This window comes from Pituophis catenifer, unplaced genomic scaffold, assembly GCF_029215685.1.
Source record: "Pituophis catenifer annectens isolate HBS135680 unplaced genomic scaffold, rPitCat1.0.hap2 SCAF_6, whole genome shotgun sequence".
Taxonomy (NCBI): Eukaryota; Metazoa; Chordata; class Lepidosauria; order Squamata; family Colubridae; genus Pituophis; species Pituophis catenifer.
This window is the reverse complement of record NW_027256886.1, coordinates 73,230,984-73,519,341: the sequence shown is the minus strand read 5'-3', so window position 1 is coordinate 73,519,341 and position 288,358 is coordinate 73,230,984. Positions and strand designations below refer to the sequence as shown.

The window sequence follows — 288,358 nt, the reverse complement described above, 5'->3', positions numbered from 1 at the left end:
TTCAGATTTGGACAGCACTTTGGCAGAACCAGTTAAGAGGGTAAGGTTTTGCATTGTGATTAGGAGATTTGGTGGTGGTTGTTTTTTTGAATGTGTAGGATTCAAAGAAGTGTTTGTAGTTTTGTCTCCTGTGGACTGGATTCATGTCCCTCCTGCTCCTTCAAGTAACTAGGTGGTACGCTCAGCTGGATTCGGGAGGGGGTTAATGCCCCTCTTCTAAGGATGCCATCTCTCAATTCAGCACTAAGGGAGGTTATTGAGATGATGATACAGATTCAGCTACAGAGGATGTTAGAAGAAACAGATTATCTAGTTGGAATTCAGCCATGGCTGTAGGATGGAACTACCATGGATTGCTGTAGTAGATGACCTTCTAATAGATGACTGTCTAATTGATGACCATCAAGTTGATGACCGTCTAGTAGAGGGTGTCAAACTCACATTGTCACGTCATCATCACATGACGTATCACGACTTTCCCCCCCCCCCTTTGCTACACCAGGCATGGGCGTGGCCAGCGTGTGACGCATCCAGCCCATGGGCCCCGGGTTGGACAGCCCTGCTCTAGTAGATGACTCAACTAAAAGGAATGTATCATTCCCAATCTATTGGATCTCTCAGTGCTGCTTAATGCTATTGACTCTGGATCATGTGCATATTTGGAGGTGAAGGGCTTTGTTCTGCTGAGGTCGTGCTCATATCTGAGCAGATCATTCCAACTAGTAGTCATGAGGGAAATAAAAGATGGTCAAATAAGTTTTTGTTATGGTACTTAAAATATTGTGATAAAAGTCATATTCTACTTCTTTTCCAAAGGCTTTTTGCCACAGACTTTTACAAAACATTTATTCCCAACAGCCCGGTGAAGAAGGCAAAACTGAACCAAAATTTAGAGCAGAGGTTTGAATGTTGCCCTCCTCAGTCACAGAGCAAAATTTGGGCCAGTAGTATAATATACTGGTATTCTGTGATTCTGTTGGAAAAGCAATGGTTGGATGTGATAGCACCTGAAAGTGAAAATATCCTCTCACACTTACATCATAGAAGTTGGGGCAAGTCTAATATTAAGCCTGTTGAGATGCAACTTAAGGTTTTCTCCCTCTGGTACCATGTTGGCCTCATGTGGGCGTGTCAGAGGGAAGAACTCTGTGGGCTCCATCTCCAGCTGTAAAATAGTTTTGTTGTTTTGATTTCCCCAATCGACAACCCTCCAAATGGGAAAAGTGATCCAGCTGTTCCATTCTCCAAAGCAGAGGAAGGGGAATTCTTTGACCTTTTCTTACTAAAGGCTGATTGCCATGGATAAAGTATTCTAAATGCCCCCTGCTGCCTCCCCCATTTTATGCCTTTCAGCTTCAACTCCTGAAACAAGCGATGTGCTCGTGAGAGAATTACCCTGCTGCATGTTCCTGACCCACATCGTTGTGCTTGTCATTTTTGCTCTGCAAAGGAACTGCTGTGAAAAGACAATAATTCCATAAGCAGCTGGTTTCCTTCCCTCCTCCCGAAGACTATTTGCATACACTGTATTTAAGACAGCCCTCCCACTTCTTGGCTGAGGTGCTCGTTGCTAGCCAAGCTACTAATACTGTAAATATTTGTCTGTGCGTTCGTCCAAGGCTTGGCAGTTCTCTGCAGAGAGGCAATCTTCTGTCAGTTCAAACAGCAACATCCACATGGCTGCAAACCAAGTGGCGATGAATGCCACACCTGCTCAGGTGAATCAGACAGAATGCCCGACTTCAACGTCAGGGTTTCCATAGCTGCCCACAGAGAGTGTGCAAATAAGAGCTGAGGAAATAATACAAACATACCCAGTCTGCTTTTACCAAGCTACCAGATGGCTCCTACCAGGAAGCTCTTTGATTGTTATTTTAGGACAGGGGTGTCAAACTCAAGGCCTATGGGTCAGATCCGGCCCATGAGGTGCTTAGATCTGGCCTGTGGGGCTGCCCTGGAAACAGTGAAGGACTGGCCTGCAGTGCCTCTGCCAGCAAAAATGGAGCTCGGGAGGGCTGCATGCTCCCAAGCTCCCTTTTCAGCTGCGACAGCCTCCTTCTGCCAGTGAAAACGGAGCTCTGTTTTTGCTGACAGAGGGGCTGCAGGAGGCCATCCCAGCCAAAATGGATGTAATGCTGGCCACGCCCCTGGCCACGCCCCTACAGCCCCCTGAGGTCAAACAAAACCCTGATGCAGACCTCAATGAAATCGAGTTTGACACCCCTGCTCTAAGATGAAGTGGGAGGGATTCTGAGTCAAACCTTAGCCCTTGGGTCAGATCCAGTGGTGGGTTGCTCCCGGTTCTGTCTGGTTCTTGAGAATCGGTAGTTAAAGTGACAGGAGGCTCCGCCCACTCGTCCTGACATCATATTTGGCGATATGCACATGCTCAGAAGCACGCACACTCCCTTTGCGAACTGGTAGTAAAGGTAAGTAGAACCCACCCCTGGTCAGATCAGTGTGTCAGAGGTCAGTCTCTGACCATTTGAAATAATGACAAGATACAAAAACAAGCAGAGATACTTGTTTCTCTGAGAGTAACTCAGCCCATGATGCATCTCTTGATAGCCTCTGAGAGACTTCCAGAGATCTTAGACCAAAGACGCAGCGAAGGTTCAATGAATGTATTTGATCAAAACATGCTTGTATGTTTCCATACAGCATCGCCAGTAACCTTCTGTTCCACAGCAGAAATTACCTATCATATTTCTATTCAATTGTTTTAATTTCCTGGCCTTCTAGCTATTGTTTTCTTCCTTTATATTACGTAAAATATTCTTATATTCACTTTGGTGACATTTTAGACTCAATCATTCCCACCACAACCATGAATTTATTTTTGCCAAGTACACTTTGTTAAGATAAATATATGTCAAGTACACTTTGCTAAGATAAATATATTATTTATCATAAATTATAACCACCCCATAATTGACCCCTTTGTCAAAAAGGATTTGATTGTCATACATAATTTAGGAAAGGCGATTTATTCTTTCAGAGGCATTTTCTTTTTTACTTTCTTTTCTAAAATGGGTGAACTTTCTTTTCTACTCTCCTCACTCTCTGTCTCTTGCTCCCTCTGTTTGTTTTTTTAACTTCTCTTGTTTTGCTCTTGTTTTTTTTCTTTTTCTTTTTCTTTGGAAACCTTTGCAAGGTGCCCCAGAGTTTATATGGCATAAGGACACCACCATCTGCATAAGTTGTTTTGGAAAAAGCTTAAAATAGCCCCTGACCCACCAAAGGACGTTCGTTAATTTCTGAAACATTATCTTGTTAGTAATTAAAGATGTTCCGTTTATGGTATCCAATGTTAATGGATCTAGTTTATAATTAACTGGTAAAGGTCCTACGGATTATGAAAGATGGCACCTATTGTAGATAATGTGTACACTGGCAAGCTTCATTGTTTGACTTTTGCTCATCATGAAGTTATTTTGAGATCAATATTTTTTTAAAAAACGGCATTATAACATTTCTCTAACATCCACAGCCTCGGTAAATGTTCTATACCCACAGCAGGAATACAGATGTCTCAATTCACATATTGTACTGTTGCATCCAATATTTGTGTACAGAATGCTTAATAAAAGCCGTTCAACATTATGGGGTTTTTCGTTTCCATGGATTGTGGTTGTGAAATGTGAGCGATCTGTGAGCGATCGATGCTTTCAGAAATGAATCTGTTACCCAGCCAGATGGCATAGTGATGCTGCAAGGAACTCAGCTACCAAAATAAAATAAAATAAATGAACTGACACAAGGGATACCACCAATGTGCGTATGATAGTGTAGGGAGAAATATCCTTCTGGGTTCAGCTCCACTGGAAACATGGAGACACTGGACCAAAGACACTGGAAACATGGAGACTGCTTGGAAAGATGGTTTAATGGTGGACAGGATCACATGGTTTGAGTTCCTGAACAGAAAAGGGGTGAGACGCAGCGAGTCCCCGGGTTTTATGCCCTCTCTGGCTTTGAACTTCCTGGCACCCAGAAAGAGTATCCTGATTGGTTGTCAGACTCCCAGGGGGTGGGGGTCTTAGCTAGCCTTGCTGGCTGATGTAATCTTCCCAGGTGCCATGTGGTGGGGTTTCTGTTGCTAGATGGGTCCTATTGTGTTGCAGATGATGGTCCATTGACAAAGATGGGAGGGAATTTAGTTTCTGCCTCTGGCCCATTAACAAAGGGTGGGGGACAGGAAGGTGGGAGCTGCTTTGACTTTAAAACATGCTTCTCCATTTCTCATACGGGGAAACATAATATTTTGCCTTTTTAATATTTCCTAAAATATTTCATTCTTCTAGGAAAGGGGTGGGTGCTAACTTCCTACAATAGGAGAGATGTGGATGCTGTCTGTAATGAAACTGTTGACTTTCTTGTTTAGTTCTTGAATCAGCCCTTTGAAGTTGATCCTGCTGCTGATCAGCATGATGCAAAAGCCTTTTGCTATCTTCCACACACTTCGATAAATCTGGAAGGAGTTCTCACTAAGGGGTTTTGGAACAGATATTGATCTTGCAGAAATGTCACTAGAATACAAAGAGGAGCTTCAACTCTTTGATAATATCAATGGAGTTTGCAAGTTCACATGTTCTTATCTAATCTTTTGTTTTCTTCTGTCAAATGAATGTAGGCAGATGACAACGTTCCTGGTGCATCTCTTAGCATCGAAGATTCACAGCACTGAAATTGAATACAGATAGTCCTTGATTTACAACCATTCATTTAGTGACTTGTTCCAAGTTATAAAGGCACTGAAAAAAGGGAGTGATGATCATTTTTCACATTGTTGCAGCATCCCCATGGTCCTGCGATCAAAATTCAAATGCCTGACTCAGTTTAACAATGGTTGCAGTGTCCTGGGGTCATGTGACCTCTTTTTGCGACAAGCAAAGTCAATGAGGAAGCCAGATTCACTTAACAATTGTGTTACTAATTTAACAACTGCAGTGATTCACTTAACCACGAAATTTCATAAAATGGGGAAACACTCACTTTACAATTGTCTTACTTAGCAAAGGAAATTTTTGGCTCAATTGTGATCATGACTTGAGGACTATCTATATTTCATTAGTCATGCACACACACACACACACACACACACACACACACACACACACACCATGTTTCCCCAAATAAGGGCTTGGCCTTTTTATTTGGGGGTCTTATCAGGGGGTGCAAGAGGTGGTGAGCGTGGGACTGGATGTCCTGTTGCTGCCATCGCCTCCCCTCCCTGTTCTTAGCACCGGCCAAGCAGCCCAACACGTCCCACCCCACCTCAATGGCAACACCTGCTTCCCTTCCCTGCCGTCTCTTTATCGAGAGGGGTGGCAGGTGGGGCGGGGGAGAAGCGAGACACATGGAGGACACATTCAATCAAACTTCTTGAACTCTCGAGAAGGCTTTCTTTTACAGCGTATTTCCCTGGACACAACAGCGAGGAAAGCGACAGAGCTTGAAAGGTAAGACGCACGTCCCGCTTCTCGCCAGTCCCACCTGCCACCCCCAAATTGCATCTCTAAAGGGGGTGGGTGGCTAAGCAAGGGGCAGGAGCCCTGTCAGGCCCGGCGAGGGGGCGGGGAAAGACGGTAAGGGGAGCCACGTCTCACTCCACGCGTCTCGCTTCTGCCACAGAATCTGCCACTACTCAATGAATGGGTCTTAAAATATTAGCTCTCTTGTATATGACTAAAGGAGACCACAGACCCAAAGTCACAGCAGAACAAGGGACCAGTTGTGCTTTAAAGAAAATTTCTCTCAGAGAACTGTATGCACCAATGCTTCTCCCGCCTATTTCTAGAAAGTAATGATCCAGCCATCTTCAAAACACAGAAAATTTTGAAGTGCTCAATATGATGTGAGAGAAGGCCTGGCACATGGGAGTATAGTAGAGATTAATTGTCTTTATTATTAATTAATTAATTGTCTTTATTATTATGTAACTGTATATCTACCGCTTTTATACCGTTCAAATAATTAATAAATGATTTTTGGCTAGTCAAGTGACCAGTCCCACAATATACAATTAAGTCATCACAATGAGAAAGAATCAATCTTAATTTTGTTTATTTTACTTTTTTCCCTCAGGAAAAACTTCTACAGCTCTTGCCTGGCTAGCCCCATATTTTCAACTGCAGAAAATTCTAGTTCCTCCTACACAATTTTAGTACAACAAACCTCTTTAATTCAAACAGCTGTGAATAATTGACATTCCCAGTCTGAAAGGCTTCTCAAACAGTCTATCAGGGGAGTGTTTACAAACACTCACCTTATCTCCCTTGAAATGCTGCCAGAGAACTAATTGCCAAACGCAGAGCAAGGCCAAACTTAGCACAGAGTCAAACAGCTTTTCGAGAGCTTTTACCGACCAGATGAACTAATTGCTTCCTGCAAAAGCTCACGTCCCGTTCGCTTCTCTTTTATGTCTTATAGGAGGGGCCAATCATCTCCAAGCCTTACTCCCAAGTCGACCCTGTTTTTTTAATTGTTCCTGTCTTCTGTGTGTATGTGCACACTGGGAACAGGCTCACGCTGTTCTGCCTTGCTGATGTCAGACTCCAGAGACTCCAGAGGCAACAAAGAACTACCAGACAGCCTTGGCCCCCTCTCTGCCTCCGACTCAGAGCCTTCATCCGAGCCTTCCCCAGACTCCAGGACTGGCCCACATTCCTCCCCAATCTCCTCACTGTCCGACTCTGCTGCCAGCTCTGCTGGCCACTGGTGGGCCACAACATCGGTAGTATCATGGCTGAAGCACATGATGCTTTGTTTGTTTATCATTTACTTGTACAAACCCAGCCAATTCTGGATTATTCAATAAATCATTATTTAAATGAATCTTCTTTGTTTTTGCACTATGTATAAATACAGTCTTTTTTCGGAGGAAACTTCTGCTCTGTGGGTTGCATTTTGTAAAGGAATTGTCCTGTTAGGCTTTGATGTTACATATCGGAACCACAAGTGGTTCCTTCTAATCCAGTCTTGGGGTTGGTTTTTTTTCAGGACCCAAAGAAAATTTGAATCCTTTTCTTCTTTACTTGGTTCAACTGAAGTTGCAACTGAAGTTATATGCAACTCTTTTTGACGATATCCTGGGGAGACCTCTGATTTACCCATTTGCTGAAGTAATATAAATCCTGTTGTTGGAAGAACTATTCTTCTGGGTTCAGTTCTAAGTGGGGGAAAAGACACTGGATTCATGGAAGTTGCTTGGAAAGAAGGTTTACTGATGAACAGGATACATGGCTTGAGTTCCTGAGAAAAAAAAATGGGAGAGATGCTGAGAATGCCTTGGTTTTATGCCCTCGTTTGGGTTTTGGATTTGAGTTTGTATTCTGATTGGTTGTCAGACTCCCATGGGGCCATGCAGGGGCAACTCTGTAGATTCTGTTTTGAGTCCAAGTTTGGTTAAGCCTTGCTGGATGATGATGTAATCTTCCCAGATGCCATGTGGTGAGATGGGTAGAGGGCTAATCTTACCTTTGTTGGATCTTGGATGAGGGCATTTGCCTATGAATAGACCTAGCTATCTCTTTATCTCTTAAGTGTGGACATCTGTTGTGGGCTATTGGGGGGGAGGGCTATTAAGAGTGAGTCTGCTTCCTCCCTAAAAAAAACACATTTCTCCATTTCTCATCCAGGGAGGTATAATATTCTGCCTTTTTAATATTTCCTCAAATATTTCATTTTTCTAGGAGTGGGGTGGGTGCTAACCTCCTACACTGTCCATGGTTGAATAAGCCTGGAAAACCCATAACACTAGGCTAGTAGTGAAATTCAATTTTTTCTACTACCGGTTCTGTGGCCGTGGCTTAGTGTGGCTTGGTGGGCGTGGCTTGGTGGGGGTAGCAGGGGAAGGATATTGCAAAATCTCCATTCCCATCGCACTCGGGGGCCAGCCAGAGGTGTTATTTGCCGGTTCTCCGAACTACTCAAATTTTCCTCTACCGGTTCTCCAGAACCTGTTGGATTTCACCCCTGCACTAGGCCCCGTGTGGTTTCTTTATTTGTATTTGTTTTTATGTGAACTGTGAACTGGCCATTATGTTTGAAAGTATCTCCTGAGGTACTGCATTGCTCATTTCAGTGGAAGTTTCCCATCTCATATTCTGCTTACTGGCATGGATGGCTGAGTCATGTTTTGTGCATACTGTAGGTAGGTGAGGCAGATGATTAGATAATGACAGAACAATATGGAATGTGAACAACTGTAAGTGTGAACATTGTTCTTCCGACCCTCTGGGAGTTGTTCTCACATCCACATCCTTTCTTCAACCAACACAGAAATATAAACACTCCATATCAAGTTATCTGTTGCATGCCCATCACAATGATTAACATAAAGCTTTTGCTCTTTGCTCCAATGCCACTAAAATTGCTGCCTGCCCATTTGCCCACCCATACGGTAGCTCAGTGGCTAAGGCGCTGAGCTTGTGGATCAGAAAGGTCGGGAGTTCGGTGGTTCGAATCCCTAGTGCCGCATACCGGGGAGAGCTCCCTTTACTTGCCCCAGCTTCTGCCAACCTAGCAGTTTGAAAGCACGTAAAAATGCAAGTAGAAAAATAGGGACCACCTTTGGTGGGAAGGTAACAGTGTTCCGTGCACCTTCGGTGTTTAGTCATGCCGGCCACATGACCATGGAATTGTCATCAGACAGTGCTGGCTTTTCGTCTTAGAAACAGAGATGAGCACTGCCCCCTAGAGTCGGAAACGACTAGCATGTATGTGTGAGGGGAATTTTTACCTTTAAGGCATCCACAAGTTCTATCCAAAGTTTGGAAATCAAAGGTTGGCAGCCGTATTTATAATATCTTCTTTTGGAAACACTTGCTCTGCCATGTAAACAAACCATTTGCTTTGCCAAGTGCAGGTAGTCCTTGACTTACAACAGTTCATTTAATGACCATTCAAAATTACAACGGCACTAAAAGAAAAGTGATTTATGACCACTTTTCACTCTTATGACCGTTGCAGATCACATGATCAAAATTCAGACACTTGGTAACTGATGCATATTTAGGACGGTTGCAGTGCCCTGGGGTCATGTGATCATCTTTTGCAACCTTCTAACAAAGTCACTGGGGAAGCCAGATTCACCTAACAACTGTGTTACTAATTTAACAATTGCAGTGATTCCCTTAACAAATATAGCAAGAAAAGTCGTAAAACGGGACAAAACTCACTTAATGAATTTCTCACTTAGCAACATAAATTTTGGGCTCCATTGTGGTCCTAAATCAAGGACGACCTGTAATATGTGAGGAAAGGATCAAGCCTGACTTTGAGCAGTAAAGACTCCCTCCTGATCCAAACTCTGGTGTATTGAGATTAGTATTTTACAGAGTGCTCTTCTGACCATAATAAAATTGCACTTTATTTTCTGCTCTATGTGTTTATTTATAACATGGAAGCATGAAGATGGACTAGTTTTCAGGGCAGTGGCTCTTGGCTGCATTCCAGGATATAGGTAAACAAAGAGCTCCTTGATAGATGTTGACAAAGACCTACAGCCATATGATCCTTAGTAACACTATGCAACCGAATAGAAAGGTGTGCTTTTTAGTTTGTGGGAACACATCCATCTTCTTATTCACAGGGCAGCTGAGCAAATGGTTTACAGTGTACCTTAGCTAACAAGAGGTTGCTATTCAGTTCTATTGAGATATATCCAAGAAGAAAAGATGAACATGCTATAACAAGAGAAAAGAGGACTGTTTCCATGATAACGTTAAAGGGTAACTTGAAACCTCTTTATTATAATGGACATGACATCCAGAGTAACTGCCCCCACTCTTACTGTTAGGACTTCCATCCCCAATGTTTGAAAAGTTGCAGTGCCAACATATTTGGAAGGTATAAATTTGAAAATAGAAAAAAGCATGAGAAAACCTTGTCCAGAAAATGAAATAGGGTGACAGCATATATGCTGTTTGTGCTAATCAAATCTGGTCACTTCCTAAAAATCTTTAGGTAGCCCCATTTAACCTTTGAAGAGCTAGCCAACAAGCCAAGGAAATTAGCAAAAAAGGCTGAATCTAATCTCATTTCATTTACATATAATTAAATTGTATTAATTATATGAAATGTGTTTAATACTTTTCCTCTTCTATCCTGTTACATGTTACAATCCAATGACAACTGGAGCTTTTTAAGAAGAGATTGGACGCCCATTTGTCCAGAATGGTATAGGATTTCCTGCTTGAGCACGCGGTTAGACTAGAAGGCCTTCAAGGCAGGGGTGAAATTCAGCAGGTTCTGACAGGTTCTGGAGAACTGGTAGCGGAAATTTTGAGTAGTTGGAGAACCGGCAAATATCACCTCTGGCTGGCCCCAGAGTGGGATGGGAATAGGTATTTTGCAGTATCCTTCCCCTGGAGTGGGGTGGGAATGGGGATTTTGCAGTATCCTTCCCCTGCCACGCCCACCAAGCCACACCCACCAAGCCACACCACACCCCGCCCACCAAGTCACGCCCACAGATCTGGTAGTGAAAAAAATTGAATTTCATCACTGCTTCAAGGTCCCTTCCAACTGTTATTCTGTAATCCTGTAACTCTTGAAGATGTACTGAGGACTGCACTCCAAGATATTCTGGGTCATATATGGTCCTGGGATTTTTAGGCTATTCTGGGTCATATGTTGTCCTGGGGTTTTAAGCTATGGGTTTCACACCATTGGATAGGGGTTCTAGAAGAATCATGAGATCAAATGAAGGCCCAGCAGAGTCTGTACCCCGATACCATTTTTCCAGTTCTTAAAAGAAATGGGTGTGTGTGAATGAAATATCACTGAGTTCTGTGCTATAAATTTAATTGTTTAGCTCGTGATTAGCATACATAATGATGTTATATTTAGAAGAATTCATAATGCTGCAGTTTTAAATGTTATTTTATGTTGGTATTAGGCTGAAATAAAATACATGTAAATTTAATTATTGTTAAAATGAGAGCAGATATATATCTGATGACATAAAAATGAAGTGAAACCCTCCGAAATCATGCAGGATGAGACAGAAAAAGCTTTCCAGTTTGAAGTTGCTGTTTGAAATCCATTTCAAACAAGTTCTTATTGATGTCTGTGCAAACCTCCCATCAAAGTATAGAGTAGATGCAGAAATAGAAGGAAGAGGGGGAAAAATATTTTCCATTTGGTATGATGCCAAGGTTGCACAGATTTTTCCCCGCTCAAATGTTATTAACTTGACTAGAAAAAAAAAATGCATTTGTATCGCTGACTCTGAGAACACATGCTAGGATAGGATAAATCTTATTCTTATACCAAGTTTGCAAAATCTTGAAATCAATTATTTTTGGCCGTAAACAATGTGCTTTAAATCTGGTAAAATATATTTGCTCATTGCCTGGAGCAGATTTCTAGGAGATATGCCTGCAAAGTACAGGGCTGCCATTATTTTGAAGACGCTTCTCACAGAAACCTAGAAGGAAGTAGTTGGTTATTTCAAGAGATATTAGGCTCTTTTTTCTAAAGAAAGGAAAAGAAAGGTCCAGCTGTTCACCATTCCACTCTTGGGCCAGTTAAAAAGAAAAAAAAACAATTAAGTACAGCTGTGCACTGATCTACCTTTCCACCAAAAGGAAGGAAGGTCCTAGCTTTATGTGGAAATATCTTTTTAGAATAGGCCAGGAGCCCAAGATGAAATGACCACGAAGATAGATCATAACCAGTAAATGGAAGGAAAGGTGTTACGTTCTGGGTGAAGAATGGAGGTGAGGCCAGAATGATTTCTAACAGCTCTTTATTCAGTTGTGAGGCAACTGTTGCTACCTGGCTGACACAGCTCCTTTTATAGGGAAGCTGATCAGCCCACAACCAATCAGGAAAGAGTATTTTCCCGCTCCAACAGAGGACCAGACTGAGAACTTCAACTGACAACTATATACAATACATAACAGGTGTCTTCCCACCTGCTGTGCATAAGGCGACTGGAGCCAAGGCCTTGCCGCCAACGAAGTACAGCAGGACTGCACAGCCATACCAGCAGAAGGAAGAAAAACACTTCTGCCATGTAAGATGGATGGAGGTTGCCTTCTTGTTGGGCTGAGAACAAGTCAAGGAGTGTACTATATGCGTTCTTGCTCTCAAGAAGCAGTGGCCACCATCACACACAGGATTAGGAGAATGTGCAGATGGACTCAGAGTGAAGAAAAGAGCCTTGATAGTACAGTGGTCTACGCACCCTGTTATTAACACAGCTGCCTGCAATTTCTGCTGGTTCGAATCTCTCCAAGGCTCAAGGTTGACTCAGCCTTCCATTCTTTCTAAGGTAGGTGAAATGAGGACCCAGTTTGTGGGGGCAATAAGCTGACTTTGTATAAAATATACAAAAGTATGAAGGCTATTGCTTAACACATTGTAAGCCGCCCTGAGTCCCTGGAGAAGGGCAGCATATAAATCAAATAAAAAAAAAAAAAAAGGAGGAACCAAGTAAGGAAGAAAAGGATTAGAATTTTCTTTGGGTCCTGAAAAAAGAAACCCAAGACTGAATTAGAAGGTACCACTTGTGGCTCCAATATGTAACATCAAAGCCTAACAGGACAATTCCCTTAGAAAATGCAACCCACAGAGCAGAGGTTGCCTCAGAAAAAAGGCTGTGCTTATACACACTGCAAAAACAAAGAAGATTCATTTAAATAATGATTTACTGAATAATCCAGAATTGGCTGGGTTTGTACAAGTAAATGATAAACAAAGCATCGTGTGGTTCACCCATGATACTACCAGTAAGGCAAAACCAACTAAACCTTATTATCCTTAGCATGAATAAATGGGAAAGGGGTATCTAGCCCCACTGCCTTCCCTCTTTAATTTTCTTCATTTCAGGGTCCATACCTCTCTTTGCAGCGGAAAAGTGTATCTATAGGGCAGTGGTGAAATGCAATTTTTTTTACTACTGGTTCTGTGGGCGTTGCTTGGTGGATGTGGTGTGGCTTGATGGGCGTGGCTTGGTGGGCGTGGCAGGGGAAGGATACTGCAAAATCCCCATTCCCTCCCCACTCCTGGGGGAAGGATATTGCAAAATCTCCATTCCCACCCCACTCTGGGGCCAGCCAGAGGTGGTATTTGCTAGTTGTCCAAACTACTCAAAATTTCTGCTACCAGTTCTCTGAACTACTCAAAATTTCCTCTACCGGTTCTCCAGAACCTGTCAGAACCTACTGGATTTCACCTCTGCTATAGGGGGAAATGACAATTTCATCAGAAAGATTGTTCCTTGGAGTCAAAAGGAAAAAGCAACCGATGAGAAGAGACTGAAGAGCATTCCTCCCACTAGGCATGACTGTCTTTTATATGCCACACCATGCCCCCCCCAAAAAAGTTTCAGCTGCTTTGAAGAGATATATCACAGTAGACATATAAAGAAATCTACATCTACCATAACTGACAGGCAATTAAATCTAATTTTAGATCTGCTTATCTTAACATGGTTGCTTTGTCCTCTTCTGCACTTGTGCTATAGAATTTCAGTGTACCCTCAGTTTCAAACATGCCTCTTTGCCCTCTAAGCAAATGTTTGCCATAAGTATTTTTTTTATAAGTTGTTGCAAAGGTCTCCAGACAGGTTTTTAAAGATATGGTCTGTTACTGAGAGACCATCCACACATCTCCCTAACTTAACAGCTTGAAAGTGGGTGATAATTGTTTATTAAGAGCACGTATCCCCAGCCTGACACTGCCTAATTTTGTATTTTGCTTTGGAGCCAGTTGGGCAATGCCTGACCTTTAATATGCACAAATGAACCAAATCTTAATGACGATTTTTCGCTTTGGCAGTTTGGGGTGAGAGTTGGGTTGCTTTATTTTCTTCTTCATTATCAGATGTTGCTTTTGGAGAAACTCCAAAGAGAGGGGGAAGCCCTTCATCTGATTCCTTCCTTGCTGTTGCTTAGACAAACAGGCCATCATTTTCCATAGAGTTACTTTATTAGACAAAAATGGTCTATAAAGTAATACTGAGTACTTTCTGAGGTAATGCATATCTCAAAAAGTTTGCCATTCATCGCTTTTAGTCTGTCACGATTTATGGATTCATGTTATGTATGAACTTGGCATTACCACAATGGTTTTCTCCAGTGTGTAAATCAAGCCATTGCAAGCATACAATCTAATTTTAACAGCCAGCAGCTGAACAAACTTATTTTTTTTAATGGATGACTTCCATTTCCTTCAGATAGTTCAAGGTGACATTTTATCGCCACTCTCCTCCTCCATTTTCACAACAGTCTTGAGGGAGATGTGAGGCTGAAAAATAGTGCTTGGGTGATTGAAACTTCAGAAAATAAAAATAAAAAATATAAAAATAAAAATAAATATAAAAATAAATAAAAATAAAAAATAAAGAAAGAAAGAGGCTTAGCGTCAGGAGAGACCTCGGGGGATAGAAACAGCAGTTCTGAAACACAACATTCTTACTGCTGTTGTTACATGACCAAATGTAGGCATATACACATTATATGCCTACATTTTGTCATGTAACAACGGTACAATAGTACTGTATTCAGTACTCAGCTGCCAGATCGTAGATGGTTTACACTCTCAATGTCTCCTGTAGATATTCCAGTAACTTGGCATTTTCTAGGCATTGGTTAAATACTTCTTAGATCTCCTGGATTGTTTATAAGAAGATAAATATAGGTAGTCCTCGATTTACAACAACGGGGTTGTTGGTCTGAGCTCCGAGCTTAGCAATTTGGTTGCAAACGTTTCGTCCCCATTCGAGGAGACATCGTCAGTGTACTTTGAACTGTGCTCGTCTGTCAAGCACAATTCAAAGATGGACAGACAAGCACAATTCCAAGCGCACTGATGATGTCTCCTTGAATGGGGATGAAATGTTTGCAACCAGATTGCCAAGTTCGGAGCTCAGACCAGGGGTGGATTTCTACCGGTTCGCCCCAGTTTGGGAGAATTGATAGCGGCAGTGGTGGGAGGCTCCTCCCACCCACCCAGACATCATCAAAAATGCTCTGTGCATGCGCAGAAGCGCCATGGGCTCGCAAAGCGAGTGCGCACATCTGTGTGCTACCGATAGTGAACAGGTAGCACCAGGATTTGAATCCCATCTCTGGCTCAGACCAACTACCAACCTGAGCTACTTATATTCAAATATATTACAATAGTTCATTTAGTGATTGTCTAAAGTTACAACAGCACTGAAAAATGTGACTTATGATTATTGTTCACACTAACGACTGTTGCGGTATCCCAATGGTCACATGGTCATATTTAAGATGGTTGCAATGCTTGAAGGTCATGTGATCATCTTTTGCAACATTCTGACAAGCAAAGTCAATGGGGAAGCCAGATTCACTTAACAACCGAGTTACTAACTTAACAATTGCAGTGATTCACTTAACAACTGCGGAAAGAAAGGTCGTAACATGGAGCAAAACTCACTTAATACATGTATATCATATATATATATATATATATATATATATATATATATATATATATAATATCATATATATCACTTGAGCCCCAATTTGCGGCGCAATTGTGGTCATAAGTCAAGGACTACCTATCAATAGTAAGGAAGAGCCAACAAGATTGTTTCATCAGCATTTGCACTGTTAATAGACTTACTATCACCTGTGATTTCTCAATTTTTGTTGTTTTCAGTGCCTTCATTTATTTTTTTTCAAACTGAAAACTGATATTTGTTCTTGGCAGGAGAAATGTATGCTGTTTCCCAGGGTTTGATATCCAGTTCAGTGTAATATTTGCATATGCATATACGCAATATGTTTATTTCAACGTTTTTAACGAGCTGTAGCCCTACACCATTCTGCTTATTGAGAATGCCCGGAGCGATTGGAACAAGGATTGGTTTTCAAACTTATAACATGCAGTAATTGCTTGTATTGTTCGGCGACTGTATGAATGAATGGAATTGTTCTTGAAGGATCATTTATCCTCAGCTGCATGGATGCCCTCAATTTTCCAAAGAAGACTTGTTTTTCAGAGTAGCAGTCAGACAATTAATTTTAAAACGATCTGAAGATTACGGTTATTGAAAAAAAGAGCTCCTGATAGGAAGGTCAACTCTCTTCTCTTTGCAAGATAAAATGTTCAGGCACAGCAATCCTATCGCTCGGCTGGAAAGCTCCAAAGTCAGAGCACTCCGCTATGCTACAAGAGCTTGGAGACTGGCATGATGGAAAAAAACAAATCCAAAGCTTTCAGACAAGCAGAGATCAAACTGAATTGTTGCCTTTTTCTTTTCTTTGTTTCATAAACTCTTTGCATCCCGTTGGAGTGAAGGGGAAGGGAATACGTCGAACTCAGCTCTCAAGGAATGAAAGGAAGAAAATGAGAAATGTTGACTCTCTTTTGGTTCTTTCAGAATCTTCAAACTTTATCAAATTCTTTTTCCAGTCCAGCTATGGTGGCTGATCTATCAATTGATTTTCTTCCTCTGAAGATGGAGTTTTACCCCTGGCATATAAAAAACCCTTGGCTTTGGAAACTGTAAGCTTCCCAAAAAAAGATCAAAGTTAATTGAGGATTTTTCAATGGAAAATAAAACTCAAATATATTTTCTCGGTCTCCCCCCCACCCCTTCAGTTCAATTGTGTCAAATTCTTGGTAACTGCTGGGATAAGACCATGCAGTTTTCCTGGAAAGGTTTTTCAGAAATGGTTTGCCATTGCCTCCTTCCTAGGGCTGAAAGAGAGGGACTGGCCTGAGGTCAGCCAGCTAGCTTTGTGCCCAAGGAAGAACCAGAACTCATCATCTCACAGGTTCTAACCTAATGCCTTAATCATTACACCAACTAGTCTTAATTCTCTATCTAATCACAATAAAAAAAACATTATTTGAAATGACGTCTTTTAAAATGGCATCATTTCAGGGGTGGGCTTCAGATCCTTTAGCAATGGGTTCGCTGCCCCGTTCCTGGGTGGGCGTGGCCATGGTGGGTATAGCCTGGTCAGCTGCCTGCACCACAGCGGCGGGGGGGCACTTTTTGCCCTCCCCAGGCTCCGGAGGCTTTTCTCAAGCTTCCAGGAGGGTGAAAATGGCTTCTCCCAGGATCCGGAGGCCTCCGGAGGCCGGAAACAGGCCTGTTTCCAGACTTCCAGACCCTCCAGTAGGCCCATTTTTTACTCTCCCAGACCCTCCACGCAGCCCCTGCACTTACCTGTGTTGTAGAATGAAGAGACCAAACAACATTCCTGGGTCAGCCAGAGACAGTTTTATTGCGCAAGGTTCAGAGCCAGATTTGTACCTGCAGCTTTGAACAAAGGAAAGAGATCTAATACCCCTGTTTTATACTTTTCCAAGACAAAGGATTTTGCTAGCACAGCAGTTTTCCATATATGGTTAACATACATCCGTTACATGATAATTGACATTTCCTAATTACTAAATTCCTGCCCTAATTTATAGTACATGAGATAATTTTAGCTAAACATCCTCCTTAGTTCTGCATGATGCATAGATTTATGGCTTCCTTTGATAATAATTAACTTCTGGTTCCATATGGATGTCCTTACATTCTTGACAGCTAGGTTCTTCAGAAGATATATATATATATATTACCCAGGATGTAATTTAGCTCACTTAGTGTAATCTTCCAAACAAGTATTGTTCTTCCAAACCAGCACATTTCTTTCTTACAATAATGTGAATAAGGAGGGCCCTTCAGTGTTCATATAGCTGATCCTGCATCATTCACATTATTCCCCCCTTTTGAAGTTTTTCCATGCAGAAACTTCAACCATTCCCTACATAGTAGATAACATTCTATACCTGGAATGATGAACGGGCCACATGGAGACACCTGGGAGGGGCATGATGGGCGTGGCTAGCCAGGCTTTGCATTTGGGGGTTCACTGAACTCTGGCAATCCTTGGCTAGAGGATTGCTCAAAGCTGCTGAACCCCCCGGAGCCCACCCCTGCATCTCTTGATATATCCATCCTGTTTCCTGCTAAAGGTTTTGTCAGGGTCCAAATAACCTACTTGCCAAAGGTTGTGAACAGCACTTGGGAAAGGCATAATAGAGTGGAGAGATTGAAAACTGGTGGGAAAGAAAGTATTTGAAGAGAGGGGTTTTCTTAAAAACTAAAGTAGCCAAGATTTGGTTAGTTTTTTTGGGGGAAAACTTTTTAACCTTACATGTAGTCTGACCCTAGTTGGGTTTTCAAAGAGAAAGTAAGAAAAAGTGGGGAAATTATATTTTTATTAGATGATGTGAAAAGAAATGGAGCATTCAAACTGACATGCTGTCCTTAACCTACTCAGAGTACTCCAAGCTATCACAATAACGGGAAAATAATCAGCTAATATTGCCTACAGAAAAGAAAGGCCAATTACAACAGAGAGAAACACCTACGCATCTGTGCTGCTTATATTTGTTGATGCTTTCTTTAAATAGAAGTAATTAAATCTTGGCTTCATCAGGTTCCTTGTTATCTCTTTATTAAAGGTATTTATTTTATTTATTTTATTTTATTTTTCATATTTGTATACCGCCCTACTCCCGAAGGACTCAGGGCGGTGAACAGCCATAATAAATATAAATACATATAGAAGTTAAAAACTATTAAGAAACAGATTAAGTAATTTAGGCTCAAAGATTAAAAAACATCCAAATTTATCTAAAGAGGTTTAAAACCCAATTTAAAAGACAGTTTAAAAGCCAATTAAAAAGGGAGAGTTAGGCCAGACCAGCTTGTTGGAATAGAAATGTTTTCAGGGCTCGGCGGAAAATGCGTAAGTCTTGGATGTTTCGTAACTCCGGGGGAAGCCCGTTCCAGATGGTAGGTGCCCCCACAGAAAAGGCTCTCTCCCTGGGGGCCATCAGTCGACATTGTTTGGCCGACGGCACCCTGAGGAGTCCCTCTCTATGGGAGCGAACTGGTCGGTGAGAGGCTATTGGTGGCAGGAGGCGGTCTCGTAAGTACCCTGGTCCTGAGCCATGGAGCGCTCTAAAGATAGTAACCAAAACCTTGAAGCGCACCCGGAAGACCACTGGGAGCCAGTGCAGCTCGCGCAGGAGGGGGGTTACATGAGAGCGCCACATTGCTCCCATTACCACCCGCGCGGCCACATTCTGGACCAGTTGGAGCCTTCGGGTGCTTCTCAAGGGGAGCCCCATGTAGAGAGCATTACAATAATCCAGGCGTGAGGTGACAAGGGCGTGAGTGACCGTGCGTAACGAGTCCCGATCCAGAAAGGGATGCAACTGGCGAATCAGGCGAACCTGATAAAAAGTCCTCCTGGCTACGGCCGTCATATGCTCTTCAAAAGACAGCCGTGAGTCCAGGAGGATGCCTAAGTTGCAAACCCCATCTGTGGGGGCCAACGACTCGCCCCCAATAGTCAGAGATGGCGCCAACTGACTATATCGGGACGACGGAAACCACAGCCACTCGGTCTTGGATGGGTTGAGTCTGAGTTTGTTCCTCCCCATCCAGATCCGTACGGCCTCCAGGCACCGGGACATCACCTCGAGGGCATCATTGGGGTGGTCTGGGGTGGAGATGTACAGCTGGGTGTCATCAGCGTACTGATGGTACTTCACCCCAAAACCACGGATGATCTCACCCAGCGGCTTCACATAAATGTTGAATAGAAGGGGCGAAAGGACCGATCCTTGTGGCACCCCACATATAAGGGGCCTCGGGGTCGACCTCTGCCCCCCTGTCAACACAGACTGCGACCGGTCAGAGAGAAAGGAGGAGAACCACTGTAGAACAGTGCCCCCCACCCCCAACCCTTCCAACTGGTGCAGCATGATATCATGATCGATGGTATCAAAAGCCGCTGAGAGGTCTAATAGGACAAGGACTGAGGAGCAACCCCTGTCTCGAGCCCTCCAGAGATCATCAACCAATGCGACCAATGCTGTCTCTGTGCTGTACCCGGGCCTGAATCCCGACTGCAACGGATCTAGATAATTCGATTCATCCAGGTACTGAGGCAGTTGTCGTGCAACCACACTCTCAACAACCTTTGCAACAAAGCGAAGGTTGGAGACAGGACGATAATTTGCTAATACAGCTGGATCCAGGGAGGGCTTCTTGAGGAGGGGCCTCACCACCACCTCTTTCAAGACGGTGGGAAAGACACCCTCACTCAAAGAAGCATTTATAATCTCCTGGAGCCAGCCTCGTGTCACCTCCCGGGAGGCCAGTACCAACCAGGATGGACACGGGTCCAATAAACATGTGGTCGCCTTTAGTCTGTTCAGTATCCTGTCCACGCTTTCGGGAGTCACAGGATCAAACTCTTCCCAAATAATATTCTCAGGACCTGCCCCTGTCATCTCCTCTGGATCAATCCAGTCAGAGTCTAGCTGTTCACGAATCTGAGCAATTTTGTCATACAGATATTGTACAAAATCCTCAGCTCTACCCTCCAAGGGGTCTTCCCGCGTCTCTTGATGGAGCAGAGAGCGGGTCACCCCAAACAGGGCGGCTGGGCGATTATCTGATGACGCAATAAGAGTAGAAATTTCTGGAATGTCTTCATTATAACATTGAACATTATCTAGGGCTGCCCTTTTTTAGTGGGAAAAAAACCCCCAAGGAATCAGAAGTGACTACAAGTTGTTTACAACGATTTTAACTAATAGACTGAAAATAATGTTGCAAGAATTTATTCATAAGGATCAATGTTAGAAATGTATTGGATTTTTTGGAATATTTGGAGCAAGTTAACGATTCTATTATTCTATAATGAAAAACAAGCTGCATTGATTTTCTTAGATGAAAAGAAGAGTACTGATAATTTAAACAGGATTTTCTCATTCAAGGTTTGGAAAATATGAATTTTGGAGAGAACATATAAAATGTATAAGATTGATTTACACTTCACAGAAAGAACAAATTTATATTTGTTAATGGAAATCTAACAAAACCTTGTGAAATACAAAAAGGAATAAAACAGCCTTCCCTCTTATTGATTTTAGTTCTTCAAATACTGAATAGAGATATAAAACAAGATTGGAGGATTGTTGGACTATTTTTTTAAAAAAAGTTATAAGTTAAAGGCTTTTGAAAATGACTTGGTATTGGTTTTAGAACAGGGGTGTCATACTCAAGGCCCGGGGCCCGGATCTGGCCTGCGGGGTGCTTAGATCTGGCCCTCAGGGCCATCCTGGAAACAATGAAGGACTGGCCCACAGTGCCTCTGCCAGTGAAAACGGGTTCCCGAGCTCCGTTTTGGCTGCGACGGCCTCCTGCAACCCTCTGCCAGTGAAAACAGACCTTGGGAGGGAGCTCTGTTTTCACTGGCAGAGGATTGCAGGACGTCGTCGCAGCCAAAAACGGAGCTCAGGAGCCCGTTTTCGCTGGCAGACCACCCCAACACAAGTGACGTCAAGCTAGCCACACCTACCCCAGCCACGCCCAGCCTGGCCCCCCCGGAGGTAAAACAACCCTGATGTGGCCCTCAAAGAAATTAGTTTGACACCCCTGTTCTAGAAGATCCTTTAAAAAGAACTGAAATGTTAATGCACAAATTAAAGGAATTTGGTACATTATCAGATTTTAGGTTTCATAAACAGAAGGTGAAGATGTTAAAAATATAAAAATAGGAGATCAGGGGGAAATGATGAATAAAATGTATTTTTTTAAGATTGAGAAGAAGATAAAATATATGAGTGTCACAATATGAATGGTATGGCATTTCAAAATTACTATATTAAGACATGAAATGAAGTTAAACAAGACATGTTAAGACGGGAGAAACTGCAACTGTTATTTCTAGGAAGAATTTCTGTGATAAAAATGTATGTCTTGCTTAGAAGAATGTTTTTGTTTCAGACAATCCCTTTTTTGACAATTGATGTTCAGTGATACAAGGATATATCTAAATTTGTGTGGCAGCAGAAAAAACACCCACAAATTAAATATAAGATGCAAAAGAATCAGGAGGATTGGAGCTACCTGGTTTGAAATTGTATTTTGCAGCTTGCAGTTTGGTTTGGACGGAAGATTGTTGCTAAGAAGGCTCTTAAAGAACACAACTTGAGATTCATGTGACATGGATATTTGTGGTATAACAAAGTCAAGGTGAAGGTGCATTTTAAAAATCATTGTTAGACACATGTCATATTTCATGAATATGAAATAGATTTTTAAAAATTCAGCTTTTGCCTGAAAACATCCTTGTGATTCTCAGCACAAGAAGCATTTTATAGGCAAGAAACAATAGGCAAACACAAATGGTTAACTTATCATGAGATAGCAGATTTTTGTCAAGGGGAATATAAAATAAAAACAAAAGAAGAACTGGTTGCAGAAGGATATGTTGGTTCTTTGGTCAATCGTTCTTTTATTTTCAGTTTTTAGAAAGAGCTTAGGGTTTGGAACAGGGGTGAAATCCAGCAGGTTCTGACAGTTTCTGGAGAACCGGTAGCAAAAATTTTGAGTAGTTCGGAGAATCGGCAAATGCCACCTCTGGCTGGCCCCAGAGTGGGATGGGAATGGAGATTTTGCAGTATCCTTCCCCTGCCACGCCCACCAAGCCATGCCCACCAAGCCACGCCCACAGAACCGGTAGTAAAAAAAATTGAATTTTACCACTGGTTTGGAATATTGTAAGACTGAGTTGGAAATAGAATTGCATACTGATGATGAGCATGTAATTGCTAAAATGTATAAGCTTTTATTAAAAATTCAAAATAGGAGAAAGTTGAATAAGAAGAACAAGTGAAAGAAGGCAAGATAAATTGGATTAAAATTCTGATTATAGAATAAAGATGGAACAATGGGAAAAAGGGCTGAAATTTACACTATGTTATAATCTTAAAGAATTTTTTTTATAACATGACATACTGTTGGTATATGTCATCATAGACATAGTGTCTCTTCTGCCCACTCTGTGGGTCAGAGAAAGATAGGATGAATTCAGTAAATTCTATGGATCCCAAATCCTAAGCAGGCTCACCAGGCTTAGTTATCACTGTGACTATAAACCTAACTCTTGCTTGTCTCACACACACATATTCATGTTTTATAAAGCTCTTTGGATTGCAAGACAGGTGTTGATGGCTTTGTATGGCTGAGTCATTCAAGCCAAAGGGAAAATAAAGGGCTCTCTATAGAGGTTGTCTTATTTTGTAAAATCCACTATTAAATTTATATAGCCACCCATTTCACTGGAAGCAACTCTGGACAGCAAACAACAATCAAATAAAACTATAATCTAAATGGTAAAAAAAATCTAAGTCTGAACCACTGATATATACAATAATATATTGTATATTATTATTGTATATAACTATTGTATATTGTATTACTATTATTATTCTTCTCTTTCTTACTAGTATCTATCTCTTCCCACTTATTACTATAACCATGTGCTTGTATCTTTCAATTGATATTGTTTTTACTTGTTTCCTAGTACGATTTGATAGCTTATTAGTAACCTTGACTATCACTAAGTGTTGCATCTTTTTATTCTTGAAGAATGTATTTTATTCTCCTAATGTACACTGAGACCATATACACCAAAGACAAATTCCTTGTGTGTCCAATCACACTTGGCTAATAAAGAATTCTATTATTCTTATTCTATTACATCTTGCCTACTCTGATTCCATGAGCTTGATTTTTAACTTCATGAATTAAAGCTCATTGGTTACCTACCTGCTACTGTTGCAGAAAATCAAAGGACTCAGACTTCGAGATCAAGAGAAGCTTTATTTTGGCCAAAGGTTCCGACAGGAAAGATAACCATCTAACATCTGAACAACGTTCTGATTAAGACACGCATTCTTATAGTCTTCAAAAGCAGCAAAATACGGAAATATGTTAGATCATTCCTATTAGCTAGGCCCTCTATTGCTGGGCAGAAAAGCTGATTATTTCTTGCGTCTGAGACTCAAACATCATGCAGGAAATACTAGTTTCATATTGACATATGTGGTTTTAGTTCTGCGCTTAGACGCAGAAGTGAGAAAGCTAGCTGTGGTTTGACAGTTTGAACTCAGAAAATGTCTCTTACAATAAAAGGGACCTTTAAAAGTCATCCAATCGAACCCCGTATCATTTCACTCTTATGTCCAAATCTCACTTTAGGTCCTACTCTACTACTTTTATTAGGGGTTTTGAAAATCAGTTTCTATTAGTCCTGGACATGCGTTTCATAAAGATTGGCGTTTGATCCAGCCTTCCTGATACGATTTTAGTAATATGCTATGCTCTATTCTGTCCATCTTTTGCTTCATTATTATTCTTCCAGAACAATCACTGCGGAGACACAAGCAAATAATATTATAAGTTGGCAGAGGGGTGTTTACAGAACAGTAAAAAAGAGAAAGGGGTACTGCCATCTGCTTCTGAAAAGCTGTAGGAATAGCCTCACGTTGAAAGAAACTGATAGCATAAACAAATAGCAGTAGCATTTGATTTATGCTGCATGAGAAATATTAGAATAGGCTAATCTTGGTCTAGGACAACAGCAGAGGGAAGGAGGGAGAATAAGGCAGTTAATATATTATTAAAATGAACTCACAAAAGCACTGGACTAGATTCAAATGAGTTTATTCATACTTTTTGTACAGTTCGGGCTCTTTCTTTTTAAATCTTGCGTGTGTTTTAAAGGAACAGGTGCCTTTTTTCAGAAAGGTTATCAAACGGCACAATATATAGATTTTGCTATCCTGTACCCAAAGTCAAAATGGTTGCAGGAACTGGGTTTTTCTAATCTAGAGAAAAGAAGGACTTGGGGTGACATGACAGCAGTGAGGTGTTGTTGCCACACAAAAAAAATGGGATCAACCTATTTTCCAAAGCACCGGAAGGCAAGACAAGAAACAATGGATGGAAACTAATCAAGGAGAGAAGCAATCTAGAACTAAGGAGAAATTTCCTAACAGTGAGAATAATTAACCAGTGGAACGGCCTGCCTTCAGAAGTTGTGGGTGCTCCATCATTGGAGGCTTTTAAGAAGAGATTGGACAGTCACTTATCTGAAATGGCACAGGGTCTCCCGCTTGAGCAGGGAGTTGGATTAGAAGACCTTCAGGGCTCCTTCCAACTCTATTATTGTGTATTCATTCCAATTCCTTATAGGAATTGTACAGAAACAAAGCAGAACATGATGCTGGCATGTCTACTCCGTAAGATATTCTGAAACAACTCCAGTTCTTTGCAACCCGGAATTTGTTTAATGCTATTTCTTTAGCTAGCCATTTATTTCTCATTAAGGTGATGTATATGAATTCTTTTGCAAAACATTGACCCAAGCGAGACCTATATTGATATCTGTTGCAGCATTATGTGCCTCAGGTTTCAGTCTGAGGACTGACCATAATAGCAAAGATCCACATATAATTACGATTTATAGAGTGCCATTCACTTAGATGTTTGTAGGATGCAGCCTATCAATATTCTCATTGCTGTTTGAGTTGCATTATCTCCAAGTGAGTCTAAAGACAAACACATGTACAGTACAGATCTACCTATACACATACCTGTCTTGTGCATGATATAAAACGTTATAATTACCTGAAATTAGGGAAGAAAGAAAAAAAGGTAGAGCAATCACTTGAGCGGTATATTCAATCAGAGAACCAGTTTGATGTAGTAATTAGAGCATCAAGCTAGAAACAGGGAGACCATGAGTTCTAGTCCTGCCTTAGGCACAAAGCTAGCTGGTAACCTTGAACAGATCCTTTTATCTCAAGCCTGGAAGAAGGCAATGGCAAACCACTTCTGAAAAATGTCTATGGAGATTCTCAGTCATCCAGTCATAGTTGTCCCAAAGGTATTTTTTTCAAGAGGCAACTGAATTTTCTTTGTTTTTCCTTCAAGACGTTTCACTTCTCATCCAAGAGAGTCCACTTCACATCCAGAATTGAAAAAACTTCTTGGGTGAGAAGTGAAATGTCTTGAAGGAAAAACAAAGAAAATTCAGTTGCCTCTTGAAAAAAAACATCTTTGGGATCACTTCTAAAAAAAACTTGTCAAGAAAACTACAGGGATTTGTCCAGGCAATCTAGAAAAATCAGACACGATTGAATGGAAAGAAGAAAAAAACATTCAACCAGCTTTCGCATCTAGGTTAAAAGAATGATTCAAAAATTATATTAAAATCCCAAAGTATTGAATCTCCAAATTTCGCAGCTACATTGTTATGTAAAATTGTATTTAATATGTAAAAGCATTAGTATTCTTAAGTATAATATGTATGTGTTGTGTATACTTTGATATTTTTATAATTAAATAAACTCATACTTTTTATTTAGCAGTTGGAAAGATAATGAAGCACATCATTCATCTGGAAGGGATAGGGGACTGGTATATAGGGGAAAGTACCCTTTCTGCAATGCCTTAATACTGCACTGTATTGTATTTATGTAGCTTCTAGAAATAGAATAGAATGTAATTTGCAACCATTTCGTCTGCCAAAGGGGCTTTAATTAGAATTACAATATATAAACAGCTCCACAAAACGTACAGTAAGATTCTATAAATCCAGGACTTTACAGCTAGAAATAAGACCTCTTTAAGACCTGTGAATCGATAAATTATTGAACTCCATTCCTTAGGGCCTTGTCCTAAATAGTTTAATCTGGATTTTCCTTTTTTCAATTTCCTTTCCCCTCTGTTAAGTAAATTCTGGATTTTATATTTCAATAAGTAAAGTTTACAACACTGTTCTTCCCTCCGTTCTATCTCTACCCCACCTGAGCCCCTCCTTGCCTCAAAGTTGTCTGAGATACTAACATTTTTTTTTACAGAGACATTTCTTTTAAATCATTTTGAAATTATGGTAGAAAATTTAAATGCCTTTATAGTTGAAAGTATTGATATTTGTTGATGATGTTATCCATTCAGTCGTGTACGAATAAAGAGTTGGAATAATGGAACATTAATCAATACAAGACTTTTAAAAAATGTTAAAATTATTTCTTTGAACTTTAGGTTGAAATCAATTCATTAACAGGTTATGTTCTGAGTTTATTGAACCCCCTCAGAGAATGAATTGGAAAAGATGGACTATAAATGCTCTTTTTGTTTTACATATTTATTTACTTATTTATTCAGATTGGAAGTTGTTGCCCAACTCCAAAAGACTGTGGGTACCTCATAATAACAAAAAGAGGCCCTCCTTCCCTTCCTATCTTTTTCTCTTAGTTTTTTCTGTCTTCAACTTACAGCCATTTGCTTAGTGACCATTCAAAGTTACAATAGCACGGAAAAGAATGAGTTATGACCGTCCTCACACTTACAACTATCACAGCATTCCCATGATCATGTGACCAAAATTCAGGTGCTTGGCAACAGGTAGGCATGCCGTGTCCTGAGGTCATTTGACCGCAGTTTGCATCTCCCCGGCCAGATTCCAACAAGCAAAGTCAATAGAGGAAGCTGGATTCCCCTAACATCTGTGTGATTCACTTAACACTTGCGGTGATTCATTTAAAAAACATGACAAAAAGTTGCCCACAACTCACTTAAGAACTTCCTTCCTTAGCAATGGAAATTCCGGTTCCAATTATGGTTGTAAGTTGCAACTACCTGCATTATTTTTTTCCCCCTTTGGAATCACAAAAACGTGCTGGCTGGCTTAGAGTAAGTAGCCTGGTTAGTGCAAGGAGCCTGGATAGCTCTGCAGACTAAGCACTGTAATTTAACACCAGCTGTCTGCAATTAAAGTAAGTTCGAATCTCGCCAGGCTCAAGGTTGACTCAGCCTTCCATCCTTTCTAAGGTAGGTAAATTGAGGACCCAGTTTGTGGGGGCAATAAGCTGACTTTGTATAAAATATACAAAAGTATGAAGACTATTGCTGAATGTACTGTAAGCCGCCCTGAGTCTCCGGAGAAGGGCGGCATATAAATCAAATTAAAAAAAAAAAAGTGCCAAATCCAAACCAAGGGTGGGCTTCAAAAATTTTAGTAAGGGGTTCTCTGCCTTATTGCTGTGGACATGGGCATGGTGGGCATGGCCTAGTCGGCCTCCTGCACCACAGCAGGGGGGTGCTTTTTGCACTCCTCAGACTCCGGAGGCTTTTCTTCAGCCTCTGGGAGGGCAAAAACGGCCTCCCCAGGCTCCCGAGGCCCTCTGGAGGCATTCACAAATTTCCAGTAGGCCTGTTTTTCACCCTCCCCAAGCCCCCGTGTGCGCCCTGCGCTTACCTGCATCCAAAATGGGCCGTGTGGGGATTCCTGGGAGGGGAGGGGCAGGGTGGATGGGGCCAGCCAGGAGTGTGATTTGGGGGTTCTCTGAACTGCACAGAATCTTAGCTAGAGGTTCTCCCGAACCCCTGTGAACCCTCAGCAGCCTACCCCTGAATCCAAACCAACTAGACTTTTGGTCTTCCAAGATAAACTGAAGCTTGAGATGACTTCATTTAAGGCACATAACTTTCTGTCTCACCGCTTTGTGACTGATATATTAATTTTATCTTCTCACCTGTTCAGTTTCTGCCTGTCAAGCTATTTTTAAATTGCTAGGATCCGGGCCAATTGAAGAAAGCTTTGGAGATGGCTTTCCTTCCAGCTATGCTTAGGTTAAAATTAGGGAACGAGGAAGCTTTGAGTATGTGAAGGTAGAACCTATTGTCTTTGCCCATGTCATTGTATGAGCCAGAGGTCATAAATTTCATTTGACTAACATAATTTATCTTACATGGGAAGATTGCGATAACTTTTCCCAATATAGAATTTCCAGCTGTGTGAAAATACTACGGTATTCCCAGAATTCCCAATTATCATGACCACGGGGAGACATATTTTTATACACTCATTGCTCTTACTCTTATGTAGATGGGAAATCCAGAAATGTGGCTTTTTGAGCTAATGGAGGTGTAAAGATTTTTGCAGAAGTGCACAAAACAGTGACTCATCAACTTGGCCTGGTGCTTATCCTGTTTTCCAACAGGGAGTCAAAGAACAGATGGCCAAGTTGAAGGAAGTGAATAAGAAGAGATAGTGATTAGACTGTTTTTAGAAGCAATAAACACTTCTAATACTTAACAGCAACTAAAATATATGTTGGGCACTTCCTATAAATGGTGGCCATCTACAAGTATTTTTAATAATAATTTTATTAAATTTTTAAACCAGAAAAGATAAAAAGTAAATACCAATATTTAAGATACTGTAGGAAGTTAGCACCCACCCCTTTCCTAGAAGAATGAAATATTTTAGGAAATATTAAAAAGGCAGAATATTATGTTTCCCTGGATGAGAAATGGAGAAGCATGTTTTAAAGACGGAGCAGCTCCCACCTTCTTGTCCCCACCCCACCCTTTGTCAATGGGCCAGAGGCAGAAACTCAATTCCCTCCCATCTTTGTCAATGGACCATCATCTGCAACACAATAGGACCCATCTAGCAACAGAAACTAACACAATAGGACCCATCTAGCAACAGAAACTCACCACATGGCACCTGGGAAGATTACATCAGCCAGCAAGGCTAGCTAAGACCCCCACCCCCTGGGAGTCCGACAACCAATCAGGATACTCTTTCTGGGCCCCAGGAAGTTCAAAGCCAGAGAGGGCATAAAACCTGGGGACTCGCAGCATCTCGCCCCTTTTCTGTTCAGGAACTCAAACCATGTGATCCTGTAAACCATCTTTCCAAGCAGTCAAGTTTTTAAAACAGAGATCATCACAATTGAAATTTGGGATGCTAGCTGGACTGAAGAAGTACCTCCAAATAACTATATACAAGATATAAATTTTAAAACCCAAGAAACTGAAGAACAGAATCAATGACTGTACTAAATTGAAATATCATGTGAACGTGCATGTGCAGCTGTCATTCTTGAAGCTATTGTTACACAGTCTGTAAGATGTCATGCTTTGTATTCTGGGAGGCAGCAGGAAAATTATTTTAGACTAACAGTCGAACTCACTTTGAGCAATCAGGGATGGATTGCATGCTGGCTGTCAAGTTCATTGCAAGTTCCTGGAACATCTCAGGAAGAATCCAGGACAGCTGTACACCAACCCAAAAGTGTAACAAGGTATTTTTTTCCCCAGACTATGGGTGAAATGCTCCCGGTTCGGACCGGATCGCCCGATCCGGTAGCGATGGAGGCGGGTGGTTCGGAGAAGCAGTAGCAAAAATCCCTGCCTCCCCCCCATGCCCAGCTGAGCCGCACAATCATCAGAGTCTTTTTTTTTAACTTTTAAAAGAACTTTTTCTACAACCTCTTCAGCCGAAAAAATGCTTTTAAAAGTAAAAAAAAAAAGCCTTTGATGATCGTGAGGCTCAGCTGGGATCGTCAAAGGCTTTTAAAAGAAAAAAAACTTTTTTTCTTTTAAATGCCTCTGACGATCCAAGCTGAGTTGCCTGATCGGCAGAGGCATTTAAAAGAAAAAAAGCCTCTGCCGATCAGGCAACTCAGCTGGGATTGTCAGAGCCTTTTGAAAGCATTTTTTTACAACCTCTTCACCGAAGAAGTTGTAGAAAAAATGGTTTTAAAAGTTAAAAAAAAACTGGCCACGCCCACCCAGTCACATTACCCCCCCACACACACACACACCAAGCCACACCCACAGAACCGGTAGTAACAAATTTTAGATTTCACCACTGCCCCAGACTGATATCTTTCTTGGCTCAGGAAATTTAAATTCAAGATCTAGTGTTTATTGGCAGAATTTACACATGTGTGTAGGAAGTTAGCACCCACCCCTCTCCTAGAAAAATGAGATATTTTAGGAAATATTAAAAGGGCAGAATATTTCCCCAAAAAGGGAGGCCCGAAACTCAGCCCACTTGTTAATGGGCCATTAAGGCCTGAGCCAATCCATTCTACATAACAAAGATAGGATTAGCCCTCTACCCATCTAGCAACAGAACTCACCACATGGCACCTGGGAAGATTGCATCACCCAGCAAGGCTCAACCAAGCTTGGCACTCAAAAGACAACCTACAAAGTTACCCCTGCATAGCCCCATGGGAGTCTGACAACCAATCAGAATACAAGCTCAAATTCAAAGCCCAACAGAGGGCATAAAACCCAGGCACTCTCAGCATCTCTCTGCCCCTTTTCTGCTCAGGAACTCAAGCCATGCGATCCTGTTCATCAATAAACCTTCTTTCCAAGCAACGTCCATGAATCCAGTGTCTTTTTCCTCACTTAGAACTGAACCCCGAAGGATATTTCCTCCAACATGTGTGCAGTGTGTTTTTATGTCTATCTGAAGACTGTATTATTGTAGCAAGAACAGATGTGTTGAAAATGAGTCCTGAAGAATTGTATTTATCTATGCAAGCTAAAGATGACGATAATGTTTTCCTTCCTCTGATGGTGGTTCATAAATCACTGCAGGAGAGGCCCAAACTCAGAGACAACACAGCGAAGTTCAACTGAGTTTTATCACTTTAGTTCGGCAAGATGGTTTCCATCAGGTGTAACTGCTATATTTGCTTACACCTAATGGACAGAATCTTGCCAAACTAAAGCTATAATTTTCTAACCTTCTATGTTTATCCTGAGAGATTGTGCGGTGTGGCTACCCTGGATCTCTTCCGGCTCAGGACTGTACAGTGTCTTAATTTGGGCCTCTCTCTGGGAAAGCTCTGTGTTGCCATAATTCTCTTCATTGTTTCTCCAGGTTCACAATCCAACACGCTGCGGTTGGATGCCATAAACTCTGAAGACAAGGCTGAAATTATTCCTTGAATCTCTTTTCTGAATTTCCCCAAGGAAAGATAAAGATATAAACTTAATTCAATGTCCTCCCTTCTATACTAGGAGTAGTTTGTGGCACCTGAAGACAGTTCCTGGAACCAGAATACAGATTGCAGGATTTGGCCACAAATATATCTTTTTAAGATCTAGTTCTTGTGTGTTGTTATACAGGTTTATATTGCTGATCATAGATCAACCATTCCAATGCCGAAGTGACAAGATATGCAAGCTGTCAGAGATATATTTCATCATTTCCCCCTATGCTCTAGATAGCCATGATTTTGAGCATGCGATCTTGAAACGTATGACATATTAAGTGTTCCTATGACATATTGAGTCTACTGGGACACATAAACTGCCATTTTATCCCTTCCAAATGGCCTTACTTTTTAACTACAGTCTGTGCTTTTTTTTTTAGAACACAATATGCATAGACATCCATAAGGCCCACCATATCTGGTTAGCAAGATGTTATTTTCACGAGTTGCTTCGTGTTTAGCAAAAATGAAGGTTTGGGCAGTACATTTCACCATAGCAAAGACATCTAGGAGCCGAGGTGGTGCAGTGGTTAGAGTGCAGTACTACAGCTACTTAGCTGACTGCTAGTTCAGCAGATCAGCGGATCAAATCTCACCGGCTCAAGGTTGATTCATCCTTCCATCCTTCCGAGATGGGTAAAATGAGGACCCAGATTGTTGGGGGCAATATACTATTTAGTATACTGTCTTTGGTGTAAGCTGCCCAGAGTCCTCGGAGAGTGGGTGGCATAGAAATATGAATAATAAAATAATAATCTGCTATTGTTAAAAAGGCCGTTACAGTGCCCAATTCAATTAACTTGTATCGTCTGATCCCAATCATTTATTTGACAGCTAGCCCTACTACTTTGATAGAAATTTACTTCCATGCAAAAGGAAGATGGTATTGTTGGCTGACACGTGTCATTGAAGCAATACATTCTGCAAGGACCTAGAAAGAGCACAGCTGGATCAGACAAAATATCGTGTCTAGTTTAGCATTCTATTTCTTACAATAATCAGCCAAGTATCTTCTCTCAAAGGGTGGTAGCTAAGATGGCAAGAAGTCTGAAAATAAGTAGGATTTTGCCAGTAGATTTAACTTGGAGGGAATTTATCAGAGGTGGGTTTCAGCAGGTTCTGACCAGTTCTGGAGAACCGGTAGTGGGAATTTTGAATAGTTCAGAGAACCGGTAGTAAAATTTCTGACTAGCCCTGCCCCCATCTATTCTCTCCTCCCAAGTCCCAGCTGATCGAGAGGAAATGGGGATTTTGCAGTAACCTTCCCCTGGAGTGGGGTGGGAATGGAGATTTTACAGTATCCTTCCCCTGCCACGCCCGCCAAGCCATGCTACGCCCACTAAGCCACACCCACAGAACCGGTAGTAAAAAAATTTGAAACCCACCACTGGAATTTATAGCTGATGGCAACACCTATTGTCTTGAGTTGATTCCCCCAGTAATTCAGACTTGCTTTGTACTTGAAGGAGAGATCATCAGAACTGAAGACTGGGATATAGGGAAAAAAAGAAAAAAAAACCTGGAAGAAAACAATGGCAGACAACTTGGAACTGCTACTTAGAAAACTACAACAATGTTTTTAATATGCCTACCAGGAATCATCTCATTATCTTCCACTTAGCCTGGAGGAAAGAATACTAACAGAAGACATACTTGTAATAGCATGTTTCATTTATCTGAAGGGTACTTATTCAGAAAATGGAGCAAACGTATTTCCTATCATGCTAGAAGAGAGATAATAAGTGGGTATTTCAGGTTAGTAAGATTCCAGTGAAGGAAGCCTTTGGCTGTAAAATAAAATCATGTGTCCATCAAATGTCTCTCTAAGTGGTTTTAGCAGAGATTCTGTTGCCATCTGTCAGGGTTTCAAAACCCTTGAATTGCAAGTGTTCCATTGACTAACCTAGACCAGATGCCTGCCTTGACCCTCTCCATTTCTAACCATACGTAATGGATAGCTCTCTTCTGATGCTGTTTCCATTACCGGACACATCCACAAGATGAAAAGCTTTCATCAAAATCAAGAGTACAGCATCACAGTATCGCTACACACAGTTTGACTCTTTTGAACATGCTTGCAAAGTCACAACGGATGTCCAAAAAGAGACAGTGATGTAATGCTGCTTTTGTCATTTGGACTTCCCTTGTTCCTTCCTCTGTCCGTTACATGATATATCTTTGAATGCAAAGAGTCCCCTACTTGCTTAACCTTTTTGGTTTAGCACAAAGCTGAAAACACGAAACAGTGAAATGATAGAACAATGAAATAGCTTAACAGCGTGAAAGTGTATGGCATTGGAATGGTAGGATCTTTACTGCTTCCCAAAGAAAACACCGTGGAATTCGGAAATCAGTATTTGATACTTCTATATAAAGAAATGAGTTATCTAAGGTTATCTAAGGAACCATCTCGTCCCAAATACATTGACTCATTTCATCCACTCAGGCACGGAGAGTATGGTGCAGATCCCATCCAATAAAGAAATTTGGCAGAATCCAGGAAGAGACTCTGTTGCCCTAGATGTTTGGGACATTTAATCCAGGGGTGGGCTGATGGGGGTTCGCAGGGGTTTGGGAGAACCTCTAGCTAAGATTCTGTGCAGTTCGGAGAACCCCCAAATCCCACTCCTGTCTGCCCCCCCCTGCCCAGCTTCTCTCAGGAGTCCCCACACGGCCCATTTTGGATGCAGGTAAGTGCAGGGCATGCGCGGAGGCTCGGGGAGGGCAAAAAATGGGCCTACCAGAAGTTCGGGAAGGCTGGAAATAGGCCCGTTTCCACCTTTCAGAAGGCCTCTGGAGCCTGGGGAGGCTGTTTTCGCTTTCCCGGGGACTCAAGGAAAGCCTCCAGAGCCTGGGGAGAGCAAAAACGCCCCCCCCTGCTGTGGTGCAGGAGGCCGACTAGGCCACACCCACCATGACCATGCCCACCCAGCCAGCGGGTAGAGAACCCCTTGCTAAAATTTTTTGAAGGCCACCCCTGATTTAATCCCATAAAATGAGGTGGCCCTTGACTCTTCTGGCTTTTTAGTTGAGCTTCAAGAGAGGGTACTGCCAATTATCATGGGAGTTTAAGGGTGATATTCAACCCTGGGGTGTGTGCTGACTCCCTGTATAAATGGGGAAAGACACCTTCAGCACAATGTGATTGCGGGGCCCCTCGACAGACTATAAAGCATATAGTGAGGGAATGCCCTAACAGAAGGTATCCAGGAGATTCTAGGGACTTCCTCTGCATAACAACGGCAGTTACTGACTGGATCTCCAAACTCGACATTAAACTTTGAAATGTTATTTCTGTTTTCCTTTTAGGTTTTCTTACTGCTTTTTTATTGTTTTTATTGTTTTTAACCTGTAAAAATGAAGTGTTTTAATACTGTGTGTGACCAGCCATATGCTAAATAAATAAATCAACCCTGGAGATATTTGATGGGTTGAAGGCACTTCTTCTGGCTCTTTCAACCTTGTTCTTAACTCTTTATTTTTAACTTTGCTTTTTTTTTTTTTTTTAAACTACAGGTTGTTTTTCTTGCAAACTGTCCAGAGTCACTTAGGTGAGATGGGTGGTATGGAAATTTGATAGGAAGGAAGGAAGGAAGGAAGGAAGGAAGGAAGGGAGGGAGGGAGGGAGGGAGGGAGGGAGGAATGGGGTTAAGTAAATTATGACTCAGCTCTCTTTGTGAGTCTGCTCTTTCTGATTCTTCTTCTTTTTTCAAGCGGTGGTGAGGTTATAATAAAATAAGATGAGGGCACAGAAAGGAAGCTAGAGATAACAGCCCACCCCCACCCTATCCTTGCTGCAATCCCAAAATGGGCTCATTGTTTCCCACCAGTTGATGTCACAAAGACAGAGAGCAGTCAGACTGAAGGATTCAACACACTGCGTTGCCCTAATACACTGCACGCTCCAAATCAAGGTAAAAATTTTCCGTAGTCACTTGGCACAAACACAAAGGAAACAGTCTTGGTCCTGGCGATGTGGGCAGCACTCTGGGTTTTAGATGAGTCAGAGACGGGTGGATAGCCCATAAACGCAGGGATGGGAAAGGTCCTATGCATGACAGGGCTTGGCTAAACAAAAGAACATTTTCATAGTTGATCATCTCTTGTGCTCAGCCAGGTTGCAGATTACAGTCAGGTTGCAGAAATCAGGGTGTTGCAGTGGATGAAAGCTGAAATGCTGCCAAATGAAACATTTCAGATAAGGCATTTATTATATAAGTACTCTGAAGTCATTCATAGAATGTTACAGAGATCAGAGCTGGATAACTCACCGAAGAGCTATGTTCTATTCACGATAATTGAATAATAGTATGCAATCAAGATGACAATTTATTCTACCTTCTTTTTATTAATGTGGTTTAATTGATCACAGGAAAACTTAAAATGTTATTTGCCAGGTTCGGTGCCCCCCCCCCACTCCGCCTCAATATTTCAACAACTTCTGGTCCTGCTGCAGACCAAACAACCAGCATTTCTAAATGTACTGAATATGGGAATTTATTTTTAACCTGATCTTAGCTAACAAATGGATTTCAAAGCTGCGTTCCTAGCATGATTAAAGACCAGTATTAGTATTAGACATTATTAAGCGGGATATGTGGGTTTGAGCCATGCTGGTTGATTTTCTGTGTGGGTGGGAATTTCCATCAAATAAAGCAGAGGAATAAGAACGACTGCTTGGCATGAGATTTGAATAAAAAAACTGCCACAGGTTTAAGACACACACTTTGCAGTTAAAGTACAAGTCGTCCTTGACTTACAACTACAACTGAGCCCAAAATTTCCATTGCTAAGTGACACATTTATTAAGTGAGTTTTGCCCCATTTTATGATTTTTCTTGCCACCGTTGTTAAGTGAATCCCTGCAGTTCTTAAGTTAGTCACAAAGTTGTTAAGTGAATCTGGCTTCCCCATTGACTTTGCTCGCCAAAAGGTCACAAAAAGGGGATCTCATGACCCTGGGACATTGCAACCGTCATAAATATGAACTAGTTACCAAGCATCTGAATTTGGATCAGCTTGATGGTGGAGATCCTGCCATGATCGTGTGAAAAACGATCATAAGTCACTGTTTCCAGTGCCGTTGTAACTTTGAATGGTCACTAAGTGAACTGTTGTAAATCAAGGACTACCTGTGCACCATTTCAAACTGTTTCTTGGTACTGTAGCATTGATTCTTTCCATGAGGACCTTTGAATTGTGGTTTTAAGCAATGGTGGAATGCTGCCGGTTTTACAACCGGTTCAGTGAGTACACGCTTTGTGCACGCATGCACGCTTGCCTGCAGCGCTGAAAATGGAGCATTTAGAAGTTCAGCTGCTTACCTTCAAAGTCAGCAACAATAAGTAGAACAGTGAGGGGGTGGGAAATCAGCTGTGCCACGCGATTGAGATGAGCTACAAAGCAGGAAATAAAGGACAGCATAGAGCAGGGGCAAGCGGGTGGGGCCAACTGTTCGTCGGAGCTACTGGTTCACCCGAACCGGTCTGAACCGGCTGAATTCCACCTCTGGTTTTAAATCCATGGGGTGCTATATCATAAAAAACATATGTGGGCAGGTTTTATTCATAGAAAATCTAACTTTACACCCTTTTTTTCTAGGTTCATGGTGGGACTGCATGGAAATCTATGTGGCAGTGAAGAATGGATAGTTCAGCTTCATTGAAACAAAGTACCCTATTTCCCCCAAAATAAGACATCCCCTGATAATAAGCCCAATTGGGCTTTTGAGTGCATGGCAATAAGGCCAAGTGCTTATTTCAGGGTTCCAAAAATATATATATAAGATAGGGTCTTGTTTTCAGGGAAACCCGATAGTAACATTCCAAACACTGATGATGTTACCTCGTTTGGTCATGAAACGTCTTCAAGGAAACAGCCAAGCTCCGAGAGCACCAAGGACCTCTCAGAATAACATTTCAACACTGCAATTTAAAGATGTTTTTAAAATTGAAAATGAAAGGAAGCTCTGCAGTACTGAAGGCAGGAGGTGGGAAAGGAAGAATAGCCTACTGCGCCCAGCCTGAGTAGGAACTGAAAAGCCCGCTGGGAGATGTTAATGGTTGAACAGAGCTACTAGCATTGAAGAGGGTTCATTGATTTAATCCCATTAATCTTGGGGTTAATTCATCGTTGCATTAACCCCAAGATTATAAAAATAACAACTGCTGAAAAACAGAGGACAGAGCAGCCCAGCATGAAATGGGAGCCTAGGGCAGCAATCAACCTATGCAGAGAAAGGACACGCCAGCCATGATGTAGCCACGCAGAATGGAATGAAATGTTGGACATTAACTTCTCCAAAGGGCAAGACAGAAAACAGCATTTTTGAACGGAAGCTGGAAAGGTGGATGGGAGGAGGCATCTGCAATGGGCTAGGTGTGGGGAGGTGGATGAGGTCATCTTCGAGACCGCCTGCTGCTACCGACAACCTCCCATCGACCTGTGCGCTCCCACAGAGAGGGCCTCCTCAGGGTGCCATCAGCCAAACAATGTAGGCTGGTGACCCCCATGGGGAGGGCCTTCTCTGTGGGGGCACCTACCCTATGGAACCAGCTGCCCCCAGAGATAAGGAGAATCCAAGACCTCGGTGCCTTCCGCCGTGCCCTTAAAACTTTCTTTTTTCATCAAGCCGGGCTGGCTTAACGTATTTTTTTAATTTTTAATTGGTTTGTCATTTTAAACTGGGGCCAAATTAATATATATATTTTAATTGTTCTTAATGTTTGTATTCTATGTTTTTATCTGGCTGTACACTGCCCTGAGTCCCTTGGGAGAAGGTGCGGTATATAAATTTGAAATAAAATAAATAAATAAATAAATCTGTGCCAGCACTTGGGAAGGAGGGAAATGACCCATACTAATGATGGGCCAAGTAGAATGTGGAGTTCTGATCTGGTAAGAGATAAGAGACCAAACAAGAGAAGGAGAAGCAGTTTTTTTAGGAACTGAAGACTGGTAGAGCTGATGTGATCAATACAGCTCTGAAGCTAGCATCCTAGGTACCAAAGTTGACCCGCTCAAATTAAGTCCTTTGGGGATCTGCCATGCAATAAAAAGGGCATCGTAGCAACTAATGCGGCTTAATTAGCTACAGCAGCAGGAAGGTATGGAAAATTATCCAGTAATGGTGGTGATGGAACTGGCTTGCATAGATGCGCTTGAGAGCCAATTACTGAATTTTTTGGAATTTTGCAAGCCCGTTGAGAGCACAGCTAAGTCACAACTGCTTGCAAGCCAACCATCTGCTTGGCGGTCCAAGGTGCAGCACAGAAGAGGCAATGGAGCTAGCACAGCCAGCTGTTATGCATCAGCACACCACTGTAGGTATCTCAAGATCAAGGGTCGGCATCAAGTCTGTATACTCCCTCCTCGTTCAGAGATAGCCAGCCTTTGAATACCAGTTGCTTTGAAATAACTCCAGCAGGAAATGGCATCCTACTTAATTGGTGTCTCATAAGTCAGAGTTCCCCAACCTTTCTGGCTTTGCAGACTGACGGGGTGGGGGGAGAGAGGATGGTTCCACGAGAGTGGCAGGCACACAAGATCACCATTTGCACACACTTGCCCGCTGCTTGCACAAATGGGGATGTGCGCGCATGCATGCTCGCCAACTAGTTCCATGGCCCAGTTCTGAATGGCTCAAGGCCTGGTAGTGGGCTGTGGCCCGGGGATTGGGAACCCCGATCATAAGTAACTGGTTGGCCAAGAAAGGAACTGAATGATAATGATAGACTGGATGTCCCGAAGGTGCTTTTTCAAGAGGCAGCTGGACTTTCTTGTTTTTCTTGGAAGATGTTTTGCTTCTCACCCAAGAAGCTTCTTCAGCTCTGACTGGATGGTGGGGAATGGAAGGATCTAAGGTATTCATAGAATCATAGGGGTGGAAGGGACCTTGGAGTTCCTCTAGCCCAACCCCCTTACCAAGGCAGGAGTCCTTATACCATCCCAGGCAAATGGCTGCCCATTTTTTTTTGAGAACCTCCACCAATGGAAGATCCAGAACTTTGGGAGGCAGCCTGTTCCATTAGTTTATTGCTCTTGCTGTCAGGAAATTTCTCCTTATTTTCAGGATGGCCTTCCTTTTGATGAACTCTCACTCACTGCTTCTTGGCCTCTGCACTCAGGTGCTGTGGAATGCAAATCAACACCTTCTTCTCTGTGACAGCCCTTCAAGTATTGGAAGACTGCTGCCATGTCTCCCCTAAGCCTTCTCTTTGTTAGGTTAAACTTATCTAGTTCTCTTACCTGTTCATTGTACAATTTAGCCTCTAGACCCTTATCATCTTTGCTGTTTTCTCTACACTCTTTCTAGGGTCTCAACAGGGGTGAAATTCAACTAGTTTGGACTGGCTTGGGAGAACCAGTAGGGATGATTTGAATTGGTTCGCCAAACCGGTAAAAACCACCCCTGGTTGGCCCCGCCCACGCCCACTTGCTCGCCTGCTCGCCGCTCACCCCTTCTGGCCGCTCGCCCCATTCAACATTAAATGCTGCAGCAGAGAGAATCCAAACTTTTCTCCCTTCATTCACAGCAGAGCTGCTGCAGCTTGTCCCTTTAAGGTACTTTGACCCCCAGAAGGGAGGGGGCCAGGGTGGACCATAAAGGGAGCAGCAGCTCTGCTGTGAATGGAGGGAGAAAAGTTCGCCTTCTCTCTGCCACAGCATTCACTATGAGCCCTTCTGGTGCTCATACACATATTTTTTCCTACCGGGTTCTGTGGGCATGGCTTGGTGGAGGGGTCATGTGACTGAGTGGGCGTGGGCATGAGTGACATCGAGTTGGCCATGCCCACTCAGTCACAGGACCCCCTCCCCACCAAGCCATGCCCACAGAACCGGTAGGGGAAAAAAATTGAATGTCACCACTGGGTCTCAGCATCCTTTTTTGTATGGTAGTGAGCAGAACAGGATGCAGTATTCCAAATGTGGCCTCACTAGTGCAGTGTAGAGAGGTACTATCACCATGTGTTCTTGATGTTACCCCTCTATTGATACAAGGACTCTACTCTCAGGATTCTTCTCTATTACAGGTCAAAAGTGTCATCAGGTAAATAGGCAACACTTCTGGTGGATATAACAATTTGGTATACTGTAGAAAGTTAGCACCCACCCCTCCTAGAAGAATGAAATATTTTAGGAAATGTTAAAAAGGCAGAATAAAGTATTTCCCCTAAAAGAGAAATAAAAATCTTAAAGGAAACAGAACCCCAGAATCCCAGCTCCTTTCTCCCAGGAGATATTTTGGTGCACATTAAGAAAGCCTTGATAGTACAGTGGTCTAAGCACCCTGTTATTAACACAGCTGCCTGCAATTTACTGCTGGTTCAAATCTCTCTAAGGCTCAAAGTTGACTCAGCCTTCCATCCTTTCTAAGGTAGGTGAAATGAGGACCCAGTTGTGGGGGCAATAAGCTGACTTTGTATAAATATACAAAAGTATGAAGGCTATTGCTTAACACATTGTAAGCCGCCCTGAGTCTCCGGAGAAGGACGGCATATAAATCAAATTAAAAAAAAAGAAAGAAAGAAAGACCGGGCCAGTCTATCTACAATACAAAAAACCTCTAGCTCCAGGGTGATGGGATTAAGACATGACTCCTCAGGACATAATAGGATTAGCCCTCAACCCATCTAGCAGCAGGGCTCACTGCATTTCAAAATTTCCTAAGGACATTGCATCACCCAGCAAGGTTCAACCAAACTTATCTCAGACAACCTCAGCTATGATCCCTGCATAGCCCCAAGGGAGTCTGACAGCAGCCAATAGAATACATATTCTTGCACAGGAACAGGAAGCTCAAATTCAAAGCCCAAGAAAGGGTATAAATACCTCTCACTCTCCACTCCATGTGGTCAGCTGCCCAGGACCTCAAACCCATGTGGTCCTGTTCATCAATAAACCCTCTTTCCAATCAGCCTCTATGTTTCCAGTGTCTTTCTCTCCACTTGGAATTGAACCATACGGATAGTTCTTCCGACAACACAAAAGTTTCCGCTCCTACATTGGGTTGTTGGTAACCAAATGGAATTGGAATGTTTCAGTCACTGAATTTTGATCTTGCTATTTCCCCCCCTTGCGGGATATAAAAGGCTGTGTTTACAATTTGGCTCATGCCCTAAATATTGCTGTATTGCTGGTCAATGGATTAAAATATTCTTATGATGCCTTGTCCTGATTTTTTCCTCTTGGGTTTTAAAAAAAATGATGCTAGCCTCCCATAGCTTTCAGAAGTTTATATCCTCGGATTGGAAAAGCATGAAATTTAATTTGGGATTATAATCAGTTCAGTCAGTGAGAGTAATATATTGGTTTAAGATGTTTTTATTTTCCCTGTCATCTTCAAGTTATTTACAGTTCTGAAATACATATTATACATAACATGTGATATATATATGTTGTAAAAAAAGGATTGGGGGATTTTGCTGCAATGGGACAAACACATAAAAAATAAAAAATAAAACAACTACTTCATGAGAACCTAAGCAGCTTCTATATCAGAAAGTTCTCCAGTGTATTATGGAGGTTGATAGGTCACAGGATTTGAGATACAGATCTGTGAATTTTCTAGATACGCAGACCAACAAGCAAAAGGTCCAGTTTAGCTAGTTTAGCTCAAAGAAGGAGCCTGCAGGGAAAGCAGCTAAGGAATCATAACCACAGTGGCATGCTTGCTGAGCATTTAGTAATCTGGGTTAATTGTGGAGATACCTTCATCTTAATTCCCCAAGTCCTCATTTCATTCCCAGAACAGAAATGGGGTCTTGATAGCTAACTAAAGCCAAAGAGTTTATAGCATACTATCTTTCTGTTTAGGGACATGGTAGCTCAGTGGCTAAGACGCTGAGCTTGTTGGTCAAAAGGTCAGCAGTTCAACAGTTCGAATCCCTAGTGCCGCGTAACGGGGTGAGCTCCCATTACTTGTCCCAGCTTCTGCCAACCTAGCACTTCGAAAGCATGTAAAAAATGCAAGTAGAAAAGTAGGGACCACCTTTGGTGAGAAGGTAACAGAGTTCCATGCGCCTTTGGCGTTTAGTCATGCTGCCACATGATCACAGAGACATCTTCAGACAGCGCTGGCTCTTCGGCTTTGAAATGGAGATGAGCACCACTCCCTAGAGTTGGGAACGACTAGCACATATGTGCGAGGGGAACCTTTACCTTTACCTCTACCTTTATCTTTCTGTTTACATATGTACTTTTCAAGAGTTCAAGAAGACAGAGTTCAATCCTAGAAGTGGGACTCATAATCATTAATCCACTATGGGTTTCAAAGTTCACAGTCTTGGCAATCACAATCTTAAATAAGAACAAAGAGCCACCATCAAGTCCAGACAAAAATCAAGGGAGACTTCTAGATATACAGATAAATCTGGGAGGCAAAAATACAGCTAGTGAAAGGATTAGCTATTCCAGAAGTTTCAATTTGTTTGGGTTTGTGTGTGTGTGTGTGTGTGTGTGTGTGTGTGCGCGCGCGCGCCTTCAAGTCAACCTTGACACCTGGCAACTGCCTGGAGAGGTCCTTGCAGTTTTTCTTGGCAAGATTTCAAAATGGTTTGTCATTGCTTGTGAGCTAGGGCTGAGAGAGAGAGAGAGAGAGAGAGAGTGAGTGACTGGCCCCAGATCACCCACCTGGCTTCCTGCCCAAGGCAGGGCTAAGAGTTATGTCTTCTGATTTCTAGCCTCATGCCTTAACCCAGGGGTCGGCAACCTTAAACACTTAAAGAGCCACAAAGGTCCTAACCGGAAGCCCCCTGTTCAATTCTGGAACCAATTGGAAGTCTGGTTCCCCCCCCCCCCACCATAGAGTCTCCTCCTAGCATGGCGTCCTTTTTTCTTCTGCCGACCGGAAGTACAGTTTCTCCTCCACCACCACTACCATAGAGTCTCCTCCTTGCACGGCGTCCTTTTTCCTCTACGTGTCCTAACTGAAAGCCCTATCAATTGTGGAGCCGACCAGCAACAGGGAGCCGCAGCAGAGGGATGAAAGAGCCACATATGGCTCCAGAGCCGCAGATTGCTGACCCCTGCCTTAACCAGTACACCAAATTGGCTCCCCATTCCAGAAGTTACATCAGCATTTTTGTGTTATCAGGTAGAGACCTAAATACAGGTAGTCCTCAAGTTACAACAGTTGATGTACCGTGTTTTCCCCAAAATAAGACCGGGTCTTATATTAATTTTTGCTCCAAAAGACGCATTGTGGCTTATTTTCTGGTTAGGTCTTATTTTGGGGGAAATACAGTATTAAACACCTCCGTCTCGTTGACTATCTTAACTGGGGCTTATTTTTGAGGTAGGGCTTATATTACGAGCATCCTGAAAAATCATGCTAGGGCTTATTTTCCGGTTGGGTCTTATTTTCGGGGAAACAGGGTAGTGACCCTTTGAAGTTATGATGGCACTGAAAAAAGTGATTTATGACTGTTTTTCACACTTACAAACATTGCAGCATTCCCATGGTCATGTGATCAAAATTCAGACTCTTGGCAACTGAGTTACGACCATTTTTCACACTTACAATCATTGCAGTATCCCCACAGTCTCTTGATGAAAATTAGGATGCTTGACAACTGACTCATATTTATGACTGTTGCAATGTCTTGGGGTCATGTGATCATCTTTTGCAACCTTCTAGCAAATAAAATCCATGGGGAAGCCACATTCATTAAACAACGATGTCATAAGTGCAGTGATTCACTTAACAACTGTGGGAAGAAAGGTCATAAAATGGAGCAAGATTCATTTAACAATTGTCTTAGCAACTTAACAACAGAAATTTTGGGCTCAATTGTGATTCTAAGCCAAGGACTACTTGTACTGTTACTATCCAACTAGCTCAAACTTAAATAGTTTCAGGAACAGGACTAGTTAGGAGCAATACCCTAAGTAAACTGCTAATTCTAAAAGTCTCTTCTAAACAAACTGATACTTTTTTTGGTGTTATATAGCAGTGAAGATGACCTTACAAGTTTGGTAGCCAGATCATTTGTTGGGAGTGTCATATTTTAGAATCTGAAGTTTTGGTGCTTGATTGTACTCTCTCAGGTGCAAAGGATCGGGACCATACATTTAGTTCAGCGGTGGGTTTCACATTTTGTTACCACTGGTTCACTGCGTGCATGCCTTCTGTGCATACGCCCAGCTTTCCGCGCATGTGCTTTGCTCTTTCGCGTGCCTTCCGCTCATGCGCCCAGCTTCAAGAATGTGTCTAAATAGGAAGGCATAGAGCCAGGGCGGGGTGGCAGGTTGGTGCCACCTGTGATTTCCGCTACCGGTTTGTGTGAACCAGTCTAAACCAGCTGAATACCACCTCTGATTAGGTTGCAGTTCAGAAGATTGATAAACTCTATACATAAGAATCTAGTCAACTAAAATTCAAGCCTCCATCAGTGCTAGATAAGGGTCAATGGAATTCCGTATCTATTAAAGAAAATTGGACCACTTATGGTAACATAACGATTCTAAGCTGATGATTCACTTCAGTCTGCCTCCACTTCTGCCTGCTCTTTTCCTATATGTCTGTGCTCCATCTCCAGAGTCAAGTTTGCTTGATGCCTCCCTCAGAACCTTGTTCTGTTTCAGATAAAAAATCCATCAAAGGTATACAATGCAGACAAATAATTCCACTTAAGTACTCTGTGAGCAGAGCTTTTGAATAAAGAAATATTGACCCAAAATGCAAAGGATCTTATTAAAAGGATATAAAAGCAGATAGAAATCAGAGCAAGAGACACATGATCAAAATAATAATAATTTTAAAAAAGCTCTTTGCAGCAGATCAGGTGAAAATCTGCATAGTGAGAAAGCGGATATGAAAAATCTCCACCATTTTGGCATAAATCTTCCCTGCCAAATGAACACTGTAATCCATTCTCATTAAGAAACCAGTCATTCTAATTTTTCATTTGTAGAGCAGGGGACGGGGAAAGGTGGAAAACCCAGATGCTTGGCACCGAGTGTTTTCTTTCATTCACAAACATCCTGACACATGTGGGAAGAAATAGTATATTTCTGCAAAACAAATTACTTTAATGCACCAGCTCTGGGTACATTCCAAAAATAACATTAATGTTTTTTAGTGCCTTGAAATCAAACCAGCACTATCCAAAGAAAGAAAGAAAAAACCTTCCTAAGGGAGGTCAGCCAACCGAAGAACCCTTCAAAGAATTGTATACTTTACACACCATCTATTTCTCCTATGCACATTATATTCTAGGGAAGGCATCCCAACTATTGTTGAGTCAGATCTATTTCCACTGGTGAGAGAGTGAAAAAACGAGGATCATGATCTATGTACTCACAGGGTGAGCAACAGAGAACAAATCCAAACCAACCTGCTTGTTAACACTTTTAGGTGTGTTCACATTAGAAGGTTTATTATATTCCAGGGGATTTCCCACTTCACGCCCTTAGAGATGGAGGACAGGCTGTCTTCGACTTATGACCACAATTGAGCCCAACATTTCTGTTGCTATGTGAGACTTTTAAGTGAGCTTTATCCCCTTTTACGACTTTTCTTGCCAGTTATTAAGTGAAATCATGGTTGTTAAGTGAATCTGGCTTATCCATTGACTTTGCTGGTCGGGAGGTCGCAAAAGGGGATTACATGACCCCAGGACACTGCAACGGTCATAAATATGAGCCAATTGCCAAGCTCACAAATTTTGATCATGTGACCGTGGGGGTACCGCAATGGTTGTAAGTGTGAAAAATGGTGATAACCTTTTTTTTTCAGTGCTGCTGTAACTTTGAACGGTCACTAAATGGAATGTTGTAAGTCGAGGACTACCTGTATTTCTTAGTGCAAACTAGGTCATCAAGGAGCTCTAGAAGGTGGCAGATCTGAAAATACTAAGCAGGGCCAGATCAATTTAGCGTGGGGTTGGAAAACTCAGCAGAAATCCTTCCATTCCCCACCGCCCAGTCAGAGCTGAAGAAGCTTCTTGGATGAGAAGTGAAACGTCTTCAAAGAAAAACAAAAAAGTCCAGTTGCCTCTTGAAAAAAGCAACTTTTGGGCAACCGTGACCTGAATGACTAAGAATCTATATAGACACCAGAAAATACCACGGTGCTAGACTAGAGAGGCAAATAAATTAACCTGAGACCCTAAGACTGAATGCAACATGTAAAATCCAAAAGTTATTGTATGGTATTTTCTATTATCATTAACTGGACAAATGCATGACTATATTAATTCATATTAATTTTAAATGGGAATGAAATAAAACAAATTATAGCTTTTGTCTTGACCTTATCTACTTAAAAAAAAATATCTCCCAGCATGTTGCTTGAAGGCCAAGTAAAGCCTTAGCACAACCTTATTTATCCCTGTTTTTACATAAAATTGTGCTGTACAGCTTTGCTTGTGGTCCATTGTATTTGTGAGGATTTCTGGTGTAAATATCTGAATAATCTTCATGGAGGAGACTCCTGTAATTTTATCTTATGATTCTGCATGAACTTAAAATAGAAGTGTGAAAAGGAAACACCTTCCCCAAATCCCAGCTAAAGACAGCCACTCCAACTGGGAGTAAAAAGATAGTACTGTAAATGCTACATCAGGGATGTCCAACCTTGGCAACTTTAAGATTTATGGACTTCAACTCCTGAGGGCTGGCTGGGGAATTCTGGGACTTGAAGTCCACAGGTCTTATAAGTTATCAAGATTGGACACCCCTGTGCTGCACCATCCTCTTATGAAGGAAGAACATAGGACAGCAGTTAAGAGATTTGTGGTTATGGGCTCATAACAGGCCTTAGGCAGCAAGAAAGGTACTGAGATTGGATGGATGCCCAATTTCCAAGGTGATGTGGTCACAAACAATGTCACTTGTGGGAAGTTGAGAAACTACTAGGATTAAAGGCAGTTTACAGTGTCTATTTTAGAAAACTAAACAAGTGAAACCTTGAGTACTTGAAATTATGTTGTCGAGTCTTTCCATTATATTGATTAAAGAGCCCATTTCAAGAAATGCACATTTCTTGATGTCAGCCTTTGTTATTTGGTGTACAAGAACACATCACAGTCTTTCACACAACTATTCAAATACTGATCCATATTTCTTCTTGAAAAAATTATAATTTTAGGGATACAACTAACCAAAACATTTGTATCTTCAACTTTTAAGTTTTGGCTTATGAACACATCCACTGCTATTTGTTAAGTATGGATTATGGCTTGTGAACAAATCATGATTAAAGCAAAAATGTGGTTTAGTGCAATGTATGAACTCAGCCTATAACTTGATGCTCTTAACTTCTTCCTAAAGTTAAAGGTTTCCCTTGCACATGTGCTAGTTGTTCCCAACTCTAGGGGGCGGTGCTCATCTCCGTTTCAAAGCCAAAGAGCCAGCACTGTCCAAAGATGTCTTCATGGTCATGTGGCCGGCATGACTAAACGCCAAAGGTACACGGAATGCTGTTACCTTCCCACCAAAGTGTTCCCTATTTTTTCTACTTGCATTTTTTATGTGCTTTCGAAGTGCTAGGTTGGCAGAAGCTGGGACAAGTAAGGGAGCTCACCCTATTACGCGGCACTAGGGATTCGAACCTCTGAACTGCTGACCTTTCGATCAACAAGCTTAGTGTCTTAGCCACTGAGCCACTGTGTCCCCTTCAAGTTGTTCCTAGAGGGCCTTAAAAACGATTAACTCACTTAACTCACTGCCTTATCTTTAACAGAAAGCTAATTTGTGCATCTAATAAGCACATCAGGCTCCACACGCAGCAAAGTGTGCCTTTTTCACATGGACAACACAGCCTCACCCCCTAAACTTGCATAATATGTGAATGACTTTTAATTTCCCTACTGGTGGAATGTAGTCTGGATTCCCAGGAGGCAAGGACTGTTTTCCAAAGGGCAAAGAGGCAGAAGGGCTTGGGAAATTTAGTTAACAGGAAGAGAGTTAAACTGGCTCCTCCCTAGCAATTTCCAGTTTATCTATAGTTATGTACAATATATGGTTGCTTTAATGTGGCAAGATTCTGTCTATAGATAAAAGAGCAATAAAGGAAACTACTCAAAAGGAATTTGTGTTGTTCTTGGTTCTTGGGGGCCTGGCATCCTTCAGCTGCTCTTTCCGCTCAGCGTGATGCCAATTCTAGGCTGCCATTCTTCTTGTACCAATTATGCAAAATTGCTGTATGACGTGGCAATGAGCATATGTTGCTAGAAGACCACAAGGTTATTGTCCAATTTCCAGCCTGCTACCAGAACAATGGGAAATGCTTCTTCGCTTATTCTACCCCACTGCAATAGAGTTGTCAGTCAACTGACCAAGAGTGTGTCAACCTGTTTCCCATGAGACTCACCGAGTACAGGTTCTGTGGGAAAATTTCCCTTAACCATTTGTGGTTTTATTGTACTTCCTCTTTGAGCTTTACCTTCGGCGTGTTCCATCTTTGCAGATCCATGTTTTTCTGAGGGTTAGTGGGTTTTCCTTCCTTGTCACTCGTCCTGCTCCATTTTACACCTCTAACAATTTCAGTTTTGTAACCCTCTAACGAGCTGCGCATTAATCTCTTCTTTCAGAACATTGCAACTGCCAGAATTGTAGATCCCAGCCAGATTTGCTTTATTATACAGAAATGCCCACAAATTCTTCCTGTCACCACATCCTTTGAGCTATTCAACTCGACCAATCAATTCATTCTGGGTTGTTTTTCTCTGATGTACTATTTTAAGTTCTCTAATGCAATCCCCCCCCCCGCCCCCCAAATGATGCAGTAGCCTATTCTGATCTGTGCAAGAGCTAGGGAGGGAAGCCATAAAAGGGACTTTTCTTTCTTCTGTAGCCAAGACGTGTCTAAAGACCTCAATTAATTTATTCTGAATTTGTGATAGTGTTTGCACTTTCGCTATTTGCCCTAGCTGATCTTGCAAGAAGGGAGTTCAGAAACAGCAGTTTCATTTATTCAGTCTTTATGTGGATTTTGTTTATATTCATGTCTGCAAAAGGGTTCGAGTGCCTCTTAGCATAGAGGTAGACTTGCAACCCAAGACTGCAAATATTATTTATTTGTTTATTTATATGCTGTCCATCTTCCCTACAAGGTGACTCTGGGCGGTAGTTCCCAATCTTATGTTTTTGCAGCTCCCAATTAGAACTGCGTAGAAATCCAGTTTAGAACAATAAAATGTGACTTAAGAACAATCCAGGTAGTGCACGACTTATGACCGTAATTGAACCTGGTCATAAGTCATGATAGTTGTAAAATGGGTCGACTGACTAAATTTTACAACCTTTTGTGGGAGGGTTGTTAAGCCAACCAATGTTTCACTATGGGCATGATGGTTTTTTTTTATGAAAACCAAACATAAATGCCAGTTTTCAGCAAAACAGTCATGAAATATTGTCACATGACCACAGAATGCTGCCAACTATCATAAACTTGGCCTGGTTGCCAAATTTTGGTCATGTGGTCAAGTTCATCAGAACTTGGAATCCACCAAGGTAGAGCTGTTGTAACTTCAAACAGTCACTAAACAACCCATCGTAAGTCGAGGACCACCTGAACATATTGTACTATGCACTGCAAGTCCTTCTTCCCCAGTTTTCATGGCTACCTTCCAATCACACACTTGTTCCCCCACTGACTTTGCTCGTCAGAAGTTGGCTGGGAAAATTGCAAATGGTGATCAATTGATCCCGTGACACTGCAACCATTTTGAATACATGGTGGTTGCAAAGTGGCTAAATTTTGATCACGTGACTATAAGGAATGCTCCAATGGCTGGAAGTGTGAGGACTTCTTTCAGTGCTGCTGTATCTTTGGATGTATAGTTGTAAGTCGAGGACTACCTGAACATAAGGAATCATGATGACCAACTGTTTCTTCCTACATCCTATAGGAATCTGACATCATTAGTTCATAAAGTCTTTTCAAGAGACATCTTACTAAGGAAAGGCAACAGAAACTTCTACTTCCCCGGCAAAATATTTTTGGCAACAAACTGATAACTGCCTTCACTTTACATACGTCCTCATTTTATATAGCCTAGTATTGAAATGGTTCTGGGTTTGAAGTGGTTTTACCATAGGAAGTCATCTGACTCTAAAACAGGAATGCAAAACTTGTGGCTTTTTAGTTGTGAACTGAGCTTCAGGGTGTAGCATCCCTTGCTATTGGTCTGGGGCAGGGGTCTGCAACCTTAAACACTCAAAGAGCCATTTGGACCAGTTTCCCACAGAAAAGAAAACACAGGGAGCCACAAAACTCTTCTCGTGCCTGACTATTTCTTGAGCGGCCACAAAACTAGCATATGTAGTTGAAATTAAATGTTCTGTTTTCTTCTGAAACTTTTCTTTTCTTGATCCATGGTTGGCCTACCGGGGGTTGAAAAGCTCAATAAATCTCATGCCGGCAGGTGTCGCACATTGGCGGTTGTGACACATATTTTGAGTGACAGGGAGCTGCAGCAGAGGGGTGAAAGAGCCACATGCGGCTCCAGAGCCGCAGTTTGCTGACTCCTGGTCTGGGGCCACGGTGGATGTAATTTCACCTTAATATGTGGGCAATTAGAAACTCTTTTATCAACTTTTGCAGGAACTGGCCATGGCTAGTTTAGTGAAGAGAAGGACCAGGGGAGACAGGATAGTAGTGTTCCAATATTTTATGGGCTGCCACAGAGGAGGGGGTCAAGCTATCTGCCAAAGCACCTGAAGGCTAGACAAAGAATAATGGATGGAAACTGATCAACTTGAAAATAAGGAGAAATTTTCTGACAGTGAAAACAATCAACCAATGGAACAGCTTGCCTTCAGAAGTTGTGAGAGCTTCATCACTGGAAGCTTTCAAGAAGAGACTGGATAGCCATGGTGTAGGGTCTCCTGCTTGGGCGGGAGGTTAGACTAGATGACCTACAAGGTCTCTTCCAACTCTGTTAATCTGTTATCTTCACTGGGAGGTACTTTTAAAATATAGGGTATCATCGGACGCTCCCTCTGAATACCAGAAGAGATGTGAAACTGAACCCTCCCTTTCAACATTTAGGAAGCTTTTAAAAGAATCTTTTAAGATTGAAGACTAGTGTCAGAATGGGTGGCAGTATCCGAGTTGGGGTTGAACCTGGCTGCTGGATGATATAAGACATCATGGTTTCGTGATTTTAATATTATCACTGCCGATGACATTTCTTCTTTCTGATATATGGATTTCTTCAGTTGATTTGTGAATTACATTGCTGCTTGTACATTGCTTAGTCTCACACTTGCAGCTGCATAAAGCATTAGTAATGAATAAATGAATAAAAAATACAGGCAGCCCTTGACTTGCAACTGTTATTTAGTGAACGTTCGAAGTTACAACAGCCCTGAAAAAAGCGACTTCTGACCATTTTTCACACTTACGACTGTTGTAGCATCCCCACGATCAAAACTAGAGTCCTTGGCAAATGGCATGTATTTATGACAGGGTCATGCAGTTGTCATTTGTAACCTTCCCAGCTGACTTCCAATGGGCCAAATCAATGGGGCACACCAGATTCGTTCAGTTACCAAATGATTCACTGAATACCTGCATTGATTCATTTAACAACAGTGGCCAGAAAGGGGGTAAAATGGGGCATAACTCACTCAACAACTGTCTTACTTAGCAACGGAAATGATGGGCTCAATTGCGGTCGTAAGTCGAAATCTAACTGCACTATGTAACAGGTGCCATCGCCTGTATGTATCCAAGAAAAACTAGGGGTGACGATAGCAGGAATCCAGTGTTTGAGGGGCTGCCACAAAGAGGAGGGGGTCAACTTATTTTCCAAAGTACCAGAAGACACTCCCCCCCCAAAAATGGATGGAAACTAAGCCAGGAGAGAAGCAACCTGGAATTAAGGAGAAACTTCCTAACAGTGAGCACTATTAACCAGTGGAACGGCTTGCCACCAGAAGTTGTAGGTGGCTTCATCACTGGAGGTTTTTAAGAAAATGACCCAGGGAGCCAAAATGACCCCAGGCCTTTGGAGGTTGTGAGTTCATTCCTAGGTAGAGGCAGATGTACGGTCTCCCACTTGGGCAGGGGGTTGGACTAGATGACCTGCAAGGTCCCTTCCAACTCTTGTTAATCTGTTAAAGTCCCATTGGCAAGTCAGACCAAGGCACGGTAAGAACAAAACTACCACATTTATGCACGCAGCCCCGACACATCCTCCCCAGCTCTCAGGTATGAACAATTAATCAGTGGGACAAGTTGTCTCTGGAAGTTGGGGTGGCTTCATCAACAGAGGCTTTAAAGAAGAGATTGGACAATCATTTGTCTGGAATGGTCTAGGCGGGTCTCCTGTTGAGCAGGGGGCTGGACTAGAAGACCTCCAAGTTCCCTTCCACCTCTGTTATTCTGTAAAATACTGGACAGCCACCTATCTGAAACGGTCTAGGTGGGTCTCCTGTTGAGTAGGGGGCTGGACTAGAAGACCTCCAAGGTCCCTTCCACTTGTGTTATTCTGTATTCTGTAAAATACTGGACAGCCACCTATCTGAAACGGTCTAGGTGGGTCTCCTGTTGAGTAGGGGGCTGGACTAGAAGACCTCCAAGGTCCCTTCCACCTGTGTTATTCTGTAAAATACTGGACAGCCACCTATCTGAAACGGTCTAGGTGGGTCTCCTGTTCAGCAGTGGGCTGGACTAGAAGACCTCCAAGGTCCCTTCCAGAGCTCTATTCCGATTGAAGTCAATGGGGGTGGGGTGGGGGGACTGACTGACTGACTGACTTCCAGGTCAACGGGCTTGGAGTAAGTTTAGTCGGGGAAAGTCCGAGGTTCTCATCCTTTCGCACCTCGCGTTTCGCATCCCACCCCCTCCGCTCCCCTAGCCACCCACCCACCCGCGTTTGTGAGTTTTGCGCGTCTCCCACGGCCCCTCCCTCCCTCTCCTCTCTCCCTCCCTGCCTCTTTCCCCACGTAACCCCTTTCTGAGGAAACCTCCTCTCTCTCTCTCTCTCTCTCTCTCTCTCTCTCTCCCTTCCTTCCCACCCGCGGCATTTTCCCGGCTCTCCTGCAACCGCTGCAGCCTGGCGCCCTGGCGAGGGCGGAGGCAAAACTAGGGCGGGCTCGGCCTGAGGATTGACACGCGGGTCGCCCGCGCCCTGAACAGCGGAGGGCCTGCCGATTGGCTGGCTGGCTGGCTGGCGCGCGCGCGAGCGGGGATCCTTTTTTTTTTTTTTTAATTTTTATTTTTTTCCCCCACCCTCCACAACCCCACCCCCCCTTCCTCCTCCTCCTCCTCCTCTTCCAACACCCCCCCCCACCCCTTTCGAGCAATCCCGCAGCGCTGCCTGCCGGAGAGCGGCGACTTCCAGTGGAGAGATGGCGGCCACCGCGGGCAGATCGCTGCTGCTCGTCCTCTCCAGGACTCCCGGCGGCGGAGCTGGCGGCGGCGGAGGCGGTGGAGGACCGGCGTTGACCGCCGCCGGTTGCTTCTTGGGACTGGAGAGGCGCCGGCAGCAGCAGCAGCAGCAACACCAGCAGAGGCACAGGACGGTGAGTGCCCGGGGCGGAGGCCAGAACCCGGGACGGGACAAGCGAGGACGCCCGCCCGCTTGGGGCTTCCCTGTGTGTGTGTGGCGGGGGGGAAAGCAACCGGGGTTGGTTGCCCTTCAGCGAAGGGCTTGGGACGGGCGGTGCGGCGGGGAAGCCCTTGGACGCCGGACTTCCCGGTGCTGCCCGTCGGGTCTTCTCCTTCCCTCCCTCGGGCGGGGAGCCCTGCCCAGTCTTGGCTCAGGGTCCGCCCCGCCAAGCGGAGGGACCGCCCGCCCGGGACAAGGACGACCCTTTTTTTCCCCCCCTTTGGCTGCTCGGTCCCGGCGTGGTGGGGGAAGGAAGGAAGGCAGGCGGCCGGCTGGAAGCCTTGGAGGGGTGTGGGGTGGGAAAGAGGCGACCCGCAGGCTGCGGAATAGGAAGGAAGCGCCGCTGCTGCTGTGGCTGCTTTTTGCTTTGCTGCAGCGCCTTGGATAGCTTTCCCCCCCCCCTTCTCTCTTCTGCTGCTTCTGCTGCTGCATCTTTTGGGTTATAAAATTATTAATAATAATAATCTTAGCCGAGGATCTCTGGGTGGGCGCGGCGGAGGGAAAGCTGCGGCTGGTGCTGCTGCTGCTGAGCCGGTCGTTGGAGGCGAAGCGGTCGTCCCTGCGAGGAGCGCAAGAGGGAAGCGCGAACTACTTCTTCTTCTTCTTCTTCTTCTTCTTCTTCTTCTTCTTCTTCTTCTTCTTCTTCTTCTTCTTCTTCTTCTTCTTCTTCTTCTTCTTCTTCTTCTTCTTCTTCTTCTTCTTCTTCTTCTTCTTCTTCTTCTTCTTCTTCTTCTTCTTCTTCTTCTTCTTCCTTCTTCTTCTTCTTCTTCTTCCTTCTTCCTTCTTCTTCCTTCTTCTTCTTCTTCTTCTTCTTCTTCTTCCTCCTCCTCTTCCTTCCTTCTTCTTCTTTCTCCTCCTCCTCCTCTTCTTCCTTCCTTCTTCCTTCCTTCTTTCTTCTTCTTCTTCTTCCTCCTCCTCCTCCTCTCGCCTTCAACCCTTCAACTTCAGGAAGGAAAAAAAAAAGGGGGGAGAGCGGAGGATCCTTTCCCAAGAAAGAACTCGGATTGGACTCTGGTGGGGTGTTTTTTGTTTTTTTTTAATGGGAAGGGGGGGGCGATAGTGTTCAGACGTGCGCTTTCCTCGTGTCTAAAGCGAAGATGCGGATCGCTTGGCCGGGAGCGATTTTTGCCTCCTCCCCCCCCCCCCCCCACTCGCCAGTCGTTTGGCTTGTAGCGTCTGAAGGCTCAAAAAACCATGACAGCGCGTCGATGTGTCCAGGATGCACAAGCCACAAGCTGGCCTAATCTCTCCAATTGTGTATTTTAATTTGGGTTTTTAATGGGGGATTTTAACTGTCGGGCCAAAATGTTTAATTTAATTTTTAAATTGTTTTTAAATTTTGTATTTGATTTTTTTTTTTTTTTTACTTCTGGCTGTTCACCGCCCTGAGTCCTTCGGGAGAAGGGCGGTATATAAATTTAAATATTAAATTAAAATTAAATTAATATTCCAGCCAATATTTCAGCCCGGCTGCTCTGCAAAACCCACCCTGGGGCCGGCTTATATAGGCTGTTGGATCAGAGTGTTGTGTGAACCCAGCACTCGAGTCAATAGAGAAAACCATAATAAGGCGAGGGTGTCCTTCAGATACGATGAATGGGGGTGGGGGGTTGGAATAAAAGCCCTGATACATTTGCAAGTTGACAGCCATTAGGGATGCGATTCCAGGATCTTGTCACAGGTTGTGTGGTACCTCTTACGGTTTGGCTTGCAATCTAACGGTGTGGTAAAAGATGGGTTTGTATTTAAGTTGGTAAAAATCCACTCATTTAGGTTCTGTGTTTTAAGATGGATGTTAGAGTGCTTATGGCTGCTGCCCTTAATCTTCTTGAGAACATGGTCCACGGGTTCCTGCTATCTCGCCGTGCCTTAAAGTTGTGAAAGTAAAGAGTACATGTTGTACACATAACAGTGGTTTTTTTTTAGAGAAAAGAACCCTTTGCCAACTCAAACTTTTACTATGTTTTAGCTTATTAATTTTTTATTCTTCCCACTTTAAGTTTTTTTTAGTTTCTCTACTCAAAACAAATATAATCACTTTGTGCCAGAGTAACTTCAGCATACTTTGTGGTAGTGACTTCTGCTTTACTTTTTTTGTGATACTCTTCAAATGAAACACTACTACAGGTAGTCCTTGATTTACAACAGTCTGCGCTCCAAACAGAAGCACAGAAATTACAACAGCGCTGAAAAAAGTGATTTATGACCATTTTTCACACTTACAACCATTGCAGCATCTCCATAGCCACGTGATCAAAATTGAGATGTTTGGCAACTGACTCATACTTATGACGGTTGCAGTGTCCCCGGAGTCATGAGATCACCTTTTGCGACCTTCTGATAAGCAAATCAATGGGGAAGGCCGCTTCACTTAACAACTGTGTTACTAACTTAGCAACTGCAGTGATTCACTTAACAGCTGTGGCAAGAAAGGTCATATAATGGGACAAAACTCACTTAACAACTGTCCTGCTTAATAACAGAAATTTTGGGCTCAACTGTGGTTGTTAAATCAAAGCCTACCTGTATGTAGCAGTGAATTTTCAACCAGAGTCATAGTTGTAAATTTGTAACGCTTTGAATGGGCCAGAGAATATACAGGCCAGGGATTTTCAAACTTTTTCAGGAATCTGATACTTTAAAAAACAAACAAGCAGAACCTTTAATGATAAAAAAAAACTGGCAGTAAACTGAAACAGTTATTTAAAGTTATTTCAATTTCACAAAAATCAATGCCCTTATCATTGTTCCAGAAAGCTCTCCACTTATTTCAAATATAAAAAGTAAACTGCAAAATTAATATTTTGGTGTAAAAATTTTAAACCTTGAATTTCAAAGTGACATGGTAATTCAATATTTCAATATTCAGTATTTTAACAAAATTAATGTCCACTGAGTGGGTAGAACTCTATTTCATTAGAAAAATGGCTGTGAACATTCTTGGCTGTGTTCACTTTTTTGCCATTACAGAACTCTATTTTTACTTATCATGGACAATAGTTTTGATATATAGAGGCCAAAGGAAAAAAAAACTTTTGCCAGAGTTTAGGCCAAAAAAAAAAAAAAAAGTGTTTATAATGCTACAGATGAGTGGTATGCTGTTTCCCCTAAAATAAGACATCCCCTGATAATAAGCCCAATTGGGCTTTTGAGCGCATGCGCTAAAATAAGCCCGCCCTGAAAATATTTAAATGCATGCACAGCCGTTCCCCGCCATTTCCTCTGGTTAGGTTTAGGGAGATAGAGCTGGAAATCAGGTAAGATGGCAAGAGGAGCCCCATCTTGCTTCACGCACCCCAAAATAGTAAGACATCCCCAAAAATAAGGTCAAGCACTTATTTTGGGTTAAAAAAAAATATAAGACAGGGTCTTCTTTTTGGGGAAACACGGTAGTTTTGTCTAATATAATTTATTTTAGCCAAATATTGATAGTCTTCTTTATCTTAGCTGAAACGTTTTAGTCTGAAATTAATATTTTTCAGTCTAAAAAAGTAGGAATGATAACTGCTTATTAAAAAAATAAGTTAAATGAAATATTTATTAACATAGATTTATTGATATGGTAGATCTGGTATTGATATAGTCAGTCATAAGGTCAGTTTTGGACTGGTTGGTTTGTTGAGAAACAAAATAATTTCCATGTGCATAATAACCATGTGAAAACATTCCTTGATTCTTACATAGCAGTGCAAATAAGTTATATATGAGAAACCAGGAATTATTAATGCCGTGCTCATGTCCCATGCTGTCATTGTGACAATCAGGCATATTTTTTCATCCTTAAGAATTAAAAACAAAATATGTTCAATGTTGCATTCGTTTTCTTTGGAAAGTTATGGTAGATTTCACTGAACAGTCAACCTGTGCTTGCAGTAGATGGCACTGCACTATTCTGTTGGATTTCATAAGGTCAGAAATCAGATAGTTTTCACTGTTTTCACTCCTCTGCTATTCAATAAAAAGCACTTTGAATTAAGGCAGACAGTTCAAGAATCACAACTGTAATTTATGTGTAGCATGTGGAACAGCTTCCTCCACTAGATTTGAAAGAGTGGCATGCTTTTTATGACAGAAGCACGCCTGTTCTTGTAAGCATGTTTTATTATTTATTATAGATATTTGGCCTTGTGTATATGTAAGCTTTAAAAACCACGCCACTCGGGACATGCCTGCATGTTCATGGCACATTGTGGAAAAAGCAAAGTTCTCCTGCCTCCTTCACAGTGAGTAAATGAACTTAGCAAAGAATTGGGTCTCCCAGGACGGGAAAAATTTTCTGACCTTCCCTGATGTTTACTATGATTGCTGCTATCGTTGTGAGATCTCCCCAGCGTCATTTTATCATCATCTTCTATCTTGTAAAAAGGTCAGGTAGCGGTGAAAGCATCTTACCTTATTACATGGTTATATTACCATCATAATGATATTCAAGGTTGCCATGGTGGTAATTTGATGTTTGTGTCATAATCCTGGCCCCATCACAATGGTTGTGTAGATATTGTTGCTGTTGTTGCCAGCATTTTAAAGGAAGAGCAGGGAAAGAACAGTTGCAGTAGAGAGCTTTGTGCTTGCAGAAAGAACATGCTTTGTTTGTTTAAGAAATCAAATCAAATAAAAAATCTCCCTTGTCCCTGTTGTTTCTGTGTTCAAAACCTCGATACCTGGGGCGGGGGGGGGGGGGGGGGAGGGGGGAGATTCAGTATGATTGCATGGAAAGTGAGGCCAAAATTGGACTTTAAGAATTATTTGGCCAACCATGAGTTAGTTTGTGAATTAAATTTGGAATTCCTTCCACATTACTGACTTATATATATAGAATGCACTGATCCCACTGTAAATACATATTAGTTCCATCATTCAAGAAACAGCAACCAAAATTATGCATGAACATTTCTCTGCTATGACTGTGATTTTGGCATAGACTTCTGTGTGGTATTTTGCCCAATTAAAGACATCACTCAAAATTTGTGCAAAAAGAAAAAAAGGAATAATCAGCGTTCCTTTCTGTAAAGTTCTTGTACTTTTTATTCTCCACATGTTTTACAATATTGGTGTAGCTTGGATCTTTACAACCATAATGTAGACTTGGTAGTTGTGAAGAATTCTTTTTTGCAGGGCTTTTTATGTGTGAGTGAGTGTGCATGAATGTGCATATATGATTGATAGCTTTCCCTTTTTTTTCCTCCTGCCTAGTTACAAAATTGTGCCAATAGTGAAGCTGTCATGCAAACATGTCCTGCATGTTAATATTTTTCTAATTTTGCAGATGATTATCTAAAATTCCACTTTACTAGACTGTGTTGCCTTTTGTTTGTTCGGCCCGTGAGTCAGTCTCCATTGCAGCCTAGTCTCTGCAGTTTCCTTGGCAAGATATTTTTGAAATGCTTTTATTTTTTTGACTCCTTTTTCCTAAGGCTGAGAGAGAGGGACTGGCCTAAAAGGAGTCAACTAGCCAGGTGCTTTAATCATTAAACCAAACTGACTCATATTGCCTCTTACTGTATGAAATGAAGAATTTTGCATGACATTTGTATGGAAGATGTAAGTTGTTGTTGTTTAAGGCTATTAAATACTATTCAAAAGCCACACTATTGCTATGATTTTTTTTTTAAAGTTCAATAAATTGTCACAAAACAAGAAGCACATTTGCTGTTATTTAATGCCTGTGGTAGGTTATCAACCACTTATGGATATTGGTTTTGGTCCCCAATTTCTCTTAAGAATGCACTAAAACAATTAAAACATCAAACTGCTAAAGAACAGAGGCATGATTTCCTATGAAATTTTTTTTTTTGAAGGGTAGAAGGGAATTTGAAGTGATAAACCTTAGATATTTTTAGCAAACCAAGCTCTTCAAATAAAATATTTGTCCTGGGGTGAAAAAAGTGTTGGATCAGCAATCTTGACATTATTAATGGCCCGCAGTCACTAAACAACTGTAATAAAAAGTGCAGCCACTAGCTGCAAAAGAATTGTCCATCTTATTTTAAGATAAGAGCAAATATTATTCTTGGTGTTTTTATTTTTAAATTTGATCACCATATATGGTCCCCCTGAAGATAATTACTTTGTTTTTAAAAGATATTTATTGGAACTTGCTGAACAACCAAAATAATGCATAGTTCAGAGAAAAGGATTTAAAAGTATTTCATATAGAGCTCAGTAAGAAAAGTGGATGGACTCCGTTACAGTGGGGATGATGCATTGTTGGACAACCTGAAAAGCCAACTTATGGGCAGATTGTCATGGAGAAAACCTATGTGGCTTCTAAGAGTCACACTGATGTGATACCACATAATCCACTTAATACAATCTAATACATAAGATTTTTTTCATAGAAGCTTAAAAATAATATCCAATTTCTACAGGGAAAAAAACCAGAGGTGGTATTCAGCCGGTTCGTACCAGTTCAAGTGAACTAGTAGTGGAAATCGCGGGTGGGCCCACTCACTCGCCCACCCCTCCGGCTCTATACTGTACTATTTAGGCACGTTTTTGAGGCCGGGCGCATGTGCGGAAGGCGCATGAGCGAACAAAGTGCATGCACGGAAAGCTGGGCGCATGTGTGGAAGGCGCACGCATGGACAAAGCAAGCATGTGTGCGCGGGGTGAACCAGGGGTAAGAATATTGGAAACCCATCGCTGGAAAAAATACTTGAAGATACAGAAGATTTTAAAAAAAAGGCATGCCCATCCTCTATCTAATGTAAAAACCAGCGAAGTATAGTGATCCAGGTGTTATACTGGCACAGGAACACCGAGGTCCAAATCCACCCCTAATCACCAAAGCTCCCTAGGAGATTTTGGCCTACTTTCTCTTTCAGTTCAGTTTACCTCAGAGGTTTATTGTGGTGGAGATAAATGGGAAGAGGACAGAGAGCTGGGTATCCTACCTTGAGTACCTGAATAATAAAACTAATACAAAATCTAATTCATACATAAAGTCTTCTTTGCTACTAACATTGCTGCTAAGCCGTGAGGGCTGTTTGTTACCTTAGCTACATTTGATTATAAAAGGAACACTAGGAGTGCTCCATTTTAACATTTGAATGAAGTGTTGCTTTGAAGGCTCTCCGATGTGGCAACCTATTTCTAATTATCAGAATTTACTTAGCAACAGCTGTGCTCAACCCCTGGAATCAAGCAGCCTTGCCTTGCCTTCATACATTTACTAAAGTCTATTATCCATTATTCTGAAGACTTCTAAAAGCTGAAACTCCTTTCATGCTATATTAACTTGAAATGATTTGTCTAATAATATATACTCTCCTGGCATGGCTATTTAAAAAACTTGAAGAACTTTATTACACATGGAAACATAAGCATCCCTGCCTGTTCTTAACAGCAGCATCCAACACATAAACAAGTTAAAAGTTAAATTTTCCTTTTGGAAAATCTCTTTCGGTCTTGTAAGCTGTAATTTATAATAATGCCCTATAATATATCAAAGCTAATTGGTTTTAATACTCTGTAGGAACTGTTGAGTAGGTTTTTTTTAAAAAATTGACATTTTAGACCCAAAGAAAGAATAGTGAGATTCTGGTAAGTTCAGTGTTTTCATGAATTTACTTGTCAGTAAATTTGGTTCTTTTAGGATTGCTAGACTTCAGCCTTTGTGAAGGGGAATTTTTATGAATAAAATCAAGTTTTATTGCAATCATTGGCCAGGTTTTTGACTTTTTGGCTAGGATCAAGTGAGTTTGAATAGGTCTGCAAATTGTTCAGCAGCAGGTCATATGAAGGCATGAGAAGCGCTACAAGGGTCCTGAATATGCTGTTTATCAATGCTCTTACAGATGTAGCAACATGCCCTTGTAGTTACAGTTAGACCAGGAATTGGTCTCTCTGAACTGTTGATTATATGACAAATTGGTTTGGAAATAATGCTGTTAGCTTGATGTTGGTTAAAATTATGACAGCCAAGGAGGATGTGTGTGTGTGTCTATACATTCTTTTAAAAAAAGAGGAAGCATGAATGTATTAGAAAACTCACTGATGCTCATGATATAATTGATCTGGCCAATTGAAGGGAATAAATGTTCTTCATGTTTTTAGTCACAGCACTTCAGATAAGAAGCATGGCATTTAAAAAGCTCAGCAGTTTCATTAAAGTACATGGATCTTAATAGAAACCTTTACAGAATTAAACAAGAGGTTTTAGCAAGTCACTGATAGCAATTAAGCCACCACAATATCTTTACTCTATTCTGGAATAAATTATGGATTTGCAAAGCATTGTGTTCTGAGCTTGGAATGGCTACGCTAAATGCTCTTTTTTTAATATATTTTTTTATTTTTTAAAACATAAACATAAAATACATCTTTTCAAAATGAAGCATTGATCCGGTCATAAATTGATACAAATCACTAACAAATCTTAATTTACAATTAACACAACTTAATATTTTACTCAATTATTTTCCTAAATTCTATCTATTTAACAATGCCATTATCCCAAAAACCCGTTACTTAAATCTTTAAATCCTAACCAAATATCATTTCATTCTATGCTAAATACTCTTAACGTTGGACTATGCTAAATACTCTTAACGTTGGACTAAGATACACATTCAGGAGAGATTTGCTGGGATCCTGGCTTAGTGTTGCTGTGACTTCTTCAACAAACCATAGTGTAAACTCTGTCCTTCTGAGACTAGTCTTTACAAAATACATAGAATCAATCTGGGTTTTAACAGTGACTGATAAGGAAGTCAGATGCTTCCTATATAGTTCTTGTTAAGATGGACTGCAGCTTTTCTAAATCTGAAAACTTGTTAAAGGTACTTTTTAGGCAGAACACATTATAATGATCAAACATGATGTCACAAGCATTGTATTACTGAGGCCAGATCTGCATTCTTCAAGAATAAATATTCTGGACTTGATTCATTTTAGGCTTAGCTGAGCAAAGGAATTTCTGGCCTCGCTAATAGGTGGGGCTCAAACTTCATATTAAGTCATCACTTGTTTAACTATGGTTTATTCAATGAAACAAAGAGTATTATGCCAGTGATGACTAAACCAGATGTTTAGTCATGGGGTTTTTCAACTACTGCTACTTGATTAGCCTTTTTTGCATATAGTCTTTAGATGTAATTATTGAATTGTTTCAGCTGTGAATTGTTTCAGTTTATTTGCATTTATGCAAAGCTTTCATATTCCTTTCTTCCCAGGAACCGGGATGCCAAGGGTGTCATTTAAAGTGAGAAACAAGTATTGAATTTATGTTAAAAGAAGTTGGAGGAAGTGAACAAAAATATTCTTGAAATTAATCCTTAGTTTACTTTACTCTACTTTATTTATATGCCCTCCCTATCTCACTCTGCAAAGCGATTCACGGTGGTGTCAGAAATACAAAAATATGCAGTCATAAATACAAAAATATTAAAAAATATTGAAAACATTAGGAGCGGAGGTGAGAAAAGGCAAGATTGGTACAATGGTGGCATCTTCTCTGTTAGTTCACCAGCCACTTCCAACATAGAAATCTCTGTCAGGACCCCAAGCCATTAGCAGAGCCAGGTTTTTATGCTCTTCTGGAATGCCAAAAGTGGGGAAGGGCAGACTTTACACAGGAAGTAAGATAATCCAAAGAGCAAGAGCACAGCAGAAAAGGCTGTCCTTCTAGTTCAGGGGTGTCAAACTTGATTTCATTGAGGGCCACATCAGGGTTGTGTTTGACCTCAGAGGGCCGGGGTGGGTGTGGCCAAGGAGGACGTGGCCAGCTTGACGTCACTCCTGTCGGGGGCACCTGTGGTGGCCCAAGCGCTCTGCCAGCAAAAACAGGCTCCTGAGCTCTGTTTTTGGCTGCCACTGCCTCCTGCAACCCACTGCCAGTGAAAACGGAAACATTTTCATTGGCAGAGGGTTGCAGGAGGCTGTGGCAGCCAAAAACAGAGCTCGGGAGCCTGTTTTTGCTGGCAGAAGTACCACGGGCTGGTCCTTCGCTGTTTCCAGGGCAGTTCTGCAGGCCAGATCTAAGAACCCCATGGGCCAGATCCAGCCCCCAGGCCTTGAGTTTGACACCCCTGTTCTAGACCCTCCAGCCAAAACTCTTTGACCAATGGGGGCTGTAAAATGCCCCTTTTGCCAGATTGAGTGGAGCTGATACCATTGGACCGAGATGCTTCATAACCCTTATAATCATCAGTTACGCAAACCGAGATTCACAATATTTTTACTACCAGCACCTGATGCCTGCCATTGCTGTGACTCCTTGTGGATAGTTTTATGATGATGATCACGTAGATCAGATATGGTACATTTTCTATACTTACTTGGGTATTGAACATTTTTCATGCTATCTGCTGGTCACCTATAGAAACAGAGAAATTTAGATAGAAACCTTCGTTCTTTTACTAGCAAAGCTGCATATCAAACTAGAGAGAATTAGAAGGGGAAAAAAAGCATTAAGTATATTAAGATAAGAGATGAGAATGAAATCCCGGTTGTGCACTACCAGCAACCTCGGATAATATACCTGTTGCTGTATTTTTCACTTAAAAATTGGGAGATTTAAGAAGATCAGTTGAAAATCAGAAAATGAGAGTTGACGAAGATTTGTTGCAATTTTCTCATAATGGTTGTTGTGGAAGAAAATTGGAAGAAGTTACATTATGTTTGTTTGCTGCCTTCTCTATAAAAACAATACAAGCAGGATATAAATAAATAACCATAATTGTAAATGAATCCTGCAACCCTATCCACACATTCTTTTCAAAATGGTATTTTCTGTAAAACCCAACCCCTGATATTAGATAAGGGTTATGGTTATAATAGTTATAATTATAAGGGTTATTTATAATATTATATTTATAAGTCCCAGCTTCTGCCAACCTAGCAGTTCAAAAGCATGTAAAAAATGCAAGTAGAAAAATAGGGACCACTTTGGTGGGAAGGCAACAGCATTCTGTGCGCCTTTGGCGTTTAGTCATGCCGGCCACATGACCACTGAGATGTCTTCAGATAGCGCTGGCTCTTTGGCTTTGAAATGGAGATGAGCACCACCCCATAGAGTCAGGAACGACTAGCACATATGTGTGAGGGGAACCTTTATCTTTATTATAACCATTATATACAAACCAGATAAAAGAAATAGACATTGTACTTCAGAGTAAAAGCATGTAGACAGAGTAGAGAAAATAAATAGATAAGACTTTATTATGATCATAAACCAAGAGAAATAAAAGACCACCATGGTGAAACATTGCATAACCATTAGGAATTACAGCTGCTCGCAGGCCAGTATTTACACACAGGAGAAAAAGAATTGGCAACATTGAGACACAGATTTTACCTTTGTTATCTAACAGGTAATGCGAGTGGAATAAATCAGAATGCCCTGGGAATTTAGAAAGAAGAGGAAAGATCAACTGCAAATGAGTCTCCCTGTAGAACTGGCTACATAACAAAACACGAGCTACAGTTTTTTTATTGTACCTGCCTCACAAAGGCACCATTGTTTAGCAAAGGAGATTTTCTGTGATTCCAGCCTGCTGTAGGTAGGGGGGGAAAGACAAGAGTTTTAAGGACAATGTCTGTTCGTCAACCTGCAACGTAATCTTAGGGATGGATGAATGCCTTGGCACTTCCTGTTTATACTTAGGCATGACTTGCTTAAAGCATAGATTTTGCTGAATAGAACTTAGTTGCTGGGCTCAAACATGGGAAGTAATACAAGCATCGTTTCCAAGATACAATTATTATGGTTATTTATTAAATTGAACATAACCTTTCACTCTGGTGGAGTCTGGGCAAAACACAATGCAGAGGTAGTTCTCAACTTACAACAGTTCATTTAGTGACCATTTGAAGTTACAGCGGCACTGAAAAAAGTGACTTATGACCATTTTTCATACTTATGACCATTGCAGCAGCCCCGTGATCACGTGACCAAATTGAGACAGTTGGCAACTGACTCATATTTATGACGGTTGCAGTCAGGGTGGATAAAAATCAATGATTTTTTTAAAAAAATCAAAAAAATCGGATTTTTTTTATTTAAATCGGATTTTTTGGGTTTTTATTGAATTTATTTTAATAAAAAACTTTTGGGGTAAAAATCTATCGTAAGATAGTTTTCTATTTAAGATACATAAATAATTTAATTTATTCAGCATGAAATGGAGCTTAGTTATGTAGCACGAGGCTGTATATTCTGCAACACTGGGACTATCGGTGAGTCAACAGCGGGTCAAAGGAGTAGCAGAGATGACAGTTGCCCTTTAAAAATTATGATTTAAATCGAGTTGATTTAAATCAAGCCTTTTTACTAGTGATTTAAATCGACTCGATTTAAATCATGATTTAAATCGACTCGATTTAAATCAAATCCACCCTGGTTGTGGTGTCCCACGGTCATATTATCAACTTTTGATACTTTCTTACGAGCAAAATCAATGGGGAAGCCAGATTCACTTAACAACCGCGTTACTAATTTAGCAACTGCAGTGATTCGCTCAACAATTGTGGCAAGAAAGCTCGTAAAATGGGGCAAAGCTCACATAACAACTGGCTCGTTTAGCAACAGAAATTTTGGGCTCGGTTGTGGTCATAAGTTGAGGACTACCTGTACAAGGTGAAAATAATTAAAAAATGTGAACAAGATGAAATAAATAATTATTGGATTCGCGCTGTCCATGAAGTAGGCTGTATAATAGTAATTTGGAATACAGGTAGTAAACAGTTTATTTAGTGACCATTCAAGTTACAACATCTCTAAAAAAAAGTGACTGCTGACAGTTTTTCACACTTATGACCATTGCAGCATCCTCATAGTCAGTGATCAAAATTTTGATGCTGGCAACTGATTCATATTTATGACGGTAGCAGTGTCCCAAGTTCATGTGATCATCCTTTGCGACCTTCTGATAAGCAAAGTCAATGGAGAAGCCAGATTCACTTAACTGTGTAATAATTTAAGAACTGCAGTGATTCACTGAACAACTCTGGCAAGGAAAGATGTAAAATGGGGCAAAATTCACTTAACTGTCATGCTTAACAACAGAAATGTTGGGCTCAATTGTGGTTGTAAGTCGAAGAGTACCTGTAGTTATAAATCTAGCCAGGGTTCTCTTCTTTTGATCTTCTGCTATATGCCGGTTTAAAGTAAAGAGTCTGGGATAACAAGCAGGATCTGCAATGCTGATGTTTGCTAAATTAAGAGTTCTCCAGTTCAGATGTCATGCAAATTAAAACCTTAACCCAAAAAAACCCAACATACGATCAAGAGGGAAGGTAAGATGTCATAAACCATGGGCACGATGCAGAATTAATTGGATTCCAGTCTCTTTTAATCAGTAGAAGTGACATGCATCTTGAACAACTTGATTTGCATCTAGATCCAAATCAACAAATTTTCACTCCTTTTCATTTATGTGTAGACAAAAATATTCCCTTTGAACTAGGAATTAAAATGCACACTGTGTGAACGTAATACACATTTAAACTGCTGGGTACAATTAATTTGGCATTAAAAAAAACCCTTTTGAAATGAGCATTAAGTATGAAATGCTCAATTTTATGATCCTCATAAAAGTTACAGTTGGAGTTTTTTTTATTTACTTCTATATCCCAGTTATAGTATCTCCTGGATGTTTTTATAACTATTCTATTTGGGGGTGTTACAGAACACTGTCAAACCAATTCATTTACACACACACACACACACACACACAAAAGAAAACAACCCCAACTTTTTAAAAAAATTAACACGATTCATACAAATTGGAAAATATAGCAACTGAAAAAAGAACTCCAGAATAAACTTTTTTTTAAAAAACCAGCAAGGGTGTTTTTTTGCTGGAAAATCATCGTTGCACTGAATGATTAACTAGCAGGTAGAAAAACTGCAATGCTGATTGGCAATCTCTCCCAGCTAGCATTATGCATCATTTAAAAATGCTCAAGCTGTAGGAGGAATTATCCCTTCAGGAGCTAGAGCTAAAATGATATTGAAATGAAACGTAAACTGTAGTATATGGTAGCCTCTAATTGTTTTCAAGTCATCCTTATTTTGGAGATGAGTGAATGCTGTTGTCGGACTTGCCACAACTTAAACCTCTAAATAGAAATGAACCTTGGCACCATTTGTTGAAAAATGTATAGTTTATTAGAAGTCAAGTGTATTGCAGTATTGCAAAGCCAGAACTGAGAGTTGCATGCCAAAATCCCTAAGTTAGTTAGTTTGTTTGTTTGTCTTGTCTGTCTGTCTGTCTGTCTGTCATATTTCTATGCCGCCCACTCTCCGAGGACTCTGGGCGGTTTACACCAAAGACAGTATACTAAATAGCGTATTGCCCCCAACAATCTGGGTCCTCATTTTACCCACCTCGGAAGGATGGAAGGCTGAGTCAACCATGAGCCGGTGAGATTTGATCCACTGATCTGCTGAACTAGCAGTCAGCTGAAGTAGCTGCAGGACTGCACTCTAACCACTGCGCCACCTCGGCTCTTTCCCTCTGTTAAGGGAGGGAAAAGTTCTACTTTTCCCTCCCTTAACTATCTCTCACTGCCCACCCCAGTGTAACCAATCAGGTTCAGGCAAGATGTTTTCCTAATGGTCAGTCCAAGCGCATTTTGGTATGCGACTCCCTCCTTTTTCCAGCTTGAGTAACCTTGAGGCAACTTCTTGAGGAGAGAGAGCACTTACTTTCATTTCCCCAAGCCTTCCCTCCTTCATTCCACCTCCCCACGGATCATGGCAGGCTGTCACCCATAGCAGCAAAGCCCAAGACAACATAAGGGGGAAGCTGACAGCTGTTCTACTGATTGAGGATACCAATGCAGTGAACTGGGTGTTGAATTTGATGACTTTATAAGAGAAGGGTTTTACAGTGACTTAATTATTTTGATTTAGGGATGCGGTGGCTAAGACGCTGAGCTTATTGATCGAAAGGTCGGCAGTCCAGCGGTTCAAATCCCTAGTGCTGTGTAACGGGGTGAGCTCCTGTTACTTGTCCCAGCTTCTGCCAACCTAGCAGTTCGAAAGCACATAAAAAATGCAAGTAGAAAAATAGGGACCACCTTTGATGGGAAGGTAACAGCGTTCCGTGCGTCTTTGGCGTTTAGTCATGCCAGCTACATGACCACGGAGACGTCTTCGGACAGCGCTGGCTCTTCAGCTTTGAAACGGAGACCACCCCCTAGAGTCGGGAACGACTAGCACATATGTGTGAGGGGAACCTTTACCTTTACCTTTAATTATTTTGACCAGATATAGTTAAAACACAAGACAACCCCTCCCCCCCAAAACCTTTAAAAAAATACTTCATTGAACAATAACACCTGGGATCCATATTTATAAAGCCACTTTAGAAACGTTTAGAAAGTTTCTGGAAATAAAGGTCAGCATTTAATTTGGCAACTCCTATTTCTTAATTTTATTGGTTAAATTTATATGCCTCATGAGCTCTGTGCTTATTGAAAATAACTGGATATCATTTATCATCAAATAGACAGTTCATCTGTCCAATGAATTCTAGAAACAAAGACATTAACAAGAATTGCAGAAACCAATCTAGATAAGACATGATTAATTGAAGAGTATTACAACCGAAATTCATAAGGGCCCAAACCAATAATTCTCTACAACCTCAAGCACTTGACTAAGGCTTCCTTCATAGGAAGAACTGCACTTCTGTGTGATGCTACATGGCCATGCACGGAACATTTTAGGAAAGTACAAATAGTGATAAAATCTATAAGGAAACAACTTGTATATCCTTTTTGGACTTTTCAGGGTTTTTTTTTTGCCCCTTCTGTTCAGTCATATCTGATTTTCAGAGACTGCCTGGATAAGTCCCGTAGTTTTCCTGGCAAGATTTTGCCAAATGTTTTGCCATTGCCTCCTTCCTAGGGCTAAGAGAAAGTGATTGGTCCAAGGCAGTGGTGGATTCCTCCCAGTTCGGCCTGGTTCTCCTGAGCCAGTAGCGATGACGATATGACATCACCGAACCGGTTCTGCCCCCCCTGCCCCCCCCACCCCCCGCGTTATTCTTACCTTTTATTTGGCCCCACCCCCAATCTATTGCTGCCTCCTGAATCCCAGCTGATGGCTTGAGGGAAAATAACTGTTTAAACTCTTGCCGCGGGGCTTCAAAGGGCCGCCCTATAGCTGATCAGTGTTAAAAGAAAACAAATGAGTAGATCGGTGCCTGCAAAAATACATGAGTAGATCAGTGCCTGCAAAAATAAATGGGTAGACCACTGCCTGCAAAAATACATGAGTAGACCAGTGCCTGCAAAAATACATGAGTAGACCAGTGCCTGCAAAAATACATGAGTAGACCAGTGCCTGCAAAAAATAAATGGGTAGATCGGTACAGCTCTGCAAGCAGTTAAAAGCCTGGTAGACCAGTACCTCTGCTAAATCCTAAATAATTGTCACATGACCATCAAGCCACACCCACAAAATAAGCCATGCCCACAGAACCGGTAGTAAAAAAATTTAGAACCCACCCCTGGTCCAAGGTCACCCAGCTGGTTTTGTGCTGAAGGTGGGAATAGAATTTATAGTCTCCCTGATTCTAGCTGATACTTCAGCCACTACACAAAAATGTCTCTCAATAGCACTTGGTCTAGTGCAGGGGTCGGCAACTTTAAACACTCAAAGAGCCATTTGGACCCATTTCCCACAGAAAACACCGGAAGCCACAAAGGTCCTAATCAGAAGCCCCCCATTCAATTCTGGAGTTGACCGGAAGTCCAGTTCCCCCACCATAGAGTCTCCTCCTAGTGTGGCATCCTTTTTCCTCTATCTGTCCTAACTGAAAGCCCTATCAATAGTGGAGCCGACTGGAAAACCCACCCCTTGCCATAGAGTCTCCTCCTGGCGTGCCGTGCTTCCCACCCCCCAAACCAGAAGGTCCTCTCAAAATTGTGGCGCTGTCCAGCAACAGGGAGCCGCAACAGAGGGATGAAAGAGCCACATGCGGCTCCAGAGCTGCGGGTTGCTGACTCCTGGTCTAATGGTTAAGGCTTCAGGCTAGAAAGCTGGAGACTGTGAGTTCAAGTCCTGCCTTAGACATGAAAGCCAGCTGGGCGACCTTGGGCCAGTTACTTTGTCTCAGCCCAGTCCATCTCATAGGGTTGTTGTTGTAAGGAAAGTAGGAGGAGAAAAGTGTGGTTTACCACCTTGAGTTATTTGTAAAAATAAAAAAAAGATGGGATATAAATAAATGAAATTTAGTAAAATTTCAATAACTTTTCAGTAACATTCATCAAAAGTAACGGTATGAGGTATACATGAATACAACCAACAAGATGGAAATAGAACTTGGCAGTCGATTGATATTTTAGAACTGTAAACTTAAAATACTTCAAAAGTTATTAGAATTGGTACCTAAATCCATATCTTTTCATGTTAGTATTACTACTGATACTATATTACAGTCTCTAAAGCCTCTCATTTCTTTAATATCCTTTCCTTAGGTGAAAAATAAAAAATGAGATTCAGCTATCAGATGATGAGACTAAGAAAGCAGCTATAAACCTCATCCATATTGTTAATGTTGAGCTTGATTTGAAGGAAGCTTTGTTTTGTTTTGAAATAGAAATTGCAAGGTTTTATAGAAGTGGCCGGGTTTAATTTTTCTTGGTAGTACGGTATTTCGGGCAAAACCACTGCAGTTTGCAGACTTTTTCAAAAAAGGGAACTTTGAAATTTGGTCATCTATAATTTGGAATTGAGCCATATGGAGTAACAGCTCTTCTAATGCAAAGTTAGTGTTTTATTACTAAGATAAAACTTAATCTGTTTTTTTAAAAAAATATATTTATACAATTAGGTTCATTTAAATGAATTCACATAAAATGTACACTTTTACCTTTTGACTTCTCCTAAACTTTTAATTTAACCAGAGAATTCATACTTTCAGGATGAATTTTGACATTGCCCATGTGATATGTTATAAGGAATCTCGGATGCATTGTGTGAAAAAATAATCTTTCCAAGAAAATGTCTTATGAGGATATTTAAATAAAACATGTACCTAAAATTCTTTAAGAAAAAAAAAAGTTTTTTTTTTGTTGAGGAATTGAAGAACTAAAGATTTGCTCAGATCTTGAGCAATACGTTTGAATAATTCAAAATGGTATTTTAAAATAGAAATTGGCTTCATAAATCAATTAGTGGCTGCAAGCAGCACTCTGGTTTTCTTTTTCCTAACATCTTCATGAAAAACATTATGGCTGTTGAGTGCTTTCAGTACAACTTACAGTTATAATGCCAGGTTGATTCCCAGTGTCTCAGAATGTGGGAATACAAATAATCAAAACAGAGTTGATTAAAGTGATATTACATTATACCTAACCTGTGCCATCTTTGCTAATTGCCATTTGTTCTGTTTCAGTGAAAGATTGTAGCATTGACCTTCGTAGTCTAAATAATCTTAACAGAGATAATCAGAAATTGAATATTTCTATAACATTTGCAAACAATAATGATATTCTGTGATACTCTGCCGTGATCAAAGGGTAATCGGTCTTACACATAAGAGTAAGGTGTGAGACCTTACTGGTGAAGCTGTGTTCTAGAGACAAGGTGAGAATGCTGCTTTTGTAACTTTTGTCTCTGACCTAGGAAAGTTCCCTGCTTGTGTTTTTGGATTCCATCCCTGGGTTGGCAGTAAAGTTTCCAAAGCTGATTGTTCTTAGAGATATCAGCTTGCCTATTTTGGGAGAAGAGTTAGAAGTGGTTCAGTAATTCATGGCACCCACCCATAATAGTCATGGACCTGTTTCAGGTCACATTGGACCCAAAAAGAATTAGAATTATGATGTGATTGAAGGATTGGGATCCTGTTAATATCTCTCCCTTGACATAATCAATAACCTCTGATTACTGTAGAGTGATGAGGTGCCATTAACCTCCATGGAGAGGATAGACATATTTAATCAGTATCTCCAGGTATCTAATTGAATGGCTTTGTTTTCAGAAGCATGTTGGGAGAGTTACCTGCTGAGCAATTCTATTGAAGCCTTAGCTACTGTTGGAACAGGGAAGTACGGTAGCATCAGATTAAACTCCTCCTGAATGGTCTATCATGGCTTGCTAACCAGAGGAGACTTCTGGGAGTTCTGGGAACTTCAAGGAATGACGTGAATCAAGAGATATCTCGACTGCCACTGACATTAATCAAGGAGTGATTCTGACTGGCCAGAAGTAAGAGCCCATCCTGTTCATAGTAAATATCCCTGCCAGAGGATTTGATTTTATTGTTTTGCACCTCAATTTACAGCCATTCAAAGTTATAACAGCATGAAAAAAGTGACTAGCAGCTGGTCATAAGATTGGGCATGAATTACTTAACCATCACCTTGCTTAACCACAGACATTTTGGTCCCAGTTGTTGTAAGTTTAGGACAACATGTATATCTCCCAAATTCATGTTTTCATTTGTATTACATAGGATTTGATCTGTATTATTTTTTATCTCAATTACTATGTGTCTTGGAAATTGTACACCAGTCAAAGATGCCTGATTGAATTGATTATAAAGCCAATAAATAAATAATCTGTCATAATTAGTAAAATATACTCAGAACGGTATTAAAAACAAATCCTTGTTTTCATGCCTGGTTTATGCAGCATTTAATGCAAACATTGCACACAACTAAATATCTTTTAAGGATGAATTTTTAAATGCTATAGCTTACTGAAACTGATGTTTTGTTCTACAGACAACTACACAAAAATCTCTGGCTTTATATGTACTTTTTATTTTATAATCTGATTTAAGATAAATGACATGCTGTTCATCCAAGCATTTTAGAAATTTTCTCAGGAGAGCAAAGAGTAATTTCTCACTATGGTAAAAGAGTCAATGTGTGTTTGTGTCAGAGGTGGGTTTCAGCAGGTTCTGACCAGTTCTGGAGAACCGGTAGCGGAAATTTTGAGTAGTTCGGAGAACCGGTAGTAAAAATTCTGACTGGCCCCGCCCCATCTATTCTCTGCCTCCCAAGTCCTAGCTGATTGGGAAGAAATGGGGATTTTGCAGTATCCTTCCCCTGGAGTGGGGTGAGAATGGAGATTTTACCGTATCCTTCCCCTGCCATGTCACCAAGCCATGCTACACTCACCAAACCACGCCCACAGAACCAGTAGTAAAAAATTTTGAAACCCACCACTAGTTTGTGTGTGTGCGCACATACACGTGCGTGTGCGTTTTGGAAAGATGTGATATATATTGGAAAGCTTTGACATATCCCATACCACAAGGATGCTTAGTTGCAGGGTAGACAATTTTAGCTTATCTTTTTTTTCAAAGTTGCTCATGAAAGAACATCATGAAAAAGGAACTGAAAAAGTACTCCTTTTGTGTAAGAATCAACGGAGTTGTAAAACAATTTGCTTTTTTAAAACTCTGACTCCGACTTTTTGCTCTATGCTAGATCATGCTGTCTATCAGTATTGATTGGATATTGTCTGATCATGGCCTGTGCTTTTGAGATCAAAGAGAAGCAGAGGCATGTGTTAATGTTCAATGTCCCTTTTAAAGCTTATTGCCATTATGCATTCATCTAATAATATTAAGGCAACCAAGCTGACAGGATGAAGTCTTAGTTCAAGGCAGTAATAGTTGTAGGACATGGATTCTCAAGGCTGTAGGTTGCTCTCAGAACTCTCACCTCACACTCACCTCCTGCCTTTTCTTCCATGCCAATCAGCCATAAACTAGGGGGGGAGGGGGGGAGGGAGATGAGTGAGAGGAGGAAGGAACACTGCCTCCCTCCTCTCACTCGCTGTTCACTTTAGCAGCCGGAGACACGAATTCAACTAATAAAGGAGAATATTTGTAGCTCAGGGTTGACGTCAGGGGCCCTTGATGTTCTCTGAGCTTGCTTGTTTTCTTGCAGACGTTCATTACCCAAACCAGGTAACATCATCAGTGCTAGTGATGATATTACCTAGTTTGGGGTAATGAAATGTCTGCAAAAAAAAAAAAAACAAGCAAGCTCAGGGAGCACCAAGGAACCTCACATAAATTCAAGGCCTGTGAAGAAATATAGCTGCATACCAAGAATGACCGTTCCAACAACATCTGGTTTGAATATTCCCTTGACTTGAAATTATTTTTTATTGAGATGTTGGATGGTACTATTTGAGAATTGATGGTTATAATAATTGTTTCAATACCTATAACAATTGTAGTAATTTGAATATGTTCAATAATACATTCATTTAAGCAAAGGAAAAGAAAATTGAAATGATATAGGATTATGATTTACTAAAAAAGTCATTTAAATTGGTCTTTATATAAATGGTATTGTTAAATAGACAGAATTTAGGGAAATAATTGTGTATTGTATTATGTTGTGTTATTTGAATTAAGAACTTTGTTTAAATGTTAAAATGGTATATTTTCAAGATTAGAGATAAGACTTAAATTTGATGAAGTAATAATTAAATAAAGACTTCATGAATATTATTAGGAAGTAATAAATGTAAGGAAGCTCTAGAAATGGAAATAAGATTTAGAAATATAAATATGTTTGAATTGTATTTTTAATAGTGAGTATTTGGGGTAAGAATTGTGAAATGTATTATGAGGTATTAATTGAATTAAGATTTAAGGTGGATTAATAGAAGGGTAATTGCTTTGATTAAGTTAATATGAGTTAGCTTTCTATAAGATGGTAATAGTTGAGATATGTGATAAGTGTTATGACAAAAATAGAATATATGAAATTTTGTTAAAGATGAACAAATTTATGACCGGAGCAATGCTCTGTTCCGAAAAGATGTATGTTTATTTGTGTGTTTTAAAAAAAATAAAAAAATTTTTTCCAAAAAACAACAACATCTGGTTTGAATATGACTGGACAATCTGGGACTGAGGGGAGGGTAGATCCTAGAAGGGGGGAAATTACACTTGGGAACTAGGCACGCAAAACTCAGATCTGGCTTTGCTTTACTGTACTAGACTTGACCTTTAGTAAAGTATAGGTAAAGATAAAGGTTCCCCTCGCACATATGTGCCAGTCGTTCCCGACTCTAGGGGGTGGTGCTCATCTCTGTTTCAAAGTTGAAGAGCCAGTGCTGTCCGAAGACATCTCCGTGGTCATGTGGCTGGCATGACTGAACACCAAAGACGCATGGAACGTTGTTACCTTCCCACCAAAGGTGGTCCCTATTTTTCTACTTGCATTTTTTACATGCTTTCGAGAAGCTGGGACAAGTAACGGGAGCTCACCCGTTATGCGGCACTAGGGATTCGAACCGCTGAACTGCTGACCTTTTGATCGACAAGCTCAGCGTTTTAGCCACTGAGCCACCGCATCCCACCTAGTAAAGTATATCCTTCTCTGGATTGTTCTTGCTTAAGATTTGAGTCGAGGCAGGTGACAATTGCACGTTAAGAACCAGTTTGGTATAGTGGATAAGGAACAGAGCTAAAAACTGGGAGACTGTGAACTCTAGTCTTTGTCTTAAGCAGAAAACCAATTGGGTGACATTGAGCCAGTAAATTCCAAGTCACCAGAAATCTAGACTAATTCTAAAGGAGGGAGTGAGGGAAAGAGAGAGAAGAAACATTCTCTCTTTAAACTCAAACAGCACTTCTCTGGCCACTTGCGGTGCCTTCCTCAAAAATATCATTTGTACTACTGGTAGTCCTCGACTTAAAACAGTTTTTTGACCGTTCAAAGTTACAGCGGCACTGAAAAAATTGACATGACCATTTTTTACACTTACGACTTTTGTAGCATCTCCACGGTCACGTGATTTACATTTGAATACTTGACAAGTGGTTCATATTTATGACTGTTTGAAGTGTCCCGGGGTCATCTGATCCCCTTTTGTGACCTTCTGATGAGCAATGGGGAAGCCAGATTCACTTAACAACCATGTTACTAATGTAACATCTGCAGTGATTCACTTAACATATGTGGCAAGAAAAGTCGTAAAGTGGGGCAAAACTGAACAAATGTGTCTCTGAACAACAGAAACATTGGGTTCAATTGTGGTTGTAAGTCGAGGAATACCTCTATTGCAGGCGAGAGAGAACTGTTGTATGGTTCATATGGTGCACCATGTATTAGTGGAAGTCTGACCTCAATTTAAGTTTTAGGGGTGCTGGAGAAAAATGGATGCAATTGACCTTTTTCTCTGGTAAAAAGAGCTTGTTCTTTTTGAGCTGGCCTTATACTTAATACAAATGTTAATGTGTCCCTAATACCCCTTGGTAGTTCCTACCTGCTCAGGTAGTTCAAATAGCATGTTTTTAATTAATTGGACCTAGAGAATGGAATTTTCCATTTTGGCTTTTAGACTATAGAATGTTTTCTCTGTGAAGTGTCTTTGTTCTTCATTTTTTGCTTTCTTGCATGCTTTTTAAAGCTGATGTTATGCCCAGCTAGGTAGTAATATAACCAAATTTAGCTGATTCCAAAATCTAATAAGGGTTAGATCCAGTGGTGAAATCCGAACCAGTTTGCTACCAGTTTGCTGGCTGCACAGGCACACTGCGCATGAAAAGGAGGCTTGGGAAGATAAGTAGAAGTGAGGGGTGGGGATCAGCTGTGATGTGCGATTTAGAAAGCAGGATTTCCCAAGACCAACCAAGAACTATGGAGAAATTTCCTGATAGAACGATTAACCACTGGAAAAGCTTGCCTTCAGAAGTTGTGGCTGCTCCATCACTCGAGGTTTTTTAAAAAAAAGATTGGACAACCACTTGTCTGAAATGGTATAGGGCAGTGATGGCTAACCTTTTTGCCATTGCGTGCCAGGAGGGGGGGGCAGGGTGGTTCAGGTGCGCACGTGCCCGCACCCATAATTCCATGCGCCCCGCCCTGCGCATGTGTGCGCAACCCCGCTCCTCGCACGCGATGGCCCGGTAGGCCCGTTTTTCTTTCTCACCTGGCTCCAGATCCTCTTTGTGCATCTGGGGAGGGCAAAAACAGCCTTTTCCATTCCCTCGGAGGCCCTCCGGAGGCCTGAAATGGCGCATTTCCCAAATCCCAGTAGGACAGGAAGTGATGTTTTTTGCCATCCCCAGCCTCCAGAGCTCTCTAGGAGTCTGCACACCAGAGCTGAGCTGGCGTGCCCACTGATATGGCTACGCGTGCCACCTGTGGCACACGTGCCATAGATTCGCCATCACTGGTATAGTGTCTCCTGCTTGAGCAGAGGGGTGGACTAGAGGACCTCCAATGTCACTTCCGACTTTTGTTTTTTCTGTATTCCATTATCCTATCTCTTGACAACACATTTTAAAGTAGAAATCGTAATAGAAAATTTAAATGACTTGTATAGTTGTGTTTCTTCAATTGAGTTTTCTGGTGTATAAGGTATCACAAGATTTTTTTTTTTTTTTTAAGATGAAGAATATTTAACACAGCCATTGTTTTTCAGTTTTAATAATTTCTTACATGTTTTCAGAGTATTCTGCCTCATGTTCCTACATGGATAAACTTTCTGAGGAAAACTAAAATACTTGACACACATCGTTTAATGGAAACTGTAGTTTGTCCAGATGGTTATACTGAAGGAATGCAGTTCTTGAACAGTTTGGGTCTTACTGAGATTACCAAATATATATGTGAAACTTATAAAGAGCATAATATATTGTAATGTCCTTGGGAATGAGATGCTGTTTTGGGAGTGGAAACTTTAATAGCTTTGATTGCTTAGGCCTTGAAGGTTTATATTTACTTTTAGCAGTATAACTGCTTAATTTTATTGCTGTCAAATGATTAGTTCCTGCTCATTTCCTTTTTAAAGTGAATTTTTGGAAATAAATCACCATATTTTTAAATTAAAACTTAACCAGATGATTATAATACCATTGAGTTGTAAAAACAAATCTTTGAACATCAGCATCCAATTTGAATGAACCATAGTTAAGAAATTGCAATTCTGCCACTGTTTTTTTTTTTTTTTTTTTTGCTGGATTTCTTGGCTCACAGGCTATATATACTGGGTTACTTTTAAACGTGATATGGCTGACTCGGGTTCAAATCATACTAGCTGTGCTGTTAGCAAACCCAGATGTTATCAGGATCTCAAAAGCTTTACATAAACAAACAATCTGCTGATATTTTACTTGGTTTATAAGTATTGCTTTATTGAATGATGGAGAAAAAGCAGCATTCTTAGGCAAAGGAAACAAATTTTTAATAATTATGATGTACGGGTGGCTGTTTATTTTAATGAAAGCTTCAAAGTATTCCTATGAAACTCTTTTCATATTCTTTTTTTTCTATGCAAAGAAATGTAAATAGTCTGATCCATTAACTTACAATGCAAATCAGTTAATTTTTTTATGTTTGGAAAATAATCTGACTATAAATAGCAAAGTATTGAAATATTACCAGGCAATATTGACTGAAAATATTTGCCAGGCAATTTTTAATTTGGATGGTTTAAAGCATCATGTGAAATAAATCAAATATGGATGGTGCATTATAAATTCTCTTTGTCCATAGGTTTGGGGGAGGGGCTAATTAACACTTTATACATATTCATTTTTATTAATACCATTTGCCCAATTATTATGTACAAAATCCGTTCATACCCACACCCACACGACAATATCTATGAGAATTCAAAATATCTCAAATAGTGGCCTTCATTAAATATTTTTTTTAACAGAATAACAGAGATGGAAGGGACCTTGGAGGTCTTCTTGTCCTCATCAGCTGACATTTCTTGGCTGATGGGACCCGTAGCATCCCCAATCTAGTACAATGAATTCAAAAGGTAGAAACTAACGGGAGAAAACGATTCCTTAGGTCAGTGTTTCCCAAACTTGGGAACTTTAAGAAGTGTGGACTTCAACTCCCAGAATTCCCCATCCAGCATGGCTGGCTGTGGGATTTTGGGAGTTGAAGTCCATACATCTTGAAGTTCCCAAGTTTGGGAAACACTGCCTTAGGTAATCCGGTTCCAAGCCATGAAGGGCTTTAAAGGTGACAACCAACACCTTGACTTGCATCCCATCTGTGCAACTCCCATAGTAGTGGTGTTATATGTGGTGTATAACCAGCCCCATTAACTACCTGTACAGCTGTATTTTGTACGTCCTTATTTTATATTTGTATTAATATTTCCATGTTTGATCTTGAGTTTTTGTGACATATAAATGAAAAGCTCTCATCATTTTGTCAATTTGACACCTATTGAATCCTGCTTTCACACAGTGATTTACTAAGAATAAATATGAACAACATTCAATGATGTGTTACTAATTCAATGAAATGCTGTTTTGTGATTTGTAGTCAACTTTTGTTTCTTGGGTTTTTTTGGTGGGGAAAAATTTCCAAGTGGAAATTTGGAAATAAACTTTAATTTATTAAAGTTTCCAAATGAGATTTATCAGCATAAATTTCACCACAATCCAATCATAATGGTTAATCTTTTATTTTATTTACAGCCCTGGGCCAATAAATACATAAATATAAAATTAAAAATAGTCTTTGAAAATAAGGTTACTTTTTGATTAGGTAATTATGGTAAAGAAAGTTGAAAGGTGACTCAATCAATGTGGATCTTCTTGAATAAACAAGGGAGTTGGCTTCTTCCAGTGGTTTTTACTAGGTTGCACAAGTTATGAGCCTGCAGCCAAACCATACCTGTAGGATAGCAATAGCACTTAGACTTACATACTGCTTCACAGTGCTTTACAGCCCTCTCTAAGCAGTTTACAGGGTCAGCTTATTGCCCCCAACAATCTGGGTCTTCATTTTACCGACCTCAGAAGGATGGAAGGCTGAGTCAACCTTGAGCTTGGTGAGATTCGAACTGCCAAATTGCAGGCAGCCGGCAGTCATCAGAAATAGCCTGCAGTACTGCATTCTAACCACTGCGCCACCGTGGCTCATAGGATGCTACTACATTGATTTTGCAATACACCACTGTGCAACAAACAGCAGCAAGAAAAAAAACTACAGTAGATACTTTGAACTCTGATGAAATTCCAGTGGACACCATTACAGTGTGCAACCTGGATTTTGATTCTTGTTCATGTTCTTAAACAGATTCCTGGGTGGTTAGCTAAGATATCACAAATCTGACCATAGAAACACTTTATGAACAAAAGATTTTTTTTTTAAGTTTCTAAACAGTTCTCTTCATACATAAAAACACACACACACAAAAATCTCCACTGTGAGTTTGACATTAATTCAATAATTATATTCTATTATTATAGGATTATGAATTGCCCTCACTAGAAATGTGTTTTAGTAGCAGTGAACTCAAGGAATATGTATAATGAAATTGGCATTAGAAAGGAAGTCATTATATTGTGTTTATTAATCAGGACTTTTGTTGCTACCTTAACTTTTCCTCATCCTCTCTTTTTAGTACTTTCCTTGTTGTCTGTAATTCTCCAGCTATTTGGCTGATTTTAACTGAACTGTAAATAGAAGATGGCAATGTCTTGATTATATGAATGCTTGTATCCTATTTTTAGAACTAGGAAGTAGTGAAACCATCACTAGCAATAATGTTCCATCTTGTTCACTTTTCCAGGTTGGCAGCTGTAAGCCAATAATACATAATAATATTCCAGAATAAAATATATAGCAGGTGAAACAGACTATTGCAGAACAGTAAGTCAAATATAAAAATACTTAAAGTGTTGGGTGTGAACTAAGCATTTGTATCAAGATGAAGTGATACTTGGATAGCTTTAAAAAATAGTTATTTAACATTCAAATAGGATACAAGAATAGTTGACAAGAATGTTAATTTGGTAGCTAGTGACACTGTTTTTGAGAAATATATTTGGTTCTTTTAAATTGGAATGTACATTGCCCCAGATAGCTATAAATAATTAATCTTGCATGCAATACATATTTATTTTGCTAAAATATCTTTCCCCATCTGACTTGCTAAAGATTTGTCTTAGTTTGGCAAGAGGAAGAAGTTAGGGTATGCATATACAAAATCAAATTACTATTTTCTTTCCAAAAGCAACTGTATTTCTTCTTCTATCTATAAAACTATTTTCTTAACAGATATTGGAAATAAATTTTAAGGGCATACAGTATATTAATTAATTGTATCTTGGTTGCATTTATAAATGTCTCAAAGAAATATATTGAATGTGATACTCCAGCAGCAAAATATATCATGGCTTCTTTAGAAAATTCCAGAGTTGAAATCCAGACTGTATCCTAAACATTCTTTCAAATTATTTGTTATTGCACTTGAATCCTTTTTTATCATGATTTTTGATCTTGTAATGCAAAGGACTTTATTTATTTATTTATTATAAGTTTTGGTAATTATTGTTTCAATTGCATATATAAATTCATGAAAGAGAACGATGCTGAAGCCAAAGTACTGTAATATAGCATTTTATGTGACTAGTTTTTAAGAATAGTTAATATGGAAAACAGTGGCTTGACATGATGGAAAGTAATTAACAATATATTTGTTTCTCAGTGTTGAAATGTCTTTTAATGTTCTTGGTGTACAGAAAATTATGTTCTGCTTTTGCTGCTTTATGGAAGGCAGCTCTGTTAAGAAAAACTGGTTCAGAAAAGGCCTTAGCTGTAAACATTATGTTCTCAGTCTGTATTCTTCCAGATGTTGCCAATCCTATAAGAACCCTGAATCCCTACACCATAGCCAAGAGTATTGGGTGTTTTAATTTAATCTTGAGGGCAACAGATCTGCTCCCTGCCTTTCTGTAAAAATTTTCTTCTTTAAAATATTTATTTAATAAAATAATAGCCGGTAGCCGTAAGTATTGCTCGTAGCTGCATCTGAGAGGAACTTGTGGCTGAATCAACAATATTTCTTAGTGTGGGAAGTTTTATATTAGACATTAGAAGGAATCAGCAATGTAATATTTTTCAGCCATGCAGTTCTAAATGGGATCATCAGATTACATAGGAATAAATCTAAAAATATGAATTCCAGAAAATCAGTACATAAAGCGGCTATTTTCAGGTAATACCAACACTCTGTTGTAGAAATAGACAGTTAAATGTCTCTGGAAAGTGGTGGCAGCACAGGGAGGGACATTTCTCATTTATTACCAGCTATATTTTTGAGAAAAAAAAATGAAATGCATACTGCTGAAAATTGCCAATTTTCCCGCCAAAGTTTGGCTGTGCCCTCTCAGTGCTGGAAGGCTGCACATAGCGTGTGGGCAGTTCACCCTCTTCAGCTATGATTTGTGATATATATCTTTAAAGACTTCCAGTGCAGCTGCTTTTGATATACGCTGTACTTTCTGTTTTAATTTGGCATTTGGATTAATAGCTGTACTGCAGTGTTATGCAATTGAAAATACTACTTTCAGACCTTTGAGTGAGCTTGTATATGTTGCCCATTTTCAAACAATTGTTGTGCACAAAATGGGCAGCCATATAAATTTGATTAATAAATAAATAAAATAATATGTATCTCATATATATGTGCGTGTGTGTGTGTATGTGTATATCAGTGGTGGGTTCCTCCTGGTTCTGCCGAGCCAGTAGTGGTGACGATATGATGCCACCGAACCGGTTCTGCCCCCCCCACGTTATTCTTACCTTTTATTTGGCCCCACACCCAATCTATTGCTGCCTCCTGAGTCCCAGCTGATGGCTAGAGGGAAAAAAGCTGTTTAAACTCTTGCCACAGGGCTTCAAAGGGCCGCCCTACAGCTGATCAGTGTTAAAAGAAAACAAATGAGTAGACCGGTGCCTGCAAAAATAAATGGGTAGATCAGTGCCTGCAAAAATAAATTAGTAGACTGGTGCCTGCAAAAATATACGAGTAGATCAGTGCCTGCATAAATAAATGGGTAGACCGGTACAGCTCTGCAAGCAGTTAAAAGCCTGGTAGACCAGTACCTCTGCTAAATCCTATAGAATTCTCACATGACCATCAAGCCATGCCCACAAAATAAGCCATGCCCACAGAACCGGTAGTAAAAAAAATTAGAATCCACCCCTGATGTATATGTATATATATATATGTGCACATAAGTATACTGAATGTATATTTGTACACATACAGTAAGTGATATACTGTAATCGGTGGGGCAGTTCTTGTTTTCTTAACGAATGCCAGCAAAGCTACTTAGTAAACTTATTAATTTAACAATTTAAGCTAACTACCTTGTTTTTGAAGCATTCTAGGTAAGAGTTTTCAAATCCATTTAATAATAATAATAATAATAATAATAATAATAATAATAATAATAATAATAATAATAATAATAATAATTTTATTTCTATACTGCCCTTCTCCTGAAGGACTCAGGGCGGTGTACAGCCTATTTAAAAACACAGAGAAACAACAATTTAAAATTTAAAATAATTAAATAAATAAATTGGCTCAGATTTAAACCCCCCCAAAAAATTTAAATACCCCAATTTAAAACTATTTTGTTGATAGTCCGGCCTGGCGGAACAACAGGGTCTTCAGTGCGCAGCGAAACACCCGGAGGGCGGAGATCTTACGTATTTCCGGTGGCAGTTCGTTCCACAGGGCTGGGGCTCCCACAGGGAAGGCCCTCCCCCTGGGTGTCGCCAGCCGACATAACTTGGCCGATGGCACCCTGAGGAGACCCTCTCTGTGGGAGCGAACTGGTCGGTGGGAGGCTCTTGGTGGCAGGAGACGGTCTCGGAGGTACCCGGGTCCTATGCCATGGAGCGCTTTAAAGGCCAACATTTAAATTTGACATTCTTATCGCCGGTGCCAATCTCCTTTTATTTGAGTAAAAAACTTCCAAAGCTTTTCATAGGTGATAGGTTTCCAAATTTATTGGAAAGTACATGCAGTTCCTTGCTCAATATTGACATGCACAGGTTGTCCTCAGTGTATAGCCTTCAATTGAGTCCAACATTTCTATTGCTAAGTAAGACAGTTGTTAAATGACTTTTGCCCCATTTTATGACCTATCTTGACAAAATTCTTAAGAGAACCACTGCTGTTGTTAAGTTAGTAACATGGTTGCTAAGTGAATCTGACTTTGACATTGACTTTGCTTGTCAGATGTTGCAAAAGGGGATCATATGATCCTCCCCAGGACACCACATCCATCATAAATATGAGTCAATTGCCAAGTGTCTGAATTTTTATCCCATTTTTATCACAATCATGCATCATAACTTTTTTCAGTGCTGTTGTAACTTCAAATGATCACTAAATGAATGGTTGTAAATTGAGGATTATCTATACTAATGACATTTTTCTTACAGCAGGGGTCGCCAACAGTGGTGGGTTGCTCCCGGTTCGCACCAGTTCACAAGAACCGGTAGTAAAAATTTGTAGTAGTTCGGAGAACTGGTAATAACATTGGCTGGCCACGCCCCCGGCCCAGTTGCTGCTTGCTTACCCCGCCCACCTCATCAGAGGCTGGTTTTTTTATTTTTAAAAACATTTTTTCTACAACCTCTTCGGCCGAAAAAAATGCTTTTAAAATTAAAAAAAAAAAGCCTCTGATGATTGCGCGGCTCAGCTGGGATCGCCAGAGGCTTTTAAAGGCATTTTTTTTTCCGGCCGAAGAGGTTGTAGAAAAAAAAAATGCCTTTAAAAGCCTCTGGCGGTCCCAGCTGAGTTGCCTGATCGTCAGAGGCTCCTAAAAGCATTTTTTTCTGCATCCTCTTAAGGGTTGGCAGAGTCTGGGATTGTAGATAACTGGGCTGTTACATTGCCTAGATGATAACACAAGTCTTCTGGACTTTGATGCTGCAACATTCACAATTCTCCAGCACGTCTTTGTCATAACTTAGAAGAAAAGGTCACATTTACCTTGATGGAGCGTTGACAATCATTGAATGCAGAACTGCTTTTCCATTTTTTTTCACAATTGCTTTATTTTCTCTCAAAGGCACATTAAAAATCCACACTAACTGCACGGAACCTTATTTTCCCCCAGCTTGAGTGATTTCTGAAAGACAATTGATTAACCACCAATTATTATTTCAGCAATGCAGTTTACATAGCAATTTGGTTTTGTTTTTTTTACATCTACAGTAGATATTTTTCTTCCATTCCCCCCCCCCCATTAATACTTTCTCTCTTTCACATAATTGTGGGAGATTTATGGGGTTTGTAGCAGCGCATAGTTGGAGGAAGACCCTTTGCCTCATCTACCAAGCGATTCCAGACAGTGTATCATGTATTTAACAAACGTTGAATCAAGAGTTTGCAGCAAGAGATTTTCTACAAACAAAACCAAAGACAATATCTTCATCGAGTAGTCCGCATCGTTGACATAAAATAAACCAGGAAAGATGATGCCTTCAAACATGGTCAAATATTGTAGTCACTGTTCACAGACTTCCATTCTATGGGTAAGATAAGATAAAGCCACATAGTTTAGTGTCAGCTAGATCGTAAGCACCTAGAAGACAGAATCTCAATAAAACAAACTTCACAGTTACAAGGCCTGGGAAACTAACCAATTTTTCAGTAACTTTCTAAATGTCATTAGGGTGAGAATTGTATAGATTTTAAAGAGGGGATATATTCAGATGGCTGGTACTGCAACAGAGATGGCATACCTTCTATGCCAGGGGTGTCAAAACTCAATTTCATTGAGGGTTGTGTTTGACCTCGAGGGAGTGGGTGGGGGGCATGGCCAGGATGGGCATGGCCAACATGATGTCACCCTTTCTCCTTTTCTTTTGTTTTTCTAGCTCTCTGCCAGTGAAAACAGAGCCCAGGACTCCTCCCCCCAAACTCTATTTTTGCTGGCAGAGAGCTGGCTAAAAACGAGACCTGGGCCCTCCCGAGCTCTGTTTTCACTGATAGAGGCACCGTAGCCCGGTCCTTTGTTATTTCCAGGGCCACCCCTAGGAAGTGCTAACTTCCTACAGAATAATGCAGTTTTGAGTTTTACTTGAAACAAACTCTGCTTAATCAATTGCCTGTTAATTCTTACATGTACAGTGAGTTCATGAAGCTATCCCTGTAGATTTTTTTGTTCTGTGGCTTTTTTTAAAAAAAGAGGAAGATAGGTCTTTTCGATTTTACAAACTTTCCCTGTTCAAAGTTCATGCTGCAGCTGTCCCAGCAGAAATGACTGAAAGCCTGTTGAAATTATTTTTCTCCTTCTAGACTAGAGAAAGCTGGCTTTGCATAGCTTAAAATCAGTTATCAAAAAGGAAACCTCTTGCAGTTCCCTCTTCGCTTTCGCCTCTTGGATTATTTATGAGTTCTGTGCCGCAAAGAGTTCCAGGGAGGTTCAGTGCAGAATTTTTTTTTCTGAAGATGAATATTGAGGAGAACTTGGAAATGTATAGAATTTCCTCAGGGCTGCACTTTATTTGAGGTGGTCCTATAGTTGACTGGGAGCTCAGCTACTCTTTCACATCAAGAGCCGAGGTAGCGCAGTGTTTAGAGTGCATTACTTCAGACTACTTCAGCTGACCGCTAGCTGCAGTTCGACAGTTCAATTCTCACTGGCTCAAGGTTGACTCAGCCTTCCATCCTTCTGGGGTGGGAAAATGAGGACCCAGATTGTTGGGGGCAATAGGCTGACTCTGTAAACTGCTTAGAGAGGGCTGTAAAGCACTATGAAGCGATACATAAGTCTAAGTGCTATTGCTATTGCTATCATAGTTCCTATTGTTCTGGGCAGGATCTGTCTCAGAAACTTTCCTTTTGACTCTGTGCCAAATGCTCAGGAAAGTCTTCCAAAATTCTCCAGTAACTAACTTCCAAGCAAAATTGAGCTGAACCCATTATTAGGGAAATAAAATTCATTCACACTCTCCTGGCCTCGCAAATTGATTTCTTCTTACGGTCCTTTGATACTTCCAGATGTAGCTGAGGAACACTTGTCACCATCCCAGGTGAAGAAAATTCTCCTCTGTTCAGTTCAGTGAGATTAAATGCCTCAAGTAAAGGATCATTAGGACCTCTGCTAGGTCACAAGACAAGGCATCAATCTGTCTTTTGGCTTATTATTTCTTAGTGGAACAAATGGCTCTTAGAATTAATTCATTTTTTTGTAGCAATAAGGTTAAAAGCAAAATATCTGTTTGCAACAGCATGTATCAATAATATTTAAAAGTTTCATATGAGTAATAGGACCTTAGAGTTCAATTATGACAGCAATTTCAAACATTAATTTTAACCTTATGACTTCACTTGCTTAAGATTTTTTTTTTAAAGAGAATAGACTAAGACGGGTGTCTGCAACCTGTGGCTCTGGAGCCACATGTGGCTCTTCGGGCCCTCTGCTGTGGCTCCCTATTGGCTGGCCCCACCCCTTGCCCACACCTCCCAGTCACCCCTCGCCTGGCCTGAGAAGGTAAGAGTGACAGTGGGGGATGGAGAAGTGGCCGGGTCAGAGATAGAGAGAGGGGGAGGGAGAGAGAGAGAGAGACAGAGAGAGCGGGAGAGAGGGAGGGAGGGTGGAGGGAGGCAGAGAGAGAGATGTCAAAAGGGTTTTGTGGTTCCTGTTGTTTTTTAACAACCGGTTCTCTGTCCTAATGACCGGCTGGGTAGGCATGGCTGGGGGCGGTCATGTGACTAGTAAAAGTGAGTGACGTCGAGTTGGCCACGCCCACCGAGGTTTTGTGACTCCCAGTGTTTTCTTTTCTGTGGGAAACGGGTCCAAATGGCTGAGTGTTTAAGGTTGCAGAGCCTGGACTAAGACTTCAGCAACATGATCTCTTAAGTATTTTTAGCCACTTCAGAATCCAATATCTACAGTATACAACCTGTTGTCCAGTAACCACATTAGATCTCAATAAATTTTCAGATTCTTGCTGCTTACGCAGTAAGCTGCTTTAATCGTTTCATTTTCAATTTACAGTATTTATAACCCACCCTAATTTTTTGGAATTTGGACAAGGCACAACATCAAACAAAAGGAAATCACTAAATACAAATTAACATCAGAAACAAAAAAATCAGCTACCAAAGAAAAACCAAGATAAAACCAAAGATTGGCACCAGTTATTAGTGAGTTGGATCCATCAGTAAGTTGAAATAAAACCACTTGTTTATGAAAATGAAACGGGGCGGGGGGCTGGATGTATTTCTAAGAGTATGGGTACTCTGACTTACAACCATATTTGAGCCCAAACTTTTCGTTGCTAAGCGAGACAGTTGTTAAGTGAGTTTTATCCCATTATATGACCTTCATTGCCGCAATTTAGTGAATCACTGTACTTATTAAGTTAGTAACATGGTTGTTTAGTGAATCTGGCTTCTCCATTTTCTTGTCAGAAGGTCACAAATGATGATCACATAATCCCGGGACACAGCTAGCGTCATAAATATGAGCCATTTGCCAAGCGTCCGAATTTTGATCATGGGGATGCTGCAACGTTTGTATGAAAAACGGTCATAAATCACTTTTTTCAGTGCCGTTGTAAACTTTGGTCACTAAACAAATGGTTGTATCTCGAGGACTACCTGTCTTCCATCAGTGGCTGGTTTGACAGAGAAGACCTGTTACATCAACCATGTTCTCCAAATTTCACAAGTGGAGGAAGTTTTTGTAGGCCCTTTCTCAATGACTAGGTTGAGAAATGGGCAGGTTCATTTGTGGCAGACTTGATACGTAAGTTGACTTAGCTTGAGGCGCTTTATTTGTAAACATGTTTATATATTTCTTCTGGCATGCTTAGCATCAACCCTGAACACAGTACAAATGTACAACAACAAAAAACAAATCCATGTTAGCATATTGGAACTTTGACTTGCATTAAGCCATTCTTGCTGTATTTCCAGCTCAGACTGAAACCTCAGATTGAAAGATTAAATATTCTTTATTCTGTGGCATTGAAGCTTCCTTTTACTCTATGCAGATGTAATTAATTCACTTCTAATCAAAATCTCAGCAGGGAGCAAAGGCTTAAAAGTCTTCTATTCCTTGGATTAAGCTGTAGTCCACCTTGGCTCTCCTCTGTATCTATAATTTATTTACAAAATGCCAAATTCGTAATTGTTAATTATGTGAATGGCTATTTGATCTAGTTTGACTTTGCGGGCCCTTGATTGATATAATCGTCATCTTGTTTCATAATAGATTGGACGATAAAGTGTTCTCAATTCACTCTTGAGTCACAAAATTATAACACCGAAAGGAACCTTGGAAGATTTTTAGTCCAACACACTGGCCAGATCAGGAATTAATAAAGGAAAATATTTGTAGCTCAGGGTTGAAATCAGAGGTCTCTGGGCTTCGTGGTTTTCTTGCAGACGCTTCATTACCCAAACTAGGTAACATCATCAGTGCTAGTAAAGAGTAAGGTTTGTTCTCAGTTTATATTCTAGCGGCTTGCCCTATCAGTGTTAGTGAGGGAGGTCTTCAAGGTTCTTTGGTTAGGCCATTTACTATTGGCTATTTTGGCAGTTTCTTGATCGCGGTGTTGTTTACTTGATTGTTGGTCTGATGTGTTAATGTATTCATGATTGGCAGAGACATGGTAACAAAGTCAGCCAATGACTAGGGCTTAGTAACAAGGTCAGCTAATGGGAGCTGAGACAGTAAGGAGCCTGGGCGTGGCTTAGTTGTGCTTAGCTCTGAGTGCTGTGCTGAGAATTGAAACTGAAACTCTTCTCTCCTCTGCCTGTTTTTTTTTTTGCCTATGACTACTACCACGTTGGAAAATCTGCTTTTGGTATTGTATATTTATTTCATGTGTTGTTATGGATATAAAGAGAAGTTAATGAATCCTGCTGAATCAGTTACCTGTGTGTGCTTTCTGGATTTGATTGCTGTTGCTAACTCTGACATGATGTTAATCTTAGACTTAACATCAGACCAACAATCAAGTAAAACATATGCCACTAGAATATAAACTGAGAGCAGCAAACCCACTCCTTATTAGCACTGATTGTTGTGGCCCACCAGTGGCCTGCGCGGATCGAGGCTGGTGTGTCGCGCCAGCAGCCTACGCAGCTGGCGCTCAGGTCGGACAGCGAGGAAGCTGAAGAGGATGTGATGCCAGAGGCAGAGACTCAGCCAGGGCCTTCAGAACCTCCAGAGGCTCCTTCAAGTGGAGAGAGTGAAGTGGAGGAACCTCTCCTCAATGCTTGAGCACGCAGGGCTGCCAAAAGGCAGGAGTGGCTACCCAGGAGGAGGAAGTCTCCTTGAGAGTAAGGCTTGAGGATAATTGGCCACTCCCTTAGCCTATTTAAGTCACACACTGTTAGTAAGTTTCTTGCTAGCAACAACTTGTAATTATCATCAGAGCATTTTTGGAAAAGTCTTATCGTATTTTGTTTTCTGGCTGGTTGCCAACCTTTGCCGGACTTTGGTTTATTCTTGCTACTTAATAAATTTGATAAGGACCATTGGTGTGTGTCAATATCCTCGGGAATCCGGAGCTGGGGCAGAACACTGATGATGTTGCTTACTTTGGGTAATGAAACGTCTCCAAGAAAACAACCAAGCTCAGAGAGCACCAAAGAACCCTCAGATCAGGAATCGTCTAACCATCTCAAACAAATGGCTGCCCAACCCCTTCTTGAAAAATCTCCAATGATGGAGCATCCCTGACTCCAGAGGGCAGGCTCTTCTATTGCTTAATACCTTTCACAGTCAGGAAATTACTCCTTATTTCAAATTTGGATCTCCTATGTAAAGCTTCTTTTGCATTAGTTCTTGTCCTGCCCCCAAAAGCTGTGGAGAAGAAATCCGTATCTCCTTCCCTGGGACAGCCTTCAAATATTGGAAGGCTGCTATCGTGTCTTCTGATACCCTGTTCTTCTTTTCACTAACGATCCCCAGTAAAAAAAAAATTCATAAGATTTCACCTTCAAGCCCCTTGGAGTTTGCTTGAGTCTTGAGGATTCACCTTTATATTTTGAAAGTCTTGAAGTTGTGGTTGCTTTGATCTGCGGTGTCACAAAAAAACTAGAATGGAAAAAAGTTTAAAAACTTTCCTCTCTCTTTACTTTAGATTAGTCAGATAGGAATACAGGTAGCCCTCAATCAATCAATCAATCAATCAATCAATCAATCCCACCATTGACTTCTGACATTCAATCAGAATAGAGCTGGAAGGGACCTTGGAGGTCTTCTAGTCCAGCCCCCTGCTCAAGCAGGAGATCCTATACTATTTCAGACAAGCGACTGTCCAGTCTCTTTTTAAAAACCTCCAGTGATGAAGCACCTACAACTTCTGAAGGCAAGCTGCTCCACTGGTTAATTGTCCTCACTGTCAGGAAGTTTCTCCTTAATTCCAGGTAGTTTCTCTCCTTGATTTGTTTCCATCCATTGTTTCTTGTCCTGCCCTCTGGTGCTTTGGGAAATAAATTGACCCCTGCTTCTTTGTGGCAGCCCTTCAAATGCTTGATTAAAAACCTGCAAAAGTGATGAAGGGACGTAGTGTAGAACCAATCCATGTTAATTTCTGGCATAGTTAATTTCTTGTTTCTAGAGAACTGCACTGTATTGGATCACATCTGAAGTTGTTCTCTGATTCCCCCACAAGAAACCCCTCTTCACCATAAGTGTCTTTTTATTCTAAATATATTTCTGATATCTGTGACCTATGTAACAACTTATTCCCTATTGATTACAGGAACTGGTAAGCATAATGTATCTAGGAGCAATTTTTCTCTGAGTGGATATGCTGCAAAGCTACTGTAGTTTCAAAAATCCTAGCAATGGGAGATAAGGAGTGTGGAAGCCCTCAAACTTGCAACTAGTTCATTTAGTGACCGTTCAAAGTTATAACAGCATTGAAAAAAGTGACTTACGACTGTTTTTCACACTTACGATTCTTGCAGCATCCCCATGATCACATGACCAAAATTCAGACACTTGGCAATTGGTTCATATTTATGATAGTTGTAGTGTCCTGCAGTCATGTGATCACTTTTTGTGAACTTATGACAGGCAAAATCAATGGGGAAGCCACACTCACTCAACTGCAGTGATTCACTTAACAACTGTGGCAAGAAAGATCCTAAAATGGAGGAAAACTCAACATTTGTCTTATTTAGCAGCCAAACTTTTTGGCTTAATTGTGATTGTAAGTTGAGGACTACCTGTCTATACTTTTTATACGTGTACGTTGGTAAGTTAGACTTAAAAATTGCTAGCACCCAGTTGCTCTTGGTTGATCTTATAGGTTAAGCAGGATCATGCTTGATTTTCATACGGATGGAGCACCATCTGGAAAATTTCAGGGCTGTTAGCTAGACTAGGAAATGGGGGAATATAACAATACAGATTAACTTCAACACAATTATTAGAAGTGCTGTAAGATGATTTGATGGTATCTTTACCTTTTTAAAATTGTTTTTGCTTTTGAGGAGACCATCTGGGAATTTCAGAGTTGTTAGCTAGATTGGGAAACGTAGGGAAAATCCCATAGGACAAAACCATACCAATTGCAATACAATTATTAGGAATAAAATCATCTGATGCTACGGTATCTGTATATTTTTTAAATGGTTTGTTTGTTTGCTTTTGATAAAGTTAGCACTTTCAGTTTAGAATATATCTTCCATTAAATATAAAATCTGCATCTTTATCCAAAGAGGAATTTGGGACATGGGAACTTTCCTTTAATAAAAGATTATAAAAATGCATGCAGTAAAATCAGATACAATGTGAACCACAATATTGTTAAAGCTTTTTATCTTCTTAAGCTGTTCCATTTGTAAAGTGTAGTTCCAGATCCCTGCAGTTCAAAAAAATATGATGTACTTAGATTCTGTTGCACAGTTTGAAGATTCTTCTACTTGCATGATTCCCTCTCCCCCCATGCAGTTATATTTAGAGGCTTTTATTTAACAACATTTAGTGTTTTCTGTCATTTAGGAGAGGAGGCTGTGACTTTTAAACCTGCTGAATCTCCTTAAAAAGTCTGAATAGTTAATTAATTTTTATAGCCTAGATGAGAAGGAAATAGCATCGAAAGGTAAATTATGATTGCCTGAATATCAACGTGAAAGGATATATTTTATGCTTCTGAGGTTGCCTTTATTTTGCTTAGTCATACAATTATTTTTTCAAAGGGGACATAAAATTTAAAGTCGTAGCATAACATTGATCCCCTTATTAGAGAGATTACCAGGGAGGGTAGACAATTTGGTTTTAAATTATTGGGGTTTTAAATATGGTTCAGCCAAATTTATTTAATTTGTTTTATCTCTATTTTAAATTTTGTATTTCCATGTTTTATTTTTATGGCTGTTCACCGCCCTGAGTCCTTCGGGAGTAGGGCGGTATACAAATTCAATTCAATAAATGTAGGCTATCACCTCCGGGACTCAAACCCGGCTACCACAAGGAAAAATTCGGTTACAGAACTGTAAAGTTTTTGTAGCTATCTCTTACAATTTTTAGAGAAATTATATTTACACACATACTTTATCTGCTCTCCAATCATGTAAACAAGGGCATGATCCAAACTGTTTTAGACCATGTATTTTATTACCATGGATTATTCATCCACTATTATTATTAGTACTATCTTTTAACATAATTGTAAACGGTGATTATTCTTGTCTATTGCTGGTCTATGACCGTAATAAAGTTCTATTCTATTTTATTCTTGGTGCAAAAGAATAAACCTAATGTTAGCTTGCAAAGCATTCCTGGCTTGCGCTCGAGTTGCCATAGGCCAGGGGGGATGGGAAACCAGCGAAACGGCACGGCAGCCAAAGACAGATGCACATTCCATGCTTATCTCTCTCAAGGCTGTATACCGGGGTTACCTACAGCAGCTGGAGGGGAGTGACCTCTACAACCGATGAAATTGCTCTGTTGGCGAATGTGATTGATGACACACCCTGGGGGGGAGGGGGCAAACAGGGTCATAATTGGGGCACCAATTACATAGGGTCAGAGCTGGCTTCACTTGGGAATGTGCAAACATGAAACTCCTAATAAATAACTGGATTTCTTTTGAAGCTTGGCTCGAGGCTCATGATTTAATTAGGGCATCCATGGGAACCCTGACACCTAATGGAAGAGTTACAGAATTCAAAAATGGGTTTAGTCTTTTCTCATAGCATATGAAACTTTATGGTCAGGAAGAATGGAAAGGACTACATTTACTTGTCATTCCCCGTTAAGGTGATGATGGCAAATTAGGAACCTGTGGAAGCGACCCCTAAAGGGAGGAGGTCAGAAATCAAATAAATCAAAATTATTTGCCAGTCCTTGTTGAAAAATAACATAGTATTAAAACTCCATTAAGCACTCATGAGATGCAGTAATGGCAGCAAATGCATCAATGTTAATTTTTACTGTGCTAAATATTGATAAATATAACCCATACAAATAAAAACTCCTTGGAAGTTTTCGATAATTTTTAAAAGTGGGAAGAGGTCCTAAAAGAAAGAAAGTTTAAGGAACACTATTGTGGAGAGATAACTATTACAAAGAAATATTGGAATAGAATTCCTATCTTAATACAGAAGATTCTCAAAGTGAATATAAAGATAAAACCAGAAACTTTTCTTCTGGGCTTAATGGAAAAAGACGGGAAAAAATTGGAAGGACACTTTGATTCTTACAATGGATGAATGGTTGCAAAAGTTGGTGGAGTTTAGCAGAGATGGCCAAATTGACTGCTTTGATCAAATTATTATTGTTTTTGTTTCTATTTGGAATCGCTTCTGGACTTCGTGCTTGAGCTGACAAAGATAAAATTTTGATTTTGGGTTTTATCAATTAGATAGATTTGTTGTTATAGAAATGGCTAGTTTATATGCAATTATATAAGCCAATGCAATCCTAAATTGCATTAACAGAGGAATACAATCAAGATCAAGTGAGGTACTAATACCACTCTATAAAACCCCAGTAAGACCACACCTAGAGTATTGCATCCAGTTTTGGTCACCACACTATGAAAAAGTGCAGAGGAGAGCAACCAGGATGATTAGGGGACTGGAGACTAAAACATATGAAGTACGGTTACATGAACTGGGCATGGCTAGTCTAGTGAAGAGAAGGACCAGGGGAGACATGATAGCCGTCTTCCAATACTTGAGGGGCTGCCACAGATAGGAGGGGGTCAAGCTATTTTCCAAAGCATCTGAAGGCCAGACAAGGAATAATGGATGGAAACTGACCAAGGAGAGATTCAACCTAGAAATGAGGAGTAACTTTCTGACAGTGAGAATAATAAACCAATGGAACAGCTTGCCGTCAGAATTGGTGGGAGCTTCATCACTTGAGACTTTCAAAAAAAGATTGGACTGCCATTTGTCAGAAATGGTGTAGGATCTCCTGCTTGGGCAGGGGATTGTACTAGGTGAGCTATAAGGTCCCTTCCAACTCTGTTAATATTATTATGTAAAAGTAAAAAGGTGACATTTGATGTTATTATCTTATTCTGCTGCAGCAAAGGGAGTCAGAAGTCAATGCCTTTTCTTTCTTTCTTCCCTGTATCCCAGACTTTTCCCTTCCCTTTTTCCTCTCCTATTTTCCTACTGTTTTCTTACGTATTTTTGTATTGGATATTATAAATAAATATATGATTATTATTTTTTTAAAAAAGGAGAGACACCATTGCTGATTCTGGACATTTAAGCTTCCCTAAAGACTGAGGTCATCAACTGTTATCCCTCTGTGTTTTCTCTCAACTTAAATAAAAATAAACAAATGGCAGCAAAGGATTAGATTAATATTCTTTGAGTATTAATGCAAAGATTATACTTAAAGCCTTATCTCTTTTCTAACAGGCCGCTGTACTTGGTTTGAGGAAAAAAAAAACCCTTGGTTGTTAGGTTGTGGCATGTAACTTTGTACCTTGAAGCACAATTTTTATAGACCATGTCATTATTGTTGAAATGGGGACAGTGGAATGTGTTAATGGATGTAAAACTACCGAAGCTTTTTAACTGCTACTTTCTCATTCTGAATATTTATTTCCATTGTGGTATTGGGTCAGTATCTTAAGGCAGGCAGTTGCTATCTTATTTATGACACTGCTCAGAAGAACTGTTATATCACAAGGTTCCTGGGGGTGATTATAACAGTTATTTGAAAGCTAAGAGCTCTCATAATCAGGAGGATGCTACCCACAAATTTCATTTTAGGGCCTTAATTAGGCAGCTGGAAAATCCAGTGGTTTCATTACATTTCCCTCTCTAACTCTCTCCCCATGAAAATACATTCATAAACTCCATCCTTTCCTACTTCTGTCAACCTTCCCAGGCTTTTGCGTGTATTGGATGGGATGCTCTCTTGACCCCGTTTTTTCACTCTGACTTCTAAAAATTAATTCAGCAATTCAGATATGCCTTTCTAGTTGCATATTCTGGCCACTTAGCAACGAACTGGAGATGATACCGTCTTGTCCATTTCTATAGCATGGAATAACATTTAGTATTAGGAATATGTTTTCTAAAAATATTCATGGCACGACTCTATATGATGCGTAGCAGCCAGTAAGTCAGAAATTTCTGCCAGCTAGTAACTAATCGTCATCATTTTAGCCATTGTTTATCCAGTGCAGAATGAAGGTTTCTTCCGCATGTTTCCAACCAATATGGTCCTGAGCTTTCTTTTGCTAGTTGGGCCCACAATACTTGCTGATGTCATTGACCCATCTTGTTTTAGGTCTGGAAATGGGCTGGTCACATAGCAAGAAGAACTGATGGCAGGTGGACCAAGGCAGTCATAGAATGGATTCCACTTGATGAAAAGCACCCACGAAAGTAACTTATATACTTGCTATTCTTTGGGAAAGTTTTCTTCTTTTCTTCGGGATATTCCACGTAGTGTCCTGTTAAAGGGAACTCCAACACTGATGGCTGTCTTTACATACTGTATTTACTTTGCTTGGATGTAAAGAGAAGAAACAATAGATGGAAATTGATCAGGGATAGAAGCAACCTGGAATCAAGGAGAGACTTCCTAAAAGTAAGGACAATTAACCAGTGGAACAGCTTGCCCTCAGAAGTTATAGGGCCACAGGTGGCACACGTAGCCATATCAGTGGACACACGAGCTCAGCTCCGGCGTGTTCTGATTTTTGGGGCTTCTGGGCCCACCAGAAGTAGGGAAACAGGCTGTTTCCTGCTTTCGGGGGTGGGGGGGTGGGGAAGGCCCATTTTTTGCTGTCCCCAGTCTCCAGATCTTCTCTAGGAGTCAGGGAAGGGCGAAAACAGCCTTCCCCAACCCTCCCCCCCGGAGGCCCCCAGAGGCCAGAAACAGCCCATTTGCCAACTTCCGGTGGGACCGGAAGGCCCGTTTTTTGCTGTACCCAGCCTCCAGAGCCTCTCTAAGTGTCTGGGGAGGGCGAAAACGGCCTTCCCCATCCCCCAGGAGGCTCTCCGGAGGCCGAAAACAGCCCATTTTTACATAGAATTATGGCTGTTGGCACGCACACGTGTGAACCCCCCCGCCCCCCCTCCTGGCACGCAATGACAAAAAGGTTAGCCATCACTGTTATAGGGGCTTCATCACTGGAGGTTTTTAAGAAAAGACTGGACAGCCAGCCATCTATCTGAAATGGCATAGGGTCTCATGCTTGAACAGGGGTTGGACTAGAAGACCTCCAAAGTCCCTTCCAGCTCTATTCTGATTGATTGATTGATTGATTGATTGCATTATCTTGATATCTTGATGAAATTATTTATTTTATATCTTTGTCCTCATTCAGTACCCGGAAAAGTGTTTCATTTCACAGGTGGATCACTCACATGTACAGATGCATGAATGAAGAGACATGTTTGTTACTCTTTCCTTGCTATTTGAATAAGAAACTACAAATGCAAAGCATAATATTACTCCTATTGTAATACGAGACATCATTCATACCTCTGACTTCTGTAAAATATCTGCTTTGTGATGCATTGCTTGGATATAAATGATTTGGTGTACAATTTTCTAGACAGCCTTTTTTCTTTCTTTATTTAAGACCTTCTTTAAACTATCTCTCACACCTAATAATCAGAGAGAGGTGGTTCTGCAAATATTCTGCCCTTGTGTTTCACAGGTTAAAATCGGCAGCTTCAATTGTATTTGCATGCCTACCGAACTACAGAGCCAGCACAGTTTGCAAAATTGTGGTAATCAGTCAGTCATTTTATTTTGGTCACTGATCAATAAAATATTTGCCGGGGGTTGGGGTGGGGGAGAATCACATTTAACTCACTGAATATCAATGCCACCTTTACAGTGCAACTTTAGAACTTGACTAGAATAAAACAAGCTGTACAATCATCTAACAATATGCAAAGCAATGGTATCATCTAGGCATTCTGTTGCGATCCACTCCATTGCATTCTGGGCCAGTTGCCTATCTTATAGGTAACTTTAAAAAGCAGCTGGCAATTTGAAAGCTTAATTAATTAATTAATTAATTAGGGCATCTTTCGGAAACTTGACAGCAGCGTTGGTGTGCTGCTCGGTCATCAAATAGGGGTTGACCAAGGTATTAGTGATCGTGAACAAAGGCGGTCCTAACCAAACCTGCCACTTAACATTTTGAGCAAGAATTGAGATTTAAAAGTATCCTCACACTACATAAATTTTGTTGGGGGAAATGTTACCCAGCTACAAGTAATTTAGAAACTCCAGATCTGGGGCCCTCACAGATACAGTAATTCATTGGCTAGGATCAGGTTTTTTTAATCTGACTGTTAGTGAATTGTGGTAGCAGATCTTCCTCCTGTCCTTCAAGGTCACTCACTTTATCCACTACAAATATTTTCATAATCACTGTAAACATTGGGTAAAGAATTTGTAATTGATGCTCCATTAAACTTCTAATGTGATGTTGTTAGTTGATCTTGTATTGTGTGATAATTGTACGAGTGAGTTTTCAGAGTAGCATTCTCACTCGAGAATGCTGCTCATAAAAAACGGGATGCTAAATATTTTGGTAATGTTCCTGGTCTGGTATTGTGATCATCAAAAAAAAAAAAACAATTGCTGCAGTACATTCTAGTGTTTTAATAAATATCTTCTCTGGTGGTGAGGCACCAGGATGCAATCAGACTCAAAAGGACATCTGAGTAGTTGCCATAAATAGGGTATCACTTAAACATGACAATATTAAGCACTGCTTTGCCATAACAAATGTTCCTGCTGATAGCAGTCTAGGGTGTCTTTACAATACAAATTAATTTGTCATAGCTGTCATTTACAGCATTTAAAAATATAGTCCTATAGAGGTTTGAATCTTGCAGAGAATTCTATTAAAGACCTCTGATTGGTCCTCCAGGTACATGGTGGGACAAGCTTTGAATTTGTTGCTTCATGCTGTCAGTAGGCCAGCTCAGATATGAATATCTTTATATTAGCCTTGCATACCACTATACATTAAAACCTAAAATCATGGCATCCGGCCCTCTTAATTCCTGGCAAATAGATGGGAAACAAGTGGAGGTAGTGACAGATTTTATTTTCCTGGACTCCAAAATCACTGCAGATGGGGACTGCAGCCAAGAAATTAAAAGACGCTTGCTCCTGGGGAGGAAAGCCATGGCATAGTTAGACAGCATGCTAAAAAGCAGATACATCACCCTGCCAACAAAAGTGCATATAGTCAAGGCTATGGTTTTCCCAGTTGCAATGTATGGCTGTGAAAATTGGACTATAAGGAAGGCTGAGCCTCAAAGAACTGAGGCCTTTGATCTATGGTGCTGGAGAAGACTCCTGCGAGTCCTCTGGACTGCAAGGCGATCAAACCGGTCAGTCCTAGAGGAGATCAACCCTGATTGCTCTTTAGAAGGCCAGATCCTGAAGATGAAACTCAAATACTTTGGCTACCTATTGAGAAGGAAGGACTCACTGGAGAAGAGCCTAATGCTGGGAACGATTAAGGGCAAAAGAAGAAGGGGACGACCGAATGAGATGACTGGATGGAGTTACTGAAGCAGTCGGCGTGAGCTTAAATGATCTCCAGGGGATGGTAGAGGACAGGGTGGCCTGGAGGAAAGTTGCCCATGTGGTCGCGATGGGTCGGACACGACTTCGCAACTAACAACAATATGTTAGGCCTGATATCAACTACATGTAAGACCTGGTCTGTTTACCAGATCTATTGGGTCTTCTTTTAAACTATATTATTTGAAAATTATGTAGAATACATCAACCCCGTATTACTTGTTTGAAGAATTCCAGGCTTAATCCAGAATCAGCTTTAAATGTATTATTTTAAGAGAGTTGGTAGCTGGCACATTGGTAGCTGGCATATTGTCTGTTCTTTCATGACATGTCCATTGTCCAAGCTGTGTGGCTACACAGAATAATACCGTAGTGGATTGGTTTTCCTTTGCTTTAGTAGAGAACCAGGGAATTTACCTCAAGATATCACAGGATAACATAGTTTTATATATTAAGCTAAAACAGGATAGTAATGGAACAGATATTGCATGCATTACTTTATACTTCAGCATAATGAAGTTGACAATCAACTCTTTCTTGCTGTTCTTTTAGTTGTCCAGTTAACCTGAACATTTCTTGTTGAATTATTCTCACCTTAAGATAATTTAAGAAATACTAGTTAATTACTCTATAAATATTTATCTTTTGCTATGTCATAAAATCATTGGAATTTTTAAACATCTATTTATGCCAATATTCATGTGATATAAACCAGTCACCTTCTAATATTTGTGGATTTTCTTCTACACTGATTTTCCACTGATTTTCTGTACTGTTCCCCATCTAGCCAATGCAGTTTTCTTCCTTTTCATTCTAGCTAAGGCTCTATAACATTTAATTTTAAGTATTCTGCTTTTCTTATCATTTCCCCTCCATACACACACACACAGAGAGAGAGAGAGAGAGAGAGAGAGAACTTCAGGTAAGTTCCGATAAAACCGGCATCTTGTGGATAAATGATGCAATGTTGAGTGTGTAACCCACATAACTAATTCCAAGAAACCAGTTATTTCTTTAGGAACGTAAATAAAATAGCTGGGGGAAGAAATTCCTCAATGTCCCTTCTTTTTTTTCATTCTGAACTCTTGTTCTGAATGTAGTGGTGGGTTTGCTGTAGATTTTCACTTCCCCTCTATTGTTTAAGGGTATTGGTATCCCTGTTGATTAACAACAAATTGTTCGGTTGCCCATATATTCGGTATAGTATGAGGAACTTTATACATACACACCAAGAGTTTCCGTTCTCTTCTAAATTACCTGTTTCAACTATCCTGTGTTACTGCAGGATGTTTGTAAAGCTGTTACTATTTGGTGTTGGATGCCAATTATAGGTAGCAAGGATAATTTTATAAGCTTATAAAGAGTATAATTGAGCACAGATGACATTGGATATGTACATTTTAAGGAGGTAAAGAGCTGTGGTGGTGCAGTGGTTAAAATGCAGTATTGCAGGCTAATACTGCCAACTGCCAGCAGTTTGATTCTCACCGGCTCAAAGTTGATTCAGTTTTCCATCCTTACGAGGTCGGTAAAATGAGGACCCAGGTTGTTGAGGGCAATATGTTGACTCTGTAAACCACTTCAAGAATGCTGTAAAGCACTATGAAGCAGTATATAAATCTAAGTGCTATTGCTAAGTGTTATTGCTAAACTATGCTGTGAAAAGATTTATGGAACCCAGGTTAGTACCAATTCTCAACTTTATGTTTAGATCAGGTCTTGGATTAGCAAATCGGCTAATTATCCAAACACAGAGCAAAGGGGCCTTTAATTTTGAGATGTCCTTGTGAATCACGAATTCTCGCTGTTACTCATGGTTATTTGTTGTGAGCATTAATGGAGCTGCCAAGCATAGGGAGAAAAATGGCATTCAAAAACATACTTTTCCTAGTTTGCAAATGTTTCAAGTCTCTAGCCTTGGGAAAAATGTGCAGGGATTGCCTTACCTTGCTAAAACATAGTTGAGCTTTCCCTGCACCAAAATGTAATTACTAAACTTTGAAATAAATTGTCTTTGGTGCCAACAGGGGAGCTGGGCTGGTGTTTTCTGAAGGAATCCTTTTAACAATCAGGCAAACGGAGATACTAGTCGCTCTTTCTCCGCACTACGTATTTAGCATGCAGAGGGAGTTTCCACCGGCCAGCATCTTCCTGTCTCTCTTACATCACATACTCAGTAAAGCAAGCAGCCTGCGGAAAACCCTGACAGTGAAAATGCTACTGTTTGGGGAATAACCTTGATAGTGTTGCAAGGTTACTGACAATATTGACGGAAATGGCCAACTTTTATTTCACCTCTCTTTTAAGTCTTGCCACCCTATGTGTGTGTGTTTTTTTTTTAAAGAAAGCTTAATCTTTAAGTTTGGAGGTAACATCTCAGACTTCATTTAAAAAAAAAAAAAGTTCCTGAATATCAGATATTAAAGTACCAAGATGCATCTGGGACTGCTGAAATCTCTCTCTCTCTCTCCCCCTCCCCTCCCTCCCCCCTCTCTCTCTCCCTCTCTCTCTCTCTCTCTCTCCCCCCCCCTCTCTCTCTGTGTGTTTATATATATATATATATATATATATATATATATATATATATATATATATATATATATGCAAAAAATTAAAATCTCGGGTGTTTTCCCGCGTCATTGTAAATAAGTTGGTTAAAATCCCAGCTAAAATCTTCTAAAAATCTTTACAGAACACTCTGCAAGGTCCTTTAAAACCTCAGCTAAAATCCTACCAGTGACTTTAAAAGTTTTTCTTATAGCAACGTTTCGACAGGCTCACAACCCTGTCATCTTCCGGCTCTTGTTTCGTTTAGAAGCAATGACGTGGGAAAACACCCGAGATTTTATTTTTTTGCATATGCACACCCGCGAAAACTTAAGAAGACAAATGTACACACACACACACACACACACACACATATATTTTAAGGTTGTTGCAAAATGATTTGCTAACACTCTACCGCTTTCTTCTCAGATCTTGCTGTTGCAGTTAACAGATTAACAGAGTTGGAAGGGATCTTGTAGGTCATCTAGTCCAACCCCCTGCCCAAGCAGGAGACCCTACACCATTTCTGACAAATGGCAGTCCTGTTTCTTCTTGAAAGCTTCGAGTGATGAAGCTCCCACAACTTCTGAAGGCAACTTCTGTTCCATTGATTGATTGCTCTCACTGTCAGAAAATTTTGTCTAATTTCCAGATTGAATCTCTCCTTGATCAGTTTCCATCCATTATTCCTTGTTTGGCCTTCAGGTGCTTTGGAAAATAGCTTGACTCCCTCCTCTCTGTGTCAGACCCTCAGATATTGGAACACTGCTATCATGTCTCCCCGGTCCTTCTCTTCATTAGACTAGCCATGCCCAGTTCCTGCAACCATTCATCATATGTTTTATCCTCCAGTCCCCTAATCATCTTGATTGCTCTTCTCTGTACTCTTTCTAGAGTCTCAACATCTCTTTTATAGTCTGGTGACCAAAACTGGATGCAGTACTCTAGGTGTAGTCTTACAAGGCTTTATAGAGTGGTATTAGTTCCTCACTTGATCTTGATTGCATCCCTCTGTTAATGCAATTTAGGATTGCATTGGCTTTTTTGGCTGCTGGCTCATATTTAATTGGTTGTCCACTAAGATTAAGTTGTACAAGAAGTATATGATTTCTGGTTCATTTGATAGTGTGCACCATTTTATAGTACAGTGTTTCACTTCTGAGCTGAATATAATTGTTTACATATTTCAAAAACTGTGACTGTCTGAACTTGACACATGCAAATAGCATTATGTGAAAAGAAAGCAATGTCAGACTTTTTGCCTATTCTTCTTAATAGTGATATTTGCTTTTTACTCGTCCTATTTTGCTTCCAGATGTGCTGTTCCTGAACTAATCTTGTTGAATTGTTCAATTGATTTTAGGGAATTCCATACAAGTAAATTGTTAAATAATAACATCGTAAATATTTCGATACATTCAAGCTTTTTCTGGCCTCTGATCATTTTCAGAGGTTCCTATTCCAACATTGATTGTATAGAAATGGGTGCTCTGGCTGTCTCAAATATGAACTTTTCAAATTTAACGTTTTGCTAAAGAGATGTCGTTTGAAACATGTTGAATGTAAAAACACATTTTACATTTGAAACCATTCTGATTTTTCTAAAAGCATTTTGGGTGCAAGCTGCTATTTCAAGCTTGCAACATTTCCATTAACATCAGAACAGCATTTTGGAGTTTTATAGTGAAGTCGGAATAGCCTTTTAAAGCTACGACAATGTATTTCAAACTCAAAATGTTTCAAATTCAGAACACTTTCATACCTTTAGATTTTTTTTTTTTTAAAGGTAAAGATTGTCTGGAATTAAGGTCAACTCATGTGGCTGCATAGGCGTTTTTCTAAAGCAGCCATCATTGAAATTGTACAACGCTCACGAATGCCAATATTTTAGCTTTCCTTCATGCATATACAAGTCATTTATTTTGAAGAGTTGCGTTATTAATATGGGAATAATCCTCATTAGACTAAAGTTGGCTTTTGACAAGTTTCTAATTCTGATATTAATATCTGGCTTTTCAACTCTCATTCCTGGAGAACCACTTCTGCTCTATCAAATATGAGCCAAACCAGAATTTTCAACTCTGAAGGGTTTTTGTCTCCAGATGTCGTTAAAAGTACAGGTAGACCTCAACTTAAAACAGTTCATTTAGTGACCATTCAAACGGCACTGAAAAATAGAATAGAATAGAATAGAATAGAATAGAATAGAATAGAATAGAATAGAATAGAATAGAATAGAATAGAATAGAATAGAATAGAATTCTTTATTGGCCAAGTGTGATTGGACACACAAGGAATTTGTCTTTGGTGTATATGCTCTCAGTGTACATAAAGAAAATAAAATACATTCATCAAGAATCATAAGATACAACACTTAGTGATAGTCATAGGATACTAATAAGCAATCAAATCATAGTACGAAACAAACAGAACAATATAAATCGTAAAAATACAAGCAACATGGTTATAGTCATAAGTGGGAGGAGATAGATAATAGAAGGATGAGAAGAATAATAGTAGTGCAGACTTAGTAAATAGTTTGACAGTGTTGAGGGAATTATTTGTTTAGCAGAATGAAGGCATTTGGGAAAAAACTGTTCTTGGGTCTAGTTGTTCTGGTGTGCAGTGCTCTACAGCGTTGTTTTGAGGATAGAAGTTGAAACAATTTATGTCCAGGATGTGAGGGGTCTGTAGATATTTTCACAGCCCCCTTTTTGACTCATGCAGTATACAGGTCCTCAAAAATGTCTTATGACTATTTTCCACAGTTATGACCTTTGTAGCGGCCTCATGACCATATGATCACAATTCAGATGCTTGACAATTGGTTCATACTTATGACTGTTGCTGTGTCCCAAGGTCATGTGATCCCCATTTGCAACCTTTTGACAAGCAAAGTCAATGGGGAAGTCAGATTCATTTAACAACCGGTTTATTTAATTATCAACTGTAGTGATTCACTTAACAACCGTGGCAAGAAAGGTCGTAAAATGAGCCAAAACTCAAATGTCTCACTTAACAACAGAAATTTGGGGTTCAGTTGGGATCATAAGTTGAGGACTACCTGTATTCTTTTGGTATACTGCTGAATGTAGTACAGGTAGTCCTCGATTTACAACGGCTCGTTTAGTGACCGTTCAAAGTTACAATGGCACTGAAAAATGTGACTTATGATTATTTTTCAATTACGACCATTGCAGCATCCCCATGGTCATGTGATCAACATTCAGATGCTTGGCAACTGATTCATATTTATGACCATTGCAGTGTCCCGGGGTCACGTGATCCCCTTTTATGACCTTTCGACAAGCAAAGTCAATGGGGAAGCCAGATTCACTTAATTACTGTGTTACTAATTTAACAAGTACAATGATTCACTTAGCAATTGTGGCAAGAAAGATCATAAAATGGGGCAAAACTCACTTAACAAATGCAATAGAAATTTTGGGCTCAATTGTGGTCGTAGATCAAGGACTAGTTTAATTTTTCATACGAGCTTATGGGGTGTAGTATAGACATAGTTCATATCCAAAATATTTCTAAAATACTTTATTATAGTAGAAGGGAAATCCTATGATTTAAGATATCAATATAAATAACTGTTGGTACACTGGGATTAACAGTGGTATAAAGATGATTACACTGAGATTAACAGTGGAATGATAAAAGAAAAGGTTGAATTAGATTATGTAAAAAGAAAATATATCAATGGATATAATGTATCAATTTTTATCAAGATGTTGGAAGGTATCTTTTGAGAAAATTGATAGCTATAATAATTGGGATATTGTTTAAATACATATAACAATTGTAATGATTTGAATGTAATGATTTTTTACTTAAGCAAAAAAGAAAAGAAAATTGAAATAATATATGATTATGATTTACAAACAAAAATTACTTAATTGGTGTTTATATAAATGGTATGGTTAAATAGATAGAATTTATGGAAATAATTGGGAAACTGTATTAAATAGCATTATTTGAATTAAGAACTATGTTTAAATGTTAAATTGCTATATCTTTAAGATTAGTGATAAGATTTAAATTTGATAAAGTAATAATGGAATAAAGATTTAATGAGCATTACGGAAGTTATAATAAATAAATGTAAGGAAGTTTTAGAAATGGAAATAATTTTGGAATATAAACATGTTTGAACTGTATTGTTAATAGTGAGAATTTAGGGTAAGAATTGTGAAATGTATTATGAGGTATTAATTGAATTAAGATTTAAGGTGGGTTAATAGAAGGGTAATTATATAGATTAAGTAAATATGAGTAAACTTTTTCTAAGATGGTATTAGTTGAAATATGTGATTTAAGATTAAGAAATAAGTGTTATGGCAAAATAGAATATATAAAATTTTGTTAAAGATGACAAAAAATTGAACAAATTGATGACCGGATCGAAACTCTGTTCCGAAAAGATGTAATTTGTATGTTTGAAAAAAATAAAAAAATCTTTTTGCAAAATAATAATAATAATAATAATAATAATAATAATAATAATAATAATAATAATAAAAAATTACTGTTGGTAGAATATTAGTTGCAGAACAAAGATAGACAGGTCTTCCAGGATCACCTCTCCCTTTTGACATATTTTTTCTTTTTCTTATTCCCTTTGCAAGATCCATTTTTAGTTCTCTTGTTTGCTCTTTATTCTTTCCTTGTTGTTCTCAACTGAGTTATGACAGTAGGCCAGTTCTTGAAGATTAGAGCTCTATTTGTAATGCCAGTATAGGATTATTTTTTTTTTTTTGAGTTCTCAATTTTTTTAATTTTTTTTTAAATTTGATTTATATGCTGCCCTTCTCTGGAGACTCAGGGCGGCTTACAATGCGTTAAGCAATAGCCTTCATACTTTTGTATATTTATACAAAGTCAGCTTATTGCCACCACAAACTGGGTCCTCATTTTACCTACCTTAGAAAGGATGGAAGGCTGAGTCAACCTTGAGCCTGGTGAGATTCGAACTTACAGTAATTGCAGACAGCTGGTGTTAATCACAATGCTTTTAGTCTGCTGAGCCACCAGGCCCTATTTGTAGAGTTTAATTTGTAGAGTTTAATTTGATTTGTAGAGTTTAATTGATGTGGCCCACTTCATAAAGCATGAATGGAGAGTTTATAAAATCATAGTTTGATTAATAGTCATAGTGTCCTGAGTCATACAGAAAATCACACAGTAATAGAAGGATTCACATTTTACATTAAGCCGAATGCAAACAAAGCAGATGGTCCAATTACAACTTTTTCTTTTGGTTCCCACCAAAAGTATCACATTTCTGCTTACACATACAAGTAACCCTCAACTTAGAAGCACTAGTTTAGCAACCATTGTTTGTATCTAGCCTTAGGGCCATAATAAATTTGATTTTCAAAGTTAACGATGGCACTAAAAAAGCACTTACGATTGTCCCAGCATTCTTGCCGTTACAGGATCATGATTTGGGCAGTTGTCAACTTTTGCACATTTATGACAGTTGCAGTATCCTGTGGTCACTTTTATCATATTATCCCTCTTTCCAACCTTCCCAATTGGCTTCCAGTGAGTAAAGTCAATGGGGAAACTGGTACGGATGGAAAATGTGATGTTTAACTTAACAGCCATGGCGAGTCGCTTAACGACCATGGCAGAAAGCAGAGCTGTGGAGTCGGGAGATAAATGTTCCGACTCCGACTCCGACTCCGACTCCTCAGTTTTTTGTACTTCCGACTCCGACTCCGACTCCCCGACTCCGACTCCTCTGTATTAATATGCGAATGTATTTTATACATTCCTTGAAGGAAAGAAAGGCAACATACATGTCATTACCACAGGACTACTGGCTGGGAAGCCAACAGTCTACTGTATTGAACAGTTTAAGCAAAAGACAAACACAATGAAAACAACAAAGTTTTATTAATTTTTTTTTATTAATTTAATTAATCAAGTTGTTGGATAGTAGCAGCAGGCATAAACATCAGGAACAGGAACTTTACCAGTTCAAAAATACAAACCACATTATTTGGTTGTTTTAGAACAAAAACAAAGCTTATCTATATGAACCAAAAACAAAATCTGTAAAACCTAGAAATGGTTTATATTAATCTTGAAATGTAGTTATAGGCTTAGCAAATGCAAATCAATTCAATGTAGAGTTCTAAGGAAGAGAATTGCCTCTGCCAGATCCTCTTTCATAGAGGCTCTTAAGTCAGACTTTATTATTTTTAGGGCTGAAAATAATCTTTCGACACTGACTTGGGTGGGTGGCATTGCAGTAACTATTCTGGCCACATCACTAACGATCTCTGGATAAACAAGGATGGCTTCTTCAACAGTAAGTTTTGATGAGCGATCATACTTTTCAACTTCTTTTAGTGCTTTATAAAACTCCTGTTGGAATTTTTTTATTTGGACATTTACTGGTTCTGTAACGCTTATGCGACGTCGCTTTCCTTTAGCAACTTCCATTTTGTCTAAGAAGGAATCAAAGTCTAATTCTTCGTTTGAAGAAGATGATTCTGAGTTACCACTATTGCTTAAAAGAACTCCATCCTCCTGTGGAGGTATTTCAGGTCGTAATCCCTTCATGCGAACTGCTACATCATAGAGGGCCTTTTTCCCAGTAGCAATCTGTTTACTGTTCAATAAAAGTCGGCTCATTGGGTCGACATAAATAGCCGCTAACAAGATTTCATTTTCCAGCAAAAGACTCTCTCTTTTCATCATTGAAGATGCAATGCCCTCAGCTATTAACCCTCCATTTTTGTTCAGGCGATATAACAGGCTCTTCCATTCCAAGAGGAATTTACCCGGGGTTAGATCATCACATTGCAACCTCTTGGTGACAGTGAAGGGGTGAGAAAGAAGGTTCTCCAGCTCTTTTGTTTGTGTCCACTGGCTTGCAGTTAATGCAAGATTTTCATTGTCCATTTCTTCTATGAAGTCTTTAAGTTCAAGCAAACGCTTCACCATTAAATAAGTGCTTCCCCAGCGAGTTGTTTGATCCAAAATGGCTCCTTTTCCTGCACGTCTTTTCAAAATTGCATCTGTTTTTGGGGCCCTGGCTGCAACAGTTACTTGCCGTAATTTGCCAATTAATGTAGCTGCATGGCGATCTTTTAATCCATCTCTTATGGCAAGTTGCAGTGTATGAACAGCACATCGCATATGATGAATAGTAGCAAGCTTCAATGCTTCTTCAACAAAGTTGTCTAAAAAAATGTCAGCATTCTCTTCAGTTTCTAAACTTTCTCTAATACTTGCAGAGCTGTCTTCCTCTAAGTCTAATATCTGTTTGATACCTTCTTCATCTGCCTTCATCTTCTCAATTGTGCTCAACATGTTAGAAGCGTTATCTGTCACAACACATAAAATCTGTTCCTTTTTAATTTCAAAATCTTCTAGAACACCCTCCACTAACTTCTGAAGGTAATCACTGGTGTGATGTGCCTGAGTGTCCTTTACTCCGAGGGTCCGTGTTATTGTTTTGTTATTTTCATCCACAAATCTAACATTAATAGCGAAATAATTGACTCTGTGACGTGTGCATGCATCCATTTTAAGGAAGACAAAACGTCCTTTCATAACTTTATGTTAGCAGTCTTTTTGCCATTGTTTAGGATGCCTCCGGAGTCGGAGTCGGAGTCGGTGCATTGTTTGCCGACTCCGACTCCGACTCCAGGTACCCAAAATTTCCTCCGACTCCGACTCCTCGACTCCGACTCCGACTCCGACTCCACAGCACTGGCAGAAAGTCATAAAATAGGGTGCGGTCATGTGACAACCGCACCCCATTTAATGCCAAGTTCAGTTCCTATCGTCGTAAGTCGAGAACTATCTGTATTTATTATTTAAAGTTTTGGCGTACACCAAACTTTGTATTGCTTTTCTTTTTTTGATAAAAAAGAAAGGCAATACAAAATTAAGAGTAAATTGTTAAAGCTTTAAAACAGCAAAGCTTTCCGTTTATTAGAACTTTGGCAGAAAATTAAACAGAGCAGTCATAAAATAGTCCACTAAGAACTGAGTTGAGTCATAAATCCATAAATCAGTCTGTGGTTTTCCATCGATGTAGCAAAGGGTCAGCCAGGCAGCAGCAGGACCCAAGATTTCAGCAAGCAGCAATGGCAGGGTTTAAAGGTGAGATGCAGGCAGTGATTAAGTCTGGTCCAGAGTATAAGGATTTGGATAAGTAACTAAAAAGATAAAAAAGTCTGGTGAGATAAGCCTTCTCACCAGCCTTAAATCCCTCAGTCCTCTATAATCCTTACCAAGAATGAAGCTGGCTGGAACTGAAGCTCCATAATATCCATCTTATTTATTTATTTTATCAAATTTATATAGCCCCCCCATTTCACAAATGTATAATGAAATCTTACCACAATCTACTCCTGAAGTGCTACCAGACTCTGCATGGGTTCACTTATGTTTGAGTGGGTGTGTGTGGGGGGGTGTCTTCATAGGCCTTGAATTTAGTTCCAGATTTCAAGCTTTCAGACTTGGGGTCAGCTATAATTGAACTTGTATCTAGCCTTTCATTGCTACCCTGTTTCCCTGAAAATAAGACCTCCCCGGATAATAAGCCCAATCGGGCTTTTGAGCGCATGCGCTAAAATAAGCCCCCCCTGAAAATAAGTCCTCTCTGAAAATAAGCCCTCCTCAAAAATATTTAAATGCATGTGCAGCCAGTCCCCGCCATTTCCTCTGGTTAGGGCTAGGGAGACAGAGCTGGAAATCAGGTAAGACAGCAAGAGGAGCCCCATCTTGCTCCTCACACCCCAAAATAATAAGACCTCCCCAAAAATAAGGCCAAACGCTTATTTCAGGGTTCAAAAAAATATAAGACAGGGTCTTATTTTCAGGGAAACACAGTAGTATGGGCACTTGGCTCTTTAGTTGTAATGGTATGTAGGAATGATCTTGGAAAACAGGAAGAAGAGCTGCAGACTGGACAGCAGTCGTGTAAAAGGTATCTCACCCCGATGAACATGGATTAACTCCAAAATTAACATCAGACCTACAATCAAGATGTGAACAGTACCCTAATCAAGGAACTACCAAAGAAGCTTAACAGTATACAGGATCCAATCTTGGTCAGTCATGGGACCAGAGGTTTAGCATTCTGCGCTTTCAGACTCACGCTGGAACCCATCCTCAGGGAACTTCTCTCTAGCAGAGTGTGTGCTTCGAGCTATTCCGTGTGTGGTATTTATGTGGTGCCTGTTGTGTTTGGCTTTCTGTTGATGGCTGGCGAATAGAATAGAATAGAATAGAATAGAATAGAATAGAATAGAATAGAATAGAATAGAATAGAATAGAATAGAATAGAATAGAATAGAATAGAATAGAATAGAATAGAATAGAATAGAATAGAATAGAATAGAATAGAATAGAATAATAGAATATTGACCAAGTGTGATTGGACACACAAGGAATTTGTCTTGGTATATATGCTCTCAGTATACATAAAAGAACAGATACATTCATCAAGAATCATAAGGTACAACACTTAATGATAGTCACAGGGTACAAATAAGCACTCAAATCATATTAGGAAAGAGTCAATATCAATCTCTTTGTTGCTGGTAAGGATACCAGCAACAAAGTTACAGTCATAAGTGGAAGGAGATGGGTTATGGGAACGATGAGAAGATTAATAGAAGTGCAGACTTAGTAAATAGTTTGACGGTATTGAGTGAATTATTTGTTTAGCAGAGTGATGGCGTTTGGGAAAAAACTTTTCTTGTGTCTAGTTGTTCTGGTGTGCAGTGCTCTATAGCGTCGTTTTGAGGGTAGGAGTTGAAACAGTTTATGTCCAGGATGCGAGGGGTCTGTAACAGCCCTCTTTTTGATTCCTGCAGTATTCAGGTCCTTAATGGAAGGCAGGTTGGTAGCAATTGTTTTTTCTGCAGTTCCAGTTATCCTCTGAAGTCTGTGTCTGTCTTGTTGGGTTGCAGAATCAAACCAGACAGTTATAGAGATGCAGATGACAGACTCAATAATTCCTCTGCAGAAGTCATTGGCTGTTGTTTCCTTGTGCTGACAAGCCCTCTCCTAAATACTTGGTAAACTGGTGGTAAATCAGCACTCCTGTTGACTGACAAGAGGCCAGTTTCCCAGGCTTCAGTCACTTCCCTGGCTGTTTTTGTGCCTGCTCATCCAACAATCTTAGTAGCTGCAAAATTGAATGTATGTCCTTGTTCATTGCAATATATTTGCTTTCATTCGTAACAGTAAATAGCCCAATAGAAAATCACCAAATACTGACAGGACGAGCCACTAGAATAACCAGAAAGTCCAATTGCCCATTGAAAAAGCATCTTTTACTGAGAATCTCCATAGACACTAGAATATAAATTGAGATACCCTGAAAGGTATCTTAGTCCACAGAAGGAGAGAAGGGACGTGGGAAGTGTTTCAGAAAAGCCCCTCCCTAGTCCTCCCCATGCTGGCTGGGGAATTCTGGGAGTTGAAGTCCACAAGTCTTAAAGTGGCCAAGGTTGGAGACCCCTGCTCTAGAAAGTGAAATGTGGGGGGGGGAGAGAAAATTCTTGCAATAGTCTTGCAAGATTCTGTTCATGTAATCTTAGTATAAAGATAGAGCTGGCACTCATATCTTCTCGTCTAGGCTACCTTGGAGGGCTATGAGCAGTATATGATCTACCAGATTCCTTAGCCTAATTCTTCTTTCAAGAAGATTGCATGACAAAAAATGCTGTGCCCTAACCCCCCAAAAAATGCTCTTTAATGTTTTGAAGATATGAGGACCTGCTGCAATTCCAGTTTGTTAGCAGCACTGGAGGGAAACCTTTTCAAACAGCCAACAAACAGGACTCAGCCTGCAGTATCCTGAGGATAACTAGACACTTTTAAATCCCTTAAGTCTCTAGCTCTATTTTCCATCTTCTACCCACGTCTACTCAAACAACAGAGGAAAAAGCTCCCCAAAACATCCCTTATAATTGTTGAATTGGCAGGTCAATTTGGTAAGAACTATGACTCAGCAGCTATTAAATTATTTGAAGCCAAAGTTTTGGATTTGATGCTATAAGGTAAAGGTAAAGGTTCCCCTCGCACATATGTGCTAGTCGTTCCCGACTCTAGGGGGCGGTGCTCATCTCCTTTTCAAAGCCGAAGAGCCAGCACTGTCCAAAGACATCTCCATGGTCATGTGGCTGGCATGACTAAACGCCAAAGGCGCACGGAATGCTGTTACCTTCCCACCAAAGGTGGTCCCTATTTTTCTACTTGCATTTTTTACATGCTTTCGAACTGCTAGGTTGGCAGAAGCTGGGACAAGTAATGGGAGCTCACCCCGTTACGCGGCACTAGAGATTCGAACCGCTGAACCGCTGACCTTTCAATCAACAAGCTCAGCGCCTTAGCCACTGAGCCACCGCGTTCCTTTTTTTTTTTTTTTAATTTGATTTATATGCCGCCCTTCTCCGAAGACTCAGGGCGGCTTACAATGTGCTCAGCAATAGCCTTCATCCTTTTGTATATTTATACAAAGTCAGCTTATTGCCCCCACAACTGGGTCCTCAATTTACCTACCTTAAAAAGGATGGAAGGCTGAGTCAACCTTGAGCCTTGGCGAGATTCGAACCCTGCAGTAATTGCAGGCAGCTGGTCTTAATAACCAGCTTAATAACAGGGTGCCTTAAACCACTGTACTACCAAGGCTCTTTGATGCTATAGGGTGTTCAATTATATATTTATAAGACGTCTCCCAATTTAGTAGCAAGATTCTTGAAAATTAAGTTCCTTATTCAGCTAGAATTAGGCTCCATTTCTCTTGGGGCCTGATTAAGACTTTGTCATTTTATATTCTGGCAGAATCAAGTCTGTTGGGGAACTCCGTAACTCATCACACGCTGCTGGATAGGTTCTCTTCCAATCTAGAAGGACAAATTATTGTCTGTTTGGCATCTTATGGTCTCATCTGTCACCACTACCTGCTTTGGGAGTTGATAAAACCCTGGCTGAAGTAAACCAGAGGTTTGAATCTAATTATCCAGTATGACAGAGGCAAAGTCCATTCCTTTTATAACACAATTATTCTTCCTCCTTGACTAACTCTTAGATATTTCTTTGATGCAGGAAAGTTTATACTTTGCCCTGAATTGGGGCACTACCTATGAGGACAACAGGTGGTAGATATATAAGTCTGCTGTGTGAAAGGTGAACTTTTAGAATAACAGAGTTGGAAGGGACCTTGGAGGTATTCCAGTCCAACCTCTTGCTTAGGCAGGAAACCCTACACCACTTCAGACAAATGGTTATCCAACATTTTCTTAAAAATTTCCAGTGTTGGAGCATTCACAACTTCTGGAGGCAAGTTGGTCCATTGATTAATTGTTCTAACTGTCAGGAAATTTCTCCTTAGTTCTAAGTTGCTTCTCTCCTTGATTAGTTTCCACTCACTGCTAATTTAATTTAATTTAATTTAATTTAATTTCATTTCATTTCATTTCATTTCATTTCATTTCATTTCATTTCATTTCATTTCATTTCATTTCATTTCATTTCCAATTTATATACCGCCCTTCTCCCTGAGGACTCAGGGCGGTGTACAGCCAAGATAAAAAACATAGAATACAAATATTAAAACATTTAAAATATATATAAATTTTGGCCCAAAGTTAAGAATCACAAACTAATTAAAAGAATTTAAAAATTTGTTCTAAGCCAACCCGGCTTGCTGAAAAAGATAGGTTTTCAGGGAACGACGGAAGGCATTGAGGTCATGGATTCTTCTTATCTCCGGGGGCAACTGATTCCAGAGGGTGGGAGCCCCCACAGAGAAGGCCCTCCCCCTGGGGCCACCAGCCTACATTGTTTGGCTGATGGCACCCTGAGGAGGCCCTCTCTGTGGGAGCGCACGGGTCGATGGGAGGTCATCGGTAGCAGCAGGCGGTCTCGGAGATAGCTACCTTGTCCTACCCTCAAGTGCTTTGGAGAATAGTTTGACTCCCTCTTTGTGGCAGCCCCTGAGATATTGGAACACTGCTATCATGTTTCCCCTAGTCCAGTGATGGCTAACCTTTTTGCCATCGCGTGCCAGGAGAGGGGAGGGTTGGAGGAGGTTCGCGCATGCGCGTGCCCACATCCATAATTCTATGCACCCTGCCCTGTGCATGGGCGCGCAACCCCCCTCCTCCCCCACTTCTGGCATGCGATGGCCCGGTAGGCCTGTTTTTCTTTCTTACCTGGCTCCAGATCCTCTCTATGCATCTGCGGAGGGCGAAAACGGCCTTTCTCACTCTCTCGGAGGCCCTCCGGAGGCCTGAAAGGACCCATTTCCCAACTCCCGGTGGAACAGGAAGTGACGGTTTTTGTTGTCCGCAGCCTCCAGAGCCTCTCTCAATAGTGTTGAGAATAGCCTGAGACAATTGTTATGACACCAAAAGAAAAAAGTATTTTCTATGAAAGGCCCAGCTGGTAAGATTCCACACCAGTGCCAACAAATTGGGATGCCATAGGTAGCAAAAGTAATATTTCTGTGGCTGTCATCGTTACTTGTAAAACGAAGTTGTTCTTTTTTAGCAGGCTTTTAGATCTATTATTTTCCTTGGCAGAGGGGATAATATTAGGCAACTTAAAAGCAACTTTTGTTCCTCCCGAAGTGGGACTGGTAAAGTATATGAACTTTTTGAACTGCTTTTATCTACAATTCTGTCAAGTTATTATTCTCATTTCAGAGAGAAAAAAAAAGGGGGGGGACACCCAAATTTTATGCACTGTTAAAGCTATAGTTAAAGGCTCTAGGTGACAGGTTTTGTGGAATAATCAGTCATGCTGTAATAGCAGAAAACATTGTACTGTTGCAGCTTCCGATTTTAAAGAATGGGATGCAAATGGACTTGCAAGATGAGAAGATGAGGCTTTTGTGAAAAATCTGTACTGCATTCCACTTTGTTCTATGTTCTTTGGGCTGAATACCTGTAAAGAATAATGGAAGGAGGTTTTATTTAAGAAAGTATATCTCTATCTATCTATCTATCTATCTATCTATCTATCTATCTATCTATCTATCTATCTATTTATCTATCTATCTATCTATCTATCTATCTATCTCTTTAAGACCTGTGGACTTCAACTGCCAGAATTCCCCAGCCAGCAAGTCTTGATAGATAGATAGATAGATAGATAGATAGATAGATAGATAGATAGATAGATAGATTGATTTCTGGGAGTTGAAGTCCACAGGTCTTAAAGTTGCCAAAGTTGGACTTAAATCCCTGATTTAAACGCTACATCTCTAAATAGAAGTATTGCATAGTGCCATTACTAACTTCAGTACTATGAATTGGGTTTTTTATGGTATTAAAATTGTTTATTTGCTACTTTTAAGTTCTTTTACAATTTGATAGTGAAATAGCCCTGTTAAAAGATATCTGTATATGAAACTATGAAAATGAAATGTAATAACTAGGAGTAATAAAATTATGTTTATTGTACTGAAATGTATGATACCCAGATATCATACCATTCACGCATTGATATATATATAAACAATATAAAATAAAAAACTTGAAATGAAAAAAAAAACTTTTTTTCATCATTAAATATGAAAACGGTGTAAAGTTTTGCAATTGTTTTTCTGGAATCGGGTATATTAGAAATCTGCAATAAGACCAGCAAGCATGAGTAGTTTGATGAATTATGTACAAATAGCAAGTGAAGTGGCATTTATCAATATTCTTTGCAATCCTTTTCCACAATAACTGATGGTTAGATGAAGCAAGCATGTTTAACAACTTGTCTTGAGCATGGTTTTTACCTTGTATTGGCAGAGCCTGTTGCTGTTCATTTCTTGGTTCTATGAAAACATCCAGTGTTAACATTCAGTACATCTCTAGAGGCTATTAGAGAAACAAAGGTAATTAGGCAACTAGAGGCTAAACCGTACAACAAACGGTTATGGGAAGTGGTTATGTCTACTCTAACGAATAGAGTAGAGTAGAGTAGAGTTAGAATAGAATAGAATAGAATAGAATAGAATAGAATAGAATAGAATAGAATAGAAAATAGAAAATAGAAAATAGAAAATAGAAAATAGAAAATAGAAAATAATAGAATAGAGTAGAATAGAAAATAGAATAGAATAGAATAGAATAGAATAGAATAGAATAGAATAGAATAGAATAGAATAGAATAGAATAGAATTCTTTATTGGCCAAGTGTGATTGGACACACAAAGAATTTGTCTTTGGTGCATATGTTCTCAGTATACATAAAAAGAAAAGATACATTCATCAAGAATCATAAGATACAACACTTAATGATAGTCATTGGGTACAAATAAGCAATCAAATCATACTAGGAAACAATCAATATAAATCGTAAGGATACAAGCAACAAAGTTAAGTGGGAGGAGATGGGTGATATGATTAATAGTAATAGTAATGCAGTCTTAGTGAATAGTTTGACGGTGTTGAAGGAATTATTTGTTTATCAGAGTGATGGCATTCGGGAAAAAACTGTTCTTGTGTCTAGTTGTTCTGGTGTGCAGTGCTCAATGGCGTCATTTTGAAGGTAGGAGTTGAAACAATTTATGTCCAGGATGCGAGGGGTCTGTAAATACTTTCACAGCCCTCTTTTTGACTCGTGCAGTATACAGGTCCTCAATGGAAGGCAGGTCGGCAGCAGTTATTTTTTCTGCAGTTCTAATTATCTTCTGAAGTCTGTGTCTGTCTTGTTGGGTTGTAGAACAAAACCAGACGGTTATAGAGGTGTAGATGACAGATTCAGTAATTCCTCTGCAGAACTGTATCAGCAGTTACTTGGGCAATTTGAGCTTCCTGAGTTGGCACAGAAATAACATTCTTTGTTGTGCTTTTTTGATGACGTTTTTGATGTTAGGTGTCCATTTTAGAAGGACTAGTAGTGACATGATAGTCTTCCCAATATTTGAGCAGCCGTTACAAAGAAGACAGGGGTCAACCTCTTCTCCAAAGTACCTGAGGGCAAGACAAGAAGTAATGGAGGGGAAGCTTAACAAAGAGAGATCCCACCTAGAACTTAGCAGAAATTTCCTGTCCGTGAGAACAATTAATCAGCGTAGTGGCTTGCCTCCAGAGGTTGTGGGTGCTCTTAAGAAGAGAGGCTTTTAAGAAGAGATTGAAAAGCCATTTGTTGAGAATGGTATAGTTTCTTCTGCTTAAGCAGAGGGTTGGACTAGAAGACTGCCAAGGTTCCTTCCAATTCTGTTATTCAGTGTAACACTCTGTGTAACAAATACACTGCCACACGTCTTTTAGAGCTAGCAAAGCAAACAGTCATGGTAAGGATTTTTTTTTTTTTTTTGCCAAAAATTCTTTATTTGATTTTGTGTTGAAGCCTTGGACTTTTTCCAGATGGATGTTTTAATGTGATAGGCTGGATTATATTTTATCCAATTGTGCAAGGGTAATCAAGGTAACGGCAGAAAGATCACTACTTCTCAAAAATAAAAATACAATTCATGTACTTACAACTATATACCGGTAGTCCTTAACTTACAACAGTTTGCTTAGTGACCGGCACTGAAAAAAGTGTGTTATGACCAGTGGGTGGGATTCAAGTAATTTAACAACCGGTTCTCTGCCCTAATGACTTCTTCCAACAACCAGTTTGCCAAACTGCTCAGAAAGTTAACAACCGGTTCTTCCGAAGTGGTGCGAACCGGCTGAATCCCACCACTGGTTATGACCATGTCACACTTATGACTGTTGTGGCATCCCCATGGTTACATAATCAAAATTCAGACACTTGGCAACTGACTCATATTTATGATGGTTGCGGTGTCCTGAGGTCATGTGATCCCCTTTTGCAACCTTCTGACAAGCAAAATCAATGGGGAAGCCAGATTCACTTAACAAGTGTGTTAGTAACTTAACAACTGCAGTGAGTCACTTAACAAATGTGGCAAGAAAGGTCATAAAATGCGGCAAAATTCACTTAATAAATGTCTTACAACTTGTGGTTGTAAGTCAAGGACTACCTGTAATGGAACATTTAATGCTCCATCACTGGTTATTTTTAAGAAGAGGTTGGACAGCCATTTGTATGTCTGGTATGGGGACTAGAAGACCATCAAGGTTATTCTGTATTCTGTAAATTGCCTTCCTACTAGCAATGGTACGAGGAGAGGAAAACATTGTACTTACCTGTGCTGTACAGTAATGAGTCAGCATTATGCAGTTGCATTACTAATCTCAAAGGGCAACATAACAACGCCCAGAGAAACCCATAACACTTAGTCACTCAGAATTGTATAACTTTCTCTCTCTAAGAGATTGAATTAAGAATAGAAACCAGATTATAGGAAGAGAACATGAAATGAAGTGTATACATCATTTGTGTCATGGCATTTGGTTCTATCTCCCCTCTGGTGGACATCTACTGTAAGGCTCTGAAATAAATGCATTTTGTGTGACAGGTTGCACCAGTTTATCCCATTTCCTCCCACATGGTATGTCTGTCTGTGTGCACTCGTTTTTTTCACAGGGGAAAAGATGGTGGGGTTTGACCATATTTTTCTGCTTCTGCAAGTCATTGAGATAGGATTGGAAGTGGGGAAATGAGGAAGTGCTTATTTTTCCTAACAAACTTTGCAGCTAATTCATCATCATACGAAGCAACACAAAATGTGATTTCACATGATGTGCAAAGTTTGCTACTGCATACAGAAGATTAAAGAAAGCGGTCCAACTCTTGTCTCATGTAATATTAAATTATTAGAATAAACTAGATTCGGCTGCTTGTTTTACCTTTATTTTTTGCAAAATCAAGAACATGAAATGCAGGCTGTGCTACGTTTCCAAATTCTCAATAGAAACATAATTTATCCCAGATAGGGCACTTGGTGGGCCAAATGAATCCATTGCCACTAGTGGTCCATGTTTATGTATTTTTATGTGCGCTGAGTTACTAATGTCAACGAGAGTAAGACAGCAGTAGCTAATTAGAGCACTATTCCTTATGAACAGGCTGACGGCTGATATTAAGCACAGAAATGTCTTAAATAAATAATAAATAATCCTTTCCACGCACAAGAAGTGGAAAATATTTGCCATTTTGCTAAACATTGAATTGACAGAGGAAGCACCATATTAAGCTTCACCTGCTATTTCATAGTCTGCTTTTATCTGAAGAGAATTGGTTTTTTTTTTTTCCCCTGAGAAGGTAGCTTCAAGTAACAATTAGCTGAAAATATGTTCAAATGTAACAAAAAGTAGTTACAGGGCATCCCAAAGGTTTGTTTTTTTTTTTCCAAAAGGCAACTGGACTTTCTTTGTTTTTTTTCCTTGAAGACGTTTCGCTTCTCATCCCAGAAGCTTCTTCAGTTCTGACTCAGTCAACAGTTCCGACAGTTCTGACAGTTCAGTCAGAACTGAAGAAGCTTCTGGGATGAGAAGTGAAATGTCTTCAAGAAAAACGTCTTCAAGAAAAAACAAAGAAAGTCCAGTTGCCTTTCGAAAAAAAACAACTTTGGGACAACCATGACCTGGATGACTGAGACATGTAGCTAAGGGCAATAGATATTACATAAAATATTTATAATCAAGTCTTGGGTTTTGTAGGTTCTGTTCTTTGGAGTGAACCCCCCACCCCAATTATTTTTTACAGACTAGAGAAGTAGTGGGGGTCTGGTTTAATTGATCATATCATTGCCAGTTATTTTTCCATCAGTTTTTCCACTTATTATTTAACATAGCCACATCCCCATATTTCAAGGAAACTTATAAAGAACGTTGTGCCCCAAACCAATTGCCAGATCATTTCAGTAGGTTTGGGGTGTTTCTAATGTGAACTAATTTTTGAGGCCTGTGAGTGTTAAATTTTAAACCATAATGTAAAGAGAAACCTAATTAAACCACGAAACAAATTCTATGTTCCCAAGGGAATAATTGAATGACTATTTTTTCCACTTAGAACAATATATATGGAAGAAAGTTTCCATCAAAACATTTAATGTTTTTTAATGTTGCTTTATAGGTAGCCAAGATTTACTAACATAGTTTAGATCAGGGGTGGGTTCTAATTTTTTTTACCGCCGGTTCTGTGGGCGTGGCTTATTTTGTGGGTGTGGCTTGGAGGTCATGTGACTAGGTGGGCGTGGCTAGCTGGTCAGTCATTTCTGGAAGGTCCTCGCACTTACGACCAGTCCTCACACTTACGACCCGACTCATTTGTTTGCTTTTAACACTGATCAGCTGTAGGACGGCCCTTTGAAGCCCCGCGGCAAGAGTTTAAACAGTTTTTTTCCCTCTAGTCATCAGCTGGGACTCAGGAGGCAGCAATAGATTGGGGGTGGGACCAAATAAAAGGTAAGAATAACGTGGGGGGGAGGGCGGGGGGGAGAACCGGTCGGTGACGTCATATCGTCACCGCTACCGGCTCGGCTGAACCGGACCGAACCGGGAGGAACCCACCACTGCTTTAGATGCATTTGGCTTGATAACTTTTGCTTTAACTTAATATAAAATCTTATTATAAATGTTTATTCCTTTTTTGAAGGGAAACATTCCTTACAGCAGACTTGAAATTCAGAATGCCATTGCTATCGTCTTGATGCTTTTATTTGATTTGTATTCTCTGTGAATGGTTGTCAGATTGATATGCTAATGTACTTAACTATATACTACCATAGGGAACTCTTATGTTTTCAGTTTCATATCTTCAGCCTGCATTTATTTTGGGTTAATATTTTACTACTTTAGTAAACAATATTGACAAATACCATAAAAATATTTCAGAACTGAAAAAGAACTATTAATAACCTTCATTTCTACACGCATAATCCTTCCTGAAGGGGTTTATCAAAACATGTTTAAATAAGATGTCTCTATGTGGTTCCCGAATTCCATAGTTGAATATTATTATCCAAAGCTCTTTAAAGAAATCTTGTGCAGCGGAGTTTGTTAAAAAGAAGCTTTGTGAATGAAATGTGAAAAATGAGTCAGGCCGAGCACAAGCCCACTCACCCTCTGTTTACATTGCTTATTTTCCTATTTCTGCAGGAGAAGTGGTATCAGTGTCAGAATCTATAAAATCCTTTACCAAATCAGTTTTTGCAGAATTAAAACTCTGCAACTATTAAGTGTTACTGGGATCCCTTACATTTCATTTTTAAGCCCTATCAATAAGTGCCTCTCGGAATGCATAATTGGCTAATAGAATAGAATGACTATCCTTAAGTATTGTACCTTATGATTCTTCACGAATGTATCTTTTCTTTTATGTACATTGAGAGCATATGCACCGAAGACAAATTCCTTGTGTGTCCAATCACACTTGACCAATAAAAATTCTATTCTATTCTATTCTATTCTATTCTATTCTATTCTATTCTATTCTATTCTAATATTTAAGCTGTTGTATACTGTTCTGTTGTCAGTTGCTTCCAATTTTTTGTGCTCCAATTGATAGCATTTTGTACAGGTTGGTCTAAAGAATATTCTACATGGATCTTGCTTGAAAGAATTACTTTTAATTTGAGGGAGTATCCTAGCTGGTTGGACTCCCTTAAGTTATTCTCTGCTGGGAGTCCAGCTGTGATCTACCACCTGCCCATTGATTCTTAGTTTGAAAGCAGATTTGGCCCATAGGCTGTAACTTGCTGACACCTAGTCTAAAGCAAAACACAATAATAGAGTTGGAAGGGACTTTGGAAGTCTTGTAGTCCAACCCCTTGCTCAAGCAGGAAACCCTATACCAGTGATGGCGAACCTATGGCACACGTGCCACAGGTGGCACACGGAGCCATATCTGTGGGCACGCAAGAGTTGCCCTAGCTCAGCTCCAGCGCACATGCACGCACCGGCCAGCTAATTTTCGGGCCTTCCGGGCCCACTGTAAGTCGAGAAACGGGCTGTTTCCAGCCTCTGAGGGGTCTCCGGGGGGATGGGGCAGGCCGTTTTCGCCCTCCCCAGGCTCCAAGAAAGCCTCTGGAGCCTGGGGAGGGCGAAAAACAGGTCTACCGGGCCCACTGTGCCATCACATGCCAAAAGCGGGGTGACATTGGGGTCACACACACATGCGCGGGGAGCAGGGCGCATTGAATTATGGGTGTGGGCATGTGCGCGCGACACCCTGCGCTCGCCCCACTTTTGGCATGCGACAGCAAAAAGGTTAACCACTGCCCTATATTATTTCAGACAAATGGTTGTCCAATCTTTTTTAAAAACATCCAGTGTTGGAGCACCCACAACTTCTGGAGACAAGTTGTTCCACTGATTAATTGTTCTAACTGTTAAGAAATTTCTCCTTAGTTCTAGCTTGGTTCTCTCCTTCATTAGTTTCCATCCATTGCTTCTTGTCCTGCCTTCAGATGCTTTGGAGAATAGGTTGACTTCTTCTTCTTTGGGGCAACCTCTGAGATATTGGAACACTGCTATCATGTCACCCCTAGTCCTTCTTTTCATTAAATTAGACATACCCAATTCTGCAATCATTCTTATGTTTTAACCTTCAGTCCCCTAATCATCTTTGTTGTTCTTCTCAGCACTCTTTCTAAAGTTGCAACGTCTTTTTTATATCGTGGCGACCAAAGCTAGATGCAATATTCCAAGTGTCCAACAATTCAGCATAGCTGATGTCCTAAAAAATAATATAACTCTTTAATGAGGTTTTGCAAAATGCTTAAGATAGCCCCACTGATGTCAATATAAGTTCAAAGAGTTATCAGTGGTTCTGTTCTGGATCCAATCCATTAATAGTATTTTAGTGATCCAAACAGTGCTCTGTTACATATGAATTTGTTCTGTGTGCAATGGATTTTAAATAATGTTTCTGTAATTTGATGTTCTTCATAAATAAATTTGATGAACTTTCAACAGTAGATATAGACGGAGTACAGAAATAGTAATTTTATGTTTCTTTATGTTGCTTATAAAGTTCAAAGAGGCTGCATTCATGTAAGGAATGCAGTGTTCATATACAGTACCTATAAATGCAGAATTTGATATAGCATTTTTGATGGTTTCTGAAGATAAACACAAGTTTATTTTGTGGGTATTGCTGAAAAGGATCCATTCATGTTCAGGATCAAAAAAACATTTGCAATGGACTATTTATACATATGTTTATGTATTCATCATATACTTGTGTAAATACAGATATTTTTTTTTTAATAATTCATCTACTTTTAATTTTTTTTCTCTTTTTTCCCCCTCTCTGGAACATACTGTTAACAGGACGAAGATATAAAACATGCTTTTATACTTTAATTGTAAAGTATTTATTAAAAAATTACAAACTATTTAATTATTAAATCCTAGTTTGCTGTTTTTGGACTCGCTTCTGACTCAATGTTTATCTTACTGTTCTGCTTCAAGGTAAATGCAGCATCACCTAGAACAGAGGTGTCAAACTCACGTCACGGCGTCGTTGTGTGACGTATCAGGACTTTTTCCCCCTTCGCTAAACTGGGCGTGGGAGTGGCAAGCATGTGACGCATCTGGCCCATGGGCCGGGAGTTTGACAGCCCTGACCTACAACCAATGATGGAATTATCCTAGAATCAGAGAACTTCTAGATCAATAGCAATCCTTTTAACTGGGATTAATCTTTGGCCAATCCAATTCTTCCAATCCAGTCCCTCACCGCCTCCAAACACTTCCACTGCATGTCCTGCTTAGCCAGGGGCGGGTTTCAAAACCCGTTGCTACCGGTTTACTGGTGGGTGCACACGCATGCATGACACTTCTGCATGTGCGCAGAAGCGTCCAGGCGGGTGAGCGGAGCCTCCCGCCGCCCCTACCGGTTCGCCCGAACCAGGGCGAACCGGTAACAACCCACCACTATGCTTAGACCAGGGTGCAGTTATGCAGAAGTTTCCACTTATAGTGATAATTTCTCACCTTGTGCCAAGAGATGTAAAATAAAATGAGGGACTTAGCTGAAACTATGGGCATCCAAGACCTTGATTTTTTTTTACCTGTCCTACCACCATTTTGGAATTTCAACTAGGAAGGAACAAACAAACCAGCATTTCCAACTTCAAGCCCTCCCAGGCAGTTCCTTTATATGTGGTGTCTATTTGTGTGTGTGTGTGTGTGTGTGTGTGTGTGTGTGTGTGTGTGTAAGCATTTATGTGTATGTGTACACACACACACACAAACAAACAAATAAATAATGGGCTGGAGAAAGAATTAAAATTTTGAACCAGAAGGTTGAAGTATGCCCTTTTGAAAGGATATTTTTTTTTTTTGTTTAGAGAAGTTTTTTTTTTAAGGTAGTGAATATGGGGAAGGTGGCGATAGGAAAAAAGAAATTAGAAATTATTTCATTTTGCACCACTGGCATGACTTTGATAATTTAATTATTCATGTTTTCATATAATATAGAATCAAAATTAAAACCTTTGATACCAAAATGCATTTAAAGAAACTGTTACGTTAATTTCATTTAGAGTTACTAATTCTAAATCTTACATGATCACATTTCCAGATCTGTACAGGCTATTTTTGTTAAAATCATTCTGATTTAAACTGTAATGCTTCTTAAAGTATTAGGAAAATACCATTTGTTATTTATGCATGCCTTTAATGATGTATTGAAGCTTAATTTGATGCTCAAGTTTCCAGGGAGTATATTCCCTTGGACTCATGGAGAGCTTCTTTGGCGTTGATATCAAAAAGATCATGCTGTTAGATAAAAGCAACTTCAGAGTTTCAATTTAGTGGTGACTGTAGGGATTATGATTGATTCAGAAAGAACTGAACGTGGGTGTACATAGCCTGATAGCACAACACATTTTTTAAACTAGAAATAGCAGATTCTTTAGTCAAAGGCCTAAAAAACAGTTGCTACCAACCTGCCTTCCATTGAGGACCTGTATACTGCACGAGTCAAAAAGAGGGCTGTAAAAATATTTACAGACCCCTCAACATCCTGTTTCAACTCCTACCCTGAAAACAACGCTATAGAGCACTGCACACCAGAACAACTAGACACAAGAACAGTTTTTCCCCGAACGCCATCACTCTGCTAAACAAATAATTCACTCAACACTGTCAAACTATTTACAAAGTCTGCACTACTATTAATCTTCTCATCATTCCCACCACCCATCTCCTTCCACTTATGACTGTATGACTGTAACTTTGTTGCTTGTATCCTTACGATTTATATTGATATTGTTTCCTGATTGCTTATTTGTACCCTATGACTATCATTAAGTGTTGTATCTTATGATTCTTAATGAACGTATCTTTTCTTTTATGTACATTGAGAGCATATGCACCAAGACAAATTCCTTGTGTGTCCAATCACACTTGGCCAATAAAAAATTCTATTCTTTTCTATTCTATTCTATTCTATTCTATTCTATTCTATTCTATTCTATTCTATTCTATTCTATTCTATTCTATTCTATTCTAATGTTTTGATAAGAGGATACCTACCTATTTCTAATTATTATTAATGTGACTTTCTCTGGCAAATCATAGTGCTGAATATGACATATCTCAGAGGGAGCAAAAGAAGCTTGCTGGGCCAGTGATTAACCCTACAGATTTTTCAAAGAACAAGTTATTAAATATCTTTAATGTGTTTGCGGAAGACAAATCGTATTTTTTTTCCAAGATACCGAAATATAGTATATTGTTCTCTTATTAAACATTTCTCAAGGCCCCTTACCAGGTTCATTACTAGTTTTACTTTTTAATAAGAAGTAAGATGTAGTTTGCGAAATCCTTCTCAACGGTTATCTACACTACTTCCATGTTTGATTGGAGTGCTCCTTGCCAGCTGTACTGTAATATACTTAGGAAAAAGAGAAGTGGATATCCAAATTAATTAGCCAGCTCTGCCTGCAATTAGGGCTCAAAGCATTGAACTAAAGAATGAACATGTACTGATTTTGATATGCTGCTATTATCCAGTTTTAAACAGAAGGGGGAAAGACACTTAGTATTTTCAAGATTACTTTCCTAGAAAGCTAAACAAATACATCCCTAAAATGGCAGAAATAAATGCATACAGGTAGTCTCAACGTACAACCGCAATTGGGACTGTAGTTTCAGGAAAACAATAAAAAAAAATATTGCAAATTGCAATCATGTGATCACAGGATGCTTCAATGATTCATAAATGCCAGCCAATTGCCAAGTGCCTGATCATGTGATGGGGGTGGCCCTTGTAACTTCGAGAATAGGTCAAAAGTCTATCATAATTTAATAGTCGTTAAACAATCGGTCATTAGTTCAGGACTTACAGAATAAAAACTATAGGTTCTTTTACTCTTCAAGCAGGGGTGAAATTCAGCAGATTCTGGAGAACCGGTAGTGGAAATTTTGAGTAGTTTGGAGAACCGGCAAATACCACCTCTGGCTGGCCCCAGAGTGAGGTGAGAATGGAGATTTTGCAATATCCTTCCCCCTCGCGTGGGGAGGGAATGGGGATTTTGCCATATCCTTCCCCTGGAGTGTGGTGGGAATGGAGATTTTGCAGTATCCTTCCCCTGCCACATTCACCAAGTCACACCCACCAAGCCACGCCCACAGAACCGGTAGGAAAAATTTTTGAATTTCACCCACCAAGCCACGCCCACAGAACCGGTAGGAAAAAATTTTGAATTTCACCACTGTCTTCAAGTCAATGTATCGAAAGACGTGTTTTATGTATGACTGACAATCAACAATTTAACTAATTAGTTTAATGAACCATTTAACTAATTAGTTAAACTTACTAGTGGAATTATGATGGTTTTGTCACCTTTCGGTCCTTTATTGCCCTTTGCATACTGAAGTAATGTTGTCTTGGTTTGCGTTAGGTTGTGTGATATGTTCTTCATTTATTCCTGATGTTTTTAATGTTACTTTTACATTTGTGAAGAATTCATCATCAAATCTTTATTTGGTCATAGATCAGCCTGTAGAATACAGAAATCACATTTAGTTAAAATAAAATACAAGAGAAAAGAAATGTGTGCGTGTACTAAAATATCTAAGAGGAGTTTGAATCGCTCCTAGAGTGTAAAATGGAGATTATTGAGCAGTACTTGGCTGTGAAAAGAGAGGTAGAGTCAGATTGATCTGATAAAAAACATTTTAAGATAAAGTAAATCAGAATGACCTGGGTATTTAATAAAAAGTGGACATAATAACTTCTGGCGTGCTTCCTGCGTAGAGGGGACAATAGATCACAACGTGTTCCAACCATTCAGTTCAACAGTTCAACTGGACACAGCCTTTGTTTGAAGGAATTTTCCTTCCTTCAATAGCAATTATTGTGAAGAATTCTAGTTCATTTTCACTTTCTATACTCCCCTTCAGGGATGTCAAACTTGCGGCTCATGGGCCAGATGCGTCACGTGCTGACCATGCCCATCCCCTGTTTGGCGAAGTGGCGGGGGAGTCGCAATACATCACGTGATGACAACGTGACGCCATGAGTTTGACACCTCTGCTCTACTTGAATCTTTTTTCGTGGATATTGCACTCTGCAGCAAATAAGGAGCAGAGTCTTATCCATTCTAGTTTGGTTTAGGTTTGTTCTTAGTAATAGTTTCAATAACAATAACAAATAGGGTTTGTTAAGGCCAGAGAGAGGGGGGAAATTAGGGCATCCTATTGCTAAACTCAACTCCCTTCTGCCCAGCCCTTAGACTTATATACCGCTTCACAGTGCTTTACAGTCTGTTCTGTCCCCGTCCCACATGCACACACACCAACAGACGTTCAAGAGTTAAAGACTAAACCAGCCGACAAAATCCTTTTCCTTATGATAACGGAACTTGGCAACAACTTAGTGGCTGCCTGCCAAGAGTTTATTACTTACGAAGAGGAGAGATAACTTTGCCCCACTTCTGATACATCAAAAGAAACAGCTCAATAATTACAGAGTCAATCAAGTCCAGAGATAATCCAGCAAAGTCTATAGCAAAAGTCCGGCAATGCACAATGGCGTGGAAGCTTTCAGCTTTGTTCGTCACAAGGTTTGACTGGCCACCACGCTCCCTTTTATACCTTGTGGGGTGTGGTCCAGTGACTCAGCCTAATCTCGGGCACGCCTTTTCTTCTGTTGCGCTTGCTTATCTCTGCGACGCTGGCGTGGATCCAGCCAAGACTCATTACCCTCATCACTGTCCATCTGTGGCTGCGTGGACGTGTTTGGCCCCGGCCCTATCTCTTGCCCTTCGGCGGACACCGAAGGCATTGCCAGAGAGGAGGGTCCTGGAGAGGGAGGCCTTGCCAACTCCTCTCCTTCACTCTCGGAGTCCTCTCCTGCCGATGACACAGGCTCAGGTAACGGAGCCACAATACAGTCCTCTCTAAGTGGTTTACAGAGTCAGCATATTGCCCCCAACAATCTGGGTCCTCATTTTACCAGGTTCGGAAGTTTGAGTCAGCCTTGAGCCAGTCAGGACCGAAGGAATTGAACTCCTGGCAGTGAGCAGAGTCAGCCTGCAATACTGCATTCTAACCATTGCACCACCACAGCTCCTCAATATTTTTATGTTTGGTTTTCTCTTTTTTGGGTTTTTTTTTTTTTTTTTGTGTGTGTGCTTTTTAAAAATATCTATAGGATAGTAAGCATTTTATTCTTTGATTTCAAGGTATGTTCTGATTTTAGGTGTGCATTGTTGATTATTTGCATAGTCAGAAGTGCATCTCAGCTCAGTTTTTCAACCATGTTAATTGTGCTACTTTCCATCTATTCGGAAAGTAGCGATTTGATCTTTACCAAATGTAGCAAGGGCATCTTCCATGCATGAAAGACTCATTAATGAAACCTGACTAAAGAGTTGCCATTATGGTCTTAGCGAGCAACAACATACCTCAGCTATTTTAAGGTTGAGTTTATCCTGATGAGCATGTGGGGGAGAGAGAAAGAGTATGTGTAAAATAACCTATTATTTAGAGCCAGGCTATAGATAGAAGATTGTACGAGGTGTTTGAACACTTTCATTTTTCAATAATTACTAACTGAAGCCTCTATTGGAGAAATTTTCCCACTTCTGTGTGCATTTTGTACGCCTATATTGTGGCAATAGTAGTGAAATTATGTAGCTTGGGATTGGCATGTAGTAATGTTAGAGTTTTCTGATTTTCAGTTAAGTTTTATGGTGGTCAACTAAACTTATCTCTCAAGCTTGGTTTTGTTGATGGAGATATTTCATTGCTGTAAGGTAAAGGTTCCCCCGCATATGCATGCTAGTCATTTCCGTCTCTAGGGGCGGTGCTCATCTTCGTTTCTAAACCGAAGAGCCAACACTGTCCAAAGACATCTCCGTGGTCATGTGGCCGGCGTGACTAAATGCCAAAGGCACACAGAACGCTGTTACCTTCCCACCAAAGGTGGTCCCTATTTTTCTACTTGCATTTTTTACGTGCTTCCGAACTGCTAGGTTGGCAGAAGCTTGGACAAGTAATGGGAACTCACCCCGTTACACGGCACTAGGGATTCGAACCGCTGAACTGCCAACCTTCTGATTGACCAGCTCAGTGGCATCTTAGCCACTGAGCCACCGCGTCCCTTTCATTGCTGTACTAAGTAATAATAGCAGCATCTTTCTTGGGGCGGTGTTTTAAAAGGGAAGGCTGTGAGTTAAAGCTGAAGCAGCATTGCAGTCTGGTTTTAAACAAAAATTAAGGACATTTTTCCTACTGCCAGCATGTGTAAAGTGTAAGTTGAAATGAGGTGAGAACTGACTATGTAAATTACATTGTAGGATCTCATTCTTTTACATATAACCCAAAGTATTCTGTTCAGTCTCCTCTGGCAGATTTATTATTGAGCAGGCAGCTTACTGTTCAACTTTTACTTGTTGTAGCTTTCGTTTATTAATCCAATCATTACTTGAAAAACAGATTTTGTGTGAATTTAGAAGTAACACGGGTTTTCTGTTTTAAAATTCATTCACAAAAACATTTCTGAATAAGGAGATTGTTATTGCAACGAGTATGATATTCATTATTTCTTCAGTATCTAACTCTATTAATCCTCTGTGGTGAAGCTTGTGGCTCTTTGTACATTTCCTTTTTTGGGCATAGAAGTCTACTGTGCAGTATTTCTGAATATCTTTGAATAAACTGAGATATTTTTGTGTGTTTCATTTCTAATCTGATTCTGTGTTGATTAAAAAGAATGGAAATCTTAATGGCAACATTACATCTCTTTGAACAAATGAATTAAAAATTGGAGAGTACAGAAGGACAATTATTGTTTGTTTGTTTGTTTGTTTGTTTATTGAATTTATTTGCTGCCCATCCCGTAGTCTCTTGTTTTTTGTTTCTTTGTTTCTTTTAGATACTAGTTTTTCTAATCATGGGAAGTAATTAGAGTCCTTGGCAAAATCTCGTTCATTATTGTCTAACCTAACTTCTTGCCTAAGTTTAATGGTAAACATTTTTTACTTTTATCTGTTGTAGGACAGGCTTGTGGTAGTTTTAGTCAAATTTTACTTATAGTTCCACAGAGGAAAGTTTTCTTAGATTCTTTCTTTGTGTTTATGGAAAAATATGGCCAAAAGCATCCCTATTTATATTTTTATTTTCTAGCCATGATTTTTCAGGATACTCGTAATATAAGCCCTACCCCCCAAATAAGCCCCAGTTAAGATTGTCAGCCAGATGGGTGCATTTAGTACCGTATTTCCCCAAAAATAAGACCTAACCAGAAAATAAGTCCTAATGCGTCTTTTGGAGCAAAAATTAATATAAGACCCAGTCTTATTTTCGGAGAAACACAGTAGAAACTGGGAAACTGAGTTCTAGTCCCCATCTTAGGCACAGAGCCAGCTGAATGACTTTCAGCCAGTCTCTTTCTCTCAGCCCTAGGAAAGAGGTAATGGTGGACCACTTTTGAGAAACCTTGCCAAGAAAACTGCAGGGATTTTGTCCAAGCAGTATCTGAACACCAGGCATGACTGAACAGAAGAAGAAGAAAAAAATACACTTCATTTGACTGTAATCCAAGGGAACCATAACAATAATTTTTGGTTGTTAACGAAGTCGAAGTCTTCTTTAGGGAGAATAGGATATGCAGCAAGGACATCTTCTCTTTCCATGCACAGATGTTAGCAGCTCATTAGTGAAAGTTGACTGACCACTGCAAATGTGATGTAGAGCAGCATAAGCCAGCTATTTCTAGGATTGAGTTTATCCTGGTGAGTATGTGGAAGAGAAAGAATGTATGTAAAAACAGTCTATTATTTAGACACAGGATATAAAGGATGAGTTGCATGTACATTTTTATTTTTAGTGACTTAGAGAAAGAAGCTCACTTGTGCTATAAGCCACAAAATGACATCAGGTGTATCATGACATTGTTGCACAAATCACTTCATTTAGATCAGGATAAACACCTATCACTCCCATTGAGCTCAATCCACCTCAGCAGATGCCTTTTAATGTTGCCTTTTGGGATGCTGGTTTACTAGCACACCAAAAGCTAATACAACCTTCAAGCCATCTGCAATGCTGTTTGAAGAGAAAGGATTGTATTTCTGGAATATCAGAAGTCACATCTTTGAAAAAAAAACTTTCGGGTAAGGGTATCTGACCCCTTGGTAACTTTAACACTTGTGGACTTCAACTCCTATGCTGGCTGGGGAATTTCTTGGAGTTGAAATCCACAAGTCTTAAAGTTGCCAAAGTTGGATATCCTGCTCTAGGGCACAGGTGTCAAACTCAAGGCCCAGGGGCCAGATTCGGCCCAAGGGTTACTTTGATCTGTCCCACGGGGCCACCCTGGAAACAGCGAAAGACCAGCCCACGGTGCTTCTTCCAGTGAAAACTGAGGTCGGGAGGGCCACATGCACCCCGCCCGAGTTCCATTTTCACTTGTAGAGGGCCGTGGCAGCCAAAAATGGAGCTCAAGAGCCCGTTTTTGCTGGCAGAGCGCTTGGGCCACCACAGGTGCACCTGACACGAGTGACATCAAGCTGGCAATGCCTACCCTGGCCACGCCCACCCCAGCCCCCGGAGATCTAACCCTGATGTGGCTCTCAATGAAATCAAGTTTGACACCCCTGCTCGAGGGGTTTTTGCATTTTCCTGGAGAAAAAGTAAAGTTTCATTCCATCAAATCACTCTGAAACTAATGATCAGATTATTTCCATTGATGGAACTTAGCTTTATTATTATTTGGGGAAGACATTCATGAGATTGTTATCTTCCATACCCATTAATGGAATTTTTTTTTCATCATCTGAAGGAATGAGGTTATGCTTGCTCCAATCAAGGATAATTAAAATAGTATCAAATTTAAAATTAAAATGTTTTCCATTGTCCTCTTGAGTCAAATTTAGGTAAAAATATTTGAATTTTCCAATATCTACCTCGGGTGTCAAACTCAAGGCCCAGGGGCCAAAACCTGGCCCGCGGGGTGTTTAGATCTGGCCCATGGAGCCACCCTGGAAACAGTGAAGGACCAGCCTGTGGTGCCTCTGCCAGCAAAAATGGAGCTCAGGAGGGCTGCACGCGGGTTCTCCCGAGCTCCGTTTTCACTGGCAGAGGGTTGCAGGAGGCCGTCACAGCAGAAAATGGAGCTCAGGAGCCCATTTTCTCTGGCAGAGCGCTCGGGCCACCACAGATGCCCCTGACATGAGTGATGTTGAGCTGGCCATGCCCACCCCCACCACGGCCACTCCGGCCCCCCAAGGTCAGACACAACCCTGTGGCGGCCCTCAATGACATCGAGTTTGACACCCCTGATCTATCTAGTGAACTAACTTTCTACCCAGATTAATGTTTTGGGGGCCCAAGTATAACAAATGCATAGATAAATGTATATATTATCAGCGTGGATTTGATTTAAATTGAGTTGATTTAAATCACAATTTAAATCATGATTTAAATCACTAGTAAAAAGGCTTGATTTAAATCAACTCGATTTAAATCATAATTTTTAAAGAGCAACTGTCATCCCTGCTACTCCTTTGACCCACTGTTGACTCACCGATAGTCCCAGTATTGCAGAATATACAGCCTCATGCTACATAACTAAGCTCCATTTCATGCTGAATAAACTAAATTATTTATGCATCTTAAATAGAAAACTATCTTACGATAGATTTTTACCCCAAAAGTTTTTTATTAAAATAAATTCAATAAAAATCAAAAAAATCCTATTTAAATAAAAAAAATCCGATTTAAATAAAAAAAAATCTGATTTTTTTTTATTTTTTTTTAAAAAACCATTGATTTTTATCCACCCTGTATATTATTAGAACTGAAGTGGTTTTTCTGCTGATGAGAAGGGGTTAGAGAAACTAAAAAGAAAAGTAGAGACAATGATTCTGCAAAGCCAAATTTCATTACAGGTGGTTTAATGGTTACAATGTGATGAAATCACTGGCTAAAGGAGAGGGATGAGTTAAGACATCTCAACATGGAGTATCTCCAGAGGATGAAATGTCATAGAACAGGGAAACCTACTATCTACTATTCTATCTACTATCTACTAGTAGGGAAACCTATCTACTATTCCCTTGGGAATCTACTGGTTCCCAAGGGAATGCAGCCAGTTAGGTGAGATTCTTGTAACATAGTTGATCTTTGCTTTTGCCTATTCATGAAGTTGTTCTGGTTCTTAGCTTCTGACACATAGGCATGTTTGTTTGTTTGTTTTAGCAATAATACAGAAGTGATTGCTGCTGCTTTGTTCCAGGATATATTTTAAATTTGCAGTTCTAGCCTACAGCTCTGGAATTTCCTAGTGGCGTCCCACCCAAATATTAGCCAGGTTTTACCATTGATTATTCAAGATTAGCCCAGGTGGTTAGGTGTTACTTCTTGTTGGTATAGCAATGAATTAATGCTTATGTAGGATGGAAACAGTGAACAGTAACTCTGAGTAATAGGTGGAAAGACTTGGACGAGGTACTGAAAATTGATTTTATTTATTTAGGTAGGGGGAAATATAATTCAATGCCACCTTTAAGAGAAATGTTATAAATTATGAAAAAATGATCACAATTCAGTGCAGTTATTCACATAGGGCAATAGGAAAATGTCTGCTTATGTGACCCTTTGAACTGATTCTGAAAGTTGGTAAAGAAAATAAACTCTTTAAAAAAAAGTAATATTTTTTTTAAATCAAATCTTTGTTAAGGCTAAAGGCTAGCATTAATATTTTGTTCATAAGTACTATTCCTAAATAATAAATGGGAAATACATAGTGCTATGAACTTTTGCTGCTGGTTTTACCTTTAGCCCAAAACTAGAAAAGAAAAGGGCAACACCCAAGAAATGAACAGTAAACAAGCAGATTTAGCTATATAAAAGGATATATGACTTATGTGTATATAGATCAGAGACTTAAAAAGAAAAATAAATGCCTGGAAATCCAGTACCTGGTTTAAATGTTGAAAGAATAATAAGAAAAGAGGGTTCAAATAATATGGTTCTGTGCAAGTGTAGATCCTTGAATAAGTCAAAATGTTTAATTTGTGTATTCTTATTATAAGTAAAATACAGAAGTTCAGTTTAGTGCTTATAAACAAAATAAAGCATAAGCTTTGGAGTACTATTATTTAGTCTACATTTCTACATAGTCCATGATGTAACAATTTCCTTGCTACATACTCTTACTTTAGACCAGGGGCCAGATGTGGCCCACAGGGTGCTTAGATCTGGCCCATGGAGCCACCCTGGAAACAACAAAGGACCGGCCCACAGTTCCTCTGCCAGCAAAAATGGAGCTCAGGTGGGCTGCATGCGGCCCTCCCGAGCTCTGTTTTCATTGGCAGAGGGTTGCAAGAAGCCATCACAGCCCAAAACGGAGCTCAGAAGCCCGTTTTTGCTGGCAGAGCGCTCGGGCCGCCACAGGCGCCCCCAACACAAGTGACGTCGAGCTGGCCATGCCCACCCTGGCCACACCCACCCCGAGCCCCCAAACACAACCCTGATGCGGCCCTCAATGAAATCAAGTTTGACACCCCTGTTTTAGACTTAACATTCACTGCTAAAATTTCTCCACTTCCTAAATATGACTATTGTGTCACTTTGTCATTACATGTTACAGTCTTTAAAACACTTCTTTTCATCAATGAAAGACATGCTTTTGATGTATGTATCTTTAGCATTATGGTCAGATTTGCGTGAGTTCATTTATATGGGCCTGGTCCATCTGTTTCCACATCAACCATGTTGTGTATGTTTTTGTGTGTGTGTGTGTATACTGTATATAATTCAAAACATGCATTTATCTACAAAATATAAACTCTTTGCTTTTATATAAGGACTATTTCTTGACTGTTACTGTTGATTAATCTTCTCAGCTACTGTTTATATTTATTTTATTGATGTTCCTACTTTTTAATTGTTTTATAATTTTGGAATTGTAAGCCACCCAGAGTCTGTTGGTTGAATTTGGTGGCTATAGAAATTGAATAAGTAAACAAATAAATAAATAAATAAATATTATTATTTTTACATAATTCTTATTGTAGTTTTTCTTTTCCAAAACTCTAATACATATAATAAATAAATTAATTAATTAATTAATTAAACATTTTGGTATACCTTTTAAGGGAAAATGTTATAAAATTCAGAGTTTAAAATACTAGAACAAGAGTAATTACATTGTCCAGAACAGTCTGTTTAAACTGTGAGGTAATCCAACCTTTACGTGTGCTTGAATTTAGCTAACTAGATATAAAAGTGTTTTTTCCCCCTCATGTCAATCTAACTATTGTGCCTGGTAAGATTTGCCCTGAAAAAAAAACCAAAAACAAAGCATTAGAGAAAATTGCGGATGAGCATTTATAAATGATAAATGGTATCATTTGCTCTTATCATCAGTCATCTGAGTGTACTATTGATTCCATGTTGATGAAACATCCAAATGGTTCACCCAACAGTATTAATTGTCATGAAAAAGCTTTTTAAGGCCAGTCTATTTTAAACGTTTTAAATGTGACTTACAAGCATACATTGACGGCTTATATCTGACAGAATATATTGAGTGTGCCAAATACAAGGTAATTCCTGTTTTTTATTCCGCCATTCCAACAACTAAATGCAATTCATGTTAATATCACCCAAGAGGAACACTCTTTAGACTCACAGACTCTAATGTTACATAAGGATGTTCCTGAAGCAAATTACACTGTGAATAATAATGTAAGGTTGTATATAATACACAAGAGATACATTAAATTATATTATTACATTGTCTCATTCACTACTCACTTAACAGCACCTGCCATATTATAATTATTAATATTTCTAGGCATGCATCTAAGAATGGTTTATAACATCACTTTGTATTTTATTCTTTGTTTTAGTTTGTTTTTAAAATACTTCTTAATGTATTTATTAACTGTTTTAGCTCTGTTGTACGCCACCCAGAGTCCCTTGTTTGTATGTTGCTTACATAAAACTTGTCAGTGTGCCTACTAAAGATTGTATAATGATGACTGAAGTAGCTATTGTCTGAAATCGGAATAAAATAGATGGATTCTGTCATTGGAATGGGATAACTCGGCGCAGGGCAATTCAACAATTCAATTCAATTATTTAAAATAATTTTAAAATAATTTTAATTTTTGTCATTTACACTTCATTCTGTCCCTCCTTTTGCATCCTTTCTTTTAATGATTCTATTGCAACATTTCTTCGATATTAGCGTAACTCTTATCCTGCGGCGAGTTATCCCGCAGCGAGTTGGTCTGGGTGAGTTGGCCATGGCAAGTTGGTGGTGGTGAGTTGTCCTAGATCAGGGGTGTCAAACTTGATTTCATTGAGGGCCGCATCAGGATTGTGTTTGACCTTGGAGGGCTGGGGTGGGCATGGCCAGCTCGACGTCACTCGTGTCAGGGGCGCCTGTGGTAGTCCAAGCACTCTGCCAGCAAAAATGGGCTCCTGAGCTCCGTTTTCAGCTGTGATGGCCTCCTACAACCCTCTGCCAGTGAAAACGGAGCTTGGGAGAGCCATGGACGGCCCTCCCAAGCTCGGTTTTTGCTGGCAGAAGGCAGTCCCGTGGGCCAGATCTAAGCACCCCGTGGGCCAGATTCGGCCCCTGGGCCTTGAGTTTGACACCCTGTCCTAGACCCTCAGTCACATCTGATGGGCGTTGTCTCTTCAGTTCCGTCTGTCACCAGCATATATTAGGTTTAGATCTTATTTAAGGTAACTCTCCAAAGTATCTCTAGGAAACTTACTTGGTTAGAAAGGGATATAAAATGAATGAAGATAAATCAGTCAGGAGAGAATTATTAGAGCTTGCAGTGTTTCATATTCTGAGATTTTTTCAAAAAGGTATTTGGAGGCAGGTAAGGACACACATTTGACCCTTGTCTAACACTTTTTTAAAAATGGAACTTTCTCAGGCTTTGTGCTAAAATTTTGGAAGCCAGTAAAAGATACCGTTGCTTCCAGGGAGTTGCAGATTGATGTTATATCGGTGAACGTCAATATGCTAGCTGGGGAATTCTGTGGGTTGAAGTCCATATATATTAAAGTTGCCAAATTTGGAAAAAAACAGCACTATACAAATGCTTCTCCGTGTGTGTGTGTGTGTGTGTGTGTGTGTGTGTGTGTGTGTGTGTACACACAGACTAAAACACCACTTTGGCTTTGACTATAAAGCACAACTTTAAAAAAAAAATGCTTCATTAATGCTTGAATTTCCTTTCCCAACTTCTTCTATACAGCTAATTACCATTTAATGATAAGTAAATATGTTGCTGCATTTGTTTTTAAGTGCTGATAAAGTTAGGTGCCCATTCTTACATACAAAGTTACATGTTGCCTTAGTTTTGAAAAACTATATAAAATAAACATAGGGAGTGTAGTAGGCATATGCTAGCTTGAATTGGTGTTTGTAAAATCTAAAATACTAGAATTATTTTAGTGGTTAATGTCTATAATTCTGTATGGTTTTCTAAAACAATCGAACGTGGAAAAAGCAGCATTTAGAATGGCTTAATTGGCTTTTGTCAACTGGCTCATGGATATGAAATAATTACTGAGTGAAAATCTTGTTAAAAGGTTGTATGTTAAATCCTTGTTAAAAATCTTTGTTTATATTATTTTGTATAAAAGGTGTCGAACTATTCCGTTGCTCTGGTGATCCAATTCTTATTACAGTCATAGGCCAGCATATGATTTTGCCATGCCTCTGTGGTTACTGAAAGTATTTCCGTGACTCACCAGGTATTCTGGGATATAGTCCAAGAATAATTGAGTGTTGAAAGCCAGTGCCTTCAATCCAAAATGAAAAGCAGTATATTCTCTATTTGCAAAAGAGAGAGACAGTATCCCCTAATGTTTCTTGTATAAAGAGAAGTCCTTACACGAGGCGATATATACTGTATAGTCTTTTTGCAGTTCAATAATAATGTTATTAAAGGTTATTTAGGATATTAAACAGTTCTTTATTAGTTTTTTTTTTTAACAAACCCCAATATTTTGATTCCTTAGATGTTGTCCAGGGGTGGGTTCTAATTTTTTTTTACTACCGGTTCTGTGGGCGTGGCTTATTTTGTGGGTGTGGCTTGGAGGTCATGTGACTAGGTGGGCGTGGCTAGCTGGTCAGAGTCATTTCTGGAAGGTCCTCGCACTTACGAACAGTCCTCACGACCCGACTCATTTGTTTGCTTTTAACACTGATCAGCTGTAGGACGGCCCTTTGAAGCCCCGCGGCAAGAGTTTAAACAGTTTTTTTTCCCTCTAGTCATCAGCTGGGACTCAGGAGGCAGCAATAGATTGGGAGTGGGACCAAATAAAAGGTAAGAATAAAGTGGGGGGTGGGAGGGCGGGGGGGAGAACCGGTTCAGTGACGTCATATCGTCACCGCTACCGGCTCGGCCGAACCGGACCAAACCGAGAGGAACCCACCACTGATGTTGTCCAACCATCTACAACATTAAAAGAAGACATTGTTCACGCAATGTCAGAAGATTTAGGCTATAATACTGTAAATCTTAAAAGTAAATCCTATTGAGCATAATGGGATTCAGTGGTGAATGACCTTATTTGCCTCTTTAACGGCAGCCTGAAGTCGTTGAAAAACTGTATGTTCAAAAAAATATGGAGAAAAGGTTGCAAAAGGGTCATCCGCTTTTTAAAAGCTTTTTTAAAAAATATATAAATGATTATTTTCTAAAATTATTTTTTAACCTGAATAAATCTGAAGTGTGTTTAAAGTGAACTATATATCGCTAAGCAGACTTGAATGTTTCTGTAGGATAAGGATGCAGGGAATAGGACTGCAAATAATTATGATACAGAATATGTTATAGGTCTGAAAAACTGGAATGACATGGACTCATTAGTCTATAATTCCTTTTCGTAAAGATGTCACAAAATAATTCAGTGACTCTGAATTGTAGCATTGATAAGTACAAATTTTGTGTGACTTAATGAATGTAGCTTGCAAGTAGATAATGAGAATGTAGATTTATTTCTGCTTCTGTGGGTCTATCTCCAGGCAACTTAAATTTAATATTACCGAGCAGGAAAGAATAGATTACCAGTATTTTCCTCTTGCATTTGTTGCTATTAACAACAGTGCCTTGGAGATTGATTCAAAATTAAATCATATAGTCAGTGAATTAACCTGGAAGGTGGGCTCCTGAACTTAAATTCTGATAAACCTTCATGAAAAATAAGGAAGGAGTAAAAAGATGGCAGTTCTTGTTGTAAACAAACTTCCTAAAAACATCGTGCTTCCTTGTGTCTTCTAAGTGATGTTTCTTATTTGTTTCTAAGGTGATTCCATGATAGGTTTTGTACTCCATGAGTATAGTCTTTGCCAGAAAAAGAGGCCTCCATTCTAACGAAACATCATCCTTTCCTTCAGCTTGCCCTGTACAATATCAATGAGAGCAAAATTCCAATTCTCTCTGCAAAATACATATGTCGCTGTAGCTTACTGCACAAACCAACTACATCAATTTATTGGAAGATATATGTCTTGGTTTCACTTATTGTGTGGGCATTGTCCTCAGAAGACAGTTATTAATTAAAATAATCCTCTAATATGTGTGTGTGTGTGTGTGTACGCAAAAAAAACCTAACCGGAAAATAAGTCCTAGCATGATTTTTTGGGTTGCTCGTAATATAAGCCCTATCCCCCCACACCCAAAAAAATAAGCTAAGTTAAGACTGTCAGCCAGATGGTTGCATTTAGTACTGTATTTCCCCAAAAATAAGACCTAACCAGAAAACAAGCCTCAATGTGTCTTTTGGAGCAAAAATTAATATTTTAATATTATTTTAATATTAATATTTTAATATTAATATTAAAATATTAATATTTTAATAATATATCCTGGATTCACGGTTGACTCTGGACGACCATGTTACGACCATGACCAGGGGGGCATTTGCTCAGATTTGTCTGGTGCGCCAGTTGCGCCCCTACCTGGACCGTGATGACCTGTGCACAGTCACTCATGCGCTCATCACCTCCCGGATCGACTACTGCAATGCTCTCTACATGGGGCTGCCCTTGAAGACCAGCCGGAGGCTTCAGCTGGTGCAGAATGCGGTCGTGCAGGTAGTGATGGGAGTGTCCCAACAGTCTCATGTTACACCCCTCCTGCGGGACCTGCATTGGCTACCGGTTGCCCTCCGGGTGAGATTCAAGGTGCTGGTAATTACCTATAAAGCCCTACATGGCTTAGGCCCGGGGCACCTGGCGGACCATCTGCGGCCAGCGACAGCTCCCCATCGCCCGGTGCGCTCTCACAGGGAGGGCCTCCTTGGAGTCGTGTTGGCCAGACAGTGTCAGCTGGCGACTCCCAGGGAGTGGGCCTTCTCTGTGGGCATGCCTACTCTGTGGAATCAGCTCCCCCTGGGGCTCCGGATGGCCCCTGACCTTCGCTCTTTCCGCCATGACCTCAAAACATGGTTATTTGGCCTGGCCGGATTGGACTGAAGGGGTTTTTTAAAGGGGATTTTATTGACTTTTATAGTGTATTCGGGTCTTTTCCTATGTAAGATTGAGAGTATCTTGGCGACGTTTTGATGAGGTCCCACTGGTCATCTCCAGCCTGAAGATGACGAGTGGGACCTCGTCGAAACGTCGCCAAGATACTCTCAATCTTACACGGGAAAAGACCCGAATACACCAAAACTTTGGGCACATTATGTAAGTTAGCCCATTTGAGGTAAAAAATGGTTGCCCTAGTTAAAGATCATGAAAATGGGATCTCATTTTCATTATCTTTAACTAGAGCAACCATTTTTGCAATCTTGCAATCCCTCATCCCTTCCCACCCAGCAGCAGTCACTTACTGTGGGAGGGGTGGAGGGTGCTCCCCCAGATTCCCACAAAAAGATTCAGTTAGAAAACTGTCTGGATGTCAAAAGACATACCTGCTCCCACTGCTTCCCCCCCTCCCCCCCTTGGTCATTCTATTTCTCTGTTTAGGTGAGGAAAAGTTTCTGAAACAATGACTCTATGGAACATGGGATGTCTAGTATTATTAACATTTACAGCACATTCAAATTATGCTATATTTTTTAAAAAATGATTCCCCGAGGAGCTGACATTTATTGCTAAGCAATATTGGAGGTTTAGTATCATCATTATTGAACCAAAAATTACTGCAGGGAAGAAGAGTATTAAGGTCTATCATTTTGAATATAATGCCTTTAAAATTGATTTTCAAATATCTGCCCTGCATTTAGAAACCAGATTGGAGACATATAACCACATTCTTCTATTCACACCATTGAAAGGATCATTGTCATGATGGGAATGATAAGAATTCCTTCAATTTTTTTATAGTTCTTGAGAACAATACAGTTGAAAATAATTTACAATAGGTTGTAAAATATATACATTTATGGGTAAGGATAAAATGTACACTAGATCATTTGGAGAATGGATGTTAAGGAACACAGTTTTAAGAGGAAGTGAAATTTATATTATTAGTTTTATATGTCCATAGATTGTTTGGTTTCTTAAAGAAACTTTAATATGAATAGCAAAATTAATGTATAGCTATGTTTCTTAAACATTTTTACTCTACATTATAGTACAATATGGTATTATATGTCTAGGAAACAATACAAGTACATTCTCAATCTGATAATTGTATTCATTCTTTGAGAGTTGATTTAAAATGCTTCATTGCAAACATTTTATTAGCTTCTAATTAAACATGCCTAAAAAATTATTTTTATTTTAATGTTTTAAATTTTCCTAGGATGAATGGGAGAATTTCCTTTTGGCAATAGAGCAGGGGTGTCAAACTTGCAGTGTCACGTTGTTGTCACGTGGCATATCGTGACTTTTTTTCCCTTTTCTAAAACGGGGGTGGGCGTGGTCTTTTATATGGCTTTAAATGAGAGATGAAATACCATACTCAAGGCAAAATTGCTTAGAAGAATATTATCTTTCCTCTTTTGGTAGCTACCATCTGTGAACAATGTGGTGGGGTCAATCTGAACATAGCAATAATTTAAGAACCTTCGTTGGGTTTATTATTTGCTTAATAAATATGTATTTGGAGTAAATACTAGCAGAAAGAAAAGAGGAACTTTGCATATATGATAGAAAAATAGTTCTTTGAAGTTTCATTTCAATTGACAACTTCTCAATTAATTATTCATATACTGTTTACTAAGAAGAAATGTTATACAGATAGTCCTCGGCCTATGACTGCAATGGACTCTATCCATCACAGTTGTACGTCGATGGTTGTAAAATGAGTCACATTTTTTTTTTTAATTTGATTTATATGCCGCCCTTCTCCGGAGACTCAGGGCGGCTTACAATGCGCTATAAGCAATAGCCTTCATCCTTTTGTATATTTATACAAAGTCAGCTTATTGCCCCCACAACTGGGTCCTCAATTTACCTACCTGAGAAAGGATGGAAGGCTGAGTCAACCTTGAGCCTTGGCAAGATTCGAACCTGCAGTAATTGCAGGCAGCTGTTCTTAATAACAGGGTGCTTTAAACCACTGTACTACCAAGGCTGACTGACCCGATTTTACAACCTTTTTGTGTTGGTTGTTACAAGGACGCCACAGTCACTCACTGAATACCGTGGTCATTAATCAAAAGAATGGTTCACTATGGGCCAATTTTGCTGAACTCCAGAAGTAAATGACTACATTCAGCAAAAATGTCATAAAGCACAGTCATGTGGCCATGACACACTACAAAAGGTTGTAAATATAGCCACATGACTGTGAGGGCAACAGTGGGAGCTTCAAATCAGTCATAGAAACCTCCAGGGAGGTCCTTCACAACTTTGAATGGTTGCTAAGCAACCGGTTGTAAGACAAGGACTATCTGTAAGAGTATATTAGAGATTCTTCTGATTTATTTGTCAAAAATGGCTATGCTTCTCTACAGATCTGTGATGGTATTCGGCAGGTTCTGACTAGTTTTGGAGAACCAGTAGCAGAAATTTTGAGTAGTTCACAGAACTGGTAAATACCATCTCTGACTGGCCCCGCCCCCATCTATTCTATGCCTCCCGAGTCCCAGCTGATCTGGAGGAAATGGGGATTTTGCAGTAACCTTCCCCTGGAGTGGGAAGGGAATTGAGATTTTACAGTATCCTTCCCCTGCCATGCCCACCAAGCCATGCCACGCCCACCAAGCCACGCCCACAGAACTGGTAGTAAAAAAATTTGAATCCCACCACTGCTACAGATGTCACCACACAAAACTAAGCACACGTAGGTGCGATCTTCCTCTTGACTCCCCAACCCAATAATTTTTACTAATCCCATTTTTCCTATGTTCTTATCTTCACGATCTGATAAGGTGTTATACATTAGCTCAGATTATGCATTAATTTAACAGGAAAGAAAGCGATTTTCCAGAAAAAAATACCATATTTTGAATCAATATAGTAGTAACAGAAAGATACACTATATTATATTTTGAAGTCTAAGCCATCTAATTATTTAAAAGTGTCCTATATGAATATTCCTAGAAGAGCCCTAGAAAAAGACTTTGCATAAACTGAATTTGGTAGTAATCAAGAGATATGTATAGTGCTATAACTCAAGATTTGCCAAATGATAATTACCTAGTCTGTTAATAGAGTAATCTTTGCCTATTGGCATAAATTCTGGTAGACTGGTTAACAAGTATCACACCTTTTGCCCAAATGTGTCAATCAGGTATACAGAACCTGATGGAAGGAATGAGCTTTAAAAATGACATCCGCATATATTACCAGTATATCATCAGCATAATATACCAATTTATATTCTAATGAATTATGCAACAGACAAGCCCAGGGGTATTGTATTGTTGTCCAATACTACAAACTAAGGAGTCTAAACAAATGTCAAAATAAATATCATATATACTAAATATATAGTATATATGAAATATATATAATTAAATATTCAATATTTCTATCCACAATTACATTTGTATTGACAAACATCCAGATTTCATTATCCTAACCTGGTCTAGCAGCTCACATTATAGCCAAATTCATTAAGGTAAATATTTAATGCTTCTATCAATAAGGGAATGTCTAGCTCACATAGGGGGAAAATAATTGATAAATTCAGTACATATGATAAATTCAATACACGAAGTATTAATTTCAGTGTGGAGCAGTTAACAGAATATCTTTCAATTTGGCCATTATCTTCCATTTTGGCTTGGCAGGAGGGCTTATAGAGATTATGGATAAATTATTTAGGCAATCCAGAGGTGATGCGTATATATTATCTGTAAATTTCCACATTTAGCAATAGAATTGCAGTTTTGCATTTTTTATTTTTATTCAGCTGATTCAAATTACAGTTGAATATAATCTGAGTAGTTTTGATGAAGCTGATTATTCTACTGGTGAAAAGAATTCTTATTAAAACCTGTTAGCAATTAATGTTTCCCTATCAACATTATTCAATAAAACAGGTTGATAATTAGCATATAACGTATAATCTAGTAAATGAATGTTTTCTACTATTCCACAAGGAATGGTGTTCTAATATTATATTCCAAATCACTTTTTTCATCCCATCTGTGCTCAAAAGAATAATAATTGTGAAGAATCCAACTGCAGAATGTCAATTTTACTTAAACCCCTCTTTATCTTCATCAGATAAGTTCTCAAATTAAATATATTTGTCCAAGTGAAATATGTGGTATTTGACAAATACTTGGTATTTTACCATTTTACTTACTACTAATTTAATCTAACATAAACTCAGTTTGATATGATAACATATTCTTCAATTCATATTTAGCTTGCTGTATTCCCATGTAGGTTAATAGTGAGACATCTGTATTCAAACAGTTTTCAAATTGCCTTTCAAACTAGTTCCACATTTTTTAAAAAATTAATTTGACATGGGTGCAATAATGTGACTGCACTTTGTAAGCTTCCTACCCAAAAATTAAGGAAGTGGCTGCACTGTATTAAATTTAAAATATTAAGGGTCTCAGAACCTATACCCTTTTATAAATTCAATAGAAAAACATAGAAACATCAGCTTCCATATGGTTTACTAAATTCATGCAGCTGTTAATTTAAGCTAATTCGATTGTGATGTGTTGTCTAAGCGTTGTTAAACTTGAACTTGTTGAAATAATGTTTTAGAAACCAAAGCATAAGTGTAAAAAATTGTGATGTGGAATAGAACACAACAGAATAACAGAGTTGGAAGGGACCGTGGAGGTTTTCTAGTCCAACCCCCTTCCTAGGCAGGAAACCCTACAGCACTTCAGACAAATGGTTATCCAACTTCTTCTTAAAAACTTCCAGTGTTGGAGCATTCACAACTTCTGGAGGCAAGTTGTTCCACTGATTAATTGTTCTGTCAGGAAATTTCTCCTTAGAGAAATGGCCAACTGGGTGGGCATGGCCAGCTTGACACCATTGAGTGGGCATGGCGGACTGGGTGGGCATGGCCAGCTTGACGCCACTCCGCAAACTGCTGGCATGTTTTCTCTTCGCACTGGGTAGACCTGGCCAAAGCCATGTTGGCCCGATGTTTCGTCTTTGCATTGGGTAGACCAGGCCGAAGTGATGCAGGCCGGCCCCTTACATTTTCCAGGACAGCCCCACGGGCCGGATCCGACTACATCGCAGGCCGGATCCAGCCCACGGGCCTTGTGTTTGACACTCCTGGTGTAGAGCTTTATCACACTCATGCTTTGTACATTCTGTGTTCCCACTCTGATTCCATCTTTGCAGCTTTGGAGTTTGTTTTCCTGAATGTCAGTATCAGCACATGTCAAATGCTTTAATCTAGCTGTGTCATAAACACTATTAATATATAAAACCAGAAGGTCTTCAGTTCTTCCTCAATAGCACACTAAGTGACATCTGATCTGAGAGAAGATGCAAAATATAACATCAAAGAAATTTACTTAAGAGTCAGCATGTATCTTTGTAGGAATGTTATTTTTCAGCATATCTACCATCTTTTGGAAGGTAAAACGTAACACAATTTTGAAGTTATCTGAACAGACTCTGGAGTTGTGTTTTACTTGTAGCACAGATCCCATTTGTTATCCTAACAATATTTGTTTTATTTAATTCTTGAATAAATTTCCTTTCTGTGGCACAACACATAGTTTATATCTTACACAGAAGTGAAGTTATTAAAAATTCAAACTGCACAAAACTTAACTTTATAGACACCATGTGTACATTGTATGTGACTATCTTTAAAACTGAACCCCTTCAAAAATAATATGTAGTTAGATCCTAACTCATCCCAAATAGGTAATATTGGAAATTGGAGTGAAAGAATCAAAATGTCCTTAAATACTTTTTTTTTTTTTTTTTTTTAGTTATCAAGCATCTTCATTACATTATTGCTACAATTGAGTTGTAGCTTATTTGGCAAGGAAACGTGGACAAAAAAATTGTAATTCTAGTTGTGATTCACTGTCCAAATTTTTCACTTGTCCTTAAACTCATTACTTCACCTTAAATGGTAAGTTCTGGGTATTCAGAGGCCTGAGGTAATCAAGCTATTGGAACAGACACTTAGAAGGCAAGACCTGTAAACAAGGACTGTTTGCAGGATTGAAAAGACAGTTACGTGTTGAGAATGTTTTATAATTCCTAGCTGAAGCAGAGAGCTTTATAATGCATAAGTATAGGATACAGGAATTTGAATGAGCTAGAAAGATATTCTGTTGCCTGAATACTTTGGGATTGGATGGAAATATGTACTCAGCTCTGTTCTCATCTTGCTATTTCTCTATTTAAAAAGGAGAATATTATCTACTGATTGTTTTACGAATTTTATATTCATATATACAATACACATGCATATGTAAAATATGTTTATCTGTGTACTCCCTAGCCTTTGAATTAGCAAAATTTGATCTTCTGCTGTCATTGTAACATACAAGGGTTTTTTTTCAGCATTTTCTTTCAGATTCAAGATAAAACCAGTTTCCATATTCCATTGCACTCCAGCTATCAGAACAAACAGGTCGTTTCCTGTAAAAAAAAAATTCAGTGGAAACAGGAACAGTATAATTTTAAAAACTTTCTGATTGCATTATGTTGAATTTTGAGATCTTAAATATTGCCCTGAGCTGATATAATAGAAAGAAAATCACTCCCTATCATCAGAGCTATTTGTTGTCCAACTGAAATTCATTTAGTACTAATTGTTCAGGGGTTGTTTTTTTTTTTAGCCTCTATACATAGTTTGTTAAATTACCCATATTAACCTAATGGCTACTACTCAATAAGACATAAACTCACACACAGATTCGTGCACACATGCACGCACACAACTGAAGCATGGTTTTGCACACCATTTACTTGACAGTCAAAGATTGCTTCAGGAAAGCTGAAAGCAATCTCTAATGTTACTGGGATTATAGCCAATAGATTTTGAGGTACTGCTTGTGTGAGCCAAAAATTGATTTTTATTTCAGAGTGGAGAGCTTGGAAGCAAGTTTTTTTTTTCTTTCTTTCCTGCCATAGGCAGCTAATTGGCTGAACTCTAGATCAGTAGAACTGAATCATTTTTGAGAATCTACATACAATGTTGTGATATAAATATTTTCAACTTTCTTATCAACTAGTCTTTGTCTCTTTGTCTGCAAGTAGAATCTCTTTCAGAGGTTTGGTATTTGACTGACTGAGTGCCAATGCTAGATTTTGGTCCTAAAATAAGAAATTGGAAATGTACAAAATTATCTCCAGGGGTTTTTAGAATATGTTCATCAAGTATGCTAAATATTGGAAGCAACTGCAACCAGCATGTCCTACTCGCAATTACCATATGTAAACATGTAAGTTGGTTTCACTCTATTTAATAAGAGTATGAATATACTGCAAAGAGAAATTTAATTCATTCTCAGCCAGGCCTAACTCACAGGAAATGTTGGAAGGCAAGAATCTGTGGCTGCTTGGATACAAATGCAATGTATGCATTTGTATCCAATGTATGCAATTATGCTATGAGGAATGCAAACATTAGTTTCAGGGTTCTTTGAAAATCAAATTTACATCCTGATTTTCAGTTAAGTTTTAATTGTGCACTAATTATTCAGTGCAGTTGTCAGTGCATAGGCATAGATGAAAATTTAAGGCAACCAGGAACAAGGAAGGTGAAAGTACTTATTAATACTATCAGGAAGTAGCATTGTCGTTAGTTCCTCACACTTTGTTCAGAAAAGAAATTGGAAGTCAGAATGTAGTCCAAAACTCACAATCTAATGGCAACCCCCAACACACACGATGCTCATATGTTCCCAGTTAAATTTTATTGAGCAGTAAGACTTGCTGAACGACTTTGGTAGAAGAGATTTTCTATTAGATATCCGTATTAGTTTGCGTATCTTTAATCTTTTTAATTCAGAATAATATTTCATATGAAAACAGGTATATCAGTATAGTTATCGGTATATTCCGTAATTCAAAAGTGAATTAATTTGCAATCTCTGATCCAAACAGGCCGACATATACAACTTAGAATTTTTGAACTAGGACAGGTAAAAAGAGTTTTACCAGGATAAAAGACTTAACATTAACAATGTTAAGAGCTTTCAACAAGAAAGTGCTCTTCTAAAAATGCAGCAAGAAGCATGATTGGGAAAAGTTAATCAAATTAGGGAGGTTTATAACTCTTGTTAATCCAAAGAATGGAATCTGAAAAGCTTTTAGTAGTACCGTAGCTTTTATTAGTTCAATTTATATGCCACCTTTCTCCGGAGACTCAGGGCGGTTTTATAAAACACACCTTTTTTTTTACAAGTGAGACAGTATACCTAAAAGATCTGTGCTGTTTTAAAATTGAAACACTCATTCAGAATGTTTAAAAGTGTATTGTTCTAGTTCTTGCTGGTAGTACAGGCATTATATTTACTAATAATGTAATTATATATCAGAATAAAAAGGACATGGTGACTCAGTGCCTAATACGCTAAGCATTTCGATCGAAAGGTCGGCAGTTCAGCGGTTCGAATCCCTAGTGCTGCATAACGGAGTGAGCTCCTGTTACCCTAGAATCGGGAACGACTAGCATATATGTGCGAGGGGAACCTTTACCTTTACCTATATCAGAATAATATAATAAGATATCAGAATAAGCATTATTTTCTCCTTCTGGCATAGCAGAGGCTGTGGCAATGAAAATATTACCTAAATGAATATGGACCAATTTATAAGTTAGCCAACAAGACTTTAAGATGATTTGTGAATTTTCCTGCATGACTATATCTTCATGCCCTTCAATATTGAATCCCACACATTTCTACATGCTTTTTATATTACACTTCTTATTCTAAACTTACTCCTCCATGAGTCCCCTGGAAGATGGGATGAACAAAAATGTTGATCAACATGAAAATAATGTAGAGATGCTATATCTAATACATTGAGGAGAGAGACTGATGTTTTCCCTCTTTGATCTTTAGAGTCCTTTAAATGTATGTATTTATTCCTATTTGTTGGTTGCCGAAGTCCAAATAAAACGGGCCATCAAAAAATACAAACAAGCCCAGGTTTGGGAATCAAAGCCAGATTTCCAAGGCTTTCCTAACACCATCTTTATCTCTAGTGGTTTGCTGTTCCAGAGGGTGGTTGATCCTGTATTTATACAAAATACCAAGGTTTCACTTTGACTGTTTTTAATCTTAGAAAGCATAATGCTGGATTTGGACAGCTAGCAAATGTTTACTGTACTGCTGTATTAGTGAGATACTCTAGACAGTAAAATGTCTGATGGCCAGATCCTGTGGAGTGGCTGCTGCCACATTGCAAATTATTTATTATTTATTTATTATTTATTTTATTTATTTAATTTGTATACCGCCCTACTCCCGAAGGACTCAGGGCGGTGAACAGCCAAGCAATAAGATACATAAATACAAAAATTTAAAAACCAGTTAAAATCGAATTAAATCATTTTTTGGCCCAGACAAATTAAAACACCCCAATAATTTAAGAACAGATTTAAAATTTATGTATTAAAAGAGGGAGGAGATTAGGCCAAGCCTGCTTGATGGAATAAAAGAGTCTTCACAGCGCGGCGGAAGGCGCGCAGATCCGGGATCCTCCGTATCTCTGGGGGGAGCTCATTCCAGACGGTAGGTGCCCCCACAGAGAAGGCTCTCCCCCTAGGGGTCGCCAGCCGACATTGTTTGGCTGACGGCACCCGGAGGAGTCCCTCTCTATGAGAGCGTACTGGCCGGTGGGAGGCTATTGGTGGTAGTAGGCGGTCCCGTAAATAACCAGGTCCTAAGCCATGGAGCGCTTTAAAGGTGGTAACCAAAACCTTGAAGCGCACCCGGAAGACCACCGGGAGCCAGTGCAGCTCGCGCAGGAGAGGTGTCACATGGGAGCGCCATGACGCTCCCATTACCACCCGCGCGGCCGCACTCTGCGCCAGTTGGAGCCTCCGGGTGCTCCTCAAGGGGAGCCCCATGTAGAGAGCATTACAATAGTCCAGGCGGGAGGTGACGAGGGCATGAGTGACTGTGCGTAACGAGTCCCGATCCAGAAAGGGACGCAACTGACGAATCAGGCGAACCTGATAAAAAATCCTCCCGGTCACGGCCGTCAAGTGCTCTTCTAAAGACAGCCGTGAATCCAGGAGGACGCCCAAGTTGCGAGCCCTCTCCGTGGGGGCCAGTGACTCGCCCCCAATAGTCAGAGATGGTGTCAACTGACTATACCGGGACGTCGGAAACCACAGCCACTCGGTCTTGGATGGGTTGAGCCTGAGCCTGTTCCTCCCCATCCAGATCCGTACGGCCTCCAGGCACCGGGACATCACTTCAAGGGCATCGTTGGGGTGATCCGGGGTGGAGATGTACAGCTGGGTGTCGTCAGCGTACTGATGGTACTCCACCCCGAAACCATGGATGATCTCGCCCAGTGGCTTCACATAAATGTTGAACAGGAGAGGTGAGAGGACCGACCCTTGCGGCACCCCACATATGAGGGGCCTCGGGGTCGACCTCTGTCCCCCTGTCAACACAGACTGCGACCGGTCAGAGAGAAAGGAGGAGAACCACCGTAACACAGTGCCTCCCACTCCTAACTCTTCCAACCGGTGCAGCATGATACCATGGTCGATGGTATCAAAAGCCGCTGAGAGATCTAACAGGACCAGGACAGAGGAGCACCCCCTGTCCCGAGCCCTCCAGAGATCATCAACCAACGCGACCAATGCCGTTTCCGTGCTGTACCCGGGCCTGAAACCCGACTGGAACGGATCCAGATACGTTGTTTCATCCAGGTGCTGGGGGAACTGTTTCGCGACCACACTCTCAACAACCTTCGCCACAAAACGAAGGTTGGAGACCGGACGATAATTTACCAACATTGCCGGGTCCAGGGATGGCTTCTTGAGGAGAGGCCTCACCACCGCCTCTTTCAAGGCGGCAGGAAAGACACCCTCACCCAACGAAGCATTTATAATCCCCTGGAACCAGCCTCGTGTCACCTCCCGAGAAGCCAGCACTAACCAGGAGGGACACGGGTCCAATAAACAAGTGGTCGCGTTCAGTCTACCCAGAATCCTGTCCACATCCTCAGGGGTCACAGGATCAAACTCATCCCAGATAACATTCTCAAGACCTGCCCCTGTCCCTCCTCCTGAGACTACCCAGTCGGAGTCCAGATCTTCCCGAATCTGAGTGATTTTGTCATACAGATATTGAACAAAATCCTCGGCTCTACCCTCCAAGGGGTCCTCCCGCGCTTCCTGGTGGAGCAGGGAGCGGGTCACCCTGAACAGGGCGGCCAGGCGATTATCTGATGACGCAATAAGAGCAGCAAAATAGCTACATTTCGCTGCTTTTATCGCCACTAGGTAAGTCCTAATATGAGATCTTACCAGTGTCCGGTCCGATTCAGAACGGCTGGCCCTCCAACTGCTCTCTAGGCGTCTTTTCCGGCGCTTCAACTCCCTCAGCTCCTCGGTAAACCAAGGAGCTAAATGAGATCGGCGCCGGGAACTTAGAGGAACTTGCTATTTTTTCAGTGCTAAAATAGTTTCTTCAATCCACAGAATGATGGATGGTGCTCCACATTAAAGTACTTTTTCATAACGTTTGTGTTTGTTCTGAGTAAATATCAACGGCTTTTGACCAAGACAGTTTTCCTTGTTTCAGCTATATTGATATAGATGATCTTAACAAAATATAAACACTGTAGATTTCAGCACAGTCTTTTTGGACGATGTCTTGAAAAGCAAGGATTTCATTAAGAAGTAAACCGTAGAATTTATCAAAACTGTATTAATTGTTTTATTTGTAAGTAAGCAGTTTCAAAATAGGTCTCATATCTGCCAAAGAATGTTTAAGTGTGCAAGTTAGACTTAATAGAATGGGTTAGAGTGCAGGTTTTAATATTTAAGAACTTGTGTGAAAGAAAAAAAAAGTGACTTGCAACAAGTCCTCTAGTTGTTTGTTTGTTTTTGCAAAACACACATTTATTAACAAGTCCTTGGGAAAAGGATTATTTGATCACTATTCCCAATGTATGAAAATCATGCTATATGTAACAGATGCATATGACTTTAAAAAGCAGCAAGCTTTAATCTCAATTATTTGCCAGCCCCATATCTTTGTGATGTGGTTTAATTCAATAAACAAGGCAAATGTGTGCAGTTAATACAGATTTATCGGTACTTCCTAGTGTTCTTATTCTTTCCCCATTGTAATTCTATTTTAATGTGTGTATATATATTCACATTTCTCCTGTAAATTTGCTTGCATAAAATGCACCACACTGATCAATCTGATGTTAGATATACTGGCTGAGACTGCTAAATATACCCCCTCCTCCTCTTTTAATGACCACCTTGGTTAAAAACCATTTGCAAATACAATGGTAATGAATGGTAATAAGAAATCATTTTCTGGCCAATGTGCTCATTTACAAACAGCTTTCATGGGCATGTGCTGGAATGGCTGCTTGGTATGAGTTCAACTGAATTGTGGTTGATCTATCACTGCAGGTTTTCAAAAATAAACTGAACAACCATTTAACTGGGATGGTATAAGGCAGTGATGACTAACCTTTTTGCCATCACGTGCCAGGAAAGGGGGGGGCAGGGGAGGTTCACGTGCATGCATGCCCACACCCATAATTCTATGTGCCCTGCCCCGCGCATGCAAGTGCTCCCCCTCACCCGCTCTTGGCACGTGATGGCCCGTTTTTCTTTCTCACCTGGCTCCAGATCCTCTCTATGCATCTGGGAGGGCGAAAATAGCCTTCCCCACCCCCTCGGAGGCCCTCCGGAGGCCCGAAATGGCCCATTTCCCAACTTGCAGTTGGACAGGAAGTGATGTTTTTTGCTGTCCCCAGCCTCCAGAGACTCCCAGAGCTAAGCTGGCGTGCCAGGCGACATGGCTCCATGTGCCACCTGTGGCACGCGTGCCATAGGTTCGCCATCATGGGTATAAGGTCTCCTGCCTTGAGCAGGTGATTAGACTAATAGGCCTCTAGGGTCCCTTCCAGCCCTATGACTCTATGGCAGGGGTGTCAAACTGAAGGCCCGTGGGGTGCTTAGATCTGACCCATGGGGCCGCCCTGGAAACAGCAAAGGACCAGCTCACAGTGCCTCTGCCAGTGAAAACTGAACTCAGGAGGGCTGCACACTGCCCTCCCGAGATCCATTTTCACTGGCAAGAGGGTTGCAGGAGGCCGTCGCAGCCATAAATGGAGCTCGGGAGCCCGTTTTAGCTGGCAGAGCGCTCGGGCCACCACAGGTGCCCCTGACATGAGTGACGTTGAGCTGGCCATGCTCACCCCACCCCACCCCCTGAGGTCAAACATAACCCTGATGTGGCCCTCAATGAAATTGAGTTTGATACCCCTGCTCTATGGTCTAATGAGATCAACACCAGTATAGCTGTCTGAGAGAATTTTATTCGAATGAAACATCAGTAAACAATGGTCTTCACATCATCTCTTTGTCTCTCAGTCATGTGTTCACTTAGTGACCATTTCATTTAATAGCCTGGTCACTTGGAACAGAATGTGGTCACTAAACAAGGAGTGGCGATATATGACTCCATTTCTAGCCCATCCTGTTAATGCAGCATTCCATTCTTGGTTTTGTCCAATATTATAAAAAGTTCCCGCCTATGAATGTCTTTTCTCCATTTGTTAACCCCAAATAGAAATTCATCCCCAAAGTACACTGAAAGATTTAAGGTCCGCCTAATTTGCCTTTTTAACCATCCGACGATCAAAAATGAAAGGTATGAGAACTGGTTTAGGAGAATATCTACATCAAATGATGAGTTTTTCTTCCATTGTTAAACCTGGTTTACTATCTTCCATGCTGTAGTTGTTAGGAGATAGCAAGATGAAGTATCATGGCATAGGTCATCTGAAGCAACCAAGCATTTACTGTTTTAACAAAAAAAAAATGTTCATTTTTTTTTTCTAGGCGCACCAAAGATTTCCTCCTTTGCAGGCGATGGGAGCTGTCTATTGCAGTACTGTAGTGCCCTCTAATGGTGAGTACCATATCTATAAACCTTTCTTTAAAGGATTTTTTTTCGGATGCTCAAGGAATTTGTTTTTTAGCTTAATTAATTGTACTTTTTAAAATGAAAAAAAAATTGAAAGAGGAGATTAACTTAGATCTGGTATAGTTCTAGGTGTGTGTATGTGTGTGTTTTTAACCCTTTTTCTGTTCAAAGAAATAAATGAGGCATCTTGCTTTCTTTGGTCTTTCCACAATACCGAAGTGCAAAATGCGGTGCACCGTTATTGGGGGAAGGGTCATTTGTTTTTCCTTTCCATATTCTGCTTTGTTAAGGATCTTTCTCCACGGCTATTTGTTCACGACAAAAACCAAATAATTCCTTTTCCAAGACTGCATCTTTGTAAGCTGTGGGAAGGCTGTTTGGAGCTTCTGCCTTTGTTCTGAAGGTCAGGTTTCTTTTGCAGACAGTCTCGCGCACACCTGGGCTGCTGCTTCTCCTTCAAAAGCCAGCTTGTATGTATGTATGTATGTATGTGTATGTATGCATGTGTATGTATGTATGTGTGTGTGTGTATATATATATATATATGTATGTATGTATGTATGTATGTATGTATGTGTGTGTATATATATATATATATATATATATATATATATATATATATATATATATATATATATATATATATATATATATATATATACGGTGCAGTTATTACTGTTCTTCATTCTTTCTGTTTTGCAAATATATCCATTGATGAAATTTTCACAACCGGTGCTTTTTAAGACCTTTGCTTTATTTTCGGTATCCCGGGTTGAATTTGAAATGCAGATGTGATCTTAAGCTGACAGATTTCAGCTTTCTCTGCTGTGCATTCATGAGTTCACCTCACCTACCATGTGTGACTAACAAATATTGGTTGAGTTTCTTAACCAAATTCCTTTAGTGGTATTTGCTTCTTAATACACCTTAATCTGTATTTAAGAACGGTTGTGGTCACGCCCTGTGAACCTTTATCCTGCTGTCTGTCTGTGACTCACCTGGTTGTGGAAAATGCTGCAAAACAACCAGGTGAAATGTGAAATAATGGTAAGACATGGAATCAGTGGTGGGTTGCTCCCGGTTCGGCCCGATTCGGGTGAGCCGGTAGCGGCAATGGTGACGCGAGAACAAACCAGTTCGCTCCGACTGTGAGCTGGGCCCTCCCGCCAGCCCCTGCGCTATACCTACCTATATTCGTTCGTTTTTATCCCAGCTGATAGGCGCGGCAGAGCGGATTGCCGTGCCTCAGCTGTTGTGAAATATGATGCACTTGCGCGGAGCGAACCAACACTGGTTGAAACCCACCATTGCATGGAATCTATACCGCCATGTTGGAATGTTATAGCAGATAACTTATTTTCCAAAGCATCTGAAGGTAGGACAAGAAACTAAACAAGGAGAGCAAGTGAGGAATTAACCAGTGAAACAGCTTGCCTTCAGAAGTTGTGGGTACTTCATCACTGGAGGTTTTTAAGAAAAGACTGATATGGTATAGGGTCTCCTGCATGATCACATGACCATGGTGGTGGCAATGCAACACTTTGCGACAACCATTTATCTGGAATGATACAAGGTCTCCTGCTCGAGCAGGGGGTTGGACTATGAGACCTCCAAGGTCCCTTCCAGCCCTATTATTTTATGTTATTCTAACTGGAAATGCTTCACAGGTTGTATAGCACCCTTTCCGATGCCTTTGTAGTTCTTGACCATTGTTAAACGAACAGTCACAAATTGAGGTCTACCTTTAGAAAAAATCTTACCTTTTTAAGAAAAGAAAGATAGCATATTTTTTGGACTATACACTCCAGACTATAAGACCCACAGCTTTTTGCGAGGAAAACAAGAAAAAAAAATCTGTCTCTGCCTCCCAGTAATTTGCCTCCTTACAGCAAACAGCCTGGTCAGTTTCAGCACAGCCTGATTTAGCACAAGCAGCTGATTGGCAGTTGGATCTGCCTTCCGGAATACCGCCTATCAGCTGTTCCAGGCTGCGGGGATCGTCACCGTCCATTGCCACTGCCACCTATTGCCGCAGTTTTCAGAACGGGCTGAAAATGGGGTGCACGGATGCCGAAAATGGGACATGCAGAGGCGGCGATAGGCAGCAGCAGCAATGGATGGCGGCGATGGGTGGTGCTGATCCCCGCAGCCTGGAACAGCTGAAAGGCGGTATTCCGGGAGGCAGATCCAACCGCCAAACAGCTGCTCGTGCTAAATCAGGCTGTGCTGAAACTGACCAGGCTGTTTGCTGTTTGTTGCAAGGAGGCAAATCGCTGGGAGGTAGAGGCCGAAGGGTGGGGGCCAGATGGTAGGCGTGGCTTCGACAACATTCGCTCCATAAGACACACAGACATTTCCACCCACTTTGGGTGGAATACCTGAAATACCTGAAAAAATACAGTAATTAGCAGGAATAGATCTTTCAGTTTATCAAGGGAAGTCATTGGTCACCAATTTTATGTAGCTATATCTTCTTATGTAACCAAATTGTTCCACTTGTTTCAGATTATGATTGATGGATGGATGCTACTGCTGATGCTGCAAAAATGGCATTGCCTAAGTTCAAGAGAGAAAATACTGCAGAATTAGAATGCAGTATATTTAAAATGTTTGAATGCAGCACCAAAGTGTAAAATTGCATATGGGTCTTTACATGGGGAACGGGAGAGGAAAAAGAACGGTAGCACGAAAATTTTAAAAAAGGTCATTTGTTGCTGAAGACTCAGCCCGTGTTTCCCCCAAGTATTTGGAGCTATTGATCAAATCTGATCCACCACCTTCTCCTTTTTGATGGCACTGCTTGTGCTCTGTTTATCTCAGCTAAACCTAATTGGTTCACAGATGCCAAGGGCTAACTTTCCATAGGGAATATCTTTTTGAAATCCGACAAGTTGCATCATCTTGTCAACATGCAAAACATTGTTTCAATAATCAATAGTTTTACTGATTCGGGAGTGGATAGATTCCAGGATAGAAAAACAGGATGTCTGAGGAAATAAGCAAGTTTATGACTTAGGTTTTTTAATATAAAACAGTGGTGGATTGTTATGTCATAACCGGCATATCTAAAACGGATGGTGGGAAAGTGTCTTTAACTGCATCTGAAGCAGGGGTGAAATGCTCCCGGTTCGGACCGGATCACCCGATCCGGTAGCGATGGAGGCGGGTGGTTCGGAGAACCGGTAGCAAAAATCCCTGCCCCCCCCATGCCCAGCTGAGCCGCACGATCATCAGAGACTTTTTTTAAAAAAAAATTAAAAGCATTTTTTTACAACCTCTTTTTTTCTTTTAAATGCCTCTGACGATCAGGCAACTTTTTTTTTTTTTTTTTTTTTTAATTTGATTTATATGCCGCCCTTCTCCGGAGACTCAGGGCGGCTTACAATGTGCTCAGCAATAGCCTTCATACTTTTGTATATTTTATACAAAGTCAGCTTATTGCCCCCACAAACTGGGTCCTCATTTAACCTACCTTAGAAAGGATGGAAGGCTGAGTCAACCTTGAGCCTTGGAGAGATTCGAACCAGCAGTAAATTGCAGGCAGCTGTGTTAATAACAGGGTGCTTTAAACCACTGTAGTACCAAGGCTTGCTGTACCAACTCAGCTTGGATCGTCAGAGGCATTTAAAAGAAAAAAAGGGGTTTTTTCTTTTAAAAGCCTTCGATGATCCCAGCTGAGCCGCGCGATCATCAGAGGCTTTTTTTTACTTTTAAAAGCATTTTTTCGGCTGAAGAAGTTGTAGAAAAAATGCTTTTAAAAGGAAAAAAAAAAGCCTCTGATGATTGTGCGGCTCAGCTGGGATCGTCAAAGGCTTTTAAAAGCATTTTTTCTACAACCTCTTCAGAGGTTGTAGAAAAAATGGTTTTAAAAGCCTCTGACGATCCCAGCTGAGTTGCCTGATCGGCAGAAGCTTTTAAAAGAAAAAAAGCCTCTGCCGATCAAGCAACTCAGCTGGGATCATCAGAGCCTTTTGAAAGCATTTTTTACAACCTCTTCGCTGAAGAGGTTGTAGAAAAAATGGTTTTAAAAGTTAAAAAAAAAAATTGGCCATGCCCACCCAGTCACATTACCCCCCACCAAGCCACGCCCACAGAACTGGTAGTAACAAATTTTAGATTTCACCCCTGATCTGAAGGAATTATTTAAATATGGCGGTGTTCTAGAGCTTGATTCTCCCAATACCTTGATGCTATTCATCCCCATTTCATGAAACCACATCTGCTACCTAAAAGCCATCATCTCATTTTGACCTGCATATAAAACTCTGTCAATACTTAAACCATATTACAAAGTGTGGACAACAGACAACGACTTGCAGATTATGGGGTAACTAGCCTTACTTTTACAACAGTTAAAATGTGCTGATGAAATTGGCAATAAAACTGTGCTTTTTTTTTTCCATTGGGGAGTCAACTCATGCATTAAACTTCCATGAAATATTTAGATCTCCCTTAAAAGCTATCCAGATCCCAAATGGCTGAAATTCCATCCCTATCTCTCTATGTGTGTCAGTCCTGCTAGATAGAACAGATCAAGAAATCAACTTCACATGAAGGCTAAAAACTACTCTTGCTGATATTGGCTATAATAACAGAATCTTCCAAATTGGAATAGGTTGCACTTTCTCTTTCTTCCTATAATTCAGTGAATTAGGGAGCTATCTATCTAAACTATTTCCCAATATTATCTGGATGTTCTGGACTTTTTAAAAAAAGTTTAACCCCTTCTTGATGTGGTGATGGAACTTGCATATCTCCCTCAAGGTTATCTTCTTTAGTGTCTATAACAGTGGCTCCAAACATTTTGGAAACAAATCCATTTCCCCTTATACCGAAGAAGAAATTCCGCTTTCTATATTCAACGGGATATCGCATTGATCTCTGCGAGTGGTGCAGTGGCCTAGAGGTAGAGCTCTCGCCTCACAATCAGGAGGCTGTGAGTTCGATCCTAGGTAACGGCAGATATTTCTCTCTCTCTGGGCACAATGAGTAAATATCAGCTGTGAACTCTGCATTGGCGACAGGAAAGACATCTGGCCAGTAAACACTCAATTCCATTCAGTTGCCCGGACTCCACCCCAATGCAAGGGATTACGGGGTCATTAAAAGATAAAAAAAAATAGTATTGATCTCTGCAATTATCTCCTCCCTTCTGGGACTTGGATAACATTTACTTTGAATAAAGTAGCTACTGCTTCACGACCCTTGTTCAGAAATGATTGTTACATGAAAAACCTTTTTTCCTAGGGAACACTTCTCAAGGAGGAATGTAACATTGATTTATTGAAGCTTCATATAGAAAAAAAGTTGAAGTCAATACTTAGCAATCTTCTAGGAATCTTAGAAGTATAGAATTGGAAAGGCCCTGAAGAAACTCTAGCCTAGTCCTCTGCAATATTCAGAAAAACCAATGAAACTCTCTATGATAGGACACCTACCATATTTTTCGGAGTATAAGGCACACTTTTTTCTCCCCTAAAAGAGGATGAAAATTTGGGTGTGTCTTATACACCCAATGCCAAAAACGTGAGGCACGGAGGCGGCAATGGTCTCTGGCAATCCTTGAAGCCTGGAACAGCTAATTGGGGGTATTCCAGGAGGCCGATCCACCCGCCAATCAGCTGCTTGTGCTGAATCAGGCTGCAATAATGTGCTGAAGCTGATCTGGCTGTTTGCTATTTGCTGCAAGGAGTGTCAGAGTTTGCACCAGCAATCACATCCAGAAAGCACACAGAAGTACCTGATTCAGTAGGATTCAATAACTTCTCTTTATATATAATATAACACAGGAAGTAAATTTACAATAACAAAAGCAGGTTTTCCAACTTGGTAGTAAATACAAGCAAAACACAGGCAGGAGAGAGAAGTTTCAGTTTCAGTTTCAGAGATCAGCACACCACGCAGCTTTAGAACAGTTGAGCTAAGCCACGCCCAGGCTCCTTGCTGTCTCCTTCCTTGTTGCTCACACAGCAAATACTGTTTCAGTTTCGAAACAGCTCTCAACTCTCTCACACACTGATAGGATGCTAGCCAGATGAATACTGATGGATGCTGGTAGGCAGAGGCAGAATTTTTTTTTTCTTATTTTCCTCCCCCAAAACTAAGGTGCGTCTTATATCTGGAGCATCTTATGCTCCGAAAAATACAGTAATTATGTGATATGTGCCTTTTGTCTATAGGCTTCAACTTAATACCAGTGTATATCTTAACATGCCTTTCTGAATCTGTTTCAATTGTCCCTCTTTATCCTTCTCAGACGTTACAGTGATTTACCAAAATGGGCTACCAGTGATATCCTTGAGTCTTCCTTCTCGGCGTGAACGCTGCCAGTTTACACTTAAACCTCTCTCAGACTCCGTCGGAGTATTCTTACAACAACTCCAGGCAGAAGACCGGGGAATCGACCGAGTTGCAATTTATTCACCAGGTACTACTGAGCATTACTGAAGGAACCCAATGACCTCCTTCGGCTTTAGATTAGATCACTATTTCTCAGTTTAAAAGATTTGTGGACTTCAGAATTCCCCAGCCAGCATGCTCTTGATGGATTATTTATACTCCTGGCTATTGATGTGGCTATATTTCATTCTTTTGTTGACTTTTTTTTTTTGTTGTTGTTACATCGTGCTAATCCTATAGGGATTGATAGGGATTGGTGTTGTGTAAGATTAGCCGCTTCGTTTTTTGGAGAAAGAAAAATAGTATGTAACTTTTGACCTATGGTTTGCTACAAACAAACCGGAGTTCCAAAGAAGAGAACATTAGTCACCAGGTGGAAGTTAAATATGTAATAGAAAAAGTTTAAAGTAAAGTTTAAAATAGTAGGTCTTAATTATATTGAACACATGCTGTCTGTATTGACCAAAGATTTGTCAGTCGATCAGGGTAAAAGCGGAAGAAAAGTGGACAAAAGATGTTAAAACGATCTCCCCATTTGCCATTTCTTGCTTGTAATAGTATCTGTCAGTAAAAAAAAAAACCTCTTCCCCTCAAGTCTGTTTCTGGTCTTAGGGCTCCACGGGGAGAAAAAGCATTTGAAATTGGAAAGTTGTTTGCAACTAAAAAAGGTAGGAAATAGGCGTCCTACCACTTTGGTGCCCCTTTAAAATCTCTACCCACTTATTTTGGTTGATGTTTTTGCTCATGATCCATTTTGCCCATACACAGCTCTGCTTCCATCAGGCGGAATTATACAAGGAATAGTTTAGTTTCTGAGATACAGGTAGTCCTCGTCTTACGGGACCAGGATTTCCCATTGTTAAACAAGGTGGTGGTTAATGTGAATTGTGCTCAGATTTTACGACCTTTGTTGACACAGTTGTTCAGCTAATTACTGCAGCTGTTAAGTGAATCACGTGGTCGCTAAGCGAGTCCGGCTTCCCCCATTGATTTTGCTTGTTGGAAGTCAGCTGAGAAGGTTGCAGATGGCAGCTGTATTGCCCTGGGATGCTGCAACCATCATAAATAAATACATGCCAGTTTCCAAGCACCCAAATTTTGATCATGTGACCATAGGGATGCTGCAGCAGTCGTGTAGTGAAAGGACTGGCCATTTTTTTTCCAGCGCTGTTGTAACTTTGAATGGTCTCCAAGTCAAGGTCTACCTGTATTTTTGAGATTATAAATTGGAACCCTTGAACTATAGTTTCAGTTCATTTCTCTAAGGTAGAATATACTAATTTGCAATGGAACACTGCTGGAATATTAATAAATCATATCTAGCTCTTAATACATCTATTCCTGTTTTGCTTTCAGATGGGACACGAGTAGCAGCTTCCACAAGCATAGATCTCCTACTTCTTGACGAGTTCAAACTAGTAATTAATGACTTGAGTTACCACGTCCGTCCACCAAAGAGAGGTAAACAGCTTCATACAATCAGGATAGATTTCCAGAAGTCATTTGCGTGAAACTCCTCCATCCAATAATTAAAAAGATAATTTCATGTCTGTTTGGAAAGTTGCATCTTTTCCAAACATACTACCACCCGGCCATCATGATATCCTTGCTGTTTCTCCACACTTTGAAAATAATGGTCCTATATCTGGTTTAGTTGTGTGTTCTCCTGAGTCTTGACCGGGGTTGGGCTGCTACGGGTTCGCTCGGGTTCGGGAGAACCTGTAAGTAACGTTATGGACAGTTTGGAGAATCTCCAAATCCCACCCCTGGTTGGCCCTGCCCACCCCGCCCATCCCAGGAGTCTCTACATGGCCCGTTTTTGATGCGAGGTAAGTGCAGGGCCCACACATAGGCTTGGGGAGGGGGAAAAAACAGGACCGTTTCCGGTCTCTGGAGGGCCTTCAGAGCCTGGGGGAGGCAGTTTTCGCCCTCCCAGAAGCTCGAGGAAAGCCTCTGGAGCCTGGGGAAGGCGAAAACAGGGGGCCCACTATGGTGCAGGAGGCCGACTAGGCCACACCCACCCAACAACCGGGCAAAGAACCCGTTGTTGAAATTTTTGAAGCCCGCGTCTGGTCTTGACTGACACTTTTTCCTATATACCCATGCATTCTTCTTCTTTTTTTGTGCTGTAAAATGAGTTTTAGTTTTGAGAAGAGCAGCTGTTAAAAAATATCTTCAATCTGCTCGGGTAGAAGAGGAAAGATGGTTTCGTAAAAGTTGTTTTAAATATGGCTTTAGTGCATGATTTTCTGGGACTTGACTAGTTTGGCTTTATGCCTTTAATTGCTTTCCATGCCAAGTTGTTTCAAAGCATTAAGCTTCTACATTTTTTGTATATCCCTGTTGTATGTTCTTAGTATTTTTTGTCATAACAAAAGGGCTTGCTCTTTCAAATTGGCACGCGTGCTTGTTTAATTGATTTTATTTATTTATAAAGGGGATTTCTATGGCCGTCCATCATAAATGCATAAATCCAGGCAACTGACAACAGTCCATTAAAAAAATGAAAAATAAAGCCTCAAAGCACAATCTGAATTAAATAAAAATAATCATAATACAGGTAGTCCTCAAGTTACGACCACAATTGCAGCCAACATTTTAATTAATAAGTGAGATAGTTGGTAAGGGAGTTTCGCCCCATTTTATAACCTTTCTTGCCACATTTGTTAAGTGACTCCCTGCATAGTAACATGATTGTAAAGTGAATCTGACTTCCCCCATTAACTTTGCTTGCCGGAAGGTCGCTAAAGGTGATCACATGATCCCAGGATATGGCAACCATCATAAATATCCAGTTGCCAAGCGCCCGAATTTATTTATTTATTTATTTATTGGTTCAATTTATATGACGCCCTTCTCCGGAGACTCAGGGCGGCTTACAATGCGTTAAGCAATAGCCTTCATACTTTTGTATATACCTGCTTAGTAGGGCTTTTGGCCCCCCCAAGCGGTGTTCTTTTTTATACAAAGTCAGCTTATTGCCCCCACAATCCGGGTCCTCATTTTACCTACCTCGAAAGGATGGAAGGCTGAGTCAACCTTGAGCCTGGTGAGATTTGAACTTGCAGTAATTGCAGGCAGCTGCTGCTACTTAACAGCACTTTAGTCTGCTGCGCCACCAAGGCTCTTTTTCTTGATCACGTGACCATGGGGATGCTGCAATGATAAATAAGTGTGAAAAAAAGTCACTTTTTTCAGTGCCATTGTAAACAAAACCTTTTATCACTAAACAAAAGACTATTAAGTCGAGGACAGTGATACAACAGTTAGTGCTTTATAGAAAACCTAAAATAGGACCCCTCCTATAACTAATATCTTGGCCAGTGACTGGGGCAAGAGTTGAATCTTCACAGCCTTTTGGAAGACCAAAATGTTCGGGACCCACTGCATTTTAGGGGAGACTGTTCCATGTTATTTTTCTCTTCAAAATGAACAGTCAGGGTCCACATTTTCAGTAAAGGCAAAAGATAAAAACAGGCTTGAATTTGATTGTCATTCGTTATTTACCCAAAGATTCATCTTTTAACCAAAGATAGATTTCATTATCCATTTTTTTCTCTCCAATTATGTCTGATTTTTGAAGACCTCCTTACCCATTATCTATGGAGATTCTTAGTCATCCAGGTCATGGTTGTCCCAAAGGTGCTTTTTCAAGAGGCAACTGGACTTTCTTGTTTTTCTTTGAAGACGTTTCGCTTCTCATCCAAGAAGCTTCTTCATCTTGAAGCTCTATCTTCAGAGCTGAAGAAGCTTCTTGGATGAGAAGCGAAACGTCTTCAGAGAAAACCAAAAAAGTTCAGTTGCCTCTTGAAAAAGCATCTTTGGGATTCCTTACCATTGGAGGGGCTTAAACAGATGTTTAGGGCTTCATAAATGAAGATATAATATATTTTCGGTAAAATGTATGTAAAGCATGAAAGCTCAAATAAATTGTCTTGCACCCCTGGGATATAAAATGTAAATTAAGCTATATTAGCCTGGATCAAAGTCCTATCACGTTAGCTTTCTTGGGACTCTTCAGATCAAATACATAACTGGGCGAAAAATCTACTTGTAATGGCTTGAATATGTGCCCATTCAAACATTTCTTATGCTGGATGGTGTGTCCTGTCCATTGTGTCTTTAAGCTCATCTTCATATATGGTTGTTTTTCTTTCTGATATCAGAAGTTCTTGTTTGATTCAGATGGTGCAGAAGCTCTATATTCATAGTTCAGTAGAATGCTGCTTCTAGTAGAAGTCCTTCATTTCTTTTACTAGACTTAAACTTCTCCCAATATGAACCAAGAATGAGGTCACCTGATGATCTTCAGACATGGCCGTTCTCTGCATTATAATTTTGGTTTAAGTTCTACTTTTATTATTACATGAAACAAGACATTAATGTTTTCATGCATTATCTGTTTTATGTTGCTATTGTTTTGTAAATGGATGAAACTCAACTTCCTTTATATACCCTTATAAACCTTAAAGTATTAAGAGGGAAATGGAATGTGAAGAATCTGAAGTACTTTTTTGATTTGCCAACCCATTTGAGTACAATTTTCACATAGTCATGCATTTCGTATTTGTAATGCTATTCCATATTACACAAACACACACACACATGTCTAATAGTTAAGGCACCAGGGTGGAAAGCAGGAGACCGTGAGTTTAGGAAAAAGAAGGTGCTTTTGGATATGTTCACTGTTGTGTCGGCGTGTTACCATAGCGATGGAAATGCCTGCACCTGATTGGTTGGGACAGGGTTATGCTAAGTGCGGGAGTTACTCGTTTCCTGATTGGTTAATGCTGTTCTGTTTGCCAAGTTTAAAAAGGCGAACTGTCAGATAGACTGACAGTTCAGTGTTCTAATGTTTTGCTGTTGCCTGAAATAAACCGATGTTACGTTGACATCCTCGCCTCAGTTAATGACTATAATCCAAACACAACATTCACTGCCTTGAGTTATTTGTAAAAATAATAAAAACGGGATACAAATAAAATGAACTAAAATAGAATATCTACCCGTTGTTTACTGATTGAGTCCAAAAGCCACTTAATGTTAAATACCAAACATGAACATTTTCAAGTGACTTATTTGCTGTAGAATGGACTTTTAGCTTAACAAATAAAAAATAAAGGCAACATTAAAAGTATGGCCCCAATTGTCACCTTTTAGATACTGAATTTTAAATGGAATTTTAGGCTTTCCTTTTTCTGTAATTTGCCAATCCAGTCTAGAAGTGTTTTATCAGTTTTTATTTATTTATTTATTTGTTTGTTTCCATTTCTATACCGCCCTTCTCCAAATAGGACTCAGGGCGGTGAACATTATCTTGGGAGAAGTGAATATAAGCCAACCTTAAACTGGAACAGAGTTTGATTGTTTAAAAACTTCTCAGAACATGAGTTGCCATGCAACGCATTGAGTAATCCAGTTAATTCCATCCTCTTATTTTATTTAATTTTGTAAATTTCAGTCCTTCAGTAGGACATTATACACAGTACCATCACACTGTGAAAAATAAGGATATTAAAAGATCTGTGTTCTTCTTTAGATCTCTTAAGCCACGAAGATGCCACCACGTTGAATGATGTGAAGACTTTAGTTCAGCAGCTCTATACCACACTGTGTATTGAAGAACACCAGCTGAAAAAGGAGAAGGAATTGATTGGGAGGTTAGAAGACCTCAAGCAGCAATTGGCACCCATGGAAAAAGTGAGGGCACTGAGATTTGTTTCAGGAAGCTTGACAGCTGAACAAAGAACCTGTATTGTACATTAATGGCTTCAGACAACTCTCTTTGTAAAGGGTTTTTCCATATGTAAAAAGAAATTCATATGTAAATTTATTTCTTGGACTAATTTTTAAGTGGCCAAGGAATATCTGTTACTGTATGTATTGTAAGAATTGATTTAAAAATCATATAAAGGAAAAATAGACAACCACAAAGGTCTTCTGATCCTTACCCAGCCAATGTTCGTTTACAAGTGATTTCCTTGTCAGTGTTCTGACCGAGCTTTAGCAGAAACAAGAAACAGACTCCTTGTCACGAAAAACCCCGCTTTATTTTCCTCTTGTGAATTAATTGCATTCACCTACCGAAAAGTCCAGGCATTAGTCCTTCAAGGAGTTCACTGCAGTACAGACCTTATCAGTTCCTTGCGATAATTTCAAGGCCGAGCTCCCAGATGAAAGGCTGCAAAGTAAGTTCTGGCAAGCAGTCTTTGTGGCACGAAACACGATGAGCCAAAATCTTCAGAACTATGAACTGTTGTCTCCTACGGCCACCATTCCCCTTTCCTTCTATTTATTCCCCAGCCAGGGAAGGGCCATTCAGCATCCACATGTGCCTTGCTTCCCGAGTCGACTCCTTGTCCTCAGTTGTTCTCCTCTCCTAACAGCTCTGCGCATATGCGCATTTGGAACAGTCCCCAGCTGTTCTTCCTCCCTACTTATCTCGGCCTCCAAAGGTAGCTGTCTTTCCGGTGGCTGGGAAATGTTGGACGGCCCTAGCTCTATGTCTGCGTCCGATGCAGAGCATCCATCAGAGCCTTCCCCAGACTCCAGAGCTGGTCCAACTTCCTCCCCAGCCTCCTCATTGTCCGAGTCTGTTGTGACGGGCCACAACAGTCAGATATTCTTGAGCTAACTCTTCAGACTGCAACACGTTGAGGCTTATCTATTAATAAATGGGTCTAGATCTGAGCATTTCTGTTTAAAAAACTAGTAAAGGGGGGAAGGAGGAACATGATTTGTTATAAAGCACTGTTTCCTAGTTAATTGAATCATGGTTTATTTGTCCACAACTTAGTATAAAATTCTCAAAACACTCTGCAAAGACACATGAGCTCCTCTTGTGTATTGGCTTTGTTCATCAGTCTTTAATGTTTTTCAACCTCGGCAATTTTTAAGATGGTGGACTTCAACTCCCAGAATTGGCTGGGAAGTTCTGGAAGTTGAAATCCACCTATCTTACAGTTGCCAATGTTGAAGAACACTACAAGGTGCTGTTTAGTCATCAGGATCTGAAATCCCTGTTTTGAAAATTGTGTTAAATCACAGTTCCTGCTGTTGGACAAAGTTTGGTGCACCAGAGTGTTATAAATGCACCATGGAAAGGGAATAAGAAATTGGGATTGGCTGTTCTTTCAAATAAATGAAAAAGCTTATGACATGTAGAATTGCGAAATCCAAACCAAGAACAAGTAGTGGGTTAGCTTTCTGTTTGTAACTAGTAGCCAGAATCTTTTGGCTGATACCTTTTACTACAATTAAGAGAAGAATTCTAATTCCTACCAGGAGACTGATCCAAGAGGGATTATAATGAGGGATAAATTCTGTTCCACTATTGGAGAAGAGACTTCTGTTCTGGAATTCTAGGAGTTGAAGCCCACTCATCTTAATTGTCACTAAGACTGAGAAACATTGGTCTAGTCAGACATCCATATTTTCAACAGGAGACAAAATGAAGGATTTAGTGATGTTTTTGCCATAATAAAGTCCGAAAGTAAACATTCTGTGGACATGATGAGGTACTCTCTCCTTGAGTTTATCTGTAAGCCTTCCCTTCTTTCTGTAAAATTTGCAAGAGAGGCCATCTTACTTCAAACTATTTTCTTTAAAATGAGAAGGTGGGACCTGGGATATTAGAGCAAGGACTTCATTAGAGCATTGGAAGCACATGGTAACTACTCAGAAAGAATGGGAAATGGGTTATTCTGCATTTGAACCAGTGGTGAAATGTAAAATTTGTTACTACCGGTTCTGTGGGCGTGGCTTGGTGGAGGAGTAATGTCACTGGTTGGGTTTTTTTTTTAACTTTTAAAACCATTTTTTCTACAACTCTTTGGCTGAAGAGGTTGTTTAAAAAATGCTTTTAAAAACCTCTGACGATCAGGCAACTCAGCTGCGATCGTCAGAGGCTTTTAAAAGCATTTTTTCTACAACCTCTTTGGCCGAAGAGGTTGTAAAAAAAACGCTTTTAAAAGCCTCTGACGATCCCGACTGAGCTGTGCGATTGTCAGAGGCTTTTTTTTTTATTTTTAAAAGCATTTTTTCAGCCAAAGAGGTTGTAGAAAAAATGCTTTTAATTTTTTTTTAAAAAAGCCTCTGATGATTGCTCAGCTGGGCATGGGGGAGGGGGAGGACCAGGGATTTTTGCTACTGGTTCTCCGAACCACCCACCGCCATCGCTACCGGATCGGGCGATCCGGTCCGAACCGGGAGCATTTCACCCCTGATTTGAACAATCTGTCATTTAGTCTCCCATCAAAAATATTGACATTAAAAACACTTCTAGTATTCCCTCAATCTTAGCAACTTTAAGATGGTGGGCCTCAACTCCCAGAATCCCCCAGCTAGCATGTTGAGGGAACACTGGGTTAGACAACGTGCTTGGGTTATGTTTCAACTTGTATTAAAGGCCACTGCTCAATACTGTACTAGCCCTGGACAATTTTCTTTTGCAGGTCAGGATGGAACTTTGCAGAAAAGCAGAGAGGAGGACAACCTGGCTACTGTGGGGTGGGCTGGCTTACATGGCAACCCAGTTTGGAATCTTGGCTCGGCTCACCTGGTGGGAATATTCTTGGGACATTATGGAGCCAGTCACCTACTTCATCACATATGGCAGTGCCATGGCAATGTATGCATACTTCGTAGTAACGCGTCAGGTAAGATGGGCTTTGCATTAAAACGGTGTTTATTTTGGAAAAAGGAGGTTGCATAATTCAGTCCAAGATCACATGACGTGTAAATACCACTTTATAATGCCTTGGTAAGACCACACTTGGAATATTGCATCCAGTTTTGGTTGCCATGATGTAAAAAAGATGTGGAGACTCTAGACAGAGTGCAGAGAGGAGCAACAAAGATAATTAGGGGGCTGGAGGCTAAAGCATATAAAGAACAGTTGCTGGAATTGGGTATGTCTAGTTTAATGAAAAGACGGACTAGGATTGACATGATAGCAGTGTTCCGATATCTCCGGGGCTGCCGCAAAGAAGAGGGAGTCAAGCTATTATCCAAAGCACCTGAGGGCAGGACAAGAAGCAACGGATGGAAACTAATCGAGAGAAGAAACCTAGAACCAACAAGATATTTCCTGAGAGTTAGAGCAATTAATCAATGGAGCAACTTGCCTCCAGAAGTTGTGAATTCTCCAACTCTGGAATTTTTTAAGAAGAAATTGGACAACCATTTGTCTGAAGCGGTATAAGGTTTCCTGCCTAAGCAGGGGGTTGGACTAGAAGACCTTCAAGGTCCCTTCCAACTCTGTTATTCTGTTCTAATTTATGGGCAACATGACATAGATGTGCACTGTGGAACTGATGTGATTCACTTTGCCAAGAAAAGCCTGAAGGACAATGACAGTTGACTTCCAAAAGTCAATTAACACAGCTTCAGAGACCTGCCTTCCAGTTTTAGATCACGAAAGCTGCCTGCTCAGAAAATATTGGGGCAAAAGGATAAGGAGGAGCTGTTTTTCATCCTGCTGACTTGAAGAGGTTTGAAGTGATGCTTCAAGTTGAACTGCATCTCCTCCTCAAAATCTTCTCCTTCAAAATTCTGCTGAAAATGTCTCCTCTTCCACTTAAGGGTGCACCCTCTCAGAAAGTTAGTCCTGCAGAACAAAACCCAGAGAGGCTGCAAAGCAGAAAAAAAATGCAAATAATGTAGTTGTTTCACCCTTTGAAGTGGGCAGATGGGGTGGGGGGAACATTTGTTTCATAAATCAGTTATGAAATTACTTGAACCTTTAGGAGAGAAAAGAATCACTCAAAGCATTGAATAGTTCTAATACATATACAGGGATGTGGTGGCTCAATGGCTAAAACGCTGAGCTTGTCGATTGAAAGGTCGGCTGTTCAGCGGTTCGAATCCCTAGTGCGGCGTAATGGGGTGAGCTCCCATTACTTGTCCCGGCTTCTGCCAACTTAGCAGTTCGAAAGCACATTAAAAATACAAATAGAAGAATAGGGACCACTTTTGGTGGGAAGGTAACCGTGTTCTGTGCACCTTTGGCATTTAGTCATGCCGGCCACATGACCACGGAGACGTCTTCGGACAGTGCTGGCTCTTCGGCTTTGAAACGGAGATGAGCACCGCCCCCTAGAGTCGGGAACGACTAGCACATATGTGCGAGGGGAACCTTTACCTTTAATACATATACATGTGTGAATTGGTTTTTAAGGTACTGATTTTGTATTTCAGCTAATTTTCTCTGGCAGTCAGACTCCTGTATTCCCTTTGAGAGTTCTGTATGGTTTTCATATTGTTGCACACAAGTTCAAAAACTCCTTTCATAGGTAAAGAATGCACTGAAGCTAAAGGGTGAATGCATGAGGATCCTTCTCAGCTTATTAAGTGCCATTTTCAGACTTTTGTCTAAATTTGTAGGCTTGCTTATGTTATCTTTTAAAAACGCAGGGGAGGAACCATGTTTTCCAAGACATTACAGGGATATATTTAGATTTGCATTTGGTATCTTAACCACAGTAGAATGCACGTTAATGAGCCTTGGTGGTGGTTAGAGTGCTGTACTGCAAGCCACTTCTGCTGACTATCGGCTGCCTACAATTTGGCAGTTCAAATCTCGCCAGACTCAAGGTTGACTCAGCCTCCATCTTCCGAGGTGGGTAAAATGAGGACCCAGATTGTTGGGGGCAATATGCTGACTCTGTAAAACTGCTTAGAGGGGGCTGTAAAGCATTACAAAGCGGTATATAAGTCTAAATGCTATTGCTCTTAATGGTAGGGGTGCCTGCCTTCTGGTTCCCATCATACATTTCCCTCTTACTCTGCTACTACTAGGAGCGTCCCACTGATCATTGGTTTCCTGCTGCTAAGAGAATCAGAAAGTCAGAGTCCTATACTGATTTCATGGCACATAGCAATAGCGCTTACTTATATACTGCTTCACAGTACTTTACAACCCTCTTTAAGCGGTTTACGGAGTCAGCATATTGCCCCCCACAATCTGGGTCCTCATTTCACTGACCTTGGAAGGATGAAAGGCTGAGTAAACCTTGAGCTGATCAGGATCGAACTCCTGGCTGTGGGTAGAATTAGCCTGCAACCCTGCATTCTAACCATTGTGCCACCACTATCAGAATGATATACAGGTAGTCCTCAACTTACGACCACAGTTGAATCCAAAATTTCCATTGCTCAACAAGACAGTTGTTAAATGAGTTTTGCTCCCATTTCATGACCTTTCCTGCCACAATTATTACTGAATCAGTGCAGTTGTTAAATTGGTTTTAAAGTGAATCTGGCTTCCCCCATTGACTCACCTTGTCAGAAGGTCACAAAATGACATCACATGACCCTATAACTGTCATCATTCAAGAGCCTTGGTAGTACAGTGGTCTAAAGCACCCTGTTACTAAGACCAGCTGCCTGCAATTACTGCAGGTTCGAATCTCGCCAGGCTCAAGGTTGACTCAGCCTTCCATCCTTTCTAAGGTAGGTAAATTGAGGACCCAGTTGTGGGGGCAATAAGCTGACTTTGTATAAATATACAAAAGGATGAAGGCTATTGCTTAGCGCATTGTAAGCCGCCCTGAGTCTCCGGAGAAGGGCGGCATATAAATCAAATTAAAATAAAATAAATAAAATAAAATAAATCAGTATGAACCAGTTGTCAAGTGTCTGTTGTGACCTAGGCTTCTTGAGTCATTAAAACATACCAGTAGTCCCAAAAACCTCTTTTATTGCAACAGCTGTGAATTACGTTCATTCACAGCTGAGTCCCAATTAGTTGCAAAAAGTCCTTCGGGAGAAGTCCTTCGGGATAATCACCAACCTTTATCTCCCTTTACATGCTGCCAAAGACCTACTTGGCAAAGCCACACGGAGTCCAGAATCAAACAGAGATGCCGACTGGGAACAGAATTAACAATGTTGTTTTCCTGCAAAGGGCCCACGTGCCTTTACTCCTCTTTTAAGCCTTATGGGAGGGGCCAATCATCTCCAGGCCTTACTCCCGAGTTGTCCCTTTTGTTTTAACCGTTCTTGCCTTCTGGCAGCTCTGCACATGTGCGCACTAGGAACAGGCTCCTTCTGTTCCTCTACCTCTCTGATGTCTGACTCTGGAGGCTCCGGAGTCTGCGCATAACTCCCAGATGACCCTGGCCCATCTCTGCCTCTAACACAGAGCCCTCATCCGAGCCTTCCCCAGACTCCAGGACTGGCCCATGTTCCTCCCCAGCCTCCTCACTCTCCGACTCCACTGCCAGCTCCGCAGGCTGCTGGCGGACCACAACAGTGTCTGAATTTTGATCACATGACAACCGGGATGCCACAACAGTTCTATGTGTCAAAAATGGTCATAAATCAATTGTTTAGTGCCGTTTTAACTTCGATCACTAAATAAATGGTTGTAAGTCAAGGAGTATCTGTATACAGTCCACCTTTCCTTAAGAATTCAGAGAAGGATACAGGCATATGTTATTTCATGTCACCATGTACTAGATTACATATTATTTACACCTTTTCTGGGGGTGGGGGTGTGGAAGGAGGCTCTATTATTACGCAGTTTGCATCTTGTGTATTGTTTTCAGTTTTCATAGACCATCAGGATGCAATATGTGATCAATTTGATCCTTACTGGGGTTTTTCAGATGTGGGTAGCCAGGTATTATTCTTAAGGCAGGGGTATCAAACTCAAGGCTCGGGGGCTGGATCCGGCCCATGGGGTGGTTAGATCTGGCCCCTTGGGACCGCCCTACAAACAGCAAAGGATCAGCCTGCGGTGCCTCTGCCAGAGAAAACAGAGCATGCGGCCTTCCCAGACTTCCATTTTTGGCTGCGACGGCCTCCTGCCACCCTCTGCCAGTGAAACTGGAGCTCCCCCCCAGCTCTGTTTTCACCAGCAGAGGGTGGCAGGAGGCCGTTGCGGCTGAAAACAGAACTCGGGAGCCAGTTTTCCCTGGCAGAGCGCTTGGGCCAACCCAGACGCCCCCAACACGAGTGACATCAAGCTGACTATGCCTCCCTGGCTACACCCACCCCATCCCTCAAGTCAAACACAACCCTAATGCAGCCTTTGATGAAATCGAGTTTGACACCCCTGTTCTAAGGGGTTCAAACCCTCTACTGAGAATTGAATTTACAGATGTTCACACTTTAGATAGCCACTTGCAGTGTAATAACTTCATAGTGCGTAAACACTCTTCTCTTAGAGCTAATGGGGAGGTGGGCTCATATATGCCATTCTGATAGCACCTCTAGATACCCCTTCCATCAAGATCTGAGTGCCAGAGAAAGGATGGCTTTGAAAGCTAATGGAAAGCTTGCTTTTGTCTTCCCCATTTTGGCACAATTCAGGATCGCTGAATATGAAGATGTGCAAAATGGCATGTATAGGTATGAATTAGCCTATGTGCATCTACAAGTCCCGTAACCTGTTTGGCTTTTAAGACCAAAATCATTGGCCATCTATGGAGTAGCTAGTGGCGGCAATAATAAAGATCAAATAACCATATAGTTCTCCTTCCTGTCCCTTGTCCACAATAACTTACTCTGCATTATTGTACCCAGGCAGAGTTTCATATCCCTCCTGCTGTTCTCCAACTACTTAATCATTTGTTTATTTATTATAGTAATTTGTAATATATTACTCAAACTCTAGGTGGCTTAAATTACTCAACCACTGTGGAGCAAAATTAATATTAAATTGACTAAGCTGTCAATTGCTTTCGGTTGCATATTTGAAATGACACAGTGTCTGTTACATTGCTCAATTCCTGCAAATAATCATAAGTAAGATGATATATCAAAAAGACTTAATATATTATCACCATTCAGTTGATAATCAGATCTGCCGAGCATCATGTGGCATATAATTTGTCGGTATTCCATGTTAAATTAATGCAGATACAAATTAGCCCAGAGTTGAGTTTCTTGTTCTTTCAAATTGGTTATTGATAAATAAGTGTTCGTGTCTAAGGTTTCAATTAATTTATTCTTTTACTCAATAGGAATATGTATATCCAGATGCTAGAGACAGGCAGTACTTACTATTTTTCCATAAAGGAGCCAAAAAGACACGTTTTGATCTAGAAAAATACAATCAACTCAAGGATGCTATTGCTCAGGTAATAAAAATTAATCCTTGGAAGAAATTGGGGGGAAGTAGGAAATTGTCCCATGTTAGTTCTTGAAAATTCAGTAATTCTTTGAACTGCTTTCCTCATGTTTTTCCCATTTGTATTCCAAAAGACATTGTTATTTACAGCTGATTTTATAATGTTAATATAGTTTTCAGCCCAGAAGAAAGTTGATTAAACCTGCAGCACATTGGAAAGATAAAGCACTACAGGTAGTTTTTGACTAATGACCACAATTGGGACTGGAACTTCCATCATTAAATGATGTGATTATTAAGTAAGTTACGTCCAATTTGACAACTTTTACTGTGGCCATTAAGCAAATCATATGAGTGTTACGCGAATCTGGTTTCCCCACTGATTTTCCTTGTTGGATATCCCCCTGAAAGGGTCGTAAATGGAGATCATGTGACATAATAATTGTCATGTGATCTCCCAGGATGCTGCATTGGTTGTAAGTCATCTTTTCAGCATTGTCAGACAGAGCAGTTGCCACACGTCCAAATTTTGATCACATGACCATGTTGCAATGGTTGTAAGTGTGGAAAACAGTCATAAATCACTTTTTTTCAGTTAACTTCAAATGTTTACTAAACTAATGGTTGTAAGTCAAAGACTATCTGTACATATAATCTAAGATGGATTCAACACTTAATGTTTACCTCATGGGAAAGTCCTGGATTTTTTTTTATGGTGACCTTTTGTGAATGTGGATACTGTATGTCGACTTGGAATGAGATTACCTGTAATGCCGCTAACCCCAAGCTTTTCGGCTTCAGGAACCGGTTTTGTGGAGAGCAGTTTTTCCTTGGATAAGGAGAACGTAGTTTCATGTGCTTCCTGCATCCCGCACATGTGCGAATGAGGCTTCTCTCACATGTGTGGCCTGATTCCTGGCGGGCCGTGGACCGGTGCTGGTCCGCTGCCTAGGAGTTGGGGACCTCTACTGTAATGCATTACACTAGAGCAGTGGTGTCAAACTCAAGGGCCACGGGCCAGATCAGGCCTGCAGGGTGCTTAGATCTGGCCCGTGGGGCCGCCCAAGAAACAGCAAAAGGACCGGCCATAGTGCCTCTGCCAGTGAAAATGGAGTTCGGGAGGGCCACACCATTTTCGCTGGCAGAGGGTTGCAGGATGCCATCGCAGCCGAAAACGGAGTTTGGGAGCCCATTTTTTCTGGCAGAGCGCTCGGGCCCGCACAGGCGCCCTCAACACGAGTGATGTCAAGATGGCCATGCCCACCCTGGCTACGCCCACCCCGGCCCCCTTAGGTCAAACACAACCCTGATGCATCCCTCAATGATATTGAGTTTGACGTACTAGAGTATTATGGAGAGAAATATGGTACTTATGTCTACATTTTATTGATTTTTAGGCAGAATTGGACCTTAAGAGACTTCGGGATCCCTTACAGGTACATCTACCTGTCCAACAAATCGGTGATAAAGACTGATCGTCAGAGGAACCTCCGTATTTTGACAGAAGTGGCAGATCTTTTCAAGCTCTTGCCTCTTTCATTAGAAAGCATTTCAAGTGGAAGCTGGAAGGTCTTCTGGGGGTGGAGGGTTTTTAAATCATTAAAACAGAGACCTTGACTGGGGAAGGGGTAATGTGTTCAGTCAAAAAATAATAATAATAATAATCAGGCACTGTGGAATGCTAAGTCTTTTCAAAGGGCTTAAAGATTGTCTCATTCAAACGTTTTTTCTTTTGGATGAAAATATATAGATTATAAATGGTGGGCATTTCATGAAGAAATTGTATCGGGGACATATTTTTCCAGCTTTTGCAGTGTCTGCCTCTTGAAGAAGCACTAGCAGCCTGCTCAGCATTTTTTTTTAAATCTCTTTCAAACTATTGCACAATAATAGTGTGCTAAACAAAAGAAGGAAACAATCAAGCCATTTTAAGACACCATGATTGGTGATCCAGATTGAAGTAAACGTCTCCATTAATGTGCAACCCAAGATTGGACCCTACTGTGTCTTTTTTTTTTTTTTTGTTCTCTTTTGTTTTGTAAGAGAAATGCAAAATTTCTTTTTACTCCACCAAAAAAAAAAACAAAAAAAAAACACCTAAAACATTTTCCTCCCTGTCTGTTTACTGTCAAACAAACTTTCTCCTTATACTGAAAGATTATCAATGTTATCAGTTTTATCCGGATGACAATCTGAATAATTCTCGTTGTGAACATTTGAACATGGAAATATTCCCGCATATCTTCTTCAGCTTCACTGCCCTGATCAACTTTTACACATAAATGGTGATGTTGCATGAGAAAAAAACTGTTCCTATACAGTCTTAAGGGAGGAATGTTTCGTCCCCCCTACTCTTTCTTCTTCCAAATAGACTAGTCCTCCGAATTAAAGCAAATCAAAGAGTTTGGGCCTACGGTAATGCATATATGTATGCGGTATTTGGCTTGAGATCATGACGCTTTTATGTTTGCCTAGCAGAATAACTATGTCTTGATAAGCAAAAGACTACAGTTGCACTTTGATCCACAATCCCCCCCTCTTCTTTAAGTAGCTTTAAAAGTACGGGCTGGTGCTGAAGGGTCAGGGTTTCTGCACGGTAGCAGATGTAGTCCCTCCATCCCTAAAGGGCGTGGGAGAAAGGCAGCGGTCTCCACCACCTGCTAGAAGCCCGATGATCTTGTCTAAGGAGAACTTACAATTTGTGCTAAACAGAATCCATGTCCGCCTTCGTTGTCTTTGTTTGATAGATCCTGGGAAGACAGGATAAGAGATGGAAGAAGGCCTCTGAGCTCCTTCTCACAAAGCTTGGAATTTCCCTTCAGCTCACTCCTTTTCACTGTGTCAAGGCAAGAGGCTCCCACTTTCGGAGGAACTGTGTTTTAAAGTGTAAAATAAATATAAACCAGACGCCAGGTGCCTTGCAAGACGGGATGGTCGCTCCTCCCTCGCCCTCAATGGCATGTTGAGCTGAATGGATGCATGTTCCAAGATGTTTTCCTCTTCCCACTTCCTTCCCGCCTTTCTCCTTTTAATTATGTGGCGATTTTTTTTTTTTATTTAAGAGGGGGAAAAAAACCAATAAAAATTGTTAAATTATCTGTTCATCCTCTTTGTATGCAGCATTTTAAAAAGGAAGAACGCAAACAGTCCTGTAGCAGAATTCTCTTGAGTGTGTGTTTGGGGTGAGGGAGGGGGCATGGAGAAAAGACCTTAAAAGAAAAACAATAAAATAAAATAATGAACATGTGTACAATCCTGTATCATTTATTAAATATGTATAAAAGAGAAATGTACTTCTGGAACAATAAATAATTATTCTGTTTTTGAACGGTTGTCTTGAAATTGTGTTACACCCAATTCAAGGGAGGATCAAGGAACGTGTGAACTTGGGTGTAGCAAACGTCCATTAATTCTGTCTATAAACAAAATTCCTTGGGCTCTTGATGTGTCTCCGTGCCTCTTCATGTATTACAAAAAATGCAGCACAGAAATATTTCAACATAAGAAATTAATCCCATAAATCATGGCATGTCATTTTATTTACAGACTTTTAAAATTTGTTTTACTTACGTTATAGGTAGTTTATTTATTTTATTTTTATTTATTTTATTTCGAATTTATATACCGCACCTTCTCCCGAGGGATTCAGGGCAGTGTACAGCCAGATAAAAACATATAATACAAACATTAAAAACAATTAAAAGGAAATATATTAATTTGGCCCCAATTTAAGATAACAAACCAATTAAAAATTTTAAAATTATATTAAAAAATACGTTAAGCCAGCCCGGCTTGCTGAAAAAAGAAAGTTTTAAGGGCACGGCGGAAGGCACCGAGGTCTTGGATTCTCCTTATCTCTGGGGGCAGCTGATTCCAGAGGGCAGGTGCCCCCACAGAGAAGGCCCTCCTCCTGGGGGTCACCAGCCTACATTGTTTGGCTGATGGCACCCTGAGGAGGCCCTCTCAGTGGGAGCACACAGGTCGGTGGGAGGTCATTGGTAGCAGCAGGCGGTCTCGAAGATAACTAGGTCCTATGCCATGGAGCACTTTAAAGGTGGTAACCAACACCTTGAAGCGCACCCAGAAGACCACTGGGAGCCAGTGCAGCTCACGCAGGAGCGGTGTTATGTGGGAGCGCCAGGCGGCTCCCGTGATTACCCGCGCAGCCACATTCTGGACCAGTTGGAGCCTCCGGGTGCTCCTCAAGGGGAGTCCCATGTAGGTAGTTCCATAATGGATTTGTTTCATCTTTCTCTTTCTCCCTCTTTCTCTCCCCCTCCCCCTGCCTCCCAGTTATTTAAGTATCAATTATTGATAAGCCATTCATATATACATGCAATGGTGGGTTCCTACCAGTTCACCCCTGTTCGGGCGAACTGATAGTGGCAGTGGTGGGAAGCTCCGCTCACCCGCCTGGATGACATCACGGACGCTCTGCGCTTGTGCAGAAGGTTCTGCGCAGAAGCGCAGCGCACGAGCACTCCCAATTCCAAACCAGTAGCAAAGGTAAATGGAACCCACTACTGTATAGATGATATCTCTTTTAAGTTTTCTAAATTAAGCACATGCCATTAGGGATACCACGCCCTTGGCACACAGTTTATTATTTAGCTATTCCATTGGCAATCAAGGGAAAATCAAAGTCTTGGACACAGTGCCATTGATGTGGCGAAGCAGGCTGGCAAATTTATGGGATGGAGACATCAACAAATTATATTCCAATACTGTCTCAGTAACACACGGGCAAACAATCGATACAAACTCAAGGTAAGTCACTTCAAACTCTATTGCAGGAAATATGATTTCAGCAACAGAGTGGTCAACGCCTAGAATGTTCTATCCGATTCCATTGAAACAGCCTCAAACCTTCACAGTTTCAACCTCAAACTGTTTACCGTGGACCTCACTTCCTTCTTAAGAGGCCCCTAAAGGGAGTGTGCATAAGTACACCAGCGTGCCTATCCTCCCTGTCTTCTTCTTTTTGTGCCATGTCCGTCATCGGACGTTGGCGATCATGTTGGCAATCCTATTTTTGTCAACAGCCGTATGAAAAAGTGCTGCTGAGTTTTGTCCAAACCAGTCCCTTAGGTTTTGAAGCCATGATGTTCTTCTTCTGTCTGGGCCTCGTTTGCCTTCAATCTTTCCCTGGAGGATTAAGTGAAGTATGCCGTATTTTTGTCTGTGTCGCATCACATGTCCAAAATAATCTAACTTTCGCTTTTTAATGGCTTTGATTATTTCCCTTTGCTTTCCTGGGTGGCTTATCACCACCTCATTTGTGATTTTGTTAACCCATTTTATACGTAACAGCCGTCTGTAAATCCACATTTCAAATGATTCTCGTTTCTTCAAGTGGTTTTCTGTCAGAGACCAACTCTACTCCACAGAGCAGGATAGAAAAGATGTAACATCTGACAAGCCTGATTTTCAATCTTAGGCTTATGTCGTGACTGCAGAATACTTTTTTCATTTTGAAGAATGCTGTTCGAGCTTTCTCTATCCTTGTCTTTACTTCGCTGATCATGTCCCAGCTTTCATGTAAATTAAAACGTGATCCTTTCAACTTTTTCTAATGGTATTCCTTCCAAATATATCAGTGGTAAATTAATGGGTTGTTTGCTGACAACCATGATCTTGGTTTTTGAGGTGTTAAGTTTCAAGCCATATTTTTCAGATATTTCTGAGACTCTGTTGATGAGGAGTTGAAGGTCTTCATGCTTACTGGCAAGCAGAACTGTATCATCAGCATATCGTCCCTGTCTTACCGTCCCCATTTATTTATATTTACTTCCTATGTTTATGTTTATGTTCATACTTATGCTTGTTATTTATTTATTTATTATTTAAATTTCTATACCGCCCTTCTCCTTGATCTTGTATATGTTTGACAAATAAAATAAATACTATTGCAAATTGAATTGCTAGTCAAGGGGCTGAGTAGCAAAAGCATAGGATTTGGGAAAAGCAAAACAAACTTGTATCTTCTTTCTATGTAAAGAATGATACACAAAACAAGAAGAAGAATGTTAACCTAGCATTATCCCTAATACCACACTTTCTGTATGGGCAATTTTTAAATACCTCTTTTTATTTGATAACCACTTTCATGTACAGCAATGTGTCATCATATAGCACCTGAAGGCACTGGGGCAAATATGAGAGCACGAGATGATGCTCGCTGCCTTTTTTTTTTAATGGTGTGTGCAGGTGCTGCTTATGTTGATTCCATTATTTTGAGGCATGTACCGGTAAATAGTGGATTCATACAATATACAAACAAAAAATCAAGATCACGTGAAGTTTTGATACCGCTTTGTAATACCTTGGTAAGACCACACTTGGAAATATTGCATCCAGTTTTGGTCGCCATGATATAAAACAGATGTTGAGACTCTAGAAAGGGTGCAGAGAAGAGCAACCAGGAAGATTAGGGGACTAAGGGCTGAAACGTATGAAGAACAATTGCAGGAATTGGGTATGTCTTATCGAATGAAAAGAAGGACTAGGGGCAACATAATAGCAGTGTTCCAATATCTAAGGGACTGCCACAAAGAAGAAACGGTCAACCTATTCTCCAAAGCACCTGAAGGCATAACAAGAAGCAAAGGATGAAAACTTATCAAAGAGAGAAGCAATTTAAAACTAAGGAGAAATTTCCTGACAGAACAATTAATCAGTGGAACAAGTTGCTTCCAGAAATTGTGGCTGCTCCAACACTGGAGGTTTTTAAAAACAGATTGGGAAACCATTTGTCTAAAATGGTGCAGGGTTGGACTAGAAGACCTCCCATGTTCCTTTCCAATTCTGTTATTCTGTTAAATCAATTCAGTAAGATCAAAGGCTTTCCTAGTCTAATATTGAATATCTATTATCCAGATGCATATGGGAAGCCCACAATCAGATAAAGATCTGTTTCAGAGTTATACATAGCTTTCAAATTATCTTGGCAGGAATTCTATTAATTTATCAAATTGGTACCAATGGGCTCCGAACATGGACAGCTTCCATATCCCTGTCTTCTTCCAGTATATTTTCCAGCTTCTCAGTCTAACCAGCAATTCTTCCTAGCTTTTTGGGATCAAGGAAACTTGCCTCGATGCTGCTATTTAATTGAGCCCACTGTAATAACCCTTTTCAAAGCATGGGCACAGCAACTAATCATGAGAAGTAAATTAAATCGGATACTGAAAGTGACATTTGGGTTTTTTAAAAGTTGCCATGGGTGCAGTTACAACTAATTATGCAGCCGTAACAATCTTGCGGTTGTAAGTTCAATGAATGCTATGCAAAAAAGGACTCGCTTTTATATAGAATAGAATTCTTTATTGGCCAAGTGTGATTGGACACACGAGGAATTTGTCTTAGATGTATGTGCTCTCAGTGTACATAAGGAGGATAAAATACATTCATCAAGAATAAAAAGATACAACACTTAGTGATAGTCAAGGTTACTAATAAGCTATCAAATTGTACTAGGAAACAAAAACAATATAATTGAAAGATACAAGCAACATGGTTATAGTAATAAGTGGGAAGAGATAGATACTAGTAAAGAAGAGATGAATAATAGTAATACAGTCTTACTAATTTATTTGACAGTGTTGTGGGAATTAGTTGTTAAGCAGAGTGATGGCATTCGGGAAAAAATTGTCCTTGTGTCTAGTTGTTTTATATGCCCAAATTAGTATATTCCTCATTGTTGTTTTCACAACAACAGCAAAAATCCTCACACAAAGAAAGCATATCTATGGAGATTCTCAGTCATCCAGATCATGGTTGTCCCAAAGGTGGTTTGTCAGGAGGCAACTGGACTTTCTTTGTTTTTCTTTGAAGATGTTTTGCTTTTCATCCAAGAAGCTTCTTCAGTTCTGACTGAGTCAGAACTGAAGAGGCTTCTTGGATGAGAAGCGAAACATCTTCAAGGAAAAACAAAGAAAGTCCAGTTGCCTCTTGAAAAAGCACCTTTGGGACAAGGAGAGCATATGAGTTTGTTTTTCCCAGCTGTTAATCTTTCCGCTTTTTTTTTCCAGCTCTCTGTAAACAATCTGAGGCCTACAAACCAGGGGTGACTGGTTCTGACAGGTTCTGGAGAACCGGTAGCGGAAATTTTGAGTAGTTCGGAGAACCGGCAAATGCCACCTCTGGCTGGCCCCTGAGTGGGGTGGGGATGGAGATTTTGCAATCTCCTTCCCCCAGGAGTGGGGAGGGAATGGGGATTTTGCAGTATCCTTCCCCTGGAGTGGGGTGGGAATGGCGATTTTGCAGTATCCTTTCCCTGCCACGCCCACCAAGCCACACCCACAGAACCGGTAATAAAAGAATTTGGATTTTGCCACTGCTACAAACATTTTGAGGCCTATAAGGAGATCCACACTAAAGATATGGATGCACTATAGAATTAGATAAATACATTGTGAATTGACAGACTTGTTTTAGATTCCTTACCTAATTATCCCCTATGTAGTATAGCATCTTTTATAGAAGGCACAATATTTTCTGGAACTCTTTTGACTTCTCACTACCATTTGAGACTCAGCACAGAACCTGGAGGTTGCTTTTTAATAATTTACAAATTCGCAAGACAACCTCTCTTCTTAGCACATGATTTCTAAGCTTGCTAATGGACCGTGAAAAGTTTTTTGAAAGTCTGAGGAAGAAGAAAAATACAGTGCTGAATTTCTATCCGCATGCCTGTCAACCTTCTGAAGAATTCTTAAGATTAGTGAGGTAGGACTTCCAGATGCTGCCTTGTTTTTCTTTATACCCTTCATCATTGTACTTTTAGTAATGACTTAAGCAAGTTGATTCAGAAAAACAACTTGCTTGTAATTTCTTTTATTAGTATGGTGTACTCCTTTACATTCCTCCAGAACAGAGTATGCTATTAGAATACTGAAGTTCTTATGGATATAGCTAGCTCACAATTGAACTGTGGAATAGTGCTCTCTGAGACATTTCCTTGCAGACATTCCATTAGCTGACATCAGTGTTACAAGAGTATGGGGCTTGCTCCTTGTTTACAGTTGCTTGCCCTGCCAATGTTGGTATGTTTTTCTTTGGGGGGGGGAAAGGGGGGAGAAGTTTAGCACAGAAACCAATTAAAATCCTCCAAAACATCTTAAGTAAACTAAAAGACCCAGTAACCCATTAGGTAAAAACAGGAGTCATTTACAACATACAGTACAGTGTAAGGACTGTAACAGATACTACGTAGGACAAACAAGCAGAAAGCTAACAGAGCACATCCATGAAAACCAAGTAGCAGTTAACATACGATGAAACAGGGTGGATTTGATTTAAATTGAGTTGATTTAAATCACAATTTAAATCATGATTTAAATCACTAGTAAAAAGGCTTGATTTAAATCAACTTGATTTAAATCATAATTTTTAAAGAGCAACTGTCATCTCTGCTACTCCTTTGACCCACTGTTGACTCACCGATAGTCCCAGTGTTGCAGAATATACAGCCTCATGCTACATATTCATGCTGAATAAACTAAATTATTTATGTATCTTAAATAGAAAACTATCTTACGATAGATTTTTATCCCAAAAGTTTTTTATTAAAATAAATTCGATAAAAATCAAAAAAATCCGATTTAAATTAAAAAAAAATCGATTTAAATCAAAAAAATCTGATTTTTTTTAATTTTTTTTAAAAAATCATTGATTTTTATCCACCCTGTGATGAAAGCTACTTAACTCCACAACACATGGACAGACTCAATCATTTTAGTTTCAACTGGGAAACAGTCAGCATCCTAGCCCAAACCAAATCCAAAAAACCCAGGGAATTCCTGGAAGCTTGGCATTCAGACAAATGAGCATCAATAGACACATAGAGATTAACCACATTTACAGACCATTCAGAAGAGACAATTAAAAAGCTAATGTAACAAAGAGGCCAGCAGCCAACAGCCAACACCCACATCAGACAAACAAGCAGAACACAATTCTTTAACCAAGGGACCGCAAAGGAGAAAACCATACTCCGAACAATACTTTGCCTGTCGAGCTACTGGATATAAATAGGGAGTAAACCCTACACCCAACTGCACTGATGATGTCACCTAATTAAGTAATGACACATCTGCAGCAAACAATTAACTCAGAGAGCACCAAGAACTCCACAATGCTGCACTGTATTAAAATTCCTTATTGAAATTCATGTGATTGTCTCTTCCTTGATTCTTCATTAATTGATAACTCATGATAATTATATCCAACAGGTTGATATCAACTCATAGAAGAACTTCATCAGGCTGATCTGTCTTCAACTTGATCCTTCAAGTCTTTCAATGGTGCACCCATTGTTGCTATAACTTAAGTCTGTCCACCCTGCTGTGTCATTCTACATTCTATCATTCTACTATTCCCAATATTGTGGACTTCTCAAGGAGCTAGATCTTCACATTTTTTTTTCTTTTAATGACTCTGTAATCCCTTGCATTGCGGTGGAGTTGGGGGTGACTGAATGGAACTGAGCATTTACTAGCCGGATGCCCTTCCTGACATTTATGCAGAGTTCACAGCAGACAATTTACTCATTGCGTCCAGAGAGAGAAATATCTGCTGCTACCTAGAATTGAACTCACAGCCTCCTGATTGTGAAGCGAAAGCTCCACCTCTAGGCCGCCGCATCGCTCTGAGCTAGACCTTCACATAATGTGTCCAAAATAAGATAATTAAATTTTAGATAATTAAAAGCATGCCTATGGAGATTCTCAGTCATCCAGGTCATGATTCTCCCAAAGGTGCTTTTTTAAGAGGCAACTGGACTTTCTGGTTGGTGGGGGTCTTTCTTCAGAGACTCCAGTTGCTTCTTGAAAAAGCACCTTTGGGACAATTAAAAGAGAGATTAAGATGCACTTGAATCCATCCACTGATTACTAAAGAGAGCTAGTTCTTCACAAAATGTTTAGCATTATACTTCCATTTAATTTGATAATATGGTAGTCAGTTCTAAGATACTGAGTTACCCTGTGCATTTGTTCAAGACAAGTAAACCTGAGTGAAGCACCCATTAGAATGCTTCTTCATTTAAATGTTTCTGATTTTACTATCTGATTCAAAGTCCTGATAGTTACTTTTAACTGGCGTTGTCACTTTTAGCATGGAGCGCTGTTACCTTCCCACCAAAGGTGGTCCCTATTTTTCTACTTGCATTTTTTACGTGCTTTCAAACTGCTAGGTGGCAGAAGCTGGAACAAGAAACAGGAGCTCACCCCGTTACCAGCACTAGGGATTCGAACCGTTGAATTGCCAACCTTCTGATTGACAAGCTCAGCGTCATAGCCACTGAGCCACCGTGTCCCTTTTAAGTTAAGGACTACCTGTATATAAATTCTAAATATACAAGAACAGAATTTTAATAACAATATCAAATATTATAAATAACAATATTACCATATATAAATAAGGACAATCACCTGGGCAAAGGGGAAAAAAAATTCAAAGGCTGTTTGGCAAAGAAACTTTCATTAATCTCTAGAAGGCTAATATTAAGGACTACATTGCTAATGTAAGCAATGCAATAAAGAACATTTATTTTTTTTAGTTTCTCTCTTCTCTCTGGTTTCTGTTCTTTTTCAGGAAGCAAAGTCAAATCCTTGAAACTTAAAGGAGAGGAATGAGAATGTAGAATGTATATTCTATTAAAGCAAGAAAGATGTTGACCTTCAGTTGACTTCAATTTGCCTTTAGCAAAACTCTGGAGGTATTCTGTTTTCTTACCAAGACTTAAAAGTGCTTTTTTTGCTACACTCTCCAATCCCAATGGGGTCAAAGTCTTTAAAACTGGTGCCACTTTCCAGTGAAATCCTCACAGGGATGACATGAGTGGAATTCAAAGAGAGCATTAAATGCAAAGGTTCCCATTCAATTCAATGCATAGTGCATTGAAAATAAAAAATAAGTATCAGTGGGTTGAACGCTTGCTTTTTCCTGGAGCTTCACAAACCATTATGTGCAACTTAAACTGATTGTGTTTCCCATTATGTTGATTAAATGGTGATAAAATAATAACAGATTAACAGAGTTGGAAGGGATCTTGTAGGTCATCTAGTCCAACCCACACCCAAACAGGAGACCCTACATCATTTCTGACAAATGGCAGTCCAGTCTCTTCCTGAAAGTTTCCAGTGATGAAGCTCCCACAACTTCCAAAGGCAACTGCTGTTTGATTGGTTGATTGTTCTCACTGTCAGAAAATTTCTCCTTATTTCCAGGTTGAATCTCTCCTTGGTCAGTTTCCATCCATTATTCCTTGTCTGGCCTTCAGGTGCTTTGGAAAATAGGTTGACCCTCCTCCTCTCTGTGGCAGCCCCTCAAATATTGGAACACTGCTATCATGTCTCCCCTGGTCCTTCTCTTCACTAGACTAGCCATGCCCAGTTCCTGTCACCGATCTTCATATATTTTAGTCTCCAGTCCCCCAATCATCCTGGTTGCTCTTCTCTGTACTTTTTCTAGAGTCTCAACATCTTTTTTATAGTGTGGTGACCAAAAGTAGATACAGTATTCTAGTCTTACTAAGAAGACTGATAATAGAATAGAATAGAATAGAATAGAATAGAATAGAATAGAATAATAATAATAATAATAATAATAATAATAATAATAATAATAATAATAATAATAATAATAATAATTTGAAACTGTTTGGTAAAACAAAAGCTGAACTGAATTTATTAATTGAAAACACAAAAGAATTCAGCCAAGACATTGGTATGCAGTTTGGAATTGACAAATGTGCAACAATAGCAACCAAAGCAGGCAAGATCATAGAAGAGGATGGAATAGAACTAGAGAATGAAGAAATGATAAAGGCAGTAAAATCAGAAGAAGGCTACAAGTACTTGGGGATTTTAGAAGCCTCTGACTTAATGCATAATAAAGTCAAGGAATTAACTTCAGCCAAGTACATTCGACGAATTCGTAAGATATTAATGTCCAAATTGAGTGGAGGAAACATCATAAAAGCCATAAATACCTGGGCTATACCTGTGATTAGATACTCTGCAGGAATAATTGACTGGACCCAGATGGAGTTAGACAATTTGGACAGAAAAACAAGGAAGCTTATGACAATGAATCATGCCTTGCACCCTAAAAGTGATGTTGACCGATTATATTTACCAAGAGCAGAGGGTGGTCGAGGACTCCTACAAGTAAAGCAGACTGTGGAAGAAGAAAAATGCAGCTTGAATGGTTACATCCAGAAAAGTGAAGAACCAATGATTAAGGAAGTAAATAAAGGAGGCCTTTTAAAGACAACTAAAACAAAAGCAGAATATAAGAAAGAAGTAATTGAGCAGCGAGCTGAAAATTGGAAACACAAAGCTCTGCACGGCCAATACTTGAAAAGTATTGAAGGCAAAGCTGACCAGAAACTAACTTGGAACTGGTTAAGATCAGGAGTACTGAAAAAAGAAACAGAAAGCTTTATTTTGGCAGCTCAAGAACAAGCCCTAGCCACAAACTGTATGAAGGCAAAAATTCAACATGTTACCACCAACAGCAAATGCCGCCTCTGCAATGAAAAAGAAGAGACAGTTGACCACCTGATCAGTGGGTGCAGCAAAATTTCACAAACTGACTACAACGCCATGACCATGTTGCTAAAATCATTCACTGGAAATTGTGCCAGAAGTTTGGATTTGAGTACAGCAAAAACCACTGGGAACATCAGGTTGAGAAAGTTTTAGAGAATGAGAAACTCAAGATCTTGTGGGACTTTAGGATTCAGACTGACAGGCACTTGGTCCACAACACACCTGACATAACAATAGTTGAAAAGAAAAAAGTATGGTTCATTGACATTGCAATACCTGGTGATGCACGAATTGAAGATAAGCAGCAAGAAAAAATCACAAAGTACCAGGACTTACAAATTGAAGTTGAGCGACTGTGGAAAAAGAAATCGTGTGTTGTCCCGATTGTAATTGGAGCCCTCGGAGCAATACCCAAAGGGCTACCCCGCTATTTAGAAATTCTAAATTTGCCGGACTTGAACATTTTGACTCTACAAAAAACCACCTTACTCGGAAGAGCTTACATCCTCCGACGATACCTTAACAGTTCCTAGGTCCTTGGTTAGGACTCGAGCTGCTGAGCTATTAACCAGCCTCAAAGGCTGTGAATCTCACTAAAGATTAACCAATAAATAATAATAATAATTTTATTTCTATACCGCCCTTCTCCCGAAGGACTCAGGGCGGTATACCGCCTAATTAAAAACAGAATAAACATCAATTTAAAATAATTTAAAAGTATTAAATAAATTTGGCTTAATTTAAAACCCCAAAAATTTAAAACATCCAATTTAAAATTATGTTGCTAATCCAGCCTGGCGGAACAATAGGGTCTTGAGTGCGCAGCAAAATACCCGGAGGTCAGAAATTTTACGAATTTCCGGGGGCAGTTCATTCCACAGGGCTGGGGCTCCCACAGAGAAGGCCCTCCCCCTGGGTGTCACCAGCCAACATGACTTGGCCGATGGCACCCTGAGGAGACCCTCTCTGTGGGAGCAGACTGGCCTGTGGGAGGCTATTGGTGGCAGAAGACGGTCTCAAAGGTACCCGGGTCCTATGCCATGGAGCACTTTAAAGGTGGTGACCAACACCTTGAATCGCACCCGGAAGACCACTGGGAGCCAGTGCAGCTCGCGCAGGAGGGGTGTCACGTGGGCGCAACGGGTTGCACCCATAACCACCCGCGCAGCCGCATTCTGGACCAGTTGGAGCCTCCGAGTGCTCTTCAAGGGGAGCCCCATGTAGAGAGCATTGCAGTAGTCCAACCGGGAGGTAACAAGGGCGTGAGTGACTGTGCGCAGGGCGTCCCGATCCAGAAAGGGAATAGAATAGAATAGAATAGAATAGAATAGAATAGAATAGAATAGAATAGAATAGAATAGAATAGAATAGAATAGAATAGAATAGAATTTTTTATTGGCCAAGTGTGATTGGACACACAAGGAATTTGTCTTGGTGCATATGCTCTCAGTGTACATAAAAGAAAAGATACGTTCATCAAGAATCATAAGGTACAACACTTAATGATAGTCATAGGGTACAAATAAGCAATCAGGAAACAATATCAATATCAATCGTAAGGATACAAGCAACAAAGTTACAGTCATACAGTCATAAGTGGAAGGAGATGGGTGGTGGGAACGATGACAAGATTAATAGAAGTGCAGATTTAGTGAATAGTTTGACAGTGTTAAGGGAATTATTTGTTTAGCAGTGATGGCATTCGGGGAAAAAAACTGTTCTTGTGTCTAGTTGTTCTGGTGTGCAGTGCTCTATAGCATCGTTTTGAGGGTAGGAGTTGAAATAGTTTATGTCCAGGACGCAAGGGGTCTGTAAATATTTTCACAGCCCTCTTTTTGACTCGTGCGGTATATAGGTCCTCATTGGAAGACAGGTTGGTAGTCCTTCGGGAGAGGGGGCGGTATAAAAATTTAATAAATAAATAAATAAATAAATAAATAAATAAATAAATAAATAAATAAATAAATAAATAAATTGTTTTTTCTGCAGTTCTAATTATCCTCTGAAGTCTGTGTCTGTCTTGTTGGGTTGCAGAACCAAACCAGACAGTTATAGAGGTGCAGATGACAGATTCAGTAATTCCTGTGTAGATAGAAATGCATTCAGGTCAAGGGACCCAACTAGCTCAAATATCAACCCCAATTAACATAAAACTGTGAGGAAAGATTTGGATCCTGCCTATATGCATTTAGTTCACATTGAAATAAATAGAATCTAAGTCTTAATTAACTGATCTTGTTGGTATCCATGAGACCCAAATTTATCTTATATAGCTTGGATGAAGTCTTGTAAAAAATAAATAATCCTTACTATGTGCACAGAGATGGAAAGATTCGACATTACCTACTCTGGAGGAATGATTGATGAAGTTGATAGATTCTATTGACATGGATAAATTGACTTCTTTGAATAGAGGAAAGGCACTTTCTATATTTATTGGTGACTGGAAACCTCCTATGGGCTTTTGGGGTAAAAATGAATTTGTAATCTATGGATTGATAAATACATAGAATAGATTATAGAAAGAAAAGTACTGTGATATAATTTTAGAGAGAGAGATAAAATACATTTGTACATAAAACCGTTGTGAAGAATAATGGAAAATACTTCTTTATATTTTGTTTTTCTATTTTTCTTCACCTTTTCTTTTCTTGCACTTTTTGCTTTTTGTTTGATTTCTTCATTTTCATTTTTCTTCTTCTTTATTTTATATTAGTTTGTGCTCATTTTTATCTTCTTGATTAAAAATTGTAATAAAAATTATATAGGAAAAAAGAAAACAATCCAATATGTTATAAAGGAGATATGCATGTATCCAAAGAGTCAGGATGCTTCTATAAGCTTTGGAGACTCCAAAATCCCTTTTTAACGTGACAGAAGGAAAAGCTATTTCTATGCAAAATCAATCAAAATCATTACTTTTTTTCCCTGTTGTGCCCATAATTGGAAGGCAGTTCTGGAATGACACTCACTGACCCTCAGCCAAAGAAACTTTGTGTTCTTTGTGGCAATTTTTTTTGTCCAATACTTTCTGGCTCTTTTCTACATCCTATTCAAGCTCATTGTTGTTAAAAGCAGTGAAGGAAGTTAGCACCCACCCCTCTCCTAGAAGAATGAAACATTTAAGGAAATATTAAAAAGGCAGAATATTATAGTTTCCTGGATGAGAAATGGAGAAACATGTTTTTTTAGGCAGGAAGCAGACCAGTGGTGGATTGCTACCAGCTCACCCCGGATTGGGCGAACCGGTAGTGGTGGCGGGAAGCTCTGCCCACCCACCCAGACATCTCTGTGCAGGCGCAGAAGCGTTGTGTGCGCCCATGAGTGTGCATGCACCCATGAGCGAACCGGTAGTGACGGGATTTGAAACCCACTACTGAAGCAGACTCACTCTTAATAGCCCCCACCCTCCTCAATAGCCCCCAGCAGATATCCGCACTTAAGAGATAAAGAGAGAGCTAGGTCTATTCATAGGCAAATGCCCTCACCCAAGTTCCAACAAAGGTAGGATTAGCCCTCTACCAGTGGTGAAATCCAATTTTTTTTACTACCAGTTCTGTGGGCATGGCTTGGTGGGCATGGTGTGGCTTGGTGGGCGTGGCTTGGTGGAGTGGCAGGGGAAGGATACTGCAAAATCTCCATTCCCACCCCACTCCAGGGGAAGGATATGGCAAAGTCTCCATTCCCACCTCACTCTGAAGCCAGCCAGAGGTGATATTTGCTGGTTCTCTGAACTGCTCAACATTTCCACTACCGGTTCTCCAGAACCTGTCAGAACTTGCTGGAATTCACCCCTGCCCATCTAGCAACAGAACTCACCACATGGCACCTGGGAAGATTACATCTCCCAGCAAGGCTCAACCAAGCTAGGGACTCAAAAACACAGCCTACAGAGTTGCCCCTGCATAGCCCCATGGGAGTCTGATAACCAATCAGAATACAAGCTCAAATTCAAAAGCCCAGAGAGGGCATGAAACCCAGGCACCCTCAGCATTTCTCCCCTTTTTTTGTTCTTCACCCAACATCATCAAGGCATGTGATCTTGTCCACCATTAAAAACATATTTCCAAGCAGCCACCATGTTTCCAGTGTCTTTTTTCCCCACTTGGAACTGAACCCAGAAGGATATTTCTTCCAACAGCAACTTACCTCCCCTTCTATGCAATCATTTTTCTGAAATATTCTCTCCCTTCTTCCCCCGATTATTTCTTATTTGGCTTTAAATACTTTTGATGAAATAAATAATTTAATAGACAAACACCATTACCATTCTAGTTGCCTGTTTTTACAAAATTCTTGTCCATGATGTGTTATATAGTATTTCATCCTGGGTACTCTTCTCTGTTACTATCATTTACCAAAGGGCAGCTGAGGTTCCCTGCACTAATATTAGCAACAAGCAATTAAAAAAATATGATGTGAGTATATAACCCCAATGCAAACTATAATGCTGGAGCGTAAATGTAAAAGTATAAGTGTGGGTTTTAGAGATTTTAGTGTAGAAGAGAGGGATTTAAAGAGAGGGATTTAGAGATATGGATTTCATTTCCTACTTCCACATCTCATTTATTTCTCTATTTTTACAAAATGCTTATTTGTTTCATTTTTTAAAAAATACTGCTGCTTCAGCATTTTGCCTTAGATTATTTTTCCATTGTCTATCTTGGTCTTCAGTTCCAGTAATGCTTCCGTTAAAGCCAGTACATTCTTTTTTCTTGCTGTTTTTAACTTTTGTCATGGTGGAATGTGAGCTCACAGAGTTGTAGTCTCACTTGTTGTTTTTTTTTTCTTCCTTTCTTTAATGTGATTTTCCCCAGCATCCCCCCTAGTTCTTTGACCTTCAGCAATCAATTTTGGAAGTATGTCTTATCTGCAGTGTTCAGCCTTGAAGTAAACAGCACCAGGGCCTTGTCATGGAAAGCTAGCTCTTGATGGCTTCACAACAGCTACAAAACAGCATTGCTTCCATGGAAAATTGGGTTTACCTTAAAAAACAATGGGAACTGAGAAATAGAAACGAATGACTTTAATGTTATATACTTAAGTGAATTGTACTAAGATATCTGATTGTAGTATTTGGTTTATGGTTTATTTGGATTTATATACCACCTTTCTCCCAAAGGACTCAGGGCGGTGAACATAAAAAACACATACAATATAAAATTTAAAAAACAATTTAAAACATATTAAACAAATTTGGCCCATACTAATTAAAACACCCCTTTTTAAAAAGCGAATTAAAATTAAACAATTAAAAAGAGTTAGGCCAGCCCAGCTTGTTGGAATAAAAAAGTCTTGAGGGCACAGTGGAAAGTGCGTAAATCCGGGATCCTCCGTATCTCTGGGGGGAGCTCGTTCCAAAGGGCAGGTGCCCCCACAGAGAAGGCTCTCCCCCTGGGGGCCGCCAGTCAACACTGTTTGACTGACGGCACCCTGAGGAGCCCCTCTCTGTGGGAGCGTACTGGCTGGTGAGAGGCTACCGGTGGCAGAAGGCGGTCTCGTAGGTACCCAGGTCCTAAGCCATGGAGCGCTCTAAAGGTGGTAACCAATACCTTGAAGTGCACCCGGAAGACCACCAGGAGCCAATGCAGCTCGCGCAGGAGAGGTTTGGATAAGTTGACAAAGGAAAGAAATGGAAAAAGGGGAAGGAAATGGGTTATATATGTAAAATTGGATGAACCTTAATATTCGTGATTGGAATAATGGAATTTAGGGAAAACACTTGAAACTATATTATGTTGTGAAAAGGGAGCAATGGGAAAATATTTGAATAGGATGATTTAGAGTTAGGGTTAGGCATTAGAAAAATGATTGATTTTAAATTAAAGGGTTTTAACTTGGAGAAAGCAATGAGGGGAAGGGAAAAATGGAAAGTTGACTAAGTTTAGAGATTAGGGCGAAGGGTAATATTGGTTATATATCAGAAGAAATAAGAAAAGAAAAAGTAGAGAGAAAGAATATTATTATGGCAAAAAGTGAAATATAAAAATTGTGTTGGAGATAACTAAAAGCTGTATAAATTTGTGACTCGGCCAATACTCTGTTCAGAAAAAATGCATTGTCTTTTTGTTTGTGTAAAAAAATTAAAAAAAACTTTAAAAAACAAAAAAAACCAGCATTGCTTCTCAGTCCCCATTCCTGAAAGTTATTAAAAGCAGTCTTTGGCTTACGACCACAACTGAACCCAAGATTTCTGTTGTTAAGTGAGACATTTGTTAAGAGAATTTTGGCCCATTTTACAACCTCTCTTGCCACAGTTGTTAAGTGAATCACTGCAGGTGTTACGGTTATTAAATGAATCTGACTTCCCCATTGATTTTGTTTGTCAGAAGGTCGCAAAAGGGGAATCACATGACACAGCAATGGTCATAAATATGAGTCAGATGCCAAGCATCTGAATTTTGATTACCTGGCCACAGGATGCCACAACGGTCATAAGTATGAAAAGCAATCATAAGTTACATTTTTCAGTGTTGTTGTAACTTTGAGTCATCACTGAACAAACTGTCATAAGTCGAGGACTACCTGTACTTAATATGGCTATTTAATATATATGTAGCATGCACACAGACACACCTATTAATGTTTAAGGTATGCTGCCTTAAAATACTTAGAGACTCCTTGATGAGAGTTTGGAAGAAGCACCGATTCAAATGGGATTATAAAATACCGCTATGGCTGGATCTTGGTCATATTATGTGGAATATACAAATATAATGTCACTCGGGGGGGTTTTATACAAAGAGGTTCTTTTTACAGATGCGGGCAGATGGCAGTTGAAGACACTACAGACACTGTTGGACGAAGGGATTAACTTAACTTGGTTACAATATAATCAATTACAATTGAGATGGAGAGAGGACCAAAAAACTGGTATTATGTTGCATGAGGAAGAATTGGTTAGACGTATAAAAGAGAAAGGTCCAATGCATATTAAAAGGCTTTATAATGTCTTGTTGGAAAGGGACTCAGAAACTGATCTGGTTAAAGATTGTATGATTAAGTGGGCACAAAATTTTGAGGAGCCAGTGATGTTGGAAACATGGGAAAAAATATGGGTTCAGAATGTTAAATTTACACAATCGCAGAATTTGAGGGAAAATTTTTATAAAATGTTTTACAGATGGCATTTAGATCCCAAGAAATTATCCTGTATGTATCCTAATGTTCAGCCAAAATGTTGGAGATGTGATTGTTTAGATGCTACATATTATCATGTTTGGTGGACTTGTAGGAAAGTTAAGGTTTTTTGGATAAAAATTTGGTGGGTCATGCAGAATGTTTTGAAGAAAAAAATTCAATTTTCTCCACAATTGTTTTTATTGGGTATAGTTAAGGGTTTTACTACGGGTGAAACAAAGTTGATATTGTATATGATAACAGCTGCGAGATTATTGATAGGTAAATATTGGAAGAATGAAGTTTTGCCCACGATTGAGGAATGGACTTTGAAGATGGCCAGTTTTGCAGAGATGGCGAAGATCTCAGCATTTTTAAAAGATTGTTCACAAGAGACTTATGAATGGGAATGGAAAAAGTGGATAGATTATGTTCAGAATAAATATCAAACTAGGAAGTACCAAATAGCTTTTAATTGAAAATGATATTTTAAGATAGAAATATTTTAGTTTAATGAAGATGAAAAATTTACAAGGAGGAGGGAGGGGTTCAAGTTTTATATAATTTTTGTATTAAGGGTTTTTTTTTACCTGATATAAGTATATTGTGTGGAAGACCGGGGGGAGGGGAGGGTTAGGGAGGGTTAGGGAGGATGGGAAGTTCGGGGAGGGTAGAGGGGGGGGGAAAAGGGGTGAAAATGTAATTGTAAAACTTTTGCAATAAAAAAAAATGCTGCTTGTTGTCTTAAAAGACAACAAGAGATTAGTATCAGAAATTATCAGAATTTGAAAATGAAGAACGAATGTTGATTTTAGTCTTCAGGACATCTGCATTATTGCCTGCTGACAATCTGTGTTTCTAAATAAACATTTCTATATCAATAGGAAGTTTGAAGCAATCCTCAGTTTGAAATTCATAATCTTCTGAACAACATCGCTTTTCTATTATGTTATGTGCTGTTTCTATTTATCCAGAAACAATGCAATTCTTAGAAAATACCTCTCAGAAACTTAGAAATCACATAACTTTCTTCTAGCACGCAATGGGAGATATTACTTCTCTGCTGCTGTCTTTAAAATAAGACAAACATGAACCAGAGGCCACTAATCTTTTTGTTATAATCATTTCTCTCTGAAAACCAGAGCTGAGCCTAGATTCAAAATGAATAGTATGAGCGATCAATGTATGCTGGGCAGGGAAAGGAACACCAAGCACTAGAATCTTAATATTCAAACTTTCAAAGTTATTTGTCATTTTAAAACTGAAGAATACAGCAGCTTTTAAGTCATTGTGACAACCCAGCATTTGCTCTGTAGTTGCTTCTCCCACATTGTTCTTTCTTCACAGTTTGAAACCTACCATTTTTCTGTAAGGGTTCTACAGTTTTTTTTAAAAAAAATCTGTTTTCATTAATTTGCTACTATCACTTTTGATCACAGGCATTTTTCCTTCTCTTCCCCATCACCCAATTATGAGTAGAAGGAAATATATGGCCTCCAGGGCAGAGGTGGGTTTCAGCAGGTTCTGACCAGTCCTGAAGAACTGGTAGCGGAAGTTTTGAGTAGTTCAGAGAACCGGTAAATACCACCTCTGACTGGCCCCACCCCCTTCTATTCTCTGCCTCCCGAGTACCAGCTGATCGGGAGGAAATGGGGATTTTGCAGTATCCTTCCTCTGCCACGCCCACCAAGCCACGCCATGCCCACCAAGCCACACCCACAGAACCAGTAGTAAAAAATTTTGAATCCCACCACTGCTCCAAAGTTTGTTAACCATTTTCAGCATCCATCTCGAATTGCTATCCTGGTTCAGATTGCCACTAATACCTTGTCAATGATTTCAGCTTGCCACAATTTCCCCACCTATCATAGTCTAAGAAGAGTTACTTTTTTTTTCCTTGATTGACCGAAGGATATCTGGCTAACCCTTTCAAATTTGCAGGGGACAAACTTATTTCCCAACATCTGTGGGGACAGATTGTTTCCATCTTTAATCTCTCTTCTTAATTCACTCCTCCACCATCTACTACTCCTTTCTTTCACCCAACTCACCCATTCTTTGGAGTTTTTCTAAAAGAATAAGAAAACATTGTGGATCATGATTTCTTTCTGAACGATAGTTGCTTGCATTCGGTAGAACCAAGGAGGGCTACCAGAAAGATTTATGACATTTGTCTCCTATTAGATCAAATAATTATAGGCAGATTCGCGAGTCTAAATCCACAACAAGGCACGCAGAGATGACATCTTTTTGGAGAGTAGATGGGTGGGCTTGGAAGGGAAATGCAGTCAGAACATGTAGATGGCTTTGTGAGCAGAATAGGACAACTCACCATAGCCAACTAACCATGGCCAACTCGCCATGACCAACTCACCATGGGACAATTCAACAAATACAAAAGTGAAATTAATTTCAACGGAACCATGACCAATAAGAATAATAAAATAAACTTAAATTTTGATGAAAATGTGGTCACCAATAATAAAAGTATTTGAATGAAACAATTAATGCAGTGTTGAATTCTCCCATGGCGAATTGTCCTGCGGTGATTGACCATGGCAAGTGAGCCATGGCGAGTTGACCATGGCTAGTGATCTTAGACCATTGATGGCGAACCTATGGCACGAATGCCACAGGTGACACATGGAGCCATATCAGTGGGCATGCAAGCTCAGCTCTGGCACGCATGCGCGCGCTGGCCAACTGATTTTCGGGCCTTCTGGCCCACCGGAAGTCAGGAAATGAGCTGTTTTCGACCTCTGGAGGGCCTCCAGGGGGGTGGGGAAGGTCGTTTTCACCCTCCCCAGGCTCCTAGAAAGGCTCTGGAGCGTGGGGAGGGTGAAAAATAGGCCTACCGGGCCCACAGTACCATTGCGTGCCAAAAATGGGAGGTGCACGGGGGGGCGCATAGACCACGTCGACCCCCCTGTGTGCAACCCCCCTGCATGCAACCCCCCTGCGCAACCTCCGTTTTTGGCACATGATGGCAAAAGGGTTCATCATCACTGTCTTAGACCCTTTGGTGACAGACTGGGAAAGTTAAAAAATACAGTTAGGATAGCTAGTTTTTGCTTGTTTTTCAAGGCCTAACACAGGAGATTCATCTGGTTCCTTTCCCTAATACCATCAGACGTTTATTATTGTGGCCTGCTGAATGTATGAAATACAGTACATCGTTCTGTATCTTAGTCTGTATTCTCTTTCTCTTGCTTGCAATGCTCTATTTTGGTATTCAATGTAGTGCTGGGTTGTTTAAAATATTTTTTTTTTTTGCACATGCCATGAATGTTTCTTAGATAGGCAAGAAAGACAGGTTGAAATTCCCGAATAACATTCTTTGCAGTAGAGGTATTATTTGGTCCAGCAGGCCCAAGTAAACCAGCAACCTTTCAGTTTGACTGACGATCGATGTTTACGGGATTTGCAATAGCATGCAAAATCACCGGCTACGGATAATGTCAATCCATCATAACAAACGAGCAAGGACAAAGTGGGGCAGGAAAAAACAACTTTCAAAGTCTGTGTTCTGTGTCCTCCAGCCTAAAATTGCTGATTGCTCTTCCTTGAATTCCTTGCCCAAAAGTTCTACACTGACACACCGGAAGTAGATTACCTTTATAAAATGCCTTTTGTTTTATTCATTTTGCTTGGATGGGTTATCAGCCAGATGTGTCAGATTATAACCAGCTGATGAGGGGATTGGCAGCTGTAGTTTGGAGAACACCAGATTCAGGAGTGGGCTTCAAAAATTTTACCAAGGGGTTCTCTGCCCGGTTGCTGGGTGGGCGTGCCCATGGTGGGTGTGGCCTAGTTGGCCTCCTGCACCATGGGGGGGGGACGTTTATGCCCTCCCTGGGCTCCAGAGGCTTTCCTCGAGCCTCCGGGAAGGCGAAAACGGCCTCCCCAGGCTCTGGAGGTCCTCTGGAGGCCGGAAATGAGCCCGTTTCCAGCCTTCCCAAACTTCCAGTACACTTGTTTTTCACCCTCCCCAAGCCTCTGCATACTTACCTGCATCTAAAACAGGCCGCGTTGGGACTCCTAGGAGGGGCAGGGCAGGGTGGGCCGGGCCGGGCCAGCCAGGAGTGGGATTTGGGGGTTCTCCGAACTGCACAGAAATTTAGCTAGAGGTTCTCCCAATCCCCTGCGAACCCCCAGCAGCCCACCCATGACCAGATTTAGGGAGGGCATCATGGGGTTCCCTCTATTCCAATCTGCTTTCCTCCCTTTTAGCAAAACCAGGAGTGAAATCTTATTCTCCGTTGCTCTTCAATTTCAGAGTTGCTTTTCTTATTCATAGAAGCAGAAAAAAATAGATAAGGGCCACCATCTTCCCCCATCTCCACAGGATGTCTGTGTGTCTCTTCCTTAGTTGTCCTTCTGGATAAGATAGCAGATGGGTCACTGCAGGGCACATTGCAAGCAAACAATTGGAGGATGGCTTTGCAAACAAAATGAATGACTTTAGGGAGAAAAAAATACCCCCCTTTTGTCTCTGAAAAGCATTGCTGCTGTGGGCAGGTCAAGGCTACGGTGGAAGCTATTATCATCTTGGCCTCTTCCTCTGATAAAACCCCCAGTCAGTGCCCGCAAGACTTTCTCTCTGCATGTACACTTTGCTTCAACACACCAGAGCCTGAAGGCACCTGGTGGGATTATAAAAAGTAGTCTCATCTTGTCTTCTTCAATGGGTCCTGCTGGGACTTCTCGCTTCAGATGCCTTTGCCACCAGGAGATGCTCCTGATGTTCATGTTGTCCTTTTGCCTCCACGCGAATACGCAGTCCTTGCAGGAGAATACAGTGGGTGAGTACTTGCAAACGTCCATTAACTGGAAGTGCCAAAAGGCCATTTCTTGTCCAGAGCTGGCATTTCTTTTGAAACTTTTATAGGCCATTCATATGTAGTGAACAAAATGACCAGTTGCTTGTTTGCTGTGTGCAATTTGGAAGATTTGCACTTTTTGTTTTGTTTTGCAAGGAGTGTGAATTTCTGTAGCATTTAATCCAGTATATTGTTCTTATAATTATTTAGTGTAGCTCCAGAGAAGTTAGAGCAACCAAACCTTCATATATTGTGTGAAAGGATTGAAATGACTCTTGGTTCTCCTCACATCTATTGTTCCCTGCTTGCTTATGCCATAGCTGGCTAAAGAATCCTAGAGACACCCACCAGCAGAATTTCAGATAACTTCAGAAAAAAAAGTAATGAGAAGTAGGAAGGACCCAATATACGAATGGAATTCTGCTCCATTTGATGTGCAATAGAGAATCACCACTCACAAATATGGATACTTTCTCCTTTACTTTCTAATAAGACCAACATGGTTACATCTTCCTGGGGTAGGTAATGCCCAACAGTTTCAGTATGTGCTGTTTTTATTCAGTTCTGTGAAAGTGAGATTTTATGCCATTCTAGTGCTAAAATATACAAGGAATAAACAGGATTCTACAATTGTTCCAGAAATCAAGACAGCCCCCCCCCTTTCTCTCTCCTCCCTCCTTCTCCCCCCCCCCCTCACACACACACAATGTAAGGGACGACTATTGAGCTAAGATATTAAAATTAAATGAGATTATCTGAGTGAACCATAAAATGAAATTAATGTAGGTAGATAATTATTGCAAATAGATGCTGCTAATTTAAAGCATGCTATTAGAACATGATTCTGTGTGAGTTGCAAATTTCTTTCAAATCATAACTACATAACAGTTGAATACTGTTCATAACATTTTTGAATACTCTGATGTATTTGTGTGATACCTTTTATTCAGAGGCTAATATTGTGTGCCTAGAAATTTATCAATGTTATTTTAACCCCAATTGTATCAGGTAGGTTATACGCAATAATTCTAAAGATGACTTTTCCATTGCCACCATAAGGTTCATGACAGATATTTCATTATACATAGGGCAGTCAAGCAAATATTGAGTGTTGCTATATTTCCGTATTTATTTGATGAGCAATTCTAAATTAGAATTCAATGAAGATCTCTCTAAAGGGAGTGACAAAACGTGGGAACATACACACACTCATTGCTATTTTGAAATCAAGGGGTGATTTCAAAAGAGAAATTGATTTATTGGTTATGTGACATCAAGTCAGCATTCGTAGTTAGATCTCCACTAGGATGAATAGTTCTGAGCCTGGTCCTTCAAGATTTCCAATGGTCCACTCCACTTATCACTGTGAGTCCATTCAGATTGCCACTGGTCATCCTCTTCATTTCTTCTGCCTTTCCCAGAATTATAGACTTTTGAAGGGAGCTTGGTCTTCACATAATGTGCCCCAAATATGATAACTACAATTAAAACAATTAAAAGAAAGATTAGTATTGATAAATTCCATTGGCAACCATCTATCTTCAAAGATCAGCCGATTCAGAGGTTTGTGGAAAAGTCCAGCATTATATGAAACATAATCCATAATACTGTTTTATTAACTGGGTGAAATTAGTTATTCTAAATTCTCTGCAACCTGTACACACAGGATAAATTTAATTTTTAAGAAATGTAATGGTAGAAAAGATCTAGACCAGCTAATCTCATTTTAGTCTGGTATGAAGTTACTCAATCTGGACTGCAAAATCTGGATGTTTACTTTTACAAATGGCTACTTGAATTCTTGTAACCCAAATCTGATAGCCTTGGCCATATAAACAATGATGTAAATGCAATAAGGGAGCAGTGATAGTTATTTTCTAACACAGACTTTCAGCCTTTAAACCAAACCAACCTGTTTTTGATATGCTACAAGGCCAAAATACATCCAAAGAGGAGCCAAGTTGCCCAGAGGAGTGGCCTGGGTTGGACACAGTGACATGCAGGAAGTGCTGTGAGTGAACAGAGTGGCCACCCTCAGTAAATACTGACTAGACTGGCCACTAGGTGGCAGCAAAGAGATACAACTCTCCTCTTTACTATCATCTTGTGGTCAACTGGATACTTACAATCTATATCTGATAACAGTACTGACACAACTTAGTTCCATGGATCCATCCCCAAGAGCATGTCCTGAACTGCATTGATGCAGTTCCTCCTCAGAAACATAGTGTGCGCAAATCCTGGTCACTAACAAATCTAATCCCTTGAAATTGGCCATTAGATCATAAATTGATTCCTAAAATTAGCACAGAGGTTTCTTCTAAGTTTTTGCCCTGAGGCCCAGAAACCTTGACTTACTCCTCCACTAGTATGATACCCAGACTTAGCTCATATGGTTGATTGCAACCTCGGAAAATTGGTTTAAATTAAGTCAGTCATGATTAAGAGTCCTGTGAATACAGCAATTGACAAACATACACAGTCAGTCAGTTATAAGATTTATGTAACTGCGGAGCTCATATAACTACAACGCAGAAAAGTAAAACGAGACTCATAGAGTTAAAATCATCACACACAACCAAAATGCCACAGCACTCATGTATCATGAGCATTGGGTTCATTTCTCATCCTGGCCTACATAACCATCTATTTTTTAAAAAGCCAAATAAATCATACATAATGCAGAACATTCAGTGACAAGAGATACATGTTGAACGTCCAATAACATATATCAATGTTCAGTGTATCAAGCAATTGTTCTTTTCATATTTTGTGACTTCCTCTCCAATTTTTCATTCCATTCCAAGCTTTGGGTGCTTTTGATGGTGCATTCCATTTTTACTTTATGGTTCTTTTCAGTGGTGAAATCCAAATTTTTTTACTACTGGTTCTGTGGGTGTGGCTTGGTGGGCATGGTGTGGCTTGGTTGGCGTGGCTTGGTGGGTGTGGCAAGGGAAGGATACTGCAAAATTCCTATTCCCTCTCCACTCCTGGGAGAAGGATATTGCCAAATCCCCATTTCCTCCCCACTCCTGGGGGAAGGATATTGCCAAATCTCCATTCCCTCCCCATTCCTGGAAGAAAGATATTGCCAAATCCCCATTCCCTCCTCACTCCTGGGGGAAGGATATTGCAAAATCCCCATTCCCTCCCCACCCCTGGGGGAAGGATATTGCAAAATCCCCATTCCCACCCCACTCTGGGGCCAGCCAGAGGTGGTATTTGCCGGTTCTCCGAACTACTCAAAATTTCCGCTACCAGTTCTCCAGAACCTGCTGGAGTTCACCTCTGGTTCTTTTCTTTTGTAGATTATTTAGACATCTGCAAAAGTTGTGGTGGTTTTTCTTTTTACTATACCAAGTGGCATGTATTGTCTGAATACCAGGGAAAAAAGAATGTGATGAATTGCACCTACTCAATACTCATAAGCAAATGAACCAACAATAAATTACCAGCCATCACGGTATTTTCTCATTAGGTAACAAGGCATTTTTCTTTTCAAATTAAATCGATATTTCACTGCTCCAAAAATACAGATTGAATCACGTAAGAATCCAAGGCAGCAAAGTGGCCGATGGAATTTTAAAAGGGAGGAAAATATTTTTTGCTTCATTTTGATGTACCAAATTAGAGCAATGGACTTATTTACAAAAAGAAGAAGGAAAAACAATCCATTTGCTTCAATCCAAAGAAGGCTAATAATAAATCGTGGTTTAATCCCACAGTCAGATGGGGTTACCTGGTGCTTAATCAGGCGTTAAATATATGCACAAGTATAAAGGGCAAATTTGGAAGCTGCAGTGAGAAGGTTGAATGCATCCCGGATGAAAAGTGTAATGAATGTTTGTTTTTTAAAAAAATCATATTCTCATTTGCAGCCTTCACTTTAAATCTTGGGAGTTCTCTGAAATTCTCTTTGCTGGGAGGAGGTTGACAGAGATGTCCTTTGCTCATCCAAAATCTTGCACTGCAGGTGACAGGTTGTTGGATAATCAAGATCTGAGAACTGTTCAAAGGCAGCAACTCCTAGGAGATCTGAATTGCAAGAAGGCAGACAGGGAGGGCTGGAAAGGAAACCACGGCAAGGATCAGTGTTTGAAGGTGGCTCATTATTGCCCAATGACACAGGGTGCTGATTCTTTCATTAGGAATGTTGATCCTGGATTCTTTTATCTGCATGAACTGGGAATCTCTAGCTCTCAGGTATAAATCAGAATAGCAAAAGGGCAGAGTTGGAAGGGATCTTGAAGTTCCTCTAGTTCAGTGATAGCTAACCTTTTCCGGACGGAGTGCCCAAAGCATGCGTGCGTGAATGTACGCGTGTGCGCCTGAACCCCCAAAATTCAATGCATGCACGGCCCCACACATGCGCCCCATCTCATGCGTGCCCATGTGGCCCCTGCACATGCCCCACCCCCTGTGCATGCGCACATGACTCCCCTGCACGTGGCCCCCGTGCATGCACGTGTGGGTATCCCCACGTGCCCCACCCCCCATTTATGTGTGCACAGGCCCCCTTGCACGCCCCCCGCACATGCACGCCAGGGGGAGGCGCACACACATATGCAGTGAGCTGAACTGGGCCAATGGCTCGTGTGCCCACACAGAGGGCACTGCATGCCACCTCTGGCACAAGTGCCATAGGTTCACCATCACAGCTCTAGTCCAACCCTCTGCTCAGGCCTGAGACCCTGGCTAAGCTTTTTGCCATCGCGTGCCCAAAGTGGGGAGAGTGCAGGGTGTCAGGATGCTAATTAATCCCATTCTGCTTTTGGGTAATCGCACCTTGATTTAGAGACGTGGATCGTGGCATTTTCCTTGTGTATACTTTTGTAAGAAAATAAACCCCGAAGATATATTTTTCTAAGAAAAAAACTCATTTATTTGTTATAAAGAAAATAAAACATCTCACTAATCTAATTAATTACATTTTGGCAAAGTTCCTGCCGGCCACCTCTCTGCGGCCAGACCTCTCCTGGCAGGAGAACAAAGAAAAAAAGAAGAAATAATGAAAGAATGCGGACATGCGTAGTTAGCTTACTGATAAGAAACTTGGCAAGCTACGGAAAGTCTGAATGTCCAAAAATATGAGCTCATCTGGTATATACAAAAAACGCAGTGACCCAGGGGTCACACGCGTGTGTGCCCACACCCAAAATTCAATGCACCCTCCCCCGCGCATGCGACCCCCTCATGCTCCCCCACTTTTGGCATGTGATGGCCCGGTGAACCCGGTAGGCCTGTTTTTCGCCCTCCCCAGGCTCCAGAGGCCTTTTTGGAGCCTGGGGAGAGCAAAAGCGGCCTTCCCCACACCCCCAGAGGCCTTCCGGAGGTCAGAAACAGCCAGTTTCCCAACTTCCGGTGGGCCTGGAAGGCCCGAAAATCAGGTGGCCGCTGCACGCTGGAGCTGAGCTAGGGCAATGCTCGCGTGCCCACAGATATGTCTCCGCGTGCCACCTGTGGCATGCGTGCCATAGGTTCACCATCACGGCCCTATACTATTCCAGACAAGTGGGAGCTTCATCACTGGAAGCTTTCAAGAAGAGACTGAACTGCCATCTGTCAGAAATGGTGTAGGGTCTCCTGCTTAGGCGGGGGGTTGGACTAGATGACCTATGAGGTCCCTTCCAACTCTGTTAATCTGTATTGTAACAAGTGGCTGTCCAGATTCTTCTTAAAAAGCCTCCAGTGATGGAGCACTTGCAACTTCTGAAGGCAAGCCATTCAAAATCGCTCTGTTTCCCTCCAGACCTACTGATCAAAGAAAAATCCTCCTCCTTTTGCTTACTTATAGAAGATTAATGGGCTCATATAACACAACTTCCTTTTGATGGCAAAAGAAAAATCCTCTGGTCTGCCTTATGCATCAATCAGATTGGTCCTTCCTTTGCTGGTCGCAAGCAGCCCTTCCTGACAGAGCTGTCCCCAATTACCCACCATAGGAAACTGAGAAGACATCCTAATCACACAGCCAAGCAAGACAAAGCTTTGCTTTGTCTCTCTTTATCAGAAGTAGGGAAGTCTTCCTTCTTCTCAGAGTCGTTCTCGCTCTCAACTATTGATTAAATAAGTTTCCCCTAAACCGAAGCCATCTATCTGTGTTGGCTGTTGCAATTATAGTGCTCAACAATTTCCCATTGGTCACACTGGTGGGATTTTGAATTGTTGTTGCAACAAGCGGGGGGGGGGGGGGGAGCCTGAATTCAATGATATATTGCCAGTATGCATTACGTTTTCCATCTTCTCCTTTTAAAGGACAGCATTATTCAATTAGAAGGGTGATTTATGCAGATGAAATTAGAACTCTGGGTTTTGAAAATCAGTTATCTTCGAATCTCAGAGGTTTCTGAATAAACTCACCAAAGCTTAGCTGAATAGAAGCACCGCTGCCAGTTGTACAGTTGTATGCAGCATTTTAGAATCAGATAAAACGCTGAGCTTGTCGATCAGAGAGGTCGTCAATTCGGCGGTTCGAATCCCTAGTATAGGTCTTCTGCGTGAGCAGGGGGTTGGACTCGATGACCTCCAAGGTCCCTTCCAACTCTGTTACTTTTACATATTAGAATCTTGAAACCTTGTTAGATTTGGGGTTTCAGGTATTACTTGAATATTATGTGTTGTAGAAGGAGGAAGAAACCCTGTTTTTATTCAGTCTTGCACATTTGATCTCAGTAGAACAGAGGTCTTCAAACTTGGCAGGTTTAAGACGTGTGGACTTCAACTCAGCATAGCTGGCTGGAGAATTCTGGGAGTTGAAGTCCACACGTCTTAAAGCTGCCAAGTTTGGGGACCCCTGCAGTAGAAGATGGCCTGGGTTTTCCCTTATTACAGCAGCTGAAATTTGCAATTATTTCTTCAAGTTAGTATTGGACCTATTTTCTAGAAATGAACCGAGTTGGTTTATTAGAGCCTACGTCTGATTAAGATACATGAGAGATTGCTGAGAATGTTGAACTTACGATATAGGCAAGATTCCATGTCAAGATAATTTCTTGTGGACCTCCTACTGAGTTTCGATTAACCTACAAGAAAATATCATAGAATCGTGAATTGTGGTGTTGGAAATTCTTCAGGGATCGTCTGGTTTTAAGTAAATCAACCCTATGGGCCCCATAATTTAAAACTGCATCTTATGGATATTGAATGTAGTAATACATCCAGATTCCCCCATAAGGCAACAGATGATTATCAGACCAGAAAATAGGTTCCAAAATGAAAGATTGAGGGAACAGGGTTTATTTAGCCTCAGGAAGACACTCTTGAAAAATAGAAAAAGGTCATGAGTTAATTCTGTAACACGCAGAGTTCAAGCCAAATAATATTGTGGAAAAGCAGATCCAGCCGAAAATATTTAAACAAGAAGGTTGGTTTAACAACAGAACAAACTTCTGTGGAGCACAGGTGCCAAACTCGCCACCTCACGTTGCCATCACGTGACATATTGTGATGTTTTTTTCCCTTCACGGAGCTGGGGTGGGCGTGGCCTGCGCGTGACGCATCCGGCCCTCGGGCTGCCACTTTGACATCCCTGGCTTAGAGAAATGGCAGGCTTTCTCATTACTGGTTATGATCAAATTCATGTACTGGGCAGAAGATTGACCTCAATGGCCTTTCCCAAATATATGATTTTATCTTAGTCAATATTTTATAAAGAAAATACAGCAAATTACTGTGAGATGGGCCCCGCGTGACCATGAAGCTTGACTATGGATAAATATTTAACCTTGTGTAGTTCTGGAGAAAGTAAAATGCTCCCGAGAATTCAATAATTGGCTGGTTCTATTCCTGAAATCAAACATTTGTTTATCTCTTCCTAGTTATTGCTATAGGGTTCCAGTATGATTAACATGAACAATTGAGGGCAAAAGAAGAAGGGGACAGCAGAGAATGAGGTGGCTGGATGGAGCCACTGAAGCAGTCGGCATGAGCTTAAATGGTCTCCAGGGGATGGTAGAGGACAGGAAGGCCTGGAGGAAAGTTGTCCATGGGGTTGTGATGGGTCGGACATGACTTCGCAACTAACAACAACAACAACAATGATTAACATATTGCTATGGATAATGACTAGGTTTTCTCTTCCTGTCTTCCAGCTCTTGACCCTTGTTCTGCCTACATTAGTCTGAATGAACCTTGGAGGAACACGGAATTCCAGTTCAATGATTCTACTGACCAGCCTGAATGTGACAGTCACGTGGATGGGGAATGGTACCGCTTTACAGGGATGGCCGGGGATGCCATGCCTACCTTCTGCATTCCTGAGAACCACTGTGGCACCCATGCCCCAATCTGGCTAAATGGCAGCCATCCTCAAGAATCAGAGGGCATTGTCCAAAGGCAGGCCTGTGCAACTTTCAATGGGAACTGCTGCCTCTGGAATACAACTGTTGAAATCAAGGCATGTCCCGGAGGTTATTACGTCTACCACTTAGCCAAGCCCAGTGTCTGCTACCATGCTTACTGTGGACGTAAGTGACCAAGCCTTAATTGCTCTTTCCCATAGAAGATAATATTTGGAGCTGAGGGGTCCCTGGTCCTCTCTGAGGTTGGTTGTTTTCTTGCAGATGTTTCATTACCAAATTAGGTGACATCATCAGTGCTAATAGGGAGTGGGGTTTGCTTTCAATTTTATATACTACCTAGTTGCTTGCCTCATCAGTATTGGCGGGAGTGGTCTTGGAGGTTCTTGAATAGGCTGCTTATTGATAATTAGTTTGTCTGATTTGGTAGTTCCTTGATTGGAGTGTTGTTTGCTTCTTGATTGTTGGTCTAATGCAGGGGTGGGTTCTACTTACCTTTACTACGAGTTTGCAACGGGATTGCGCACATGTGCTCGCGTCACTCGTGCGCGCGCCAAGCTTCTGCGCATGCGCAAATCACCTATGATGACATCCGGGGTGGTGGGCGGAGCCCAGGGGTGGGTTCTAAATTTTTTTACTACCGGTTCTGTGGGCGTGGCTTATTTTGTGGGTGTGGCTTGGAGGTCATGTGACTAGGTGGGCGTGGCTAGCTGGTCAGAGTCATTTCTGGAAGGTCCTCGCACTTACGACCCGACTCATTTGTTTGCTTTTAACACTGATCAGCTGTAGGACGGCCCTTTGAAGCCCCGCGGCAACAGTTTAAACAGTTTTTTTCCCTCTAGTCATCAGCTGGGACTCAGGAGGCAGCAATAGATTGGGGGTGGAACCAAATAAAAGGTAAGAATAACGTGGGGGGGTGGGAGGGCAGGGGGGGAGAACCGGTTCGGTGACATCATATCGTCACCGCTACCGGCTCGGCTGAACCGGACCGAACCGGGAGGAACCCACCACTGGCGGAGCCTCTCACTGGTTTTACTACTGGTTCTTGCGAACTGGTCCGAACCAGGGGCAACCCACCACTGGTCTAATGTAAATCTTGATGTTAATCTCTGCTCATCTGGATGTTGATTGCTGGTGAGGAGGCATTTTGGTCTTGTGTTTCCTTTTTAGCGATTTGATTTTCTCTTTTGAATGGTTTTGAACACCACTCCCTACTAACCATGATGACGTTACCTAGTTTGGCAATGAAACATCTGCAAGAGAGTTACCAAGCTCAGAGAACACTAAGGACTCTACACTTAATTGTCCTTTCTTATCGTATACTCTTCTTTGAGCACAGTATTACAAGAGGAATTTCACTTTGGGGGCAAGTATGTGCTCATATGTATGAATGATGCCTCATGATTTTGTTTCCCTCAAACAAATAGCAAACTTCCTTGCATGAACATAACTAATCTACTTTACCCCTTGACATGATTATTCTCACTGGTATTAGCAATAGCAATAGACTTGTATACCTCTTCTCAGTGCCTTACAGCCCTCTCTAAGCGGTTTACAGAGTCAGCATATTGTCCCCAACAATCTGGGTCCTCATTTTACCGACCTCGGAAGGATGGAAGGCTGAGTCAACCTTGACCTCTTTGGCAATTTGTTCACTCATTATGAGAAGTATATTTTTAGCTGTCCAACATTCAAACCCCTGACATCCTGATGTTTGGAATGATACATTTCTACAAAAGCAGCTACCAACCAATTTCTTGGCAAGATCATCTCAAAAATGGACCTTATTCCTGCTCATAGCAAACATGCTGTTGGGAGTTACTCTGAGATGGGCAGTACCTAAATTTGATAAATAAATAAGTAAAAATAAACATGTTCCAAGAGAATCAAAGATGACAATTTTCCTAAAGCAATAATTCTAGAATATTACTACTGCTTGGTTTTATTTTTGCTCTGATTACTTGCCACACAGTTGCCCCACCTCCCTGAGTTTTCTTTGGCATTTTGTTGCACAACTGTTTGAATTCCAGTCACAGATCTGTTCGGGAGCTCCTTCAGCTCTCCAGACTGACAGAATAGTCAACCACATTGTAGAATTGCTATTTTAAAAAAAAATTAACTTACCATGATTATACAATTCAGGTTGGAGAATTATGAATAATCATGCTTTAACAATAGAAGTTGGAGTCAGAAAGTGATTGGCTGTATTTCATGGATAATACATAAATGCACTTTTGCCTATCCCTTATCTATTTTGGAAATTTTAAATCTACATTGACTATGTTTGTTTTTGTTTTTTTATGTTTTTATTAAATTTATATACCGCCCTACTCCCGAAGGACTCAGGGCAGTGAACAGGCACAAAGTAAAATACATAGATACAAAAGTTAGAAACATAATTAAAACCAGATTAAATAATTTAGCCCTAGACAATTAAAAATCCCAATAATTTAAAACAGATTAAAATTTCGATTTAAAAGAATTTTAAAACAGGGGAGAAAATTAGGCCAGGCCGGCTTGCTGGAATAGGAAGGTCTTAAGAGCACGGCAGAAAGTGTGCAGATCCGGGATCCTCCATATCTCTGGGGGCAGCTTGTTCCAGATAGTGGGTGCCCCCACAGAGAAGACCCTCCCCCTGGGGGCCGCCAGTTGACATTGTTTGGCTGACAGCACCCGGAGGAGCCCCTCTCTATGAGAGCGTACCGGCCGGTGGGAGGCTACTTGTGGTAGTAGGCAGTCCCGTAAATAACCAGGTCCTAAGCCATGGAGCGCTCTAAAGGTGGTGACCAAAACCTTGAAGCGCACCGGGAAGACCACCGGGAGCCAGTGCAGCTCGCGCAGGAGAGTTGTCACACGGGAGCGCCATGTTGCTCCCATAACCACCCGCGTGGCCGCACTCTGTGCCAGTTGGAGCCTCTGGGTGCTCCTCAAGGGGAGCCCCATGTAGGGAGCATTACAATAGTCCAGGCGGGAAGTGACGAGGGCATGGGTGACTGTGTGTAGGGAGTCCCGATCCAGAAAGGGACGCAACTGGCGAATCAGGCGAACCTGATGAAAAATCCTCCCGGTCACGGCCGTCAAGTGCTCTTCTAAAGACAGCCGTGAATCCAGGAGGACACCCAAGTTGCGAGCCCTCTCCGTGGGGGCCAGCGATTCGCCCCCAATAGTCAGCAATGGCATCAACTGACTATATTGGGACGTCGGAAACCACAGCCACTCGGTCTTGGATGGGTTGAGCCTGAGCCTGTTCCTCCCCATACAGATCCACACGGCCTCCAGACACCGGGACATCACTTCAAGGGCATCATTGGGGTGGTCCCGGGTGGAGATGTACAGCTGAGATGTACAATGAATTTATCTCTATCATCTCTATCTCTATCGTCTCTATCTCTATTTCTTTCATCTCTATACCTCTATACCTCTATCATATCTATTCTATCGTCTCTGTCTCTGTCATTTCTCTCTCTATCATCTATCATCTCTATATCATAGCTATTCTATCATCTGTCATTTCTCTCTCTATCATCTATAATCTCTATATCATATCTATTCTATGGTCTCTGTCTCTGTCATTTCTATCTCTATCATCTTGAACTATATCTCTTATCGTCTCTGTCTCTATCGTCTCTGTCTCTATCGTCTCTATCTCTTTCATCTCTATCTTTATATCAAGAGGCAATGGATGGAAATTAATCAAGGAGAGAACCAACCTAGAACTTAGGAGAAATTTCCTGACAGAACAATTAATCAATGAAACGACTTGCCTCCAGAAGTTGTGGATACTCCAACACTGGAGGTTTTTCAGAAGGGAGTGGACAAACATTTCTCTGAAATGGTGTAGGGTTTCCTGCCTGAGCAGGGGTTGGACTAGAAGACCTCCAAGGTCCCTTCCATCTGTAGTCACAAAATAGCCCTCCTATTCTTTCCCCCCACACTTTCTCCACATGCACACAGACATAAACAGACATAAATACATTGATGTTGTTATCAAAAATTGTCTTCATTGGCCTCAGATTACAATTGCTTTTCACATATAGCTGACACCCCCACCACAACCTATTTTTTTTAAAAAAAGAAAGCAAGCATAGGCTAATTTACTTGAGAAATCAGTCTATGAATTTCTTATTTAGCTCTGCGTTCTTGGGCAATGTAGTTAATAGCTTTTCATTGCATTGCTCATTGACCTTTACAGCTTATAACGGAGAAATCATTTTAGTAATATATCTCATCTGGAAAATCTGCTGGGTACATTTTAGTCAGCTGAAGAGGCTGAGCTCAAAGCTTCCTCTCTGAGCTGGGGAGGGAGCAATTTGAAATATCTGATCTTTACTGCTATGGCAACTTTCCTTTGAATATCTTTTGCACAATCTAGACCAGTCCCTTGTGATTTTTAGAGGACAGTCATGCCCTTTCTTTGGGGAAAAGTTTTTGGACTGTCGGATTTGGACCCCCTCTTCTTTGTGGCAGTCCCTCAAATATTGGGACACTGCTAGCAGGACTAGGGGTGACATGATAGCAGTGCTCCAATATCTAAGGAGTGGCTACAAAGAGGAAGGGGTCAACCTATTATCCAAGGCATCTGAAGGCAGAATAAGAACCAAATGATAGAAGCTAAACAAGGAGAGAAGCAACCTAGAACTAGGGAGAAATTTCCTGACAGTGAGAACAATTAACCAGTGGAAAAGCTTGCCTTCAGAAGTTGTGGGCACTCCATCACCAGAGGTTTTTAAGAAGAGATTGGGAAGCCATTTGTCTGAAATTGTATAGGGTCTCCTCAGTGGTGGAATTCAATTTTTTTTACTATCGGTTCTGAGGCCGTGGCTTGGTGGCCGTGGCTTGTTGGGCATGGCAGGGGAAGGATACTGCAAAATCTCCATTCCCACCCCACCCCAGGGGAAGGATATTGTAAAATCTCCATTCCCACCTCACTCCGGAACTAGCCAGAGGTGGTATTTGCCGGTTCTCCAAACTACTCAAAATTTCCACTACCGGTTCTCCAAAACCTGTCAAAATCTCCTGAATTTCACCCCTGGGTCTCCTGCTTGTGCAAGGGGTTGGACTAGAAGACCTCCGAGGTCCCTTCCATCTTATTCTGTTATTCTGAATTTGTCAGTAAACTGTGTGGGTTTTTCTTTTTTTTAGCAATATTGCATACTGTTTTAAAAGTTGGCATTTTGTAAATTGTCTAACTTATACACTGGCAAAATAGCTATTGTGAGCATACAAGTAGCTCTCGGCTTGGAACCATTCATTTAGTGACCATTTGAAGTTACAACTGCACTGAATCAAGTGACTTATGATTGTTTTTCATACTTATAACCATTACAGCATCCCTGTGGTCACATGATCATAATCCAGACACTTGGCAACTGTATTTATGACAACTGAAGTGTCCCAGAGTCATGTGATCACTTTTAGCAACTTTCTGACAAGCAAAGTCAATGGGGAGGCCAGTTAGAAACACTTAACAACCGTGTTACTAACTTAACAACTGCAATGATTCACTTAACAACAGTGGCAAGAAAGGTTGTAAAATGGGGCAAAACTTACTTAACAGCTTAGCATTAGCTAAGCAATGGAAATTTTGGGCTCAGGTATGGTTGTAAGCTGAGGATTACCTGTATGTATTTATGGCTGACTACATTTGTGGGTATCTTAATGGAGGGATTTTATCCTATATACAAAATATAACACCATGATGAGAGATTATTAAGTTGGTTCGTTAAATAGTTCTAAGAGAGTAACAAATGCCTTTGAAAATTAAGCAAATACATATTGAATTAGCAGAAAGAGCTACAATTTCAGAAAATCATGGAAGAAAATATACTATCTCCAAATGAATATCCAGCTGACCTTGAAAAATATTTTCCTTCCCTTTTTCTTGGAGGATAAACTATTGATTTTTCCCTTCTTGTTCAAAGACTTATCAAACTGACTTATAAAATAGTTACAAATCAATAACATCAACGTTTTGCAGGCATGTCCAGTCTTTTCACATTATAGCATTTAGATCTTAACGGTTCTATAGTAACACTAGACAAAATGGTGCTAATGTGCCCTAACACATCTCCCTTGGTCTCCTCTCTGCCACACCCGCTTTTTTGAAAAGTTTATTTTCATTAAAGAGAGAGAGAGGATGAGAGGAAGACAGACAGAGAGAGATGGGTATAGTACATAAGTTGTTGAAAGGGACCAGAGACACCTTGATTCAGGTCCTTGGAAGGTCACAGAGTGAATTTGGATTGGTCCCTTTTTTCAGCCTAACCTATTTTAGTAGAATAGAATGATTGTGAAGAATAAAGGAGTGCTATTAGTGGTGGGATTCAGCCGGTTCGGGACGAACCAGTAGTTAAATTGCTGCCTGGCCCCTCCCCTCCCCTTCCAGGAGTCCCCACGCGTCTCATTTTGGCTCCCAGGTGAGTGCAGGGAGGCCTACTAGGCCCAAAACAGAGCGTGTGGGCGGGGGAGAGGCGCATCCCCCCACGGCCTGTTTTTGCTCCCAGGGGGGTGCAGGATGCCGAGTGCTGCCTAGCACACCTCCTGGCCATGCCCACCATTGCCACGCCCACCCAGCCGGTCATTAGGGCAGAGAACCGGTTGTTAAATTATTTGAATCCCACCACTGAGTGCTATGTATATCTCGAATACAAGTTTTTCCCCCTTTTCCTCCCTTCTTCCCTAACCCCCCCTCACCACCCATCCCCCCCTGTGACTTCTTCTTCACAACAATAAACTAATTCATAATTAATTACATAATATTTTACCATGCCCTTACTCACTCCTCAAAATACTGACCCTTAGCATAGTGTTCTTATAACTCCGCTTTTCTCCGCTTTTCACAATCTACCCTTTTTCTCCTCCCCCAAACTTATAAAATATTATTATTATTACAACAACATGACCTTTATTTTTATATATATTAATTTAACATTTCAAAGCAGCCTTCTCCAAATTTAACATTTATTCAGTTCTATCCAATTCTTCCACTCCCCGAAATATATAACTTAAAAATCCTTTTTCTTAAACTAATCAATCACTAAACTAACCTATTTCAACCCAGTTTCCTGCAAGATTACCATGCACTACAATTCTAAATATAATCCACTGCCCACTCTGCTAAAATATACATATGTCTATATATATGTTCCATTTTATAAAAAAAAGAAAAGACAATAACTTTAAATTTATAATTCATTTAGTATCTTCTTTGATGTCTTTCCACTAGATTGTTAAATCCGTCATCCATAATAGGGTAACATAGCATCCTGGTGCAACAGTTTATTCAAAATCTTCAGTCATCTTCTGCCCCCATCAATAATGAATATCCTCATGTATATATAAAAGTAAAAACAACCACCCGAGTGACATTATAATTATATTCCATATAGTTGTAATTGTGGTTTTCATCAGGATTATAAATCCCCATCATCTTAGTGGGTAACAGCCAGATCTTCTGCATGCCCCAGCATGACTCTCTTGCCTTGTAACTCAAAATAGATATAATATATTTATCGGTAAAAGAAATCCAAAATAGATAGTTCAAATCCAACAGTGTAAGGCTCTTTCCACATCCCAAAATCACGGCATTGCAGAGATCTGCCACTTTCCTCAAGATAGTATTAAACAATAATTCGCCACCAATATCTTTTCACATATTCATTTATTTATTTTTTTTAAAATCCCTGGCTTCACTGTTGCTTGGTTTAGAAACTACTATTTCTACGAGATCTGTTTCTTTTCTTTTTCTTTTGCGGGTTGCATTTCCATCCAGATTTCCTTCCTACAAGTTGTGTATCAGCTGTTCGGTTGTCATTCTGCTTTGTAGATTGATCTTGTTGGTTTTGTTTTATTATCTCATATGTCTTATCCATCACTTGTATATCAACTAATTGATTTACGCACTTGTCTGTAGGTTGATAGTTCATCACATTAGAATCAGATGACACTGCTCTCAAATTTATAGACAGTCCAGCTGGGGTATCCAAAGAGTCCAAAGACAGTTTATCTACCACAGCCTCTGTAATTTGATATTTTCCCTTTATTTCCAACTCCTTTTGCTTGTCCTGTGTTATGCCTAAAGATGTTAAGTTTATTTTTAAAATTTTTTGATAAAATTCTTCCGCTTTTTCGACAGTATTCAGTTGGTATCTTACTCCTTGGTATCTCAATATTAAACCAACTGGGACGTCCCACCTAAATAGAATATTCCTTTTTTTTAACTCATTCACTAGAAAACCAAATTTCTTCCTCTCCATTAACATCTTGGGCGGGAGTTCCTTAAAAATCCAAATCTTTCTTCCACGAAATTGCAAAGCAGAATCATAAGAATTCTGGACAATATTATTTCTAATTTCTTTGTCTGTAAAATAAATCACCACATCTCTAGGCAATTGCCTTTGTTTTGCCAACCAGGAGTTTATTCTATAAATTCTGTCAATCCTGCAAAACACTTCATCAGGTTGAACCTTTAAAATCCCAGCCAGAATTTCAGAAGATATCTTCCTTAAATCATCTCTGTCATCTTCCTGCAACCCTCTCAGTCTAATTGCATATTCTGTAAAATTGTATTGGATCATTAAAACTTCTCTTTCAATCCTCTGTTGTACATTTGTACATTGTACATTTTCTTCATTAACAGACTTTTGATCAGCCTCCATTTTAAGTTTGTCTTCTGAACTATTATCCTGAATGTTTGCCAAATCCTTTTTAATTTTTTGGATCTTGTCATCCAAATTCTCCTCAGTTTCTTTCATTTTAGAGTTAGTATTTGCTTCCAACTGAGTCATAAAGTCTGCTAAGCCTTTAGCTACTTTTAAAATCTTTCGATCCAAAAAGCCAAACTTAGATTTCACCAATTCACCAATTTCTTTGATTTCCAACTTAAATTTTTCAAGTTGCTGATTCACAATCTCATCCCTTCTTACAATCTCCTCAAGAAGAAATTCTATAGACTTCCGGTTTCCTTGTCTTCGGCGTCGGCGGCGCTCTTTGAAGCTCCGCCAGCCCCGCCGCCTGTAGAGCCGCTTCGAAACGAAGAAGCGGCTCGAAAACTTCTAGATCCTAAAGGATTGAAGAAGAGAGATCGCAGGGCACTGGTTGAGCCCCTGTGACCCCCCAGGGAAGTTTCTGGGGAGAGAACAGGCGTGGCTCCCTTCCAGCCTGCTGAAACTCCGGGCGACGTGGGACGATTCTGCCTTTGCAGAACAAGCCGGCTGCAGGAAACTTAAAGCGAAAGAACCGGCTTTAATAAACAGCGAAACTACCTGAAGCCTGAAATTTGGAAACGCAAGTATCAGCACTTTATTGACTTTCAATTTGAGAAATGCGAGTGAGTGAAAGTGCTTTGAAAAGAAAAAAATATGGCGCCTAGCCTCAGAGTTAACGAGCCAGTGAATGTGGATTGGTGAAGTTATCTTGTTTTGTTACAAAGTTTCCAAGTTGTTACAAAGTTGCCCTGCTTGTTAAAAGAGAAACAATAATTTCTCCCTTTTTAATACTGGACTTTGCTTTATTCAAGTCTTTATTTGATTAAATCTGGGGGACTTTTTTAGAAGTCTTTGTGCAGGAGGGAAAGGAAAAGGAACCTCCCTTTTCAGAAAAACTAGATCACGAGCCAGGATGGCTTCAAAGAAGCAGGAAGGGAAGGCGTCAGGGGGGGGATCCCCCACACATAAACATGAAAAGCAACCTCCCCCTGCTCAACAGTTACAAACTCAGAAAAAAGAATTTGATGTGGGAGATTTAAAAGAATTTATTTCTAAAACTTTGGATGACAAATTTCAAAAATCCCAACAGGAGATAGATGATAAACTTCAAAAATCACATCAGGAATTTATGCAGGAAATTAATGAAGTTAAAGACATGGTGAATCAGAATCAAAAAAAGGTGACCAAAAAAATATCAGAAGTGGCGTCTGGCCTGGTAGAATTTATTGGGAAAGTTGATTTTAAAGTTGAAGAATTTAAATCAGAAGTTAATGTCAAGATGAAAGACAATGATTATAAAATTGATGAAGTTGACAATAAAATGCAGAGAATTGAAGATGAGATTGTTATGATACAATTCCGGGCGATGGAATTTGCTATACGGCTTCGGGGAATTCGAGAGGAGGAGAGACAGGACTTGAGACAAGTTTGCTCTGAAGCCTTGGCTAAGATTTTACAAGCTAGTCCTGATTTGGTATTTCACAAAATAGATAAAATTTACAGAGTCAACTCTTGGGTGGCCAGACAAAGACAACTGCCTAGAGATGTGGTGATATATTTCACTGATAGAGAAATTAGAAATCATATCCTGCAAAAATCTTTTCATACTTCTATACAAGTGGGGGGTTCACGACTTGAAATTTTTAAAGAATTACCTCCTAAAATGCTGAAAGCTAGAAAAGAATTTGGTTTTCTTGTTAAGGAATTGAAAAATTTACAGATACCCTTCCGGTGGGATGCACCAGCTGGGATAATTTTTAGATACAAGGGAGAAGGATATCGGCTGAATACCGTGGAGAAGGCACAACATTTTTATAGTACTATACTTAAGGAAAGAACTCCATCTCCACGTACATCTACAGTTTTGGAGATTAAGGAGAGTGAAGAGAGGCAATTGGAAGAACAGTCTAAGCAGGAATTAGAAACAGTGCAAGGTGCAGAAGGAGGTTTTTTGAGTGAGCCCTTGCTGGATCCTTCTCCAATTTTGGATTTGATTCAGTTGGCTGAAGTGAAAGATCAACGTATAACTAGAGCTCAATCTAAGCTATTTAAACAACAGCAACAACAACAACAGGAAAGACAAGACAAGAAGGCAGTTAAGAGTACCGTACAAGAGAGTGGCGCTATGGGAGGAGCGAGATCGAAGCTTTCGGAGGAACTTCAAAGATATTGCTCCGCGCTCCAGAAAGAGGCCGATGACCTTTAAGTGTCTATCTTGGAATGTCAATGGGTTGAATTCAGCACAGAAAAGGAAGAAAATATTTACATATTTGAAACAATTTAATAATGATATAATATGTTTACAAGAAACGCATATAACTACTCAAGATCAAAAATATTTGATAAACTCAAAATTAGGAGTACATTTTATATCTTCGACATCGCAGAAAAAGAACGGTGTGGTTATCTATGTAAATAAAAAATTAACAGCGAAAGTTATAGAAGCAGATCAAGAAGGTAGGTTTGTAGCAATTGAATTGCTTACAGCAAATGGACCAATTCTTTTGATTGGAATTTATGCTCCCAACCAACAACAGGATTATTTTTATAAGATATTACATACTAAAATATTGCAATGGGACTATAGATCTATTTTAATTATGGGAGACTGGAATGGAGTAATTGATTCTAAATTAGATAAAAAGAGCTTGGCAAAGTCTAGAATTAGACTACCACAGACTTTTTTTGATATGAAAGAAGATATGGAATTAAAAGATGTTTGGAGAATACATAATTCAAATGTATTGGATTACACTTTTTTTTCTGATAGACATAGATCTTTTTCTAGGATTGATTTTATCCTGTTGTCAAATGATCTACTTGTTAAGACCAAAAGAACAAAGATTTTTCCAAGAACTTTGACTGACCATAGCCCTGTATGGATAGAAATTGAGATGGATAAGGTTGAGAGACGCTCCTGGAGATTAAATGAGAACTTGTTTAGATACGAAAAAAATATAATAGAACTTAAAAAGCACTTGAAAGAATTTTTTGAAATAAATTCGAATAAAGGTACTCCAATCGAAATTGTTTGGGATGCAAGTAAAGCTTATATGAGAGGGGTACTTATCTATATGAACTCTAAACATAGACAGTTCCGACAAAAGAAAAGAATCGAGTTGGAAATGGAAATAAAGAATAAAGAACAGCTACTTATTAAAAATCCAACAGATGAAAGAATTCGAGGTGCTATAAAACTTTTGAAGGACCAATTTCAAATGCTTATGGCGGAACAAGTTGCAACAAGCCTACAATATGCGAAGCATAATACATTTTGCAACGCTAACAAACCGGGCAGATGGTTGGCTTACACATTGAGGAAAAAACAAAGTATACGGACTATTGATAGTATTGATATTGGCGGGAAAGAAATCTTTCAACAAAAATTAATTAAAGAAGCTTTTGTGGATTATTATACTAAATTATATGCTAAAGAAGAGGTGCAGAATGGACTTATAGAAAAATATTTAAATGATAAGAGAATTACAAAAATTACCGATCAACAAAAGGAAAGAATGAATTATCCCATAACAGAGGAGGAGATAACAGCAGCAATTAAACAGTTAAAAACAGCCAAAGCTCCTGGCACGGATGGTCTGACTGCAGTGTATTATAAAACTTTGCAAGCTGAAATGGTGGGACAACTTAGAGACTTATTTTGTAACATTCAACAAGGGGGTAAAATACCCCCATCTTGGACAACTGCTTATATATCTTTGATACCAAAAGAACAAGTTGGTCCTAAAAAACCAGAGAATTATAGACCAATATCTCTTTTGAATACAGACTATAAAATTTATGCGAAGGTATTAGCCAACAGATTGATGCCAGTAATTCAAAAGGTGATTCATGAGGACCAAGCGGGATTTATTGAAGGCAGATATATGAAGGACAATGTAAGGCAAGTAATAGATTTATTGGAATATCTTGACAAGAATAAACAGATTCCTGCAGTGCTGGCTTTTTTGGACGCAGAGAAGGCCTTTGATAGAGTGGATTGGAATTTTCTATTAAAGACTTTAAAAAAGATGAACTTTGGGGACCAATTTATACAGGCAATCTCAGCAATTTATCAAGAGCAAAAGGCACAGATTATTATTAATGGAAGTTTGACGACAGAGTTTAAAATTGAAAAAGGAACAAGACAGGGATGTCCGTTGTCCCCACTTTTATTTATTTTAACATTGGAAGTCTTGTTAAACACAATACGGGACTCAAAAATTTTGAAAGGCATAATGATAAGGCAAGAGGATTACAGAATAAAGGCATTTGCAGATGATCTGGTGGTTACCCTATCACAACCAATGGAATCAATAATCTTGATGAATGACATTATACAAGATTATGGTAGAGTTTCAGGTTTTAGACTGAATTCAAAAAAGACCAAAATGATAGTTAAAAATATGACACAAGATCGTAAATATGAGCTTGAAAGGAGGGCAGGTTTTGAAATTGTACCTAAGGTAAAATATCTTGGAGTTCAGGTTGCAGAATCAAATTTGAAATTGTTTCAAAATAATTACGAGGTGTTGTGGCGAGAGGTTCAGAAAGATATGGAGACCTGGAAAAAGCTGCAACTGTCTTTACTTGGAAGAATAGCAGCAGTTAAGATGAATATTTTGCCAAGACTTCTGTTTTTGTTTCAAATGATTCCGGTGCTTAAAAGTGATAAACAATTGAAAGTTTGGCAGTCTGGTGTGAATAAGTTTGTCTGGAACGAGAAGAAGCCGAGAGTGAAACTGAAAATTATGCAAGATGTTCCAGAAAGAGGAGGCCTTAAACTCCCAAACCTACAGTTATATTATGATGCAGCAGCTTTAACTTTAACAAGTGATTGGTTTGGAAGTAAAAAGACTGGAATACTAAACGCAGAAAGTTTTGATCTTGAATTTGGATGGCATGCTTATTTATTTTATGACGACAAAGTAGATAAAGTATTTAAAAGCCATATACTTAGAGACTCCTTGATGAGAGTTTGGAAGAAGCACCGACTCAAATGGGATTACAAAATACCGCTATGGCTGGATCTTGGTCATACTTTGTGGAATACAAATATAATGTCACTCGGGGGGTTTTTATATAAAGAGGTTCTTTTTACAGATGCGGGCAGATGGCAGCTGAAGACATTACAGACACTGTTGGATGAAGGACTTAATCTAACTTGGTTACAATATAATCAATTACAATTGAGATGGAAAGAGGACCAAAAAACTGGTATTATGTTGCATGAGGAAGAATTGGTTAGACACATAAAAGAGAAAGGTCCAATGCATATTAAAAGGCTTTATAATGTTTTGCTAGAAAGGGACTCAGAAACCGAATTAGTTAAAGATTGTATGATTAAGTGGGCACAAAATTTTGAAGAACCAGTGATGTTGGAAACATGGGAAAAAATTTGGGTTCAGAATGTTAAATTTACACAGTCGCAGAATCTGAGGGAAAATTTCTATAAAATGTTTTATAGATGGCATTTAGATCCCAAAAAGTTGTCATGTATGTACCCTAATGTTCAGCCAAAATGTTGGAGATGCGAATGTTTGGATGCTACGTATTATCATGTTTGGTGGACCTGTAGGAAAGTTAAGGCTTTTTGGATAAAAATTTGGTGGGTCATGCAGAATGTTTTGAAGAAAAAAATTCAGTTTTCTCCACAACTGTTTTTACTGGGTATAGTTAAGGGTTTTACATTGGGTGAAACAAAATTGATATTGTATATGATAACAGCAGCAAGACTGTTGATAGGTAAATACTGGAAGAATGAAGCTTTGCCCACTATCGAGGAATGGACTGTGAAGATGGCCAGTTTTGCAGAGATGGCGAAGATTTCAGCGTATTTAAAAGATTGTTCACAAGAGACTTATGAATGGGAATGGAAAAGGTGGATAGAATATGTTCAGAACAAATATCAAACTAGAAAGTATCAAATAGCTTTTATTTGAAAATAATGTATTAGAAATATTTTAATGCAAAGGGATAAAGAGGAAAAATTTTATAGGGGGAGGGACGGGTTCAGGCTTATATATTAGTGTCATTAGTTATGAGTAAGCAATAGGGAAGTCTGGGGGGGGGAGGGTTAGGGAGGGTTAGGGAGGATGGGAAGTTTGGGGCGGGAGGTGGGGGGTGAAAAAGGGGGTGAAAATGTAATTGTAAAACTTTTGCAATAAAAAAAAAAAAAAGAAGAAATTCTATTATATTAAAGTCAGGTTTCTGAGACTGGAGAGTTAAAACTTGTTGATGTAATTTATTAATGGGGGAATCCCCCCCCACTGCCTGTTTGTCTAGTTTTATAAGTCTCAGTGCCATTTTTCCACGCAGACAAAATTTACTGGAAAAGAGAGAGAAAAAAAAAAACTTTTTCCCAACCAAGATCAATATCAGATCCTCAAAGAGAAGAAAAAAAAGAAAAAAAAAAACAGAAGTGAGAGTGAGATTTTGCCTCAGTTACAGCCAAAAGTATTCATTCCGCTACTTTGTAATTGAAAACGGAAGGAGTTTCCCTTTCAGCCTCTCTTCAAGCCTCAGCAGCAATCGCCATTTTAAAAAAAACTTTTTTTCCCTTCACTTCACTTCTTAGGCAAAATAGAATAGAAAGAATACTTGCGCTTCAGGGTCAGAGGTCCAGCTCATATCTTCTTTAATTAATTTATTTGACAGATTTACAGGCTTGCTTTTGCCCCCTAGCTCTGCGTGTAGCCTTAGTAAGACCACCCTCGGAATACTGCATCCAGTGCTGCTTACCACAACCCAAAAAAAGTACCCTTGCCAGGTGTCCACTATTTGAGCAGACAGTCCGCTTTTATCACATTATGTTCACTATTTTTTTTCACAAAATAGTGGACTTTTTTTTTATTCAAAAGCTTTATGATGAAATGGTACGTAATCTAAAGCTGTACAGTCTAAGAGAATAAGGATAGGAGAACCGCGTTTTGTCTTTTTTTTCATAAGTTAGAATGAGACAAAGATCAAATATCCATTGAACTCGATTCTCCGAAAAAATTAATGATGAGATTAAAATAAAAATATATTATAAAATTATGTACAGTTCACATTTTTAAAATGTATTGTAGCTTGTGTCGACTGACCTAAAATGGCGTCGAGTGATGAGAGTGACAGCGGCGAGATTTCGAATTCTTTAAAACGAAAGAGAGGATTGTGCAATTACACCAAAGACTGGGAAGCTACTTTTGCATGGATTACCAACAACAAAACCGACAGAACAAATACGACGGCCTACTGTAAATTGTGTCAGAAATTGTTCACAATTGAATATAATGGTATAAAAGCTGTCAGACAGCATGCAAGCACAAAAAATCATTTAGATAAGGAGAAAATAGCTTCCAGCAACAAGTGAATCAATTCATTTTTCATTGTTAAAGACTCCCTGTTAAAATGTTTGTAAGAAAATATATAATTTAATTGTAATTTTTTTTTTTTTTACTACTTAACCCCTCTTCCCCCCCCCCCCCGCTTGTCCGCTATTTTTTGGAAGCAGACCTGGCAACCCTAAAAAAAAGATGTTAAGATTGGAAAGAGTGCAGAGAAGAGCAGCAAAAATGATTAGGGGTCTGGAGATGGAAACATATGGAACAATGGTTATAGGAATTGGATATGCCTATTCCAATGAAAAGAAGGACTGGGGGTGGAAGAGGTCAACCTATTTTCCAAAGCACCAGAAGGCAAGACAAGAAATAATAGTTGGAAACTAACCAAGGAGAGAAGCAACCTAGAAATAAGAAGAAATTTCCTGACAATTAGAACAATTAAACAGAAGAAGAACTTGCCTCCAGATGTTGAGTGTGCTCCAACCCTGGGGATTTTTAAGAAAAGACTGGACAACCATTTGCTGAAATGGTATAGGGTCTCCTGCTAGAGCAGGAAGTTGGACTAGAGGATCTCTGAGGTCCCTTCCACCTCTATTATTCTATGTTCTAAATAGAAATTGGTGTGTTGCAAACCAAAGCACAAGTTTCTACCTTCATATGTAAAGCAGTCCTTTTTGAGAAATTAGTCTGTGAGATCAGAACAGTTCCTTCCTACTACTTTCAAGATTTGCCAATATTAGTTTTACTATTTCTTGCTATTTTCTACTGTGTGCTATATATATTTTTTACTGTTGATAACTTACATCGTTCTGAATTTGAGGAATTGTCTCAGCTGGCAGATAAAACAGACTGAATTTTAAAGCTATTATTTGCAGTAGAACTCCTCACAAGCTAGAATTGCATAGCAATGCAAAAACATTACTGTATTGTCACATGACATAAGACTTAATGCATATATGTAGTCCTCAACGTATGACCAGAATTGGGACTGGAATTTCTATCGCTTACCAAGATGGTTGTGAAGCGAGTCCGATATTTTTTTTGCCATGGCTATTAACCAAATGATTGCAGTTGTTAATTGTGAATTGTGTGGTCATTTCCCCATTTGCTTGGAAGGTTGCAAATGATGATCATATGACCACAGAATGTGGCCACTGTAATAAATACATATCCGTTTTCACATGCCCAAATTTTAATCACATGACCAGGGGGATACTCCTTCCTCCTCCTGTTTTTCCCTTTGATGTGAGTTGGGCTGAGAGAGAATGACTAGCTCTTGGTTTAAGCCCAACTAATTTGATTAAGTGCACCCAATTAGTTAATCTGCTTTTCTAATAACTTTCCTTTATCGTTCTGCAGATTTCTATGACATCTGTGATGTGGTTGATTGTCACGGTTCCTGTTTGGACACTGGAGATTGCATTTGTTCCTTGGGGACAGTTATGGGACCAGATGGACAGACTTGTCTTGGTAAGAAGCCTCTGAACAAAGAAATATGACGACCAGAAAGGAAAATACCAAGCCAGGGGAGAAATCTGAGGTGGGGAAAATTAGAAAAGTGCTTATGGATTGCTCCACTTTTCTTAAGTGCTAAGGAAAAAAAAGAGGAGCATAAGTAATTATTATCACTGTGAAAAGGAACTAACTTTCATAGTAAGTGTCATCTTCTCCTCATTCCCACCCATGCAAACTGATCTCTGAAAAAGCAATTAGAACAGGGACTTAATTACATACTTACTAATTCCGAATGAACTCATCTTCAGGAAATGACCTGGAGCTCTTCCAGCTGACGTGTACAAGCTTCAGTTTCACCTGATAAATCTTTCTGGGTAGAAACAAGAGTATTGGGGAGTTGATTACATTTTATCTGCACGCTCCAACGGAATAACAGAAGTGGAAGGAACCTTGGAGGTCTTCAGGTCCAACCCCCTGCACAAGTAGGAGAGACCCTATACCATTCAAAATGTCTGTCCAATCTTGTTTTAAAAGTCTCCAATGGTGAAGCACCCAGAACTTCTGAAGGCAAGCTGTTCCACTGGTTGATTGTTCTCACTATCCAGAAATTTCTCCTTAGTTCTAGGCTGCTTCTCTCCTTAGTTATTTTGCTTCTTGTCCTGCCTTCTGGTGCTTCAGTAAATAGATTGACCGCTTCTTCTTTGTGGCAGTCCTTCAAATATTGGAACACTGTTATCATGTCACTACTAGAACAGACATACCCAGTTCCTGCAACCATTCCTCATATGTTTTAGCCTCCAGCTCCCTAATCATCTTTGTTGCTCTTTTCTGCACTCTTTCCAGAGACTCAGCTTCTTTTTTATACTGTAATATGGTGAGTAAAACTGCATGCAGCATTCTGGTATTCTTGGAGTATAATAGTAGTTAATGATCCCAGACTACTCCAGAAAACTATGTCAAGATTATAGGCTTTGCAATGAAAAAAAATAAATCTGCAGACTCTAGAAAGAGTGTAGAGAAGAACATCAAAGATGATTATGGGACTGGAAGCTAAAACATGAAGAACAGTCAGAGGAACTCGGTATATCTAGTCTAGTGAAAAGAAGGACTAAGTTTTACACATAGCAACAGCAGTGAGAATTGTCTATGCTCAATGTTGTAAACTAGAAAATATACCAGCCAATGAGATGATTATATACAAGATACTAGAATGTGTTGAGATGCATAGGCTCACGTTAGAAATGAAAGGCAAGGAAGAAGCAGAATTTTATGAGGTGTGGGATAAGTGGTATAATGGGTTAGAACAGAGAAACAAAAATGTATAGGAATAAATGTAAATACCTGTAAGAGAACACATGACACAGTACTGTTTAAAAAGGTTTATTGTTATGTAAATTGAAAATAAAAATGAAAAATGAAAAAAGAAAAGAAAAAAAGGACTAAGGATGACATGATAGCAGTCTTCCAATATTTGAGGCTATCACAAAGAAGGAAATTAAGCTATTTTCCAAAGCACCTGAAAGCAGGACAAGACGCAATGGATGGAAATTAAGCAAGGAGAAAACCAACCTAAAACTAAGGAGGGATTTCCTGATAGTTAAAACGATTAACCAGTGGAAAGACTTACCTTCTGACATTGTGGGTGCTCCATTACTGGACTAGAAGACTTCCAAGGTCTCTTCCCACTCTGTTATTCTGTTATGCTCTTGAAAGCAATATCTCAATGTATTTAACAGTGGTGGGATTCAAATTTTTTTACTACTGGTTCTATGGGCCTGGCTTGGTGGGCCTGGCTTGGTGGGTGTTGCAGGGGAAGGATACTGTAAAATCTCCATTCCCATCCCACTCCAGGGGAAGGTTACTGCAAAATCCCCATTTCCTCCCAATCAGCTGGGACTCGGGAGGCAGAGAATAGATGGAGGCGGGGCCAGTCAGAGGTGGTATTTACTGGTTCTCTGAACTACTCAAAATTTCCACTACCGGTTCTCCAGAACTTGTTAGAACCTGCTGAATACCATCTCTGGTATTTAACCAAAGCAAGACATTAATACAAAGAAAGTTAATAAAAGTCAGCTGCAAGTAAGGGGGGGGGGAGTTAAATTCGGTCCAAGCTTTGCTTTAATTAGATTTTTTGTTTTGACAGCTGTGCCAATACTTTTAATTTGTGAAGTTGGATAGTCAGAGGGGGTAATCTCCAATACAACACCACTTGGTAATCTAATCAATTGCCATGAGCCAGAAAGCAGCTGCATCACTATTCGGCTTTAAATTATGTTTCAGAATAATCAGACTCATGAAAGATATACCGTTATCGGTTAAACGTGTGAAGAGCATTCAGATGAGATGCTTCCTAAAGCATGAATTTCACCTTTAAAAGCAAATATTCTGCTTTTATCCGTATTCCCCCACCAACCCAAAAGCCCTTTAGAAAGTCCATTAGAAGTTTCCTTTGATTATCTGATTTGTTTCATTTCACCATCAAAGTCTGAACCTTTTTCATGCATGTGAATGCCCCACAACATACACACACAAATAACTGCTGTGGCCCCAAAACAATGCTCACCTCCTGCTCAGCACTGTGTGGCAGATTAGAAGGGACTCTTGCTTACTGCGTTCACACAACACATCATCCAAGTCAGGAAAAACCTAGCAGATTAGCAAGGAAGTGATGCAGGGACTTGAGGATGTGCCCTGTCAGGACAGGCTGAAAGAATCTGAGACGTTCAATCTGAAGAAAAGAATATTAATAGATTAACAGATGAGTTGGAAGGGATCTTGTAGGTCATCTTGTCCAACCTCCCCCGCCCAAGCAGGAGACCCTACACCATTACTGACAAATGGCAGTCCAGTCTCTTCTTGAAAGCTTCCAGTGATGAAGCTCCCACAACTTCTGAAGGCAACTTCTGTTCCATTGGTTGATTGTTCTCCCTTTCAGAAAATTCCTCCTTATTTCTAGGTTGAAGCTCTCTTTGATCAGTTTCCATCCATTATTCCTTGTCATGCCTTCAGATGCTTTGGAAAATAGCTTGACCCCCTCCTCTCTGTGACAGCCCCTCGAATATTGGTAAACTGCTATCATGTCTCCCCTGGTCCTTCTCTTCAGTAGATTAGCCATGCCCAGTTCCTGCAACTGTTCTTCATATGTTTTAGCTTCCAATCCCCTAATCATCTTTCCTGCTCTTCTCTGCAACTTCTCTGCAAATTTAGGCCATCAGCTATTATTAACGACCACAGAAAATAGGAACCAAAATAATGTGACATATAAGTTTCAGCTGTCTAGATTTTGTTCAAATATAAGAAAAAGCTTTATGATAGTAAAATCGGTACAACAGTGGAAAAGTCTACCTACAAGTGCTGTGAGTTCTCCAATACTGGAGATTTTTAAGAAGAGGCTGGGCAACCATCATTCATGGGTGATTTAATTGGCTTTCCCTGCACATTTTGGAGATTGGGATGAGATGGCCCTTGTGGTTTCTTCCAACTCTACAATTCTATGGTTTTACAAGATGTATTGGAGACAATTGGAAAGGAGGACAAATTTGAGGTGGTGGAAAGGAAGACACACTAACTTTCTTGACCTCCTGGACAAAAATTACAGTGGAAAAACAAGCCAAAAGTGTTCTGAGGCTCACAAGAACACAAAAGTACTTTTTCCAGCATCAGAAATACTGTTTTTCAACTGCAACATTTCCCCAACAAATCTTAATTTTCAAGAACATATGCTAGTGATAATGCAGAATCAACAACCACATGTTTTTCCGATTTCATCATAGAAACATATGACGAGTTATGGGATGTTCAGACGCCAGTGATCGTAAATTCGAAGGGGCTGGATCAAAACTGTTTGCTGGAATCAGGAAATAAACTAAAACGTAAATCTCGTCTGTGGAATATGTCAATGGATGCGAGGCAGAAAATAGACAACTTACAAGATCATATTACCCGAAAGTTTGAATGATTACTGTTGTGAAAACAGTCCAAAGTTTAAAACAAAAGAACAAAAGCCGAGCAACAAAAAAGCTGAACAAAATTTAATTTTAAGGATATGATTGCCAGACAGATAGTTTATGGTTCACCGAATGATACAAATGCAGGTGTGGATAGTTCAGTAAACTGGTTTAGCATGTTGTGTTAGTTCAGGGGTCAGCAACCTGTGGCTCTGGAGCCGCACATGGCTCTTTCATCCCTCTGCTGAGGCTTCCTGTTGCCAGTCGGCTTCCACAATTGATAGGGCTTTTGGTTAGGACCGATAGAGAAAAAAGATGCCATGCTAGGAGGAGACTCTATGGTGGGGGAACCGGACTCTCGTCGGCAGAGGGGGAAAAAAAGGACACCATGCTAGGAGCAGGGATGGTTTCTGCTTACCTTTACTACCGGTTTGCAGCAGGGCATGCACAGAAGCGTTTTGATGATGTCAGGGTCAATGGGCGGGGCCTCCCACCGGTTTTACTACTGGTTCTATAGAACCGGTGTGAACCGGGGGCAACCTGTTGTGGCTCCGACCCCCGAGCCCATCTTATTGGAGGAAGAAGGGTCCGAACATGAAGGAGAGGAGCCGGCCAGGCCTCCCTCTCCAGGCCCCTCCTCTCTGGCAATGCCTCAGGTGTCTGCCGAGGGAGAGGAGATTGACCAGGAGCCAGGTGTCTCCGATGACAGCGATGAGGGTGATAAGTCGTTCCTGGATCCACACCAACATAGGCGAGATAAACGTTTGCAGCAGATGAGGTGGCGTGCCAGGGATTAAGCTGAGTCACTGGACCGCACCCCACAGACTATATAAGAGAGTGTGGTGGCCATTTAGACTCTGTGACGGACAAAGCTAACTTCTGGTTAGTCACTTTGTACAACGCCTAATCTGCTGAAGGTTTCATGTTTGAGCTGGACTGTTTTGAAAACTGTGTGTATTCGTTGGTGTTATCTGGTGGAGGAACACTCCCTCTTCTTGTAGTAAAGCACTTGGCAGACGGTTATCATATTGCTGCCAAGTTCCTGATAACGAACCTTGTGTGTGCCGAGTACTTCTTTAACCCCCGGCTGGCTGTTTGTGTGTGTGTGTGGGGACGAGGACAGAACACAACCCACCACTGGCTAGGAGGAGACTCTATGGTGGGGGAACCAGACTTCCGGTCGGCTCCAGAATTGAGCAGGCTTCTAGTTAGGACCTTTCAGGCTCTTTGAGTGTTTAAGGTTGCTGACCCCTGTGTTAGTTCATAGCCTAATGGTGTCAACACCGGTAGAGTCTCTCTTTACTTTGTAAAAAAATATGTGGAGCTTACTGGACAGAAGGTAGAGCTTCAAAGAGGGTGGAGCTTTGCACATTATTCAACTGGACAGAAGAGACAAGGGTGTTGACTTTGTGTTCTTCTATAATCCCTGTCTAAAGTGAACATTCCAAGTCCTTCTAATGATGTGGGTCATTCATCTTTCCAATTAATTTGCTTAGCTCTGAATAATAATATTTCAAGCATGGTTAGACTTTTCTTCCCCTTTTCCTAGCCATTAAGCACTCCTTGTTTTCTAGTCGAGGGTCTGCACAATTAAATTGGATTGGCAAAGTCCTAGTTAGACATGGAGTATCAGTCCTAAACATTTTCATCTGTCATATCAATTGGACTAGCTTTTCACTGCAACTTACTAGGTGTTAGCTAGATCACTGTTTTTCAAATTCAGCCACTTTCAGGTACGTGAACTTTGAATGCCAGAATTTCCCAGCTAGAAAGAGTTCAAGTTTGAAAAATGCTGGGCTAGATGTTATGAATCTTAAGTCTCAACTGCCATTTCTGGATTCTTTTTGTATCAGGCAGAAAAACCTAGAAAGACATGATTTTTCTAAGCAGATTTCTTGGTTGTTCTTCACTTATAGTTAATTAATTACAGATTAACAGAGTTGGAAGGGACCTTACAGGTCATCCAGTCCAACCCCCTGCCCAAGCAGAAGACCCTACACATTTCTGACAAATGGCAGTCCAATCTCTTCTTGAAAGCTTCCAGCTCCTACAACTTCCGAAGGCAACTTCTGTTCCACTGGTTGATTGTTCTCACTGTCAGAAAATTTATCCTTATTTCCAGGTTAAATCTCTCCTTGTTCAGTTTCCATCCATTATTCCTTGTCTGGCCTACAGGGGCTTTGGAAAATAGATTGACCCCTTCCTCTCTGTGACAGCCCCTCAAATATTAGAAGACTGCTATCATGTCTCCCCTGGTCCTCCTTTTCACTAGACTATCCATGCCCAGTTCCTGTAACCATTCATCATATATTTTAGTCTCCAGTCCCCTAATCATCCTGGTTGCTCTCCTCTGCACTTTTTCTAGAGTCTCAACATCTTTTTTATAGTATGGTGACCAAAACTGGATGCAGTATTTTAGGTGTGGTCTTACTAAGACTTTATAGAGTGGTGTTAGTACCTCACTTGATCTTGATTGTATCCCTCTGTTAATGCAATTTAGGATTGCATTGGCTTTTTTGGCTGCCGCTGCACACTGCTGGCTCATATTTAGCTGATTGTCCACTAAGACTCCAAGATCCCTCTCACAGTTACTGCTATTAAACCTGGTTTCACTCATTCTATATGTGTAATTTTGGTTATAGACTGAAATCTTGCCAAACTAAACAGATTACTTGTCTCCCAAAACATATAGTCTGAGAACTATTAGGGATGAGCTGTCTTCATCCTCTTTCTCTCACACAGAGAATTTGTCTAGAATTAGATAAATTCTAAACTGTGTTGTCTCTTGCTCCACTGGAATGTACTTTCTCCCTCCTGGAAAGCTGGGCAACATTCCATCACAAACTGGCTTTATAATGTCCTGCAGCAACCTCCAAGCTCATGAAGTTTATAACATTAGAATTTACACAAACATTTTTACATTTTAAAATAACTATGCTTACATCAAATGTGCAAATGTTCAAGCCAGAGCCAGTATATATCATCAATTAATTAATGCTGGAAAATTATAGCGTGTCATTTGCAGTTTAGTTTTTTTTTGTTGTTGTTGTTGTTTTTAAATTTGATTTATATGCCGCCCTTCTCCGGAGACTCAGGGCGGCTTACAAGGCGCTAAGCAATAGCCTTCATCCTTTTGTATATTTATACAAAGTCAGCTTATTGCCCCCACAAACTGGGTCCTCAATTTACCTACCTTAGAAAGGATGGAAGGCTGAGTCAACCTTGAGCCTGGCGAGATTCGAACCTGCAGTAATTGCAGGCAGCTGGTCTTAATAACAGGGTGCTTTAGACCACTGTACTACCAAGGCTCTATAGTTTGCATCAGGGGTGAAATCCAGCAGGTTCTGACAGGTTCTGGAGTAGTTCAGAGAACTGGCAAATACCACCTCTGGCTGGTCCCAGAGTGGGGTGGGAATGGAGATTTTGCAATATCCTTCCCCCAGGAGTGGGGAGGAATGGGGATTTTGCAGTATCCTTCCCCTGCCATGCCCACCAAGCTACGCCCCCAGAACCAGTAGTAAAAAAATTTGAATTTCCCCACTGGTTTGCACCCAACATCCCAGTCATTTTCTATATCCAGATGAAAGCAACATGTATGCTGCTCAGTTCAGCTATCAAAAATAAATAAGTCTGAGGCTTATTGATTAAAAGTTAGCAAACATTCCAAAAACTGCTAATTGACAAAAGCAGAGAAAAAGACAAAAAAACATAAACAACAACAAGAAGTTGCACTACATGTACTGTATCTATCTAGCTATATCAAAAGGACATAGAATATTATAAACACTGAGTAATTAACATGGACTGATCCAACATCTAAAAGAAACCTTTTATCTCATTGTCTTATCTTTTGATAATCTAATCAATAATTTAATCAAGAACTCTTTCTTGATTAAAGCAGCAATCTGTTAGAATTAGGTCCCACTGCTTTCATAGAGACTGAGACTTTACTAATTATACACAGGACCAGGGGTGGGTTTCAAAACTTTTAGCAAGGGGTTCTCTGCCTGGTTGCTGGGTGGGTGTGGCCATGGTGGGTATGGCCTAGTTGGCCTTTTGCACCACAGGGGAGGGGGGCATTTTTGCCCTCCCCGGACTCCGGAGGCTTTCCTTGAGCCTCCAAAAGGGCAAAAATGGCCTCCTCAGGCTCTGGAGGCCGGAAACAGGCAGGCCCGAACTTCCAGCAGGCCTGTTTTTTGCCCTCCTCAAGCCTTTGCGCGTGCCCTGCACTTACTTGCATCCAAAATGGGCTGTGTGGGGACTCCTGGGAGGGGAGGGGTGGACAGGGTGGGGCCAGCCAGGAGTGGGTGGCTGCTCTTCCAGTTTCTGGAGCTCCCGTGCATGTGAAAACCAGCTGGCTGGCGCGCCGGAACACGGAAGAGCAACGAAACATGGCTTGCGTGCCTGGAGAGATGGCTCAGCGTGCCACTTCCGGCACGCGTGCCATAGGTTCGCCATCACGGCTGTAGGTTGAGCAAGAAAATTACTCTGGATGGCTTTCAAGCAAAATCTAGTAAGAACAATCTTAGAAATTCAAGTGGGTCTTTTTTTCTGTATTAAGCCAGCCTTGGAGGGCTTAACACAAATGGAGTCATTGGCTTTTGTATTCTTGTGGTGCAAAAATATCAAGGTTACAGACACAAAGCAGGCACATCTAACTTTTATGGATCAACCATCAAGGATGCTGACAAAACTCCATCCAACAAATACAGTTCTTTCAAACTGACGACCTAAAAACAGTATTACTGCATGTTGCCTCTAGCATTCATGTCCTACAATCCAGCTCTTAGCTGCTTTTAGCATTGCTGCTAAGTTGGAAGTCTTTCTCTCATGTTTCCTTGTAGATGAAAACGAATGCGAAAGGAATAATGGAGGCTGCAGCGAATTCTGTATTAACCTAAAGAACTCCTATCGCTGTGAATGTGGAGTTGGGCGTGTCCTGGGGCCAGATGGAAAAACCTGTGAAGGTAAGGAAATGATTTAGAATTACTAGCTGAACTTTTGCATCTAGAGTGATTTAATTAATGGACTTTAAGATTCATGAGAGAGATAAGGTCCAAAGTGCCAGAAAATACCCTATAAATCAGTGGTTGTGTTTGAGAGAAGGGCAAGGGGAAGGGAAGGGAATGGGAGAGGGAGAGGAGGGAGGGGAAAGCGGGGAAAGGAAGGGGAGGAAAGAAGAGGAAAGGGAAGAGAAGGAGAGGGGATGAAAGTAGAGGGGAGGGGAGGAGGAAAGAGCAGGGAGAGGAGAGAAACAGGAAGAGAAAAGGGAAGGGAAAAGAAAGAGGAGAGGAAAGAAGAGAAGAGAGGAGAGGAGAGGGGAGGGGAGAGAAGAGAAGAGAAGAGAAGAGAAGAGAAGAGAAGAGAAGAGAAGAGAAGAGAAGAGAAGAGAAGAGAAGAGAAGAGAAGAGAAGAGAAGAGACAGGGCAATATCATGGCAGCTTTCTCCTTTTTCAGGCTCCATCCAAGAACAGGTATTAGAGTGCCAGTGGGCATTTTCTTTAGTGCTGAGACGTGGGTGGAAAGAATTGCGTAGACAGATGTACATCTTCATCTAACCGGATCTTGTATTGAAAGCCCAGAATTCACAAATAGGGTTGAGCATAAATCCAAAGAGCAGTTTTCTTTGTGGAAGCATCAATTAAGGTGACCTGCTTCCACAAAGTAGACACACACCCGGCTGAGGATGTGCTTCGGGAGCTTATTAGACCTTCTGCTTCTAGTTCCTTCACACAGTTTATCTTTCTAAGGCTTAATAGGAACAATCCTGAAACAGCACCTGTCTGTTCTCTGTGCTTTGCACAAGTCTCATTAATTTCAATGCAGAGATTCCTGAAACCTCCACAGATCTTTGCCCAATATAATTAAGAGGACAATGGAACATGTAGACAGTTTAAATGACTGGGTAATACATGAATATAATTCCCCCTCATGTTTACCTAATCCTATAGCTCCGTTCAATGTGAGCAGAGAAAGGACATGGTTGCAGAGGCACTGCTAGATGGGAAAAAGTTATTTGTCTACTCATTATTTCTGCCTTAGAAATTGAAGGGTGTCACAACAACAACGGAGGTTGCAGCCATAGATGCAACATGTTGGAAACCAGTTATCAGTGTGAATGCCCTCGAGGTCTTGTTTTGTCAGAAGACAACCACACCTGCCAAGGTACAAAGGGAAAAAGGGATGTGGCTGATCTAGGATAATTTGTTAATTTGGTAGATATATATCCTGCTTTTGCTTCAGGAGGTGAAGTTCTAGGTTGGTTCTTTCCTTGATTAGTTTCCATCCATTCTTGTTCTGCCTTCGGCTGTTTTGGAAAATAGGTTGACACCCCCCCCCCTTCTTTGTAGCAGCCCCTTAGATATTGGAATGTCACTCCTAGTCCTTTTTTTCCATTAGAATAGACCAGGGGTGAAATCCAGCAGGTTCTGACAGGTTCTGGAGAACCAGTAGCAGAAATTTTGAGCAGTTCGGAGAACCGGCAAATACCACCTCTGACTGGCCCCAGGAGTGGGGAGAGAATGGGGATTTTGAAGTATCCTTCCCCTAGAGTGGGGTGGGAATGCAGATTTTGCAATATCCTTCCCCTGGAGTGGGGTGGGAATGGAGATTTTGCAGTACCCTTCCCCTCCACGCCCACCAAGCCACACCCACCAAACCACACCATGCCCACCAAGCCACACCCACAGAACCGGTAGTAAAAAAAATTGGATTTCACCACTGGAATAGACACACCAGTTTCTGCAAACATTGTTCATATGTTTTAGCTTCCAGTGTCCTAAGAATGGCTTGCTTGAAGCAGCCATGATATAATTCTTTTGTCATGAGTTAATTGTTGATTGAATTAATTCAAAATCTCCACCCCATTTTTCTGGGGAGAAACTTCTCAGTCTCAAAGTTAATGACAAAATTACACTTCTATCAGGATGCAGATACAATGGTCTAATAACACTGTAAAAGGGGCAGTAAGCCATCTTGGTCCTTTGTTGTGTATTTTAAATTACTCATCCCAAATACCATTGCTTTCTGTAACAATGGCCATCCAACCAGTTTATATTCAAGCACTAGCAATACCCTGTTTCCCCAAAAATAAGACCCAACCGGAAAATAAGCCCTAGCATGATTTTTCAGGATGCTCGTAATATAAACCCTACCCCAAAAATAAGCCCCAGTTAAGATTGCCAGCAGACGGAGGTGTTTAATACTGTATTTTCCCCAAAATAAGATTTAACCGGAAAATAAGCCATAATGCGTCTTTTGGAGCATAAATTAATATAATATAAGGTCTTATTTTGGGGAAAACATGGTAGCAATTAGACTTATATACTGCTTCACAGTGCTTTGTAGCCCTCTCTAAGCAGTTTACAGAATCAACATATTGCCCCCAACAATCTGGGTCCTCATTTTACCGACCTTGGAAGGGTGGAAGGCTGAGTCAACTGGTGAAAATCGAACTGTTGGCAGTCGGCAGAGTCAGCCTGCAATACTGCATTCTAACTACTGTGCCATCACGGTATATCAAAGCATCATTTCCCCAGGCCAGAATCTGGAAACATTTGATTTAGAAGTGACAGATATTTTTTAAAAACCCTTCATCTTACAAGAAAGGCAATGTTTTAACTTCCAACTCACTTACTAGCTGTGTTCCTTCTTACAGTTCCAGTTATATGTAAATCTACATCTATAGAAGTGAACATTCCCAAGGATCTTGTTGGGGGAATGGACCTCTCGCTTTCCAATGGCTCCTGCAAAGGAGTATCCAATGGCACTCATGTCAACCTCATCTTCTCTCTGAAAACCTGTGGAACATCTATAGATGTATGTACTGATTGTATTTATTTGTTTTGGTCTTGCATTGATATCCTATATTTCCACTTGAGATCTCAAGGTGCAGTCCATGGGAATCTCTTCTTATTTTATGCACACAATACAACCTTTTGAGATAGAGCAACTAAAAGAGCAACTGGGCTAAAGGTGTCTACAGGTAGTCCTCGAATTACGACCACAATTGAGCCCAAAATTTCTGTTGCTAAGTGAGACAGTTGTTAAGTGAATTTTGCCGCATTTAATGACCTTTCATGCCACAATTGTTAACTGAATCACTGCCCTTGTTAAATTACGGTAGTTGTTAAGGTATTCACAGAATAACCCTTGAATAGCAAGGGTGTACGCATGAAAGCGATTGAGAGTAGGTACGAATAAAGACAGTCAACACACAGATACACTGAGTTGTGTTTACTTTTAGGAAATAGTAAGACACAGTCCAATAAACAGTCCAGGTCATACACATATAATGCAGGAGATAGCAAAACGACAGTCCAGGGATAATCCAATAACAAAGTCTTCTTATCAGTCGTCGTAGTCATTCACAATAAACAGTTCTTCTGGATTTGCAAACAGTAGCGTAGAGATATCAGGGAGCAAGAACAGCAAAGAGAAACAAACCATGTTTCTAGCTCCCTCTTAAGGAGATTGGCTACAGAGCTAACCAATCAGGACACAGTATGATACAATACAGCAGTCTTAAAGCTATATTGATGGTTTATATATCGCCAGCCCAACAAGGTAGGTAATACTCATTTCCTAACAGTAGTAACATGGTTGTTAAGTGAATCTGGCTTCCCTATTGACTTTGCTAGTTAGAAGGTCGCAAAAGGGGACCACATGACTTTGGGACACTGCAATCCTCACAAATACGAGTCGGTTGCCCAGTGTCCGGATTTTGATCATGTGACCGTAGGGATGTTGCAACGGTCGTAAGTGTGAAAAATGTCCATAAGTCGCTTTTTTTATTGCCGTTATAACTTCGAACGGTCACTAAATCAACTGCTGTAATTCGAGGATTGCCTGTATTGAGGACTACAGTAGTGGGAAAAGTGTATTTTTGAGGTTTGATGGCTAATAACACTCCTTTTTTTGGAGTTTCAAGATAATCATATTCCACTGCTGGAATGGCCTGGGAATAGCCCAGACCTTAACCCAATTGAAAATCTATGGAGCCGACTAAAGTCAGCTAGTCAGAAGCGACCCAGCAATAAAACCCAGTTAATAGAAGCAATCATTCAATCTTCGTTTCACATTATAACAGCTGCAGAACTAAAAGACTTGGTTCACTCCATGGGAAGACGTTGTAAGGCCCTAATTCATGTTAAAGGTTAAGTATTAACTTACATGGTGATAATTTTTGTATATCTCGTTTTTTCTATGGTGATAATTTTTGTATATCTCGTTTTTTTCTATGTAATTTTTGTATCTCTCGTTTTTTCTATGTGTTTCACTTGTCTTCTTTATACTGTCACTGCTATTCTAATAGCAAATCCTTCATAAAAGTTATTGCATTACATTCTTGAACAAATTATCTTTTCATTGATATATAATTTTATGGTACTACTCCAAAAAAAAAAAAAAAGTGGTATTATTAGCTAGTTTTAGAAAATACACTTTTCCCAAAAGTTTTCCACAATTTTGGTCACTGCTGTGTATCCAAGTGAAGTGTCAGCTTGGCTCTCTGCACTTCAGTCCAGCCATTATCCTTTATTCCTTCATTACTGAATTTTCCACAGTGGCTTTAGCATACTTTAAATAAATGGACGCATCTGTCACTGGAGGTGCAGACCTAAGTAACTGCTCTATATATAGATTGCCTAGCAACTGTGTGGAGCAAAAAAAAAATTTCCCAACCTTTTGCTTTCAACCTGTTTCTCTGCCACTTTGCAAAGGCCGTCGTTGTTTAAAAAAATCTGTATATCAGTGGGACAGACTTAGAGGGTTGTTTATGCCAATCCCACTCTATGACCTTGCTAAAGCATCCTAGAAAAAGGAAATTTCTCCAAGCTTTCGGAATGCTTGTTCCCTTGTTACATTCAGGAGCAACCTGAATAGGAGAAAATACAGAAATGTAAAATTTGTTACTACCGGTTCTGTGGGTGTGGCTTGGGGGGGTAATATGACTGAGTGGGCGTGGCCAACTTTTTTTTTTTTTTTACTTTTAAAACCATTTTTTCTACAACGTCTTTGGCTGAAGAGGTTGCAAAAAATGCTTTTAAAAGCCTCTGACGATCCCAGCTGAGTTGCCTGATCGGCAGAGGCTTTTTTTCCTTTTAAAAACATTTTTTCTATAACGTCTTCGGCGGAAGAGGTTGTAGAAAAAATGCTTTTAAAAGCCTCTGATGATCCCAGCTGAGCCGCGCGATCATCAGAGGCTTTTTTTTTTAACTTTTAAAAGCATTTTTTCAGCCAAAGAGATTGTAGAAAAAATACTTTTAAAAATAATTTTAAAAAAGCCTCTGATGATTGCGCTACTCAGCTGGGCAATGGGGAGGGGGGGCAGGGATTTTTGCTACCGGTTCTCCGAACCACCCGCCTCCATTGCTACCGGATCAGGTGATCCAGTCCAAACCGGGAGCATTTCATCCCTGGTGTAGGGTCTCCTGCTTGGACGGAGGGGGGGGCACACCATGCCCCACCAAGCCACACCCACAGAACTGGAAGAAAAAAAAAATTGAATTTCACTACGGCCACTGTGATATCAGTTATTTGACGATATGCAATTAGAAACAAATTTAATGGAAGCAAGAAAGGGACTTTTCTTTTATTATTGTAATAGCTACATTATTATTGTAGGCCACTATTCACTATGCTTATCTTTTGCCTTTCTTGATGAATTCTGCACTCGGTTTTTGTAACTTGCTAAAATTTGACTTTTGTGCTAGGTTATGGCATAATCCTGTTAGACCTAGCAGAATACCAATTTCTCTCCAGAAGGGCATTTTTAATTAACTGTAAACCGGTTTTAATGAAAATAATAAATACTGGAATATTTTACTTTTCTGAGAAGTCATTGTTTAAGCAGAATTTTCATGATCTATGAGCGCTATTCATTTCACTTATTCTTCTAATATGCTTTGTTTGTTTATGGTAGATAATAATATAACCAGCCCTGCTCATTAACCCTGGAAACCTTATTAGTCATGCATAGCTTATTAGCAGAGACTCCACACAGCCCTTCTAATATGTGGGCTAGAAATGTATTCTTAAAAGAGATAAATACAAAAAATAAAATCCTAAATGGCTGCTATCTGGTTCTTGAGTTCCCTTTTTGGCTAGTTGTTATTTTTTATTTTATTTTTTGTATTCTTGCAGATGATCACCTAGTCCAGGTGATATTGAATAATGTTGTTCCTGACATATTCTTTTATTCAAGCAGTCCACCTAATATCCTTCCCCCAGGAGTGGGGTGGGAATGGAGATTTTCCAATATCCTTCCCCTGGAGTGGGGTGGGAATGGGGATTTTGCAGTATCCTTCCCCTGCCATGCCCACCAAGCCACGCCCACCAAGCCACACCATGCCCACCAAGCCACGCCCACAGAACCGGTAGTAAAAAAATTTGAATTCCACCACTGCGCCTAACTTTACTATACCATCTTTGCCCTCTGTCTACAGGTAGTAAATGACAAAATAGTTGCTACCAATATGGTCACTGGCTTGCCAAAGCAAAGACCCGGCAGTAACGGGGACATCATTGTCCGCACAGGAAAGCTGTTGATCCCTGTGACTTGTGAATTTCCTCGCCATTACACCATCTCAGAAGGCTATATCCCCAATGTCAAGAATTTGCCACTGGAAATTATGGGGCACAATCAAGGTGTCTTCCCTTTCACTCTTGAGATATTCAAAGACAAAGATTTTGAAGAGTCCTATGGGGATTCCCTTCCCACTCTTAAACTCCGAGACTCTTTATATTTTGGGATTGAGCCCTTGGTGCACGTCAACGGTCTGGAGACATTGGTGGAGAGTTGTTTTGCTACCCCTACATCCAAAACAGACGAGATCCTGAAGTACCACTTAATTCGAGATGGGTAAGCATTCACTATTTTTGTCTTTGATCTGAGATTTAAAACTGAGGTCCTTTGATTATTTAGTCAACTAAATTTGAGGGGGGGAAAGGAATTCAAATCTTTCCTAAGACTGTCAGTATGCCTTTTGGCCAACAGAGAAATTACTGTATTTTTCGGAATATAAGACGCAGCTTTTTTCCCCAAAAAAGAGGGTGAAAATCTGGGTGCGTCTTATATTCCGAATGTAGCCTTGCCCAGCTTCTCAAACGGAGATTTCAGAGGCTGAAAAAAGCATCAGAAACAAAGCTTCAGAAAAGAAGCCTCCAAAACAGAGCTTCAGAAAAAAAGCCCCCAAACAGAGCTTCAGAAAAAAAGCCTCTGAAGCTCTGTTTGGGGGCTTCTTTTCTGAAGTTCTGTTTGGAGGCTTTTTTTCCTGAAGCTCTGTTTGGGGGCTTCTTTTCTGAAGCTCTGCTTGGAGGCTTCTTTTCTGAAGCTCTGCTTGGAGACTTTTTTTCTGAAGCTGTTTCAGAAGTTTCAGAGGCAGAAAAAAAAGCAAGGCACAGAGCTCACAACCAAGGAACCTGTTGCTAAAATTCACCTCTGGGAACAGCTGATTGGGGGTATTCCGGGAGGCTGATTCACCTGCCAATCAGCTTTTTTCTTATTTTTCTCCCCAAAAACTAAGGTGCGCCTTATACTCCAAAAAATACTGTAGAACAAAGGCCAGCGGTCATGATTATGCAGGCAAAACTATCCACTCCATAAAAAGAAAGCAGAGGCTGAACAAATAGATGAAATGCATTTATTGGTATCCCACCTTTATTATTTTTACAAATAATTTAAGGCAGCAAATATATTTACCCCACAACAACAACAATTCTGTGAGGTGGATTGGGCTAGAAGTAAGTGGCCCTAAGTCACTCAGCTGGCTTTCATGGCGAAGCCAGGATTTGAACACATAGCCTTCCATTTTCTAGCCTGAACCACTAGACCAAACTGGCTCTCATTTACAATTAAAATTATAATACTGTTTAGCAGAGAAACTTCCCTTTCTCGTGATAATGCTTGAACAATTTGGTGGCCGTAATTAAAGACATTTACCCTTTTTATGTAACCCAGCTGTTCACCCGTCATTAGAGCATATTTAACATTAATGAGCAGAATAATCTTTTATCGCTGTTGCAGGCCTCAAAACAGAGCCCAGTCCTTTTGCCTTTGCGAAGGACTTCTCATTTTTCATATGAGAATTGTTCATACATAAGCATTGACTCTCGGTTTCTATCCATTTTTAATGGATTGGTGGCACACTCAGCCAGATGTTTAGACTGGATTTGGCATTTTTATCTAGCTATTGAGTCCTTCCCAAGGACCTGGGATAGGCACATGTTGTAGGTGGTATTAGAGGTATCATTGCAGGATATAAGGTGTTCCAAGCAGTGCTATCTTTTGCAATTGACTGATGATGATTTTGTCAATGCCGATGGTATTCAAGTGGTGATCCAGTTGTTTTGGGATTGTACCCAAGGTACCTATTATTATTGGTACTATCTTTGTTTTCTTTTGCCACAGTAATTCAACTTCTGTTTTTAGGTCAAATAGAAATCTCAAATCATATTGTAATCTTCTCCTTTTCTTTCTATTTTGCTGTCTCCTCGTATTATAATATCCACTAGCTGAACTTTTTTGACTTTGTTATTAACAGTTGTTATTTTAATATTATATTTTATCCCATCTTTATCCCATTCTATACATAACTCAAGGCAGGCATTTTATGGTAATTGTTTTTCATTGGATAAATAAGGATTTGTATTGTATTGTATTTACAATGTATTGTAAACATTAAGTTGTACAGTATAATTAGATGTATATGATGTTCTATATATTATATCACCCTATATGAAATTTGATTCAAAGTCTTGTTATCCTTGTGGTTAGGTAGCCCAAACCAATATGACTATGAATAAGAGAGAGAGCAGGGTGGATTGGCCAAGAGATTTGAAGACTGATTTTTGAGAAAAGTCACCCAGAGATGGCAAAATATCTCAAACGAACCACAAACTAGTGCAGGGGCAGAGAAATTGAGCAATAGAGAGGAAAATGTGACACAACAAGGTGGCTAGAGGAAAAGAGAACGATTAGGAAACACAAGCTAGTAAAACTAATACTTTTTCAAGTATGATAAAAGGACATACCAGAAACATGAGAAGAAGTACCATGTTTCCCCGAAAATAACACCCTGTCTTATATTTTTTTGAACCCTGAAATAAGCACTTGGCCTTATTGCCATGCGCTCAAAAGCCCGATTGGGCTTATTATCCGGGGATGTCTTATTTTGGGAGAAACAGAGTATGTTGGTCTCACCTTATATCTAAATGAAGTGGCCATATGCCCCCTAATCTTCTTGGTGATGACCAGAGAGATCATGAAAGATTAGAGATGATTAAAAGAAGTACAAACTCAATGCAACTGGGAGCCTTAATAAGCTACCATGTAAATATCTGTGTTCAACTGGAGTGAATAGAACTTTCCCAAACTGGTTAAATTTATGATTTAGCCTCAAGTTACAAATGGACTCAAACAGATTAGGGAGAGATTGTGTAAAAGCAGTAACAAATTCACAATATCTCTGACTGCTTTCAAATGAGTTGCTCCTGGACTAGTTAACAGATAACTAGTTTCAAAATATTAAAACTAATCGCAGCTTGGCTCAAGAACTGTAGAATAATTCTTGATTTCTTTATCATTTTCATTAGTTTGTTCCATGTTTCAGAATGCTCAAAATTCAGATTCCAAGTATTTGTATGCCCTGCTGAACATCAATGTTCATAAATAATAAAATGACAAGCACAAATAAAAAAACCCAAAGCAACAGCAACAGGAAATGGCAGTCTTGAGCCACCCATCATTGCAAGTTAACTATAATGTTTAGGCAAGTCTAAGGGTATAGTGTTCCTTTTAGAGAAATGAGAGATTAAATGAACAGTTGGGGTCTCTTAAAATATAAATCCTGTAAGCAGATGGAAGGGGGGGAAGCATTTACTCATTATACTAACCCACTCTTATGGTTAATGGACTGGAAATTATTATCCTAACACATACCGCGTAAAGTCTAAAGTTTGGGGACAACCCAAACAAACCACAAAACTTGTTGCAAAAGATGTGTGGTTAATTACTCCTCCTTTGAAACCTAGTGTCAGACCTGCCTCAGCTTGACCCTCTAAGTAAAAATGATCCTTGACCCCATTTGTTGAGAAAGGTATAGTTTACTAGAAGTCAAGTGAATTACAATAATGCAAAGCCAGAACTGAAAATTGTGCGCCAAAATCCCCAAGTCTAACTTTTCCTTCCCTTAGGTGTCTCCCAATGTTGGAACCCCTCCCCCCAGTGTCCAATCAAATTCAAAGAAGATATTTTTTGAATGATCACTTCAAATGTAGGTTGGCATGCAGCTATGTTCCGTTCCCAGCCGGGTGACCTTGAAATCGCATCACACGGAGATACAGTGAACTTTTCGTTTCCCTTGAAACCCCCCCCCCTTCCATCCCACCCCAACCCCCACTCCTGTAGTGGGGCAGGAGACTGTCACTAAGCAATAATAAAACACAAGCATGAGGTGGCAGCTGACACCCAGCTTGGAAACTAGGAGTACACTTACTATGTAGATGGAAGCTAACTGGACTGGAGAGTAACACATATGAAGAATGGTTACAGGAATTGGGCATGGCTAATCTAGTGAAGAGAAGGACCAGGGGAGACATGATAACAGTCTTCCAATCTTCCAATATTTGAGGGGCTGCCACAAAGAGGAAGGGGTCAAGCTATTTTCTAAAACATCTGTAGGCCAGACAAGGAATAATGGATGGAAACCAGGGGTGGGTTCTACTTACCTTTACTACTGGTTTGCAACAGGGCCACACGCATGCGCACGCTTTGCTTGTGCACACTTCTGGGCATGCACAGAAGCTTCCTGATGACATCGGGGTTGGTGGGCGGAGCCTCCTGCCAGTTTTACTATTCATTCCCATTAGCGGGAGAATTCAATACGCTGCAAAATGCTGTTATATTTATTGTCCCTTTTAATTTGGCATGATAACATGCTAAAAATATAGAATAAAGATTGTCATTTTAAAAAATAAAAGCTTTTGTTTTCTGGGAGTGTGAAAGGGAATGAGCTGAACAAGGAGAGATTTAACCTGGAAATAAGGAGAAATTTTCTGACAGTGAGAACAATCAACCAATGGAACAGAAGTTGCCTTCGGAAGTTGTGGGAGCTTCATCACTTGAGACTTTCAAGAAGAGATTGGACTGCCATTTGTCAGAAATGGTGTAGGGTCTCCTGCTTGGGCGGGAGGTTGGACTAGATGACCTACAAGGTCCCTTCCAACTCTGTTAATCTGTTAAACTCAAATTCCACGTAATAATTGTTTTCTCTGCTGCTGAAATTCATTTAGAAACCACCTTGGTGTTAAAGGAGGGCCTTGCACAGGAATGCTATAGAGCCAGTTCTTACTTACACATGTGATTGTAAACTGTGGAAACTCTGCAGAAGGCTTTTGATGAAGAAAGATACCCAAGTGAAGCACAATAATAATAATAAAAAAGATTTCCCAATTGTGTTCTTAAAAAGCCAGTTTGCCTGCCATTAAGGACATACTGTATCTCTTACTAGACTAGGCTATTTCAATAAGAAGTGGAAGATATGACATTTTTCAACATAATGGGTTGTGCCTCTAAAAGTCTTGTAGCACTATAAATATTAGCCAATTTCTTATGCCATAAACTTGAATGGACTGCATTACACCCTAGCAAATACAGTTCCTAAAATATAAAGTTGGTTTTTCAGGAATAAGCAATTAATGACATTTTCATACTGAATATCTATTAAATGGTTCTATTTTTTTTTTTAAAAAAATAACAAAATAAAGTACCCTTTTAAATCACTCTAAAGTAATCATGCCTTCAAAGAAGATCTTATGTAGCATCTGGTGTTTATCCGTCTCTTAATTTACATTGGTGCTGTTGTTTTCTGATGCACTTCATACATTTATAAGTTCCCCTAGGGATCATCTTTGTACCTGTTATTTATGAAACAATTTTAGATGTATTATCCCTAAGCTCATACTGTAAATTAAAATTTTCATTTGTGAATAACAATGCCAAGTTCCTTCATAAATGTTTTATGAAGTTCATTGAATCTCACTGACATAAAGTGACATGGGGGAAAATTTACTAAATTGGCATTCTGGAGCCCTGGTGGCACAGTGGTTAGAATGCAGTATTGTAGGTTAACTCTGCTCATAGCCAGGAGTTTGATTCTGACAGGTTGAAGGTTGACTCAGCCTTCCATCCTTCCGAGGTCAGTAAAATAAGGACCCAGATTGTTGGGGGCAATATGCTGACTCCGTAAACTGCTTAGAGAAGGCTGTAAACACTATGAAGCGGTATATCAGTCTAATTGCTATTGCCACTGCTATTCTGGCATTCTTATTATTGTAATGCTAAAATTACAACACAATGGAAATATATGTTAAAGTAATTCAGTCCTAGTCTTCGGTGTTGGAATCTATTTGGATTCCTTACCATTGCTTCTGTGTCTTCCTTCCATTTGTCTTTGGAGTCGTTCTGTTGTTAATCACAAGACACGCGTTGATCAAACATTAGAGAAATGGAGAAAACTTCACAAAGGCAAAAAAGCATTAAGGAGCATCTGTTGTAGGGCTAAAAACAAAACAAGAGGCAGCTGTGATTTTGAGATCAAAGCCGCACCCTTTTTATCTATAATACACATCCCAAAAAATGGGTGAGGCTTTGAATTTGGATAGCAACCTCCTTGAATTTTTGAATTTCTCCTCATCTGTTCCATACCCTCCAAGGTGGGCCTTGAAAGAACTACTCCCTGGAGTAAACCTAGGTGTGCCTCATAATCCAAAACAGCTCCTTTCCTGCCACTTAAGCAAGGAATTTTCTGCCATTCAGCTTTCTTTGTAGAACATAATCCATATTCCAGGTGCCATTGATTTTTTTAAAGTTCTCACAGAGTATTCATTTCAGAAGACAGAGTATTCATTTGATATCTCTCTCTCTCTCTCTCCCTCCCTCTCTCTCTCCCCTCCCTCCCTCCCTCTCTTTCTCTCTCTCTGCAATAAAAACCAATGGCCTAATAACTAGAAGCATATAAAAGAAAAACTTCAGGGGGAAGTAATCCTTGAAATTGTACTTGAACAGATGGCTTTTATAGCTGTGACTTAAGAGAGTGGTTCCATCTGATCTTTTAAAATGCTGAAGAAAATGTTGGAACGGACCTTGCTCAATATGTGCAACTGCACTGTAACAGATTAACAGAGTTGGAAGGGACCTTGCAGGTCATCTAGTCCAACCCCCTGCCCAAGCAGGAGACCCTATGCCATTTCAGACAGATGGCAGTCCAGTCTCTTCTTGAAAGCTTCCAGTGATGAAGCTCCCACAACTTTTGAAGGCAAGTCATTCCATTGAATGTAGAACTGACATATGGCAGTCCAGTCTCTTCTTGAAAGCTTCCAGGGATGAAGCTCCCACAACTTCTGAATAACAGAATAATAACAGAACAACAGAGTCAGAAGGGACCTTGTGGATCATTTAGTCCTGTTTATAAAAACTCTTTGAGAATTGCAAGAACAGTGAAGAATCTAGTGGTATCTTAAAAACAATTGATTTATTATAGCATAGGCTTTAACGAGCAAAGATAGCAATATTTTCTTAAGTGGGCTATTTTATTTTTCCAAGCCTGTCTTGGGTACTTACCACAGAAATAATTGTTGAATTTTTCTTGATATGCTTACAAAATGATTCCCCCGCCCCATCTAGCAATAATACAAGGAACAACAATCCTATCCTGAAAATTCAGGTTCTGCCTGATAGCCTCTTCTCATAAATGCAATTAATGAGCAATTTATGTCAGATTCCAAGAGGCAAAGGTGATTTCCATGTAAGACACGTATAGTACTTTTCCTTTGCTTTTTGTCCTGTGTAGCAAGTTTTATAATGTTCAAAGTCTGCATTCTGGAGATTAGATTGCTGGTAAGCATTCCATTGTGTTTTCATTCACCACCAAAGAATATACCTTTTCTTTGAAGATACAGCCACAGCCACACAAGAAGCTAGACACTGAGGAATAACAACACCAAGTATCGGCTCATTCTCAGTATTTTTGTATCCTTAGAATGACATCTCATTTTTCAAGGAAATTCATTTTGCTTTCCACAGTCTACTTTCCTTATATTAATTCAGTTGGTTTTTATTCTCTATTAAGGCTCAGAAGCTATTACACATTGACAAAACAAACAAACAAACAAACAAACAAACAAACAAACAAACAAACAAAGTTGTCTGTAATCATTTGATTAATTCAACTTTTGGACTCAGAAATCCTGAAACCTTATAAGCATAATGGAACAAAATGACTTGAGAATAATGTATTCTGTTGCCTATTTCTTTTCTCTCAGATAAATGTCTTAGTTATTTGCAGGAGTGTCTGGCAGGAAATGAAGATGGCTGCCACAGCTCTCTGATTGATGTCTCACTCTTTTTTGTGGTGCATCACAGTGTACATTCAAAAGGGACATAGGCAGTGGTGGGATTCAAATAATTTAACAACCGGTTCTCTGCCCTAATGATTTCTTCCAACAACCAGTTTGCCAAACTGCTCAGAAAGTTAACAACCGTTTCTCCTGAAGTGGTGCGAACTGGCTGAATCCCACCACTGGACACAAGGCTTTGATCCCAAGAGTGTGGCAGCCATTTTGATGTTTCCCTCTTTGTAAACACAGCTGATTATTCGCCAATCACAAAATAATTAATCAGAGGATATTGAATGTATCCTCTACATTCAAAAGGTCCACTTCCAATCCATGTTTTAAAATTTTCTCCAACTCAAGGATTTGCAATGCACTTTAAAGAAATATACAAAAGTTAACAGAAAAGTTCAGGTTAAAAATTATCAGGAAAAATTATTTGATGTGTTTTCATTCATCCCACGTATTTGGGAACCTGAGAAGAAAAAAAATCCTACAATATTTTGTCCATTAGTTCTTTGGTTTTGCCACGTCTCTGAGTCATATCTATATCTTTGTTGAAAAAAAAAATCAAAGGTTGGCTAAGGATTTCTTTGATTTAGGATGCTGGTAAATCTTTTGGTCATTAGCAGAACTGCAAATCCAGACTGTGAAGGAAGCCTAATGCATTCTTTTAATCTTTTTTTTATTGCAATGGGTATTTTTTTAGATTTCTGGCAATGTAATTAGACTCCCGTTCTGTTTTTTTCATCTTCAGTCTTGGCTGACCTACCAGTAGAGTTAAGGCAGCAATATGAGTGCCTGCCAGCCTCCCTGGAAGGCACTAAAATATCTTCTGTCTTTTGGACATCAATCTATGAAAGCTGTTGACATTTTTCTTCTCTCCCTTTCTCTTCAGCTGCGTTTCGGATGATTCCATAAAGCAGTACACATCAAAGGATCATCTGGCTAAACACTTTCAGGTCCCAGTGTTCAAATTTGTGGGTAAAGATAATAAGGTGAGCAAAAACTCAAATTCATGAATTTCAGGAGAGCTGACAAAGTCAGAAGTCTATTGAAATGGACTGGCAGAAGATCCAGATGCCACCAAGATCTTCTCTCACTTTTGATAGGAGTACATGAGAACGAATATTGTTGGTAAATGAGGATTTAAATTAATTAAACAGCGCTTTAGAGGCAAAACCAAATTGAAATGCTTTCAAATCTTGCCTAACCCTGCTGTTTTCTTCTTCTATTTCCCATACCTACCATATTTTCTTTCTCCTGAGCTGTTGTTCAGATGAAATGGACCGTCTGAGATATGGTCGCTAAACACCACCCATTCCACCAAATAGATGATTTCACAGCTTGCTTCCCTGGAAATTTTGTATTATTATTTTAGATTGGGTGACATCAAAACTCTCTGTTCTGAAACAAGAACTTCTCATGTGCAAGCACTTCTTAACAATGTTTGCAAGATCAATAAATATAGATGGGCTGTTCATCCTAAGAATTCATTATCACTACACATTTTATGGCACTAACCATAACATTCAACAAGGAGTTTCAAATACCTGGCACCCCAGCAATTTCAAAATTTCAAGGAAAGAATGACAGGGAAACGAGGTTTTATTCTACAACGTAGAGGTATCATCAGTTTTTCTTGAAAAGGCATTAACAACATTACTCCTTTTAAGTTTTTGTTCAGGAGTAAAATACTATTGTTACCTAAACCGATATAAAATCTGGCTGTTTTTAAAGATTTCCAACCAAAATGTTCTGACTCATTCTCTGAAGCTCACACCTACTGTTGGACAGACATATTTAATTTACATTTGCATGTGTATCTTATGTTTGAGGTAAAGATTGTTGCTGGATTAATGTCTGCTCCATATTATGGGGTGGCTGAAGGTTCAATGCAAATAAGATTCCACCAGGCTCATATTGCTTCTACTGTCTTCTACCTTCTGTATTCACCTCCTGAATGAGAGAAGTTTCAAAATATTGTACCAAGAACTGCAGCTAAGGCAAAATGAATATGTGTCTCTTAGACTGTCAATCTCCAGGTGGGGGGGAGGGGGGGGGGCAGGTCTGCTTCTTTCAATTTTGGGCATGAAAATCCATAGTCAGAAGCTTAGATATTCTTTGTGTCTGAAAAGCAAAGCGGAGCTGGCAGCAGAATCAGACAGTGAGGAGGTTGGGGAGGAACTTGGGCCAGTCCTGGGGGCTGGGGAAAGCTCAGATGAGGGCTCTGCGTCGGGAGGCAGAGAAGGAGGTGGACAGCAGTGAGGCAGAGGAACAGCTGGAGCTAGTTCCCAGTGCATGCATGCGCAGAGCTGCCAAAAGACAAGAACAACTCAGAAAGCAGGGTCAACTCGGGAGTAAAAGCCACACCTTGGAGGTGATTGGCCCCTCCCATAGGAAATAAAAGGGGAGCAAACAGGGAGTGGGCTTTTGCAGGAAACAATTCGTTCATTCCGTGACTCTGAGAGACTCTGTTCCAAGTTTTGTCTTGTACTGTGGTTGGAAACAAGTTACGTGGCAGCTTGCCAAACGAGATAAGATGTGTTGAGAAATATTCCTTTGAAAAACTGTTTGGACAAACGTTGCTGACTGTGAATGAACGTAATTCACAGCCGTGTAAATAAAAGAGGTTTTGACAGTAATTCCTGCCTCCTGCTTGTTAAGGAAGCCTAGGTCAGAGCAGTATGTATATATATATAGTATGTAGACATAAATATGCATTTTTTTTTCCATTTAGGAAGTGTTCCTACATTGCCGCGTTCTTGTATGTGGAGTAACAGATGAGAGATCTCGCTGTGCACAGGGCTGTCACAGACGGATGCGCAGAAGAGTTAGACCACAAAACGAAGGAGATCACATCACACACCATATCCTGACAAGTGGCCCAATTAAAATCGATGTGCAAGAATAGATGTATGAAAATATATATACCAGTATATATATCCATATACATGTGAATATAGGTGTATAGCCCATTTCTCTCAGAAGTATATGCCCACCCCCCTTGAGTTCAAACTAGATTTAATCTACATCTCAATTCCATTGCATGTGGCGGGGATATTGAATGGGAAATTTGATTTTGCAGGGTCAAAGCAGGGTCTGCTTCAATTAGACATGATTTATTCAAAGCACAGCCAAAATTACAGGGGCATCCATGGCTCAAACAAATGTCAAGTTGAAGCTACTGCTGTACAGTTGAAGCCTTGCTCCCTTTTTTTGTATGCATCTAAACAAGTCTTCATACATGTCAACATGTTGAGTTTTGGTAAAGCAGTAATGACATTGGGATAACAGTTGGGAGTGGTAGAAATGTATCAACATATTAAATTGTCATGCTTAATTATGTGTGCATGTTTTGAAAAGTTGACATCCTCGTAGGCTTAATTATGATTTCATGGATCTAGAACCTTTCCCTACTGATCTGAGATAGGCACTGCCCTTATGCACCATCACAATACTTTGGAGCTCCTGGCAGTCTTTTCCTTCTCAGCCAATTAAATTCAGACGTTAATTGGCTACTAATCTAAAGGAAAGGCATATTTGTGTCATATCCTCCTAGCATATCCTCCCTAGGATAGACAGTTCCTACTTAGTATTCCTATCTTCCTCAGCTTCCCGTTCCCAAGATCTTCCATTCCCTTTTGAAATGAAACTGTTGATGTGATAATTTACATGACTTTCAGGCTGTTTTGAGAGATGGAGTTTTTTGTGCCACTGCAGAATGATTAGATTCTTTTTGGTGGGAAAATCCTAATCCCATAAAAAGGTAAATGCAACATGAAAATAAGAGAGTAGGGGTAGGGTACCAGTTAACATGGCACCAATAAAGAGACTATTTGTAGCTCAGGGTTGAAATGAGGGGTTCTTGGTGCTCTCCAAGCTTGGTTGTTTTCTTGCCGACATTTTGTTAACCAACTAGGTAACATCATCAGTGCTATAAGAAAACAACCAAGCTCAGAGTGCACTAAGGACTCCTCACCAGTTAACCTGTATTTTTTAATGAAGCCCTATTGGCCAACTGCAGGAAGAAGAATGGAACAACTCTTGGAAAGCGATGGTGCAAAAATGTTAGCGATGATTAGATAGACAGCCTTGTGGTTGTGTGGAAAGAGCATTAGCCATTCTGATGCTTTTCTTTTTAGCAGTTCTGCAGGTGATGAGAACGTTCTCGGTGATAACTCAGAAAATTTTGCAGAGGGGAAGGAAAAGAATAATAATTTGCAGGTCATACAAGGATTGAAAATGTTTTCTGTTCCCAGAGTAATAATGCACACTAAAGTTTGCCGCATGCCCAAAGTTGAATTACCGTATTCAACTTCCTGAAGAGAAAACTGTGACATTTAAATGCACTTTTTTTTTTCCAGAAAATGTATACATTGCACTGTTACGGAATTTGGAAATGTATTGCTACTGCTGCATACCTTGCTATTATCTCTTTCTTATCACTCCTCTCTCATTTTTTTTCCTTTATGGAATTATCCGGAAATTTCTTCCAACCACTTGATTTATGTTAGCTCCCTATGCTGATTTAAGAAACTCTGTATCAGTTAATATTGTCTGCAATTCTCCCATCCGTCCAAAGTAAAATTTTCCAAATCTATTTTGAAAAAAACCCCACACATTAATATTTACACTACTGAAATTTACATGCTTTAACTAGCTAACCATGGTTTTTTTTAAAGAAAACAAAAAACAACTCCTATTCTCAGAGGTGAGAGCAGTTTTCATGCACATTTCTCCTTTTGCGTCTTGATTCAAAACGTTTCTTGCATTCTTTTCATCAGGATACTATGATATTGCTGTGTATGCTGTTGTGTACAGATAGTCCTCGACTTACAACACTTTGTTTAGTGGCTGTTGGAAGTTACAATGACACTGAAAAAAAGTGATTTATGATGGTTACACCATGATCCCCATGATCACATGATCAAATTCAGACGCTTGGCAGCTGACTCGTATTTACGACGATTGCAGTGTCCTGGGGCCATGCGATCACCTTTTGCAACCTTCTGACAAGCAAAATCAACAGAGAAGCCAGATTCACTTAACAACCGTGTTATTAACTTAACAACTGCAGTGAGTCACTGAACAAACGTGGCAACAAACGTGGGGCAAAATTCACTTAACAAAATGTCTCGCTTAGCAACAAAAATTTGGGGCTCAATTCTGGTCGTACGTCGAGGACTAACTGCATTGTGATAACAACTATTTGGGGGAACCCAATGAAAGATTCCTGTTGTCTTTCACAGGGTCACAGGAACAGGGGAAAGGGAAAGTTTTCTTTGGGGGATTATGAAAAAGAACCAATCCTTCTGATGTAAAAAGTTGGCCAGTGCAGATCCAATTACTGAAGTACAATAAAGCAGCTCCAAATACTTCAATCTCAGTCAGAAGGAGGTTTAATTCCATTAGCCTGTGTTCAGAGGAAAAAAAAATAGTTTTCTTTCTTTAGAGAGCAATGGGTAATCTACCAGAATGCTTCAATTTTAAAGAGGAGGGTATAGAAAAAGAATCAGGAGATCCCCAAGAGTTTTACGTGTATGAACGATATATAGTTATGTCACTTTAAGTTGTAGAATACTAGTTAATTCTATGTAGATAGAAGTAAGTTCCTTCCAATCTCTGACATTATTTTAAGCTATGTATGTTATTTAATAAAAGTTTGAAATGCTCTGCATTTTATATTTTTCTTACCATCATGTACCATCTATACCTTTTTCTTATTATAAGATGATTCGTGTTTTTTACTCTTTTAATGGAACGATGATCTAGTGAAAATAAAATGAGCATTGTGCAGTGACTTCATATTCCGATCTTGGTGTTTTTCTCTCATTTGTCTTCAAGCAGATGCCCACAACGCAAACGGAGTTCTCTAATGGGTTAATCCAGTCAATATTGATGAGCTTCTTCTTTTTTTTTTTACAGCAATGTAAGGTTTCCATGACTTTGTATCACTTGAAAAGCAAAAGTGACAGCATGTGAGGAAAGCCATGGGCTGATCACATACATGTGGGCTGCAAAGGTGTATATTGTCAATATCATCTTGCAGCCTCTAGATCAGGGGTCAGCAACCTGCAGCTCTGGAGCCGCATGTGGCTCTTTCATCCCTCTGCTGCGGCTCCCTGTTGCTGGTCGGCTCCACAATTGATAGGTTGGACAGGTAGAGGAAAAAGGATGCTGCATTAGGAGGAGACTCTATGGTGGGGGAACTGAACTTCCGGTCAGCTCCAGAATTGAACGGAGGCTTCTGGTTAGGACCTTTGTGGTTCTTTGAGTGTTTAAGGTTGCCGACCCCTGTTCTAGATCTTCTTTGATGCCTGGATTGCTCACGTGCATCTCAGCTGCTCTACTTACATGACGAATCATCTCTAAGTCAAGCAGATGTTGTGGGAAGTAGATAGACGTCATTAGATAGAACAGATGAGGGTATCAGACTAAGCCTTTCCATTGCTTTTTGGGATTCCTTTCTCAATCATGCTCACTTGACAATTAATGCATGGGTGGTCACAAGGCTTGGGATTGATTCCCAAGCCCCAAAGTTAAGATATTTGTGCTTGTTCCAGAAGATAGAAGATCAAGCCTCTTGTAAACAAAAGACACCAGAAGCCACCGTTGTCACACTACCAAACAGCTTGATGGTCATTTTCACAATTCATCTCGTTCTTCTTCATTACAGATGCAGGCACCTCTTTGGCTGTTCATGAATGGACGGCAACCCAGAGTCCTGACTGTTTGAAATATTGTATCGGCTATTGACTCACATGCTGTAGCAAAAGAGAAAGAGATCAAATCAGGGGTGAAATCCAGCAAGTTCTGACAGGTTCTGAAGAACCAGTAGCAGAAATTTTGAGCAGTTCAGAGAACCGGTAGTGGAAATTTTGAGTAGTTTGGAGAACCGGCAAATACCACCTCTGGCTGGCCCCAGAGTGGGGTGGGAATGGAGATATTGCAATATCCTTCCCCAGGAATGGGGAGGGAATGGGGATTTTGCAGTATCCTTTGCCTGGAGTGGGGTGGGAATGGAGATTTTGCAATATCCTTCCCCAGGAGTGGGAAGGGAATGGAGATTTTGCAGTATCCTTCTCCTGGAGTGGGGTGGGAATGGAGATTTTGCAATATCCTTCCCCCAGGAGTGGGGAGGGAATGGGGATTTTGCAGTATTCTTCCCCTGCCACGCCCACCAAGCCACACCACGCTCACCAAGCCATGCCCACAGAACCAGTAGTAAAACAATTTGGATTTCTCTACTGGATCAAATCCATCACAACTTTTCTTTTATAAAATGACTGGAATTTCTTTTCCTTAGACCATAGGAAAGCGATCAAGATCTGACTCAACAACCTCCAGAACCTGTGCCTGAAGTTTCTGTGGTGCCACAGCAAACAGGGCCCTACCATTCCCCAAAGCAACAGTTTTCTTATTTTATAAAAGCTTCCAAAAATGCATCCAATATTCGGTTAGGAATATTGGTCTCCTGCTTGAGCAGAGGGTTGGACTAGTGTACAATCAAAATCCCTTCCACCTCTATTCTGATTGATTTTGATTTTCAAAAGGTACAGTATTCACTTTAGGAATACTGCACCTTTTCAAATTATAGCAATTTTTTTTTTGCTACAATAGCGTTATACCTATAGCATTGACAGAAACATGGGGAAATTATGCTAATTTTTTTAAAGGCACTTTGTCCCTTTATTTTAATATACAGGACAATTTTAATTTTTATTATATTAGGCTTTTAGTATCAAGAAATCATAAGCTGCCCAATACTACATTTCTCACCAAGTATGCATGGTTCTTATCATCATAGAAAGGCATTTCTTCTTGAGCCCCAAAGTACCTTTATCTCTAAAGGGGCTGCCATAATTCTGATTGGTCCTAAGGGCTGCGTGAGCTAAACCTCGGGCTGTGTTCCTGGCTTAGCAGGACTAGTACATCTTTGCCACTCAGCGAAAGTTCTTTGGTCCCTCAAACATGTTGGAAATAGTCCAATTTCGCCTTTCTCTAGCACTTTTGAGATAACTTGGACCATAAATTCATTCCCATTAGCGGGAGAATTCAATAAGCTGCAAAATGCTGTTATATTTATTGTCCCTTTTAATTTGGCATGATAACATGCTAAAAATATAGTATAAAGATTGCCATTTAAAAAAAAATAAAAGCTCTTGTTTTCTGGGAGTGTGAAAGGGAATGAGCTGAACAAGGAGAGATTTAACCTGGAAATAAGGAGAAATCTTCTGACTGTGAAAACAGCCAACCAATGGAACAGAAGTTGCCTTCGGAAGTTGTGAGAGCTTCTTCACCTGAGGCTTTCAAGAAGAGATTGGACTGCCATTTGTCAGAAATGGTGTAGGGTCTCCTGCTTGGGCGGGGGGTTGGACTAGATGACCTACAAGGTCCCTTCCAACTCTGTTAAACTAGAAACATAGCAATTGGAGAAATGGTTTTAATAATTTTTTTCCTATGCCATTTTCCTCTTTAATAATCCCTCCTTCCCCTCTTGCTACATTATCAGCCTGTGGATAAATTTCAGTCCTGTTGATTATTTTAGGGTCAATTTATCCTAAACATGGGTCTCCTTTATCCAGTTAAGGCAGAACTTTTAATAGATTTGCCTAAAATGCTCTTTCACAGGGCTATGCTTTTGCTCAGAAGCACTTTGGAGAATCACCAATACTATCAAGACTATCAAGCTAACCAGGCAAACATATAAACAGAGAGGAAACCCCATCTCTTCTAGCACTGAAGATGTTTCCTAGTTGGGTCTGCAGGAAAACAACCAAGGACCCCACACCTTGCAGATCATTTCTGTCCAATTCATCCAATGTGAAAGGCTGCAAATAAGAAGGGCTCAATCCCATTCAGAAAAAAGGAGGACAAGTGGAAAGGACAGTATAAGTATCTATGGAGAGGTCAAAAAAGGTTAGCATAAGAGCTGCAGACTTGCAAGAATGCAATAAAAAAAAATTGTGGAGTTTCAGTCATGCAATCATAACCATGTCCTAACATATCCTGACTTTTTTAGGATCTTGTCATTATGAGCTGGAATAGACATGGCAACAGGTCAGCCAATGGGGACTGTTTGATTAGTCCTCTACCACCCTCTGGAGTCCATTTAAGCTCACGTCTACTGCTTCAGTGACTCCATCCAGCCACCTCGTTCTTTTGCCCTCAGTCTTTCCCAGCATTAGGCTCTTCTCCAGTGAGTCTTTCCTTCTCATTAGGTGGCCAAAGTATTTGAGTTTCATCTTCAGGATCTGGCCTTCTAAAGAGCAGTCAGGGTTGATCTCCTCTAGGACTGAACGGTTTGATCGCCTTGCAGTCCAAGGGACTCGCAGGAGTCTTCTCCAGCACCATAGTTCAAAGGCCTCAATTCTTTGGCGCTCAGCCTTTCTTATGGTCCAACTTTCACAGCCATACATTGCAACTGGGAAAACCATAGCCTTGACTATACACACTTTTGTTGGCAGGGTGATGTCTCTGCTTTTTAGAATGCTGTCTAGATTTGCCATAGCTTTCCTCCCCAGGAAAGTTTGGTATAGAGCAGTATTATCACTTCTCATGATCTTAACACTATCCTTCTGTTGTTGCAGCCTAAGACTGCATTTTTTTTTATTTATTTATTTTGGCAACGGCAACACATTACTGGTTCGTACTCAAGTCGTGGACACCTAGATCTGTCTGTGGAAGAAGATTTGCCGAAAAGGTCAAACTATTATTTTCCTTATAGGTCTGAAGTAAAGAGTTGGAGACAAGAGTACTGGGAAAATGGAGACTCAGCATGTCTAAACATTTCTGACCAACTATTTTTCCCACTGTGGTTTCTTCTTCCTGACTTCTGAAATGATTTATGAAAAATAGTTTCTTCTTTTCAGAAGAGTTTCTTACTTTTTGGCATTCTAGCCAATATTTATAATTTTATTCGCCTTTATTAACTAGTAGAAGTAATCTGGAAAAGATTTTTTGGCAATGTGATTTAAAATATATAGCTTTATAAATATGCATGAGACATTTGCTATAAGAGAGAACATCGCCTTCCAGATAAATACTTAAAGGAGAATTAAAAAGAGAGAAGAGAGAAATTCAAGGAAAGGAAAATACATGTAAATACAGGAGGATCGAGTATTTTAAAGGGTGCCTGGATCTGTGAGACAACAGAAAATGATATAACTGAGGGGGAAAGTGCTTCCTAATTAAAATATGGGTTTCATTATTTCTTTCAGTTAAATTAATTCAGAAGGCAGAATATAGCAAAGGTTTGGAATCTAGAAGCTTAATATTTTCAGAGTTAGCTGTAATATGCTTGGAATTCATAATTTTTAAAAGAAGTGTATATGAATTCAGAGATACAGAGTAGATTTTCTGTTCTAGTTAGTATGATTCAGCATTTTGGGGGATTTTATTGAGGCTAACTGAAGGATAAATTTAGCTAATGTAAGATCGAGTTTATTAGCCACCTAATCATTTTTTTTTCTACAGGATGTACATTTATGATTTGTGGCTTTGTTATTACGCTATATATATCATTAATACTGCTTATTATGAATAATTATGTTTTTTCACTAATAAAAATGTATACATAACTCACAGTTCTTTCATCCTTTTCTATAAACTGTTAAGATTTAATGCTATTTCTATGTAAATTGGAGCAGATTTAATGATAGCACTATATTTAAATCATAATTTTAATTAATAATTCAATAATTATTGAATAATAGAGACATACAACAGCAAGCAAACCTTCTCAGAACAAAATAAACTAGTGGTGACTCTAATATGGTATTTATGAATAATAGATTATACCATTACATTCTCATGATTAAGGGACTGGAGGCTAAAACATATAAAGAACGGTTGCTGGAACTGGGTATGTTTAGTTTAATGAAAAGAAGGACTATGGGTGACATGATAGCAGTGTTCCAATATCTCAGGGGCTGCCACAAAGAAGGGGGAGTCAAGCTATTCTCCAAAGCACCTGAAGGCAGGACAAGAAGCAATGGATGAAAACCAATCAAGGAGAGAAGCAATTTAGAACTAAGGAGAAATTGCCTGACAGTTAGAACAATTAATCAGTGGAACAACTTGCCTCCAGAAGTTGTGAATGCTCCAGCACTGGAAGTTTTTAAAAAGAGATTGGATAACCACTTGTCTGAAGTGATGTAGGATTTCCTGCCTAAGCAGGGGGTTGGACTAGAAGACCTCCAAGGTCCCTTCCAACTCTGTTATTCAATTCAATTCAATTCAATTCTATTCTATTCTATTCTATTCTATTCTATTCTATTCTATTCTATTCTATTCTATTCTATTCTATTCTATTCTATTCTATTCTATTCTGTTCTATTCTATTCTATTCTATTCTATTCACTTGAAGGTTTATCTGTGTTGTCAGGGTCACTTGAGTAATGCAAATGGGTATGGAGCCTTCTTGGAACTGCCTTCTTCCAACTTTCAATAGTTCCAAGAAGGCTCCACACCAGGGGTGAAATCCAGCAGGTTCTGGAGAACCGGTAGCGGAAATTTTGAGCAGTTCGGAAAGCCAGCAACCAAAATTTTGAGTAGTTCGGAGAACCGGCAAATACCACCTCTGGCTGGCCCAAGAGTGGGGTGGGAATGGAGATTTTTCCAATATCCTTCCCCCAGGAGTAGGGAGTGAATGGTGATTTTGCAGTATCCTTCCCCTGGAGTGTGGTGAGAATGGAGATTTTGCAGTATCCTTCCCTGCCACGCCCACCAAGCCACACCCACCAAGCCACACCCACCAAGCCACTCCCACAGAAAAAAATTGGATTTCATCACTACTCCACACCCATTTGCACTACTCAGGTGACCCAGATGACACAGATAAGCCTCCAGGTGGCCTCAATGACCCTCTAAAAGAATGCAAATGACAATTCATCGGAATGGTCTTAAAACATTATATTCCATCATTCTTCTTTTCTTCCATTTTTCCCTTAGAAGGGTAGATCACTCAAACTGTCTGTTATGTAATTGCTTGTTTTTGTGTGAGAGAAAAAGATTGAGGCTGTGATGGGATGCTCTTTAGATAGGATAAGGTCAAAGTTCCCCTTAGTAGATTGGAGGAAGATGTGTTTTGATCACAGACATAATTAAATGTCACCTCTGTCTTACATAGGAGCTGTAATGACGCAGTAGTTAGAATGCAGTATTGCAGGCTGACTCTGCCCACAGCCAGGAGTTCGATCCTGACTGGCTCAAGGTTGACTCAACCTTCCATTCTTCCAATGTCGGTAAAATGAAGACCTAGATTGTTGGGGGCAATATGCTGACCCTGTAAACTGCTTAGAGAGTGCTGTAAAGCACTGTGGAATGGTATATGAATCTAAGTGCTATCGCTCTATGATCATCTCTAATATTAGCCTGCTGGAGAAGTCATTCACCCCATAAAAGAGAAATGAGTGAATAACTTCTCATGCTTCTAAGTGCAGGAAGAAATTTTGCTGTAAATTAAGTAGGAAAATGGAGGAAATGGGATAGCAAATGGTCTGTATACATAAGATCATAGATTCAGTTCCTGGCATCTGCAGAATGCAGCTAAGAAAGATGATTGTCTGAGCATCTAGAAGATAATGCCAGTGAATGTACTGTAACTAAACCTGAGCAAGGACAACTAACACTAATCTTGTGTATTAAGGTAAATTTCTAGAGTATCCTTGTGCAGAACTGGGCAACATACCCAGAACTAGAGGATAATAACCTAATCCCAAACTTCATGGATATCAAATCAGTTCTCACCCCTATTTACAGATATGTAAATAATTACTGCTGAAATGGTGAAAGACACAAAAAGAAGAAGAGACTGAGTAAGATGCATTGAATTCAAGCCATAGGACCAGGAAGTGGAAAATCTACACATTTTATCACCCTAATCAAAGCCAGTGAATTATTAAGTCACCTTTTTTTTTTGAGAAAGTCCCGTACATCAGTAGCTCTGAAGTATGAACTCTCTAATTTATCTTAATTGTTACATTTGAAAAATAAATTAGCAATCCCTCTGCCATCTAATTGCTTCTTATTTAACCAAAGAGAACTTAATGGTACATGAGGATGAAATGCCTGCCTGAATGAGCTTTTTCAAAATACTTTGTTCAGTGTTCCACACCTTTTTTAATTCGCAAATACGTTTTAATAAATCTCTGCATCTTTCAATGCAATAGCCTGCCTGCCTGCCTGCCTGCCTGCCTCCCTCCCTCCCTCCCTCCCTCCCTTCCACTGACTGGTTTTAGAGGAAGTTTTGTTTTTAGTTATTCAGAGGGAGATACATGTAGTCCAGGTTTGGAGTGGTGCAGTGGCCTAGAGGTGGAGCTCTCACCTCACAATCAGTAGTGGGTTGCCCCCGGTTTGCACCGGTTCTATAGAACTGGTAGTAAAACTGGCGGGAGGCTCTGCCCACCAACCCTGATGTCATCAAAATGCTTCTGCGCATGCGCAGAAACTTCTGCGCTTGTGCACGGCCCCACTACAAACCAATAGTAAAGGTGAGTAGAACCCGCTCACAATCAGGAGGCTGTGAGTTTGATCCTAGATAGAGGCAGATATTTCTTTCTCTGGGCACACTGAGAATATATCCGCTGAACAAAACTCTGCATTGGAAACAGGAAGGGCATCCGGCCATCAAAGCACTCTGCTAGCTCCATTCAGTTGCCCAGACTCCACCCCGCAAGGCAGTGGTGGGTTGCTACCGGTTAACCCCGGATCGGGCAAATCGGCAGCGGCAGCGGGAGGCTCTGCCCACCCACCCGGATGTCTCTGCACATGCGCAGAAGCTTCTATGTATGTGCAGAAGTGTTGCACACACACACAAGCGCATGTGCACCAGGGGTGGGTTCTACTTACCTTTACTATGGGTTTGTAACGGGGCCGCGAGCGCGCTCTTCTGAGCATGTGCAGAAGCATTTTGATGACATCAGGGTGGGCGGAGCCTTCCTCCGGTTTTACTACCGGTTCTATAGAACCAGTCCGAACTGGGGGCAACCCACCACTGATGTGCACCCACGAGCAAACCAGTAGTGACGGGTTTTGAAACCCACTACTGCCGCAAGGGATTATGGGGTCGTTAAAAGAAGAAGAAGATGATGATGATACAAGTAGTCCAGATTTACAGTCATTTGTTTAACGACTGTTCAAAATTACAACAGCACTGAAAAAGGTGATGTCAGCGTCTCAGAACTGACATAGAAAAGGGAGGAGAAGCCTGAACTTTTGCCTGCTAAATCCCTTTGAAGATTTGGTCTCCTCGGAGATGGGGAGGGGGGAGACATTCCTGTGACCTGACGAAGAAAGGAATCAGGAAAGTGACTGGGAAGATAGCCAATGAGAAGCAGAGAATTGGGGATCGGAAAGGGAGGGATTGGGGGGCAAAGGTCAGTACTGACCGCGATGAGTCAGGATCAGGTTGCTGTGCTCGAATAAAGAGAAAATTTCCTTAAAGATCGGCAGTTTGGAAGTTCATTTATTTTGAGATAGCATCGAAACCTGACAGGTAACTTATGAGCAGTCCTCACACTGATGACCGTTGCAGCATCCCCATGGGCACAGAAACAAAATTCAGGTCCTTGGCAACCAGCATATATTTATGATAGTTGCAGTGTCCCAAGGTCCCATGACCGCCATTTGAAAACTTCCCAGCTGGCTGATGACAAGCAAAGTCACTGGGGCAGGGAGAGGATTTGCTTAACAACCGCATGGTTCACTTAACAAGCTCATCGATTCGCTTAAGAGACGTGGCAAAAAAAGGCCACAGCATTGAGTGTGACTCACTTAACAGCCACCTTGCTGAGCGACAGAAATTCTGATCCTAATTGAGTCAGCTACAGAATGGAAGTTGAGGCCTAATATGTGAAGAGCCACACTTTCCCTATTGGCCCTTTCAGGAGTACAAGCACTGCAATGGAAAAATTGTTGGGTCACCTGTGTAACATCCATCTGAAATTACTTTACTTCCATTCCTACTTAATTATATCCTATAAATCTCAGAAGAAAAATTGCAGGTTTTTTTGGTCTGGGCCATGCTGCTTGGTATGCTTTTTGATTATTTCAGGGTGAGTATAAGTCTGGTCTAGCCTTCTCTGTCCTCAGGGTGATAGATTTTTTTAAAAAATATTCAAATAATCTCAATACAGGTAGTCCTCGACTTACCATCACCAGGGAGCCCAGAATTTCCGTGGCTAAGCGAGACACGTGTTAAGTGAATTTTACCCCATTTTTATAACTTTTCTTTCCACACTTGTTAAGTGACTCACTGCAGTTGTTAAATTAGTCACACGGTTGTTAAGTGAATCTGATTTCCTCATTGACTTTGCTTGTCAGACGGTTGCAAAAGGGGATCGCGTGACTCTGGGACGCACGTCATAAATTTGAACCAGGTGCCAAGCATCCGAATTCTGATCACGTGACTGTGGGATGCTGCAATGGTTGTAAGTGTGAAAACAGTCATAAGTCTCTTTTTTCAGTGCCGTTGCATCTTTGAACGGTCACTAAATGAACTGTTGTAAGTCGAGGGCTACTTATATTTAATTTTTGAGCTGATTCACAAGGGCCTGAGTCCAGGTTACTATATGAGTGAGCCTTGGTGGTACAGTGGTTAGAGTGCAGTACTGCAGGCTACTTCTGTTGCCTGCCAGCTGCTTTCAATTTGGCAGTTCAAATCTCACCAGGCTCAAGGTTGACTCAGCCTTCCATCCTTCCGAGGTGGGTAAAATGAAGACCCAGATTGTTGGGGGCGATATGCTGACTCTGTAAACTGCTTAGAGCAGTGGTGGGTTGCTCCCGGTTCGGTCTGGTTCTTGCAAACCAGTAGTAAAAGCGGTGGGAGGCTCTGCCCACCCACCCAGACATCATCATGGATGATCTGCGCCAGGGGTGGGTTCTAAATTTTTTTTACTACCGGTTCTGTGGGTGTGGTTAATTTTCTGGGCGTGGCTTGATGATCATGTGACAATTCTTTAGGATGTAAGAGAGGTACTGGTCTACCAGGCTTTTAACTGGTTGCAGAGCTGTACCGGTCTACTCATTTGTTTTGGGAGGCACTGGTCCACCCATTTATTTTTGCAGGCACTGGTCTACTCATTTGTTTTTGGAGGCACTGGTCTACCACCAAACTGCCTTTTACCACTGATCAGCTGTAGGGCGGCCCTTTGAAGCTTTGCGGCAAGAGTTTAAACAGTTTTTTTCTTCTAGCTGATCATCTGGGACTCAGGAGGCAGCAATAGATTGGGGGTGGGACCAAATAAAAGGTAAGAATAATGTGGGGGGCTGGGGGCAGGGGGGGCAGAACCAGTTTGGTGATGTCATATCATCACCCCTACCGGCTCGGCGGAACCGGGTGGAACCGGGAGGAACCCACCACTGATCTGCGCATGCTCAGAAGTTTCTCCCATTGCGAACCAGTAGTAAAGATAAGTAGAATTCACCCCTGGCTTAGGGAGGGCTGTAAAGCACTGTGAAGCAGTATATAAGTCCAAGTGCTGTTGCTATTGTCCCTGTCCCTCCTGTTACCTCAGAACATAGCGTGGCACTGCAGCCATGCGTTTATGTGTTTAACATCTTCCCCATCAGGAAACTTACCTTCTACCTTGGAGACAAAACCAAGGCTACGTTTAAGGTCAGAGCAGATGGACTGCAGGCACCAACGAAACTTGGCATCGCAGCGATATTTATTAGACCCACAGGTATCATAACATGCATCCAGCTGGTTACAGCATTTAGTCATGGCTGGGATGCCCATGTCAAGCTGTAAAAGAATGCCAAAAGATGAGGAAAAAAATCATTCTGGGGTTTGAAACGATTCTCCTCTCCTCCCATATTTCTCCTATAAAAAAGGCTCTTCGTGCTGTCCACAATGAATATTTTAACAAGGGGAAGTGCTATATATTTGACTGCCCTGCCCAGCAGGAGGACTGCAGTGAAATGTGAGATTAGACAAATTGATCTTCTATTTATTTTAGGAATAAATAGGAACCAGGAGAGATCTCCTGAGCTATATCTGCCCATACAGAGCGACAAGATATTGTTCAACGTCCAAGGATGCTTTCAGCCAACCCGAATAGGTCAACAAAGCGGCAACTGTCCCAAACTTTCTTGGAGATTGACCAGGAAATTTTTAGGGTGGCAGAGCAAGACTTCCCTTCTGTTGCATCATGTTGAAAGTACCAGCAATCAGTGAACAGTGAGTTTGAAGCTGGTGCAGTATAATATAACATCCAGGATGAATTTGTACAATGCAAATATGCAGCATGCAGAATGGGCAAGTTCCATTCAACAAACGCAGGTCATTTCTGCAACCAAGAATTCTGTAATGTGGGCATTTCAATGCTAGCAAATTGTAGGAAATATCAGATGCTGGCTACATTAAATTAAGTCGCGGCACCAGTTGAGGTAAGATTAATGGAGTCTAATCTGAATCAGACTTGACTGTTTTAGCAGTCCCCGTATTGTTAATATTCATGTTACAGTACTCTGGGCCTTTAACATTAATTATTAAGATAATAGGAGCTTTCTAGCCAGCATCCATTTCCAAATCTGCAATTTCTAGAAGATATATTTAACAGTACAGCTGTTCCTAACAGTTGGGGATTAAATAGTTTGTTGCCCAACCAATCAAAGAGTGAATTCTATGGGCAGACACATTCATTTTGTCTGCCATAAGCAGCTGGCTATCCCCTTTGGCATGCACAGAGAAATAGCTTGCATAACATGGAAGAGAATGACAGTCTAGGCCAACTTTGAATAGAAATAGTTGAGCAATTGCCGCTATTTACAGCTAAGTCAAACACTTCTTTCTTCCTGGATGTTTTGATCAGTTAATTATTTCATAAGGGAAATGGGTTGTTAGTACATACACTTTCTGGTACCTTGAGACCCAGGAAATGGGAGCTACAGCCATTGGGTTCTGGAGATTTATAATTTGGTCTAGGCAATGGTGCTTTACCTGGAAAAAAGAAAAGAAAAGTGCTTTGTGGCAGCCTTGAAAAGAATTATACAGTATAGCATAAAGTCCTATACATGCACCTGATGTCCTTCAGAGGTTGAATTCCAATTATCATCAGACCTAATCAGCATGGCCAGCGATAAAGGATGATAAAGTCTAGCAGCAGCTCAAAAGCTAGAAATTGCATGTCTGTCTTTTATAGTGTTGTTGGAAAATAGGAAAGACACACCTAGGGTTTGCCAAAGACAAGGACATAAAGTTAATTAAGAATCCTTGAAACAAAATCCAATATGCAGATAGAAGATCAGAAACTTTACTTGTGTTTATCCTTCTGACTAGAGCTATAATTCAATTCTGGACATTTAAGTTTTGAATCACTCACTGAAATATAAAAGCAGTCTTTGAAAGGGATTCCTTTTGTCTTTAGCCTTTTAGATGTTGCCGCTGCAAGCAAAATAACTTTTGGATGTCAAAATTTATGATCAACTACCATGTTTTCCCCCGAAAATATGACCTACCCCAAGAATAAGCCCTAGCCTAACCTTTTTGGGGGGGCTAATATAGGCCCTATCCCAAAAATAAGCCCTAGTGAAAGGGATGGGCATGGCCAGCACAGGAGGCAGCCCTTCCCAGTCACCTCATGGCTGTTCGGCCTCTTATTCGGAGCCACGGATCAGCTGAGCCAGCGAGGCCAGGAGCTGGCTCTCATTCCTTCTCTCTGGGCTCAGCCTGTTCCTTTCAAGCGATCAAATGTCGCTTTAGAAAAGGACGTACATCCCAGGATTGCAACGCTGAAGGCTCGGGATGGAGCCTTTTTGAGATTTCCATCTGTGCTGAGCTCAAGGAAAGGATGACAGGCAGGAAAATCCTCCTCCTCATTTTCCTGCCGTTCATCAAAAAGGCTTCATTCCAAGCCTACAGCGTTTCCCAGGACCCTGCAAGACTTGTTATAGCCAGGGCCGGATTTTCCTATAGGCTAACTAGGCTTCAGCCTAGGGCCTCAAGATCAAGAGGGGCCTACATTCAAATTGTTAGCAAAATTAAAATTACACTTTCACTATAGGTGAAAGGGCCTCATAAGTGGAATAGCCTAGGGCCTCTTTTCATCTAAATCCGGCCCTGGTTATAGCATTGCATGTGTGAGGTGTTCATCATGTATGTGAGGTTCATCACATCAGCGCAGCCTCTTGGAGCAGGATCCTGCAAGGATTGTTATGCCGTTGTGCGCAAGAGCGGCAGCACCGCGAGGTTCGACATACTGGCACAGCAGGACGCCAGCTGTGCTGGTGTGATGAAGCTCGCAGAGGTGCTGCCGTTCACAAGTGCAACACCACAGCAAGCCTTGCAGGATCCTGCTCCAAGAAGCTGTGCCAATATGACAAATCTCATGGCAGTGCCGCTGCTCCTGTGCGCGGCTCACTCGAGTTGCGAACAGCCCGGGGATATGGGTGGCCTTTATGTGGCTGTGATGACTGCAGGATCCCTGCCTTCCGAGTCCGGCAAGGCCCAGATTTGGGGCTCTGGTGCGCTCTTCTCCTCCCAGGCGGCAGCGTGCATCCATGGCTTACTGAGTCTGACCTGATGATTTTGGCTGCTGCCGGCGGAGGCTCTGACCCAATCCTGGCCTCCAACACTTGGCGGGGGTCGAGCCCAGATGGCTTCACACAGGAGGCAAGGGGCTGTGAGGGAGCCCATTTCTTGCATTGGTTGGGCGGGGGTTGCCCACGCAGAGGCCGGGCCTCGAGGCAGCACCCTGAGCAGGTGCCGAGCTGGAGGCAGCGGAGGGTCAGTCCCCTTACCTGGTTGCCCTCCACTGTTTCTCATCAAATGTCTGTCTGTGTATGTGTGTGTGTGTGTGTGAGAGAGAGAGAGAAAGAAAGAAAGAAAGAGAGAAGGAGAGAGAGAGAGAGAGAAACGGCGGAGAGGAAACCCTTTCAAACAGCATTGCCTGCAATTCTTGTTACTCCCCTCTGTCATTTCTCTCTCTCTCTCCCTCTCTCTCTCTCTTTCTCTCTCTCTCTCATTCTCTCTCTCACACACACAGAGATTTGATTGCTTGAAAGGGAGAGGCTACGGTTTGCGTCTACTGTAAGCACATGCTTCCCACAATCTTCCAGAATTGTCCTTTTCTCAAGCAGCAGCAGCTGGGTAGAGGCGAGGCAGGGGGGGGGGAGGCAATTCCGACAGGCCGCATGGCTTTTTGCCACAACCAGCGCTCGCTGGCTCAGCTGATCTGCAAGCCGCAGTTAAGGGACCCAGCAGCCATGAAGTGACTGCGCTCCCCACCTCCTGCACCTCAGAAAAAATTAAAACCTCCCCAAAAATAAGCCCAAGTGCTTATTTTCAAGCCTAAAAGAAAATAAGACCTGGTCTTATTTTTCAGGGAAACATGGTATATGTCATTTCGTGTTACCTTTATTGTCAAATTTAACAAATAATGTGTTATGCCGGTAATCAAAGACTATAGTTTTTCTATTCCATATTTAATGTTGCAGATCATGCCCTTATTAGAAACTCAATAAGTTTTTTAATAAGGCAAAATACCTTGCTTTTCTTTATTTATAATGAAGTAATACAACTAATTTATGGAAGAACATTATATTTTTAGGTATAACATAAAGGAAGCAGGTTTTTAAGAACCGAGACTTATACAAGAGGGTTCAAAAGAGTCAAAATGCCAATAACAACTGCATAATGGAAGTCCTGTGCCCTTTTTCTGTATGTCACATGTGCAGTGCATTTGAAAAAAAATGGGTGGGGCTTCAAATACAGCTAGTCCTCGATTTATGGCCACAGTTGGGACCAGAATTTCCATTGATAAGCAGTTGTTGTTAAGTCAGTTGTGCCAAATGTTAAGACCTTCTTTGCCCTAGTTTTGAAGCAAATCACTGCAGTTATTAAGTAAATCATCAGTCATTAAGTGAACCCAGCTTCCCCCATTGACTTTGCTTGACAGAAGTCAGCCAGGAAGGTTACAAATTGTGATCACATGATGACCCTGGGACAGTGTCACCGTCGTAAATGCATGCCAGTTGCCAAGGGCTAAGATTTATGATCGCGTGACTATGGGGATGCTGCAACGATCATAAGCATGAAAACCAGGTGTATCAAACTCAAGGCCTGAGGGCTGGATCTGGCCCACAGGGTGCTTAGATCTGACCCATGGTGCCACCCTGGAAAAGCAAAGGACTGGCCCATGGTACCTCTGCCAGTGAAAACGGACCTCGGGAGAGCTGCGTGCTCTGTTTTCCCTGGCAGAGGGTTGCAGGAGGCCATTGCAGCTGAAAATGGAGCTTGGGAGCCTGTTTTCCCTGGCAGAGTGCTTGGGTCCCCCAACAAGAGTGACGTCAAATTGGCCATGCCTAAGCTGGCCACACACACCCCGGCCCCCCGAGGTCAAACACAGCCCTGATGCGGCCCTCAGTGAAATCGAGTTTGACACCCCTGATGAAAACCAATCATAGGTCCCTTTTTCACTGACATTGTTAACTTCACCAGGTCACTAAATGAATGGTTGTAAATCGAGGACTACCTGTATGTGACTATCATCGTGACTTCTTTGTTACCCCCACCCTGCAGATATCTGGTTTGAGGGAGCTGACAACTATCAAATAATGGGGAAAACATCAGCTGCAAGCAAAAATTAACACTCGTCATTACATATTCACATATGTAATAATGTTTAACATAAATAGAGTATAACAACTCTATTTGGGTTGGCCAAACAATTCCGAGTCTTAGTACTCAAAAAAGAGTTGAAAAGGTAACCAGATCAGGTTTAATCTGTTCCAGAAAGTAGGGAGCAGACAAGTACCCTGTCAAAGAAGTAATATTCTTTTATAAAATAAATCTCTTCATCCTAGCCCCTTTGTAGATGGTTTCCCTGATACAGTCCCATCTGCTTGTAGACAGTGAAAAATGTGCTATTTCACATGTTGTCAACATCATTTCAACAGGGAAACCCACTCATTCACACAGCAAAAGAGTTCATCTTTGGACAGAGATGATTAGTATTGGGGAAAAAAAGATTATCTGTCAAACAGTTGCTTAGTGCAACACAACTTAAAATCTGCTTCCCTGTCTAATCCAGCGCTATCTGAAGGCTGTTCTTTTTCTCAATTTTAAAACCATAGATGCTAAATTAGCTTGTTTAGAGAAAGCTCACCTAATCATGGGATGCTTTCTTTGGTTATGTTCAGACTTGATTATTCTACCCTGTTTCCCCGAAAATAAGACATCCCCTGATAATAAGCCCAATCGGGCTTTTGAGTGCATGCGCTAAAATAAGACACACAGACCCCGAAAATAAGCCCTCCCCGAAAATATTTAAATGCAGAGCTGGAAATCAGGTAAGACAGCAAGAGGGGCCCCATCTTGCTCCACGGACCCCAAAATAATAAGACCGCCCCAAAAATAAGGCCAAGCGCTTATTTGGGGGTTCAAAAAATTATGACAGGGTCTTATTTTCGGGAGAACACAGTCCAGAAATCTGCATATTTTAAGAATTATTTTTATCCTTTCATTTTGTCAAAACAATCTTAAGAATGAGTAACTGGGGCCAAATATAGCACCCAGAATATTTGTAAGAGCTACCGTGTTTCCCCAAAAATAAGACCCTGTCTTATATTTTTTTGAAACCTGAAATAAGCGCTTGGCCTTATTGCCATGCACTCAAAAGCCCGATTGGGCTTATTATCAGGGGATGTCTTATTTTGGGGAAAATAGGGTAGAAGCTCATAATATATTAAAGCTACTCCAATAATTTTGTATCAGCTTTTTATTTTAGAAGATCATGGGATTGAACCAGGAATAGTTGGTTGACTCTGCCTCAATAAAGGGAGGAGGAGGGGTCAGGCTATTCTCCTGAAGCCAGTGTGTGAAGGCGTGTGAAGGTAATGGATGGAAACTAATCAAGGAGAGAACCAAATTAGAATTAAGGAGAAATTTCCTGACAGAACAATGAATGGAACAACTTGCCTCCAGAACTTGTGGTGATCCAACACTGGTGATTTTTAAGAAGAGATTGGACAACTATTTGTCTGAAATGGCATAGGGTTTCCTACTTGAAGAGAGCTCAATCTAGAAGAACTCCAAGGTCCCTTCCAACTTTGTTATTCTGTTCGTTTGTAAGCAAAGTATGACCTCAACCATTGAATTATGCTTCCAAACAGATAGACAGTTAGAGAAAGAGAGAGGTAGAGACAGACAGACAAACAGACACACACACACACACACGGTTTTACATGCATGACAGGTTGGTGATTATCTAATAGTTCTTGAGATGAAAAACATGGGAACAGACAACTGGTGTGTGAAATGGCTATGTATAGTGCTTACATAACTATACACAGTACATATTACAACTTGGCAAATGGACATCTGGGTCTGTCCTCTATTGGCGCTGCCCCCCAAAATGGGTGGGATGGAGTTTCAAAATACTACATTATTTTTTAGTAGCTTAATAGTCTCCAGAACTCCCTGCAGTATGAAGATAGGCAGGAATCTTGTGTGAACTTTCATTGGTTGCCAAGGAAGATTGACACTCTATGGACATAATAGGAGCAGGATGACCTCATCCTTTTGTCATGACCTAATAGGTAGTTCCCTCAATTTTCCGGGCATCTGCTCCTACATTTTTAATAGGGGCTCTGTATTTTAAGAGGCAAGAGGCACATTTTACATTGAATTCCCTTTTAACCCAGATTTATGACTCAATGTACAGTATATTTGCTTTATATACTGCTCAAAAAAATAAAGGGAACACAAGCAGAAGACATCCGAGATCTGAATGAATGAAATAGCCGTATTAAATACTTTGTTCGTTACATACAGTAGTTTATACACTGCTCAAACAACTAAAGGGAACACAAAACTACTGTATGTAACGAACAAAGTATTTAATAAGGCTATTTCATTCATTCAGATCTCGGATGTCTTCTCCTTGTGTTCCCTTTATTTTTTTTGAGCAGTGTATATATATGGATGTCATTTTCAATTTATAAATTGCTCCCTAGGAGGTGCCTTTAGTAATGTACAATGTAATCATCAATTACAGTTTATCATGGCAACCTGTTTTGTTAAAAAAATGAGGAAAGTCAATGCTGTGTAAACATTAGAGAAGGGGTATCAAACTCTATTTCATTGAGGGGCGCATCAAGGTTGTGTTTGATTTTGGGGGGCCTAGTGGGCATAGCCAGGAGCCAGTGACCCTCCCAGACTCTGTTTTCACTGGCAGAAGTCTGCAAGAGGCCGTCACAGCTGAAAATGGAGCCCGGGAGGGCTGCATGCAGCCCTCACGAGCTCTGTTTTCACTGGCAGAGGCACCGCAGGCCCGTCCTTCACTATTTCCAGGGCAACCCCACAGCCAGATCTAAGCACCCCGTGGGCCAGATACGGCCCACAGTCCTTGAGTTCACACCCCTGCATTAGAGCATACAAATCATACAGCAATAAAGGTAGATGTATCTGAGGGACTATGTCTCCCTGATTGTGTCTCCTCATCCCATCAGATCTGGTGGGAGAGGCATATCTATTTTTTTAAAAAGGCTATCTGGCAAGACAAAGCTTTTTCTGTTGTGGCGCCCTGTGACAGAATGTGTTGATGGCCTTGGGAACTGAGGGGAAGAGATGCTGTCTAGGAAACAATCAGAAAAGAGAACCAGAAGCCCCCAGTGGCTTAATGATCAGAGGAAGAAACATGGGAAGAACTCAATCTAACGGATCAAGCAGTTAAAAGTGACGGCGGGAAGTTTGTATTTTCAGAGTTGCAAGATTGATATCAGTCCTACTACTAGACCAGAAGCACAACTAGATGAACTCATTCTACCTTGGGGTAAGATTCAGTGGTGGGTTGCCCCCCGTTTGGACCGGTTCTATAGAACTGGTAGTAAAACCGGCGGGAGGCTCCGCCCACTGACCCTGACATCATCAGAAGTGATCTTCCCATGTGCAGAAGCAAGGCGCTTGCTCGAGCAAAGCAAGCACACGCGCACAGTCCCATTGCAAACCAGTAGTAAAGGTAAGTAGAATCCACCACTGGTAAGATTCCATCAAGGTTAATCTTACAAGCTACAAAAGGCGAATACTGGATGGAACCTGCAGAGTAGCTGGAACCTGGCCATGATGAAAACTGGGAAGTTTGGCAATCGTTAAATAGACTGTGCATGGCTACAGCAAGATCAAGAGACATTTGAATAAATGGGGATATTTGTTGACTTCTGCCTGCTGCGAGTGTGGAGATTTACAGACAACAACACACACGCCTACGCTTGCCCCTTGTTGCCCTGCCCAATCTACTGTTATGACAGTGCAACAGAACGAAATCGAGGCTGCATGCTTCTGGACCAACGCAGCTTAAATCAGGCTTTTATACTTTTAAAATTTTTTGTTCTTATGTTTGCATTTATACCTATGTATAAAATTTCAATAATGATGCCTCTGAAACGAATAAATCCATAAACCCGGCAAAAGTGAAAGTACAGACTTCCCACTTCCACTTTTAAGCATTTGATCGATTAGGGTGGCATTCCTCTCATTTCCCAAAGTCATCAACACATTGTATTATGCATCCACTCTCTCCAGAAAGAAGATTAGCCCCAATCCTGCTGGTCTCTGAAGACTTGATTATGCCATAGCACATGTGAATGGGATGGGATGCTCATACTTGTGATATTTTTTTTGCCTCAACTGCCAATTTGTATTCAGTGTCATATTATTACTAATAGCAATATATCAAAAGTCGTGGTGGTACAGTGGTTAGAATGCAGAATTGCAGGCTAATTCTGCCGACTGTCAGCAGTTCGATTCTCACCGGCTCAGGGTTGACTCAGCCTTCCATCCTTCCGAGGTGGATAAAAGGAGGACCCAGATTGTTGGGGGCAACATGCTAACTCTCTGTAAACCACTTAGAGAGGGCTGTGAAGCACTGAGAAGCGGTATATAAGTGCTATTGCTATTGCCACTATTTTTATATTTTTAACTGCAGCTTGCCACCCAGAGTCATAAGGCTGAGAAGGGTGACTAGGGGAAATTCTGAAAGTTCCACACATCTTAAAGTTGCCAGGTTGAGAAATAATATTTTGAGCTATTCAAAGGAACAGGAACACAGATATATAACCCCGTGCACAAACACACAGTTAAAGTTTAACATTAACCATTTTAAGGTTAAAACTTTGTTTCTAGGAACAGATCTGCACATTTCGAGTTATTTAACAGACCTTTCAAACAAACACAACAGCAGAACTACTGGCTGTGAAAGACGAAGTAAAAGGCTTTATAATACCATATAACATGAGACTTATGCTCATGTTTGAAGCACAGTGGATGTTGTGCTAAATGGTTCAGTATAGATGCCTGCTGATTAGCAGTTGCATTTCAGAGAAATAGCACTTCAAAAGGGATTCCAATGTACAGTAGATCCTGCCAAAGACATGAACTTAGTTCAAGGCTGATGATAATTATAATAGGTTATGGGTAATGTAATTTAATAAGAAAGGAAATGATCCTTCAGCTACCCTAGAGCTGACTCCACTGATTTCATAGCTTAAAAAGAGGGACAACTTGATTTATGTCAAAAAAATAACTGGAAGCTGGTAAAGTTGTTCCAACATGATCTTCAAACACTCTTCTGATCAAAGCCAAAATGCTATACTTTGCACCATCTGTAGTGTCTCAAACACTTTTCAAGGAGAGTGGTATACAGAGCATATTGCCATCATGTAAATGAGGCAATTAAAATATAACTCACCCTAAGCAATCTCGGCTCTTTAGCGAGGATATTAGAATAACATGCTTTTTTATTGTGATAATGTAAGAACCGGCATTGAATCTTCTCTATACCTGGGCATGTCTACGTGTGAATCAAATGTATTTTTTTACCTTAAAGTAAAAGGGAAGGAAGTCAGAGTAAATAATTATCAGCCATATGAGTGGGAAAAAGAAAGAAGGTAAGATGTTGATTAACAGTGGCCGGGGAATTCATTAGTACCAATTTCAGAGGCTAATAGAGTGTAGAAAGTATAATTAAAACAATATACATTATCAAGCAAACCAGAAGAACAAAGAAAGAACAAGGATGTAATACTTTGCATCCAACAAGATTATCGGTGCTGTTTTCTGTCACCATTTCACAGCCACAAGGGATTAGCAGTGGTGAAATCTAATTTTTTATACTACCGGTTCTGTGGGTGTGGCTTGGTGGGCATGGTGGGTATGGCTTGGTGGGCGTGGTAGGGGAAGGATACTGCAAAATCTCCATTCCCACCCCACTCCAGGGGAAGGATACTGCAAAATCTCCATTCCCCCCCCCCCACTCTGGAGCTAGCCAGAGGTGGCATTTGCCGGTTCTCCGAACTACTCAAAATTTCCGCTACCGGTTTTCCAGAACCTGCTGGATTTCACCTCTGGGGACTAGGTATGCATCACAAGGACCTGTGTGTGCGTTAATTTTACTGATCCAAAAATTCATTTTTAGCTTTTGTCCAGGGAGAAGAATGGAATGTGATTCTCCATTCTAAAAAAAAAAATCAGTCTTGACAGCATCACATGGAAAAATTTGCCATTCCAGAAGTTACTTGGGCCCTAAATCCACATGGCTAGCCGGGGCAAATGATTTCCCTCAACCTATGATAGACAGCCTTCTGGGTTTTTGAATGGATGGGGAACATATAGTGATTTTAAACTGAGAAACCATTCACAGAATGCACAATTGAGGATGGCTGATGGATAGGGACATAACCAGTGTGAATGCATGCCCACACACATATTTATAGAATACATCCACTCTTTCACTCACTCACACATCTAGCTAAGAAGCCCTCCCTCCCTTGCCATCCTGATTATTGTCACTGTTTTTCATTGCTCTTTGCAGTTAGAAATCAGTGGTGTGTTACCCATTTCTTAGATGATGGGTGGTCATTATGTGAGAGGTAAAAAAAAAAAAGACAGGGATTATGGGTCAATGCAAGAAGAAAGGAGAATTACATGTGGTCTATGGGAATCCATACTGTTCTAGTCCAGTGTTTGAAAACTGAATTCCATAATTGCATCATCTAATTACTCTTTCTCAACCTTGTACCCTTCGGCTGTATAAAACAGTACCCCATTTTTCCCACTGTTGTAGGTTGAGGGTGGAGGATGTACAGTGATCCTACAAAACTAGAAAGCATTCAAAAGTCCACCTAGTAAATCAGAAAATCAGCAGGCATGTTGACAAATCTAGCTCCTTAAAATGTATGAGAAGTAGAACAATTCAATTAGTAAGGCAAAATAAACAATCATTCGGAGAGAGTTCTGTCAATGTACCACATTTTAGTTACAGAAGCATATTGTAAAGACAACTATCCCCTTCTAACAGGGGATAGTTCTAACTTGTTAGAAAACAAGACAACTTGTTAGAAAAATGATACGCATCCCAGTCTTTGCAACCGAAAAGTAATGCTGTTTAGTATTAGTTGTTTTGCTAGAATAAATGGAATAAATGGAACTACAAATATGATATTTAAAGGAATACCAAGATACATCCATTCTTGTGGATGAAATATATAACGATGTTCATGATAATAGAGCAGGGGTGAAATGTAAAATTTGTTACTACCGGTTCTGTGGGCGTGGCTTGGTGGTGGTGGTGGGGTAATGTGATGGTGGGCGTGGCCAACTTTTTTTTTTTAACTTTTCAAAGCATTTTTTCTAATGCTTTGAAAAGCCTCTGCCGATCAGGCAACTCAGCTGGCATCGTCAGAGAGGCTTTTTAAAAAATACCTCTCTGACGATCCCAGCTGAGTTGCCTGATCGGCAGAGAGGTATTTTTTTAAAATCAGGCAATTCAGCTGGGATCGTTAGAGACTTTTCAAAGCATTTTTTTAACCTCCTCTTCGGCCAAGAGGTTGCAGAAAAAAATGCTTTGAAAAGCCTCTGATGATCCCAGCTGAACCACACGATCATCAGAGGCTTTTTTTTTTACTTTCAAAAGCATTTTTTCGTCAGAAGAGGTTGTAGAAAAAATGCTTTTAAAAGTAAAAAAAAAAAGGCTCTGATGATTGTGCGGCTCAGCTGGGCATGGGGGGGGGGAGCGCAGAGTTTTTTGCTACCGGTTCTCCGAACCACCCGCCGCCATCACTACCGGATCAGGCGATCCGGTCCAAACTGGGAGCATTTCACCCCTGGTAAAAATACAGTGTCTTGGTCAATTACTCATCATTAAAGCATCTAGTCAAACAAAACAAGGAAACATTGTCTAGTGTAGGGAAACAGCAACTGCCAACACAAAATAACAATATTGTGCAATCAGGGACTGGACATGAAAGGAGCAGCAGCAGAAATACTTACCATATCTGCACCTGTATTGACAGACTCCATTCTTCCCTCCTAACAGCTCTGAGACAAAGTCAAAATAGCCATTAACAGCGTCAATGCCATCTCGGATGGTCCCAATTCCCCAGTCGGAATAGGAGCTTTCCTCCGGCAATGGAGAAGGAGGGATGACGTTATCCTGCATGGTTTCTTCAGTGCATTTCCCTTGACTCAGAGATAAGCACAGAATCAGTGCCCCGATGAACAGCTTCATGTTGAAGTTGGACAAAACAAAATTGGTCCCAGGAAAACTCCAGGAACAGAAGCGGTGCCAGTGGGATCGGGATAACAAGACTGGAGGTATTTTGAGCGTGCTTTTGTGGTGGACTTTAAACACTGCTGTGTTAACAGGATGAAGTCACCATAATCAGGCAGCACAAAGTCCACATGGACACTGTGTGTTGCCCAATATTTAAGGGCTTTGAAATGTTCTGCCCAGGTAGACGCTGGGGTGGCAGAATTCCAAGGCTAATCATAAACTCCCTCAGGCAAACTCGTCCTCTCCCCCAAACCTTTGGGTCCCCCATCCACACCTCCATTATGGGTCCATTTAGTTATTTATGGCTTCTGCTGAAACGCCTGGAGCAGTTTATGTTTGAAACAAAGCATAAAAGAAAGGGAGCTTCCCACTTTAGTTTTGGAAAGACAGGTATTTTCCCCAACCTCAGGGTGTCCTTGGTCTCAGAGCCCGAAAACTGTTCCAAAAGCACATGCAGGGTTAATGGCATTTAAACTGTATTAAAGGGGGAAAAGACCTCTTCCCAGTTGTGCATCACAAAACATCTGAGGTTGAAAATCTAGCAAGATTTAGTTGTTTTCAATACCTAATTGGAACAGTAGAATTTAGGAGGCACCTGAAACTCCTGGGATCAATAGTTTTACAAAATGGGGGCCACAACTAAAGAGGTTTCTCTTCTTGTCCATAATCTCCTGCTTAGGAGGGACTTGAGTCAGACCTTCTTGACCCTTACCTTATTGGGCATATAGATTCAATCTTGGTAGAGGAGGACCTGCTAGAACCTAATATACCATCTAGATTTTAGTTCCCACCCTTCTCTTTAACTCCCTACCCCCTGGAACAAGTAAATTCATCGAGTGATGGGTTGCTACCGGTTCTCCCCGGATCAGGCGAACCGGTAGCGGTGGTGGCAGGAGGCTCCGCCCACCTGCCTGGATGCTTCTGCACACGCGCAGAAGCGTCATGTGTGAGCGGGAGCGCACCCATGAGCAAACTGGTAGCTACCGGTTTTGAAACCCGTCCTTGAATTCATCTCACTACACAGCAGTGAGATGACCACTTATCCAATCGAACAACAACAAGGTTATCTCTGCCCCTCAAAAAGTTAGGTTGAAAAAATGTGTATATATGTACAGTATGTCACAGAAGTGAGTACACCCTAGGGGTGAAATCCAGCAGGTTCTGACAGGTTCTGGAGAACCGGTAGTGGAAATTTTGAGCAGTTCAGAGAATTGGCAAATACCACCTCTGGCTGGCCCCAGAGTGGGTTGGGAATGGAGATTTTGCAGTATCCTTTCTCTGCCACGCCCACCAACCACACCCACCATGCCCACCAAGCCACGCCCACAGAATTGGTAGTAAAAAAGTTTGGATTTCACCACTGGTATACCCCCTCATATTTTGTAAATATTTAAGTATATCTTTTCATGTGACAACACTGAAGAAATGACACTTGGCTACAATATAAAGTAGTGAGTATACAGCTTGTATAACAGTGTAAATGTGCTGTCCCCTCAAAATAACGCAACACACAGCCATTAATGTCTAAACTGGTGGCAACAAAAGTGAGTACACCCCTAAGAGGGTTAAGGCAGTGCTGGAAAATAATGGTGGCCACACAAAATATTGACACTTTGGGCCCCATTTGGACATTATCACTTAGGGGTGTACTCACTTTTTTATATATATTGCTGCCTAAATAGAATTGCAAATTTAAAAATAACTACTTTAATTTCAGTAGAATTAGAAGGAATCATTAAGACCAAGTTCCTGGGAGATCTTTTCAGTTTGTTATTCAGCTTATTATCCTGGTGGGCAACTTTAAGGACCCCATTTCTATCAGTGGTGTTCTGAAACTTCAGAAGCTCCCACCATCTGGGTCAATGATAAGGGATGCTGGAGTTGGTCCTCAACAACATCAGGTAGGGTTATAGAGTCTCCATCTTTTTTTTTCCCCCACAGAACTTTCATTTGGACTGGATAGTGTTTCGGATGGAGAATTACCTTCTGTAAATTTGGATATATGGCTCATTCTGTCTGATGGGCAGCCACCAACTGGTCTTCTCTTCTCTTTGTTTGCTTCATTTACTCTTATGGCAGTCAAGGAAAGCTTAAAGACAAAAAAAAATCTCCTTGTCATTGCAGCCAGTGAAAAAAGGAGAAAGGGAGGAGATGAGACTGTCTCCTTGAGCAGCAAAGCAATTGAGCCATTTGTTTCAATGCAGAAGTGCCATCCAGGTTTTATCTAGAGCCTGCCCATTATAATCCTTTGATGAATGTTACTGCAGGTCTGGGCACACTTAAATGTTCATCATGACAAACCTCTACAACTTCAGCTAATCAATAACCCCCTATTAAGCTCACTGAGATTTTCTCGCAAGTAAGATATACTGTATCGGGCTGCAAAGTAGGAAGTTTATTCGCGTTTAAGTACAGTCTGGGAGGTTTGAGAGAAGCCTCTGTGATTTTATTCTCATGCATGTATTGAAAGGAAAGATGCTATATATCTTATATCTTTAAAATATACTATAACCTTGACATACATCAATGATCTTTGCCGGCCTCAGGTCAAAATACCTCATCAGAAGTAGATCTTTTCAGAGTTTTTTCCTAACTTTGTGATTCTCAGGGCCACACTTTCATGGCTTCTATCTCACTGGGTCTGATATTTTACAATACTTGGAATTTCCACTCAAGGCTGGTTCAATATATTTCGTTATTTGAGGCAGAGAGTTATCCTCAAAACATAAACTATGTTTTGTTTTAGGTCAAGGGCACAGTACCTCAAAACTAAGTGAATTATTTTAGTCTATGAGGTAGGAAATATGATAAGAACCTCTTCCAATCCCTGACACTAAAACTACAATAAGAACAATTTATGTAACTAGCCATCTGATGCAGGGGTGAAATCCAATTTTTTTTTTACTGGGCGTGGTTTGGTGGGCGTGATGTGGCTTGATGGTTGTGGCTTGGTGCATATGGCAGGGGAAGGATACTGTAAAATCTCCATTCCCTCCCCAATCCAGGGGAAGGTTACTGCAAAATCCCCATTTCCTCCTGATCAGTTGGGACTTGGGAGGCAGAGAATAGATGGTGGTGGGGCCAGTCAGAGTTTTTACTACTGGTTCTCTGAACTACTCAAAATTTCCACAGAGCCTTTTTTTTACCTTTTAAAAGCATTTTTTACAACCTATTCGCCTGAATAGGTTGTAAAAAAATGCTTTAAAAAAGTAAAAAAAAAAGTTGGCCACGCCCACCCAGTCTCATTACCACCACCACCCCCAAGCCATGCCCACAGAACCGGTAGTAACAAATTTTACATTTCACCACTGCTTGGGACCCCCAATTGTTTCTGATTCTCAAACTGAATATTCTTGTTCTAGTCCTTATTGATAAACCAAGTCAAAGGATATCTCTCTAAAAGTCCTTTAAAATTCAAATGTGAAATAACGATCCAGAAGACAACTTGAAAACTACAGGCTAGTTTATTGAGGATCAAAGGTGGCTAGGTGAATTCGTGAAAAATTTTTTTGATAGCCTCATAATGCATATTACCATGTCATGAGTACCTACATAATATATTATAAGGAGTAAAAATTATCACATACCAGTAAATAGAAGTGAACCCATCAATATAGTCTTCTTAAATTGTGATGGATTCTTGGAATCCTAGTGAACAATCACTTAAATATGAGCCAACAGTGTGCCACAACTGTCAAAAAAGCCAACACAGTCCTAGCCTGCATTAACAGAGTGATAGAATCAAGATAATATAAAGTGTTAGTATGGTATTGTAGAGCCTTAGTTAACCATACTTGGAATAGCGCATCCAGTTTTAGTTGCCACAATCTAAAAAGATGTTGACACTCTGGAAAGAGTGCAGAGAAGAGCAACAAAGATTATTAGGGGGCTGGAGGCTAAAATATATGAAGAATGGTAGCAGGAATTGGGTATATCCAGTTTAATGAAAATATGGAATAGGAATGACATGATAGCATTGTTCCATTATCTAAGGAGCTGCCACAATGAAGAAGGGGTCAATCTATTCTCCAAAGCACCTGAAGGCAGGCCAAGAAGCAATGGATGGAAACTAATCAAGGAGAGAGCCAATACTGAACAAAGGAGAAATTTTCTGATAGTTAGAACAATTAATCAGTGGAATGTCTTGCCTCCAGAAGTTGTGTGTTCTCCAACACTGGAGGTTTTTAAGAAGAGATTGGACAACTATTTGTCTGAAATGGTATAGGCCCTTGATGGCGAACCTACAGCACGAGTGCTACAGGTGGCACATGGAGCCATATCAGTGGGCACGCGAACTCAGCTCCGGCGTGCATGGGCGCGCTGACCAATTGATTTTCGGGCCTTCTGGGCCCGCCAGAAGTCAGGAAACAAGCTGTTTTTGGCCTCTGGATGGCCCGGGGGGGGGTAAGGCCATTTTCGCCCTCCCCAGACTCCTAGAAAGGTTCTGGAGCCTGGGAAGGGCGAAAAAACGGGCCTATCAGCCCCACCGGGCCATTGCGTGGGGTGCATGGGGTGTGTGCATAGACCACGTGCAACCCCCCCCCTGCGTGTGACCCCCCTGCGCGACTCCCGCTTTTGGCAAATCTGATATTCTGAAGATTTTTTTCACTCAGCAAAGGATCCTGAGCAATCTTAGTGATCGATGGATTATGAAATAGATCAAATATATGGAAAAATAAAATAAAATATAACATTTCTACTTTGATGCTGCTTGTTTTATCAATTCACGAATGGACTAGAGTTTAAAACCAAGTTGTTTTGGGTTTTAGGACAACCGAATACTAATCTGGATGAGCCTCATCTAGAAAATTTATGTTTAATTTATTTTTTATGTTGTTCTCTACCAACCAGGTTACTCTTTAATTGCATATAAGGAACACCTGCCTAGGATATATTTTTCAGTTCTAAGATAGCATATTTTCATAAGGGATGAGCGTTTAATGTTCTGCAATATGACACTTCACACAGAAAAAGGTGGCTAGGTAAAACACTTTTCTTTCCTACATTTTGTTACCATCTGTTTGATTTTCCATTTTAATCATGCACTACAATTGAAAACCAGATCAATTTGACCTGAGTCCATCAGATGTTAAATGCTTGTTTTCCTTTCCTTCTTAAATATTATTTGTAATTTGGATTACCTGCTATCAATAACTGCTGAAATAAAGGAAAACAGGTTCAAAAGTCATGTTGTCCACTCTGTTATGCTTCAAGGAGCAATAAAAATACTTCCTGGGTGAATCATCTCAGCATATATAATAAAAGGTTACAGCTTTGGTAACAGACTCATACTTTGGTTTATATGAATGAGCCAAAGGCTATAGTTTATGCCATGGAAAACATATCTATAACCAACTTGTAAAATTGGCAGCCCATTCTTTTTATAGTGGGTTTTCACAACAAATTTGATCATTCTTGTCTCATACAGATTGAGGGAACTGGGTATGTCTACTCTAACAAAGAGAAGGATGAGGAGTGCGATGATACCAGTCTTCCAGTACTTGAGAGATTGTCACAGAGAAGAGGGGGTCAACCTATTTTCCAAAACACCTGAGGGCAGTATAAGAAGTAAAGGGTAGGTCATTAAAGAGAGATCCAACCTAGAAGTAAAGAGAAATTTGTGGACAGTGAGAACAATTAATCAGTAGAATAGCTTGCTCTAGAAGTTGTGGGTACTCCATCATTGCAGGTTTTCAAGAAGAGACTGGACAGCCATATGTCCACAATGGTATAGGGTGTCCTGCTAGAGCAGGGGGTTGGACTATAAGACTACTAAGGTCCTTCCAACCCTATTATTCTATTTTCCATATTCTAGATGCAGAAATATATGACTGGGCACGTGAACTTTTTCTACTGCTTTTATTAGTTATGATCATGAAAGAATAAGTTGGCCAACTGTGATCATATTTATGGTTTTTATTATGTATCCATTTATTTAATGGGAATGTATATTCATTATTTTATTTATTGGCTAGATTTATATCCTCCAGAAGCTCCCCATCCGCACAACTCTGGCGACAGGCTGGGCTAAGAGAAGGTCCTCCAATGAGTTTCTATGGCTGAAGATGGACTGTTACAGGGGTGTCAAACTGGTGGCCTGTGGACCGAATGTGTCACATGCAGGCCACGCCCACCCTAGCTCCGTGAAGGGGGAAAATGTCACAAAATGTCACGTGACAGCAACGTGACGTGGCGAGTTTGACACCCGTGGATTAGAAGCTAGATTCTGACCTAACCCTTGAACCATTATGTCAACCTGGCTACAGTATTTAGAAAAGTGTACTATATACATATGCAGCTATTGATTACTTGGTTTACTTTTGACAAATGTTGTCTAGATTAACATTTTTCATTGTAATTATCTCCAGCAATTAAAAGGAGGAGATAAAATGGTTTT

General features: G+C 40.4%; 3 protein-coding genes across 4 annotated transcripts; 2 read left to right on the top strand and 1 right to left on the bottom strand.

The window, feature by feature from the left end:
* The first annotated feature begins 53,926 nt into the window (after positions 1-53,926).
* Positions 53,927-181,118, top strand: MCU (mitochondrial calcium uniporter). Its single transcript, XM_070945710.1, has 8 exons — positions 53,927-54,141; positions 157,239-157,308; positions 163,580-163,750; positions 165,079-165,183; positions 169,262-169,422; positions 172,176-172,379; positions 177,690-177,806; positions 179,194-181,118. The coding sequence occupies exons 1-8, from the start codon at positions 53,968-53,970 to the stop codon at positions 179,269-179,271; spliced, it is 1,080 nt and encodes a 359-aa protein (XP_070801811.1). The 5' UTR covers positions 53,927-53,967; the 3' UTR covers positions 179,272-181,118.
* A 22,037-nt stretch (positions 181,119-203,155) lies between these two features.
* OIT3 (oncoprotein induced transcript 3) lies at positions 203,156-255,320 on the top strand. The gene is made up of 9 exons (XM_070945928.1): positions 203,156-203,273; positions 211,382-211,756; positions 228,975-229,085; positions 237,862-237,984; positions 239,060-239,182; positions 240,675-240,835; positions 244,462-244,877; positions 253,305-253,404; positions 255,147-255,320. The coding sequence occupies exons 1-9, from the start codon at positions 203,156-203,158 to the stop codon at positions 255,318-255,320; spliced, it is 1,701 nt and encodes a 566-aa protein (XP_070802029.1).
* A 2,993-nt stretch (positions 255,321-258,313) lies between these two features.
* On the bottom strand, positions 258,314-282,006 carry PLA2G12B (phospholipase A2 group XIIB). 2 transcript variants are annotated; one of them, XM_070945447.1, is made up of 4 exons: positions 281,679-282,006; positions 270,265-270,353; positions 268,991-269,156; positions 258,314-259,173 (listed from the first exon to the last, which is right to left on the bottom strand). In XM_070945447.1, the coding sequence occupies exons 1-4, from the start codon at positions 281,914-281,916 to the stop codon at positions 259,055-259,057; spliced, it is 612 nt and encodes a 203-aa protein (XP_070801548.1). In that variant the 5' UTR covers positions 281,917-282,006; the 3' UTR covers positions 258,314-259,054. The 2 variants fall into 2 exon arrangements, with proteins under 2 accessions (XP_070801548.1, XP_070801549.1); XM_070945448.1 differs by having other exon boundaries at positions 270,277-270,353.
* Between the last annotated feature and the right edge of the window lie 6,352 nt (positions 282,007-288,358).

What these genes read in the sequence shown, in the direction of transcription:
- MCU (XM_070945710.1), top strand. Translation starts at nt 53,968, where the DNA reads ATGGCGGCCACCGCGGGCAGATCGCTGCTGCTCGTCCTCTCCAGGACT. An exon ending in ACCAGCAGAGGCACAGGACG is followed by an intron (nt 54,142 to 157,238) that starts GTGAGTGCCCGG and finishes TTTTTTTTCTAG; the next exon opens with GCGCACCAAAGATTTCCTCC. An exon ending in ACTTCGTAGTAACGCGTCAG is followed by an intron (nt 172,380 to 177,689) that starts GTAAGATGGGCT and finishes TTTACTCAATAG; the next exon opens with GAATATGTATATCCAGATGC.
- OIT3 (XM_070945928.1), top strand. Translation starts at nt 203,156, where the DNA reads ATGGGTCCTGCTGGGACTTCTCGCTTCAGATGCCTTTGCCACCAGGAG. An exon ending in CTACCATGCTTACTGTGGAC is followed by an intron (nt 211,757 to 228,974) that starts GTAAGTGACCAA and finishes ATCGTTCTGCAG; the next exon opens with ATTTCTATGACATCTGTGAT. An exon ending in CCTGTGGAACATCTATAGAT is followed by an intron (nt 240,836 to 244,461) that starts GTATGTACTGAT and finishes CTCTGTCTACAG; the next exon opens with GTAGTAAATGACAAAATAGT.
- PLA2G12B (XM_070945447.1), bottom strand. Translation starts at nt 281,916, where the DNA reads ATGAAGCTGTTCATCGGGGCACTGATTCTGTGCTTATCTCTGAGTCAA. An exon ending in TCAATACAGGTGCAGATATG is followed by an intron (nt 270,354 to 281,678) that starts GTAAGTATTTCT and finishes TCTTTTTTCCAG; the next exon opens with GTAAAGCACCATTGCCTAGA. An exon ending in TTTTGTCTCCAAGGTAGAAG is followed by an intron (nt 259,174 to 268,990) that starts GTAAGTTTCCTG and finishes CTTTTGCTACAG; the next exon opens with CATGTGAGTCAATAGCCGAT.